General features: G+C 47.6%; 2 protein-coding genes and 2 long non-coding RNA genes across 9 annotated transcripts; 1 reads left to right on the top strand and 3 right to left on the bottom strand.

Moving 5' to 3' along the window:
• Positions 1-53,228: 53,228 nt before the first annotated feature.
• Positions 53,229-61,791, bottom strand: LOC110548631 (uncharacterized). Its single transcript, XR_002476403.2, has 4 exons — positions 59,237-61,791; positions 59,007-59,103; positions 58,537-58,675; positions 53,229-57,391 (listed from the first exon to the last, which is right to left on the bottom strand). It is a non-coding gene; the product is annotated as an uncharacterized LOC110548631 (long non-coding RNA).
• Positions 61,792-67,081: 5,290 nt separating this feature from the next.
• Positions 67,082-70,699, bottom strand: LOC110548624 (uncharacterized). 3 transcript variants are annotated; one of them, XR_009591973.1, is made up of 5 exons: positions 70,270-70,699; positions 68,631-69,294; positions 68,109-68,166; positions 67,426-67,562; positions 67,082-67,328 (listed from the first exon to the last, which is right to left on the bottom strand). It is a non-coding gene; the product is annotated as an uncharacterized LOC110548624 (long non-coding RNA). The 3 variants fall into 3 exon arrangements; XR_009591972.1 differs by lacking the exon at positions 70,270-70,699 and adding an exon at positions 69,488-70,227; XR_009591974.1 differs by lacking the exon at positions 70,270-70,699 and adding an exon at positions 69,642-70,227.
• Positions 69,032-151,657, top strand: Prmt8 (protein arginine methyltransferase 8). Of its 4 annotated transcripts, none has more exons than XM_060384250.1 (11): positions 69,032-69,171; positions 81,642-81,712; positions 102,537-102,722; positions 109,685-109,840; positions 113,037-113,100; positions 126,920-127,062; positions 127,625-127,712; positions 134,782-134,897; positions 141,293-141,443; positions 149,935-150,056; positions 150,746-151,657. In XM_060384250.1, the coding sequence occupies exons 3-11, from the start codon at positions 102,642-102,644 to the stop codon at positions 150,827-150,829; spliced, it is 1,005 nt and encodes a 334-aa protein (XP_060240233.1). In that variant the 5' UTR covers positions 69,032-69,171; positions 81,642-81,712; positions 102,537-102,641; the 3' UTR covers positions 150,830-151,657. The 4 variants fall into 4 exon arrangements, with proteins under 4 accessions (XP_060240233.1, XP_060240232.1, XP_021492723.1 ...); XM_060384249.1 differs by having other exon boundaries at positions 69,038-69,171; positions 81,642-81,698; positions 141,356-141,443; XM_021637048.2 differs by having other exon boundaries at positions 69,038-69,171; positions 81,642-81,698.
• Positions 151,658-165,874: 14,217 nt separating this feature from the next.
• Cracr2a (calcium release activated channel regulator 2A) lies at positions 165,875-232,283 on the bottom strand. The gene is made up of 17 exons (XM_021637068.2): positions 232,051-232,283; positions 228,808-228,919; positions 227,482-227,665; positions 224,665-224,811; positions 210,867-210,957; positions 207,294-207,389; positions 205,180-205,367; positions 199,161-199,232; positions 197,122-197,167; positions 195,201-195,307; positions 191,878-192,211; positions 187,125-187,257; positions 181,575-181,656; positions 181,377-181,491; positions 173,684-173,785; positions 171,265-171,341; positions 165,875-170,406 (listed from the first exon to the last, which is right to left on the bottom strand). Exons 1-17 carry the CDS (start codon positions 232,258-232,260, stop codon positions 170,322-170,324), a joined length of 2,181 nt encoding a protein of 726 aa, XP_021492743.1. The 5' UTR covers positions 232,261-232,283; the 3' UTR covers positions 165,875-170,321.
• Positions 232,284-287,721: the final 55,438 nt, after the last annotated feature.

The raw sequence follows: 287,721 nt of genomic DNA, 5'->3' as shown, positions 1-287,721 counted from the left end.
CTCCCCCAAACAAGTTTATTTGACCCAACTGCCCAGGATGGGCATGATCCCATGTAGGTGGGAGGTAACCAGGCGAAAAATATGTCAGGATGTATGCTTGCCCTGACTGGAGGTAGGCGAGAGGTATGAAGGCCAAAAATATGTCTGGAGACATATATATATATATATATATATATATATATATATATATATATATATCCCTGATTGGACAAAATATATGTAGCCCTTACAGGTTTGCCTTTTTAAACCTCTGGAAAATGTGACTCGTCACCCTTTTCTGGGAACCCCAGAATGGACTTGGCCAGAGTCCATCCTCCTGGCCAGTATTTAATTAAAGCTTGCTTTAAATTTGGCTCGAAATTGTGGTAGTGGTCTTCTTCTCTCCCAGTGGAATTAACAGGTCACCCCATGTCTTCCTGTAAGTCAGCCTAAGGCCCACTGATGCTGTGGATTTTAGGTTTTTATTATTTTCAGTTGTATCAGGGGTGGGGGGAGGACTATGTAACAGGAGTGAGTGCAGGTGCTTTTGGAGGCCAGAGACACCTGACACTTCTTCTGCTGGAGCTGGTAGTTGTGAGCTGCCTAACCTGGGTTCTAGGATGGTAACTGGTCCACAGAAAGAGCAGTGTGTGCTCTTAACTGCTGGCTGAGCTATTGCCCCATCCCTGGGGCTCTTTCTCTGAAGGACAACCTCTGCAAAGGAATCTAATTGGTCTTGAATGTAGGTGAGACCCTGTGCTGTTTCCCAAAAAAGCCTCTGGCTGTCTCTTGGTAGCTGTTGTTGGATTTCTGATGAACTTCCCTGAGTGGCTATAGCCTGCCAGCCTGAGGCTCCAAGTAATCTACTCTTCAAGAAGGAAGCTGCTTGCTCAGAAGAGGATGTTTCTATATAGGAAAACATAAAGAGGCATTTTCCTGGCCAAGGAGTTGTCTGGTGTCTTAACTTCTAAAGAGCAAGCACTACTCCACATGAAAGACAATATCGGACAGGCCTTACATCCACATATCCAGCAGTAACATTAAAAAATTGGTGGTTTTGCTTACAGAGAAAAACAATAGTCTGAGGTCTTACGGTCAGGTTCTCTGATAAGTTCCTAATTATTACACTGAGGCAACCCAGACCCAGAAGACAAATACTACACATTCTCTCTTATTTGTGGATGCTAGCTATAGATATGAGTATATTCGAGCCTGCATAGAAACGAGCAAATAAAAGAGGAATCATGGGTAGGAGCAGGAGATGAAGACGAGGCCTGGAAGGGACAGTGGAACACAGGTGCTATGAAGGAGGAAATGAGAAAAGATGGGGCAGTTAGCTGGGAAGTGGGGAAGAGAGGCCAGTACAAGGTAAGGGATGGAGGAAGGAGATACCACTTAGGGTGTCTGAAAAAGCCATAGCGGGGGTTGGGGGGGAGGAAAATGTAGAGGCGATCGAGATGACTTAGCACTTAGGTGCACTTGCTGCCCTTGCAAAGGATGGGGTTCGATGCCCAGCACCCACTCACAACCATCTGTAACTACAGTGCCGGGGGCATTTGATGGCTTTCTGTGGCTCCAGCAGGCACCCACCGAATCACACAGTAGACTTAAATGCAGGCAAACAACTTGCGAAAATGAAATAACAGCCTCCTAAAAATTCACAATAGGCAGGTGTGTATTATATAGAGACATACAGACCCAGCTTGAATAAAGTTATTTCACTTGGGTTGATAATGGTGCACTCGAGAGCCAGAGACAAAAGAAAATCTCTAGTGTCAATCCTGGGAGGCCTCTTTTTGAGTTGTTGGTCAGGGGAGTGAAGGATTCTCAAAACAAAGTGGGCTATTTCTTCTGCCCTTGATTGCCTTGCAGAACTTAAAAGGCAAGATTCTATTGCTGAAGACTCCACAAAGTTTTTGGCACAAAACTTGGAGGAATCAAGGTGGATCTGATCTGAGACTCGTAGTGTCCAAAGATGCTCTGCCAACTGCCAAGGGATAAAAGCAACAAATAGTTGTTCCCAGCTGTAAACCTATGACCCACAACAGTGACCAGAATGGCAAAGTGTCTACGATGGCGCAATAGGGCACTTACATATTGAGGGTCACCAGCAGCTAATTGGACTTAATGCCTGCTTAACGCCCCATGGCTGGTGATGTCATGGATCCTAGAGGCGAACCCACCGCTGTCCTAACCCAGCATCATTTCTGACTTGTAAATAGGTGGCTTCGTGCCTACAGATCATTGTAGCTCTCCTCACCCAAGAAGCTTCTTTTTGCAACCATAGCCAGTCACCGTGTAGATGACAACTTGATACTGGACCCCAATTGGTACAATATAACCACCCCTCCCCCGAAAACACACCTAAGGATCAAGGAATACTGTAGAAAAGGAGGTGGAAAGATTGCTAAGGGCCAGAGGACCAGAATGTCTGCTGTGGGATAATGTCTTCTATATAATGACAGAGAAGCTGCCCTCAAGAAATCTAAGAAATATGGTTGCCTAATCAAGATCTGTACAATGACACCACCAATTAACATGCCAACATGGACGGGGGAAAGAAATAAGGCCCTGCCTGTAGATGAAGAGCTTCAGGCAATTAGTAAATAGTAGATGCTCGAAAGGAGGAGAATCGAATTTTTCTAGGTATGAGCCTCCGATAGGTATCCAGTTCTAACTAGCCACCCCTAAACACATACACATATGCTAAGCGAAGTCAGCTTAGTATTGAAATTGATATGCATGTATAAGGGGTGGAAATGACATGAAAATAGCATTTGTATGGAATTCTTTACAAACAAAAACTAAGTATGGATATGAGCAAAATGATGGGCTTATACTCCCAAGTTTGGCTCTGTAGAATTAACCCCTGAGCTGCCAAATCAGACCCCACTAAGGGGAAAAATGTTGAGGATTGGTGGCTTGGCCTGGTTTTCTAGTCTTTGGAAATATAAAGTACCTCATTTTGGATTCTATAGGAGTTGGGAGGAGCCTAAACTACAGTGTTAAAGTGATGAGGCTCTGGGGACCAGTGCGTCCAGGTTCTTGGCATCTTATTCAAGAATGAATAAAGAAGAACGCAGGCTGCAAAGGAGCAAGGATTCTTTATTCAAAGCAAAGTGCTGATAGATGAGGAAAAACTACATTCTCAAGATTGGCCTCTAAGTCAAGCATCCTGATTATTGTATAGACTTTCCTTTTATGGGGTTCAAGAGGAAGAGGAAGAGGAGAAACCTGGCTCCAGGGGCAAAGTTTGGGCCGTTCCCTGTTTTGACGGACGGCTTAAGTTATATAACCATTTCTGTTCTGTGTTTTGCCCCTTTCCACAGTGCATCCGATTTTAACTCTATGCGTGTGCAGTTAATGCACAGGCATAACAGTAAATGGAGGATTCTCATAAAAATTCGTAATGAGGACACAGCTTGCCTTGCTGCATAGACACCCAAAGCTCATTCATTCTCAGCCACAAGAAGAATATGATTGAATAGAATGTAAGTCTGGTGGTCGGTGACTGGTGGGAAGAGAAACTCCATTGTTCAGAGTGGAGTGTGTGTGCAGCTCCATGCGAATGAGGACCCTAGGCTGCTAAGAAGTTGCCGGGGACGCTGCTCGCAGAGAGGGATGCCCGTGCACAGTCCAGGCAGTTGAAGTAGGTCTTGGCGGACAGGTGCAGTATTGGAAGAGAGGTGTGTGCATAGCCTAAGCCGAGTGGGAAGCCTCGGTGGCTGAGCTGTGCCCTATGCTTTACCTGCTGCACAGCCTTAGGAAGCCTGATTTATTTATTTTTTCAGGTAAGGCCTTTCTTCGGGAGAAAAAGGGGGTTAAGAGTATTCGTAAGAGAGGTTAGAAGTCTGGGAAGACATCAGAGAGAAAAGATAAGAGTTATTACAGATGCCTTTAAGGTTAATCCCGGTGGAATGATTAAGCAGCTGTGGAGTCCCCCAGCAGGGAACCAGATTAGCAAAGCTGGGCAGGTAAGTTTCCCACTCATGGCCCAATGCCACCTTCCCCATATGACATATACAGAAATCAAACATGGAAGTTGCTTCTCTGGTTAAATAAACGAAAAGCAGTCCGCTAGGAAGTTCCACTTGTAATCAGTGTGGGAGTGGACCATTTTCCAGGTACCTTTCACAAGTCTTTTTCTTTCTTTCTGGGCTGATAGCCACCAATTGGCAGGAGACCAGAAAGACTAGCCTCATGTTTCCTGGTGCTCCCCAAAGCCCACTCTTGGATCGATGCCGGATGTATGCAGTTCTAGCCTGAAGAGGAGACACAGCCAGAGAGGTGGGCAAGACTTTAAAGAGAAGCAGTTTGATTCGTAAGCAGCGGGTTCTTTAAGACGTACCATGGGAGGGAATAGAAGAGTCAAAAGAAAGGTTATTAGGGTGTCTGTGATTACAAAAGGCCGAGGAAGGCTCTTTGAAGGTAAGCCTGGCATACCAAAGAAATGATTCAACCCCAGGGGAAGTGAGTGAGAACTCACAGTCAGATCTAGTGTAAGAGGGGACAATCCTAGAGAAACTTCTACCCAAGACAGAGGCTCACTCAGAGCATACTGATCAACGGTCGCTTAACCTTTTGGTCCGTGTGTGTTCTGAATGAGAACTTCCTCTTGTCTATAGCTCAAAGGCTCAGGCATTATCTGAAGCAGTTTGGTGGGCTTTTCTGGCACATAAGCATCAGGAAGGGGGGATTGACTCTAGAGAGGTGAATCCAGCCAATTCAGCAATTCAACAATTTACATGGCTGTAAGAGGAACAGCTAAAGAACCTTTCCCCTGGCTTCTTTCTATTTATTTATTTATTTATTTATCTATTTATTATTTTTTTAATGAAGCCTTGTTCCCCTTGTCTGACCTCCGGGGTGATGAGGTTAGGGTCTAGAGCTAAAAGGGCTTGGGGTCTTGTACTCGTGGATGGCTTGCAGCAGAAAGTGGCCCCAGTCAATGAGGTACCCTTCGTAGGTGGGTAGCCTCAGGGCTAGTGAGCAGACCGCTGCAAAAAGGGAGCCTCCTGTACAGCATCTCACGGGGGCAGCCTTGAGCTTAGGGTGTGTGTTTTTTTATCTTCATTGGGGCTGTTGGGAGGAGCTGAGCCATTTTCTAAGGTCCCTTGGCACAAGTTAGCCAGTGGAGAGTTAAAAGTCTGACTGGCCCTTTTCCAGAAAGCTGAGGTCTGCTGGTGGAATGCAGATTTTACTGTTGCAACCCCTTGGGTGACCCAAGGATGCTCCATGACTGCTTTGTGTGACCTTGGGAGGGTGAATCTGGAAATAATTGTTCTGAGGAATCCGTTAACTACCTTGGGTGGGTGGCGAAGCCTTAGTTCCATCCCACAGAGGTATCCACTGATACTAGGAGTTGCTTGTAGCCCCTGCCGGCAGGCCAGCCCTTGCCTGGACAAGTAGTCTTATTTATTTATTTATTTATTTAGAATAGAGTTAATCAGGGAAGGTATTCTTGGCAAAGGGAACATGTCTGACATACCAGCTTGATGGTTGTCATTAAGCTGATTCCTGTCAAAAGACAGGAGGAGGGCTGGGGAGATGGCTTGGTGGGTAGGAGGAGTACTGGCTGGGCAGGCTGGAGGGCCTGGGTATGATTACCCCATCATATCCACATAAAAAGCCAGACATGGCAGTGTGTGGCTGTAATCCCCGCATTGGGGCATGGAAATGGGTAGATCCTGAGAGACCACTGGGTAGCCAGCCTAGACAAAACAGTGAGATGGTGGTTGAGTGAGAGACCATCAAGGCAATAAGGCGAAGAGCAAGAGAAGACCCCAGATGTCCTGCTCTGGGTTCCGCGTGTTCGCGCACAGGTGAGTGTACCTGCAGGATCGGATCTCTTGAACGCCGCGTGACACGCAGGTCAGGTTGGGAGGCTATCGTCACAGTGGCTCCAGTGTGTTATGACAGGTCACAGGGACAGGCTTAGAGGGCGTTGTCAGCACTATGACTTTTGCCTCTCTGTCCTCCTCTTAATCTCTCCCAAAGGCTGAGCTCTGGTCCTTTTGATGCCCTCTACAGTGGATCACTGTCACCTTCTCTGAGAGATTAACAGCTTCCAGCAACTGAAGAATCTCTTTGTGGTGTTTTAGGGCTGACTGCTTTCCTGTCGGCAGCCCTCTTTCCTTCCATATGGCTGCATGGGTGGGTGACATCAAAAAGGCACATTTGGGGTCAGTATAAATGCTAGTCTTTTCTCCTTACCTAGGGCAAAGACTCCAGTCAGGGTGACCACTTCAGTCTGTTGAGCAGCTGCCCAGTGTGGGTGGAAGAGTGGTGCCTCTGACTGAGGAGCTTGTTGAGGCCTGCAAGAGTGTATCAAGTATATTTTTCACCCTGGAAGGAGTAACTACTGCCCCCAGTGTACCATTGGTCCTTTGAAGTGGGAGTGGGCCCGAGTTTCTCCCCTATGTCAGGTCTGAGCATAATTTTGAGCAGCCACCTGTTCAAAAGAATGTCTGTCTTCTCACTCCAGGTGCATAAGGCGAGCAAGTCTTAAAAGTGAGAACAAGTTTTTACGACTCTCTGGGAATAGGAACTTGGTTATCAATCCTCTGTTGTTATCACGCTGCATTTCTCTTCTAGACTGTTTCTTGTGGTTGTCTTGGTGTCTCTTGGTGGGCTCTTCTGGAAGAGCAGTGGACACTAGCGGCTCTTGAGCAGGGAGGCCATCTCTGTCTGGCTTTGTCCAGATTTCTAAAAAAAATGTAGGCCCCCTTCTAGGATTTGAGACATAGCAACTGGGTTAAAGCCTTAAATGGCCACTTTCTTCTTTCTGAGGCTACAAACAGCGAAGGGTGCTGCTATGCCAGGTGTTCCCTGGCTAAGGCCGTGACCCAATCAAAGTCTGCTTGGGGGCCTCGAAGGCTGCCTGTATTTCTGAAGCCCGTTACAGGGGGCTGATTTCTGGTCTTTAGTTATCTCAGAAATGATCCTTGCCATGAGCCTCAAATTGGGAAGCTGAAATTTAAAAAAATCCACCATTCCTAAGGAGAAATGCCCTTTGGTGACTAGAGATTCCGGGGATAAACATTTTGAGCATAGTCAGGTATAAGTTGCCTGGTCCCAGGGGTGCGTGTTAAAGGTGTGTTTTAGGCTTGTTACCCTTTTGAGAGAGATTTGTGCCTTAAAAAAAACTGACACTATCTTCTCTCTGCTAAGAAATTTGGAGTCTTAATGACGTGAGATTATCAGGCTGTAAAGCTGTCCCTTCTTTTATCATCAAGTCTCTGAAATTCCTTCCTTATCCCCTGGCACAAAAGTGTGGGGCGTCCCTGAGGTTCCAAGGAAGTACTGCACCTGTGCACCGCCCTGCAGCCCAGTCAGGGAAGCTTCCCATTCAAAAGTCAACAGGAACTTGGGAGTCTTGAATGTCGTGGGATAGAGAGGGAAAAAAGGCATCTTTTAGATCTGACATTGGGAATCTCTTGGGAACTTGGCTCAGAGTACATGAAGATCACCAAAGGGTGGATAGGGTATGGCCTCATTTATCAGTCATAGTTCTTGGACCAAGTGATGGTGTCATGACCAGGAGAAAGAGGAGTATTAAGTACAGAGTGACTGACAGGGTTTTACAGTTCAAACTTTAAGAACTGGTTTACGGCCGGTTGGAATGCCTTTCTTGCCTCCCTGCCTTGATGGGATAATAGGAGACGCCTTGCAAGGAGATCTGAATGGATGTGGTTGTTTTATCTGGCCTGAACCCAGGCTGATAAGCATACCAGGCTCAAGGATCAGCCCGATGTCTATCTGGAAGTGTGCGGGGTGTGGGGGTGGGGGGGTGGTTTGCCAACCTCTATCCAAAGGAGAGGTATTTTCAGGGACTGTCTAAATTTGTAAAATCACCTTGAATTTTATCATCAAGTTTCTCCCTAGCAGAGAGGCTGAGGCAGCTGAAGTCAATAAAGAATTCATGAGTAAAGTTAGCCTTTCAAAGCAACAAGTAAGCAGTGGCAGGAGTGGGGGGATGTCAGGGGTAGGGTTGTGAGATAGCAAAGTCTAAACAGTTCAAGTAATCACTGTGGATCAAGAGGATCATTTTCCAGGAAAAACATGTCTATAAGCTACTGGGAAACTTCTCTGGGTTCTTCAAGCAATTTCTCCATTTTCCCTCACAGAGCTGGATATCAGAAATGGCACCTGTACCCGAATGGTTCCTTTAGTTCCAGCCACTTCTCTCAGTGGTGGGCGCTCTTGTCAATGCTTATGAATCTGCGATTCTACTATCCACATGTTGGGAACTTAAAAAGAGATGTTGAGGGTCAGGTTCAGGAGGTGTGCAAGTAGGAGTGATGTGGCGAGGGAGTACCAGAGTTCCCCATGGGAGACTTTTAGACCTGAAGTAATGGGTTGTCCTGAACATCCAAGATTTTCTCTCTTCTCCCCATTTCCTCTTGTGTGTGTGTGTGTGTGTGTCCTAGACAGACCAATGGATCCTGATAGAGAGCCATGAAGGTCTGGACACACAGGGTCTCAGACCATTTTCCTTGCCTTCTATGAAAGAGATATAGTCATAGAAAAGTAATCTAATTAAGACTACCTTTTTTGAGGCCTTTTGTCTCCATCCCGCAGTTGGTATGGAAGCAAGGCAGTATTGTAGTAAAACACAATTTTCGTCAGTGGTAAAGGATACACCTGATGGAGGAGCCTTCTGGAAGAGAAGAGGAGTTTCCCATGATGACTACTAATGGAGAGAATGGACATCTTCTGTAGGCCTTTTCCCCCACTCTGAGGATGGGCTAGGGAAGCAGGTCATACTGAAAATTCCAGGGGCTCCCCACTTTGGAATCTCTCTTAGTTAGGAGACTGCAACCTTAGCCGGAGGTTTTCCCCATAACTCATGTCCCTGTTTTGGGCGGGACATTCCTGGGTATGTACAATGGCAGTCTGACTGCCTGACCCCCTTCCCGTGGCATTCCTTAGATAGTCAGAGGCAAGTGTGCTCCACGATCCCCTGGAGGTGAGAAGTGTTATAGTGAAAACAAATGTGTGGATTAACATGCATGTTAAAACACCAGGACTCAAAGGGCCAGTCAGGAACACCGAGGAAAGTACATAAGAAGGCTTGCAGCTGGATATGAGACAGCCAAGCTGGTCAGACAAAAGGAAGGACAGGGTCTGAGAAAAACAACGACGTTGATTTCGGCAGGCTTCTACCTGAAGAATATATACAAGACTGTTGTCCTTTTGCAGATTAATGTATCTAACTACAACAGACTAAATTGTAAGAACAGCTTCTCAGAAAGCCTCCACCCATTCCAGGAAGGAGACCACTCCAAGGCAAGAAGTCAGATACGAGGTCATCAAGGAAAGCTGCAATTACATCTTGGCAACTGTGTCCGCAGACTGTCAGAGTGCCACCTTTGTGGTCAAAGAGCCTTGAAGCTGCAGTTGGGCTGTGGCCTCTGTATCAACTCATTCACATACCCTGACAAAGGCTCCGAATCCTCCCAAGACCTGGCCATCAGCTGTGTCACTTCCGCTTTGACTTTTGACACCTCTTCCCCTTTGTGCAGATCATGGGAAGAAACACCCTCAAAGGAAGATCTTGTCATCCATGATTTGGGACGCAATAAGGGTCACCCTACCCCTAAATAGATAGATATCCACCTCAAATTTTCCAGAAGAGCCTCACTAAATTCCTCCGTTTGGAACCTCTGTGTCTGGGGCAGGCCCCTTTCATCTCTCTCTAGGACCGTTTGCTCCGCCTGGCCTCTGCCGAATGAACTTTTGTCAGACCGTTCCTGTCTCTTGCTGAAATCATTCTTTTGAAGACAAGAACCAGGTGACTCCTACAACATCAACAACAGGAGGTTGAGTTTTGTCGCCATTCAAAGAGTCAGGGCCCCGAGGGCTTGGCATGTGAGCACACTGGCTGCCAAGCCTGACCGCTTGAGTTCGATGCCTGGGACTTACGTGAGCGGAAGAGGGAACAGCTTCCTGTGTGTCGCCCGCTACCGTCATCCTGCTTGCTGTGGCATTTGCACCACCCACCTGCCCATCCCCCAGCTCCTCCTCCTCCTCCTCCTCAACAAATACATTTAATGAAAGTAAAATAAAGAAAACCCCCTCAAACCAAAAAGAGTCGGGCATTCTGCTTAAGCAGAAAGGAAGAACTCGTCTTCCCAGTCCGAAAGATTCAGATAGCCAATAAATAGTAATGGTTCCTGCTTCTTGAGAGTCAGTGTGTGTGTGCTGGGGTGGGGGTGGGAGGGGAGAGTAGCAGGGCATTTTAGAAGGTGGCGGCTCCTAAGTTTAACTCCATAAGGGAATCTTTTTGTCCTGAATCAGAATTGGGGCCTTCTGACAAAGACTGTAACAGAAAATGTTCCTGTACGCTGGAACTCATTCTAACCATGAAATTGGAAAACTGGGAACCCATATCTTGATACAGAGGAAAAGAAAATCCCCTCTGTCTAGAGGGGATTTCAGGAGAATGAAAAGTAAAACAATACTTTTCCTCTCTCGTTTTAGTGCCAGAACTGTGTGCACACACAGAACATAAGACTGCGCTCGTGTGTGGATTTGCCTCAGTGCTAGGCAGGGCCTATATTGCTAGCTAATATCTGGATGTTGTGTTATGGGAGTCTTTAAAACGGTGAACACCCTAGTGGCTTTTAGCCATTTTCTCTGTGCCTTCTAGAGATAGCCAGCAAGAAAGGTGAGAGGAGAATGCCCTCAGAGGGATGGGCTGTGATGACCCCTTTGGTAAGCTCACGACCTGGTTGGCTAGCCAGCTATGTAACTGTGGGGTCTGATGACTTTCACGACTGAGAAAGCATAGACAAGTAGTTGATAGCAAAAGGCTGCATTTAAAAGAAAAAGACAGAGGAGAAGCCTGTGACCGCTCCTTCTCTGGTTGGGGTTCTCAGGAGCCGAGATGGGGGGTGGGGTGGAGAGCTGATTCCCAGGAGGAGGAGCTGTGTGGCTTTTTATCCTGATTGACAGATTATAACTTTGGATGCTTTATGCATGCACAGGCCATATATCCCCTAGTTTTTGGTGACTGTATGTCTCTATCATGCATATGTATAAGAAGGTAAGTAGGAGTTTGCTCCTAACGGGTCATTTCAAGGGCAGACTCACCCTCACTACACTCGTACTTCATACTGGCTACAGCTGTCCTTGATTATCCCTGCCTCAGGCACACACCTGGCCAAATCTTACTTGCAGGGGAGAAGGCTGGGCAGGTACATCCTTCAGGGAGAGTTGCCTGGGTTGCTGGGGCTGTGCCTATACTAATTTGCACTTATGTTGGAAGATTTTCCTGAGCTAGCCTTTCCAGCTCTAGGCGTGACCTCATGCCAAAGGCTAGGGAGCTAGCCTCTCTTAACTACTATAAAAGGATTCCATTTGCCCCAGGGGGTCGTTTCTGCTGAGAATTTAGCCTGCTGTATCTTTATCACTGTCCAGGGTATCTGTTTGTGTGTGTGGTTGTGTATTCTTTATTAAAATCTTGTATCAGATTTGGTCCTGTACTACTTTTAGCTCTGTACCTTGGGTTTTTTCCAGACCCTACCCAGCATGGTGCTCAAGAACTACACTGGTGTTACTTGGCCTCTTTTGTGGGTTCTCATATGAAAGGATTTCGAAACAGACTCAGAAGGAAAGTCAAGGATAATTTTATTGGTGTTTGAGAGAAAAACCACAGGGCTGGCTAGGCTAGCTGGAGATCTCCGAGGCTGCCAGGAATGAAGGGCCCTGCTCTCTCACTTACAAAACTACAAGTCTTCCAGTCTCTGAAGAGAGTGTGAGAATGCCCAGAACATCAGGGCAAGCAGGCTTAGAATTTTTACTGGTGTCCGAAAAAGAGAGATGGAAAGAGAGAAAGAAAAAGTTGTGCTTCCTGAACTAGGAAGTCGGGCAGGGTTAGCAGGGGGGATCTGTAATCAGCCACATGGAGTGAGGGGCTTCTGGGAGCGTATGTACCTAACTCATTAAAAAGAAGCCTTTCCTTTCATCTTCTTTAACATGTCTCCAGGTAGATCATGTTTCCTGAGGTTATAGCTTAAACAAAACAAAAGGAAAGAGATTTGTGTCTGTGTGTCTGAGGGTGTATGCAGGAGGCCCGGTTTGCTACTTGGATGCGAGGATTCAAATGCTTTTCCTCATGATTGCAAGCACTCCTCACTGCTGAGCGTTATCTCCAGGCCTCAAGGTAGAGTTTTCGGTGGGGCATTTTCTTGTCCAGGTAACTGACAGTTTCGTTTGGATTAAGTCTTAAAGGATGGGGCAGAAGCAATGTCTGTCATCTTAGAACCATTTGGGAACTTTAGTGTCATGTTTCCACCCAGGGCCAAGGGCACAAAACTCAGATCCCATTCTTCTTACCAAAAAACTCAAGAAGATTTAAAAACAAACAACCCTCCCCCGCAACATCCAAACTAAAAACCCAAATCTATAAAATAATCCTGCTTTACCGGGAGGAAATGACTGTCCCTTCATTAGCCTCCACAGCCCAGCCACCTTCACCATCGTCCCCTACAAAGTGAGGAAAACAACTGCGATGTCTCCTTTTGCCTTTTACGTGGCATTTCAAATCCCAAGAAGGACACAACTGCACTATTTTCCCCTTTTAAAAACCAGTGTTTTCCCAGGGAAATGGGAATTGGGGTCTGACTTTGATTTGAAAGGGACGGGAAGGCCCATTCTCAGTGGCCTTCAAGCCAGGCTAGGCGCCTCAAACCAGGCCAGGTGTCCTCATGTAGGCCAGGCCCAAGTGTCAGCCGTAGGGTTAGGGTGCACCTCGGGAGCAGTCTGCGTGGTTTTGCTCCTTCTGTGTGATGGGCGTAGAAGGGGCTCTAGAGTCAACTCTGTTTTTTGAGCCTTTTGTGTATCAGGGAGGCATCGTGAGACCGTGGCTGCCTGTTATATTCCAGGGAGAGGGGCATTTTGTGATTGTCACCAAGCACAACCTACAGAAAGGCTTCTTAACAAGTAAAGGGTCACATTCCTCATCTGAATTGCATAAGCCTGTGGGTCCTTTCCAAGTCTGAGTGAGGGAGAGGTTATGCTTGCCATATTCTAGCTCAAAAAAAAATTTTTTTTTAAGGACATGTCCCACATTAAGGTAGGATAGAAAGAGAAAAAATGATGGAGTCATGGGAAAGGAAAAGAGCCCCTCAGTGTTTAGAGTCTGGTTGAAGCCTCCCTCCAACTGAGAATCAAGAAATCCAGCACAGTGAACTACATTTCCTATAAAGGCTGCTGGCACAGAGGTCGGCAATCCTCTTATGTATGTTTTATATTAAATTAGTAATGAACTAGGCTTAAGGCCTGTATGGCCTTCAAGTACAGCTTTACTCATTTCTCCGATATTTTCTGGGAACTCAAACAAGGATACCTTTGTTTGCAATAGAAATATCCCAACTTTCTACATCAGAGTGGCTTAGATCGTGGGCCTCTTCTTTAGTCCATCTCAGGAACCACCCTGAGATGTCACCTAAATAATTCCTTAGCAACTCTTTAAAGATAGTAACTTCAAAAGTCCCCCCATCCTATACGCGATGAGCAGAAAGACAAAGAAGTAGAACTCTTCTTGAGGAGGCCACACCCATGCTCTCAGAAACGTCTCACACAACACAAAACGGGAAAGAACTCCCCCAAGCCCCCCTACACAAACACAAAAAGGTTGTTCTTTTTTAAAAAATTCAAATTCTTCTTCACAGTGGCTTGTTATACAGTTATTCCTGTAGCAAGGCAAAGTACCAAGTTTCGTCGGAGTCTGGGGAGCCCCTCAGCTTGCCCTGGGTGAGTGCTGGAAGCTGCCTGCTGACAAGGTCAGGAGAAGAACTGTGCCACTCATACTTTTGTTCTGTTTCATCCCTAAGACACTGAAGAACATTTCCCAGATGATTTCTGGGTCAGCAAGGAAACTGGGGCCATACAACTGAGGTCCCATCCTTGGCTCCATAAGCAGGGTTGAATTTGGGTGCAAGGGAGCTCTTTAGAGTTCATGTTGGTGGTGTGGCTGGTATAGGCCTTGGCCTTCAACACTTTGTGATTTTGTGTGAAAGGTACCCATACTTTTTTTTTTTTTTTTTTTTTTTTTTAATCAGCTATAGAAAGTCCCTTGACTGAATGTCCCAATTATTTGTTTGAAGACAATTAGGACCCAAATTGTGTGTTAAGTTAAGCTCAGAGTCAGGAGAAAGCTCTGGCTTCCTTCAGCCCCATTTGTCTTTGTCAGGCATTTGCTTCGCACACAGCTTCCTAAGGTTACTATAGAACTCAGGGGACACTTTCAAGTTCAGGTCTTTGAAAAGGCAAGCGCTCTCCATCCCTTTATCACCAGCAACCCTGGGTAAGCCAGGGCCCGAGTCGCTGGGATGCCACTCCTGTTTTATCCACCACAGCCCTGAAAGAGGGTATTGTCCAGAGTGTAGGATCTGTATTAATAAGCCAAGATTTCAAACGCAAGAGACACATCTAAGAGGAGGCAATGATACAGCCAGCTCTGCTCAGCTTCTCCTTTTGCATAGAGACATCTCAGCTGTGTGCATAGCCTTAATTGTGCTCAGGGCCTGCTAACGTAATTGGGCTTCCTAGAAACACTAAAATCAGCCCAACAAGGTGAAAGATTTTCAGCCAGTGGATTGAGGCATAGGTAACAGGTGCTATGGGCTGTTGGCCTCCATCTTAGTGGCTCTAATAAACTACCTGGATGGTGGAGAGCCCCAGGGGGCTAGTACAGGCTCCACAGACACAATTTATCTCAGTTCTGCAACTATTAATGTCCTAGAGTGTGTATAAGCTACATAACAAGAGTCTCTATTTTTCCTTTTATGCTAGAACGTGCCTCTCTTCGCTTTTGACTCCACCCCCAGAGACATCCCCCAGAGACACTGTGTTCATACTATGGGCTTATATGCATGGTCTCTGCATCTATAAACATTCATAGGGGTAGAACATTCCTCAGAAGAAAAATGGAATAATAAGGCAACATACATTTGTGGTGGCTGCTCTTCTTCACCTTTTCCCACACAGCATGTTTCTAGGGTCATATGTATAAATTCTAGCTCATGGAAGAGCATTAAGCAAATGCTTTTAGTATTGAGTCCAATTTTCAAACAAAAAGCACTTATTAAGCAGGCAATGTCCCTATCTTCTTCTCCTGATGATGAAGACTCCTGTCTCGCAGGATATCAAAGTTATCTGGCATGGGTCACTGAGGATAGCCTCATAGCCAAGCTTGAGTTTCCACAGTTGACCTCACATGAAGGCCCCTCTCAAAAATATAGTGGTTTCCTTTACAAATGAAAGCATTTATTCTGAAATGCTATCTTAAATTTCTGTGCTTATTTTCTGGCTCAAGAACTCTGCTTGTATCCTACTGGATGTGGCTTTTTTTTTAATGCTGATTTGCAAGATATTTTACATTGTAGAAACATTAGCTCTCAAGGAATATACAAGAATACCACATCCAGCACTCGGCTTTCCGTAGTTTGCACCCTTCCCAGTGCACATTGTGTGTGCTACACATTGATATTCAAGTCTTTGCTTAGTTTGGATAAGGAGAGCAGGGGAAACAAAAATCTAACTGCATTTCATATTGTATTTCAAGTTTGGACGACACTCCCGTTTATCCTTAGTAGGTCTGAAAGGTACTGGCTCCACTTGGCAATTTGTTTTTAAGTCTTTATTTGGACAGATCAAAACTTCTAACTATAGACAGAGTTCTAAGGGTTCACAATTTAAATTTTCTGCAAAATTCAAGTGTCCAGTAGACACTCTTCTAAGAGATCCCTTTGCTTTCCTGCTTCCTCTAGGCATGGCTGGTGTCAATGGAATAGGCTCATGGGACCTCTGACATGGTACAGAAACTTGAGGAGTGACATTGCCATACCTAGCTGTATTGTCAACTATGTGATCCGTTAAAAGCAAATCAAATGAATATATCTAATTACTTTCCGTTTGTCTGAAGCCTTAGACACATCCCAGTGTCTTCCGTGATGGATTCATTAGCATGAAACGCCACTGTCAGCTTACTGTTACAAAGTTCACTCCCAACAACTGCTATTATATAACTTGCACTTTTCAATTGTCAGTACCTCAACTATAGCAAGCATTATTTCCATTTAACTGAAGAATGGCTTTCATGAGAGACAGGGGTAAAGAGGACCAAAGAGGGTCAACCATAACCTGATAGTAACTCAAAAACAGTGCCTTCTACACCGCCTTTGCCACTATACAGACCCACTTTCCTCCCTCCGATAGCTCTCCTGCGTGAAATGTGATGCTTTCATTTTGGAGCTGTTTCCATGGGAACCAAGGGCCTCAATCAGTGCTTATTTGTGGTTGTAGATCAAGGGAATTGGGCACCACGGAGTGAGAGAGCACCTGTGTTTAGCTCAGGAGGCTCTCTGCCTGTGACGTCAGTCGCAGAACCTGGAGCAAGAGGCCGCATCTCTCTAGCTCATCTTTCCACATCTGGAAGACAAATTGGTTCCCTTGCTTGTAGCAAAAAAGCCACAAAAAGCCATATAATTGCAAAATAAAGAATAACACCATGAGTATCTACCGGCAGTTATTTAACCTTTAAAAGAATAACGCTGGACAATGACTGGTGGCCTGTGACAAGCAAGTCCCTTTGCATAACCAAAGAGGAGGTGCATTATACAGAATGCTGACAGTGACCTCCTGACTGTCCTTTGTTAATGTGCACATATTGCGACACTTTGCAAAACTGCCCCACTGAAATGTATCATCTAGTTTGAACCAAATGGACCTTCATGAAAGCTGAGTGACCTAAAGATTCCTGAAAAACAATGAAAAGTATCAGAATTCACCTTTGTTCTGTACCTGGCATAATCTTTCCATTATGAGTTTAAAAAGATCTGATTGGACCGTACAAGGAGTTGATTTGAAACAGCCTCAGGTTTTGAAAACTTTCTGTGTGGCCCTGCCCACTGCGCCTTGTTTTGTCAGCTGTCACAGATATTTCAAGAAAACAATAAAGGGGACAATAACAGCTCGATAGTTGGAGATATTTGGCTTGATGTATCTCAAAGCTTTTTTTTTTTAAAGATGTAAAGCCCACCACATTGCTCTCACTAACGATCCAATCCTGAGCACTTCTGAGCTTTTGGTCTCCACTGCAGGTGACCACTTATGGATAGCTTGGCCATTTTACTAGCTGTGGTTAATGCTGGGTTACTAATGCTACGTACATCTCTCTGTCCAAAACAGTTTTTACTGCCAGGAAATCCAGAAAACCGCTGACTAGAGTTCACAGGCCATTCTGCTACCTCTCACTGATGCCCCCAGTGGGGACTAAAACTGGCTGTTGTGACCAGATACATAATTTCTTCTGCAGGGTCTCCCAGGATGCACAGAGTCTCAGCAGGATGATACCTCCAAGGGCAGCTGGATAGAACACTTTCTTTGTAAGACTTCTCCTAAAACCAGCAGGTAGCCAGGTCAGAGAATGCCTGGGGAGTAGGGAGAACAGAAAGCTGTAGGAGCTCATGTACCCCAAATCCTGTCCTGAGGACCTGATTCCATGTTGTGTGCTGGTCCCAGGCCCTGGAAAGACTTGGCTGTCAATGTCCATGGTGTACCCAGTGGCCTCATCCCTTGTCTTCCCTGGTCTTGGTGCTCTATACCTGTCTGTGGAATGAATGAGTGAATGAGTGGGTGAGTGAGTTAAGGTGAGGTATTTCCAGTGACATTTAATGCTCTGCAGCTCAGCAGATGGTTCTAGCAGGAGCATTTAAAACTTCCTGTAATGTAGAATCTCTGTGCAATGAAAATGAAAATATTTACCAAAGTGAGTGACCCTATACTTCTCTTGAAATTTGTTCTTCAAACTACATTAACCTTAATTTGGTTTGGAAAATACAAGCGGCTAACAGAGTGGGCCCTCGTCCCAAATCACATTAAAAGTCAGAAAAAAAAATCAACAAAAAAATGGAGTAAAAACAGTAACTGTGGAAGGCTGACTAAGTGAACTTGGGATGGGAGAGTCTCTAAAACCAGCCTGAGCAAGAAGAAAACAACCCCATGTAAGATTGTGGACTGCTGTCAATGCTATTCAAAGGGGCCTCTGATACTTAACAATGAAAACTGCAAGTGTGGAAGTGCATCAAACAGTTTGGCCTCCAGGGAAAATAAACCCAATCCTGATCCAGGATAAATAACCTGATCCAGAACCACATGGAGAACATCTCGAAGTGAAATGTGTTAGAAATCAGAGGATCTGAAGTTGGGGCCTGAACAGACACTGGGTAGTAATTTTGTTCTTTGTTTAGTGGAAAGGGCTGAAAGGGAAAGTTGGAGAAAAGAAAGAATATAACACCAAGGACAAACAGCTTCTCAGGGCCCACCTCCCAGAACTCTGCGGGGCAAAGGTGGGAAGGGTGCCTGGTGGTCAGAGCTGCTCTCCTCTGTGTTCCCCACCCTCTCGGTTTCCACCCAATCTGTCATTGTCTGGGTCGTCAGTGGCACTCTCTGCCTCTTGCACCCTCCTGGATAACTAAGCTGGTTTCTTGGGACAGGAAGTAGAAGAGTTCCCAGGGGCTGCTGGTGGCAGGGTTTGCGGTGGGCCAGAGGTAGGGGTCGCTGGGCAGGTAGGCCTGGGCTGCCCTTCGGATACATTTCCTCTACTGGGGAAACTGAAGCAGTGTTTGGGCCTTATTGATAAACTCCCGAGACTGCATCTATGGTCTAGGAAGACGGTTTTGAAGAAGTGACAGAGTCTGGGAGGAAAGCCTCTGTGGGCTGATCATTCTGGAGACCGAGGGAAGTGCAGACATTTTTTCTGGGATGCACATGTGTATGTTTGTGGAATGATTGAATGAATGAATGAATGAATGAATGAATGGACAAAGTCACTGTTTTATGACCTTGAACATGACATATGCCCCGTAGGCTCTGCTGATGGTGGAACCACCAGGGAAATGCTACCATTCCTGTGAGGCAGAGTAGGTCCTATGATAGTGGGTACCGAGCTGCTCCTGCTCAAAGTCACTATGGCCTCAAGCAGGGCTCCACCCCAGACTTCCCTCCCTTCTCTTCCCCATCTAGCTAAGGGGCCCCACCACCACTCAATGCCCCGGGAGTCTTCACCCTCAACATCCTTCTCCCATCTAGCTCACATCCAATCCACCAGAGAGTCCCAGTAGTTCCCAAGTGGCCATGGTCCTCTCCATCGGCCCTGCTGCCATACCAGGCAAAGCCATCAAAATTCTGCCTACGGTGCTTTGCCAGCAGCCTCATGGAGAGTCTTCACTCCTGCTCCTCCCTCTTCCCCACTCTGCATGGACTTACTGTAAATGGACCTGCTGGCTCTTTGGTTAAAGCCTCCCAAGGACTGCTCATCCAGTGTGTAGTGAACTCCACGACTTCGCAAGGCTGGACCCGGTCAGCCGATGCAGCACCTGTCCTTTCCTCACCTCTACAGCAGGCATCGACCTCAACAGCTTTGGTGTCTGCTCCCCACATGTGTGCAGCTGCCTCAGGGACTTGCATTAGCCCCCATGGTGGCGGACTTCTTTGGGTTGTCAGGCTTCCATTTAAACTCCATCACCTCTTTAGGTTCCGGTGCCCCTGTCATTCATTCTTCCCTGTTCTGTTTTCAGTATACCCTGTACTAAAACCATCTCCAACTCTCCATTCATCACTATGCATACATAGAAATGGTCACCGCTGGTAGCTTTGTTTCCCCTTATTCTTCATTGCTGAAGAGCCCAGGCAAGGATTTGGGTTAATTTCCTTTCTTATCAGATATGCTATGGAGTTTTCCTTCAGCCCTTCTTGATCCAGGAACATCCCACCGCCAGAAGCCCAGAGAGTATTTCTCTTCTGGGCCACAAAGCTCTCCCTCCGCCAGGCCTGTGAACAAGCATGCCTTTGTTCTATTATAGTCATCTTGCTTTCTATTCTGTTTGACCCAGTGATCTGCTAAGGGGATGGGTGATCAGGACACTTGACCTTCGGATCCTTTGTTCGGATCTCCACAAACTCAGAACTGGCCTTGCCAGGGGAAACCGCTAGAAGTAAATTCTCTTCAAAGTCACCTACTAGCCATGTTTGGTAATGGCTAACTGCTGAATGCAAGTCTCATTCAAAGGAAGCACCTGGAGGTCCCATCTGCCATCCACAAGAGGGGAAGGAATAGATCAAAGATTTTTCTAGGTTGCCAAAATTCCACTGAAGGACCTGGGTGAGCACCCCAAGAGAAGCTGCCCAAGGCACTAGACAGCGAGACATGTGAAAACAAGCAAGAAAACAATGTACGTCAGTGGAGAGAGGCTGCCGAGGTGAGGAACTCTGAGTGGGGGAAGGAGATGACTGTGGCTGGAGCTACCCTACCTATGCTCCTTCTGGTGACTTCTTGAGAAGCTTCACCTTCCTCCGGGGCAGGAAGAAAGCAGAAGCAGGAAGGAGAAAGAGTTTCCGAACAACACATTAAAGCTCCTAGGCTCCCTGGAGGAAGTTCTGGATGTGGTTGGAGGGCCAGGCTACATAGTCAGGAATGGCTTTTAGGAAGGGGAGATGAGTGCAGCCTAGAAGAGGTTTGTGGGAAGTGTGGTTTGCAGAGACCTGTAGATATGAGCAACCCTCCCCCAGGTCCTTTAAGTGGATCAAGAGTGTGAGCAACAAACAGAGGCTTCTCTCATTGTAGTCGCTGCTTAGAAGCAGCAAAGGGAGACAAAAGCACTGTCCTGGACCCTGGCAAAGGAGGCACATGCCACGCCAGGTGAGGAAGAGGTGGCTCATGGCTTTGCCACTGGCCGTCTTGGGAGGGCTGAACAGATGCCATAATTTGTTTTATTGAATCACCCAACCTTAGCAACTACTGCTTCTTCGATGGCTACTGTTTGCAAGGGCTTAGAACAACAGTTCCTAACACCTGACACTTTCTCAATCGAAAACTGAAATTATTCGAACAGCTGTGGTACCCAGATTATGGTAACCAGTGTGATGGGAGGACTCCAAGTGACCAAAGCAGTGTGGATGGATGGTCTCCACTTCTGACATTGCTGTCTTCTGTAAGAAACTCCAAACCACATGGCTCCAGACTCAGGTGCATTGAAACAAGAACCTATTTTTCTGCAGAAGCGTTTATGTTTATTGGGGTCAGGTGTGAGCAATATATCCTGCAGCTCTTACCTTGTGATTCTAATGATGAGGATGTCGATGTGGGTTGGATGCAGTTACAGTGAGCCCACCCCTTTGGCTGTCCTGCTCACATGTTGGATAGCATGTCAGAGAAAGGGAGAGTCTGAGCCCTGTGGGGATATGTGGCCTATTCCCTCAGCCATGCTTGCCTCCTCTGGCACACCTGCCCTCTTGTGCCTTGGCCCACAGATGTTGAAAAAGTCTGTAGGTGTACCAGAATCTAGGTTTGCTGGCCAGAGCAGTACAGCTCAGTGCCCGAGCATTATTTAACCTGAAGACTTCACTGTCCTCAGGCCAGACTAGGACAGGACAGGACAGCTCCCCAATTCCCCTCAGAAATTCCCTCACTTTCTTACTGTTGGTCCAGTCTGCTGGGAAATCCCCAGCTCTGTCTTCATCCGGGGCCTCCTGCTTCTCTTCTGTTTGTAGAATAATCTTAACCAATGGGAGACTCTCTCCCTGCCACCTAGCTCATCAGCCCCTGCCCATATTATTGTCTCCTTCCCATTGACAGGTTCTGAATTCAAGGGATTCCAGGCTTGTGGAAATCCATGCCCAGCCATGGTTACATGCTTTCTACCACTTGTTAAATGCCTGCTCCAAGGGGAAGCAGGCCTCTTCTGGGACCCTGGGCAGGAGACAGGTGTCTGAGATTGGTTCAACCTTTCATAAAGGCCATCAGTGGGGATACGTAGGGCTGACTACATCAGATGTCCCTATTCTCTTCCCCTCTTTGATTTTGCTTAATGCCCCCCACCTGCCTTTCCAGGTGTTTCAAAAAGGGCTTGATGATGCTTCTGAAATGAACATTCATCCACCTTGACCAACTCCCCCAAAATGGGAACCACTATACCACCTGACAAGGGGACCTAAAAGACACTTCTCCCGGAAATGTCCAGTCCTGCTGGCTTCACATGCAAGATCAGGAACAGGCTGTTTTCATCCTCCTCTGGCCTGAAGAAACTCCCGTACCCTTTGACTACTACCAGCAGCAGCACCGTCTGCCCAGAGGCAGAGAGAGCGCTAGTGTAAAGACAAGGAAACCTAGCAGGGGGAGGGCAGGGGCACTTTCATGTTGCCTCAGGGTAGGAAGGCAGGAGTCACCCTAGCTGCTTTGGTAGACAGAAGAGATTTCTTAACTCAGAGCTTCCATTTCTTTACAAACAAAACAGAACAACAACAACAACAACAAACCCCTTGCTTTTACTGGAGACTGTTTATTTTGTCAGGTAGAACATACTTTGTCTAGTTATGAAGTTTGTGACCCCTGGGAAAAGATCATAGACTCAATCCAAGTATAGTTAAAAGAATGATCGATTAGCTACTCGAAGGATGAACAATCTCTGAGCCCAGTTTGAGATTGCTGTGAAGGAGGGGTCTAGGGAGGGATTTTTAAAGGGGAAATCCACAGGAAGACCTTCAATATCAACACAAGCAAACAAAAACTGTTCTGTTCTGTCAAGTTAAGTGGTTAAAAGAACTATATCCATGTAAGCAAGTTACAGAAGTAAAAAGAGCACTTAGTCATAACAAAGAGATGGTCATTTTTGGCTGTACATTTTTGGGTGGGGATCACTGAGTCAGGGTTGAATTGGGAACTAATCTTCCAGGGACTGGAGTCAGAGACAAATGACTAACGGGTAGGTACCAAGATGGATGCCTACACAAAATGGAGCTTCTTTAGCCATAACAGTCTGTTTTTCATTTTTTTTTCTGTACCTGTTTACAACTTATATACACCAGGTAATTTCATACTTCTGGGCCTTTGCCCACCGCACAGGGGCTGGACCTCAGTTATCTCTTGAAATGCTCCACTCTTCTCAAGTGAGCAAATCCCTACTCATCCTTCAAGACTCAGCTCTGGTGTCACATCTGGTCCTGAGGTAGTTGTTGCCTCTTCTTCCTTGCCTCTTCTCCTAAGGCAACACTTCCGGATTTCATGGTTCCCATGAACACATTTCCATTCTTGCCACGAACATTTTAATGGAAAGGTTAATTGTGTCCCTTATCCCTTCCAGACAGTAGTTCTCTTGAGAATCATGGGTGAATTTTCTTGGTGGATGTGTTTTTCATGATGAGCATCTGAGAGCTATTTTGATTGGCATCTTTTGCCTCTGGTTCCAACCTCTTTATATTTTGGTGTACACTGTCCCTCACTCAGAAGAAGCCACATGTCATTGTCGAACTCGTAAACTTTTTTTTTTAACCTGGCTGGTGTGTAAAAGCTATTCAATGGAAGTCATCACTTAATCTATATTCTTCATAAGTTCTAAGAATTCCTTGAACTTTTTGGTCTTGGAATCCCTTCAAATCTTAAAAGAAAATCAATTGAGAACCCCCAAGAGCTTTTATTTAAGTGGGTTATTATACCCACTGACATTATAAAAGTTCAAATTTTTTAATACTATGAATTTTTTTTAAAGATAATCCTGTTACATACTCATATATATTTGAAAGTAACACTGAGTGAGATAGGTGTGTGTGTGTGTGTGTGTGTGTGAGAGAGAGAGAGAGAGAGATATTTTATATCAGCACTTTCACTTCTGAAGGGCTGAAGTTTTGACGAGGTCTTTCTTGTTCTGGAAAGCCTCCTGGTGCAAGCCACCTCAGTGGCCTCTGTCCTCCCCACGTGAGTAGTAACCCCTTCCCCTAGATTCTCAGTGGACAACAAAAGATTGCCTAATGTCCCCTCAGCAGAAGGAGGGAGAGAATATCACTTCAGATGATGGCCACTGCTTGATTATTTTGTCAATATTTTGAAATGCCTCAATTAAGAAATGACAGCTGGATTTTTCCATCTGCTTCTGTCTTTAGCCTGTTCTGGCTGAAGCACTCAGTAACTTCAGTTTTCTGCAGATGCATACTTGGAAAGGGAGAAGTGTTTTGATAACGTTTTGAAAATTATTGCAGTCATTCTCACTTATTACACCAAAACTCAAGTAGCTGTACTTTCTTTTTAAAACATTAGGTATGTTTAGGGCTGGAATGTAGTCTGTTATAGAGCACTGGCCTCACCTGCGCAAAGCTCTGATCTCCATTCCAACACCCACAGGAAAAAAAAAAAAGAGAAATTCTGTGTGTGTGTCTAAGGATCTGAATGCCATGTTGTGTAGACATTTGAGGAGGTCAGAAGAGAGCATGAGATTTCTTGAGGCTGGAGTTACAGGTGGTTGTGAAGCAGCTGGCATGGACGCTCGGAACCAAAGTTGGGTCCTCTGTAAGAGCAGCAAGTACTCTTAACCACTGAGCCATCTCTCCAGCCCTGTTCCCCGCCCCACTTATACACTTTTTATAAACGGTTGGTGTGTATGAGTGTGTGTATGTGTACACATGTGGGCGCATGTGTACCAGAGGATAACTTGCAGGAATAGACACTCTCCTTCCACTGTCTAGGTCTTGGGGATTAAACTCAGGTTATTAAGGTTTGGGATCAAGCACCTTTACCTCTCTCTCCTCGAGCTATATCCCCAGCCTGAGAAACCCAACTTCTATTTTTATTGTATTCCCTCTTTCTCATGGATAACAATTTTGAAAGTAACTTAAAAGTAGAAATTTATTCCAGACTACTACACATAGTTGAGAGAAAGCAAGTCACAGGTGTAACTGAAACATCACAATATGATAGTATCATCATCTACTTCAAGAGACAGAACATCAGTGAGCCCCAAAGAGCCTCTCATAGTCTTCATCATACAGAATAGTCATCTGTAGTTATAGAAATTATATTCTGTCTTGGTTTTGGACTTAACCAGAATCCCCTGGCTTGTGTTCTTTGGGGTATGGACATCGTTATTCAGCACCAGCTTGTAATGTTCAAGTGTGGCGTTTCTTGGAATGCTTTTACATTCATTTCCATCACTGAAATGCCTGCAGTTGATCTGCATTCCATTTGATGGGCATTTGGACATATGTTTGTGAACATTATTGTGTATGCTATTATGCTACTGTCAGGAATACACCTGTAAGTGAAATTTCAGAGGTAAAAATTAAATTTAATACATATTGTTGATTTTCCAAATAAAAGACATTCATTTGGAGTTCCAGAAGGCTGGCTTTTTAAAAGCAAGCTGCAGCCATATCTAAGGCACAGAAGTAAACTTTTCCCTACTTCTCTGCTCCCTGCTTTTCCCTGTATTATAAATTGGGCTATACTGAAGTCTGAATGGGTCCTTTACTTGTATGACTGGGTCTTTTACACACCCTATGCACTGTATTAGCTTACATTATCCACTGGAGAGAAAGTTATATGAGTCTTTTAAATGTTTATATTGACACCCTCCACACTCCCACCCCACACCCAAGAAAGGCTTTTGAAATTTGAGAGCACCCATAATGCATGGAAGGTCCACTTCAGTGTTGCTTTAATAACTTTAATGGCTCATGAGACCACGAGACCACTGAGGTACTATTTATATGACTGGCTTACAGGTTGCCAAGGAAATAAATCATAGTGGTTTTAAAATTTCAGGCTGGAAGGGAGCAATGAGCCAAGGCCCTTTAGCCTATAAGCAGTGTCATTAGCCCAAAGACAGGAAGTGACTGTTGCATGTCTCACAGTTAGTGGCAGAACTAGCTTCAGAACCTAAGTCTTTTGATTCCCAGTCCAGTGCTCTTTCTACCATACACACTGCTGTTATCAAGGACTTAAGGTGTGGGTTTTGGCACATGTTCATGTACAAAATGGCCCTACCTGGGAGCAGTGTGAGCATTGCTTATTATTGGTGGCACATGTATCTGTTGAGTTTTGCCCAGATGACATAACATGCAGTATTATGCCTCTCTCGAGGTACATGGCCTGTAGCTACTCTAACAGGTCAGTATGCATGTCTGTTATGCCTGGTACCCTAACACTTTGGCTTCCTACAGTTTTGTGTTGTGACAGGGTAAGACAGTGCAGAGGTTCCTCCATCTTGCATTCTTGCTGAAGCCATTTGGCTAAAATTTGCTCTTCTTGATGGAAAACCCTGTGGAAAATCACCCAACTCTGTGCTAGGAACTTAAGGTCAATATGACCAGCTAATCTATCTTGGCTTCTGTTAAATTATCTGCTTGCACAAAACCTCCTCCATGCAGCTGCCCAGAGAAATCACAAGATGTGGTTTTTGCCTTTAAAATACCCTTACTCTAAACATTCAGCTCTACACATAGGCCCTGAATATCTGAATGTAGTCCAGGCCGGCTGGAATAAAGACTTTCAATTGGCTACACGCTGTGAAAGACCTTTTCTGGATGGCTCCCTGTAACATTTTGGAAGTCCCCAGTGAGATCTTCAGAGAGTGGACTCTGGCAATGAGGGGCCTCAGGACCCCTGGGAGCAGGGAAGAGTGCACCAACTGGAGAGGACTCCTAGAGGTTGCCCACACCCTGAGCTATTCCATGTCCTTGAGAAAAATCCTCTCTTGACCAACCACTGGTGAGCACTATGGAGGAAACCACCACTGCCACCCAAAAAGGCAAATTGAAAGTCATCTGGTCTGAACACCTCTGGAGGTAGGTTTAGTCTGTGGAAGGCACCATCTGATTACAACCTAAGAGGGAAGATTGGATGCAAGTGTGGATCCTGTGTCAGGGATGGGTCCGTGTGAGATGCCACTGGAGGTCCCTGGTCTATTGGATGAACGAGTGGTGGGTGGCCACCTGCATTTGTCTGATTTATCTGGTCGCTGCTGTGTGTGTCTGCATAGTCTCTGTCTCTTTAAGCCAGCCTGTCACTTGCCCTTGTGACAGGAGGAAATGGGGTGCTGCCCAAGAACCCTTCTAAAGTGTATGTTCAACACTCTTGGAGGGGCTTCTTGGATGGGGATGGTTATGGTATTTGTTTATTCCCAGGGAGAGTTCACACTGTGAGCTTGAGTGGCCCTCTTTTGAAATGGGATGGTTGCCTGAGGAATCTTTAGTTCCCCAGGCAGTCAGGGCAGTCTGGATGTTGTGGCCAGCTCCTCTCCTGGGTATTGCAATCAGTTCCTTTACACAGATCCTTGGCAACCCTCTCCTTTCATCTACCCTCTTGGTTGAAAACTTGTGCCCTTTCCTTGGGAGCCAGTGTCCTGTTAATCAGGCCACAAGACTCAGAGAAGGTAAAAGTACTGCAGGTTCTCCCTGCTCCACCTGAACAGGTGAATATCCCTCTTTTTCATGTTACAACTGGACCAATGTGAAATTCAAGAGGTCTGGAGGAAATTGTTCTCCCCAGAGGAAAGGCCAGAGGGCTGACTCCGCTACACCCATTTCCCCTTCTGTCCCCTGTGCACAAGGAGCAACTCTGCCTATGGAGAGGCCAGACAGGCTTTGTCCAAGGCTGCAGGAGCATTGCTTGTTCTCCCCTTGAGGGAAGAATTGGAACCCTGTTACACATAAGATGATGATGAGGGAAAGGGAAGAGCTGCCCCTGGTTATGGTGTGTGCCCCCTTCTCCACCAATGATTTATATAATTGAAGACCCAAAACCCTCCCTTTTCAGAGAAGCCTCAAGCCCTTGTCAGCCTGTTGGAGACTGTTTTCTATACAAGCCAGCTGGTTTGGGATGATTGTCAGCAGTTCACGGCCACCCTGTTTAAAGCTAAGAAGAGAGACCCAATTCAGCTGGAAAGTAGACAGCTGGCCCTGGGGCTGGGTAGTAGGACACTTCCAGATACAGAGGCTCAGCTAGAGCAAAACCATCCATCACTCCTCCCAGTTGTGATCTCTATGCCAGTCAAGGTAAGGGGGCAACAGATACTTTTCACCAGACATTATGGGGGGGGATTAAAAGTAGTAGCCAGAAAATCTACCAACGTACCCAAGGTAAGTCAGGTTACTCAAGGACCTGATGAATCACCTGCTGGGTTTCCGGAAAGGATCTGTGAAGCAAATTGAGTATTTACCATCATAGACCCAGATGCCTCCCCCTAAACCAGAGAGCCACTAAGACTGCCTTTGTCATGCAGTCATCCCCAGACATAAGGAAGAAACTCCAGAAACCACAGGAATTTGAAGGGATGCACAGCTCTCAACTTCTAAAAATTTCCCAAAGTTTACAACAGCTGAAATTCAGCTGAAGACAGACAGGGAAAGAAACTCTTCTGTGTGGTGACCACTGCCCTTAAGGAAACAGACAGGAGAGGAAATAGGGGAAATAGACCAGGAGAAAGGGAAAGAAAATATCCAGAAAAGGACCAATATGCCTGTTGTAAGCAGAAAGGTCACCGGAGAATAAACATCCTAGCAGGAAAGGAAAAGACAAGGAGAGCCTCCCACTCCTACAGCTAGCTGAAGGTTGAGGGGGCCAGGGCTCCATGTGAGCTAGCCTCTATGAGCCCAAGATGACAGCGAGACTAGGGGAAAAGCCATTCACTTTCTAATAGACTCGAGAGCAGCACACTCTTTGTCTTGACATTGCCTCCAGGAAGACAGCTGTCCAAGGAGCAACATGCAGTGACATACTGCCATGAACAACCTCCAGAAATATAGACCTAGGGGCAAGGTACTGTGACTCATTCCTTTCTGGTTATTCTGAACTGCCCATACCCATTCATCAGAAGGAACTTAGTACAAAAACTCAGAGCCACCATATCTTTTGGGGGAGAATTTGGCCAGTCTAACTCTGGACTCAGGCCAAGCTTCTAGCAATATTCTGGTCACCTGTCCTCTCTCCAAGGAGTACCTCTTATACAATGACTTGGCCACAATGAAGAAAGAGCTACCCCCAGGCTACCTGCAGGAACTCAAAGCAAAGTACCCTGATGTTTGGTCTGAAAGAAACCCACCAGACTTAGCAGCACGTTGGCCACCCATCATAGTTCATTTATTAAGTTCTGCAACATTAGTATGGGTCAAATAATACCCCAGTGGGCCAGGAAGCCAAGCAAGGGAGCACCAAATACATCAATTGATTGAGGGAGACAGAAACCTGCCACTCCCTATGGGACAGTCTCTTGCTCCCTGTACTGAAATCCAACACTTGAGATTTCTGATTGGTACAGGATTTAAGGGATGTCAACAAATGGGTGGAAATCATCCACCCCACAGTAACAAACCTTATACTCTTCTAAAATTGTTACCTCCCCCCACCTTTTCCTCCTCTGAAAAGAAGATCTACGCAGTCTTGGATAGAATAGATGTTTTCTTTTGTCTCCTGCTAGCCCCAGTCAACCAACCCATATTTGCCTTTGAATGGATCAACTTAGAGGATGGATGTACTAGTCAAATCACATGGACTCAGTCACCACAAAGGTTCAAACACTCACCAGCATCGTCTGATGAAAACCTGAGTGCAGATCTGATGGAATTTAGACAAAAATATCCACCAAGCATTCTACTCCGGTATCTAGACGACTTCCCCATGGCTTCCACCGAGGAAGAATGTAGAGGGGCAACAGAAGGCCTTTTAGAAAAACCCTCCATGTCCTGAGGTACAGAGTCAGCCAAAAAAAAGCTCAGCTGTGGGTCCCTCATGTCACATATGTAGGCTACAACCTACAGGAAGGTTTCCAATGATTGTATTTCAGCAATCCTGCAAATTTTTGTTTCTATATTGAAAAAAAAAAAGTATGGGAATTCCTGGGGGCAGTTGGATATTGCTGACTATGGATAATGGGATTTGCTGAGATAGGCAAACCCCTCTGTCAGACCTGCATACAAGTGTAGGCAGCCTTTGGAATGGACTGAGACTAAGCAGGGGGCCTTTGAAGCCTTGAAAAAGGTCCTAGTGACTGCCCTGGCTTGGCCCTTTTAGACATTACTAAGCTACCCTAATTGTACATGGATGAGGCTAAAGATATTGCCTAAAGGCTCCTCATGCAAACCTTCAGGCCCTGAAAAATTCTGGTGGCATATCTGTTCAAGAAACTTAACCCAGTCATTGCCGGATGATTGGCATGTATAAGGGCCATAGCCGTTACTGCCCTGCTGGTAAAAGAAGCTGACAAATTAACTTTAGGGCACAAACTGTTTCTGGCAGCCCCACACTCTGTTGAAGTCCTCTTGAGGGGGACACCCAAGAGGTGGATGTCTAACACCCAGTGACCCAATACTAAGCCTACCCTGCGCTCAGTTCCACAAGATGTAAGCCCTCAATCCTGCTGGGTTCCTGCCAGATGAAGACCCTGTGGACCCCTGCATGACTGTCTTCAGGTGACTGACCTGACCCAGTCTATCGGGCCTGATCTGACTGATGGTGACACCAGACAAGGTATTTGTGTTAGGATTTTGCAACAAAAGCTGCTTCTGGGTTGCCTAGCAACTTATGATGTCATCATGTGTCGCCGGCCAGGTGACCACATCTGTCCCCTCAAAGGGACAACCCAACACGTGGTCTCTCTCTTGGTCTTTCTCTTGGTCTCTCTTGCTCCTGGCCTCTTGGCCTTTTCCCCTTTATCGGGGCGCCCCCTCTCTCTTCCCCTTCTCTTTCCCTCTCTCTCTCTTCCCCCCATCATGTTCTGCTCTCCCTGCTCTCCCTTCTCTACTTTCCTACATCTCCACCTAATAAACCTCTTTTATATATAAGATCTGTTGTATGTCTAATCATCATTATTTAATTTGTCCCATAACATTACAATTTGTTCACAGTTGGGAACGATTTTGTCAAAGACTGGATCAGGTGTGCAGTGGCACTGGTGGTGGTGACCCAAGAGAAGACTGTGAGCACAGCCTTTAAGCAGGGGAATCTCAGTTTAATGAGCTGAGCTTTTAGCATTAGACTCAGGAACTCTGCTGGTGGGGGGGGGGAGAATGGAGAAGACAAGGCTATCACCATATACACCAATAGCTGATATGCTTTAGCTATGGCTCATGCCCACGGAGCTCCATATAAGGGAAAGAGGATTGCTAACCTCAGTGGGAAAAGAAAAATAGAGAAGAAATCTTAGTGCTATTGAGATTTATCTGGTTAACCAAGAGGGTAACCATTGCCCATCGCTCAGGTCAACAAATAGGAGATTCCCCAGAAGCAGAGACAGCAGAGCGGCTGCCTTGGCCCGCCTAGGAAATGGTCCTAGAAGCTGTGGGGGTCCCTCCAAGTATTGGAAGCCCTGCCAGGGTCCAGCTTACCAGACCACTTGAAATACACCTGGGTGATATTGGCTGGGCAAAACAAAGATAGGCCACACGTGGTACACGAGGATGGTGGATGTTGCTCTGTCAAACCCATCCTTCCTGGGAGTTCTGGGTAAAACAAGTGGTTGTAGATCTCCACCAAGCCACTCACCCAGGGGCCAGGAAAACAGCTGGACTCTTCAGCCCCTGCTATTATGTTCTGAATCAGGAAAGCCTGATTAAGGACACCACTTTTAGATGTGCCGCCTGTGCTCAAGTAAACCCCAAAGAGGGAAGGAAGGAAGATTCTACAAGGAATCCAGGCTTGAGGAAATTGACCCGGGAGCACTGAGAGTTGGACTTTATTGAAGTCAGGCCTGTTGGTTTTGGCTATAAATATTTGCTGGTGTTTGTAGATACCTTCTTAGGATGGGTGAATGCCTACCCCACCCAAAAGAGACTGCTCCAGCAGTTACAAGGAAACTTCTTCAGGAAATAATTCCTAGGTTTGGACTGGCCCTAGCTTTGGGATCTGACAATAGTCCAGCCTTCATGGCCAAAGTGTCTCAAAATCTGGCAAAGGTATTAAATATAATTAGAAACTACATGGTGCTAGGATGACTAGAACACTTAAGATGACTCTGACCAAATTGGTTTTGGAAACTGAAGAAAATTGGGCCCACTTCCTCCCCTTTGCCCTGCCCTTCAAGGCCTGATGTATTCCTTACTGTCAGGGGCTGACTACTTTTGAAGTTATATTTGGAAGACCATCTTCCATCCTCCCCAAACTCTTGAGAGAGTCTTGAGGTACAAACATCTAATTACTCCCTTCTCAAATCCTCTCAGGCTTTTGCAGGAAGCGCATCAGGTTATTGACTAGACTGAAAAGAGAATCCTGTCATCTCCCCCATCTAAACCCACCCGTTAGTTTCAGCTGGGAGACTTTGTTCAGATGAAGAGGATACCTCTCTGGACTCTGAATCCTGCCAGGAAGGGACCTTAGCCTGTTATCCTCACCACCAGAAAAATGTGTGAAAGCACTAGTGTCAACCCTGAATTTGTCACTACCAATCAAAGGCTATTAAGAATGACTGTGCTGGCTGTGATTAGGTTAACACACAAACTAGAGTTATCTGTGGGAAGGGCACCTCGGTGGAGAAGATACCTCCATAAGATCAGGCTATAGGCTATGTTCTTGATTAGTTATTGATGGGGAAGAGCCCAGACCATTGTGGGTGGTGTCATCCCTGGGATGCGCTGGTCCTCTAAGAAAGCAGGTTGAACGAATCAATAAAGCAGCACTGCTTATGGCCTCTGCGTCAGCTCTTGCCTCTAGGCTACTGCCCTGCTGTTTGAGTTCCTGTCCTGAGTTGCTTTGATGTGAAAAGCAATACCGAAGTATAAACCAAATAAAACTTCTTCTCCTCCACTTGCTTTCTGTTCATGGTGTTTCACCACAGAAATAGAAACTTTAACCAAGACAGTGATGACAAGATGGACTTTGGACCCCTTAAAAACTGACCTGAAATCATTAACCCAGAACACTGTGTTCATCCTTTTCCCTTCTCTTTATATGGAGCCTATAACCTTCATTCCCTTATCTGGATTTAGGAATAATAGACACAGGGAAGGTGATAGCTAATCTGACAGATGAGCAGCTCCGGTTCTATGTACACACTTGTTCTTCTATGTCTACTTTGGTGTTTGGTTAAACTGTAAAGAATCCTATGTATAAAGGATGGTTGTAGGGACCTATCTTTTGAGAAGCACAAGAAATCCAGTTCTATTGATGCCCTGTGAATGAACCCCCACACTGTCAGGGGCCAAGGAATGGGGGAAAATTTCAGTTGTGCCAAATGGGGTTGTGAAACTGAAGCCTCCTGGAAGTGCAACTGTATACATGGAAAGAGGGTTTCCTCCTAAACCCCAGCAAGACTGACTGGATAGCATGGGAATGCCTAGTTCTATGGGACCCTGAAAGAGCCTGGGAAATAAGGTTCTAGTATGCTACCAAGATACCCAATGGATAAGTTTACCATTCAGGGGAGCCTCAGGTCCTCAGACCCAACAGAGACCGCCTACCCCATCCTGGGGGGAAAGACCAAACCTTGGCCAACAGATCCTCCCTTGATAATAGCCTCAATCTTCACTGGAAATACTCACACCTTAGTCCCCACCCAGCACTGGGGCTGTGAATCCTTCTATTTCTCTCCTCTTTATAAGGTTCACTATTTGCTTAATGACTCCCAGCTGGGAATCGGTCAGGATTGGTGGCTGTAGCTGAACCCTCAACCCCCTTACTATATAGTTACTATATAGGGATAGGGACCAAAGAGGGCCATCAATCCACCAACAAGTAAAACAACTGTAACTGGGAGAAGCCGAATAAGGTAACCTGGGAGACCTACGGGAGTTGGAACATGTCTGGTATCAAGGATTTTTTGACTGAAAGAGTCCTCCCTTTACTCTGATGCTGGCTACTCCCCTCTCTAGGTCAATTTTCTACTCTCCCAGTCAGTTATACTTACCCGCAACAATGCTCTATGGCTGTTAGGCCTCTAGGTGGGCATGTACAAACGGTTTAAATAAATGTGCCTCCACTAAGGCATTCCCAAACAGGCCCCTTTTATGGATCCCAGTGCGCACCCTGCCCTAAGTGTACTTATGGAATGGGAAGGAGAGAGAGCAAGTTTTAAAACGTGGACCTCAGGCTGCAACAGGAGTGAGCCATACCTATCTTCATTCTGCTCCAGGCTGGAGCCAGTATTGCAGGGACAACAGCCATAGGAACATCAACCCTCATGGTGGATGATTAGAGAATTAAGTAGCAGGTAGTGTTAAAAGAAGCAAAACTGACAGAGAACTTTGAGACTTTTTTAGATACATTTTTTTTCTAGCATTTTTCTCTTCACACAGATCCAGGAGTCCTAGATGTCCTCACCAACTTTCTTGGGCGAAGGGTCATCTGTGGGGGTAAAGACTAGGGGAAGTGAACTCCTCTGGACGTGTCTAGTACTGGTAACTAAGGACCCTACCTCTTGGCAAGCCTTGTACCTTGAAGCACATTGTCTTGGAGTTGGCTCTGGAGTCCCTGCATCCAGGAACAGGGACTGCTGTCCTGAGACTTCAGCCTTATTAAACTGGGCTCCTTAGGATAGGTCTTCCAAATGGTAAAGAGGCAAACTGCAAAACTCTTTGATCTTGGAGGGTATTTAAAGAAGACAGTCTCATGGCCTCAGCCTCTATGGCCCCCCTAAGGGCTACTGTGGAGAAGCCTAAGCTGTCTTTATAAGAGCAGGGTCAAAAGGAAAAGTAAGAGCATTCCTGGGCTAGTTCCATAGACTAGGGGGTGGGGCAGGATGGCAGCTTAGCTGGTCTATGGAAGACAAAACACCTGCCTATCCAGAGCTTCCAAACTTCTACCACAGAAAAAAAACAAAAACAAAAACAAAACAAAAAAAAAAAAACCAAAAAACTAAAAACCTCAGGGTAATTTAGAGTAAGACTCAATGAGTTGTAGCAAGAAGGAAGGCTGGAGAGGAGAGGGAAGGAAACAGCCTTGAGGAAGGCAGCCTCGTGGATTTAAGGGGGTCATCAAGAGGAATGGAAGATTCTCAAAGGGTAAAGAGGCCATTCTTTCCATTCCTTGCCTCTTGCTCCCTTCTAATCTCAGACCTTACATGTTCAAAGCTCCTCAAGACCCGATGCCTCGCCTCAATGAGCACTGATGCGAATCCAGTGGCTAATTCCTAAGGGCATAGGTCGGCAAATGTCCGCTGAGTTGTTAGTGTAGGCAGCAGAGAATGCTTGTGTATACAGACTCCTGAATCGGCCCTTGCTGGATTCAAGTGGGTCATTTGGAGGCCACTATGAGACTTGGAGTAGACTTAGGTCCGGGTTTCTGACCTCACAGACCTGGGCTTCACTAGGGGAATCCTGACACTATGTTTCATGTACCAGCATAACTTTGAAATGGGCTGGGAGTAACTTGTCTGGGTGACCAACTGGTCACACTCACTTCTCAGTGTACCCTTCCATGCTCTGGAGAGCCAGTGTCCAGCTCACGGGAAAATCTTGCTTCCCAAAAAATGCCCAAGTGGAACCCCCGATCTCCAGTGTGTTGTTGGCACCTTTGTCCTTGTTTGTTCTGCTCACACCTCGTCTGGGGCCCCTCTAGTTTGCGTTCTGATTCGGTCAGCACTAAATACCTTTGTCTTCTTGTCCATTAACTGCCTTCTACAGCCTCACCTGCCCTCCCCCACCCCCTACCCCACCCGGTCTGTCTTTCAGCACCTGCTCTATCTACTCCAGAGGTCTGTCATTGGCACTTCACAGGCAACATGGTGGGATTCTCACAGCAACTCTCAGGGGCCTTCTCCATTATCACAAAGCAGTGATGTGCTTAAGTCTCCTCAAGTGATGAGGGCTTATGGAAAGGATACAGACAGAAACAAGGAAATTCAGGAGGGAACCTTGGGGTACCCTAGGCACCATAACACTACCTCTGAGTCAGCCCTTTAGCTGTGCTGTCAGCACAGTCATCTCTTGGCCTTTAAACCCCACGGCCTGCCGTTTCCACTGGCCCTCTTGGGCTTTGCTTTGCTCCTCTTTTGGGTCTCAGTTTGCAACTTCCTAAGAGGGAGGATATGTTGGGGACTGTAGAGTAGATGCTCAGGCAAAGATACTCTGCTGGGTGACCTCGGAGTGGCTGCTGTATTCTGGGATGCTAGCTGCCTACTAGAAAATCTGTGTAACAAGGGTGGTGGTGTCACAGGGTACAAAGCATGGTGACCAGTGTCTAAGGGATGTCTGGTGCTGCCATCAGATTAGAGAAGACATCATCATGACTATAAGAAAAGGCTGCCCATAGGCTGAGGTGAAAAATGCAGGACCCAGGGCCAAAGCCTCCTTGAGGACTCATCAGCTCTGGTAGCAGGCACGGTCTGAAGCTCGTTTTGGTTGATCAGATCCCTAGCAGTGGCTACACTGGCTTCTCTGTGGGTGAAGGGCTCTCAAGACACCTTACTCTCTATTCTACCTCGTCTTTGGAGGGACAACATCTACATTACAAGCGTCCTGCATACCTCCAGCTTCCTTGGTTCTCATTCTCTCCACCACCCCAGTTCATGCTCTGTCCACCACCCCGGTTTTCACAGAGGAGATGATGAAGCAGCCTGCCCTCTGAGCTCTGTCCTGAGCACATAGCTGGCCAATGGCATTCACCTCCACCCCTCTCCTGCAGCATTTTGTCGATTTGTCTGCAAAAAAAAAGAGGTTGGAGTTAAGCCTAGTTTCTTCCGCCTTCTCTTAATTACTCTTTGACAAGTTGCCAGACAGGTGGGAGGGAGAAGAGCGTACAGCATTTCCACTGAAGACATGAGAATGTGAACCCCTAAGGGAGCAGGACTGGCCTATGCCACTTGCACCTCTATGGCCCCACCAGTTGCAGAGAGGTGTTCAGTGATTGGTTTGTAAGGTACTGAAAGATCATGAACCTTTGGGTCCACCAGTCCAATTTCCAAGCCCGGCAGGTCCGTCTCTTGTTAGCGTCGTGACATAAAAGGGACTCCTGAATGTCTCTGAGCCTAGTTCCTCATTTGTAAAATGAGGATAATAGGGCTGCCTGCCTTGCATGGGAGCAGGTGAAGAGGGGGCGGAGACTGTGAGCTGGGTGTGCAGTCTGGGTGGGTTTTTCCTTGTGACTAATCCAAGCACCCCAGGGAAGCCATTCCCCACCACACCTCCAGGAGAGCAGTCCCTGTGTCACTCTGGTTCCCATCCTCCATGTGCTCTACAATTTCTGCTTCAGTGATTAGAGAACAGAGTCCTTCAGTGACTCGTTCTGGGCATTTTATAAGGAGATCAAAGATCTCTCTTAACCATTTAATGATCATGCCCCTCTCTTGCCAAGAAGAAAATAAACACTCAAAAATCACAAAAGTTTGCTAGTCACACTGTTTTCAACAGAACTTTGGGGACTCCCAGAATGTGGAAACCTTGTGTGAAACTCTGGTCCCAGATATGATGTCAGGCCATGCGGGCATGCAGCTAGTGCCTGACTTACATTACCCTGTGAAACCCCAACTCACAGTGCTCTCCCTGTTAACTGGCTGGGTGATATATCCTTTTGAGGTAACCTGACGGGGTAAGCATCAAAGGCCAGAGGACCGACCCTGATATAGTAAGCACAAAAGCAAGAGGATCAACCCTCGATACAGTGAACACCAAAAGCAAAGGGTGTGACCCTGGATACAGTGAACACCAAAAGCAAAGGGTGTGACCCTGGATACAGTGAACACCAAAAGCAAAGGAGGTGACCCTGAATATAGTGAGCATCAAAGGCAAAGGGTGTGTCCCTGGATACAGAGAACACCAAAAGCAAAGGGTGTGACTTTGATATAGTGAGCATCAAAAGCAAAGGGAATGACCCTGTGGGGTGAGTACAAAAAGTAAGGCGCGCAAGTAGAGGATCAGAAAGGTGCCTTGGAAAGAAGGCTGCAGATTGGGGTTGTATGAACCCACCTCCCAGGAGACATAGCAGCGAGGATCAGCTGAGAAGGGGCCGAAACACCCAGAGCGGCCACACTTTCTAACAAGGATTGTACAAGAAGGAAAAAAAATATGTCACCAGGTCAAAGGAAGTTAAATCCTCTAACAGAAAAAGTAAGTAAACGACAGAGCAAAAGCTGCAGGCTCCCTTAATTCAGGGCTCCCAACAAAAGGGGACAGATCTGCAGTATGCTGGCACAGCAAGGTCCTGGCACGGCGAGGCGGGTGCTGCCTATCCTGGTTGGGTCTGCCATGGCAACATGAGGGCCACAGAAATAGAGTTTCTGTAGGATTGTGCTGCGGCCAATTTTGGAAAACAGAAGTGGCCTCTTTTTAAAAGCAAGATTTTTTTTTTTTTGAGGAAGAGGTGATTCGGTTGTTGTTGTTTTTAATCAACCAGTAGGTGAGTGAGCTTTGTAAGAATGAGTGTGGAGAGTCCCCAGATTCAGGCTGGGCATAGCTGTGCTCCCAGAGGCAGGGGAGAGAGAGAGACAGTCTTCAGTAGCTTTATTGATACCCTGGGCTATGGCCAGCAAGCTCTGCACTGGGACAATGTCTAGACTTTGTTAAGCATGCTTTTGACTGTATCTCTGCCTTGACCTTGATCTCATCCTTGCTGCATCAACAAAGTTATAAATATGAGTTCAAGACCACATCTTGTAGAAAACTTGGAAAATATTAGAACACTGGACTGGTGCACCAAATAACACAAAAACCTTTACAGAAAAGAGAATAAACATTACCTGCAGTACTCCAATCTAGATACTATTGGCATTGATTGCTCTAATTCTACCTCTCCTCCACTCACTAGCATTTTAATCACGCATCCTTTAACCTATTGGACCTGGAGGCTCTCTGTCCTTGTTCTACTGTGGAGAAAATCTCCTAGCTTCCTGCTATCAAGAGCTAGCCAATGTTTGCCTAGGAGAGAGATTTCACCATCCATTACAGAGAAAGGGATGGGGATGAGAGCTGAAGGAATGGATCCTAGGCTATGCAGCCTGCCCATCCCCAGAACCCTCAGGAATCCTTTCACTGGACTGAATGTCAAAGCAAAAATTTCTCCCCAACCCCCTGTAAGGCTCAAAATACCCTGTAACATTATTAAAGACACGCCTGCGAGAGAGTTGCCTGCGCAGCTATGATGCAAGCCCAGTCCCAAATGCCTTTGTAGGTCATCCTTTGAGTCAATCAGAACTGTGGACAACCCCCCTCCCTCTTTTCTATATTGTTTCATTTGTATTTGGTTCAGACAGGCCCCGTGACCTCTCTGAATGAGATGAGTCTCCTCTTTGTGGGGAAAAGACTAAGTTTGAAGGTTTACTGCCAGCTGCTTGGGTTGGCCTTTGTGAGGTTTCCCATGGCTGGAGCCTCTTTCCAGTCATCCTTGCCTGGGACCCATAGGCAGTTTCCCCCTTTTCAGGTGCTGCTTAGCCCCAGCTTGGTTGGGGGGCAGGGCACTGAGCCCTGCTTTCATTTCCAAGTTGCTCAAGAGGCTCTACACATCTGGCTGATTAGTCTTGTTTGGTTGGTAGTTATCTGCTTGTTTTTTCACTCGGGATGGTTCTACCCTTCAGGTGCTCACTCTTACAATGAATGGGCAGAGGACTGGAGAGCTTCGGACAAAGTGGCTGTTCTGACTCTCTTAACATCTCTTAACTAGATACCCTCATTTCCCAAACAATTCTGGGTCCGGCCTTACTTACTTCAGAAATCAGAGCCTGGTTAGGCAAGCTAGAAATTTAAGAACATCTGGATGAGGATGGCAGACATTCGCTCTTGGGAAGAGTTGAGTTTGCTATTGCCCTTCCACGCTTACTCTGGGGTGGAAGACCAGGATCTCCCTGAACCTTCCTCATATTATCAGTCTCTCCCTGAAGCCTTTTGCCTTACCTCCAAAGTGTCATTTCAAGCCAATACTGAGGGGGCTGAGATTTTCTGAATGGTGAAGGAAGAAACACAGAAAATAAAACTGTCCCTATCATTGATCAGCCTAAGCCACTGAGTGTGCCTGGCAACAAGCATTCAAGTTGCATAGTCTCCTGAAAACCTTCTTTGATAGGGAATGTAGCCACTGCGGTTTCTCTTAGGGAATTAGAATCAGGGTCTCTTAGATGTTGCCTGCTCACAGATTTAGTAAATTTGGAAAAGGAAGGCCTTTGGCAGGTGAAGCACTACGGTTACCTAGCAGGGCCTTGTTTGGGACAGAGGTACAGGTAAACATTGAAACAGAGGCAAGGACGGGGAAAACGAGATTCAGCTGACATCTGCAGCAGTGCCAGATGGTTAGGATCTTCCTTCACTTTGAACCAGTGAAAGAGCAGAGAGGTTTGACAAGAGTCTTTGCCCTGCCCTTGTTCCAGTTCCACTGGGGTGAAGAGGGACCTAAACTCCATGCCCGCTGTATTGAAGATGAGGGGGAGAAGTGCTCCTGCTATCACATTTTCATGAAACCAAGCCTCACAGTTAACTTTCAGTAAAAACATTCCTAGTCCCCCGTTGGGATTTTGTCTTTCTATGATCCTCATCTGGCCATCGCTGAAGCACTTAAACCTGGAGTCTTGAAGTGTGAAGACTCTTTCCATCAAGGCATCAAGGCACTCTGAAGTGGCTCACAGACATAGACTGGGTGCTGGGTGACGTCACTCATTGCCCAGCTGACCTTCTACCATCTAGCTCCCATCTCAGATACCCAGTAAGCAAAATGTATTTGTGGTTCTTTTAGAGGGAGGGTTGAGGGTCATTTTCTAAAAGATCTAACAGGCTTTTGTAGGAAATCATGGAAGCTTCTGGGCATTGCCAGCCTCTTAAGCTTTTCAAGAAACCAGGCAGCTAGTTGGATTGTCATGCCTGCTTGGACATTTCTAGACTGTCCAACACTGCCTATTTGGTGTGACGAGGGACTCTTCTTGCTATCCATAGGCAATGCTGTTGATAGGAGTTGTGGAGAGGAAGAGAAGAGAGAGCATCAGAGTGGGACACAGGAGTATGGAAGGTGACCATGGATTGAACATGATGCATATTTCTCACACAGCTTAGTGTTTTACCCAATATTATCCCCATTTTACAGATTGAGGAGACTGAGGTTTAAAGAGGTTAAGTAACTTATCTAAAGTCTTGTCTTGTTTTTAAACAGGATCCAGAACATAAATTCAGGGCTTTCTTATTTTGGAGCCAGAGTTCCAGTACCACACACTGGTGGAGAACCTAACCAGCTTCCCAAGAAGACGTGTCTAAATGGCCTCATCTCTGGCTATTTGATTGACTGACCCTCATGAGACTTTTTGGCACTAAGTGGGAAAGAGGGGAAGGAATGAGTACAGGATGTCTCCTGGAATCAGTCAGGACTTCAAATCGCCCACTTTACTGAGGCTGAGAGACTGCATTTTCTCAGCAGATCTGGCCCGAGGGTACTAATTTACAGGCCTCTGCCTCCTGACCACAATGTGTCTTGTAGCTTAGGGCAATACTTGCATCCTCTGTCTTCCTTGCTTCTCAGCTTTACCTACAGGAACCCCTACCACAAAGGCCTTGTCAGGAGATGGAGATGCTGGGTTCTGAGTACTTGGGTTGACTTTTTGAGGAAGGATATGGAAGCCAAAGACTAACAAGAGGCCTTGGCATGATTTGTGACCACCCTTCACTCTTGTATTCCATTTCGTTGGGCACTTAAGTGAGGCTCATGATGTAAGGATCAGCTGCTCACTTAATCTATCCCAGCATCCTTAGCTCCACCTCAGAACTAACTGCCAGGTGCCGTTTGCCTGCTCCAACAGAATTTAACGGAAGCTTCCAACAGCCTTCCTCTGACCTCATTGGATAGAACCCACCTTGTCAGCAGATAGCAACTCCTCTTTCTTCTGAAGCAGCCTCCCCAACTATCTTTGGAGTAGGCAGGTCCTCTTGTGTAGGATCCAAGTATTAGACAGAGAAGGAGCTAGCTATTCATTTATTCCTATGAAGGACTTCTTTGTCCTAATACCTAGTATTACAGATGATCCCTATAGGAGAGGCTGGTGAGAGTGGACAAAAGAACAAACCACACAAAGAAATTAAGGAAAAAAAAAAGATGCTGAACTAGGACATTTGTCCTTGATCCTCAACCAGCTTTGTTGACTTTCCTGCTGAGAGAAGTGGGAACCAGTTAAGTCAGATGAATATATTTGTTCAACAGACCTGGCTACTCTTCTCCCCAGAGATCTTGTAGCCTCACTGGAGGCTGATGAAAGTATCCATTACCACAAACCTTTAGGAACCAGTTCCCTTTGGAAGGCAGTGAGTGGCACACATCTGGGGAAATGTGTATAGAAAGAGTGAAATTAGCAGAAGAAAAGCTCTGGGATCCAGGGTTTGGTTATGTTAAGACAGAGCCATCCGGGAGGGTGGAGACATAACTCTTATAATTGGTTTTGAAAGGTAGACCTCATGATGACGGATGAAGATGCCCCGAGATATCTTCTTAGTCATTTTCTCTAGGCTGATGGGCAAATACACACACACACTGGCACACTGGTAAACAGAGGTAAGGCTGGATGCCCTTTAATGTTGTCTTACCTGTCTTGGCCTTTAGAGACTTTCTCTCCAGGCTGGAGATAATGAGGTACATTAAAATATCAAGGAAGGTTATAGTTGCTTTTTCTCCTAACCCGAAGAAGTTGGACTTCCACGAAATTCTAGTGGTGGCTTCAAAGCAACACAGAGGGAAAGCCCTGGTTTTAACTTTTCCTCTTGGCTCAGCTAAGCATATACACTCTAGGAGAGCCGTGTTCTGAAAAGATTCTTTAGTGGTGAAGAGGGAGAATAGCCAGGAAAAAAGGTGTAAATTGTGAAGCATACCCCCACCCCACCAGTGGTGGTGATCTTTACACAAGACCCAGGTGTGGTCGTTCCTTGAGGAAAGAATTCTTTCTAGCGGGATGATGGGTCCAGTCTGATGAGATTCACCACCTACTGCTTCATTTGCAGTAGACACGGGATGGGGCAGAGACAAGTTCCGTCTTGTGCACTGTTGATCTTGGCTGTTGAACCAAATGAAGAAGTGGGGTAGATTCCCTCAATGCTTGGGAGCATTGTTAACAGGGAGTGACTTTGGTTTAGGAGCACAAAACAAAACAGCAGCCACAGAAGATGCGCACCACATTTCGCCTCATTTAAAAGCAAGAAAGTAAGGGGAAGGAAGCTGGCTGACAAAGAAGTATTTTTTTTTTCTTTCCTCAGCCACAAATGCTGGTTACAAAGTACACAGAAACTACACCTCTCTGTTCCTCCTCTTCAACCCAAGTGATTTTGTTGTTGTCATTGTTTTTTACTCTTAAAAGTATTTAACAAAGATTAAAATTGGCACCAAGCAAAAGGTGCCTTTTCTTTGGCCTGCTCTCTCATCTGAATTTTTTTTTTTTTCTGTAGATTCCCACACCTGTTTTCTCTTCTGTAGTAGTTGATTCTTCCCAGGCCTTGAGTGGTAGAGGGAGAATGTATTTTTTCCACAGCACACACTCATTCACTTATTTGGGACTATCATGTGCTCTGAGCTCTCTGCTAAGTGGGAATGGTAAAAGAAAATAATAATAATAATACAAAGAGGCTTTGCATTTCAGGAGGAAAAAAAAAAATCCCAGTGTCTGCATTTGGGCAGACAGTGATTTGTCAAGAGGGAGATAAAAAATTTGGGAAGGGGGGGTGCTCAGAAGGAACCGTAGCAATTTCTAGGATATCTGGTAGACACAAAAGCCCAACATGAAAGCGCTACGGGAGGCATTTAAAACACATGCCAGGCCTTACACAACTTGATTTTGAAGGCACAGTAGGTTCCATTTTCTGGACAGGGAAGTGGCCTCACTGTCGGGTGGGACATAAGGTGGTGAAATCTAGAATTTGGTTTGGTTTCTGCGAGGGGCCTTTAAATGGTAACATGGACTTAAGGATGACGTGAGGCTGTTCAGTGGGGTGCGGCAGTCTGGCTTGACGCCTTGATTTATAACGGCTATTTCCTGCCTCCTCTCCCTCTGTGCCGCCAGGACAGCTGTGAACATGAACAAAAGAGGGTTTGGATTCTTCTATGGTTTATCTCTGGGCCTAAGACAGACTTGGACACCTAAAAAAATGTAAACACTTGTACCGAGAGAGAGAGAGAGAGAGAGAGAGAGAGAGAGAGAGAGAGAGCGCTTCCACCTGGTTGAGAGGGAAGCCATACCTACTCCAGGACAGATGTGTTCCTTCCTAAGAGGAGTGACAGAGAAACAGACCACACTATGATCTAGGCACAGAGTCTGGGTCCACCTGCTGGAGGGGAGAGCAGGATGCTGACGTGCACCACACTCTGCTCGAAGCCTGGGAATCGCCACTAACTTGCTGTGTGACCTTGAACAAGTCACTTTCCTTCCTGGGGCCTGAGTCCCCTTATCTGTAAACGGAGAGGTGAGGCTGGACGCCCTTTAATGTTGCCTAATGCTGTCTGTGGGCTTATGGTCCTGAGTGAGGCTGCTGGCGGGTTTGGCACGGCAGGTCTGGGTGGGTGGGGGATCTCCAGTTTATTTTCCTTCCTTTCAATGATGAGGAGGGAGACCCCACAACAAGATGCACATTTGCCTGATAGATCTGCACATTATTGCAGGCCACATTATCACTCCGAGCCTCTGTTTGCTTTTATAAAAGAACAAAAAAAAAAAAAAAAAAAAAAAACCAGACCCATGAATGCCACCACTACCACCCCATCCCCCTTGCCCCAGCCAAGGGAGACAAAGTGGTGCTGTGGGTCGTTTCACCTTTGACATCCAGCTCTTGACCACAGCTAACGCTTTGTCGTAAAACCCAGAAGTGATTCCAGAGTATGGAACACAGGACCAACTCTTGGTGGCTTTTGTTGTAGAGAGAGTTGACTTTCTCTGATTTGACCCTTAGTGACCCTGGACAGCACGTATCATCCCATTGCAACACAGGCCATTATGAGAAGCAAAACAGTGACTCGTCCCCGTGCCACTCCTCAGGGACCAACAAATCAGAAAAGTCAGGGAACAAAACTGTTTCCAGGACCCATCTGGGTCTGCTTTAGAGAGCCAGGTGGCTTCTATTCTAGTTTTACTTAGTGTCATGTTGACTTTATCATGTTGATATGAGAACAGCAGGAAGTATTGGAGCAGAGGGTTCTATTCCGGGACCTAAGGGGCATCAAAGGGCCATGACTGTCTGTGATCAGCCACGCTCTGGCTCATGGGGTCAAAACTAATTTGTTGCCTCCTAGAACAGAGGTTGTGTCCTATATGCAGCTGGCCATCAGGATCAGAACCAAATGCACTCTATCTTTTCAGCTTGTATTAATACCTGCTATGGGAACTGAGGTTGATAGAATGAGCACAGATGCCCCACCCCCACCCCCAGACACACACACACACACACACACACACACACACACACAATGTTTCAAGTGGCTTCTTCTGGTGCAGGTTCCTGAATGTTTTTCATTTCCAATGACACCAAGTCGAATGGAGGGGCAGTGATTGGATCCACCCAGGTGGGTCTAACCATTATCCTGGGCAGACAGGCAGGTGCCCTTGAGCCTGATGCCCACATTAAGCATGACCCCGGTGTGCGCACCGGGTAGGGAGAACAAGTCCCACTTAGCCCAGCAGCAACAAATCCAGATTTTTGTCTCTCTCCGGACGGGCAGTTTCCTGAAGTAGAGCTAAGTGGTCCCTGCAAAGCAAGAGCAGGTCAGCAGATAGTGTGGCTGGGAGAGCAGCCCTCCCTAGCTTAGTGTGTATTCCCGAGGACCCAAGTGTGGCCAGTGTGGCTGCAGAAACTTCACAGAAGCAACTCTTTAATCTGGGGAAGATTTCTGGGAAAAAACAACCCTCGCCCCAAACCCCACAAGGTTATTTTGTTAACAAACAGCCAAAGAGCCTCTCCTGCTTCTCAGCATTTCTCAGCCACTCTTTCTCCATTTTGTGATTTCTGATGCTCCTCAGATCTCCCTCACTCTGGAACAGAGTCTCTTCGACATTCTGCCTCAGGAGCCACTTTGATGCCCAGGCTCCTCCTCCTATGCATTTCTCTGAGCTTGTCTGAGAAGCTTGGAGCTTAGAGAGGAGGGCCTCAGGGACCCACCCAATCTATGTGGATAGGACTGAAGTTCACGGTTGGTGGGAGGGGCCGGTGGGGTGTGAGCCAGAGGGTGCTGAGCAAGGCCTCCACAGTGAGCATGGGGGACAGCAGCACCATAGAGTACAGTTCCTACAAGCTCGCAACTAAAAAGAGCCTCTCTCTCTCTCTCTCTCTCTCTCTCTCTCTCTCTCTCATATTATCTAAACAAAAGCAAAGGTGATTGGAAGGGTTTATCGAGTCCTTTCTGACCGTGGAAGGTAATGTGTAGATTGCTCTAAGAAACAGGCTCTACTTCAGACCTCAGTTCATCAGAGCATCGACCATTCTGAGTCTTAAGATAGTGTTTGCAGCCAGCCTCGGAAATGCCCAGCCTTGACAAATGAATCAACAGATACGTGGCTGGACAGATGAATGATGACATGAGTTTGTCATAAGCTCTGGCTGGGGGTGCAGGTGGAGGAGGTGAGGTTCACAGTGCTTGCCTTTGTAGAAGACAGGCCTGGATTTGAGTCCCAGGCCAGCCACTTGCAAGCTGTGTGACATAGGGACAGGTTATTTAACTTCTCTGAGCCTCCCTTTCCTCAACTTTGTCCATGCCAAAGATCTTTGGGAAGTCCAAGTGACACTACCTTCATTCCCTAGCGTGGGGCTGTTTGTTACACAGAACTGTAATGATGGGCTAGCTTAAGAGGGCAGAGACTGGGAGCAGCTTCCTCGGCACCTGGAGACTTACTTACCCAGTGCCTACAGTTAGGGGAAGGGGGGGGGGATCTGAGGGTATGTCCATTCCCTAGATATACATGTCTGATCTTCACCACTCCGGGACTTGGAGAGGCCCAGACAGAAGCACTAAGAATATAACCAGGGCATGACTGAGGTGTCTGGCAGCAGAGAGTGTGTGTGTTCTGGGAGCCAGATCTTGGGGGAATTCAGTGAGGGGGTGGGTTGGGGAACACATCAGACCACCATCCACAACAATGCCAGCAGTGGGCATCAAAACCTCTGTGGCATCCACGAAGGCTTAGAGGCAGAGCCCAAGTCTATGGTCCAGTTTGCTGAGAGGCTGGGCAAGGAGGGAAAGGTGGTTCTCTAGGTTGGAGGCAGAGAACGTGTGAGGCCTAGATCAGTCGGACCTCTTCTTACTTAAAGATCCTGCCCTGGAGTTCCATGAGGGTCCGCGGGTTTCCGAGCAGACTCTTGCACACCAAGTGGGCCTCAGTGTGGGCAGGAGAAAGACACAGAGTGCTGAGAGCAGTTCCACGGTGGAGTTCCCACTGAAAGCCTACTGAAGCAGGGCACCCCCCCCCCCGGCCCCACGTGCTGCACTCTTGGCCACAAAGGCTTTCTGGATCCCCCTGTCCTGGAAAACCATCCCACCCCCACCTGCTGCCTACAATTGCCTCTCCTCTTGAAGCTGGCAATGCCAAGTTCTCCTCATCTCAATTTCTCATTCTCATAGTTCCCCACCTTGTCACTGGGAGTACTCTTCCGATGTCAAAGCCTTGGCCTTCGTTTCTTCTTAGACTCTTAATAGGACCCCTGAGATCTTGGCTGGCTTCTCTCTGACCTGTAGTGTCTCTGTGTCTACAGGGGGCCCTCTCCTCCCACCCCACCCCATAGTGCCATCAGTGAAGCCTGGGCCCTATGTAGCCAAATACTGTCTACTTTCTCTTGGGGTGATTGAGAGCTGCTAAAGATCACAGCGTGATGAACTTTGGCCAACACAAGATCTGTGACCTTGGCTCTACCCCAGTGTTGTTCAAAGCCTTCGTTTCCCATCTGGCAACTCTGTATCTGTCCCCCACCTTAGCTAGTGGAGACTCGCACTGGACTTCTCGGCTCATTTTCTATCACCTTGATCTGAGCAAATCTACTCCTGATCCCAAGGTCAAAGTTGCTTTGCTTGTAAGAGGAAGAGCTTTCTCATTGCTGGTCTCCTTCCAGTATTTGTTAGAAAGTTCTCTTTCTTTTCACTAAAGCTGACCCTTCCTTAGGGGGCTTATGCCATTTGCAGACCACTGCTCCCCCCACCCCCCACCTTTAAATGTTTTTCTCACTACCAGCTCTTCTCCAGGCTCTGGCTAGCCATTCGAAACTCTCAACTCTATGACACTGGCCTGATACCCCTTCCTTTTAGAGTCACCTGTTCTCACAAATACTGTTCGCAGTTAGTATCTCCGGGGCATCCCTCCAGCCTACCCACCAACCCCCCCCCCCGCCTTCTCTTCTCATCCTTTATGACTCAGGCACCGTCTGTCAATCTGCTGGACCGAATCACAACTGGCTTTCGCATCACTTTCGCATCACAAGCCCAGTGGACTCCGCTTCTCAGTTCTCAAAAACCAGAAGGGGCTGCTCGAGGGGTGGTCATGGTCTGCTCTGCCCCTGCAATGTTCTTCTGCCTTCCATGACAGTGCCATCCCTGCCCTGTCTGTGCTCCGCGAGCTGGAAGTTTCCAGTCTCCTCCCCCTCTTTCTGTCTGCCCCACTGGAAGACTGGAGCTTGCGGGGCATCTTAATGGACACTGCCGGCAGCTTCTCTTTGCGCGGCAACCTGAATCCAGGTTGCTTTTCCTGCCTGGGGTCTGGGCGACTCTGCACCTCTGTTTTTTTTCCTTTATTACCTGTGGTCTTGGTAAATACTGTCTCCAACGCCTGGGGTCCACCTTATATGGGACCTTGACCATTGCTCAACCCAGTTGGCCACCTTCACAGCTCCTTCTCGTTTTGGTGACTCCTCTTACTAGTCACTGGTCCCATTGCTTCCCCCCCTCTGACTGCTTGTAAGGCCTGTTCTTGTCTGCCTATCTGCACTACCTCGCTTTGGACTCACAGCCTCTTTACAACAGCCACCTCCTGCCTCCTTGGGCCCTCAGTTTACCCACTCCCCTGCACAGCTGGCAGGATGACTAAGAATGCAGATCTGATCGTGCTTTCCTTCTGTTTAAAATCCTCTAGGGCTCCCAAGGTGTCAAGATAAAAGTGTAAACTCCTCAGTGGGGTGTCCAAGGCCTTTCCCATCACACAGTGCTCCTGAGAATGGGGTTCAAAGAGACCCCATTTCTAAACCTATTAATTCTTGTGCTGTTTCTTCTAGGGAGCTACTTAACCTTTATGAGCCTCTGTGTTCTCATGCAGACGATAAGGACAAAATGCCTGCCTCCCTGGGTGTCCGGAGGAGAGTAAAATGAAGTCACATACATGTTTGCCTTTCTGTATACTCTGTTGGCATCTGCCTCACTTGTAGGCACACAGCGAGGGGGGCCCCCGTTTCTACTCCACTCTCCTGTCCACTCTTCCTGGTAGCTTTGCACCCAATGTCTGCCCCCTGCTACTTCCACCCTGAGGGGCTGGTCCTTCCTAGGAGTGGACATTTGCCCGTCCCCAGCAAATGTGCAAGCTCTCTGCCCGTCCCATTCCCTATGCTTAGCCCAGCAGCTTCCTTGTCTTGACTTAACTGCACTCACTGGTTAAGGTGGTTTTCAGGAGTTACATGATGAAAGGCTCTCCTGGTGCTGTTCCTAGACAGCCTTCCAAGACCCTCACTTCACTCTCTGGCAATTACCTTTCAGTCAAGTGTTCTTCCCTGGGCAAAGAATCTCTAGGACAAGGGTCATGTCTTATTTATCTCTATATCCCAAGGGCACCCGGCACTGTCCTTGAACATGCTAGGCTATCACAGACCCTTGAAAACGAACCTGTTCAAACTTGGCAATGTTTCTAGGTGGCATTCAAACTTCTGCTCAATTGTTTCTTATTCACTTTTCTGCTCCTCTTGGCGGCAAGGAACTGTCCGCTCAACTTTAGATGAAGAAACTGTCAGCTCAGCTTTAGACGGTCCAGTTCTCCAAGGCAGGGCCTATTGTGGCATGGTGACCCGGAGAACTAGGAATGGTAAACTCAGTCACCTATTACTGATTGGTTGGCTAGTCCCAGTAAGGAGGGGACTCCTAATTGGTGACACTGAGTTCTATCTAATCTTTGTCCTAATTGAATCCAGTGGCTCCAGAGGGATCCTGGGTTGGCCTTAAAGGGCCCAGAGTGAGGTTGGAGGAAGGTGGTGGTCATGAATGGAGGTTGGGTTGGAGTAAGAAGCACAGAAAAATTGAGAGGAGAGGAGGGGCTGAGCAACGTTAAAGAGGGAGTAAGGCTGTTTATTCTAGCTGCCTGGGGTTCCCAGGAGGTGTGCGTGTCCTTTATGAGCCCATGTTCTCAGTCAGACAATTTATCCTAGAGGCTTTTAAGCTGCCACTCTAGACTTTGATATTGTTTTAAAATGTCCAAGAGTCTCTGCTGTCTAACCACTGCTAGGCCTAACTCCTTGGGGATCTCTTCAGCTTTACCATCTGGCTGAGCCTCCTTGCCGGACCCTCACCCTATGGGGGCAATTATATCATCTTCCATGTTGCTAGACATGACTGGTTTTTGATGCTTGAGTCTCTCGCAGAAGTGGGGGACAGATGGCAAGCCTTGATCTACATTGTCTGCCTTAATGTCTACTGTCTTGCAAGGCCCCAGCAGTGAGATAGCCTCTGACCACATCGGGAAGGAAGGCCGAGCTGCCTCCTGCCCTGGAATGAGCAGCTAGGGCAGCTGGTTCCTAGGAAAGGGCATTGGGTTTCAGCCCAGTGTCCTCTGGAATGCTCATTCCCTTTCAAGTCTTACTGGTGGAAGAGGGATTTGGGGGAGGAGGGGCTGAAGAGTCAGGAATTTTGTGCCTCGAGTTCTCCTTTTAGACACCTTTCTCCATGTCAGAGCTTTATTATCTTCCATTATGCTAAAACCGAGACAGTTCTAGATGCTTCAAAACACTAAGGATCTCGAGGGGAGCTTCTCCTTTGGGTAGCTGTTCCTAAGACCAGCTCTAATCCAAATTTATCTCATCTTCCTTCCCAACACTCTGAATGTCCAGAACAGAGACCCAAACATTCTCCAGTCTCTTCTGAGGCCAAGTTGTTTTAGTATTGGAAGGGATTTCAGCCCTAAGGGATTGTCACACCTTAGACACACACCAGTTCTTCTTGCTGGAGCAGTCAGGTGTCCGCCCGTGGGTGAGGCCTTTTCTCTGGAGGTTGTTAATAAAGTTCTTTTCCATGCGGGGTGCCAGGCTGACATGTGGGGCCTGCTGGGTGCCTAAGTCGGCCCCTCCTAGGCAGACCATTTCTTTCAGGAAGTCTGGTTTTTTCCATTCATTGGGTCCATAAACAGTGAACCAGGGAAGTGCCTGCTAGCACCTAGGTGGAAGGGCCCAAGGGTTCCTATCTAAGGACCCACATTCCCTATCTTCCCATAATCTCTTAACATAAGGGTTTGACTCAGTGCTCTTCTGGAAACTCATAAGACAAGGCAGAGCGGTCAAGTCCTTGCAGAAAAAACATTCTGTTAGGCAGAGTCCTTCCAGACGCCCTTAAGACAGAACACTATGTTTGACAGCAACCCCTGGAGTAGCTTTTCTTTTCTACACGTTAAGCAACTGCAACTATGGATGTGGCTCCGGATGTTGCCGTACTGTGCGCTGCTAACAGGAACTGGGTCGAGAGTCTATCTGGTGGATGATGGAGGTAAAAAGGCCCTGTGGGGGCTGGTCCGTAGGGCCCCTCCTGGGGGACCTGGAGCAATAATTTCAAGAGCATCACCAGCCTCTATGGTTTGAGAGAGGTGGTTGTTGCTGTGGGGTCCTCAAATCAATGCTCTTAAAGCTGATTTGTTAACAAGGCTTCCTAGTCCAAAAATGTTTTAGAGCAAGGGGAAGCAGAGGGCCTAAGCTACTGATAGGTACTCACTCATTCGTTCATTCAACCAGTATATTAAAAGCAATTACTATGTGCTTCGTGCTGGCGTGAGTACTGAGGTGACTAAAACGAAGGCATAGCTCTGCCCTCCAGAGTTCGCAGCTGAGACAGTGACATGTGAGCACGGGAAGGGGTTGGGTGGCTTGGTTTTCATCTCCGCTTGCATCTGATTTTTCTGCAGTGGATATTATGGTCTTCAAGCTCAAAAACATTCTATATAAAGACATATGATGGGTCCTTTAAAATGACAGCCCCACTCTGCCTTAGGAAAAAAATTCTCAGGACACAAATCTTAACTGTTTCAGGTGATTTGGTCCTATTTCAACCCTTCTCTGGATGCTCCTGAACTATTTTTTAGTAGTTGGTTCTGTAAGTTCTAAAAGTACAGTCACTCCTTATTGTATAAGGCTCTCACTGTGGCTACATCCTAACAGACTGTCCCCATTGAGAAATGGTGACTGGACTGGACAGACCCGCTTTTGGTTGTATCCAGCTCCGGGTTAAGAGCTTTGGTTTAGCGGTGATTGAGTACTTTGTAGATATCCATAGCCTTATCCTTACCTTCCTGCCAGTGTGTCCCTTCCTTCCCTCCTTTCCGTGTTTTCTATAATCGGTGCTGAAGGACATAACTTTAGATTAAGGTTCCCTACCACTCGATGTGTCGAAGTGACTGGCAGCATCTCTATTGACGGGCCGTAGAGAGCAAGGAAAGAACTCTCACGTGCTGGGAAGACCTAGGAAAGGATTTATGAAAATGAAACTTAACTGGGCTTTGGAGACAGGATAGGGCCCGGATGACCTGTGAGAGGAATCGAAAGGAAAGAAAAGGGTGGACTATACTCTCCAATGGAATCAGATGGCATCCATGTGAGATGTTCATATACATCGTCATGGGGCTCCAAAGTGATACCGTACCCCCTTGCTGCCATTCCATGCCAACTCTCATCCTCTAGATTCTGGGAGAAAAAGATTTGCATCGATCAAGCATCATGCCACTTTCTATTCATCTCAACAACAACAACAACCACCAAAGTTTTATGTCCACTTTTGTTGAGCAAGCTTCCTTTATAAATTATAATTTTTTTTTGTGTGTGTCTGTATCTGTCTTCTTTTGAGTACTCTATGTCCTTGGCCCCTATACCTTCTGTGACATGCTACAGCACATTAGCTGGCTCTGGATGCTGACTGGTCAGTGAAGGGTAAATGGCAGGAGCAAAACTTGTGCATGGCTTTTACTCAGATGACATAATATGAGACATAACGTGTATTTCAAAAGTGAAGATGAGACTGCTTTCATCTATTTCATGTGCTGCCAGAGACCCATCGTCACCCTTGGAACAAAAATGTCCCTAATACTTAGGAAACTTAGAAGCTGGACTTGCGATCAGGAGCCAACACGTAGAGGTTAACTGCTGAGAGCAATGATAAAGCCTTTAGGGTCTTACCATGTTATCCTTTGGGAATCCAGAATTTTTTTGAACAATTTCTAAAGATTCTTAAAAAACAAAACTCTGCCTAACCGGGGCCTTAGGGTCCTATTAAGTTCTGCACTCAAGCTGAATGGCAGAAGAGGCAAGAAATCAGTTTACTAAGTTAATGGTGTAACAGCTATTTTTCAAAGTTGAAATTGTTTAAATAGCAACGAAACATTAAATCCATTCATCCATCCAACAACTATTTATTGAGAACATATCATGTCTTTTGTCCCAAGAGGAGTGATTAAGCAAAAGTGACAACTTCACCTTTCCATTCAAATTCCCGAAGAAGTGTATGCTTTAAAACCACGAACAGGGGCCAGTAAACAGAAACTTGTTTTGATGCATTAAATGTGGAAGAAATCTCTGAAACATGGGGTTAGTGGAGTCAGTTTTCTGAAGGAAGCATTGCTATGAACACTGCTGGGAAAATGTGTCCTGAGCTACTACATGGCAGATGGAGGGTGAAGGGTTGCCCAAAGTACATGGTAGAGTGAGTAGCCGTGGCTCCCAGGATAATCAGATAGTCAAAGTGATTGTTCCATCATTGGGATTGACTCAGACTTCTCGGGTGACTGGGTCGCAGGGTCTACACAAGCCAAAAGACAAGGCATCCCTGAGTCCTCACTCTACTGACGACAGACACCTTCCCCGTATCGGACAGAAGGAAGCAAAACTTGCTTACGGTACGTACATGGCACCTATCTCCTGGTTGCCAGGCTCACGGAGACTTTTCCACAAACTAATGAACATTGTGTATGAGGAATCAGAGATGTACTGACTAAACAGTTCACAGCAAAGGAAAGGTGGCGGGGTAAGCAGATTGCAACTCTGAAACGTGGCTAGCGGATGCACAGAGAGGCCTGGGGAACAAAGTTGCTCAACACTTAAAACCATCAGATTCCTCCAGATAGCAGAGAGAAAAGAGAGTTGGAAAGTCAAGGGTTGAGATGGGAGGTGTGTCTGGCCAGTTCAGCATTTCTCCATAAAGAGTTTTAGAGAATAGGGTGGTGGTGGTGGGGGGGTAAGTAAAAATAGAAGCAGTAGAATTGAAACAAGATAAAAACCCAAACGTGAAATAGCATGACCAAGGGCCAAGTAGTACGCTTCAGAGAACATCCATGACCAAACACATCATGGTACTAAGGCAGCATGAGAAAGAAAGGGTTGGGGCAGAGAAGTGGGGAAGAACATGCCAAACGGAACAAGTACGAGAGTGACAACCAGTCTCTAGCGGTCTACATGCAAAAGAGCAATGGAACCACGAAATCTGTGGAGGCGGGAAAGGTACTGCGGCCGGTGCTATCTATCCATCAAAATGATAGCAAATGCGTGGCCAAAAAGTTACGTTGGGTCTCATGGGGTCAGAGTTCATTATTCCCTGACTGGCACAAGCATGCACACACATAAACACACTTCACTAAAGGTCATTATTTTAAAGCGAAACCATGGAAAAAGGAGTCAAGAGATTACTCTGCTAGTTCTATACACTTGGGCTTTACAGACAGCAAAGTAAGGCAGCCCTCTGTATTCACCAGCCAAGGGGTAGCTGAGGACGTGTGAACCGAGTTCTTTTGGAGATCAGTGACTAGATAGACTGTAGCAGCGGTTAGTCCTTAGTCTCTTAGTCTTGAGAGGTCTTGCAGGGGGACTGCATGTATGAAAAGTGTAGTATAGACTTGTCTCATGCTTGGGTCTCAGATTTTTTTGCACCTGAGGGACGTTTATGACTACTTTGGAGGACGGAGGACTGGAGTGATAGCTCAGTATTTTAAGACCGCATGCTGCTCTTGCAGAGGACCTGAGCTCAGTTCTTAGCACCCACATCGTGTGGCTCATACAACTGTCTGTAGCTTCAGCCCCAGGAGATCTGATGCCCTCCTCTGGCTCCCAAGGGCAGGTGCACTCATGCACGTACCCATACCCACAAGTACACATCATTAAAAAAAAAAAATCTTTGGAAAAAAAAAAGGCCTTCTGGCTGCCTGCCTGGGATTGTACCCTTTTGTTAGATGTTTGCTGTCCCTTAAATTCACTTTGGAGCACCTAGAAGTGAGACTGGGAAAATTGTCTCTCCTCAAATGGAAGTTGTTGTTTGCTGTAAACACACCTCAGTAACTTTTCTTATTGGAAGAACAGAGGCAAACTGGATTGCTCAGGACCATAGGCACATACCCCACTGAACAGAGGGAGGCATGGATCAGGTCTCTTAATGCACCCAGTCCCTTAGCATTCTAGAGGCATGGTCAGCCCTGATGGATGGAGGCAGGAGGCTAGTCAGAAAGAGGCTCTGGCAGACTTGGAGGCTTTTTTGGGAGGCTGTAGCTTCTGGAAGTCCAGGGCTGATCTACAGCACTCCCCTTTGGCAGCCTTCCTGGGTGGGGCTGTGAATGGAAAGGAGGCTGGTCTAGCTGCATGTATATGCCAAGGTCCCAGCACAAAGAAAGGTACAGGAAGTCCTTCTGGATCCCTTAGGGGAAGCCCCTCCACAGAGCAGAATTCAGAAGCAATTTTTTTTATTAAAATAATTCTTCACCTTCAAATTTCTGTCCTTTGCCTACTGTTTGTTGTGTTTGGGAAAAGCCAAGTGAGGCTGTGTTTCCAGCTTGAGTTTATGCTTCCCTGGTAGTGTCTGCAGTTCATAGCTGGTCCCGGTTCTTGCAGAAGAGAGTCCCACTTTATCCTCTTGTCATCTTGCCACTTGTTCCTCATTGTCCCCAACCTCTGCAGATCTGAGGGAGAGCAGATGCTGTGCTTAGCTGATTGTGTTCCAACTTGTACCATGACCCTGGCCACCAATTTGAAGCCCTTTATTGTAATCATGCATGTACACTGGATAAGGGGCTCTCAGAGCCACAATGTCTTGTCCTGGCTCCAAGCAGAATCAAATTGAAAGCAGTCTCCTTAGCTAATCATCTTTCTTTGCTTTTTTGTCTTTGAGATACTCCTAAGGAGGCAGTTGCTACAGTATACACCAGGAAAACTCACCTGCATTTCTTGCTGTTAATCAAGAAATTTACACATCTCCCCTGAAGACCCACTATGACTTAGGACAGGTCCAGCATCAGGATTATCTCATCCGTCCAAGAACAGTGATGACATGCACTCGGCCTCCTGCCATCGTTGCCCTCCTGATTATTATAGCTGCTGTAGAGTGTCAAGTTCAGCTTTCTGACTCTTTAGGCATGCTTCATGTGCCTTATCTCCACTGAAAAACCTCTGAATACAGCTAGAGGAAACTACAATAGATGTGTGGTAGTGGCTGAGACTTGTAAAATGGAGTTGAAAGACGAAAGGGGTTACCTTGTTGATGAATACCCAGAAGTACTAGTCTCCAGATGCATTTCTCCAATACATCCCTTCCAATGTCCATGGGTAATGGTCCAGTTCTGAGGCAACATGTCTTCAAGCCTGGCTTGACAGCAAGACATATTGTTTCTACTGTTTTTTTTTTTTTTGTCTTGTTTTGTTTTTCAAAATAAAATTTGAAAACAAGTATGGCTGGACATTCCTGAGACCCAATACTTGAGGCCTGGGTACTCAAGCTTCCTAAATTCCTTCTTTCCCTTGCCTGCCTAGAGAGCTAGGGACAGTGTCTGTACTTTGAACATCATCCACAGGACTCACAATATTAATACTAGCGAAGACTTGAGTAAGACCTACAGATTTCACTTGCCCAAACACCTCTAAATGTTGAGGAGGAAGTGCAACTTGGTGGCACAGAGGACCTTAATGGCACACCCAGATTGTAGCTGCCACCAGCCCCAATTCCTCAGGGGTCCTTCTGATTTAACTAACCCACTCACTACCTTGCCTCTTTCAGCAACATGGTGTACAACTGGGACTAGAATTTGACATTCTTCTGATCCTAAACACCCCTTTCCCCGTCCCCTTCCTTCCCATAGCTTCATGCTTTTTTCTGAAGCTAATTTACCAGGGTACAACTTAGCAGTTGGTAAAAGAGTTAGAATTATATAACTATAATTATACACCAGTGTGGAATGATTTTTATAGGTTTGGAATCACTTGGGAGCACCTTTGGAACCGCTCCAAGATCACAGTTGCACAACCCAGTATCGGATGCTTGACTTTCCACCATTAGAGATTCATTCTTTTGTGGAGCTTGGACAATCTTCCAAAGTGTCTTCATTAGATGTAGACGAATCAAACAGCAGATGGGAAGAGCTCACAGATGGGAAGAATTGTTTCCCCCAGAGTCACTCAGCCTTGGTGATGACGAGACGGAGGAGAAGCCATTATAAGGAGGTTTTGTTGTAATAAGGATAGTTTCAGGACTTAAGAGAGTATGGGTCCCTGCTTTGTGGCAGATATTCCACAAATGCTGTCACCTGCCAAGCTGTAAATATAACACATAATGTAATCCAGGTACATTTTCAGGGTGGGAGGCAGCAGTGGGCAGGGGACCCCGGGGGAGGATAACCCTACACAAGACCTGAGCAAGCCAGAAACCCAAAGGGAAAGGACTGGCCACACACACAAGCCACCAAGTTTGTGCCCAGGGCTCCTCTGTCTCCAGGATAACTGAGTCTGGGGTCTGGTGAGAACCAGGCCTCCACTCAACCCAAAGCTTCCTTCTTCATGAATTGTCCTGTATGAGCACTGTATCAACTTTTCTTGCAGCTGTGACAAAAATACTTGACAAAATCAGCTTAAGGAAAGGTTTTGAGAGTACAATCCATTTTGGTGAAGGTGTGGCAGGGGGGAGTGTGAAGGAGTGGGCGGCATTGCCTCCACACCCAGGAAGCAGAGAGAGGTGAATGCTAGCTAGCACTTAGTTGGCTTTCTCCTTTGTCCTTTCCTATTCAGTCCCAGATCTCAGCCCACAGGATGCTGATACTCATATTAAGGGTAGGTCTTCAGTTAAGCCTCTCTAGAGAGAGCCTCACAGACACAGGCAGAGGTGTGTCTCTTGGCTGATTCTAAATCCAGTCAAGTTGACAACATAGATGAGCCGTTAAAGGGTATGTGGATGAAGGAGGGAGAAAGCTTATACTGGCATTCTGTGAGTAGAAGACAGGAGAGACATAGCTGGCAGAGGCCACAATATTTTCTTTGTACGTCTTCTGGACAGTGGGGTTTTTGCTTGTTCTGAGGAATGGGTTAGGGGTAGAAATGAGATGAAATGGGTTGTTTCTACAAGAGACTCAGTGGGACTTGGAACACAGATGGGTGCTGGTGGCTCTCTGGACCCACACACATCTCTGCGCAGCATTCAACAGCCCTGGGCACAGCCCTCCACATTCTCACTAGGTTCATTGTCAATGCAAGTGGCAGCAAGGCAACCTAAGCTTACCAGAAGGGGACTCAAGGGAATTCAAGGTGAAGACCCACTGTGAATACACATGACGTGGATCTCCTTGGAACCCCCAGGAGTACCTCTACAAGCATCCCATCAGAAACGGGATTGAGGGAGGACCTTGGAGAATTGCTACTCAGTGTGATGCAGGCTGTAATATCCTAGTGACATCATCAGATCTCTACCTGAGTTGCTGGACAAAAATGACCCAGAGGTCCATTGGTCCACTCGAATGACTTCTCACACACCCAAAGGCAGGCTGTGATTCTGCAGGTCTGGCAAGGTTGGGAAAGGAGAGTGATGAGAACGGTTTCAAGGAAGCCACTGCATGAGAAGGGAAAGAAAAAGCTCCTCTTTGTCCTAGTTCATGAGAGACTAAAGGAGGCACAAGGGAGAGGGCAAGATTTGTAGAGTTTCAGTTGGAAACTATGACTTGAATGTTCCAAGGTATACTCATGGACCAAGAAGATAAGTTACAGATACTGAGTTCAATTAATCTCAGGGTAGCATAAGGTATCTTGCAATGGCTGGCAATAGATTAGTGAAGAGGGAGAAGGGGAGGAGAAGGAGGGGGAAGAGAAAAGAATGAAGAGGGAGATGAGAAAATATATAAGAGAACAACAATCTTTGCATGCTGGAAAACGGGCATGCTTACAACTTGTCCTGATCCTTGTTCATGCCGTCACCCTCATTCTTCCACCATCCTTTTGACATCCAGCACATCCTTTTGAGCTGGATCTTTCTCTTCCTTCCTGTGATGAAATACACACTTTTTTTAAAAAAAGGGTGCATTAGTTAAATTCGAGTGTCTTTGGTTGGGCATAGTGTAAGCTGAATTTTTCCAACAGTAAAAAAAAAAAAAAAAAAAGGCAATGTTTTCCATACCTGCAAAGGCATTATGCAACCCGAGTGACACCTAAGTAGAGGAGACAGACAGCGCTGAGAGCAGGAATATAGGTTGATAGGTGTCAGTTAGGTGCAGTTGCTCTGTCTATAGCCATTCCCAAGTTGACAGGTCCTCTGGCCTCAGGGACTGGGTGTACTTTTTGCACCTGTCCCTGGACCCAAGAGTCCAGCAGAAGCTGCAGCTTTGCTGATGTGTCACTACTCTTTTATTAGGGACTAGAGTGAGCTTCGTTCTGGGTCCTGTGCGTCATAGCAGCCCCAAACAGCAGGCTGCGCCAGCCCTCTACTCCCTCTTGTAGACAGGCCTAGCGGCACTTAAGGAAGTTAAGCGAGGTGTCCAAGGTCAGGGTTACATGACAGAGCCCAAACTGAAGAGCAAGCCAGTGTGGATCTGGAGTCTGTGACCCTCTATTGGTGGTGAAATTCAGTCCCCTAGAGGAGTGTGACCTGGTCCTTTAGCTCAAGCCTCTCCTTTCAGCCTTTCTCGGCCACCTGCCCCTGACATACACCATGGGGCTTTGGATGGTACCAACTGTCAAGAGGATCTGGGGGGAGGGGGAGCGATGGGGCACATGCGGCAGAGTCCTGCGCATCTCACAGTAACGGCACTAGGCCCTCTCTGCCTCTATGACACCCCGGACGAAAGAATCCCAGCCACGGAAGACAGCTCAGATCTACCTGAAAATTTTCCATCCGAGGAGAAGACAGTCTTTGGCCATGGTGAGCCGCAGCTGCGTTTGGATCCCATCGATACTGGTAAGTCCAAGAAGCAGAACGCCCTCTCTTCTACTGGGTGATTTTGCGGTGTCCTCACATAATTGAGTCATTTCTCTTGGGAATGACTTGAACCACCCATAGCTGAGAGTACTGGTTGAGAGCTAGTAAGTGATGTCTGCCCCCCCCCTCTGCAACCAAGTAGGCTAGCTGCAGAGTGAATTGCTTCCGGAAAGGGAAGCCTATTGACAGCCTCACCTGCCACCGGATGGCTGCTCTTGGGAACATCTTTGGAGACCCTCATTGTGTATGCCAGGGCAATCCATACATTTAGATGAGTTTTGATGTCAAGAATCATGGACAGATCTTTAAAAAGCAACAACTCTTTTATGTATCTTGATACCTAAAGTGGGTTAATCTGTGGATACTTGAGTTGTGTGTCATCAGGAGCTGTCTTTAGGTCTGATAGCCCTTGATGTCAGCTTCCCCACTGAGCACTGCTCTTGACCAGCCACAGGGAAATATAATAGCTGTGATACTGGTTGTTTGGTTATTGTCACTGAGGCTGCTCTTAAAAAAAGAAACGGCTTCTGACCTCTGGAAAGGCCAGGGCGCGACTCACTGATGATACACACCTTGGCTAATAGGACAATGGGCCTCCACCAGTCACTGACCACATAGGGACTGGATTTCCATGCTATATTGGTTGGTTTTTCTCACATCTGGAATGGAGTAACTGACAAAAGCAACTGAAGAGGGCGATCCTATTCACGGAGGGGAAGGCCTGGTTGTAGGTAGCTCCATGACAGTGGGACACTGTAGCTGGAACGCCTTACATTTGGCAGAACATGGGGCAGAGATGGAATGGGGAGTGGGGATGGTAGACCTCAAGGCCTAATGCCAGTGACCCGCTTCAAGGCTCCAAGGCTTCCGAAAACAGTGCCACCAGCTGGTGACTAAATGCTAAGTCCTAGGAGCCTACGAGCTCTCTTAGCGCAAAGAGAGTGGGTACTCTAATCTTTTCTCATTTGCTTACTGGCATTGACTCAAGAGTGTGAGGTGTGTCTGGACAATCTTCATGGTGAAGAGTGGTCGTTGTCACAGATTGCACAAGGTGACAAAGCAGAAATGAAGTGCAGGCCTTTCTCAGGGACATCTCTGTTCCAAAGAGCAGGAAATGGGCCCTACTTTATCAAGGGGCTTTCCCCAGAGTCAGCCTGCATGTGGGCTAGCCATCAGAAGGAGCTGCTCTTTCTCCGCCATCCTCTGATCTCAGAGTAGACATCTTCTGAGAAGCAAGACTAGGGAGGAAACACTCCTGCCTCAAAACACTGCAACCAGGAACTGGGTTGCCACTGCATGCCTTACCCTGTGGGTTCTCTGAGCCTTGAGCGACGCTCCAAGCCACTGTTTGCCATTTTTCCCCGTGCACACAGACAGCACAGCTGACTCACTGGCCTAAGCTACAAACTCCTTCTCCAAGGCTCTGTTGACTCCCCTTCCTCTTACCATCTTCCGTACTTGGCCTCATATTTCGAAGCATAGACTCAAGTGGAGAATTTTAAATTGGGAGCTTTCCTTGTGTGGAAAAGTTAGGGATGAATCATATCTGAGAGGGCAACCCTGAATACGGGAACATTGCTCCAAAGAGGAGTGGAGCCCAGCTCTCCCAGAGGCAGAGAGTGGCTTCTTGCTGGTAAAGACAAACAGTGGGAGCTGCTATTGATCTAGACACTGCCACAGCCTAGCCTAGAAGAAAAGGGACCCAGGGATGCCTATTAGTTCTGGCTATCTTTTGCCATAGACAATTAGTGCCAATTAAAAAGGCTTGTTTTTGTTTTTGTTTTTCCAGATCATAGAAGGACTTCAAAATACCAAAACCTGTATTGGGAGCACTTGGGGCTCTAGAAAGATGGCCACTGAAAAGCACTGCGTGTCTTAATGTCTCTCCTGGATTTTCTTAGCACTGAAAGGCTGGTGCTATGGACACACCTTTCAGATGGGACTGTGACTGTGACATCATGGATCTGCAGCCTCCATATCCTGACCCCAGTTTTGAATGCAGTGGGTGTTTTTGTACATGACATTAGGAGAGATAGGGGAATGAAGGTGGAATTTTTTGTCATTGGAGGATTCAGGCTACACCTCTAGATTCTGCTTTGGTTAAGATTTGATAATATATACTAAGACAATATTACTTTGGGAAAACCATCACATGGAAATAAAGGCTCCTGTTCACAAGATGTGCATAAAAGAAACATTCACTATACATGTCTCAGAATGACAGGGAAACCGAGATCAACTTTAAGGTTAATAAGGGGCTGTTTCTTTAAAAGTGGGGTTCATCCATGCAAGAGCTTTACAGTTTTAGATAGTAACTTGGTTGTATGTGTGACAACCTGAAAAGAGGCTTATTTAATAAAGGGAACAAATTCCAAACGATGCAATTGCCATAGCAACAGTGTGCACTGCACAATACCCATATGCATAGATGCATATACAAACACATGTGCATAAGCACAACATGCACAGAGCATGTAGATACGCACACAACATGTGTATATGCACACACGTGCCCATGTATTATATAGCTTGGCAGGAGCAAAACTCCAAGGCCACACAAGGAAAATGTCAAGAGTGACACTGAGAGATGAGGGGTTTTGTCTGTGTGTGTGTGTGTGTGTGTGTGTGTGTGCGTGTGCGAAGACCAGAGGACAACTTGTTTTGGGGGGATGGGGGTCTCTCAGTTTGCAAAGTAGGCTAGGTTGGCCGCTAGTGAGTCCAAGTGGTCTTCCTGTCTTCACATCGGCAGTGCGAGGTCATGAGCATATGACACCATGCCTGGCCCTTTTTCTTTCTTTTAAACGCAGCTTCTGAGGATCAGGCTCAGCTCCTTAGCTTTCGAGGCAGCACTTCGCCAAGCTATCTCCCTGGCCTGGTGAAGTCTTAAATGGAAATCTAACATTTAGAAGAAAGTGATCATGGTGGCTAAATGGTCCATGAAGAAAACGGGTGAGCTCGTTCATGGCTTTCGTTGGCTGCTTGGGCTTACCGACTTTTTCAGGCTACCTGAGATCAGACTCGCATGCAGCATGTGCTATGGTCAAGTGAAATCAGAGTGCATTTGGAGAATGAAGGCTGCGTCACTTCCCAGACTTGCACCTTCATAACGGAATGGGTTCCTAGCTTTGCTGGCATGGAGGCTTAGGTTTTTGGTGCAGATCTTGCAGCTTTTAGGGTGTGTTCATCTTAGTATCTGATGATAAGCCATTGATAGTAGCTGTATTTAACCCGTGAGCCACAAGGCTCCAGAAGTATCTGACCAAGTCTTCCCAGATAAGTACCACCAGGTCAGGTGTTCGGCTTTGCATCCTTTGGTTCAGAAAGCCTCACACATGCATGACCCATAGTCATTTCTGCACAAGGGTTCTTGGGAAAAATATACACTGAGCTACTACTCGGGAGGCTGAATGGTTGCCAGCTGGCATTGGTGGTGATAGGGGGTGCTTGGAAGGGATTTGCTGTAAAAAGGTAAATATGGATGACTTGAAAAGGAAGACATGTACTGTTTTAGCAAGTAGAAAAAGCTAATTCTGTTGTGACAGCAGTTTGGAATATTTTGGTGCCTTGAGGCTCTTCTGTTTCCTCAAAGAAGTTTAGACTCCATCATAGACCATTGAGAAAAAAATGAATATTTATCTTTGGGCCCTTCTCATCCAGAAAGAAAGGTAGGTAACCAGGGTATTAGATTTCAGGGGGAGGTCTATGTGGATTGGGTGTGTTCTACATGCATGGTCATTGGGGTGCATGCGTGTGTGTGTGTGGAGGCCTGAGGTTGATATTGGATCTTTTCCTTAATCACTTGCTACTTTATTTTTTGAGACAGTTTTTTTATTTTTTTTTTATTGAGTTTAGAACTTAATGCTCATCAGCTGGCTAGCCTGGCTTGCAATTGAACTCCATGGATCCTCCTGTTTCTCTTCACTCTCTCCTCCAACACTGGGGTTACAGATGCCTGCCAGTGCTCCCAGCTTTTACATGGGTTCTGGGGATCCGAACTGAGGTCTCCATGCTTATATAATAAGCACTGTACAGTGAAGCATCTCACTAGCCTCTAGAAGTTTTCTTTATGTAGTGTTGGTGATTGGAGCCAGGGCCTAAGCATGCCCTCTGCCCTGAGCTGTACTTCAGCCCAAGAGCAGTAGGACTTTAAGAGCACAAAGTACCAAAGATTACTCTATGGGTGCAGAACTATAACCAAAATGCCTCCCAAGTATTGAGGTACCAAGCCAAACAGTGTCACCTGCAACACAAAATCACGACTTAGACACTATCAGGGGAAGAAAGAAATCATATTCTGATGTCAAAAGGGGGGGAGGGAAGGAAACATAATTGCTGTGTGGGCCCTGATGGCACTTCTGCAAGTTGTTCTTTGGAATGTGGTTTAAAGAACAGTGGGCCTTAGGTCAGGGAGAAAGAGCTGCAGAGGCTTGCTTGCAGGACAGCCACCCAGGTGTGGGGTTGCTTGCAAGCTTAGCCAGGTAGCTGGCTGCTGCAGCCTTGGCTGGAGTCCATCTGGCCCAGACAATAGTCAGAACGCTTGCTGCTGGGTTAGCTGCCTTGTGTAATGATGGATAATGGCTGTGGCCTGATTCTTGAGGAGGCATGGACTCACTGCAGCGTGGTGTGGTCCTCTATGAGCCCCAGGTACGTGTGAGCAGAAAGGAGGATAGCACAGACCAGACTGGAAGGCTTGAGGAGACCAGAGTCCGCATCTTCCCGACTGGCATGGTCCATAGGCTAGGGAGGCTGTACCCTTGTTTCTGGGCCACTGGATTAGTGGGAGTGGAGAGGCAGTCAAGGAAATGTTTGCTTCTGGGATCCCAGCGTGGGCCCTGGGCACAATTATAGGGTTCCAGAGTCGGACAGGTGGGAGCGTAGAGGCCCCCTGTGATTACAGGTCACCTCTTCAATGTCTTTGTCATAGAATGAGTCTAACTAAACCCAGTAAGAGGAACACTGCCTCTTCAGTGGCATCTCACAACTCTAGAGAGCCTTTTCCCATGATGCCCTTCCCCAAGGGTCTCAGTCCAATCCTACATGCCACTCCAAGCACCAGCACAGCTTCACTTTACTCCACAGACCTCAAGAACCAGTACTGGTATCAGTGCCACAGCACATACCTGCAGTTCCAGGACCATGGAAGCAAAGGAGGGGGTTTTCCTAGCTCCAGGCCCATCTGGTCCACATAGAAAGACCCTATCTCAAAAAACCGAGGGCAGGGAATGCGGCACAGTGGTAGAGTTCTAACCTAGGCACCTGCCGGTATTGGAACCCAGCACCAGAGGAAAGGGAAAGGTACGTGTGTTAGAGGCAGACCTTTCTATAATGGGGCAGCCCCTGTGGCTTTGGAGGGTCTTTTCTATGCCTTGGGGACCATCTACAGTTCTTGTCTCCAAATATCTATCCATTTTTTCCTAAACATGGCTCTCCCCCAGAATCAAACTCTTAAGAACTCTTGGTTCTGTGATCCACTCGACAGTCACTGCAAGAGGAACCAAAGCATTGTCATGTCTAAAACCTCTCAATGGTTCCATCATGCGGCCGAGGCTGAGAGCCACTGTCCTGTTCATTGAGCTCAGTTAACTTCTCCAGAGTTGCGTATGGAATCAGGCATCCTGGACTTCCATTTTGACTGTATTCCGAGGGCAATTTTTGAGTTTTGTCTCTTCCAAGGCAACTTCCCTGTGTTCGCTGGAGACAGTACCTCAAAGGACAGCCAAAAGGATTACAAACATATCTGTTCAGATAAGACTACAGAACACAACACACATTCTATAAAGTTTAACTCCTGCTCCAAGACAAATTATAGCAAGTGTTCACATATTTGTGCTCTTACCATCAGGTCAGCATTGTTCTGAGTACATTATGTGTGTCATTCAACCCATTGTGTTCTGTTGAAGGTCTAGTGTGATGGAAATGAGCTAATGGGTCTTAGGGACCACTTGACCACAGAACACATCACACACCATGACAAATGCTGAACCCCTTTATTATCCCATGTCTTTTCACCTGACACTAAACTATCTTCAAAAACCTTACATTCTGTTCCAAGCATTCAAGATGAGACCTCGTCGGAAGTCTGGTGCATTCTGTTGCCTTGTTAAGCCTGGTTCCTCTTATGAGTGAGGTACCCAAGAAATGCCCAGAATTGTTCCAGAAATGTGGAACAATTAAGCTAACTCGAGAATGTGCTCGTAGTCATACAAATGAGATAGGAAAGGGCTGGTTTCTAATAGTCCTTGAAAGGGCCTACTATGTTTTTCATACATCAAGGACTTTCGTAACCCTAGGAGGTGGGTGTATGCATACATGTGGACGTATGTGGGTGTGCACAAGTGTGTGGGTTGCAGGTGGAGGTCCGAGCCATCTTTCTGCCTCCCATTTTCAGGAGTAACAAATCACCCCAAACTCCACCTCTCAACAATTTGTGAATTTGCAGTTAGGTGGGTGCTCAGCAGGGACCACAGGTGTCTCAGTTCCAGGAGTGTTCACGGAGGGGCAGGAGCGTCAGCCGTGGTAGGTCACTCATGCCTTCCTCTGGTCACAGCAGAGCAACCCCAGTGGCCTAGATCTCTCACTCCGTGCCCCAGGCTGCCTTTGAGTTAGAATAGAAAACTCCTGCTGTAAAAAACGGTGCTCTTCGTGTCCCTTCCCCACTCCAACAGGAGCTGTGTCTGTACTTGGGGAGAAGCCAAGCACAGCAAAAGATTTCAACAGGGAACTGAGGAAACACCCCCACTGAGGTTCTCATAGCAACATAATCACGCACAACAGCAGCCTATTTCGGTGGGAGCCTGCCTCAGCTCCCCTCCTCCCCTGTTAGTCACAGAATGGATGAACAAGCAGAAGGAGTGTGGGGTGGGGAGAGCGTTGGGTTGAAAGTCGGGAGGCTGGGGAGCTGGTTTCAGAAGCTCCCACCGCTTGTAGAGAGATCTCAGACACATGTCCTCTCTGATGTGGGGGCCTTACCTGCAAGAGGACAGGTCCAGTGTGTGGGTGGGGATCTTGCTAGTCTAGTCTTATTTGATTGCACAAGTACTAAGCCTCTTTTGATCCAACATCGCAGAGTTTTTTTTATTTGAGAGAAGATGCTTAGGGAAAAAAGGGGGTACCAGAGGGTAAAAGTCCCTCTTTAGGTGCACTTATGTCCCTCCCCCACACAGCTTTCGGCAGAATGTCAGAACCGCAGCGAAGAAGGACCGTGTATTGCCAAAGACTCTGCTCATTCATGCCCAACTCGAATTAAGGTCTGCTGCTGAGAAGGTTGGGTCATCCACTTGCATTTACTCTGGTTCTGAGAATATAAATGCGGTTAGCTCAAGCATCTTGCTGCATTTTCTTTAATCCTTCTCATTCTTCATCCTCTCCTCTTCCTGATCTTCACTCCTCACCTCCGCTTATGGCAGTGTCTCTTCTCTTTGCCTGAGACTCTGGTCTGATAGAAGCATCCATCATACTGAGCCTGGTTTTGGCCCTTTTCCTCAATGGACCCGGGTTAGTTGAGGACAGTCACTCTTACACTTCCTGGCTATCAAAGGTTATGATCAGAGTAAGCAGGGCATTTGGATTAAATAACTCAAAAAATAAATAAAAGGAAGATGAAGAGGGCAGAATGTTCCGGAGTCATCTGTGAGGTCTCTGACCTTGACCCGTGGGCTGGGAAGCCTGAAGGTTTAGCTTTCTCTGAGACAGCCCGCTGAAGTGTCCTGAGTGCGGCCTCCCTCCCCCATTGTTCTATCCCCCAGTGCCTGACAGATGGCCCGAAAGAGAGAAAAAAGCTCTCAAAGTGGAGACAGGAATGCATTGTATAAAATTTCACACCCCCCGCCTGCCGCCCAAACTCCCTTAAAAAAAGGATCGAGAGAATCCTAATGGGTACGTGACATCCTCCCAGCTCTCTCCCATAAAAGGGACTTCAAGATCTGGTGGTGTGGGGGGAGGGGCGGAAGGGGGAGGGGGAGAAACGTGTGGGCACGGGGTAGGGGGAGCCGACAGGCCAGACAGGGGTGGGGGAGCTAGACCGCAGACCATTGACTTGTTCCTGATCGTTTTCCCAAGCCACCGCGGACGCTACCTTAAGGCCCACCCGGGTCCTCCTGAGAGGGGTTTGAAGCCCTTCTGGTGTTGGGGCCCTGAGAGTGAAGGAGAGACTAGCTGGAGACCGCCTAGAGTTGAAGGAGTTAAGGACCTCCCCCTCCCCCTTCACCCACCCTTTCACGCCCCGAACCGTAATCCTCACAGGAAGGATCCAGGGATCGAGGGGGAGGGGGGGGGACGGGTAAGGGGGAGGGTAACGGCGGCTGAGTAGTGCCCCGAGCCTGCCCTCATTCGAAGGACTCGCACCCGGGCTGAGAGCCTCCAGCAGCCTCCCGGACGCCTGCCGCCCGGAGCCTGGCGCGCGGCCCTGCCGGCGTGCGCGCAGCCCTAGCCCCCGCGCCAGGTGTGCGGCGCGCCCGGAGCGGGAGCGCAGGCTGCCCCCGGACCCCGCGGTCCCGGGCACGGGGTGCGGGCTGGGGGTGTGGGGGGGTCCCCGCCCCCAGGCGCCCCGCCGCCTCTCGCTCCCGCGCGCCTCCCGCCCCGCCCCGCCCCCACTCACCCGCTCAGCCCCCCGGGCGAGCCGAGCAGGACGCGTGTTGCTTCTTCAGCCCGGGCTCGGCAGAAGTTGGGAGAGTTGGCGTCCGCCTCCGGCCGGACCGGACTTGGGAACCGCGGAGACCCCCCGCCGGCGAGCCCGCGGGGGAAGGGAGGGGGGCGCCTCCCTCCCGCCCAGCCCGCCGCCGCGCAGGGGAGAGGGGCGCGGAGGGGGTCGCCAGCTCGACCAGAACTTGCAAGTGCGCGAAGGGGATGCGAGGCAGATGAAGAGCGAGGGGACGTGAACAAAGTGGCGACCGCGGGAGGGACTCCACCGAGCTCGGTTGTCGCGGAGGACGCCCTGGCAGAGGGGCTGGCTGGGATCTCCCCCCCCCCCCACCTTCCTCCGGCGCTCTTTGGCTCTCTTTTAAAGCCGCGCCAGCCTCTCCCTTTCTTTACTATCTCGAATCCCCAAACCCTTGTTGGCTCTTATGGGCATGAAACACTCCTCCCGCTGCCTGCTCCTCCGGAGGAAAATGGCGGAGAACGCGGCCGAAAGCACGGAGGTAAGGAGGAGACCGGGCCGGGGCTTTCGGGGACCCCGCCGCCCCACCGGGACCCCCGGGGCCGCTGCCGGCCGCTGCCACCACCGCCGCTGCCGTGCCAAACTTTCCCTATCCCGCCTGTCCCTGCCGAGAGAGAGGGAGGGAGAGAGAGAGAGAGAGAGAGAGAGAGAGAGAGAGAGAGAGGTGTGGGGTGGGGGCGACGGTGCATGTCTCTGCTCCTTTCCCTCTTGAAAATCGCTGGAGTCGCTTTCGGCCCCATCACCCTCTCCTGTGCCATCACCCGCTGCTCCCCTCCTCGTACCCCCAAGTCCCAAACCTTGAGCAACCCTGATTTCCCTGCCCCTGTGCGTTTGGATTCCGATAGTGAACCCGGATCTCGGCTTTATGGAGAGCCCGGGTGGGTGCCGTCAGGTCCGGGTCTGCTCCCTGCAGTGCCTCGATTGGTCTCCCACTGCTTCCTGGGCTTTTACCCTTCAAGCTCCGGGCGGTCTCCGAGCTCCGGGTCCTTGCAGCACCGCGGAGAGCTCCCGGCCTCAGGCTGGGGGGCAACCTGGGGGCGCCACTAGGCACCTGCCACCAGACCCCCCCGCCCCTGCCCGACCCCCCGAGCCCACGCTGGGGCCGCACTTGAGGGGCTGCAGGCCTCGGGGGGAGGGATGGGGGGCTAAGGGAGACGAGGGAGCGGAACCCCGGGAGGCGCACCGACCGCGGCGCCGTTCAGCACCAGGGACAGCGCCCGCGCCTGCCGCAGCCCAGACCGCCCCGGCGGACGGGGGCTGCGGCGCCCAACGGGTCTGTGGCCGCTGGTCCCGCAGCGGCTTTTACGGAGGCCGCTCTAGCTCCTCAGATGATACTCTTGACGCCCCCCCATACATCCCTCCCACCGTCTCCAGCAGCCCATACGGCCGCCCCAATAAGTGCCCTTTCTCTACTCCAGAGTTGGCCCCGAGCTGCGGAGAGCCCAGCGGGGCTTTGCGTCCCGAGCAGGTCTGTTGTTTTCGCCTCGCTCTGACCTCACTGTCATTACAATGGGGTTGTTCCTCGGGCTCTCGGGCACCTGTAGTCGTGGAGGGGATCGGCGTGGGCAGCCCCCCTTACCTTCGCGGAGGAACCTTGCACTGAAGTGGGGGCGAAGTGGGGTGTGTGTGATCATTCCTTATTCGGTGGCAGGAAAAAGACACAGAGCGAACTCCGGGGCTCTATTAATAGCCCGGTGTCTGGTGGGGCTGCCGTACATTTCACATACGGTAACCCATATGCAGTGTGGGGCGGGGATGGGGGTGTGGCGCGGAGACGATCCCGGCCTCGCGGGAACGCAAAAGCGACGTGAAGACCCCGGCCTCCTTTCCTAGAGGTCACCTCCCCCCCACCTCCCCTACAGTGTAGGCAGCAAAGCTTAAGAACAGAATCCCCATTCCTTGCAGCATGTTTCTGGCAACTGTCGATTTTGAAGCAGACACGCTCTAGGGCTTGAAGACGCGGGGCATTCAGCAGCTAACGTCTTCTCCTTGAGTTAGAACGAAGCTAGCCCGCACCTCGTCCCCTGGCCCATCCTCTTCCCCACCCCTAACCCTAGAGCGGACCTTTGAAACTGAGTATAGCACCAGACGCTCAGCACTCCCCTCCTCCTCCTCCGCTCTCTGATCTCCCCCACCCCACTCGCGGAACAAGTTTCTAAAAATAGCTTGGAGTCTCAAGGCCACACGCTCTGGTAAAGTGTCGGGCCAGCCAGCACGTAGCGGTTCCTGCAGCCCGCGAGCTATAGCTCTTCCCCGCTGTTTCCCTATCCCACCTCATCTTTGCTTGTCTTAAAAAAAAAAAAAAAAAGAAAAGAAAAAAGAAAAGAAAAATAAGAAAGTTTTTGTGGGTCGCCGTCCACCAGCACCCGGACTGGCGCGTGGGTTCTGGTGCAGACCCGGGCCACGTTCCGCAGTGTGCAGTGGCGGCTGCGGCTCTCTCCACCTCGGTGAGGGTTAAAGGCGTCCGGAGCAGGCAGAGCGACGCGCGACAGGCTATTTTTACTCGCTTCCCCCGCTGCTCCGCGCTCCCCCTTCTCAGCAGCCGCACATGCCAGCTCTGCTCAAGGCATCAATGAAAACAGCAGTAGAGGCGGCGGCAGCAGTGGGGAGGGACAACCGGGAGGGGGGAGGGAGAGAGAGAGAGAGAGAGAGAGAGAGAGAGAGAGAGAGAGAGAGAGAGAGAGAGAGAGAGAGAGAGAGAGGAGGCAGCTTGCTAGGAAAAGACCCAGCTGGGGCCCCTTAGAGGAACAATGAATCAAACGGGTACAGAGGAGGTTCAGCTCTCAGTAGCTTCCTCGGAGCTTCCTCGGAGAAAGGATGGAACACAGACTTGGTCAAACGTGCCCAGTTAGGCATCCAGGCCTCGTGACTACTGCTTGGTTTTTCTCCAGGAACGGGCTGTTTTTGGAATAAGCTAGGAGCAAAGCAGTGCTTCCAAAGTGGGGAATTGTGGGGGTGCATTGCCTGCATATCGTAGGGGTGGCAAGAGCACCCTTGTGGATCTGTGGGGGTCGGGGTGACAATGGTTCTTGTCCAGTCTCTAGCAGGGTACTCACTCTGTACCAGGAAAACAGTAGGTCCCTAAGACTCCAGTGGCCTGGCTCTTGCCCTCAAAGAACTCACGAACTAGTGGACACAGGTCTGGAAAGCCCTGTTGCGTTTTTCTCTGCCTCTTGCTGGCGGTGGCGCACTCCTGTGTTCCCTGCTCACACTAAGGCCACAGGAGAAGCGAGGGTTAGTATTTGCCTCTCGTTTTTATTTGAGGCCACAGAGTAGCTTGAGGGCGACAAGAGCCAGCTGGTGGGTTAAATCAGGCTTGGGATATATGGATTGCCCTCACTTTCGATTCATTGCTCTTTGCCCCACTCTTGCTATTTCTAGCAAGATGCCAAGTGTGAATGGGAGTGGGAGGAGCCGATTACTTTGGAAGGGAAAGAGGCAATGGGGAGGGAGGCCGAGAGGATGGCAGGATGAGAGAGTTTTTTCACAGGGTAAGGATCTGGAAAGAGAAGGCAGTTGTGGGGCAGAGGATGGTGGTGATGGTGAGGGATGGGGGGCGGGATATAACTGTATGTACCGTGGCCACGGTTTCCAGGGCTGGAGGGTGAGAAGCTATGTCATGGAGCCTCCAGTGAAAGGCTTTGTGGCTACAGCTGGTCTTGAGTGCAGCTTCAACCACTTTGATTTCGGTCTCTTAACTGGTTAATCTGAACTGATTCTGCTCATAGAATCTGCGTGAGGTTTAAGAAAATTCCAGGGCAATTCCTGACCTGGCTTTCTGCTTTCTCTTCAGCTTTCCTGCACCTCCCAGGGCCACTTTTTTTTTTTCTTTTGAAACAGGGTCTCCTGTACCCCTGGCAAGCCTTGAGCTCTTGAGGATGACCTTGAACTCATCCTTTTGCCTCTGCTTCCTGAGTGCTGGGATTACAGGCCTGTGTCACCACTGCATTGGGGTTTATGCAGTGCTGGGATCAAACTCCTGGCTTTGGGAACATCAGGCAAACACTCTACCAATTGAGCTACATCTTTAGCATGGTGCTGAGGTGTCCTGTGCACCCCCACACTCTTTGCAGGCTACCCTCAGTGCCCAAGGCAGGCCCTTTATCTCTATGCTAGGACCCTAGCCCCCAGAAGCTGGCCATGTCCGGTCCGGTCTCACCATCCTTGCATGGCTGCATTTTGAAAGGCTAAATCTGCTTGGGGTGGGTCAGCTCTCTGAAAACTTAGGAGCCCCACTATTTCCTACAGGGTACTGGGGTTCTTAGCACACTAGACAAGGACACTGGGGTTCTTAGACACTAGGTTGCCGCAGGAGCCCCCAAGGTAGCTGAATTTGTGCCTGAATGCTTTTATGTTCTTCCCTCCGTCCATGATTCTTCTTCCCATTCTCATCTCTAGAGAAAAAAAATAGTCTTCCTCAACCTGCAGGGCTCAAATCAAATGTTGCTTCCTCTGGGCAGCCTTCCCAGATCTCTCATTTAACCTCAATCCCTAGGGAGAGCAACCTGTTGCTTCTTCTTAGGTCTTTGGACTGCCCACCTCTTGCTTTTCCTATCACAAGACAATTGTCTTTTATATATGTCTATTTCTTCAATTCAATAGGTAACTTTTTTTTTACTGGTCTTATTTTTAGCATGGTGTCTGTCACACAATAAATAATATGTAGGTTGAATTGACTTGTGTGGTTATAAGACTTTTTTGAGCCTTCTGCTTTTCTAACAATTAAGGTTCCCATCTGTAAGCACCTTCGCTTACTTACCGAGCCAAGGTCACCTGATATGACTGAGGGATTAAACCAGGCAGGTTGGAGGGGCCGCAGCAAGCCTGTGACAATTTTACTGAGAGCAGTCAGACTTTTTATACCCGTATCAGAAACAGAATACAATGACAACGGCCAGGATCAATACAGTTATAGTTACCAGGATACAATCATGCTTACAAACTTTATAGGGTACACACATTAATGTCTTAAGTCCAATTTTCCTGTCAAGCTTCCGTGTTTCCTGGACTTCTGAGGGACCATACAGAGGAAACAAAGTGGCCTGAATGCTTCACTGCCCAAGGAAGTACATCAGTCTCTCAGGACCTGAAAGGGATATTGTGCCCTGGGGGCCATGGACTCTAACCTGGAAAACCTATGCCTCTCAAGGCAGATAGGCCAGGACAACTCCATGGTTCCTTGCACCATCTCTATTCTTCTGCTGCCCTTGAGCTAATGCAGAGCTTTTCAACTCACAATGGACAAATATCCTGGGAATCCAGATGTTGCAACCACTCAAAGCATTCTGGTTATTCATGGGCCTAGTCAATACTTGGTAGTCACTGCCTCTTTCTATGGGGTATGCATCTAAAAAGAAGATAAATGTATTCATCACAAGGTCCTATTACAAGCCAGGAGGTTAATGGGCCCTTCTCTGTTTTTCTTTGCTTTACTGATTCTTGGTGAAAACCTGATGCATTATTAATGCTTGGTGACTCCTTGATTGGGGATCCATCACCCTAAAGGAGAACACCAGGGCTAGAAAAAAATAGTTTTACAGTAATCATTTCAAAGAATGCTTCTTGGATGTTCTGGGGTTTTGCTGGTGCAGAAAGAGGGTCATCCCAGGACGAGAAAGATCCTACAGTGATGATGGGGTGTGGGTACCCGTGGGCACTGCTGGAGTTCTGGAGAAAACTGAGCTGACTTCCAAGTGCTGTATATACTGGGTAGGTTAGTCTAACTTAAGCTTCACTTTCAACATGGCCCCATTATACGAATAGCAGAGAACTGAGAGGTGAGGCTAAGAGGCAGGAGGTAGCTGCTCCTCTGAGGATGCTCCGCCTCTCTGTCTCCTTCTGAAGGACGGAGGCACCAACTACCTGCTCAGGCCATGGAGTCAGGCTGCTGGCTTGAATTTCAGTTCTGGGCTCCCTGCATGTGTTGCTGTGTTGAACCAGCCACCTCAGAAGAGTGTTGTGATAATTAAATACATTCAGGCTTGCACGGGGTTTAGAATACTGGCCTGTCCCTGGCCTTGCCAGCACTCAGTGTTTGACCATTACCCTGCTAGCTTATGAGAATCTTGACAGAAATTCAGTCAGGGTGGACTCTGCCCTGCCTCGCTTGTTGAAAGAGCCCCTTATCCATAATCACACCCATCTCCCTTCTTCAGCAAACACTGATTTCAACCCCAAACTGAGCTCAGGGGAATTAAGAAGACACTCACATGTCTCCCCCTCTCCCCCCCTGGCAAATTTGGCTTTGTAGAGAGTCCTAAATCGGCTTTTGGCTGTCAAGGAGGGTAAAACACAACACTCCTGTCTCCAATTCTGGAGTAAGCCTCATTTCCTCTTCTTTGCTAGCTGCAATGTGAAGTGATTCCCACATACCAGTGTGGAGCACACACGAATCTGTAAAAACACTACTTACACCTTGGACTGTACTCTGCCAGCAGGGAAGAAATGGGCAGCCTGACAATATGGGAGCTGCCAAGGTAACTGCAAGAGGCTATTGTGTGCATGAGACACAGGGAGGTTCATCCTTGCAAACGGAAGCAGTCAGCAGATGAATAGGGACCTCCGAAAAGCTGCTTTGCCATTGCTCTTGCCTCCGGACACGCTTACTCAAGATGCCTAGTTGCCCACTTAGTGGTTTCTTGTCAAAAGGTTTCAGAGAAAATGGTTTCCCTAATTTTCCAGTTATCCCAGGAGTTGAGATGTTCTTCCTAGAATCTGAGCCTGTTAGCTCACATTCTCATTGCAGTTAGTTCTGTAAAACTAGGTGGTTAGGTTTTTAGCTAAGGGTATAGCTACTGCCATACACACACACACACACACACACACACACACACACACACACACACACGTTCCTTTATGAGATAGGGTCTTACTATGTCCTCCTGGCTAGCCTGGAACTCATCATTAGACCAGGTTGGCCTTGAACTCACAGAGATCCACCTACCTTTGTCTTTCAAGTGCTGGAATTAAAGGCATACCCATCATGTTAAGCCTCTTAACTTCTTTTCTAGTTTGTGTTCAAATCCTACCCACGTAATGCTGCTCAGTGATCAGCCTTCTCACAGGGGTCATGTAGATGGGAGCATTTGAGAAAGCTATTCTATCCTGTATCATCCAAATGGCTGGCTCTTTTACACACCAAATGTCTTTTCATATTTCACTCGTTATTAGAATTCTCTCAAGCATCACAGCTTTCCCCAGATTTTTAATGGGCTACCCATAAGTAAAGATCCATGTCCTTTAAAGTGTTATTTCATAAATTCACACAGTTTGATCTGCACATTTATATAATGTCGCAATCTTAAAGTGGAAAAAAAAAAACCCCAAATGTAGATAAAGACAGAACACTGTTTCACATCGCAGCTGGTGGTAAACATGTCTTCAGTCTTAGAGCAATGATGCTTTTGCCCCTTTTAATGAGAGCATCAGACTTCCTGTTCTGACTTTTTGTGTATGTTTTCTGGTTCATCATGACCCACAGCATCACTCAAAGCTTAATTTTTTTCCACAAAGACCTTGGAAATTGTGCACATCTTCTATGACCCTTAGATGCTCTGTTATAAATTCTTCTTATGGGACACTGTGAGACACATGCTATTTCCACCATGCAGACTAATGTGACTTACCAAGGCCCTGAGATGAATATGTGATGGAAACCAGACCTCAAACTTTGACTCTATAGTCACCAAGACCCACATTTTCTTTACCCCATGAGTCTGGCAAGACATGGAAAAAAACCAAAGCAAGAACTAAAAAGAAAAAAAAAATGAAGATAAAGAAAGGAAAAAAATCAATGGAAGAAACTGGACTTGGGAAACAAACAGAAAAGAGACCTCAGTCCTACTCTCTCTTTTCTAGGTATTCTCTTGTTGTCTCCACCACTGTCTTAGCAACCTCACCTCCATAGTCCTCAGTAATACCCTGTGGGTAAGAAGAATATCCTGTGGGTAAGAAGTGGTGGAGACAACTATCTCCCCTTTCCCCTTTTCCTGGAGGCTGCATTGATGGACCGGTAAAAAGCACGCCTGTCTAATAAAGTGTACCACTTTGGAAGCTAAACCCAAGGCCACCTGGACTCCATGCTAGCTGCTGCTTGGTGGGGATTAAGTGAACACTAAAGACTGTTTTGTTGTCTGTTTGTTTTGTTGGTTTTTAAAAGATCTTCTTGGTTTTACCACTTATTTGCATTTCCTAGTGTTGTTGTAGTGGAGTACCACAAACTGGGTGACTTAAAATAGAATAAATTTGTGTTTTCACAGTTCTGGAAGCCAGGAGCCTGCAATCCAGCTGCTAGTAGAGTTGGTTCAGTCTAGAGGCTCTGGCGAGCATCCTTTCCTGTTCCTTCCCTTTCTCTTAGCTTCCTGAGGGTGCCAAGCATACTGGGCATTCTTTGGCTTGTAGGCCTAGCATTCCAATCTCTGCCATCATCTTTGAAGGGTATTCTGTCATGGTGTGTGTGTGTGTGTGTGTGTGTGTGTGTGTGTGTGTACATGCAATGTCTTAGGAGGTCATTTGCCACATTGGATTAGCCATCCCCACTGGAGTGGACTTTATGACTTCATCTTAACTTGATCCTTTCTGCTATGATTACAGTTCCAAATGAGGCCACTGTCTTAGTTAGGATTTCTCTTGCTGTGATACAATACACGATCAAAAGCAACCTGGGGAAGAAAGGGTTCATTTCAGCTTAAAAATCCCAAGTCATACTCTACCACAGGGAAGTCAGGGCAGGAACTCAAGGTAGGAACTTGGAGGCAGGAACTGAAGCAGAGGCCATAGAGGAACGCTGCTTATTGGCTCGTTCCCCACAGCTTGCTAAGCTTGCTTTCTTATATAACTCAAGACCACCCGTCCAAGGGTGGCACCACCCACAGCGGGCTGGACCCTCTCACATCCATCATTAATGAAGACAACGTCCCACAGATGTGCCTATAGGCAATATGGTTACTCTTCTTGTGACAAGCTACATAACAAAACAAATAAACAAACAAAACCAAGACTCACCCAGGACAGTCACTTTCATAAATACTGGGGCTCACGTATATAAAACATCTTTTGATAACCCAACATCATGCCTGCAACAAAGTAAGCCTGAAAACAGAACCCGGATGATGAATGACTGAATGGGTGATTACCCAAACGCAGTTTACTTCATCAACCCTCTCCCCTCTTCTCCTCCCACTGATCTCTTTCCCTTCCCTTTGCTACCCACCTCACCCAGAGTCTCTTACTGTGGCTTTTTTCCTTGAGCCATAGCGATTATCACAAGAACTGTCAGGGTTATTTAATGTTAATATTTTTATTTCCACTGGGCACAGTAAATGCTTTGTGGACCCTGCGTTCCTTAACAACAGCAGTACATGGAAGTTTTTATCAACTGCATTTTCCAATTTAGGAAATTGCAACTTGCAGTGGTTAGTTATCTTGATCAAGAGTATACAGTTGGTAGAAAGCTAGGATGTCACGCTTTGAGTTGGAATGTGCTCTTTTTCTCCCCACCTCTTTCTCTCCATTTCTGTCCCTCCCTCTTTAATATGTTTGTGGGCTGTATGTGTGTGTGTGTGTGTGTGTGTGTGTGTATCAAGTATGTTGTCAATCATTCTCCCATGCTCCCATGGTTAACTCCCCCACTCCCAAACACACTAGTTCTTTGCTCCTCAATGCCTCCTCCCCCACCCCCTACAACTTTAATGAGCCTTCCAGAGGCCAGAAGTCAGTATCAGATGTCTTTCCTTTTTAATTCTCCACCTTAGTTTTGAAGAAAACCCTCCCCCTAAGCTTGGAACTTGCCAATCAGGAAGATCAATTTCTGGTAAACCCAGGGAACCTTCTGTCTCCAGTTCCCCTTTTAAACTTCTGTGCTGGGTTTCCAACCTTGGGTCCTCATGCCTTGATGACAAGAGCTTTACCAACGATTCCTCCTCCTAACTCTGTTCTCTCTTTTATTGACACTCCTCACCTCAGTCTCCTTTTGCTGCACACCAGCTCCTACCTACCAGATAAACTTGTACGCACAGGAAAGAGCTCACAACTGATTGAAAAATCTGCAGACCCATAACTTGACCCACTGGCTTACTTCTCAAGGGGGATTTTATTTATTTACTGATTGATTTGATTTGATTTGCCAGTAGAGTTATTTTAGTGACAGAGTTCGGAGCTCTCTGAGTTGTTCAGCAAGGATCAGCCTCGCAATATTTACTGAAGGTTAAAGCCTGAGCTACAGATTTCTTGAGTGAAGGCAGAATACAGGCGCTTGGCCTCTCTGCACAAGGCGTGCCCTTAGCTATCTGTCTGCTGCTTGTCAGCTCTCACAGGTTACTCCATGTCTCCATGCCCGGCATTCACCGACGATCATCCCATAGGGCCATTCTGAGTGTTGTGGGCTTGATCATACAAGCACAGTGTTTAGCGTGAGGTTTGTGCTCAGGACCGAAAGCTATCATTAATCACCTGGGCTTATCTGATAGAGTCTTAAAGTGGGAGCGGACGAATAAAGAGCTTTAACTGATGACATCATGCAGTCAGTGCAGCAGAGGGGGGGAGGCTGGAGCTGAGCGGCCGAGGAAAGACTCAAATCCGAAGACAGCTGGAGAGAGGACTCTGGAGTCCACTGGGCCCACAACAACAGCCTTGCCACAGGGGGATGCGGCTTCTCTGTGACGCACAGGCCAGGCTACTGCACTGGGAGCTCATAGTCAGCTCTGGAGGGTCAACATTCTGGTACCTGGTAACCTCTACCAGGTTCATCCCCGCAGTCTGAGGAAAATGGAGATGGGGTCATCAGTCTGCCAGACTGACATGCCAGAGGAAGCACACAATGGCGCAGGTGCCTTTGCGCCCCTCCCCCAACCTGTCTCCTAAAAGTAAATAGATAGGTACAAGGATAGATAGATAGATAGATAGATAAGTAAATAAGTAAGCAGCCCCTGCCTGTTACGTTTACTGTGAAAATGTGGCACTTTGATGTTCTTGGCAGAGAGAACTGAGGCTCAAGGAGATTAACAGGAGAGAGATACCCAGTCTCAGGCCAGATTGGATGGTTAATTAATGAGTCAAACCTTCTCTCCTCTTGCCCATAAATCCCTTAGGAGAAGATACTGTGTGCTTAGCTTGACCCAGACTAGCCTCGTTAAGGAGAACCAAATTGGGCTAATGACACTACAAAGGGAGCGTCAATTAGCAAATTTATCAATTAGGGCCCCATTTGCCGCTGTATTGTGGGAGATAATTTCCTGAAGTAAAGTGGTAGCCTTTCAAGACTGGGGCTCCCACAAAATGAAGGGCTGGCAGTCCCACAGATGTGTTCAATTCAAGGGCTCCGTCTCTCCCTGACAAGCAGTTATGACAGCAATTCTCTGAAGAGGCTCAATCAGAGAATCCACAAATGATCACAGCCCATCACAAGTGCAGATAGGATCTTAACTGAGGACTATCCTGTGTTAATATTGACACACATTTCTTCAACTTTTGCCTGGAGGTGCATGGCTAGGAAAACTGAGGGCTGGTTAATAGCTGAGTGATGTTAGGCCTGTGTCCCGAACACTTGGCACAATCTCCTTTTGCTGGAATGTTTTGATAGCTGAAGGCCCCAATGTAGAACAGGGTAGTTTGGGAGCATCAGTTTTGAGTTTTTGTCTTATTTTCATCCCTGTGCAGTTACAAAACTCATTTTATAAGGTAGCTGGGAGCATTGCATTTAGTAATGACTTTGGACATAAAGAAGCCTGATGAATGTTTTCTCTTTTTCCTTCCTGTTGGAACTTTACTTGCCCAGCTTTTGTTTTGCCGTCAGTGGAAAATTTACAGTTCAGAGTTGGAACAGTTCTAATGTTCTGGAAGAACTGATAGGAATGAGAGAATCCTGGCTGGCTGTGGGAGTGGGGGGTGGGTGCTTCTGTAGGGGGCCATGTAACTATGTCTGCGGGGGTAGGTACAATGCACAGACAAGCGTGCTCACATCCTTACACACTCATCCTATGTTACTTGAGATTCGTCTCACATGCTGCATGAGGGCAGTTTTAATTGCTGGCTGGAGCTTTGGAGATAGAGGCAGTGTCTCAGCATGAGGCAGCATGTATCATGCTGGCATATTAGTTATCTTTCCCATTGCTGTGATGAAATACCCAACAAAAATGATTTAAGGGGAAAAAAAAGTTTGTTTTGGCACACGGTTTGAGGGTACTGCCTCATGGGGGAGGGGGGCAGGATTGGAGGAGCAGGGAAGGGGCAGGGAAAAGAGGCAGCTGGTCACACTATCTACAATCAGGAAAAAGAGAGCCCCTGGGATGGTGCCTCCTGTACTTAAAAAAAAATCTGGAAACTCCCTCAAGACCCTCCAGGCGATGTCTTAGGTAGTTCTAGATTCTGCTCAAGTTGATAGTCAAGATGAACTGTCACAGGCAGCTGTGGGAACAGCGGAGGCAGAGCCTCTCATGGAAAGAGCCGAGTTTGGGGTTAGAAAGGCTTTGCAGCCTCATATCTACACCGTGTGTTAGGCGCAATGGTCTTTGTGAGGGCTGGGATCTGGGCTACCTCCTCTCAGGCCCACACTTTCTCCCGGTGATGTCATCCTTGCTCCTGGCTTCTCCTTGGTTTGTATGTGGTCAGTGTGCAGAGGTTCATGCATTTGGAAGCTTTGTGCTCAGAATGGTGGGTATGTAAGGTGGCCCTTTGAGAGGAGAGGGTGCGGAGTAAAGGCAATCAAATCACATGACAGCTGGGAAAGACATTGTCCTCATGAACAATAAAAGAAACAAAAGTAGCAGTACCATGTAACAGTGACAGAAACAAAGAGGTGGGGCAGAGTGGAAGGTACCTGATCTCAGGGGATGTCCTCTCAGCACAGAAGATGGGCCTGTGCTCCCATTCTGTTTCTGATTTGAGATGAGATGGTTGGTTCACTTCTATGTGTACGACTGCCATAATATCTTTCCACCTGTCTTCCCTCGCCAGAGGCCAAGCCAGTGCAGCAGCCAGCCTCAAACTCTGAAGCTTGAAACCGTGAGCTGTGTAAGTCCCTTTTTGTAAGTAGCCCTGCCTCGGGTGTTCTGTGATGATATTGTGGTGCTGACTGCTAGAGCGTCCTTCCTGGTTCGTCTGCGGCTGCTTCTCCAGCTCAGAGCTGCCACTGAGCTTTCTCCTCTGAGTTCACCCCGCATGCCTGACCGCCTACAGGACCTTTTCATGTAGATGTCTCATTGGAACCCCAAACGCCTCATGTGCCTATGTCTGGTGTTCCTCCCTTCCCTCTAACTCACACTTTCTTCTGCTCTGTGCATCCTCATCTCACTGGGTGTTAAGTCACCAAAGCAACCAACCTAGAATCTTCTCCTTCCTTTTCCTTCTCAACAAGGCCTGAGGACTCTACTCAAGTCTTTCATATGTATGGGCACATGTGTGTGTACATGCATGTTTGTATATGCATGTTTGTGTGTGTGTTTCATAGGTATGTTTGGTGTATGCATGTGAATGTGCGGGTGTCTGAACATGCAGAGGCCAGAGCAAGACAGGTCATTGGGTGTCTCCCACTGTCCCTTTCTGCCTTCTTCCCTTGAAGCAAGGCCTCTTACTGCCTGGAGGCTCACTAGCTAAGGCAGCTCACCATCAAGTTCTCAGGATCCCTTTCTACCCCTTCCAGTGTTGGGGTTAGAGACATGCACAGTCATGCAGCCATGCTTGACGTCTTACATGGATGGGTGCTAGGGATTTGAACTCAGGTCCTCAACGCTTGCATAGGACGTGCTTTTACCCATGTGGTCACTTCCCCAGCCCCATTTAGGCATCTTAGGTTCTTGTCACCTTGCTGCCCCAGGTCTGTCTTCCATGTTCCAGGCCTACTGTGATAAGGAGAACGGTCAAGACACAAGACTCAGCAAGATCTAGGGAGCCAGGGCTTTGTCTGTGGGGACTGAGACCCCCTTACCCTTTGGCCACAAAAAGAAACAGTAGAGAAAACCAGAGAGGCCGTGGAAAAAGCTGGCTGGAGGCAAGGGGCTCCACCAGCATGTTTCCCCAACTTGACCTGTCACCCTGGCTGCTCTGAGATTGGATGTCCCCAGTCAGGGGATCTGAACTGCCCTGTGGCTCTGACTTCTAACTACAGCGCCTCTGCACAGGGAATTGGATGTGACAGCCTGCCCTACTCACGTTCCTCGTCATTCTGACACAGACAGTTGGGGGGGAAACAACGGTTTGTCTTGGCTCATACTTGCCGGAGTTGCTGTCCACAGTGGTGAGGAAGGCATGGTAGAATAGTCCTGTGCTCGTGGGAGCTTATAGGAAAGGTATTCACATGAGGGCTGGGTCAGGGAGCAGAGGGAACTAACTCGGAAGTAAAAGTCAAATATTGCCTCCAAGGGATACCAGCGGCAACCCACTTCTATGAAACAGGGCCTCTCAAAACAGCATGACCAGCTGGGGATCAAGTGTTCAAACATGTGAGCCTATAGGGTACAGTCCATCCAGAAGCCATCGGACTTCTGCTTCTGCTTTGGTCCATGCTCCTTTGAGGCACACCTGCTCCTGCTTCAGCGTTGCCTTTCACTCTTTTATCTGCACAGTTAAAAATAGATACTTGCTACTCTCCAATGTAAAGAGACCCAAACTGCGTGGGCAGATAGCACTGCAGAACACTGATTCTTGCCGCAGGCCACTGGTGGCTTGACTCGTAGGCTCTGCTGAGCCTGCACACTGCCACAAAGTAAGCCACGTGATCTGGTGAGGCCAGTGGGGACCTGCCCTGACAGCCACAAGAGTGGATTGCCTCCCCTTCCCTTGTTCATTCATTCCAGTTTCTAGAGTCCCCGTATGATACCAGATATTGTAGTCAAAGAAGAGAACCAACCAACTTAGATGCAGAAGCTGTGGTCTGGCGGCGTGGATTTTGTTGTTGGAGGCTAGCGGCCGGGGACTGTGGTGGCTTTTCCGTATAAAGCAGGCAAGGAGATTCCTATCCATCCTGCTCTGTGGAGGGGACCCTTTAGTAGCCGGGGACAATGGTGTCAGAACGGTTTGAAAGGGTGCCCTCATGGGAGATCAGTGTGCTCCAGCTCCTTAAGCCTCCGTGGGAATTAAATAAATTTAGGATGAAGTTCCCGGGATTCAAAAATTGGAGTTAGGGTCTCACTCAGCAACTGCTGTGCTGTCGGGCAGGCCTTTGCTGAGACTGTTTGTCCTCCAGGTGCCGTGAAGCCAGGGGTCATGGTGGCCATCACAGCTCTGGTGCTACCTCAGTGCCCAGCAGAGCATGTGTTCTCTGTACTGGCTAAGTTCCCTTACATTTCGGCAGGTGAAGAAACTTTCCACCCCATAGGCGTGTTTATCATCTCACCCAGGAGCAAAGGATGGGTGCCATGGTTTCTGGAGGTCCTTTTTGTAGTTCCCATTTATCAATCTCTTCTTCCAAATACAGTTTTCGGTGACTCCAACTAAAACCCCCGTAGAGCAGCCATCTCTTCTTGGTACAGTCTACCACATCGCCTGTACTTCGTTTTCCCCAGATATCTTTGGAAATCCAGCTCTGGGCTTCTTGCATGCCATTTCCCCCCTTGTCAGTCCCTTTCAAGCACTCTGACAAAGGGAGCTGGAGTCTGAAGAAAGAGCGCATCAAATGGCAGCAGCTTTGGGAATATGCTCAATAATGGCGGTGAGTTTAGTCCTGTTCCTGGCTCCCGTAGACCCGTGTCCCATCGTATAGCTTTCAAAAGGCTTTTACTCCGTCCAGTGTCAGATAACGAATACCGCACTGTAGCGTGTTGCTCTAGTGCTTTTCTCTAAGGAGCCTAAAGTGACTTAGTGGATCTTGGGGTCTTTCTCCAGCTTCTGTCCAGAGGACAAAGAAGGTCTGGACGGAGAAGGGGCAGGTGGACGTGACTGCCCCTCGATGACAAATTGTCCCGTCTGAGTTGGATAGTTGGCTTTGGGGCCTTGTGTCAGGAGCTGTGTTCATCTTCCAGGCTCTCCTGGACTCACCCTGCCTTATTGCTCCATGCAAGGAGGTGGCTTGTCCCTTCCTGAGGAACAAAGGGGCTGGCAGCTGGTTGGCTTAGCGTTGGAGCTGGCTATGGCCCAGGACCTTCTTGGCTCATCTTGCCAGAGGTGCCAGGAATGCCAGGGAACAGCCTGGCACTGGCTGTTGCTGCTGCAGAATGGGGGCAGTTTGCTGGCCAGGCCATTGGCAACTCTCTGACTATGTATTTTTTTTTTCACTGAAAGAAATGAAGCAGGTTGGGAATCTTAAGCCTGCTCTCCAGTTACCCTCCATCTGTCCCAAGACATTCTGTGAAACTTCCTGTGGAGAGCTGGCCCCTGACAGCCTAAGTCTGGCCTGGGGAAGGGAGAGCATTGGGGAAGGGAGAGCATCAGTGAGGGAGGAGAGTACAGTCAACCATGCATCCCTCTGTTCCTTCTCTGTGGGGTCCCTGCAGACCAAGGCTCCTTTTACAAACTGAAGTTGCCACCTACCTCTCTCCACAAGGTATGTGGGCAACTTCTCTCTTCTCACCTGAGACCCAGGGGTCACTGTGGATCTCCTACAGCTGTGGCTTTCACTAAGCCATGTTAGGACACTGTGTGCTGGGAGCAGTCACCTTTCAAAGCGCTTGTGGGGCTCATCCAGATTAAATCTTTATTAAATAATCCCGAGCGGCTATGCATCTCAGTCCCAGTTTACAGAAGAGGATGAAGCTGTGACCCATACAGGTTCAGGCAATTTCTCAAGGTCTGGCAGTCACATGGTTGGTTTCAAGAGAACCAGTCACCTTCTAGAACCCACGTAACCCCTGGTTGCCCTGGCATCCCCCATATCAGTCACAGCAGCACTTCTGGAGCTTGTAGAATCGTAAGCTTCCCCAGAGCAGACCTATTGGGTTCAAAAGCTCTAGAGGTGGGGTCAGTACTCTCTGAAAGTGGTTCTTATGGCCACTTGCAGCCTAGGACACTGAACTGCTGTCTATCAGCAACTATCATTAGACTTCACAGGAAGCCACTGGCTCCTAGCCCATTGATCAGGGCCTATAGCATTTTCTAGCCTACTGAAGGGAACAAGCTGTCCTAAAGGTCCAGCTTTTTGGCCTTGGCAGTTTCTTGAAGCTTGGGTTTATCCAGGAGCCTGGGCTGTTCCTGTGGTTGGCTTTTTAGAACTGTGTGCCTTTTTGCCTCTAGATGTGTCTCTCACTGGCTTTCTCCTTAATTATGAAGGCAATGGTGCTAGATAATGGGGAGGCATGGGTCAAGCCTACCCACACATGTTTCATTTGGTCTCATGAAGGCTACCATTTAAAAATCAACTGGTGTGTGATCAGAAGATAAAAGGTCATTGCCCACCTCATAGACGAAGGGCCCATCTTGCCAGTCACCCTACTTGCCAAAAGTGGATGGCATCACCTCTGCCTCTCCTGCATTCATGTCACCCTTGGAAATGCTTTGTTTGATCTTTATGCATAACAGTAGCTGACCTTGTCCCTCCTATTTCAATAGCTAGGAAGCCAAGCCCAGTGAGAAAGAAGGTAGATTCAAGGACACTAACGGAGTCAGGGGCCAAGCTGAGACTAGAAATGAGACCCTGGCCCAATATGGTCTTGAGGCTGAAAATCTCTGTGCCACTAAGACCCTAGAACAGCCCAAGTAGAAGCTTTCTTTAAGATCTTTTATGAGTCCAACTAACGAAGGTTTTCTCGTTATCATGGATGCTGTGATTCATGCACAGGGTCAAAAGTTTGTGTCCAATTAGGAGAGCAGGGAGGTACTTAATGAAGAGCCCCAAACACTACTGTAAGGGTCTAAAGGGAGCCTTGATGGGAAGTGCTCCAGGCAGGAGGCTGTCATCATTGGCCACTTATGCCTATGACCTTTGAACAGCCCTGACTCCCATGTCTCAGTCAAAATACGGGAGGGTGGTTTCTTAAAGATGGAGTCTGAGTGCTCCTATCTTTTAACTCTATGAGTTAGCTAGTTCTTTTCTCTGGATCCCATCTTGCCTCTTCTTCAAAAAAAATTTTATGTGAGAACCAAAGAAAGAAACATTGACAAAGCCTTTAGCACAGGGGCTGCTCAAAGAAGGGTGGGCTGACGTTCGGGTTGTAGTGGTGACAGTTGTTGAGGGTGGCTAAATGCTTGCCTCTTCTACGAAACCCGAAAAGCAGCTCCAGCTCCCAAGCTAACATTAAGCCCAAAGAGAGCAAAGAGCAGTATCTCAGCTCCTGCTCTCTGGGACAATGCCCAGGGAATGAGGGACAGAGGGGTGGTAGATTATAAAGAAGAGGGATTCAGGGGGAAAGCACTTAAACCTCAGAGTCTTAGCCACTTCCTCAGGGCTATTTGTCCACTCACCCATTTGTGTACTCAACAAATGGAATTTTCGGCTGCTAGTCCCATGCCACTTACGAAGATGAGAGGATGCAATCAAAAGGAAGACAAGGTCCTACCTCCCCAAGTGTGTGTGTGTGTGTGTGTGTAATGCACATGCATGCTTGTGTGTTTGAGATAGGCTCATTCTATAGTCCAGGCTAACCTGTGTGTGTGTGTGTGTGTGTGTGTGTGTGTGTGTGTGTAATGCACATGCATGCTTGTGTGTTTGAGATAGGCTCATTCTATAGTCCAGGCTAACCTGCAACTTACTCTGCAACCCAGGCTGGCTTTAAACTCAGGACAACTCTCCTGCCTCCGTCTTCCAAGTGCTGGGATTATAGATGTGTGCTACCACATCTGGTAGTTCTTGTCTTTGGAAAGCATATGCTTTTAGGAGAGGGTAGAGGGCTTGGTAAGGAGATCATCCGTCTCAGGGGAATTTCGAAAAGCATAGGAAGAGAGCTGAGAGGGGAGAAACATCAGACTCAGAACTGAGCCTAGCCTGGTGATGTATGCGTTTAATCCTAGCCATCATGAGACAGAGGTAGGAGAATCAAGACTTCAAGGCTAGCTTTGGCTACCTGGTAAGTTCAAAACCAGCCTGGACTCCAAGACACTCTATCTCAAAAACTTAGGAGGAAAAAAAAAAAGACTCAGAAACTTTAAAGTCAGACTTCGTTTCCTGAGACCTGTGTCTGAGAAGAAGAAAGCTAAAGGCATGCCCCTGGGAAAAGAGTAAGCCTGCAAAAGAAGTTGGGGAGCAGGTGGGAGTCAGCTTACAATCTTTACTAATGAACTTAAGCTTTGCCTGCGGATTTTTCATGGGTTTAGCTTCGTCTCTGGCCTCATGGGTGTGGCTCTGCTGGGAGGAGGGTCAGCCTAACTTGGGCGGCTGTGTTGAGGCAGGGCTTAGTCTAGCTTGGGCATGGAAGAGACTCCTTTTCCCCACTATCGATGCCGAGAACATGTCTCTAGGATTCTCTTCCAGCTCCTCTGCACCATCTTCCTTGGCAGTCGGTGAAGGGATCCCCTCATCCATCCATGAATCTCCCAGGGATTTATCAAACACCCACTCAGTACAAGGCACAGCGCTCAGCACCGGTGTGAAGGTACAAGAGCCTGGTACTGGCAGCACAGAACTTTCATTTTACGGGGGAGACAGACAACAAACAAGTGCATGAAACAGTGTCAGGAACCAAAAGGAGTTTTGAGGAAAACAGAACAGAGCTGGGAAGCGGCAGAGTTGGAGGTGGCCGTGTTTGCAGACAGGGCGGTGTGGAGACAGTGTTTACAGAGGTGGCATCTGAACAGGCACCCAAGTGGAATGCGAGGTGAACCGTTCAGTGGGTGAACAGTAGCTGGTGCTCAGCCCTTGGGGGAGGACAAGTCTGTCGTGTGTGAGACTGAGCAGGCAGGCCAGGGTAACAAAGGCCAAAAGCCCCGGAGGGCTGAAGAGGAGGGAGCACCTAAGGTTTTTGTAGAGGATACAGGAGTTTGGGTAGGCAGTTAGGGTTTCAGCACTCCAAGGCTTGTCACAGGCTTCTGATCTACCTAAGTCTTTTCAACGCTGGCTTTATTTCACTTCCTATGACTTCCCCACCCTTCAGGGGCTGAGCCATTACCTTGAGAAAATGGTCTTTGAAATTGGTCTTTTTCCCCACTCTGTTCAGAAAAGAGGCCTGATGAGTGAGGTCATACTGAGGTGTTTATTAAGAAGAGCTTAAATTGAGGAGCTTGGGAGTGATAGAAAGGGTGATGCTAGCTCATAGGCACTTGTCCAAGACTGGCATATTTAAGTGTCTTTAAGCCACCATGGTAATGGGATTGCTCTACTTTTCCTTGCTGTTCCATCAGACTTTGTCTCTACATTTTTTCTGTTTTGGTGAAGTACCCAAGGCCACTGCATTCACCATCTTTATCACTTGTGGGGCACCCCAGCACCAAGCTCACTCATCTTGCTTTACATCTTCGATTCACATCTCACTCATCACTGACATCTCTCCCTAGAACCTTCTTCATCTTGCAAAACAGTAGCATCATCCCCCTGACACCACACATCTCTCGCTTCTGCCCAGCCCCTGGCAGCCTCTGTCTTCCTGTCTGTCTTTATAATATTGATTACTCCAATTACCCAGACTGGTGGCCTGGTACAGTGCCTGGCATTTGTGACCGTTGGCAGACCACAGTGTGCTCAAAATTCCTCTGTGTTGTGGCATGCATTGAGGTTTCCTTTCTGATTACCCTGGTTTTGCCTTTAATGGTGCTGGAGGTTGAACTCAGGGCATGTTCCATACCAGGTAAGCCCTCTGCTACTGAGCCACACAGGATTTCCTGGACAGGACTCCCTTCCTTTTAAAAGCTGAATAATATTCCACTGTGTGTGTGTGTGTGTGTGTGTGTGTGTGTGTGTGTGTGCGCGCGCGCGTGCGCATGAGCAGGCCCTTAGTTGGTTTTTACATTTTAGGCATTGTGAATGATGCTAAAACGAACATGGACGCATAGATGCCTCATTCAGAACCAGCTTTCAGTTCTTTTGAGTGCACGCCCAGACGTGAATCACTGCATTATACATACTTCTATTTTTAATTTTTTGAGGACCCACTACACTGTTCTCCATGGTAGCAACACCATCTTCCTTCCTCACCCGCAGCACACAAGGTTTTCTTTCCAGGCTCCTTGCTGCCTGCTGTCTCCAGTGCGAGAGGGTAACTCACTGCTGTTTATTTTGCTAGTGCTGGGGGTGAACCCCAGGACCCTGCTCACACTGTTTGAGTTCTGGACCCCTGAAATACACTCCCAGCCCCTGCTGCATTTCGATTCACATTCATCTAAATGATTATGACAGGTTTTTTTTTTTTATGTCTTTTGCAACATTTTTTAGATAGATAAGTATGTAGAACTGCTTTGTCCTCTTGATAAAGTGTTCACTATGAAATGGTTTTATTTCTTCATGATGCTGTTTGGTCTGAAGTACGTGTTGCTATTAGCATGGCTGCTAAGCTTTCCTCTCGTTGGCATCAGCATGGCATAACTTCTTCATCCCGTCACTTTTAACATATTCTTACATTAGAATGCACTTCAAACAGGGAAGCATTTGGTTGTTTTTAAAAATCCATTATGCTAACCTCTGCCTTTTAATAGAGCTGTTTCAACCATTTATGTTTAATGTAATTGTTGATGTAATTAGGTTTAAGTTATTACCTTGCTGTTTGCTTCTTTGCTACCCCAATTCTCCCCTTTCTGTCTTTTGGGGAGACTGTTTATCTACCTAATATAACTATTTACTTTTATAACATGTCATTTTAGGGTTCACTGTTGTCTTAGGGTTTCTATTGCTGTGATAAAATATCAATGACCAAAAGCAACTTAGGGAAGAAAGTTTATTTTAGTTTACAGGTCTCAGGTCTGAGCTGCCCCTTCCCATCACTGAGGGAAGTCAGGATAGGAACTCAAGGCAGGAACCTGAGAGCAGGAATGGAAGCAGAAGCCACAGGAAAAAAAAACAAACAAACAAAAAAAACAAACAAAAAAAAACTTCTTACTGATTTCCACAGAGTACAAGTCTGTGTGTGTGTGTGTGTGTGTGTGCGCGTGAGTGTGTATACATATACATATGGGCCTTCCTATATCAATCACTAATCAAGAAAATGTAGCCCAGCGGCTTGCCTAGGCCAATTTTGTGGAAGCATTTTCTCGCTTCTCAGGTAATTACCACTCTGTCGGGCTGACAAACAAACAAACCCAATGAGGACAATGGACCCCTTGTCAACTTGACGCACAAGCACATCGCTATTTAGCTGTAACCTTTGTTTTCTTGTTTGTCATCAAGGTCTCATATTAACACCACTATCAGAATATAAAATATCCTGAGTTCCAAAAGTTCCAAAGTCTTTAAAATTTCAACCCTTAAAAGTCTAAAGTTGATTTAAAACATCCAAAGTCCCTTTTAAAGTTCAAAGCCTCTCTAAAAAACCAAAGTCTCCAAAATATCCAAAGTTTCCCTCCAAACTCCAAAGACTCTTTAAAAATTCAAAGTCTCTCTAAAACTCTGAGTCTCTTGACTCCTCTAAAAATCAAAGAAGTTATATACGTTCTTACTCCAAGAGGGAATAACCGGGGCACAGTCTCAATTAAATCAAAGCAAAACCAAAGTTTAACTGTGCAAAACTCAGTATCTTACCTCTACGACCCACTCACAATCCTTCAGGCTCCAAAGGGCCTAGTTGGTTCTTCCCCAGTTATGCCATCCATGGCACATGCAGCTCATCTCATGGGCCTAGAACGGCTCCTCTCTACACCTGCTGCTGTCCTTGTTGGTGGCCTCATGGTACTGACATCTTCAAAATGCTGCTTCTCCATTGCCGCTGAGCTGCTCCTTTGGACTAGCTTCTACTGGGCTCTCTTTAGGGATGCCAGTCCTGCTACAGTGCATCTCCATGACCCTTTCGATCCTGGAAGCCTTCAGTTGATACTGAGGCTGCTTTTTCGTCAATGGCATCTCACAGTGTCAAGCCTCAGCTGCTCCTCAAGACCCTTTCATGCCTTCAAAATCACTACTACTTCAGAGATTCTTGCACATGACCAAGTTCAACTACCTCTGTGAAACGCAGCCTTGGTCCGCTCTGGGACATAACGTCTGTGTGCTAAACCCGAGGAAAGAATCCTGGATTTTACCTCAGTAATTCTGGTCTCTTCTTATTCACTGTCAGCTTCTCAGCAGACAGGCAGGCAGACAGACAGACAGACAGACACACACACACACACACACACACACACACACACACACAGACTAAACTGTGGTAAAAATTAATTGGTCAGGTGCCATGGCGTACCTTTAACCCCAGCACTCAGGAGGCAGATCTCTGTAAGCGTAAGGGCAGCTTGATCTACATAAGGAGTTTCAGGCCAGCCAGGGACACGTACTCAGATCTTGTCTCTAAATATAAACCAGAAATCAAAACAAAAGCCCTGCACCTAAAGAAAGTAAAATCCAAGCTATCAGAGTAACACCCAAATGGTCGGGCCTGAGGGGTGTGAGGAGCCAGTTCCCGGGCTGAACCGGCAGGCAGTGACTCTCTGCCTGTGCTACTGGAGTGTGAAAAGATGGCTGGGAATCTGCCTAACAGGTGCACTTGAGTCTGCACTTGAAGGCACTTGCAGTCTCCGCGGATGGAGTTAGGAGTCTTAGTCAAAGCTAGCTGTATCTTTGAGATATTTTCTTCCCCTGGACACTTGTGGTAAGAACACCTGAGTGCCGTGGATCCTCTGAAGGGATTCGAGTGCATCGCTGGCCTCGTTTCAGTGATGCTCAGTTTCGTCTCTCTTCCAGCCACCCCACCACCTTCTCAAGGAGTGTGTGCTGCTGTCTGGTTACAGGAGGAAGGGGAAGCCCCCTCCACTCTCTTCGGACCAGGCAGAGCTCATGGATCTCAGTTAATAGAAGGGGTGGGTCTGGAGGTCTCACTGATGAACAGCCATGTTGACTGACTAGTGGAAAGGAGGAACCACCAACACATCATGTCCAGTGTGGCAAGGGAACCAGAGACATGAAATAAGTCTGAAAGTCTGAAGGGGTTCCTTCTTGGAGAAGTGACACCTACAGTCGTGGCACAGTCGTAACTTTAGGCCAGTGGGTGCCTTGGGGTTTCGGAATGGAAGCAGGTGAAGTGCAGATATTCCAGGAATGGGAGACAGAAAGGTCTGTTTCCAATGGAGATCTGCCCCACAGAACTCATAAAGTTCAGAGGGCGATGAGAAGTAGGATGGGGAATGGAATGAATGTTCAGAGTGCAGACAGTGTGTGTGTGTGTGTGTGTGTGTGTGTGTGTGTGTGTGTGTGTGTGAAATAGTTGTCACAACAGCACACAAAAAGCAGCCAGAGACATTGTGCCTAGTTCCTCTGAAGGGCCCAAGGAACATCCAAAAATATCACCATGGTATGGAATCAGGTGGCCAGAACTGGCTATCCCATGTTCCCATGTCACACTCTAGAATTTCCTCTAACTGTTGGCACATTCAGAGTATTTTAGTCACCCTAGTGGCCCCAGAGGAGAGGCAGAATGCATTATAATGACAAAGAAGGGGAAGGGAAGGGTAAGGCTTGGAAACAGCTTTGGCATAGTGACATGAAAGTGTCGCGTCTGCATGAACAGAAAGAGGACGCAGAACAGACCCCTTTGCTGAGACCCCAGCCCGGGAGGAACAGAGTCAGGAGCCCAGTGTAGACCTTACAGGGATGGTGTGACTGAAGTCTGGAGGTGAAGGGGCTCCCTAACCCCGTCAGGGAGAAGGGTGAGAGGAGACTGTCCTTGTAGGTGTCCATCTGCCCATAGTGGCAGAGGAGAAGGCGGGTGAGCAGCAGTTTCCTTCCAGCCACAGCAGAGGGAGGATCCTGTTACTCTTGGGAGGGGAGAGGGGGGAGTAAGGGATGCTAGCCTGGGAAATCTACTTTATGAGCCCATTGAAGAGGAAGAGTCAGGACCAAGCATCCAATTAACCTGACATCGTTTGCAGCCCAAATATCTGAGGATATAAGAAGAGAGTTTAATAGGTGGAGGCTTGAGAGAAAAGTGACTAAGAATGGAAAACAGCCCCAGTTTATTTAAAAAAAAAATAGGTCAGGCCCAACAAATCCAGGCGACGCTTTCCCAGCGGTTCCTGATCCAGGAGACAGAGGGAGTGCTGTGTGGGAGCAGTGTGGTTTTGATTTGAGGCAGGCCTTGCTGTTATGCCACAAAGAGACAGCTAGGGGCTGACAGGAAGCGCTGGGACAGCGCACAGCAGCACCACAGCCTTGCAGTTGCACTGTAAGGGCTTCTCGTAGTGACTGTGAGTCAGTCAGGGGTCAGTCCGGGCCACACAGCCCAAATGTGATGGAACCCATCCAATCTCCAGTCACCTGCTGCAGAGCTAATGTGCTTTTCTAGAACCTTCAGCTGTCTGTCTCCCAGAGGTCTGTGGCCTGCTCTGGCCTTGTGTCAATTCCAGGAGCTCCCAGGTAGTGCACAGCTTCGGTGTTGAGGGCTGAGTAGGATCTCAGGAGCTCAGAGAAAGCAGGTAGCCATACTCTACGCGGTCAGTGCCCGCATTCATGAGCGTTATCACCTGGGGGCATGGCCTGCTTGAAGACTGTAGGACTCACCCCATGAGTGAGTTCTGCTTCCACGCATCGGGGCCGGAGTGAGACCTGCTGTGAGAGTCCATAGGGCTGGTATCTAGAGACTAATCTAAATCACAGCCCAGGTTGGCTCCCTCAGAACCAGGCTGACTCACCTCTTGGGAAAAGAGCACTCGGTGCCCATGGACATCCTACCCTCTTTCTAAGTGATTGACAGTTCACTGTAGCGAATTAAAGGCTTACAAACATCACAAAGAGCTCTTCTTAGGTTATCTGCTGTTATGCTTGACTATGGATTTTATTTCCTTTCTCTGAGGGTCGCTGTTCCATAACATGCTGGATCATATGGGGAAGTGCTTCTTATAAGCCCCTCTACTGGTGGTATGGGACCCATATTCAGAGGCTTGTAGCCCCTGAACGTCGCCACTCCAGCCACCGCCCTTGACTCCTGGGGTTCTGGCAGCGAGTGAAACCAACCTACTGAAACGTTGCTCCCTCCAGGCTCACAGACCACAAGGTTTCTCTACCAGCCTAAAGAGCTCTATCTTGTAGTCCAGCAGTTAGGAAACATGGATGCAGGCTAGCTCATGGGGAATGCACTCTGGACGCCTCTGTGTGGTCTGGAAAGCTCCCCGTTTCTGGTATGATCTTAGGAAGCAGGAACAGTCCAGAAGCTCACCGTGAGAATGTTCTCTCTCCAGGTGGAACTCTGGTACCCCTATAACGATGGCAATGGTGCCAGCACAGCTGTTTATGCCATTATCAACAAGTCGGTCACAGCTTAGACCACAGCCTCAGAAGTGCGCATGGAATGGCAGAAGGGTGCAAAGGACATCTAGGGGTGATTGCGGTGGCAGGGCTAGTGAGGGGGTGGGCAAGGAGGGTGAGGCAAAGACAACTGAGAGAGAAGACTGGATGACCTATAGGGTCGTGTCTTCCACAGTCTACCTCTTCCTTTGGTGGCAACCACACACCATGTAGGCCGTTAGAAGCTCTCTTGGCCTTTGTAGAATAGAGCAGGAGGCAGATCCTATAGTGGGCCTCTGTTTTCAGGGACTGTTTGAAAGCTTGGCCTGTGCCAGGAGGAATCATTTATAGCCCAAAGGGCACAGGTCAGCTTTGACCGCCAGATGCAGAAGACACAGACAGTCCTCTGTCCTGCAGCCTCCTTCCTCTTCCTGTTCCCATCATGTGTTTTTTCTTTGTCCTCTCTCCATGCCTTTTCTGATTCTCACAGTTCCAGTTCCAGGTCACCCTAGACAGATTCCTGTCCTTATGTGGGCCTCAGTTTCTCCATCTATAACCTGAAACTGCCATGGATTCTCTTTAAACCCAGAAACTGTGGAGAAGTGTCTACCTAGCTCTTCTGAAGCATGTTCCCAGAGCTGCCTTTGATCACTGCCTTTGATCTTGTTTCTGCACTTAGTCCTGTCTTCCTTCCTGGGCTAACCTGCCTTGGCTTAGGTGGCTGCTGGGTTAGGCACGGCTGAACCAAGCTTTCTGTGACACCATGACAGCATGGACTCTAGCGCCGTTGCAGATACTGGTCTACTGACTCTCACCAGTAACTAGAGCTTGAGAGATTTAGGTTTGGCTTTGTATTTCCGCACCTTATTGAGTTGTTATACCACCACCTAGCAACGTTTGCAAAGTGCTTAGCAGAATGAGCCCTCAATCAGAGCTAACCATCTTCCCCCAAACGCCTGCCACCTTCCTCCCTTTCTAGGTGGAGATAGGATTAGGTCAAAATGCCCCCATCCCACATGGGGAATCCTAGACTACCCTCCCTTGAAGGACCAGCTCAAAACCTCTTCTCCAGAAGCTATTTTCTCCTTGGCCTTAGCAGACAGTGGGCATGGATTTTAGCACATTAGTCTCATAAGCTGTGTGGAGAGACTCTCAGGAAATACTGGTATCCTGAGCATCTTGCAAGAAGCTGAAATAGGCAGTTCAGGGCTCTTTGTATGTTCTGAGGCCCAGCCGTAGGCAGGACCAGATGAGAGCCACTGTGCAGAGGTTTTTATCCCTGAGCAAGAGAGCCATTCCAAGCAGACAGGGCCAGGACTGGAGAATAGATTGGGTTCCATCCCTACTGGAGTACTGTATGGGAAAGGGATTTGGGTAAGGAGGTACACCGGAGCTTAATGGCCACAGTGATGGGAGACGAATGTGCTGAAGTTGGGGGTTAGCTAGCGTTCACACACCAGCGTACCCACAAACCCTCCTCCTGACTTCTCAGCTATGTATTCTACTAAATAGTCAGGAGAATTCTCCGGAGCCTCTTTGAGCCTCCTTCCTAGGGAGGAGTCAGGCCTTCTGACCCTACGGAAGTAACTACCACAATCAATGGCATGTTTTCTTCCATGTTTCCAGAGACACATGAGCAAGCAACTGAGCCTGCTCCCTGACCAAGCTCCCAGAGCAAGCTCTCATTTGTGGCTGAACCATCTTTCTAGACCGGATGTCTGCATTCCTCCATTGACCCCTCTGTCTCACGTTTCTTTCCAAGCACACACACCGTGCCCTGTAGCTCAGCAGGCAGCTGTGGAAGGTGAAGCTACACCCCCCATGCCCACTCACCCTCAGCCTCCTGGAAGAGGATGCACCTCTTGCCCCACAGGCCGAATGCAGGTCTTCTCGGCAGGAGGCTGGCAGCCTTCAGAACCAGGGCTGACCCATAGTAGTCACCTCTTTGTCTCTCTGACTCATGAATTCCTTTGTCTCATGAGCACACTGGGGGCACGCACATGACAAATACTTGGTTGTTGGGGAAAGAGATTCAGGGAGCCTCCTGAAACAGAGCCTTGACTAGGTGTAATGCTCGAACAAGCTAGGAGTTGTCTCTCTTTTAACTGTATTTAAATATGGTCAATATTGGGGACAGCTGGCTGGATAGGGGCTCCTTGAGTTTTGGAGTTGACTCAAGGCTGCCCTCTGAACTCATTATCATTCTGGGTAGATGAAGGTCCTGCCAGGCTAGGAAAGAAGGCTTTGCTTTAGAGTCCCCTTCTTGAAGTCACTGCTTGGGTCACATGTCTCCAGAACAAGAGCAGACTGAAGACACATCTCTCTCCATTGCCTCCCTGTTTCCATGCTTGTCTTCTTGGGTCCCCAGAGCCCACTCGGGTCTTTAAATGGTGGTGACTATGTCTTTTCTCCTAGGCCTCCCTATGGTCTCTCCCATGTAAGCCCTTACTTCACCCAGTCCTTCCAATGGCTTGAAAGACAGACCCCGAGCCTCGGTTTTCCTCTATGAGTCTGGAATTGCACTTCATAGTCATCTGTAACATTAGCTTTTTGCTATTTGCAAAAGCGGCACCAGAAAGAATTAATTATTCACGACCCAGTACCCAGTGACAGTTGCTGCCAGTTCTGGTGCCTTCCCTCAGTGTCTTCTCTCCATGCACCAGCATGAACAGGTTTTAATTAAGATATAGCCACACAGTCTGTTCTCCTGTGTTTCCTCCTCAGCCAACCATGTATCGTGCTCACATGCTTGTGGTCTTAAACACTTTTCCTACCGTGTTTTTTTTTTTTTTTTTTTAGGGGCTACACAGCATTCTAGGGAAAGATGCTTGCCATAAATTGTAATCAATTCTGTTTTGCGAAGCATGTATTGACTCCTGCTTTGGTCACCATGAAATTCAGAGAGCTACATACTTAGTATGATAAACGGCTCTCTCCTGATGCTCAAATTTCAAGAAAGCAATTGTGGGTTAAAAGATCTGTGCTTTTTAATGCGTTTAATGAATTTTTACCAGACTGCTTTCTAAAAAGTCTTGGACTTAATTACATTTCCACAAGACACGAACAAAAGTACCTCTTCTCCTTCCTTCAGTCCCCTCCCCTGTCCCTTCAAATCTTGCAGATGCAGAGATTGATCATTTTGGGGGATAAGATAAGGTTTTATTCTACTTTGGATTTATCTGTTCGCTGGTGGCCCCCAACATTTACACCGTGTGTTAATTTGCTGTTGGTCTTTATTTGCACATGAACAGATGAGAAGCCTCTTTACCCCATTAAGTTGGGGATGTTTACCTGTTTTTCACTGCTTGCCAGAGCCCTCTCCCTAAGCACACATTAACCTTTCCTCGCCGCATATGTTAGGGTGTGCCTTTCAGTCTTGTAGAAGGTGTTTATTGACTAGGACTGCCTTCATATCCGCTTGCTTGACATCTTTTCTTGTATGGCTCAATGGCATTTCAAACTCCACATATCCAAATTGAGATTCATTATTTCCCCCACCCCAGCCTGCTCTTCCTGCTGACTTGCTTATTTCTGTTAATGTCACCACTATTTTCCTACTCATCCAGGCTTGAAATGTGGACAGCATCTCGGCTTCTGGCTCTGTCTCTTCCCCCATGTTCTGCCGGTTGCCAACCCCTATAGGTTCTATTTCTGTACTGTGCTGGCAGGCAGCCCCTCCAACACCCCAGGGGTTCAGACACTCATTATTTCTCGACTGGACTTTGAAAATAGCCTCCTAAATTCCTGCATGGACACCCTTTTCTTCCTTGCCCCCCTCTTGCACTCTCTGTTCAGCTTCCAAAAGCAGTACTCAAACATGGGGCCCTGCAAGCAGCTCTCCATTGTCTTCTGGGTTTAATTCAAACCTCCGAGCCCTATCATGACCTTTTTGGCTCTTAGCATGCTCTCCCCCATGCAGTTCACTACCTTCCCGCCCCCCATCCTTTCTGCTCAAACCATCCCTTCCTCTTAAGATTCACTCCTGTCACCTGGACCTTTCAAAATCTGTCAACAAAGCTCCCTGACCATGGCATGGCCCACTCAGCTAGAATTTCTTGACTCCCAGTTGAAGGGAATTCACCGCTTTTGTGTTTAGGCCTTTTTTTGTAGAGTGTGCTTTCTTGACGCTTCTGCTGAGGTGTCTAAAGGTCTCAGAGTCTAGAAAGCAGAATCTCTGGGGGACTCCTCCCCTCAGGCCTGTTTCTTCTACACAGTGCCTCACAGCAGCAGGTGTTCGGCAGCTGTCTCTCGAATTCAAAGCAGCCCTCACATAGTTTAATGCTTGTGAACTCAAGGCCACCATGAGAGGGGCATAGTTGCCAGTCTCGGGGCAGAGTACAAGGGTCCTTTGCAGAAGGCTGAGCTGGGCTGATGATTGCCCTTTGGGACTAAGCACGAGCCACGATAGCCCCTTTGTCCTCATGACTTGTGGCTATTTAATTCAACGCCCTTCCCTTGTCCTTGGCCAAATCATCCATCCCATTGCCTCATGCAATGTGTGACATGTGGAAGTTACCTCACAAGTTGACTGTTGATAGAAAGCCTGGGAGTTCTGAGGAAAGCAAGTCCTTGGACTCAGAATTGAATGGTAGCTGAAGGGCACTAGGAACCCTATGACCTTGACACGCAAGCGCCCGGACCAGCTAAGAGTTTCGCTCTCCTTAATGTATTTAAATGGAGTCAATACTGGGGTCAACTGTGTGCACAGCAGTCTTTAGCTGTGGAGGTGACTGCAGCCTGCACGGGAGTGTACCATTGACACCATCTATTTTTAGCCTCCCAGAGACCGTGACCAACATCCCAAGCAGAGGGTGGGCACACCTGCCGCATTCTGATGAGGCAGCCCTGCTTGCCAGCCAGCCTGGCCTCTCCTTGACCCAAAGGCCTGGCTTGCTAAACTGGGAAGTCTGCTGTTTCCCAGAGGTGGCGGCCCAGATGCACCAGGAGAATGGGACATCACCCCTGGCTCCACGCTGCTCAGTCCTGTCTAGTCTCAGGCACAGGGCAGTTTTGAGGCTATGCCTGAGGTGGGAGAGAGGGATAGTGTCGCTTGTATTTCACCTTCTGCTCTATCCCAGGGGCCACCTTTCCCCTAGACTGTAAGTCTAAGCTGATTCAGCTCACGGAGGGGCAAATTAAGACAGTGCAGGGATGTGCGCGCTTGCGTGTATGTGTTTCAGCTGTTAGTAATGCTACTAGCAATAATAATGAGCCCCTTATTGTGGATCCACCATGCTGACATCCAGTGCTGAGAGAAAGTGGTTTTGGTACCTTGGTTATTCTTTCAGAGAGGCTCTCGTATATGCATTTTATGTATTTATGTGTGTACATATGTTTGGAGGTCAGAGTCATTTCTCAGGAGCCATCTGCCTTGCTTTTGAGGCAGGGTTTCCCCCTGGGTACTGGGGCTCATCTATTAGGCTACACTGTCTGGCCAGTAGGCTCAGGAATTCTCTTGTTTCCACCTCCTGGTGCTAGGATTATGCCTACATTTTCACATTCATAAAATGTCATGTAAAATAGGGACTGAGCTCACGTTTGCCCTAAAGGCCCTTTACTCACTGAGCTATCTTGCCAGCTCCTAGTAAGGTTTCATTAGGCTCTGTATTTATCAAGGGGAGAACAGAGAAGTCATGGTGACATATAACTTCCCAAGGTCTCACAGCCAGGAGTCAGGAGTGCATCCTGGAGCCCCAATTCCCAGCTGAAGAAAACCAGCCTTTGGAGAAACCCACTTGGCTGTTGGTCTCCATAGTTTTTAATGTGTGCCTTGCTTTGAGGACTTTTCTGGGCCCAGCATCGAGGTCTACACATTCTAGAGACAGGCAATCCTCTGGCATTACTGTGCATCATTTGGGTGACCTCTGGCCTCCATCTTCCCCTCACTCCCTGTGCCCCACCTCAGCCTGAGGAATGAAGGCCAAGTTAGCTGCAGTGGGGGCTTAGGGCTGGGCTAGCTGTCAGGATGGAGACCCAGAGAAGCAGTAGTTGGCAGTGTCCAGGCAAGAGGTAAGCCAATGTGGGGCTCCTTTGAGGTAAAATGAGAATCAGAATCCAGGAGCTGAGAGAACAGCCCTGGCATAGTAGAACACAAGAGACCCATATTTGAGGACAGTAGGTCTGATCGTAAGTTAGTGAGATATTGTGGGTAAGAGATGCTCAGGTGCTTCATTTCCTAAGCTTGTCGCTGCCCATGAGATTTGCTTTGCCTTAATGAACATTTACTACATGTCCAGCCCTTTTCTATGTATTTTTTTAAAAATATCAATTTGTTTAATTTTCAGAGCAACCTTAAGAGGCACAGATACTTTATTCTCCTTTTGGTGGTGGGGAATTTTGGCACAGACTGGAGTGGTTAGTAACATTGCCTGACATTGTATAACTAATGTAGTAGTCATTTTCCACTACTGTAATAAAACACTCAAGGCTGGGTAATTTACAAAGAAAAATTTCTTTTGCTTATGGTTCTGAAGGTTCAAGGGCCTTTAACCCGAGCATTTGGGAGGCAGAGGCAGGCAGACTGTAGGCATTCTTTGCTTTCCACCCTACTCCACCCCTATCCCTTCCAACCCCCAACACTAGGTAAGAGAGGAAGAAGGTTAGAAGGGGAAAGGGGGCATCTATCTTATTAGACTACTTCCTGCTGATTAGGGGCATTGAGTTCTTGGGGCAAATCCAATCTTCCTTTTCAGGTCATCCAATTTCTTCTTCTCATCTCTTTGCTCACAAACACTTGACACACCACAACTACAGCAACTGTGGAGCAGCAGCCGACACTGGACCTCTCGGGGCGCTCCCATTTATACCCTCTCAAGAGTGCCCCAGGATTTCAAACGTTAACCATCTGCAGTTGGCAGAAACCACGCCTCTCCTAGAGCATGAGACAATCATAGCATGCAGCTGTGGACAATCTGAAGCAGCCCCATATCCCACATCTGGGATTAAAACAAAAACATATTCACACAACTGGGTTTTTAAAGAAATGAAAATTCTCACTACACAGATCTCTGAGTTTGAGGCCAGCCTGGTTACAAAGAGAGAGAGAAAGAGGGAAAGAAAAGGAGGGAGGGAGAGGAAGAGAGAGAGAGAGAGAGAGAGAGAGAGAGAGAGAGAGAGAGAGAGAGAAAGAGAGAGAGAGAGAGGCTATTCATAAAGATCCTCTTGAGGACTAATCAGCTCTCCATGAGACAATGAGGTTAATGACTTTCATGGGCATGTTCCCAGTGACCTGGCCACTCTACCCCTGCCTCCCACCTCATGACAATGCAGAGCAAGCTTTAAACATGTGAGCCCTTCATGAATAAGCCAAACCAAAACCCTGCTATTTGAGAGCCTTCTACCTTCCCCACGAGTCCATATCTCCCTTGGTTGAGTGTTTTCTTTTGGACCCACTAAAGGAAGATACTGTTTTCCTAATTTGACAGATATGGAAACTGAGGCCTATATCAGTTTCGATGACTCAGTTTATAAGAGCTGGAGCTGAGGTCAATCAGGGTCTGTTTGGAGCATCAGTCGCCTGCTGTCAGTCACGTGGTCAGGAAGCCACTGCCAGTCAGTGCTGGGCTGGTGGGAGAGGGAAGGAAGAAGAAGGGAAAGCTCCAAAGCAGGACTAATTTGGGCCCTCTCTCTCCCTTTAGGTGAGCAGTGCCCCCCCTCAACCCCCTCAGCCTGTTGTCCCAGCCAAGCCTGTGCAATGTGTCCACCACGTGTCCACGCAGCCCAGCTGCCCAGGACGGGGCAAGATGTCCAAGCTGCTGAATCCCGAGGAGATGACATCGAGAGATTACTATTTCGACTCGTATGCTCACTTTGGGATCCACGAGGTAACACATCCAAGCTGGGGGCAAGCGGGACAGGTGTAGCCCGGCCATTTCATTCTTGTTTTCAGAGGTGGCAAAGCACGTATGTCCAACTTCGTACCCCCTCAAAGTGACCCCTTCTGAGACCCCTGACCCCTGACCCTCTCTCTATCATGTAGTTGCCTTTGGAACAGTCATGGCTAAGGCAGGGCCTGGAGCAGGTGAGTAGGTAGAGGTGGGTGCTTGTGTATTCTGTCCACAATCCCAGGATTTGAGAATTTAAGGTGAGGTCAGAGAACTGCTGAGAGTTTGAAGCCAGCCCAGGTCACCTAGTGGGTTCCTGGTCAGACCGGACTACAAAGTGAACTTCTATTCAAAACAAATGAACACGTGCAAGAAATGGAGGGGGAGGGGAGCGGCCAAGGAGCGCTTTGGGCTTCTTTGTTTTCACCTTCCGGTCCTGTGTCCATCTCTACCCACCAGTCCCAGACACCCTGGGTAGCCTGCACGTCACTGCTACTGGAGAAGAATTGCAATGCTCAGAGCCAATGCACTGAGGTTGATCTCGTCTCCTGGACATTGTGATGCCTAATCACTTGTCCAAGGGCTAAGAGTGAGACCTTGTAGACAGGAACCCCTTGACACTCTGATTCCATCTTTGGAAGTCCTCAGGTGCATCCCAGGCCCCTTCCCAAGAGGGAAACCTTGTGTCAGCCCCAGGACAGAAGCAAGCCTCCGGGCTTTTGTGGCTACAGAACCCAGCCCCATGCCACACCTCATTGTGTAATTCCCTACCCATTGTCTAGCTGACCCCAACGCAGTTAGCATTGCCTGCTGCTTGCCAAGTGCTGGGCACAATTCTAGACATGTCATTTGTATCATTTCCGCTTGATCCTCTTAAGAACCCTATGAGGAAGGCTTGCCCATCATCCCTAAACAGAGCGAGGGAAGTACCTCGGAGGGAGCGAATGCTTAGTGGCTCTGGCTCCCTGGCTGTGACGATGTCTCAGTCTCAGCAAACCAGCTCCTGTGGCTCCCTGGCGATGAAATGGTGCTGGAAGGTCTGCCAGGCTGCTGCCGGGGAGGTTTCTAACATGAGTAGTCAGCGGTTTTTAGTTGTGAAGTGCTTATTGTGTTCTGGGTGTCGTTCCAAGCATTTTGCATCATTGGCTCATCTGCTCCTCAGCTTAACCCTTTGCTGCTGCTGCTATTGTGTTCACAGGTGATCCAGGGCCTTAAACCGGCCCGACCCTTGTCCTAATCGTGGTTTTGCATAGGACTAGAAGCTAGTGGAGACAGCTAGAAAATCAACCTTTCCATTTGGGCTCAGGGATTTCATGCCTAACTGTCCTGTCACATGCCTTTTGGAGTGTTTCTTTCCTCCCTGCTTCCCAACCCCCCCAGAAATCTTGTGGGTTGAGTGGTCTCAGTTGCTTCTGATAGATCCTTGGCAGAACTCATGGAGGCAGAGAGTAGAGGAGGAGGACTCTCTGCCCCCCCCCTTTTTTTTAAGATCAGGGGCTTAGTCTTGCCCAGTCTAAGGAGGTTGGAGGTTCCTTATGCTGCACAAATGGTGAGTCTGGGCTTGTAGGGAGGACGAGGATCAGTCCTCTTTTCCAAGGGTCCTGGTCCCAGAAAGGGAGATGTCTACTCAGGAATGCTGCTGCTCCTTTGCATCATCCTTTGCCGGACTTCCCATCCAGCAATAACGCACGCTAGGGCTATGTAGATTCTGTGCAGAAGGGACTCCTCCATCCCAGAGAAAGGGCACACCTATGTGGCAGATTCTTAGAGCCTGTAGCTCTGGGTTCCCGCTTCTGCTGACACGTGCTGTCTTAGTTTATTATGCTACTGCTGTCAAGAGCCACCGTGGCCAAGGCAATTTTTAAAAGAAGGCATTTAACTGGAGACTTTAGAGTTTCAGAGGGTTAGTCCATGGTCATCATGGCAGGAAGCAGACAGGCATGATGCTAGACCAGTAACTGAGAGTTCATATCTAAGTCAAAACTGTGTGTGTGTGTGTGTGTGTGTGTGTGTGAGAGAGAGAGAGAGAGAGAGAGAGAGAGAGAGAGAGAGACCCTCTTTGAAAGAGATGATCCTGGACCTTTAGGTTCTTTCCATCCATGATTTCACTTAAAGAGGACTCAGGGAGTGTCCAGGGGAAGATAACCATGACCTTCCAACAGAACCCCGAATCGGTACTGTGGGCAGCCTGAGGCCCTCAAAGGGGAGGGCCCCTTCCAGGTCCGTAAGAGCCAGCAGGAATCTCAGCATCTGTTTGCTGGTCAGCGGTGGGTCTGGGACAGCAGCCTGAAAGAGGGTCCCTGCCTATGAGGCCTGACAGCTGGCCAGTACTTGTGTGCTGAATGCCTTACACAGGTTCTATAATGGGCAGTTTTGGGGAATCCAACTTTACCCCATTAGCCTATCGCTGACACTTTTGTGAAACTTTCTGCGTTTATTTAATCATCACATCAGCTCTAGAAAGTAGGTGCAATCATGGTACTGTTTTGCACACTGAAGCTGAGGTAGAGGACACACAGTGCTGGACTGGATCAGAGAGCTTAGCAACAGTGGTGCGGGGGCAGGGGTTGAGGCTTCAGCACCTGTATGCATGGCCATATGCTCTACACTGCTGTCTTCGGGTTCGTTGAGCATGTCTAGAGTACTCTTGCCTGTTCTAGGGATGGGACCTTGCACACTTGAGACACTGGGGTCTAGGGGGTCTCCTGCAGAGGGAGGTTTCAGCTCAAAGTAAAAGCCAGAAAGGAACTGGGTCCAAGTAGAGCCTGACTTGATGGCACTGGAGCCGCCAATCTCGGGGCAGCAGAGGATGTAGCAGCTGAGCTTCAGAGTGTTTCTTGTTTCCTTTTGCCTTCCACGTCTCAAGAGAATTTTTTTCTCTGATCTAATGTAAGTAGAAACACAGAAAGAAACACAGGCAAAAGTGTACAGCCTAGCCAAGGGGGTACATTGCTACAGTACCTGTGCACAGAGCTCTTAGAGGATGGGTAGAGATCAGCAGGACTAGATAGATATGAGGACACAGGGCCAATCATCGTCAAATACTTTGCCACTTGCTAATTGAGAACAGAAATATATTTAAAAGCTAATGAGGATATGCGTAGTTTTCAACCCACAAACCATCTGACCTAGTTTGTTACTTGTGGAGAATTGCATCCCCAAGCTACGGGAGATGTACGCATTTCAAGTACACGTAAAAATAGTCGTTGAGATACATCCTATGCAGGATTTGTTCGCTTTACATTACTGTGACAAAATGCCCAAGAAAGTCAACTTAGAAGGAAAAAGCTCAGATTTTAGAGGCTGTGGTGTGTAAGTGTGTAATCTAAGGTTTTGAACCCTCAAGGAGGGAGTAGTCATGGTAAGAGTGCATGAAGGGACAGATGCTGGCCTCAGAATGGCCAGGAAATGAAGAACTAGAAAGGGATAAAAGTCCCAAATTGTCCCTTCTAGAGACACCCTTGTTGACCCAACTTCCTTCTACTAGGCTCCACCTTTTAAAGGTACTACTGTCTCCACTAGTACCACGGTCTAGGGACCAACCTTCAACACAGCAGTCTTTGGAAACCCCCAAGACCTGAACGCGCCATCCCTCAACAAATCTCAATCAACAGCAAAAGACTGAAATCACAACGACTGCTCATGAAAGTAAATTAGAGCCAGACCTGGAGGCTCACACCTAACATAGCTACTCCTGAGGCCCAGGCAGAAAGGTCAAAAGTTCAAGGCCAGCCTGGGCTACAGTGAATTCCAGGTCAACCTGCATAAGCTGGTAAGACCTTGCCTCACAATAAAGGGTAGGAAAGAAAGGGAGTAGAAAAAGCCAGCGTCAGTGGTTATCTAACCTGTGTGAGGCCATAGAGTCAACCCCAGAACAGAAACAAACAAAATAAAAAACCTAACGCAATTTATGCAAAAAGCCCTCAAATGGTCAGAGATTAAACTATTATTCTTTACAATCCACATACAGAATAGAAAACACAAGTGAAATTAGAAAGCATTCCAGATTACACGACTGTAAAAGACCGACCCATCAAAATGTGTGGGGTGCAGTTTAAGTAGTATTTACAATGATTCTTAGCCTGTAGGTCATGACCCCTTTGGAAGTTGTATGTCAGATATCACGCATCTCAGATATTTACAGTCTTATTCATAACAGAGGCAAAAGTACAGTTATGAAGCAGCAATAAAATAACTTACGGTTAGGGGTCACCACAACATGAAGAACTGTATACTGAAGGGTTACAGCATTAGGAAGATTGAGAATCACTGATTTGAGCAGGAAATTTATAGCTTTAAATGCTTCTATTAGGTACAAATGTTACAAAAAAAAAAAAAAAAAAAAAAAAAACAAGAACCAAGATCAAAGCTTTCACCTCACAAAAGCAGAGAAAAATAGAACACAAATTCAAGTCAAAGAAAACAAACGGCACACATGAGAGTACATCGAAGAAACAGAAACGATATCTCAATGATAGCAAGAACCATAAAAGCCCAAAGTTTTGAATTTGGCAGTGTACAGTAACTATATAAAGTAACTGATTTCATCGTGACATTTTCACAGTGAGTGTTGTTCATTTTGGTCTTATTTATCCCAACCACCCACTTTTGTGCCCACCTTGATCTTTCCAAGCCTCCCCTTTTCTTCTTCCATGTCTCTATAGATGACTGGGTTCTGCCTATGAGGGAAAATATGCATGTCTTTCTTATTCTGTCTGGCTTATTGTGCTTAACATGGTGACCCCTGATGCCTTCCAGTTTCCCTCCTGTGATGCACTTTCTTCTTGTTTTTGCATTAGTAGTGCTCCATTGTGTAGGCATACGCTCAGGAGTTGGGTAGCAGGATCCTATGTCAGTTTTACTTGCAGTTTTTGGAGAAATCTCAGTCCTGATGACCATAGTGACAGCACTGCTTTCCAATCTCACCAGCTTCTCTCCCCACCCTCACCAGCATTCTTTGTTTTGTTTCTTGTTTTCCTAACAATAGTCATTCAGACTGGTGAGGATTTTAATATGCATTTCCTTGATTACTAAGAATGTCGGTTTTCTTTCTTTTGCCTTAAATTCATTGGACATTTTGTCTTTCTTCTTTGAGAAGTGTCTGTTCAGTTCATTTGCCCAGCCCATTTATTGATTGGATTGTTTGTACTCTTGGTTTTCATTTTCATAGCTATTTATATATTCTGAATATTAATCTCCTGCCAGATATATAGCTGGCAAGAACTTCTTCTCACTCTACTGCTTCCTTTGCTCTGAGAAGCTTTTTAATTTCATGCAATCTCATATGTCAAGTTTAGCTACCATTCCCGCATTCCGGAAGCCCCGTTAGCAAGTCTTTGCTTGTGCCTAAGCCATTAAGTGTTCTTTTCAAAGTTTCAGGTCTTTAAGATCTTTGATCCATTTTAGGTTAGATTTTGTACGAGGTGAGAGATAGGGATCAAGTTACATCCGTCTACATGTGAATATCCAGTTTTCCTAGCACTGTTTGTTGAAAAAGCTATCTTTTCGCCAACCTCTCTTTTCTCACTGTACAGAGCTTCATGGATTTCTGGGTTCTCTGTTCTATTCCTTTGGTCACTGTGTTGGGTGCTGTACTAGCACAATGCTGTTTTTGTCACTGTGGCTCTTTGGTGTAGCGTAAGATAAGTTATGTGATCTTTCAGCATTGCCTCTTATGCTCAAGATTACTCTGCATTCTGGATTTTTTTGTGCTGTTACAGGAACTTTTAGGTTTTTGTTTTTCTGGTTTTTTTGAATGTCATGGGGATTTTAATGGGAGTTGGATTAAATTTGTTGGTTACTTTAATGTGGCCATGTTCACAGTGGTTATTCCTTGAGAATATTTTTATTTTCTGGGTGTTTCCCTGAATTTCTTCCCAGTATTTTGTAGATTTCATTGCAGATGTCGTTTATGTCCATAGTCGAGTTCTTTCTTACATACTTTATTCTTAAGGCTGTTGTGAATAATATTGTTTTTTGCATTTCATATTCATTATTGCTGTCTAAAAAAGCTACCTATTTTTGCACATTGATTTTACACTCTGAATGTGTTTGTCAGGGAAAAGATTTTTTGGAGTTTTTAGCATCTTTCAGTAAGAGGATCATGGCTTCTGCAGATGGGGATAGTTTGACTTTTTTCCTTTCTTATTTCTGTTCCTTTTTATATTTCCTCTCTTCTTACTGCTCTAGCTAAGAGTTCAAACATCATTCTGAATAAATGTGAAGAAAGTATCATTCTGGGCTTATTCTTGAGTTTTAGAGGAAAAGATTTTAATTTCCCCATTCAACATACTATGGCAATAAGTTTGCTGTATGTCACTCAAAAGTTAGTTTTCAAAGACAAATTAAATTAACATTAAATTAATAACACTAACCTAGACTATTTAAGAAGGAGGAAGGAAGAGAGAGAGCAAGAGTGAGAAAGTGAGAGCAAGTGAGAAGGAGAGAGAGAGAGAGAACTGGGGAAAAAGTGATCTATGCCAGGAATCATACAAGAAATACAATTAAAACCACAATGTTGTTGGATCCTATGCACTAAAATTGCTACAAATAAAAAGACCCAAGACATTAAGTTTCTAAGATGTGAAAGGCTGTCAACCAACGGAGTTGATGAGAGCTTAAGGAGGACATGAGTTTAACGATTCCTTCTTGGATCTCTTGTGCTGTGCTATACTGATCTTCCCCTTGGTTTTAGGCAAGCTTGAGCAGGTTTGGACACAAACTTCTTTTCTTATAATTGTCAGCTATCTTTCAAGTGGACTTGAAACATGCTTAGTTTGGCATGAGGCAGGTGACCTGTACGTACCACAGTATCCTCATTAACTACCCAGCAATGTCAGTAGTTCCAGAAGTAGTTACTGGGATGACTGAGTTGCCTATTACCCAGATGTGCTCCGGTGATCCAGATTGTTCCCGAATGCCCTGAGCCCCTTTACTGCATCTTTCTCTTTCTTTCCCTGCAGGAGATGCTGAAGGATGAGGTGAGGACACTCACGTATCGGAACTCCATGTACCATAATAAACATGTGTTCAAGGACAAAGTGGTGCTGGATGTTGGGAGTGGCACAGGGATCCTCTCCATGTTTGCTGCCAAAGCAGGGGCCAAGAAGGTGTTTGGGGTAAGCATGTCACCCTCTTTCATGTTGGCTTCTGCAGAGTGGTCCCTGCTGCTGGCTTTCTCAGGACCTTTCTACAAAGACCCATCCTGGCCTACCACCTCATTTTCTATTTTTGTGGTATGTTGGGATAGAACCTGGAGCCTTGTGCATATTAGGGAAGTACTGTACCACCAAGCCACCTCCCCAGCCTCAAGTCCATATCTCTTAATAGAGTATCAAAAAAAAAATCAATCATAGTACAGTTCCAATACAATCACAACTGTCACCATCACCACCATCACTCTCATCATCATCACTATCAACACCATTGCCATCAATATCATCACCACCATCATTATCATCACCATCATCACTAGCAACAGCAACACCAGGACCATCACTGCTACAAGCCTTCCTTGTTTCAGGCTTGCTTCTCTCAAACCTCCTCATCAGCATAGAACCCCAGTGCCATGAATCCCAGTGACTTTTAGTCCATCTGGTGACCCTATCTTGACCCTTATATGGCTGAGAGCCAAGTTAGTGCCAGCATCAGTGAGGCTCAGCAGGGGACAGCAACACACTTTCCCTGGTTCCTGTGTCATCAAGGGATACAGCTCAGTTTCTGCCAGGGCTCTGCTGATTTGTCATAGTCTGTCTGCCATAACTGGCCCTGCCAGGTTTAACCTGTTTCTTTCCCAATGGCTCATTTCAGTTTCTCCTGTTCCAGGCTGCTCCTGTGACCACAGCCCACTCCTCTGAGGAGGGAGGGATGTTGTGGGGAATGTCGGAAGCCATGGTCAGGGATTAGCTGTGAGAACAGAAACACAGGACTAGGTGGATTTGAGGTGAGAAACCGAAGTTAGAGAGACCTGGAGGAAAGCTAGAAGAAAGAAAATGAAGTACAAAGTAAAGAATGAAGTAAGCAGTGAGACTAGAAACAGAGGAAGAGGAGAAAAGGGTGAGGTCCAAGAGTAAAAAAGAGGACCACAGTCTAGCCAGTTGGTTCCCCAGGATAGGTGGTCTCCATGCATGATATCCCTGGACTCAGCTCACTGTCATCCAACTACCTGAAAGGGGCTACAGCCTGTTGCAAGAGGCCTGGGAGGCAGTTAGGATGTGACCAGCTGTCTGTCTGAAGATGCTAATGTGTTCTTCGATGCTAGCGTCAGGAGCCATGTGTGCATGGGGTACCAGGGTGGCATGAAGAAGAAGACAGGAAGCCCACCCACAGGGAATGGAACCTGGAAGCCAAGGGCCTGCCAACCGAGGAAGGGTCTGTCCATTCGGGGCACAGCCAGTGGCACCTGTCCCCTTAGTTATCACTTAGATATCACTTACTTATTTCCTGTCCCAAAGGTAGACATTGGCAGAGACCATCAGGTAAACCCTCAGTGACCTTCTGCAGCAATCTCTCAAGAGAGCTGACCCTTCCTGAGCCCCAGGGCCTTATCCCAGCTCTTTGTCAGAGAGCCAGGCAAAGCAGCAGAAAGGTCTTGAGAAATGCTCCTCTGCTCCTCTGACAACACAGCCTAAGCCCCTGGGATGGGTCTTGGACTCCAACCATTCTCATGAAGTCCTGCTCTCAGTTGATGATAAATTTATTTCTCAAATACTTTTGTCCTTTCTGAGAGATTCTGGGACCCTGAAAAGACTTCTATGCAGAAGGGAATAGATTCTGTCAAAAGAAGAGTTCACAGCAGGGTTGTGTGAGTCAGCTTTAGTTACTGTAGGAAAATAACTGAGAAAATCAATTTCTTTTTTTTTAAACTTTAAAAAAAAATAGATTTATTTATTTATTTATTATTTCTGCAACATTCTGCCTACATGTGTGCCTGTGTACCAGAAGAGGTCACCAGATCTCATTATAAACGGTAGTGAGCCACCATGCAGTTGCTGGTAATTGAACTCAGGACCTTTGGAAGAATAGCCAGTGTTCTTAACTTCTGAGCCATCTCTCTAGGCCGGAGGAAATCAATTTAAAAAGATGGAAGGTTTTGTTTGGCTCACAGTTTCAAAGGTTCTAATTCATGGTCAGTTGGTTCCTTGGTTTGAGCCTGTGATGAGCCTGTGTGATGAGAGCAATTGATGAAGAAAGGCTTCACTTCTGGTGGGAGACAAAAGAGGAAGTAAGAGGAAGATGAAGGGCATATAATCCTAATGTCACACTCAAGGACAGGAATCTAATGACCTAACTTCCTCCCAACCAAGTTCCACCTCATAAAGCTTTCATCAGTGCCAGCAGCACCAACAGGCTGAGGGCTAAGCTGTCAACACAAGGACCTTTAGGGAACACTTGTCCAAATCTGCTCACCGTTCAGAGTTAGTGTGTGTGTGTGTGTGTGTGTATGTGCCTTAGTAGAGGGGAACCTTAGGACCAGCCCGGAGAACTGTCCTGAACTTCCTGTCCAAGAATGTGCCCACTTTACCCAGGCAGGCCTTAGTGATGAGGTGTAGAGGGAGGCTTAGCCCTGCCTCCACCCCTCCTCAGGACCTTAGTCTGTCCTGCCTTTTCCCATCCCTCTCTTTGAAGTATGGTAAGAACAGTCAGCTACTACTCCTTAGTCTCCAGCATAGACACAGAGTCTCCACAGCTGGAGTTAGGTCTCTAGGCAAAGTGGTCAATTTAGTAACATGACACCAGCCACCTGATTAGAGGGCCAGATTTTAGTTTTGTAGCTACCACAAATTTATTGTGTGGCTGTGGCCAAGACTATGCGTCTCTCTGGACATCAACTTTTCCATCTATTCAGTTGGTTCTGAGTGTTGTGTCAGATTGCCATTACTGTGGCAAATATACCTGAGATAATCAACTTAAAAGGTAGAGAGGTTTATTTTGACTCAGTTTTAGAGGTCTTGGTACCTGGTCATTGGCCCTGTTGCTCCAGGCCTGTGGTGAGGCAGCATATCGTTGTAGGATCATTTGGTGAAGCAAAGCCACTTCTCTCATGGAGGCCTGAAAGCAAAGAGAGGAAGAAGAGGAGAAACTGAGGTCTCCATAGTCCCACTTACCTAACTTACCTAACCCACTTACCTAAAGACATGTCTCCAATTACCTAACTTCCTCTTACTAAATGCCATTGCTTCCCAGGAATGCCAGGTACTGGGATTTTTCCTAGCTTTCAACACATGGACCTTTGGGGACTTGAAAGGCTCAGAGTGTAGCAGGCAGCTATGCTTTTTAAAATCCCTGTCTCTTTTTGTTCTGTGTCCTTTCTAGATCGAATGTTCCAGCATTTCTGACTACTCAGAGAAGATCATTAAGGCCAACCACCTGGACAATGGTAAGGCCCACCTCAGAGCCTTTCCACATTGGTGGGTTAGTGGGTTAGTGGCAGCATAGGTGGGCGCAGGAGGGGCCAGCACAGACCACGTGGTTTGCGGGAGGTACACCTCACACTGAAACACCAGCTCACAGAACCTGTTCCTGGAGTGTGGCAAGCCCCTGTCATGCTAGTCAGGTTACACCTGTCCCACCTGAGTAGCCTTGTCTGTGACTGAGTCCCAGCCATCATGCCTTCTGCTGGAGCCAGCTGTAGGCTGTCAAGTCTGTAAAGTGGCAGCTAATGTTCTCTTTCTTCTGTGCTCTCCACACTCCCCTTCATCCTCCTCTGTCACCTGTACCAGGGGTATTGTCCAGAATGTCTGCAACAAGCCTGGGTATTGACAGTTTTGTTGTCCATTAGACTGTGCTGGGGAGTGAGGCTTTGCTCAGGCTAGACTCTGATCACAAGGAGAGACGTGTTCCCTTCCCTTCCCGTGACCTGTGTCATTCCCAGCTTCCTCTCTCAGTGACCCATCTTCAGACCTGCGAGAGTCCCTGACCAGGCCACCTCCTCACAATTTCTCTCCACCAGCAGGACTGACGACAGTTGCCCCATGCTCAGCGCTGAGCTACAGTGTGCTCGACATTATAGGAGCGTACCTGGTGCTGGGTGCAGGTGGAGGAGGGGAGCGGCAGGTAGATCAGGAGCCACATTGTGAGGAGTGGGTTGGAACAGAGGCCGGACTGGCAGGGGCAGGGGGGTTATGGTACTGGGGTGCAGCGTCTGGGGCAAGGTCAAGAAGTTAGGATCATGGAGGGATGGCAGGCCTGGAAGCAGGGTAGAATAAGAGGCCGGAGCCTGGGTAATGAGGAGTTGGCTAGCCTAGGCTTCCTATCCCGAAAGACCAAGGACAGAGCCCTGATGGATCCCAGAACTCGTCTGCCCTCCCATAGGGTGCGAAATGTCCCCAAGGGTCTGACCTGAGAGACCAGGGCCTCTTCCAGGACACACTACTTCGAAGTAGGTCACAGGCCTACTTCGGTGTGGCCTCAGCCCACCACCTGTGCTGTTTGCTGCTTGACCCAGTTGCTGCAGACTCCACTAAAGATGGGAGCATTATTCATTCCACGAGCTTCTCCGTGTGTCACCATGAGCCTGGCTCTGGGGACAGGGCAAGGAATAGGAGAGCTGAGGTCCCTGACCTTGCTGAGTCTGCTTCCAGTGGGGAGCAGAATTACACATGCTAAAGAGAGCAGTGACCTGTCAGAGAAAAGCACACGGTGACAATGCTCGTCTGATCATTTGGGTGGTAGGGTCTCTGGGGACCTGCCTCTCATGTTAGGCTATATGCCCTCTGTGGCAGCACATTCAAGTTCAAGTTTGAAGGGCGTGCTAGGAAACAGGCTGACCAACTGTCTGTTTTCTGTGGCTATAACAGAATATCTGAGACTGGGAAATTTATAAAGGAAAGATGTTTAATTTGGCTCATCATTCTGAATGCTTGGAAGTCCCAGACTGGCTGGCTGTACCTGGTAAGGGACTTGTAATGTTTCAACTCACAGTGGAAATGTGGGAGGGCAAAGAGGTCTGTTCTCAGCATGACTGATCTTTCCCTTGAGAATAGTACTAACCCATTTGTTGGTAGTCTGTTCCCATCACCTGACATTCTGCTGGGCCCCATGTCCTAACACTGTCATACTCAAAGATCAAGGATCCTGCACACGAACATTTGAGGCCATGCTCGACCCAAAATACCAAGTTCAGAGGAGGAGAACTTTGGGCAGGACTGAACTGGCCATGCTTAGGGCACAAAAAGGCCCATGGTCACAGCATGGAGAGGGAAGGGATGAGAGAGGAAGGCAGAGTGATCCAGCTCAGACATGGCTGGATTTCTTTCTATGGGCCAGGAGATCGTGTGGAGGGTCTTTAAGCGGAGAAGGAGTCTTGCTGATGGTGGACACATTGGGATTGGATACAGACACAAGTAACACAAACACATTGCAGAGACTCCAGAGAGAGATGTGTGGCATGAGAGGAAGCCGCAGAGGTGGAGAGAGATGAGCTGTGTCATAGCCTCAGAAGCAGAGGCCAAATGCTGCTGCTGAGCTGGAGAGACATGTAGGGAGCAACAGACCACACTGAAGGAGGCTGTCTGCAAGCAGAGGGCTCACAGGGGCAGCAGGAGTGAGAGGGAAACCAAGAGCTCATTTTGCCGGTGATGGGCTTGAGGTGGCCCACCTTGGGTATCCAAGTGGGTATGTTGGGGAAGACTTGGATTTATGTGTCTAGGGCTCCAGGGGGAGTCACTGGAGGAGACTTCCATTTGAGGTCATCAACATGGTGATGTTACTCAAACGATTTAGGAGTAAAGACAAAGATATGGCTGAAGGACCACTCATCATTTGGACATTCTGCAGGGGAGGAAGGGCCAGCAAAGAAGCAGAGGAGATGCTACCTGGGAGGTGGGTGAATAGTCAAGGACATTCCAGGGAATGCTAAGAGGTGAGGCAAGATAGTGCCAGAGAAGCAGCAGTTGGATTTGGCCACACAGTCAGGATAGGCATTACCAATGAGTACTCAGTGTCGCAGGGTCCAGAGTCCAGTTGGAGTAGGATTAGGGGAGGCTATGATGTGGGGATCACAGAACTATTTTTTTTTCCAGTAACAGGCAGTGGAAAAAATGGAATAGTAGCTATGGAGGCTATAGGGATCAAGGAAGGGAAAGGAGCTGGGGATATGTGTGTGATTCAACAGGAATACAGGAAGAGCTGTGTGAGACATCAACCTTGAAGGACTAGCTGCAGATTATAGGAAGAGAGTGACCTTTCTCATGGAGTAGGGACAGTTTAGACATAGTAATGGGGCCATCTAGATGGAGGTGGTTGGTGGCCCAAGGCCTCTAGTTTGTTGTTTCTGTTTGCTCCATGATGTGAATGCTGTTTTAGGCAGAGAAGATACAGAGGGAGGGAAGGGAGAGAAGAAAGGCTGGAGTGCTCTTTGGAGGGCTTGCTTGGGCAGTGAGGACTGCTGGGAAGTGTGCTTTTCTCTTAGAGAGCTGTGGACCCCGCTGTGCAGAGAGCCCAGCTCTCATTGTTCTGTGGCGTTTTTCTTTCTACATTTACTGGTTCCTATGTGAGGCACTGAAGGCTGCCTGGCTTTGATGAGAAGACAAGGCAGAGTGAGAGAGCATCCAGAAAACAATGATAACAAATTGATGATGCAGTCTGTTTCTGTCAGCTTATGTTTCTGCAATGAAATATGGAGACCAACTATCTATGAAGATGTTTGTAGCTCAGTTTTAGAGGTTAAAAATAAGAATGAGGAAGCAGAAGGGAAGGATGCATGGGGCCAGCCTCCCTCCTTTTGAGACACTCATTTTGCAAGAACCCAAAGGTCCAAGAGAAGTAGCTGATGCCTCCAGTGACCTAAGGATGTCCACTTAAAGGACATTATTAATGCCACCCTGGGGACCAAGCCTTTGACACATGGGCATTTGGGGAAATATCAGCCATTTTTCAAGTTGTGGCAGTGAGAATCTAGATTCTTCCTTAAAGAATCTTCCTTCTTTAAGGAAGCAGAGCAAAGAGGAGGGAGATGTTGGCAACGGGGCCAAGGCTGGGGCACTGTATGGGCAGTAAGTGTCATGGCCATTAGCAATGCCCTCAGACTGAGCAGGGCAAATGTTGTTTAGACATTGGGACCTCTGACCTCTGACTTCTGACCTCTGGCTTGGTGTCTAGCATCTCTTAGCTCCCTCAGCAGGGATGGAGACAAGTCTCTTCTGAAAAGCGGTTGACCTGGACAGAGGGAGGACAAGTGTCTTGTCTGCCTGCTGAGTATGGAGAAAGGAAGCCAGTCTACTCTTTCTGTATGAGGGTGATACAGCCTGCCTTCCCTTGCTGCCCCCCTCCATCTCTTCCTCATTCTTCTGAAACAGGCAAGTGATTCTTCCCAGTTAATGGATGTGGAAAGTAAGGCAAGGGGCAGTGAGGGCCAAGGAGGGTCAGGGCAGAACACTAGCCTGAACTCTTGGTCCTGCACTCCAGCGTATATCTGTGTGTGGATGTGGAGCTCTGTGAGCATCCACAGTCCTGGAAGTGGGAATGGGGTGAGGTTAGACAGAAGCAGACTCAGATTTGCTGTTAGGGATACTGGCTCATTCCTTGGCTCCAGGAGCCTTCCACTTTGACTAAATTAGCCCTCTGTGGACTTCCTTGTACGGTAACTCCCAACCTCTGGGAACTGTCTTTCCCCCTGTATTCCAACCCCCCCTTTTTTTGCTGCTGGTTGAATTGATTCTTGTTCTTAATATTGTCACAACATATTTGGAGCAAGTTAGTTCTTGGGGAGGTACTTTGAAATCCTGTAAACATTCCATTCCCCGTTTGTTGTATCTATTTATCTATCTATCTATCTATCTATCTATCTATCTATCTATCTATCTATCTATCTATCATGTCTATCTATCAATCATCTCTCTCTCTTTCCATCTCTATCTATCTATCTATCTATCTATCTATCTATCTATCTATTTATCTATCATCTTTATTATATATCATCTATGCATCATATAACTCTACCATGTATCTTTCATCTACTATCTGTATCTATCTATTATTTCTGTATATATTATTTATGCTGTCTATGGTTATAATCTATCAGCCATTTGTGGTCATTTCTATCATCTATCTGTCCTTCATCTATCATCTTGTTATCATGTCTTTTTATAATTATTCATTTTCTATTAACACTTTTACTGTGCACCCATATTGTACTTAGTGGGTTCTACCTGGCTATCACTACTTATTTTGATACTCTAATCATCCCTGATTGGGCCCCTGAAAGTATCTTAAATCCAGCTCCTTGTACTTCTTCCCCACTCTCACCCTCCTCCTTCACCTTAAAGGGCCCTCTTCCGCTGTAGGGTACCACTGTCTCACCCAGTACAGTCCTCTGAGGAATATGGTCCTCTCCAGCTCGGTGTTGGATGGCCAGGCTGGCCAGGCTGGGCCACTGTCTCCCAATTTAGGCTTCCCCAGCCCATGCTGAGGAAACGTCCCTACCTCGAATGAAACCCCATCCCCGAAACGTCTCTACCTCCCCCTTCCCCAGCATCACGGACATGTATTTTGCTCAGCCCCAGCTCATCCATTTCATGCTCTGGATTTTTATGGCTCATACTTGGTTCTGTTTGGTCTAATGCTTCACTGAAAGCAAAGGTCTATGAAAGCTAGACTGCTGTCACCAAAAGTACATTGTCACCAACCCTATGTCTCAGGGTTACACTGCATATACACTGCACCAACAAGCGAACCTGGGCCCAGTGGCCTTCATTCCTTTTCTTTCTTTTCTTTTCTTTTTTTTTTTTTCTAGAACATGTAGGCGGGGCTGGTGGCATCGCAGCAGGCCATGTCCCCTGCATCAGCCTCCTCAGCCCTGGCGAGCGTCCTCTACAGAGGACAGCTTGACTGCATGAGTGCTTCCATGGAGATGAGTTAGACACGCCGCCACCCGCTGTATGCGTGTCAGCAGTGTGGGCGGTAGGCCATAAATAACAACACTCACACAAAATACCTGCTCCCGCGCCACTTCTGCGGGCTCCTGGGGTGGGCTTATTCACATGGAGACACACCTACAGGAAGCCACCGGCACAGATAGGCCGCCTTCACGTGGCTCCATCCGCCACGTGATGGCTCATGTCACTTTCCTCTGACTTGAATGCTATCGAGCTATTGTCTCCTTCACCACAGAAACTGGCACAGGGTGTGGCTGAAGAAGCACTTCTGAAAATTCCGTCATTTGTGAAGGTTGACCTCAGGGTGGGGATAATTCTGTGAACAAAAACAAACAAATAAAAAAAAAAAACAGTAACAAAAGAATAATCCGTTTACTCTCCATAAAACCGAAGGTACCTCTGTTTTCTTCACCTTGGGCATGTGCCTAAGATACTTGTCACAGATGGAAGAGATCTCAGGAGAGCTGGTACAAGGGTCTCTGCAATCTCACTGTCGAGGACTCTGCTGCATCGTTTCACGCCACAGAGCTAACTGCTTTGTAGAGGGGGTATATTGAGGCACAGTAAAGGATGGTTGAGAGAGGAACAATGAGGCAGGTCAAATGTCAAGTACCTGACTTTGCGTATATCAGGTACTCAGCAAATGTTAGCTGTGTGGTTTTCAAATTGAAAAGGTACAGAACTGATCCTGCTGTAACTGTGAGTCAGTTCTGAGTTTGGTGCTTCTGCAATCTTGGGATGATTCTATTGACAAGACCTCCCTGTCGGGCACCTGGGCTGCTGGTGGTCATCAGAAAGCGGTCCACTGAGGTGGATTCTACCTCCCCGTTGTCCTCCTGCCATTCTGTTTCTTTTCTCTTGGACCACAGAAGCCAAGAGTTCCCTTCCCCCGAATCCTCAGGCTGTTTATCCTACTTTTTCCCTGACTGTGCGTCACTGGGCCTTGGCTGAGCTCCTTTCTTCTGGGTCAGACACACTGTGCTCTGTAGTTCCCACTGGCACTTTGGCAGAGTTGGTGTCAATGGCTACCAGCTGGTGATCAATGGCTGTGTGTGTGGGAGGGTGGCCTCCTCAAAGGCTGCTGCCAGGAATTGTCTCCTACCTACTGGATGTCTCCTACCTACTGGATGCTTGGTTAGGTGGAAGGCTTACTGAGAGACATACTTTCCATTCATTTAAATGTCCATGTTCAATTTAGTCTCCACTTCAGACCACCAAGATTCTCTCATTCATCCCTTCCCTGGGGTCCTGGCTCCCACAGCATGCTAGCTGCATGTTTGGTTGCATCCCATAGGAAACATGGAAGTTTTTGCAGGATAGCTACCGTCATCTCCATAGTGATCAGCTCTGGAATGGAATATGAGACTGGTTATGAGCCTGCATGATAACTTGCTGTTGACTCCATTTGAATGCCAGTGAGCTGATACTTACCTTTCCCCATGTTGGGACACCGCATGAGCTATTTCTGACTCGCATCTATCTGGGAGAGTGCAGCTAGGCTTCTAAGATGAGTTACTGTGTGAGCCTCAGTTTCTCCTGTGAAATGGGAACGCGTAATGGCGATTCAGACCTCACGGTGTCACCAGGCAGTTACTGCTATAAAGCTGACAAAGCCCAGAGCAGCTCTACACGAGACCCTGCAAAGCCATATTCAACAGACCTGAGGAAAAGGTGCAGTGACTTCAGTGCCTGGGAATTGGTCCTTGTGCGTTTCCACCACCCATACTGTCAAATTCTAAGGACCCCATTTTTGTTCCTTGGAGATCCAGTCAAATGTCTTTAGCACACCACTGTGTGAAACAGAACAGCCCTGGTGGGCAGGCAGAAGCCAGTATCTGTTAGCCATTGTTAGTACTATCACTTCATTTATTAGCTTGACAAATAATGCTGTCAAAAGAAGAAATGAGATTAATCACGTAAAACTGTTTTGAATGAACCTGTACCAGTAGCTTCAGGCAATTGCCTCTCCTTTTCCTAACTGCAGAGAAACGATCCATTAGTAATTTTATTGATTCATCCCTTCAAACATTATCGTCCCATATGCCAGGCCCCATGATAGGTATTAAAGGAGTTAACCATGTGGCTAGGAAAACAAAAATCGTTGCTGTCACGAAGCTTCTAGCCTCACAAAGATGCCTGGTCACAAAAGCAGGGAACACAGACTACTGTGTAGTTAGAGGTCGTGAGTGTGCTTAGAGAGAACAGGTGAGGAAGTGGGGGCGGGGGGATGCGTGTTCCTGGGTACATTAGCATGGACAGTCATGCAGGTGTGTGGGAGCAGCTCAGGGGCCTGCTTCAGACAGCCTCTCTTAACTCGGCCCGAGTGGTTGCCTGTCCCCAGTCAGCTCCAGAGGAAAGGTTTACACCCTAGTCATTATGCATATCTATTGCATTAGCAGATAGATAGGTTAGTGTCTCTTTCTCAACTCTCCACCCATCCCCTAGCCACATCCCCACTCTCCCGGTGTTCTTGCTTCCCTTCCATGATACCTTCCATGTTAAGTATCAACAAGCACTGGTGGTAAAGGAACACTGTTTTTTTTTTTTTTTTTTTTTTTTTTTCAATGCAGTTTATTCAGGAACATTGAACAATCCTCGGACCCCGGGGAAAGCCAGCCCACAGCTTAAATAGCCTCTGGGTAGCCAACCCAGGCGTGCCACGGGGGCAATGCAGATAGGTCCATATACATGGAAGCAAGCCAGATCCTCGGCCTTAGCCAAATGTGGAGTTGTTCGTGACAGAGAGCACTCACCATCGGGAAGGTGAAGAGAGGGCCTTGAGGCAGAGGCTTGAGAGAGAGAGAGCAGAGGCCAGCCATGTTGAAGGAACAGGACAAGCATTTTATATAGGGGGACTAATGTACAGTTATTCCTCAATGCCCATGCAGGATTGGTTCCAGGGACCCCCTGAGGATAGCAGGAACCAATCATGCTCAAGTCCCTTTAATAAAGTGGCATAGTATGTATGTATGTATGTATGTATGTATGTATGTGGATTTTGAATGTTACCTGTGCCTATCCTCTACATATTTTAAATTTTCTCCACATTCCTTAGAACATCTAACGCCATGGAAACACTATGTAAATAGTTGTTAGCTGATGCCTCCTAGGGAATAAAGACAAACACAGCTCAGCACAGACACCACTTACTTTTCAGATCTTCTTGATTCCTGGGTGGTCCAATCAGTGGATGCGAAGCCTACAGTGGAGGGCCCTCTGTGTAAATCCCCTGAAGTGAGGGACATTTTTTTCTTTGTCCCTTGTAGGCTTCTGGTCTGGTTAGAGGGTAAGAATAAGCCCTGGTGGGGGGTGATATTCTGGGCACCTGAGCCTAGGAGAAGGCATTCTGTGCAGTGTAATTTCTTTCTTAATATCCACGAGGGCCAGGCCCGCAGAGTCATCTGCCCTTGGCCAGTTGTGTTCAGTGTTAAGCAGATTAGAGCAAGCCAGTGCTTCTCAGTGTTCATGGATGGCTTGGGGTGGGTAGGAGTCCTCAAATGGCTTTGTCGGAGAGAGTGTTTAATACAGCCAACACTTCAAGTAAGATACATGGTGGGTGCTGTCTCTGTTAGAAAACACCTCTGGCCAAGGTCAATAGGTCTTTGGAGCCCCAGTTTAGCAGACTGGTTCCCCAAATCCTGCAGGGATCCAAAGCTGTTTAGGACAGGAAGCATGCCCTGGAGGAGGGGTGGAATCTCAACTTCCCAGTTCTCAGCTGAATAGGGATTTGGACCAGGAGAGAGTACCATTTTGCCGTATGCAGTACACCAAGGCCCACCTACGCCACTTGTAATGGAGTGTGATGTGTACAGATAAAAACTGATGGTTTCTTTACTCTGTTACCAGTGCCCTGTAGTGTGCAGGCTCTGATTCTGTGAGAGAGATTTATTGCATACCGGGGCCCTGGAGAACACAGGGCACAGAGGCAAAGTATGGGTTGATGCCAAGATGGCAGTTCTGGCCAAGCCTAGCTGCCTGCCATTGCTCTGTCTTTCCTTCCATTGCTTACATGAGCAGCCTTGAGAAGGACAGGACAGTCCTTCCCTTCTCCAGCTTCTGTCCGTTCTGCCTCTCACGTACTTGCTGGGTGTGCACGATGATCCCAGGTGATGGGATCACCTGGAAACGGTGGTCCCCATTCAGGAGGTAGGGAAGGAGCCTCACTGAGGCTGTGTGAGTTTCTCAGGTGACTCAGTGGGCCAGGTTTCGTCTCTGTAACTTGACTGACTCTTCTAAACTCCAATTCTCTTAGTAGGCATGTGAAAGCAGCCACATTGTCTCTTGGAGGATGGCTAAGTGAATACCTGTGAAATCACTCTTCAAGCTGCTTTTCCAAATGCTGATAATGTTCTCCTCATATACTTAGGACTGGTTTGTAGATCTTCAGGTTTTTTTTTTTTTTTTTTTTTTGTTGTTGTTGTTGTTTTTTAATTGTTTAGTCATCTACCTTTCCACATAAGAAGTTTAGAATGTTTGTGGAGAGTCAAGTACTCTGCTAGGTATTAGAAACAGGAGCTAAAATAGGCAACTATTTTAGTCATGGGCTCATGCCTAAAGAACATAGCAGGGACTGTAGGTGTCACCAAAAAAGGAGATCAAGCAAAGTGCATGGAGCGAACGAAGAGGGATTTTGTGGTGGTTATAGTGACAGGTATGGGAGCTTCATGAATCATAATGGATTTTCTGTCCTGAGCAATGTGACTTATTGCTCACTTTTCTATGGGATAGAATTAGCTCTTTGATGGGCAGGGTTGCTCATTCCTACAATCTAGCACTTGCGAGGCTGAGGCAGGAGGTTCCCTGTAAATTCAGATCTAGTCCAGGATACATAGTGAGTTTCAGGCCAGCCTGGGCTGCAGGATGAGAGCATACCTCAAACTGTAAGTAAATAAAAATAAACACAAATAGATAATTAAAATAAAATTAAATGGCAGACCATGAACCCCAGGCCTCATGGGGCCATCTGATTTTGATGGCTACATTGAAATCCCAAACAAGGTTAGGCTAGCCTGATTTACTTTGTAATAATCACTCAAATAAAAAAGAAAGAAAGATCCCATTAAAAGCAACAATGACTAAATTCTGGTTTTCTAATTTCCCAACTGAAGCCACAGGGTAAAAGCTCCCAAGTTAGAGCTGATGGCTCCCCACGGTACACTTAGCTATGATTAATCACTGTAAAATTTATGAGCCGGGGTCCTGTCGCAGCTAGTCGAACAAAATTTCCATCATACTTATGGCCTGGAAACCCAGCTCCAGACAGTGACCTCAAAGCCACCTTGAACTGATGCTGCCCCGGTGATGTGGGGTCCAGACTGGGCAAGGGGTTCTGCAGCCTATCTGTTCTTAGCCTTGGGGGCACCAGCATTACCCTTCAAAAAGCCTCTCTGCGGAGAAGGCTCTGTATGCCTACAGAGTCCCTGGGCCAGCCACATGCTCTATGAGAGCCAGTAGCCCCCAAGCAGCCAACATGTGCCCTGTCCCAGGAGGCCACACCTTACAGCTTGTGAAACTAAACATGGATATTGAGGTGTTACAGGTGTTGGCTGTGGACATCAAGAGGGTGTCTCTGGTGAATTCTGTATGGGTCTAGTTACTTTTCTCATAGCTGTGACAAAATCCTTGACACAAGCAAACTTAAGGAGGAAAGAGTTTATGGCAATCAGTTGGAGGGTAACCTCTGTCCTGGCTGAGAAGGCATGCCAGTGGAGTAAAGAAGAGGTCATGTCGTACCTGTAGTCAGGAAGCAGAGGGAGATGAATGCTGGTGTTCACTCCCCCTTTCATCTGTTAGGGTACCTAGTCCTAGGATACACTGCCAACATCCAGGTTGGTCTTCCCTCTTCCCTTAACTATTTCTGGAAACATCCTTATAGACACATCAGGAGGTACAGTTCTTGATTCAAAATAAAGCAGGTGATGGAGCTGTGGAAACAGACTATGTATGATTTTAGTGTGGTCTGATGGATGCATGTGATGAAATATTGCTTGGGTGTCTTTCCTGTTCCCTGTGCTTACTCATTTGTAACTATTTTCTGATCAGTATGGGTTATAATAGATAAGTATACAGATAGGTAGACAGACAGATACATAGATAGATACATAGATAATACATTTATTATATACAGACATACATGGGTGATGGTTCTACTGACTGTCAACTTGACTTGGGGGATAGTCTCCAGGCACATCTATGAGGGAGTTTCTATATTAGGCTAACTGATGTGGAAAGCCCATCCTACCTGTGGGCAGCACCATCCCAGGGGCTAGAATCCAGGACTGAATGAAAAGAGAAAGGGAACTAAGAACCAGTGTTCATCTCTGACTCCTGATTGTAGATGCAGAATACCCGGCTGCCTCGTGCGTCTGCTGTCATGACTTCCCTGACAATGGACTATGTCCTCAAGCTGTGAGCCAAAAATAAACCCTTTTTTTCCCCTTTAAGTATCCCCCTTTAAGTACACTTTCCTCCTTTAAGTATCTCTGAGGTCATCATAGATAGAGCTTTGCCTTGCCTTTAAGCACCCAGAGTGGGGGTGTAGGATCCCAGAGGCAGAAAGGGGGTCTTATCCTTGGCTATAAGGAGACCATGCTATATTTCAAGGCAACAAGATGACCCAAAGCTTTACATCTGCATATAAACATGAGGAAAGGGCCGTAAGGAAAAACAAACAAACAAGCAAACAACGCAAAACCAAAAAGGAAGGCTATTGAACACTGTGAAACTATTGACAAAAAAAAGAAAAAAGAAAAAAAAAAAAAAAAGAAAAAGTAAGCCAGGCTTTGCAAGCTAATAGTTAGGCAGAAAGTCAAGAGTGTGCTTGTTGATTCTTTTTCAGAACAAGGAATAAATTAGGGACTGTGTGGCACTTCGGGGTCTTAGGACCCCAAAGGACCACAGGCTCAACACTTGCCCCTCCCACTTGTTCCAAAATTTCTGAAGCAGTCCGGGCTTACTTTGTCTGTTCTTCCTTCTTGGGGATAGGGGTCACAGTCGTGACAAGGTAGGGCACAGGTGTACCTACTGAGCAGTGAGGGTGGATGGCTCTGAGCATCGTCAGGCACTATAAAGTCAGATTAAGTCTTGATTAACCGTGAGGTGGAGAAGGAGCTACCATCAGGCTGCCAATTACACCCTCAACTCTGGAGACACCACACAAAAGCCTTGGCCTGTGCACCCTTTGCTCCAGAGGATCCTCAAGGCCCAAATAATTGCAGTGAATTCAAGACAGATGTGGTGTAATTGGTCTGTGGCTCTGGAGTCTGGGCTTCTGTCCGGCTGTGTTAGCAACGGTCGGGTATTGTGTAATTTGCCTGGGGGCTGTCACAGAAGGAGGGTTTCAGAGCGTGAAAGTGTGTGGCCTTTCAACAGAGGTGTTCAGAAGGGACCACCAGGCAACTGACATGACACCCCTCCAGTGTCACAGCACACACTATGGTCACCTTTTCTCTCCATCTGTGCATCAAAGAACGCATGACCGTGTGTCCTTCTGTGTCCAGTTATCAAAAACCCAACAAAGCTCCCTCTCCTGCTGCAGTGGGAGTCACTTCTCCCGGGGTGGGGGGTGGGGTGGGTGCTTATCTCTTTCTCTCCTCCATCTATCGTTAAATAAGGAATGTTTCTCTTACTTTCTCTTGAGCCTTAGCCTCAGGCCTGGTGCTGCCTAGGTGTTGTTTCATTTCCTCAATACCAGTCCCCCACCCCCACCCCAGCAAAGACCTCATGCTCTCTGCTCTCTGGTATTCTTTGGGGAAACGGATGGGAATTGCGTGGCCAAATGATGTGTGTAAAATCAGACAGCTAATTAGAAGAGCCAGCATTTAACCCTGGGTTTCTGTCTGCTGAGTCCATGGTCTTGTCAAAACACCAATTTGCTTCCTTCACAGACCCTAGATGGACACCCACTGAGTGCAGGGCCTTGGCTGTGTGCAGACGCAGGAGCAGCCCATTCAGTGTCTTTTGATCAGTTTGGGCCTGAGCTGTCATAGTGCTCTCTCATGAAGCACGGGGGCTGCACAGCAGGAGCGCTGCAGGCCTGTTCTATCAGACCCGAACTCTGCCTACTGCCGCCACCTCACCTCCGTACCTCTGTTTCCTTAGCTGTATGAGAAGATGATGATAATAACGTGCCTAATTCTTAAGGCAGATTACACAGAGTTGGGCACACAGTAACTGTCCGGTATCTTTGATGAGAGGCACAGTCAAGTAGCCTTTTAGTCACTTTTCAAGGACTAAATTCCTCTGGTGACGTATGAGGTTAAGTCACATCCTAAGAGCAGCATGGGCCCTTGCACAGCATGGCTCCGGCTTCTTGTTTTCTAGTCATCACCATATTTAAGGGGAAAGTGGAGGAGGTGGAGCTGCCCGTGGACAAAGTGGACATTATCATCAGTGAGTGGATGGGCTACTGCCTGTTCTATGAATCCATGCTCAACACCGTGATCTTTGCCAGGGACAAGTGGTTGGTAAGTGGTCCGCATGCTGTCCCCGCACTGCTCTGAGGGTTGGCTTGCCACAGCCTGGGGGGGGAGGATCTAAGAATTTCAGAGAGAAATGGGCTAGATGATCACCTGTCTCGTGGCCCTCTCTTCAAAGCACTACTGCCTCAGGGGACCGAGCGATCAACTCTGGTCCAACACAGCTGCTGTCAGAATGCAGAACCATAGTAGGTCTAACTTTGTCCTCTCTGGTTAGAGCAGAAGCTCATTTGCTCTTGTTTAGACTGCCAGAGAACTGGGAGTACTGTTTGCCATGGCTTCTCCGAGCCACAAGGCTGGTTCTCTGTCCCTCTTTGATTTGCCTTCGGCACATCACTTGTCCTCTCAGCTCCACCACAGCCCCTCAGATTCTCCCTGCTCCAAACCAGCACGGGGGCATTACTGCCATGTCCAGCGAAGCTGTCAGACCACTGAGTGAGAAATGCTGGCAAGGGGGTGCCTGTCTGGCGACTCTATGTGCAGTTCAAAATGTGATGTCTTTGTCAGGTGAATAGATTACGAGACCCATTTCCCCACAATTCATCAACAGAAACCTGGAGGGCTTATGTTTCCAGACCGGGCAGCTTTGTACGTGGTAGCAATTGAAGACAGACAGTACAAGGACTTCAAAATCCACTGTAAGTCACATTCTGGGTCTGTCTTACTTCCATCGTGTACTGGGTGTGAGAGAAACTTCAGGGTGGGTAGTCCTTGTCCTGGGAGAGTTTTTCTGTGACCCTTTCTGGATTCTTCTTTGGAGTTCTTCTATTTTTTTATTTCAATGCAGCTTGTAAAATATAACATCTCTTGGAGGTGAAAAGGAGTGCGGCACTGGGGTGGTGAGAGTTGTGTTTGTGCAGAGAACAGTGTGGCAGGTGTCTGGGAGTGTCAGGCCATAATTAGCAGGCCTCACATCAAGCCAGTCCTTTTGAATCCTGCCTCCATGCCAGTCGAATTGGTCAAAATCACCTTGAGTCCTCGTCCTCATCACATTAGGTAAAATATGGATTCTTCCATTAGGTTCCTCTAAGGATACATAGGATCAGAGAGTGTGTTTGTATATATGCGTGTATGTGTATGGGGTAGGGGCTCGTGTAAATATGTATCCATAATGTCTTACAAGTTAGAATAGTGACTTCTCTCAGGCAAAATAGCTCTGCGTGTTGGTAAAAACAAAAACAAATTTAAAAAGACCTTTGTCAGTATTTTATCTCTTCTAAAGGACTACTTTATTCTATTTCATTTAAAATATTATATTTCTTGGTGATATGGACCTGGTATTTAGTGGAATGGCACCCAGTATATTTCTGTCAGGTGAGACCTGGCCATGTCACCTGGAACTTGCATGTGACGAAGGAGCATAGAGCCGTTTAAACAGCCCAACACACCAGCATTCAAAACAGAAGCTGGAGGAAGGAGCTCTAAGATGCACAGCAGCCAGTATGTCCAGGATTCCCTCCCACGAGCTGCTTACACCTGCTGGGCAAGATGGCTGTGGAAGGTTCACAGCCTGTTCACATACCCTTATGGAAGCTGAAGGTCAAAGGGTGTGGAAAGGTCAAAGTTCAGGATGTGGAAATGAAGGATTGGCTTGAAGATCCATGCCCCAGAAACCTCCCATGTCACTGCCATTTCTAATATTTGCCCTCAAGAAAGGAGGGACATGGGTCTCTGAATGAAATTCAGGAGATGTGGGTGACTTAGGGTGAATGCTTTGATACCTGCCAACTCCAGGGTTTTAAATGTGGGCTTTGCCATTTACTGACTGAGTAACCTTGAGCGAGTTACCTGACTTTGAGCCCCAGTGAGAGGTGATGCCGTCAATCTCAATGATTCACAAGGACTAAATCAGACCATATATGCCAAAGAGTACCACAGTTTGCTGCATGTGTAGGAATAGGCCAGGCTTAGCCTCAGAAGGAACAAACTTGCATCTTATTCTTCTCTGAACCCTGCCAAGCCAGCTGGGCTCTGGTGGCTTGGAATTTGGACCATGCATCTTCTCTACAAAGACTGAAGAAGCCACTGAGAGGTGAACAGTGGTCAGATGTGCGTGCAAAATGAATGCAGATCACCCTGGAACCACATTTTTGGGCTTGTGAGGCATAATTGCACTGGGCAACATGTGGAGAGAACAGTCAGGACCATTCTGCACTCCTATCTACTTAAATATTTATTGAACATCTAGGACAGCTCTGTATGGAGCCGCCTTGTAGTTTACAGAACAAACTCACCTCCTCCCCACGTCCCTCCCTGGAACCCATTGGGAGTCCTTGGAGCAGGCACATTGCAATGAGCCGTTCTGAACCTACCAGAGGAAGGGACAGCGGCTACCACTTAGGCGCCAGCCCAGAACTGGAGAATATGTAATTTCTTCTTGCAGTTCCTTTCGCTGTGTTTGCAGCTCTGGGAAGGAGAAAAACAAACAAATAGACCAACAAACCAACAACTAACGAACAAAACCACAAGTCAAGCCCCATTTTTTCTTTCTTTTAAAGTACTTCGGAGCGTCTGTTTTAAAAGGCTGACTAAAGTTCTGTGGTGGAGTACTTACCTAGCTTCAACCACCAGCATCACAACAAAGAACAAAAAACAATAACAAACAACAACAAAACCCTAAATCCCTAAAGAACAAGATTCTAACATTTCAATTTTATTTGGTCTACAGCTAAGTATTTTACTTAAATGTTTTTTTTTTTAAGTCACTTTTTTTTTGTTGTTGTTGTTAAAGAAAACAGGACCATCTAGATAAATGTGTTTTTAAACAACAGCTTCCGGTTGCTGGTTGCCAAGGGAACAGTTACAGACAAATTTCAATTGGCCCAAGAACCACGTGAGACAATGTAAATGTGGGGCAGAAGAGTAAGGCTTGTCCACCCTAAAAAAAGGAAAGTGTTGAGGACGAAAGCTTTTTTTTCCCCATCCCCTCTCTGTTTTCTACCCTCTCTTCTCTTACTCTCCCTACTCCTTCCCTTTCTCAGCCATGTTCATACAACAAAATATAGGCCTTACCCTTACTTTATTGACCAGCTAAAGGGGAACTGGGCAGATAGAGCCGGGTACCTGGCCTGCAGTGGCTCAGGGTATTCGTGGTTTGTGGGATAAAACAAATAATCACCCATCATGGGAATGTGTTTGAATCAGAGAGAAGAACAATCAGTAAAAAACAGTCCCCTCTTGCAGAGACTTACGTATGGAGTCTCAAATTTGGGTCATGTATTCCATTTCACTCCCGTCACAAATAGCCCAGTACTAGACTCTGCAACCAGCTGAGGGCTAGAGGGTGGAGAGCCAGAATCAGTGTAGAGACACCTACACTGTGGTTGGAAGGCTGCCAGGGAAACTCTCTGAGGAGGCTGTTTGGTTTTTCTACTCTCTGCTCCTTACATCCAGAGCTCTGCTCTTGGACCTATACATTTTTATATGAAGAATTTTCCCCCATTGCTCACTTTGCTCCTGGCAGCCTAAAACACACGAGGATACTATAAACACCTCCCATTAGGCATAGAGAGGCTGTAAATGGAGCCTTGAAGAACCCCTGTTTTCCCCTGGTGGCATTCTGGGCCATCGGCCCTGGCCTTCAGCCCTCACAGAAGAACTCAGATCATTCCTGTCAGAGAAAGAGGAGGGGTGACTTGCCTTGCTTTCCAATAACATTCTGTTTGTTTATTTGTATTTTATGTTTCTTTGGCTGTTTTTAAGACGTTATCTCTTTCTGGGTATGTGTCTCTCTGGACAAGGTGTCTTGTTCTCTCTTCGACCCCCCTCTCATCTTTCCACCTCCTCTCTCAAGTTTTACTTTGATTTATCTGGGTGTGTTTTTCCTTGCATGCATCCTGATTGGGGTTATATACAATGCTTGGATTTGTAGGTTGATTATCTCATTAATCTGGAACAAATTTAACTATACATATGTGTATTTTTCTCTGTCTGGTCTTTCCCATCTTTAGGGAGTTTCATTATAAATGTGTTTGACATTATACTGTGGATGTTGGATTTTTTTTTCTCACTGTGTTTAAATTTGGGTTATTTTTATTGAACCGGTTTCAGGTTTATTGATTATTTTCTCAATGTTTCCGTCTACCCCACTAACAAGCTGATTACAGGGATTCCTCTTCTCTGACAGCAAGATTCTGGTTTGGAGAATTTTGCTGGCCTTTGAAGACACCGTTTCCCTCTCACTGATGAAGTTTTCTCCCCATCTATTGCACATCCTTTACCTTTCCCACTGGATTCCTTAATGTGTTTGTTACAGTTACTTTACAGTCTCTGTTGGGCAATCCCAATGCCTGAGCTATAGCTGAGTCTGGCCTATTCTTTCCCTTTGGATATTAGATCGTATTTTACCCCTTTCAGTGTCTTGTAATTCTTCACAGATGCTGGGCACTGTGTATTACACAGCAATGCAGAGAGATGAGGGATATTTAAACCCAGAAAAGAGGCTTTCTCTTCTGACAGGCTTTTGGAATAAGGCCTCAAGTCAACAGGCCTGTAGTCACAGGCTTTGATGTTGCCTTAATAGCACTTATTATGAGGTAATCATGGTCTGTTTCAGAATTAATGTTAATCCATCAACAAAAGATCCTTAGACCCCTCTAATGTTACTTAGATAAGGAATTATCTCATACTCCAATAGACAGTAAATCGTTGCAATAGAAAGTTAACACACCTGATTCATATCCTCCCGTCTCTGCTTCATGTCCACCAAAAGAGGCTAGTAGGGAACAAATGGTCAGCAGAACCAGGAAAATGCGTTTCTGACGGTGTGGGATACTCCCCCCTGAATGACTGGAGTGAGACAGTCTAGCCAGAGACATAAGGCATCATTTAACCCCAGTAAAGGTAACTAGAGGACGACACCAGGCACTTGCCAAGAAAGACACCAGCATTCTCTTTATGAATACCTGCAGCTTGAAAAGCGTCAGCAGCAGGCCTGTGCTGTGCCAGATGTTGTGGCTGCCAAGGACATGAAAGGGCCCACAGTGACTGGAAGGGGGCTCATAAAGGTCCTGGAACCTTAAGTCCATGGCTTCAGGACTTGAGAAGACCTCAAAGACCAAGCAGCATGGAGGTTTCCAAACTCTGGGTGGAACAATCCTGTCTGTGAAGTCCAGCTTCTTGAGTCTCCCATCTGGAGATTCTGGTCCAGTGGGACAGTTCAGAACCCAGGACCTGCACTTTAAGAAGCATTGCAGATGATTCTAGGACACATAGCCACTGAACCAAATCCTCCCTCTTACTCCTAAGACTGGGGAAGAGGCTTGATCTACACAGAGCTGCTCAGCTTGGTGCTCCAATCACATAACGACAACTGCCACACGCCAAGGACTTTCTTTGTGCTTGGCACTGTCTCAAGCGATTTGCATAGAGTGACCCATCAATGCTCAGAAGGGCCCTGGAGGATTATCACCAACAGCTTCATTTTAAAGAAGAAGAGAGTGGGGCGCAGAGGTGTCTCATACTTGCGTAAAGTTTTGCAGCAGATAAGTGGAAGAACTCAGGTTTGAATTCCAAACACCCAGGCCATCACCCCCTACACGTGACATCTCCAAGGTTTTTATTTATCTGACCACTTACTTAGAAATTTTCCTGGAGGGACGGAGTAATGGACTGAAAGGACAGGTACACAGCTGTTCAAGGAGGTGTTTAAACCTAAGGTAGTGTGTCTCGGTACATATGTGTCATTCATCTGGGAAGAGGATGGATAATTGCCTTTGGATTCTCCAAAGTGTTTTGCTTTGAGGCCTACTCTGTTGCCCACTGGATGGCTTCTTTCCCACAAGGTGGATTTTATGTATGTATGTATGTATGTATGTATCTATCATCTATCTATCTATCTGTCTATCTATCTATCTATCTATCTATCTATCTATCTATCTATCTATCTATCATCTACTCATCTATCATCTATCTATCTATAACCTATCCATCTACTGATCATCTATTCTTCTATCATCTCTCCCTCTATCTATAATCTATCTATCTATCTATCTATCTATCTATCTATCTATCTATCACCTATCTTCTATCTGTCTATTTTGAAGACAGAGTCTCATAAAGTCAGGTTGGCTTCCAACTCACTACAGAACCAAGACTTACCTTAAACTCTTGGTTCTCCCACCTCCACCTCTGAGCATGAGGGTCAGAGGCGTGTACTACCACACCTTGTTTCATGCAGTGCTGGTGCTGGAACCCAGGGCTTCATCATGCCAGGCAAACACTCTAACGGATGAACTGCCTCCCCAGCCCCCACAATGTGGGTTTCAACACACATTGGAGTTTGGCACCAGCCTCCTGTGATTGAATGGACCACGACTGGCCTCTTCCCTGCAAGCAGAATCTCAGCTGTGCTCACCCTCTGGGAAATGATTGTTCTCCCTGACTGCTTCCCCCACCACCCCAGAGATCTTTGTGTACCTTTGAAAGGAACAAAGTTCTTTTGCTGGCCATTCACACCTCCTCTTCCACACCCACTCTCTTCAGAACACACAGGGACCTGAGTTCCCTAAGGCACCATTTGTGTGATGAACACTAAAAGAAAATTTACATTTAATAAGATTTTAGACAAAAGCATCTTTACTTCAAAGCATTTCTAACCCCCTCAAAATAAACAGATAAATGAGATCCAGCTTGCTTATGACCAGAGCCCCTGCCTAGGCCCTCCTTTTGGCAGAGAGAACTTTGCATGCTGGGATGTTGTTGCACTGGGACACAGCTGGAGGCTTAAGGGTCAGTGTGGTTCTATTCCTAGCTCCATGTTGATGTCCCTGGGCTGGTGTGTGACTTTGGGTCGAGGTTTGTGCGTGAGCCAGATGCCAATTTCCCTGGGCTAGTTTTCTCATCTGTAGCCTGGCACCCTCGAGGGGTTGTTGTGTATATTAGGCAAAAGTGACTAATCAGCAATAGCAATTAGCATCATCACTGAAGGGTGGTGAGGCCCCCCAGGCTCAAATTCACATACTCACTCCAACACCCTAAGTCTTCCTCCTACTGGAAGCATTTCATGAGAGGTCAAAGTGGCCCAGAGCCCTGTAAGAATGATTGCCACCTAAACAGAGTGTTTTTTTTTTAATGGTATGAGCTCTCATGAGTGCTTTTCAGCCTGATGGCATGGTGTGGGTGTGTGATAGGGTGAGCTCTCTCCTGGATCCACGTGCTGAGAAAGCTGGGCTTCTGAGAGACCAGAAGGAGAGGGAGTCTGTCCAATGCTCAGAGATTAAGCTATGGTGCCAGGACTCAAACATGAACCTGTTTCATTGAAGAGCCCATGTTTCTCTTGACTGCATTAAAGGTTCAGATGGACCTGTAGGGAACAGGAAACTTGAGCAAAGGCCCAGGCATAGGAAAGTAAATGGCCTGGAGAGAAGGCAGCAAGCACATGCCAGAAAAAGTCACATATCTTGAGGGCAATGGCTTTAGCTTTTTTGCTTTATAGATGTGTGAACTTCAAGAGTTCACAGCCTACCTTACCTCCCTGACCAGGTTGGGATTTGCCTTTTCTAGAGGTGTGAATGACACAGTGTGAATGAGCCTTTGTTCACTGCAAGGTTTCCCTTGCTGGTGAGTGATGCTTGCAGTATTTTGATTGACAGAAACAGGGGTTTCACCCCGTTACCTTGTCTTAGGCAGGCTGTGCTGTAGCACACAAGACCTTAGGTGAGCTTGAGGGTCCCGTGTCATCCTTCATGTCTCAATCTGTTTCCTCAGGGTGGGAGAACGTCTATGGCTTTGACATGACCTGTATCCGGGATGTTGCCATGAAGGAGCCCCTGGTGGACATCGTGGACCCAAAGCAAGTGGTGACCAATGCCTGTTTAATAAAGGTCTGGAGACTCATCTGGGTTGGGCGTGGGTATGCTAAGGACCCAGCTGTGCCACTCTGGAAAGTCAAGGAATGTCAGTTCCTGCATGGCTCCCCACTGAGGACACCATGGCCACTTCATTTAGAGCCTGGTAACAAGTGAAAACCTGGCAGTCTGATTAAGCAGAACTGCTGAGATGACTCCAGGGTGGCACTACTAGGAGCAGGGGTGGGGGTGGGCTCCCAAAATAGTGTTCCTGGTGGTATGAGTGAGGCTGAGGGGGGGAGTGTCAGAGACCAAACTGCTGGGAGGCAGGACAGATATGGAGACTCAGGATAGCAGGGCAATTCAGAGCTGAGTGTCTGTCCATGTGGTGTAGGACCTCCCAGACCTCATGATGCTGCCACACGTTAGCTCACACAGACAGAGCCCGCAGCTCCATCCTAGAGCCTCCTCCTTTGTGTGTGCTCTGAACATCTTTTCTTACAAGGTTTTCTTCAGTGCAGATTACTAGCTGGTCAGTATCTGTGCTACACTGGTCCCTTAATCCATTCTTCTTATTAAAAACCCAAACACGTCTAATTAGGAAGAGTAACAATAAACTTTGAACCCACCCCCATCACTTTTCTCACCCCAGCTCCTCCCAGGAGCTGTCACTGCTCAAGGCGAGATGGATCTCTTCAGTCCCCTGAAGAGTTCAACGGGTTCCTAAAGAGGGGAGTCTAAAGAATAGGGGGAGGACAAGAGACACAAGGAATGAAGCCAAGTCTGTTTGTCTGATCAAGGCTTCGCTTATTAGAAATTTTTACCCAATTTGTATAGGGAGAAGGCAGGAAAAGGGGAAGGCTAAATTATTGCTGCAGGAGATACGAAGAGTTCTTTCATGGCTTGAGTATTGCACCTGCAAGATACCATAAAGATGTTTTCTTAAGATATCTCCTGGATGCTCTAAAACTAACAGGCGGATGTCCTCACAAATCTATCACCCATGACTTAGGGTCCTAGGTAACTCTTTCACTAAATAGCTTTAGGTCTCCACTAAATGACCTTTGCTCACTATTTGGGTTTGGCTTCAATAAATAGCTTTGTCTCTACTAAATAGCTTTGGCTCACTATTTGACTTTGGCTTCAGTAAATAGCTTTGGCTCCCAGCAGTCCCCCTTTTGTGTTTTAGTACTCCTGTGTGCTACTGTTGTATATTGAAAGAGACACAATGGACATGTGACTAGAGACTACTATTACTATGTTTTTAGGTTCAAGGACACCCATTTCATATGGTGCAAGTTCATTTTCTGGTGTAAACCCATGGCTCCTTATAGGCCTCATCAGCCCACCTGTCTTTTCATTCTGCTGGGACATCCTTGCCTTCTCTGTGCCCCTGGTCCCCCCTTTCCTTCTGGAAGGCTGAGACCGGTGGCTTGAAGCACTTCTAGCAGAAGAAAGGGGACCAGTTCACAGGCTCTAAAGTTGAGGGAAAGTTTCCAAAGTCTGCACAGAAGGAACTCCCTTTTTTTTTCTGGACACAGGGTCCACTTCAGCCCTTGGTACTGTCCATCCCAGTGGTACTGGGAAGGGTCACCTGATCATCCTCACTTTAGGATATCCTGCCCAAGAGGTTTGGCTTCAGATCTGAGTCTTGGCCTCTCATCCCCAGGCTCACAGTACTCCTTTCTCATCTCTTCCCTGGTTGGTACTGGCTAGAACCATGGTGAGGAAATATGGCCACCGCTTCCTATAAACCCTGCACCTCTGAGGCTTTCCCTCTTGGAACTCTGAACAAGAACAAGGAAAATGGGAGAATCTGACTGTCAAAGCAAGATATGCTCCTCAAAATTAAGAAGAGGAGCTGAGCCTTGGGGCTCAGGTCTTTAGATTCTGTATTCCAGAAGGATAGAGAACCCAGGGCCATCTTCAGCAACCTGATTTGACTCCATCTTAACAGCAAAAACAAGAAGGGAAGAATTCATATAGTAGTTTAGAGGTAGACCACTTGCCCATCATGTGCCAGGCTCAGAGTTCAATCCCCAGTACCACAAACAAACAACAGACAGGCAGGCAGACAGACAAACAGATTAATTTCAGAATATGTAGCTGTCAACTAGTGCTATCGATTTCCCCCAAACAACTCAGTAGCCATCAAAGCTGCCATTAGGAACCTTTGTGAGACAGCTTTAGGTTGGAGATAAAACCTGTCAGTGCTTTGGGGCACTAGGTGGCTTCTGCTCTTGACATAGTCCCATCACAATGTGGCCCCGGTGTTTCTGTATGTCACCTGCAATTTATGGCCTCACAAATTGGTTAGTTTTTCCCCTACTCTCAGCCCTAATGCATCTCTTCCTCCTTCTCCTTTTCCCTTCTCCAAGAGGGTACCAGCAAGATCCTTGGCCATGGCTGTACTTGGGTGTATCCCTATGCCAAGCAGCCAGACTAGACTATGAAGGAGGCGGGGGGGTCACATCTGCTCCCCCTGCAAACTCAGAAGTGCTTTGAATATGTCTTGGGGCTACGGGACTCCACTCTGCAAAGATGCCCGTTGCCCACTTTCACTGCTGCCCTGTGGCCCTTCTTCCTATTCATGTTTTCTGAGATAGGAGGGAGAATGTTTGCCCCTGCAGTGCTCTTTCTCCCCACACCGCCTTCTTTCTCTGTAGCATCTCACTGAGCCTTCTGGGAAAACACTTGCCCTTCTTCACACACTTAATTGCTGTTTTCATAGCTATTAACACTGCCGAGTGTGACACTTTATTATAATTAAGACTCTGTTTTGACCAGACTTCTGCCTGGAGACATCTATTTGTGACATTATTGAGAGGTGGGGTAGCAGAGGCCAGGAGCTCCTCTGAAGCTTATTCCCTGAGGATCCTTGTTCTATCTGGGGTTGCCTAAGGCCAAGGCAGTGAATTTTCTTGAGGTCTCAAGGGTACAAATGAGAAACAAAGAACCCTTCCAGCAATAGTGCTTGGGCTCTGGGGCATCACTGGGGATAACTGTGGCTGAGCTGTGGACCAGAGCAAGCACCTGAGCCCCAGGCCTTTGTGTCCCCAGAGCCCAGCCTGGTATGATTCATTTCCCACAAATGGGACCCATCTGCCTCTCTGTTGTTGTCACTCCAATACATGGCTTCTTTGCCCTTTGCCTGGAAGCCTTTTGTTCCCTCAGAGGCCCCATTAAGATGCAAATGTCTCTAGGACCCTTGGAACTCTGTCAGCTAACACAAGTCTTGACAGCTGACATTTGGTTGATGGATAGTCTAAGAGACTGTCTGGAGATGTGATTCCTGCTAGATGATTTGTGTGTGTGTGTGTGTGTGTGTGTGTGTGTGTGTGTAAGCATGACTATAAGTTTGAGGTACATGGACTTCAGTATACAAATCACTAGTGGTCTTCTCTGTTTTGTGGTTGCTGCTCACTGTGGTCACTGGCTACTTTGGGTTCTGTACACCTAAAGCAAAGTTATTGATTAAAACGTCTCTGCTAGGCCTGGTGGTATTCCAGCACTTGGGAGGTAGAGGCACAAGATCAGAGTTCAAGGCCAGTTTCACCTACATAGTGAATTAGAGACCAGCCCAGTCTTTGTGAGACTCTGTCTCAAGAACAAAAACCAATCCAAACACAACAAATCTATGACTTCCTATTTCTGAATTCCTTTTTCCAGGAGTAGTGAATTCTGCACCTAATTATTATTATATAGAAAATATCTTCCCCCCATCTTTCCCATGGGAAAGATGGCAAAGGGGCTACTTTGCTGGAAGACCCTGGGGGATAGAGAAAAACCCCTTTACCAAGAGGGTCAGAGACAGGCAAGTGTAGTCAGACTAGATAGTGAAATGCGATTTTCACACAGCAGGGTGGCTTCATTCAGAGTGTCACAGCAGAGCCAGTGTGAAACCAGTAACACATTGATCCCTTCATAGTTTCCCAAATTAATGACTTCGGAAACACCTAGAGGGTGTGGAGGTAAAAGCTTATATAAGTTTCCCTAAGTAATGTGTGTGTGTGTGTGTGTTTGCATCTGTATGTGTATCTATGTGTGTCTGCATTCATGTATATATATGTGTGCATGTGCTCACACGTGTTCATGTGAAAAGTGACAAAAAAAGAAATGGAAGTAATAGATGTGGAAATTTACAAGATCTGGGTGTAAGTCATAGGGAGTCATTGGAGGTTGTAGACCAAGAATGACACAATTTAAGTGGGTGGGTGGCTATGAAAGAAAGGCCAGGAAGGAAGGAAAGGCTCCAGGCAGGGAGGGCTGTTCTGGGAGTTTGCTGAGCACCATGCCTGTGGATGCTGAATTACATACCAAGGGCACACAGACAATGAGATCCAGCTTCTGTCCCCTGAAGGATCCATTCTGGTGGCAGGGGCTGAGGATGGAGGTGACAGGACCCCTACAGAAGAGCAGAAGGTTAAGCTGGGCTGGTGGCTGAGGATCAAAAGAGAAAGATGCAGACACTTTGAAAGGACCTGGATGAGAAGGAGGCAGGAGAGTCACCAAGTGCTTACACACACCATTAATCACTGCTCAGTTCCCCCTGAGCTACAGGGAACTTACAATGAGGTGTGGCTTGGAGGAACCCTGAACCCTGAGAAAGTTTGTCAGACACACCCTCTGAAGTGGTTTCCTACCATGGAGCAGTCCCTCCCCCCCCCCAGGCTGGGTCTCTGCTGACAGGATGGGGTAGGGATAAGCCTTGAATGCAATCAGAACCCTGCAGCATTGCGATTCCCAACAGGAGGGTGAAGAGCCTGGTGCGATCAACATTACACTTGGTTTAGAAAAGTTAGGGTGATAAGGGGTCAGAAATTATGATGAGAGAAACACAGGAAGCTGGGAGCAGCCCACGCTATGGAGAAGGTTACAGGGTCCATGTCAGCTGGGGCGGACACTCAGTTTGCCCTGTGGGAGGAGGTCAGGGCAGCAAGTGTGGGAAACTCTCCACTGATTCTGAAGACTCCTGGACATGGGAGGTGGACTCTATGGTGGGGAGAGGACCAGCATTCCTGGGCTGTCACACAGGACAGGATGTCACTTATCAGGACGAATAGGAAGTTTTATACCATCTATGACGGCCCCCATAGGACCAAGGCTCACTCTCTGGTAGTTCTCACTCTCCAACTTTGGGCTTTAGAAACTATGCAGTGTCCACCTCTCGGAAGGCTCCACCTGACTCTGAAGCCCAGCCTCTCCCTTCAGCTACTAGAGAACTTCACTTTCTAAGCCTGCATCTGCCCTCTTCCTAGGCAATCTGAGAGTGCTTGCCCACCTCCAGGGGACATGGTGGCTCATTCAGCTCCCACCAAGACTGAGATCTGCTTCATTCCTATGACTCTGTTTCCTCTTCACAAGTCCTATGATACTTTTAATTTTTTTAATGATTTTAAAAACACAGAGTGATGGCAGCCCTTTACCCAATGCCATTTTGTGTCTTCATGAGTCTTGTTGCTGGGTCTCTGGAGCACTGCCTGGAGTCACCAGACACACAGGTGTGTGGCTGTCTTTTTGAGAGTCCCCCAAATGCTGTTTCTTGCCACACACCCCAACACGAGGAAAGGCCTTCTTTGAGTTTCACTGGCATCTGTCTGGATGCCTCTTAAGCCCCCAGTAGGTTTTCCTGTCTCAGGACAGCCAATCAACAGCAGGTCAGTCAGCATCCTTCATACACGGAAGAACAGCACACAGAGAACCATCTCTCCATTATACTCGCTCCCCGTGTAACATTGATTTTCAGTCACTCCCCCGCTAAACTTGCAAGAATTATTAGTTCTTTGTGTTCTGCTTTCCCCAGTCCACACTGAGACTTCTCGCCTCCTGTTTTCCCCCCTTATTTACTTTTTAAAACCTGGTCAACTTTGTTATAAATGGTCAGCTAAACTTCCCTCAGAGGAAACACTTACTGTTCACAAAAAAAGGAAAATGGTCGGGGTCAGGGAATGGGTCCTTTGATTCATGGGAGACCTGGATGCTCCTCCTGTTTTGATTGAGTAGGTCTGTGGTGACTCTTCTTTGCCCCTCCCAGAGTTTTCTCCCAGGTAATAAAGATGCTGGTCATGGAAGACCCACACTTTGTGAAGGTAGCAATGCTTGTTTGGGCACTGGAATCCACTCCAACTTGCTTTGGTGACCTGTAGTCTCCTCGTTCACGCTTGTCTCAGCCTTCATCTCCTCCAGCCTCCTCCCCCAGCACATGGACCTTCCTGGTTCTGTTCTGCTCAGATTTAGATTCAATTTCACTTGCAACATTCTCCAAGCATCCTCTACCTTAGAAAGGATGAAGGAGGTAGTTGGAAGGGTGGTGGGTATACCCGGGAGTCACCCCAAAGCAGTGGGTAACCCTTTTCTCTAGGGGTGAGGCCACTGGGCCTCGGCATGGCAGAGGTTGTAAGCCTCTGGCTTCTCTCTCCCCTGGGCTGCAGGAAGTGGACATTTACACTGTGAAGACGGAAGAGCTGTCCTTCACATCTGCCTTCTGCCTGCAGATACAGCGAAACGACTACGTTCACGCCCTCGTCACCTATTTTAATATTGAATTTACCAAGTGCCACAAGAAAATGGGTTTTTCTACAGGTGAGCTCTCTACCAGTTTTCTAGAACTTTCCCTCTGTGCTTCCTTAAGGCTTATGGGTAGAAACCAGGTCTGGCTTTAACTTGTCCAGACATCAGTTTCAACTCTGACTTGACATCTCACAAGCTTTCTCCACCTGGGGAGAGGATACAGCCCCCACACTCTCAGCTTCCCAAGGTAAACACGATAAAGGTAGAGTTTACAGAGCTGAGAGCTGGCATGGGTGCCCCCCAGGGATGCACTCTGGCCTCTCCTTAGCTCTTCTGTTCTTGTGGTCTCTAAAGAAAGAGCGACTTGCTGTGAGACATGGTATAGTTCCAGAATACAGACTCAGCCTGTGATAAAACAACATGAGGTAGTTTTTAGGAGGAGAATGGACAGTGACCAACGGGACCATTGTGAAGGAAAACACTCTGGAGGAGCAAGCATGGGCAGAGGTCAGACAGATCACTGTGTTGACTTACATGCTCACATTAATCTTAACAGTATCTTGTGTCTGAGCGCTCATGTGGGCGCACCTGTGTCAGCACGTGAGTATGGAGGCCATCCTAGTTTGCTTTCTGTTGCTGAGGTAAACAGCATGGCCAAAAACAACCTGAGGAGAAAAGTATCTATTTAATCCTACAGCTTATTGTTTACCGTGGAGGGAAGCCAAAGCAAGAACACAGACAGGAACTCAAAGGACACTGCTTGCTGGCTTGCTCTCAGGTTCATATTCACCTCCTTTTTTGTACATCCCAGATACACCTGCCTAGGGTTAATTGATGTGGCTGAGTCTTCCCACATCAGTTAGCAATCAAGAATGTGCCTCATAGACACGCCTACAGGCCAATCTGATAAAGGTAGTCCCTGGCAGTTCAGAATGTCATGTCCCTACCTGGGGCCAGAGATAGACTTAGATTGCTTAGTTTTGACCAATAATCCAAGTCCTGCTGTTTCAGCTTCTGCGTTAACAAGCTGCTGAGTAGGAGGGAGGGCTCATCCATTCACCTCCAACACCGGGTAGGGGCAAGACAGGAGACATGGACCGGGTGAGGGCAGGTGTGTTGTGGCATGCATGTACATGGGGCCGTGAGAAGGCATCACTGCAGAGTTGATTCTCTCCTTCTGCCTTTATGTGGGTTCCAGGGGTCAAATGCAGGTCTTCAGGCTTATGGGGCGAGCATCTTTGCTGATCCATCTTACTGTTCCTGTCCTCTGGGAATTCTTCAAGTCTATGTTTGTCTGATTAGCATTTATTGAGAAGATTCTGTGTGAGGGGTAAGCACAGCATAGAGCCTCTGATGTTAGCCCCTTCTGGCCCTAGGACAGCCTCTATGCACAAGTGGAAGATGTGTGCAGAGGTGATGGCCTCTATGGAAGACAACACATAGCTCTCACTGGGCTATGAATTGACCTCTTTCTTTCCTTCCTGCTTTTTCCATCTGCATCCATTCTTCATTAAGTCCGTGGTTGTGTTCCCAGAAGATCACTTCCACTGTCTTTGTCTGCTTTTTGTTGCCATAACAAAACATCTGAGTCCGGATAACTTATGAAGAGTACACATTTATTTGGCTCATGGTTCTGGAAGTTGGCAAGCCCAAAAACATGGTGCTTGCATTGGTGTGGCATCAAATGAGGCTTCTGTGCTACATCTTGACATGGTTGAGGGTACCAAAGGGGAGGAGGAAGAGAGGGAGGCAGAGAGAGAGAGAGAAAGAATTAGTGAGAGCTTTCCTATATAACAGCATACTCCTATGATGTGGTGGTTTGAGTAAGAATGGCCCCTGTTGACTCATGTATTTGACTGCTTAATTACCAGGGAGTGGAACTTTTGGGGAAGGATTAGGAGGTGTGGTCTTGTTGGAGGAAGCATGTCACTGAGAGTGGGCTCTGAGCTTTCAAAAGCCCGTACCAGGACCAGTCTCTCTTTCCCTGTCTGCTATCTGTGGATCAGGTGGCACAGCTCTGCCACTGCTCCAGCACCACATCTGTCTGCTTCCTACCATGATGATCATGGACTAACCCTCTGAAACTGTAAGCAAGGCCCCAATTAGATGCTTCCTTTCGTAAGAGTTGTTTTGGTCATGGTGTCTCTTCACTGCAACAGAGCAGTAACTAAGATACATGATAACCCATAGATCCATCCATCCATGATTGGATTTGTTTATCTATGAGGACAGAACCCCAAGACCAATCACCCCCACCCCCAAAGATTTCAGCTCTCATCATCAATGCGCTCACTGAAGATCACGTTTCCAACACACAAGTTTTGGCAGACATATTCAAACCCTGTCCTCTGCCTAGTCTGCCTCGAGAGGTGCCTCATTGCCTTTGGGCCGAGCACAAGAGAGCGCCATGGTTTGTCCCTAGCCCTCCACTGGGCCCTCGGACTTCTTGCTATGTATACCCGAGCTCCTTCCCATCACTCTCACTCACAGGACAGCCTCTCTGAGCTCCCTCCCCCCACCATGCCTTAGGCTCAGGAGACTTCTTCATCACTGGGTCATTGCTTCTGCATGTTCATTAGGGTTGTGATCCAGGAAGAGGGGGTTCTTTTCTCAGAGGGCTCTTGTTACCCCTTTCTTTCTGTGACAGTTTGCTTGAATGGCCAGGACAAAGGTCCACAGGTGCAGTATCCTCCATATGAGTTCCTAGAAACTGTGAGTGTGCCTTTAGGAGAAGAGTAGGTGTGCTAGTGGCAAAGGGAATGTTCTATCAGAGGTAATTACTTATTTCTTAGATATGTCAGGGTGGAGATTCATTTTCACCTGTGGATAGGAGGCAGACAATTCCTAGAATCCAACAGCAGGTGTGGTGGTGCACACCTTCAATCCCAACACTTGGGAGGCAGAAACAGGCGAATCTCTGTAAGTTTGAGGTCAGCCTGGTCTACATAGTGAGATCCAGGCCAGCCAGGGATACATAGTGAGACCTTGTCTCAAAACAAACAAATCCTGACCAATTTTAGAAAATCTTGTTCTGGATTTTGTTTCCTTTGACTATTAAGGCTACCAAGGTCTCCTGGGCTCTATCAACTAGGCCAGCACTAGTGCTCTCTTACCCTTGGAAAAACCAGAGATCTTCCTGATCTGGGCCATTGCTAAGGGTTGCCCTCCTTCACCAATAAGTAGGTGAGCTGAGCTCTTTTTCCCAGTGGGCAGGAGCAGCCTGGAGAGGAGAAGTAAGATTCTGCTTGAACTTGAGGGATAAAGAAGACTCATTCTTGCAACAAAGAGAGATGGTTGGTGGTGCAGGAGCCACAACCACCTAGCTTTGTCTCTCCCATCTTCAGATGATGATAGCTCAGAGCCTACCCTGTGGGTGATGAGAGAATCAGTAGCAGGGGCACTCTGGGAAAAGCTTTGGGTATCTAAAGCCAGAATCCAGCCCCATGATTCTCACTAAGGCTTCTCTGTCTACTGAACTTCTGTGGAAGTAGGTTTGACATTCTAATGGCTCCATGAGCAGGAGGCTTGGTTAAAGCTCAGCTCAGACTCAAGGCTGTTGCCTCTGGGATCCCTGAAACCAGGCTTAGTTCCCTCTGTCTGCTGACTATCCCCATACTGTTACCCCACTCATGCTGAAAGCCATGGTAAACCTAGGGGGAAGTGTATCCAGGTGGAGACATCAGCAAGCCATAGCCCCTTTTGTTTGTATAGAACTCCATAAAGCTGGGCTCAAGGAGAATGCTTGTGATCCTGTAAGTCTTTGATTCCTGTGTCTTGTGCACTGACCCTCAAAGTGTAGTCTGTGGACGATAGCCTCAGCAGCCCTCAAGGTCAAGGAAGGTGTCATCCTAGACCCACCAATCCAGAATCTCTGCAGGTGTCCCAGCCACCTGTGCCTTGGCAAAACCTCCAGGTGGCCATGGCTCCTACCTGAGTTTGAGAAGCACTGCCCTCCTGCAAGACTAACTTGAACTAGACAGTAAGAGCTCAGCTGAGCCTGACTCCCTCCCGGCACGGCAAGCCTATCTCCTCAGCAAGATGAGCACCTGCACTCACTGAGTCTTCAGACCTCTTGTAAACTCTGATCCTTCTTGCTGAAATCTGGAGGAAACAATGTGGACAGTTAGCTCTCTTGGGAGGTTAGCCCCAGCTTCCCTATCTAATAGTCAAAGACTTCTTTGCTAGACCATCTGGTCTTAGCAGGGGACTCTACTCAGAGTCTTTACCCTGGCCACTGGCAGGGTGATCTCATTTGGCTTTCAGGATCACAGACACATACAATTTGATAAATCCCAATGTTTGGCTCAAGATGTGCTATCACAGTTGAACCACACATGCATGATTCACTCCTGGCTTACTTGTTTATTAATGTAATGAGTACTCATGAACCCACCACCTAACTTGACAACTAAGGTGGAGGTGAATTATTAACTAGGATAGAACTAAATTATTAACTAAATTATTTGCAATGCAAAGAGTAGCTAGAAATAAATTTATTATTATTTCTGTTGGAATATAAGTGTGCGAGTTGTTGAGCAAAACGTAATTAAAATATCAGCTAAAATGGATGAATAAATGATACATGGTTATATTTATAATTAATAAATGTAAATGAACTAATTCATTTCATGGAAGGAGTCCCTGTGAGCCTGCCTCAGAACTTAGAGGCTTAGATGCTATCAGGATCGCTGCTTTTTTTTTTTTTTTTTTTTTTTAATCTAAGCGTCCCACTTCTAGCCATCCTATGTCCTGGCTATGGAAAAAAAAAAAAAAAAGGAGTTTTAACACAAATCATGCATGTGCAAAACCAAGCTATTGGTCGTGGGAGTTTGGGGAAGCATTCCTCCCCTCTCTGGCACGTGCACCTCCCTGCTGATTGCCCACTGAGTTTCTCATCTCAGACTGAGTGCAGCCAGCTTTGGGAGACCCACTCAAAAAAGGAAATCACATACACAGTAGCTTGGAAATGATGCCTGCTAATGGTTCTGGCTGCTTTACAGCACCCAGCAGAAACTATCTCAAACGGGCAGAAGCACCCAAGGCTCCGGGCTCTGCCAGCCAGGGCACAGCTGTCCCTGTCCCCTTGAACTCATCCTTTGTGGGTGTAGGAGGAGATTTGATGCTGCCGTGCAATCCAGGAAAGCTGTGAGGTGGGTGGAACGCAGTGGCCCTAAGAGAAGCTGGCTTCAAATATTAGTTTTTCCAAGGTAGGATGATAATCACCAGAACCGACCTTGAGCTGGAGACTTTCTGGTTCTCAGGCAGCCTCTTTCCGGATTTGCCATCCTGTGGCACTGACTCATTTTCCAGGTCAAAAAAGCCTCTCAGTACACAGTCTTTAATTTCCAAAAACAGCTCACTAGACAATGCAGCTCTAAATATACAGCGAGAAAAATTATTATAGCTTACAAAGAAATACTAATTACTTAACCACTAGGAAGTGAAGCAGGAAGCTGAATTCTTTTCCTCAAAACACAGGAGGATAATCTTGTAAGAGGCCGATCCCATCGACTCCCATGGCTGCCTGTGTTTCTACTCCTCACCCAAGGCCGTAGCTCCCACCGTTCTGCTTGCACTATCCACTACTTCCTGAAAGTCTTCTAAGGGTACAGGATCTGCAGAAAGGGAATGCAAAGCTGTGTTCATCTTAGGCATTGTTGGACAAATTCAGAGCCATACCTGGCCTATGACAGATATCCTAAGCCAAAGACCTTTGAATGTATGTTCTGATATTTAAAGCATTGCAAACAGTATTGGTCATAATCATCCCAAAAGGTAGAGTGAAAGTCGTCAGTATCTACAAGCAAGGTGGCTGGGCTGACACGTGGGTCCAGAATCTTCCCAAGAGCAACTCATCCTCATAACAACCGAAAGCTGTGCCATCCTGGGTTGTGGGTTGGGTCTGGGGAGGGAGGAAAGCTTAATCACTGATGAAGAGAGCTGTAAACATCATTCATAGCCCCATCTGCACTGTGTCACACTGAGTGCCACCCCTTGCACTGTAGCCTTCCAGACACCCCGGGCGTTCTAGAGCACCAGAGTCAGGCCGTGTATCTTTGCAGGTATCCCTCAGCTTACAGATGGATACTCACACACCAGTTCATCTCATGACTCACCACCAGCTGCCATGGCTTACAAGTCCCCTAATGTGGTTTTGTCATAACTAATAGGTTGCAAGTGGGGTGTCCATATGATTCAGATTTTAATTCAGGATGCTTTGGCAAGCAGAGGGGAGATCTAGTGATGATTGTGCCAGGTGAACAGGCAGAAACCATGTTCCTAGGCACAGAGGGATGTATGGCCACTCTTCACTATCCGTCTCACCCAAACAACATCTCAGGGGATAGATATCATGACCTATTTTCCACATGGTGCCACGGAATTTTCAGGGTCATAGTACAAGTACAAACCTGTGGCAAAGAAGGGCTTATGGTCCTTCCCACAACATCTACCCAGGAGAATGCAAGAGAAGACAGCCACTTTAGCCATGGGGGCAAATATTATGTCTTGGCATGTGTGTCCCCTCTGTGTCCCACCTTCCCAGAATTGCTGAATCAAAAATGCAAAACAAAGCAGAGCCAAGCCTCTTAATTTCTGCTGGTCCTACTGGACACAGTGGAAAACCCAGAGAAGAAACCATAAGACAGTTAGGCCATGCCTACTGGCTCAGTATGGAAATGATATGTTTGGAGAGGTTATTAATGTTTTGAAACAATGTTCCTTCTACTCTGGTTGGCATGCATGCTTTGGGGCCATTTGCCGGAGGCAGACTGGCCTTACTGGCCTGCAGATTTAAGCCAGGGAAGTTCAGATCCTCGAAGGTCTCTGATTGGATGATAGAGGAAGCAGCTTGAGTCCCCTTAACTGAAGGTCTTTAGGAACGAAGAGACACCTGCCTGAGTGGGTGGAGGTGGAGATGGGGGCGAGAGTGCTGTCAGTCACACTCCGGCATTCTGCGTACACAGCCAGAACTTGTCTTTTAACAGTTTATTTAGAGGTAATTGGCAGGAAGCGTGCTGAGAGCAGGTGGTCTGCAGACAGCAGCGTGCCTGGCAGGCTGGGTGTTAGGTGGGCTTGAGGCCTCGGGGTCTGGAAGGCACAGGCTGTGGTATCTTGGTCCCACGTCTCCTCCAGATGCTCAAGCTGTGCTTTCTCCTGTGACCTTGAGTTTTCATTGATTTCCAAATGCACACACCAAAGGCTGCTTTAGTCTCTATCTGACCACTGACATTTGATCAAGCCAGCTCATTACAAACAACAAAGGAGGGGAAAGGGCCTCTTTGCCATCATTAAAATAGATCTTGGGGTTTTGAAAGATCTTTGAGGTCACCCTGTCTGACTTGGTGCATAACAATTGAACTCACTTTGAGTGGTGACACCTGGGGAGAAACCAGCAACTCCTGTGACTGGCAAACAGCTCCAGTTCTTCCTGCAGTTGCATGGCTGAGTCCTAGTCACTCCCAAAGCCACGTGTAAGGCACATGTAAGAGTCCCGTGCAGCAGTCTTGGATGTGTGAAAGGCCCTTATATACTTTCTAAGTCTTGTTGCTGTTTGCTTTTGGTTTTAAACAAGCAAGAAAGTCCACCAGAGGGAAACAAGGTTCTAAGTCAAAAGGAACAAGGCTTCTGTAGCCCACAGGTTTCATCACTGTCTGCTTCATCAGTGTTCACTTGGCACTTCTAGATTGAATTGTGGTGGGAACGGCTGGCCTGGCCCCTCTCTCTAGGAGCCTGCAAAGGATGTAAACGAGTGAGGGAGAAAGTTCACTCTGAAGCACGCTAGACATTGTGATGACATCAATTATGGATGCTCTTGGATGGAGTGGTCCAGGAAGGTTGGCCTTGGAGGATGAGGATGTAGTAAGCAGGGGAGGGAGGAGCACTCCAGAGGCAGTCACTGCATCCCAGCACACAGGGACCCTCTCAGTTAGCTGGAGACTACATGGAATTTAATGATAAATACCAGGGAGGTTCACCTACCATGATGACCTTGAACTATGCAGGGGGTTGGTCTGTGATCTATGCCCTTGTTTCTTTCTGGTACTGTTTGGAAGACAAGGCTGAAATCCTACCTCAGGGTGGCTGGGTACAACAACGGGGCAGACTCACAGGCAAGAGAAGCTGCTTGAAAGGATGGAGGGGTGTTGGTAAAGATAGGAAACTGGTTTTGGGTTGTTGAGTTTGTGTAAATCTATAAATGATGGAGATTGGATGGTCTGCTCTACACCTCTCACACTCCGAGTCCTCACTGCACTAACGCAGAAGCATGGAGAGGAGGATCACTTATGCTAATGAGCTTAGTTGGTGAGGTGCACCAGCTGCCTCTCTTCTAACCCCTCACTAAGGTCACCAGCTCTGTGGATGTGGGTCTGGGATGGGAGGGAGGGCATTGGGCTGAGTCGGGAGTTCTGGGGTTTGAACCCAACCCCTTGAGTGCTGGGGTATAGACAGCAATCAGTGAGACCCACAGAAAGCTTGGGACCTCTGTGTGGGTCCTGGGGCCTCAGCCGACCCTTGTTCACCTCTGACTCTTTCTTCTTCCCTCTCTCGTGTCTGTCCCCAGCCCCTGATGCCCCCTACACCCACTGGAAACAGACTGTCTTCTACTTGGAAGATTACCTCACTGTCCGGAGGGGGGAGGAAATCTATGGGACCATATCCATGAAGCCAAATGCCAAAAATGTGGTGAGTCTGAGGAGCCCCTGCATGGCCAGGGCCGGGTGACATGGAGTTGACTCCCGGGGAGCTCTCAGGAGTCACCCGTCCAGTCTAATGCCTTGTGTACACACAGAAAACTTCTGGGGGAGGCAGACAGCAGCTGCATTTGCAGGTGCCTGGGCCTAATTGGGTGACCTCCACCTTCAATCTTCCAAACCCCTGGAGGCTAGAGGCTTTCTGGACTCTGAACTTAACCTTGAGGACAGCTCCCAGAAACTCCCAGGAGGAACCTTTGGGAATAGCTGCTGTATAAATGGTCTCTGCCTCATTTAGGGTGAGCTGGGCCAGGAAAAGCAAGTGTCTGGTATAGAGGGAAGTGTTCATGGGGCATTTCTCCAGCTGGCCTAGCGGGGCCTTTCTGAGAAGCCCCTGTATCTTCGCAGATGCTGAAGATCTGTGGGGTGACTGAGGGCAAGGTCAGGAAAAACCCACTGACCTCAGGACTGCTTTCATGTGAGGACAGGAAGGCTTAGAGCCTGTCCTGTGGGGATAATGGGGCACCAGAATAGATTCCTGAGGACTGGCCATGGAAGCCCCTTAGCCAGAAATAACCCATGGCTACCTGTCACCATAGCACCAGGAGAGGTCCTATGCCTGGGAAGGGCTATGATTTCCTACCCCGACTCTTACTGCGGCCCTTTGTTCTTTCCCCACAGCGAGACCTCGATTTCACAGTAGACTTGGATTTTAAGGGACAGCTGTGTGAAACATCTGTATCTAATGACTACAAAATGCGCTAGCACACGTGGGAAGTTGCAGAGAGCGAGCGAGAAGAGGCACTCACTTGAGCCTGCCACGCTGCCCCAAGGAATACTGTTAGGAGGACCACACTCGACAACCAGAGCTTTCCACTCTGCCTCGAAGATGGGTGAACTTGCCCGGGACTCTCCTGAGCCCCACCATGACAAAGAGCCTCCAAATCCTCCGCTCTGCCCCGGAGCCCTTCTCAAAGGCTATGTTGTTGCCTGCCGTGCTGGGGCTGGGCTCTACGGCTGGAAGCATACCCATGTGCCCCCGTTGTCCTCCTAAACTGACTTTCCGGATCTTCCAAGTTTTGCATGCTGCAGACATCTAGGACAGGTTACTACTGCTAGAACCTGGAGGCATAGTGTCTTTGATAGCATAAGCCAGATTTTCTGTCTGTGCGGTGGTGTGTGTGTGTGTGTGAGTGTGTGTGTGTGCGTGTGTGTTCGTACAGCATATACATATATATATTAATTTACTTGCCCACAAACATCTGTATATTCATACATATACAGTTTCGTGGGCATACTTGGGTGTTCATTCCGAAGGGTGTGCGTGGGAGTGTGCGCGCGCGTGTGTATGTGTGAGCCTGAGTGTGTGCGCCTAGAATCTATATTACTCTCAGAGGAGGTCCTGTTGCTTTTGAATAGGAGTTTGTTTTGTGATTAGTTTTCCCCATCCTGATCCCTTAACAGATGTTCCGCAGCTATGAAAACACTCTCTGTACTAGCTCTGGTCTCGTTTTGACTAGACTGTGGCTCTGAATCCTGAGCACAGTACCACGGGCTCTGTGGGCGCTCAATAAACACACGTGAGAGAAGCTATGTGGGACACCCGTGTTTCTGATGCTCTGCAGTATAAGGGTGGCGTGTGGGGGGGGCAACAAAAGGCCTCAGCAGGCAGAAAATCATGCAGTGCAGCTCCTGCTTGTCTTTAAAGTTTGTTCTATGGGAGAAGCAGCTGGGAAGCTGAGTCAGCCTGAACACACCTTTCTGCAGATTCCTGCCTTGAGAGGGCAAGAGGGTCCTGGAGCTGTGAAGTTGAGGGTGCTGGAGAGGGGGGCAGGAACTCACCCATAGTGCTGTATATGTAGACCGGAAGCTACTTGTAGTTTGAAGACCTAGAGAGAAGCTTCCGACCCTGGTCTGAATATGGAAATAGAATTTCCACAGGATAGAAAGATGAAAAGACAAAACACAGGATGTGCTTTGTCAGGCTTGCTGGAGTGCTTAGTCTTCTGGGCTATTCTTTGGCCTCTGGACTGTTAGTCTCACCTGCTGTGGGAGAGACATTCCAAGTGTTGGGGAGAAGGGGATCCATTGAAAGATGGAGCTCATTGACCAGTGACGGAGCCCAGGAGGAGTCATCTGCAGAGGAGGGCCTTGGCTGTGCATGGGAGAGGCATGCCAGTGATGAATTGCTCAAGGTGGGGCTACCTGAATAGAGTGGGCTACAGGGGGTCAGGAACAGCATATCCCAGCACGGCCTAACTCTATAAAAGTCTCCCACAATCCTCTCCAGGACCCCAGACTCCAGTCCCTTGAGTTTTCTTCCAGGAGGGATTTATCACTTTTCTCTACTTTCATAAAACCAATGCACAGGCTATCCACCCTAGACAGGAACGAACCTGCATAAAGTCTATGGAGAGTCCTCCCATGACAACCAAATCTAATGGCAGTGTCTCTTTGGTTTCTTGAGCTCTCTGTTAGCAATTTTGTCAACTTCCCTAAAGCCTTGGAAGACAGATGCAAAAGCCTCATCATCCACTTTGTAGCTGACTTCTATCGGGGCCTAGTGAGGAGTCACAGAGTTAGTACAGAGCTGGGCCAGGCTCAGGACCACTTCCACCTGCCCTTCCCTGCCCTAGGCTGATTCTTTAGAGTTTTTACCTAAAAAATGAGGCTCTCAGTGTCTTTAGAAAAAGCATCAGTGAGAATTATGTAGTCATTTAATCTGCATATGCCAGGCAAGAAAAACTGAGAAACTTAAGAGGGGATAAAACCTTGAGTTAGAAAAAGAAATTTAATTGAAAAGGGGCATTCTGAGGACATTGGTGGGAAACCTATTAGTGAGCTTCCATTGCCAAGGCACTTGGAGAGGGCTTGTGTTCTGTTTACTTCAAGGGGCCTAGCCTTGAGTGCGGATGAATCCCACTTAAGGGAAAATACCAGCCAACAGGGGAAAGTCCATTGTTGCCAGAACTCATAGGCGCTAACAGGAAACCATCTTGTGGGAGTTACGGGTATCCACGACACTCTTCTATTCTTTCCTGCTGTCAGGGAAGAGCGCCATCCAAGGGACCTCCCCAGTCCTCATTTTCAGCCTCCTGGGATTGCCTTAGATCCTGTCTCATAGCCATTACTCTCTCCACAAAGGATTAAAGTGGCAGCTGTTTTCCCTCCTGCTACTGGAAGACCCCAATGGGAACTGTCTGGGTTTTCGGTTTGTTTTGGTGGTGGTTTTTGTTGTGTTTTCTGTGTATAAGATACAGTCCTGGTGTGAGAGCAGAGGTGCAGTAAAAATGACATCACTTCATCACCCCTCACCTCAGCTCATTGCTTTTCTTGTTGCTGAGGCTACATAGAACCTGTTAGTGACTTTCTCTCCTATCATTCTGATAGAGAACTTCTCATAGATCCATAAGCATGGATCCCCAGTGTGTCTTTTGCCATTGTGTGTGGTGGATGTGGTTGAATGAGGACCCCTGGGCACACTCTGAAGTTCAGGTTTGAAAGGTCTATCCTCCCCCAACTAGATTACAGGCTCCAAGGATGAGACATTTGTGAAGAGTGCAGAGCAGGGTCGGGGAGGTGGGGAGAGGGATCAGGACAACAGCAGAGCTCTGCAGACCCTCACTCCATGCAATGTCCCCATGGGCTTGTCCAGGATGTTGGCCTTCTAGTCCCTCGAGATGCTGACATTTTCTTTACTTTCATAAGTAAGACAGTCCATGGAGGCCATTTTTACCTGGACAATATGAGCAGATCTGAAGCCTTTGTCAGGCTTTGTCCCCACCGCTGGACAGCCAGAGAAAGCAGGACAGACAGTCCTCCCTATGTGGTAGTCCCTGGACTCATGATGCTGCCCCTTTTTTGATGCTAGCTAGGACAATCCTGTCCAGAACATGAGTCAAAGGACCAAGCAAAATTCCTGCCCTGACCCTGGCTGGGGAAGCGGTTTCTAGAAAGTCACCATTTACCTGTGAGTCCCTAGAGCAGTGGTTCTCAACCTCCCTAATGCCATGACCCTTTAATACAGTTCCCCATGTTGTGGTGACCACCCCCTCTCACATACCGTAAAATTATTTTTGCTGCTACTTTATAACTGTGATTTTGCTACTGTCGTGAATTGTAATATAAATATCTGTGTTTTCCAATGGTCTTAGGTGACCCCTGTGAATTGACCCCCCCAAAGTGGTCACGACCCACAGGTTGAGAACCACTGCTCAATAGCTTTACCATTGGCAAAAGAGATGGCATAAAGCATTTCTGGAGCTTCAAAGGCAAAGGAAACTCCAAGAGTCCCCACTGTCCTGATAGAGATGTTAAGTGTAAGATACACCTTGGACAATGGTCCGGAGGCCTGGGCTCATGGGGTCCGGAAGGGCAGTAGGCATTGCAGAACTTCAGTCAGTAGCAGTTATGGTCCCAGGCCTGCTGTCTTGACCTAGAGTTGGGAGCAGCATTACGGAGTGAACCAGAGCCCTGAGAAGAAGTGGCCCGCTTTGTGGCTTTGCTCCGTTAGTATTTGACAAGCTTGCAGAGGTCTTAAAAACCACTTCCCTGCCTCCTGTGTATGGGGGCTGATTGGCTTCCGAAGACCTATGTCTTTCCTTTTAAAAAAGACATGCCTCTGCCTCAGTCCTCCTCCCCAGGCCCTGTGGACTAGGATAGCCTTTCACCAGGCTTCTTGCCCACTTCCAGTGTCACAGAACCTTGGGGTGGGGCCCAGTCATTTAGAGTGAAGAGCAGGACTGTTGAAACACCATTTGGCATTGGAATTCAGAGGAGGCAGCTCTTCCCAGGGGAATTTTTTCCCCTAGGCATATTTAGTTTCAGTTAATAATGTATGGAGTTCGTATACACAGGCTACTTGTGCTTTTTGATGCCCAGCGTTAGTGGCTCAGCAGTCCATTCTGGAAATCATCGCTTGGAGCAGGGCAGGGACCAGGGTGAGAACTTAATTCTGATTGGTCATACCAAACCACGGAAGCCCTTGAGACACGTTTATCCAGTTTTAATGGGAAATAACCAGTCAATTTCCAACTGCCATAAATTGCTGTAACAACAGCACATCTACATAGCAATCAGAAGTCCCTGAAGACCAGAACCACAGTGGTCTTCTCTATGATCAGGGAAGGCTTATGGAGGCCAGGAAGGTTGGAGTGAGCCTCCTAAAATCATGTGTACAAGAGAGAAAAGATCAAGGCCTGGTGATATTGACATAGTACTATGACAAATAACTGACACTGTGACAAACTACCCGAGACAATCAACTTACTAAGATAAAAGGTTATTTTTGACTCCTAGTTTCTAAGGTTTTAGTTCATGGTTGCTTGGTCCTATTGTCTTTGGACCAGTATGTAGTGAAACAGTATGCTAAGGTGAGGAGTACAAGACAGAACAGGCTGCTTGCCTATGGTGGCTAGGAAATAAAAATAGACAGGAAGAGGAATGGGCCCCCATATCCTCCCTCAGCCTAATAATCTGCCTTACTTCCATTATACCTCACCCTTAAAGGTTTTGCTACTCCCCATAACAGTGACACAGGCTAAAGACTAAGTCTTTAACATATGGGCCTTTGGAAAGGATTCTCCAGATCTAAACCACAGCAGTGCTGTTCTAAAGCCTGATGGCCTGGGAGTAGTGTCACCAGGAAGCATAGATCTAGTTGGAGGTAGGAGGGAAGTACTCTTGCTGTCCATCCCAGGGATGTAGGTCAAAACTCTCAGGTCAAGCATGTGGCCCTATTCTATCTTGAACACTATGGTGTGTTTTCGGCCTCGGTTGGAATCAAGGGGACTAAAGGATCTCTCCCAGCATCCTCTTTCTTGAACTGTGTCTTCATAGAAGACTCTATACTGTGCAGTAGATATGGCTTTGGACAATCCAGGAAACGTGGGATTCCCCATGTCTTGGAAACAGACCCGAAACTTGAGTGATCAGATAAAAATCATGAAAGAGGAAAGTACAAAGGCAGAGGGACCATGAAGCTGTGAGTCCTATTGTAAGATCAAGAGAGCATCCCTGTGGACACAGCTTTAATCTGAGACTCCAAAAAAACAAAAAAACAAAACAAACAAAGAAAAAAATGAATAAAAGAGAGCAGGGTTGGACGTGGGGGGAGAGGTGGAGGAAACACCCATTACAAACATGTGCCGAGGCCCAGCCCAGGCCTAGCATGTTGAGAACAATTCACATTGGCTCAAGCAGAAGGCCAGAAGCAGATCCAAGAGAAGTGAGTGAAGCAGTGTGAGCTTCAAGGTCAAGGGCCTTGCAAACCATGTCAAGGACACTTTTTCCTTAGGCAACAGGAAGACACTGAAGGGTTTTTAATCAGGAATGCGACAGTAAAAGATTTGCATGCCACACATGCACTCCATCTAATGAGCTCAATTTGCAGCCGTTTCCCCTGGAAATTGGTGCTAGGCTTAACCCGTTGCCGACTTGAGAAAATGGACTCGTGGAAAGGGAGCACTGAGCAGCTGCTAAACCTCGGAGGCTCTGTGGAGGGAGGCAACCCAGGCTGCCTTTGATTACTGGGGTTGAAAATGGCTTCCAGATGGGTTCATTTTAGGATTGCCTGATTTACAAAGAGGAAATCTGTGATGGGCCAATTTGTATGACTTCACTTGCATTGTCCTTTCTAGTGTCACATTACTCTGTTCTTCCTGAAAGGACAGCTTCCCCTGGGCTCAGAGGACATTATTGTCTGTGAGGCAGAAGGAGGTTGGTCAGATGGGACTGTACAAGGCTGGATCTGCATTTGGGGACTGCTGGGCTATCTTCAAGCCCTGGGCAGCTGTTTCCAAAGAGGCCTGATGCTTGGCATCACGTTCAACCAACAGAACCTATTCTTGAAGCATCTTTCAGAAGCTCTGCAGCTCATAATGGGTTTCCGATACAGTGACAATTGCCTTCCGGCCACGGTCGGTTAGCTCAACTGGATAGCACATTGTGCTTGAAGCCAAAGCACAGAGGCTCCAGAGACTCACAGCTCAGCTTCACAGTCATGGATGATGAGTCGAACTCTTGCCAGCCTTGGACAGTTCTGAGGTAGAAGCCTGGCCCTTCCAGTGCATGGCTATGAGACCTGCAGCGAGTTCCTTGGCTTTTTGTGTCTGCTCCTGTATGGATTCTTGCTCTGTTGAATGGGAATGATCATAACCCTTTTCTCCAGGGGTTGTTACAAATGTACCAAATGATACAGCATGAGGAGGGGGCACAGTGATACTCCCTGTGTGTTGAGTGGCTCACAACAGCTGCATATAGACTGGAACTCTTTCTGTTACCGGAAGCGAAGCTTCAGGTGAGAAGATACAATCAGATGCTCAAGGTTCTCTCAGCAAAAGAGGGAGGAGCTGCCAGCTCCAAGATAGAGAGAGCCCCTTCCTAACAAATGCTGTGAGTGAAGCTAGAAGGCATGTCACCCTCTGCCACCTGGAAACAGTTCTGCAGGTGGCCTTGAAGGTGTCTCAATTGCAGCCCTGGAGGAGTTCAAAGCAGGCCCGGAGTTGAGGAAATGTGAGGTTATCAAACACAGTTCAGAGCTGGGACGAGGGGCACCTAGTACCATCAGGCACTAGGCAGGTTTCCTGGCAAACCTTGGACAGTTCAGAGTAAGGGACACGGGGCAGTTAGGAATATAGAGTGAGAAGACTGAGTTGAGGTCCTCCCCACCTGAGGTTGTATAACCACTAGCAAACCACGCAGCTTCTCTCTGCTTCAGTTTTCTTGTCAACTGGTGGTGACCCTGCTATCCATCTCATAGTGATACGGGAAAGGACTGAATGAGAAGCTAAGCAATCATGCAGTGGCTACTCTCTTATTACAGGTTGCTCCTCTGAGCCATACAGGGGTTTGAGTCCAGGACTTGCAAATCTTGATCCCCTCTGAGCCCCCGTACCCCTGTGCCCACATTTTCCATGTTGTCTCACTAGAATGTTTTTATGTCTGTCTTCCCTCTACAAGTCAGACCGTCTTATTTATGTTTGCCTTTCAAGATTGAACACAGATCTTGGTTCATTCAAATATTGTTGAATAACCAGAAGATGGATTATCACCATGACATCTATGCCACTATATCCATAGTCTTATTCTCCTTGGGGACCCACTATGTGACTTTGAATTATTTGCTCACCATCTTAGCCTCTGTTTTCTCTTTATGAGAATGAAGGGGTAACCTGGAGTGATCTCTAGGTCCCTACACAAATCCTACTTTGAGGGAATATGTTGGATACTTGGATCTTGAGCTTCCTCCTCTTCCTCTTCCTCTTCCTCTTCCTCTTCCTCTTCCTCTTCTTCTTCTTCTTCTTCTTCTTCTTCTTCTTCTTCTTCTTCTTCTTCTTCTTCTTCTTCTTCCTCTTCGTCTTCTTCTGGGAATGGGTGATCAATAAAGATTCAAAGACTGAAAGGAGTTTCTTCCAGGGCTGCTGGAGGGTATCCTGGAGGTGTTTTGATGCATAGCTACAGGAAATGGAGATGGGTCAGCATGCTAGTCTTCTCCTGGCCTTGACTTTTGCTTATTAGTCTGGACTCCATGGAGATAAGCTATCTGGGAGAAAATCATTTTAATAACTGAGAGGAAATGGAGTTAAGAATGCTGGCTGCTGGCTGGCCAGGGCTTGGTGACTCCTCTGTGGGGAGTTAATTTGTGTCTGCTCATGTTGCCTATCTGATTAGATGCTCATTCATGTGTCATTCTGCCAAGAGTTTCCATTGAGATGGTCCCTTGTGATACGGCTTCAAGGGCTCTGTGAGGGCAGAAGACTGGGAAGGTGCTCAGAGTAAGGGGAAGGATAGATAGTTAGGGACACTTGGTCCAGGCAGGATGGGTCTAGATGTGGAGTGCACATGGCAACACAGAAGCCCGGACATGAGGGTCACTACCCTCCCTTTGGGGAAGGGCCTTCCTCTCCCCAGGCCTTGGTTTCCCACACAGTGCTGCAGCAACACCCAACAATCTGCAGGGTGGAAGGCACCTGAGCTGCCTGTCATCCACCCAGTGCACAGGGCACAGCTAGCTTCTAACCTTCAGCTCTATGAAGGACACAGTGGCCTGAGACCCTTCGTGTGAGAGATGGTACAGAATTCAATTTGTCTGAACACCTGTGGCCTGACATCACCTCATGATGAGAAGGGCAGCCGGCATGTGCTTTCAGCAATGAGCGTGGTGCACCCACAGCTCAGGGCAGGCACTGAGCTCTCCTTTCTGTATGTGCACAGTCAGAATGGACTGCCCCTCCCCGCTCCCCCCCCCCCCCGCCTGATTATGGAGTGGGCAAGGAAGGTGTGGGGAGGCAGAGGACCCTCTGGGTATCTGCTCCACTAACTGCCTGCTGTATTTCACAGAGGACTCACCAATGTTCTCTTAAAGAATAAAGACCCATTGATCTAGACCTGGCTAGACAAGGGTAGTAATATCAAAGAGCAGATTCAAGGTCAAGGAGTCATTCACATGCTTTTGAGACCTTTCATTTTCTTCTAGTCCGTTCTGTTACTGTTGCTGCTAATAACAGTGCTGCTGCTCGATAAATCTGTTCAAGCTGTGTTTCTTTACTTTCGCATGATCCTTGAAGATGGAACTTGGGACCATAGACATGTAGACAAGCCTTCTATTGCTGTGCTACTCTCTCAATCTTAAATGTTTTACAATCGGAGGCAGGGTGCCTCCATGTTTCCCAGGATGACCCTGAACTGACTTTGTAGCCTGTGCGCATCTTAAACTTGTAGTCATCCTCCCTCAGCCTCAGCCTCAGCCTCCTTCCTCGGCCTCCTAAGTGGCCAGGATTACAGGCCCATGACACCATGCCCGGCCCCAGCTTGTTGGTTTGCCTCCTTTTGAGGCAGATTCTAGCTCTTCGGCTGCAGACAGGAGCTGAACTTTTAAACCCCCTGCCTCAGCCTCCTAGATGTTAGGATTACAGGAATGCCCCATCATGCTGGGCTTCTTCCAACATCTAATTAAGTAAGAATCTCTAGGTGTGGGCAATGACAAGGATTGATCTTTTTAATTAAGTAAAGCTATCAAAGGTATCATAAAACTAAACTAGTTAAAAATCCCGATGATTTGAGCATAAGCTCGAGGCTGAGAAGCAGAGCTAAGAACCATGGCCTAAGCTAGGCAGGCAAGGGACTCAGTGCAGGCTCGGGGTGACGGAGTTGTGGAAGCACAGTGCAGGCTGACTGGAGTCAGTAATGTCTTGTCCAGATGAGGTCACATTTCCCTATTTCAATGTCAGCAGCACTAGCTGAGTCATTGGTGGCCATCACAGACATAGAGCATGGAATGGAGTCACTCACCAAACCTCATGTAGATGATACTCGGGCTCCGAGGGTACATGGTTTAATTTATGGCAAGTGAAAACTGGTTTAGGCTGAAGTGGGTCAAGGCCCTAGGAGGGTTCCTAGTGAATACAATCCTTGGAGATAAGGGGACAGAGTGACAATGACACTGTGGGGAGCTATGGAACACTGACAGGTGCTTTACAAGGGATGGTAGGGGTGACACTCTCTGTGAGTGTCTTCTGGGGGTGGTGCACCACCACCGTTTGGCTGGAACACCAAATGAAGGCTCTGGAAGACTGAGGATGGCAAGAGCAGTGGACCAGAGCCAGTAGCTGCTCACTGACATAGCAGCCTGGGCTGGTTCCCTCTTCCTGCTCACAGGATATGATCACAGTCTCCATGACCTGAAGGAGCTGATGAGGTCAGATCATCTGTGTCTTCACTTGAAAATAACAGTAGTGAGGAGACTCCAGTGGCTCCTGTTGAGTAGTGCATAGGAGTCAGATCCTGGCTTTCACTCTGAAGCCCCCAGTCTGCAGATTTCCCGTGCCTGAGAGGAGAAGGATGGGCAGAAATAGGGTCATGGATCCCACAAATGCAAACTGCTTTGGGAGCTGGCATGGTGGAGAAGGGGTGGGAGGGCAAGAAGGAAGGAGGGAGGCCTCATCTGCTTGTTTGTGAGTTTTTTTTTTCTTCTGCACGCAAGACGCCAACTTCTAGCATATTTTTAAATCCATCAGATGTGAAAGGCTGATTTAAATAGATGCACGGTGTGAAGCTGGTAATGCCACTTGCTACAACAGAGAGGCTAACAGGGCCCCAGTGGGGATTCAGCACCTCTGCCCACACTAGAAACGCTGTAGAGTTCCCTGGGGGACACTCAGGGCCAGGTGCTTCCCTCTGCAAGATGGGACCCACAAGAAGGAGGTGACAGAGGATGGAAGAAGAGGCCCTGGGTGACAGGGAAGAAGTGGGTGCTGCCTTTCTCTTCATTGGGCCTCAGGATGGGTATAGCAGGGGTGTGGGCCCTGGTATTCATCCTCTCCATTGCTCCCATTGCTAGGAGCAGAGTAGCAGGAATGCGTATTCCATGGCTGATCAGTGCTCTGAGAGGTCCACTCCCATGGGAGATATTTCAGCCTTATGCTCTATTCCCTGGCTCTAACCCAACCTCTGGAGCTGCTCAGAACAAGCTTAATGCCAAACCCTGCTCGTGTCCCTGGAGCATGAGCTTCCCTCTCCCTCTCCAGCCTTTCTTTTCCAGTAATGGCCTAAATGAAAGTCTCTTCAAAGCTCAGGCATTCCTGGGTGCCTATGAATGCATTTCCACCATGGTGGATGCAGTAGACTTCCAGGAGCAAAAAGACTCCCTTCAGGTCTTGTTACACTCTCTTGTATCTACCCCGGGGCCCTTAGACGCTCCTGTTGGCATGTAGGGTTCAGGGTCCCACTGATGGGGCACTTACCCTGAAATGGTGGAGGCAAACACACAAACAGAAGCTTGTACATGGATAACATGTTTGCCAAGAGCTCTGAGGGCCTTTCGCTTCAGGGTCCAGGGAGGAGTGGAGAGTCCAGGTATTGGACAAGGTCCTCGGGGTGGGGAGAAGATGGGTGCCATTACGGCATGTGCGTGGCATGTTCCTTGTGGGGTTTTAGGGTGTCTTCCCCTCATGGGCCTTGGGGCTATTAGGGAAGGAACTCTGCTTGTTTCCCTCTTCACCCCCTCAGCTCCTCACGTACCCCAAGGCCAAGCATGAGCACCTTTGGGCTTCACTTACATACAGATGGAAGGAAATTAATCCTTTCTTCATGTCGTATAGACAAAGGTTTCTAAAAATGTTTTTTTTTTCTTAAATTGTGATGAAAATAGGCACAAAATTTACAGTTTAAAGCATTTTAAAATTCAATACCTTTCAGTACATTTATAATACCACACGGAGCCATTCCCATTCTCCAGTTCTAGAACTTTCTCATCTACGCACCATGTATATAAAGGTGGGGCATTTAGGAGCGTGCTGTCTCAAGTGTTTTCTAGTCCATCCACCTACCCAGAATCTCCTCTGCACCACACCCTGGTAAACACAGAACTGAAGGAGACCAGAATTCTGCTGCGGACGCCTTGCAATCTATGACACCAGTCCTGCTTAGTCTCAAAACATGGCAGAAAGAAACACAGTGCGCTTAGATGAATGTTCAGGGCTTGAAGGAGCACCGTTAATTCTCCAAGAAGTAACAGGAGGTGCTTTCACCTCTGGCCCCCACAGCTCTTAGTTATTCAGAAGGATGTTTTCCTGACCCTCTATTGTACCACACTTTGGTCCCTTGCCTGGGAGATGTGATAACTATGACTCGCTTGGAGCCATTCGATTAGACCTTCCCCCTGAGTTTCCATTTGCCTTTCCCCCTCGGCCACATTGGATGAAAGAGTTGTTTCACTACAGATGTGTAGGTGGCCTGAGAGCCATGCCAGCAGCAGTCCAAGGCCACATAAACTTGTATGTGGAGCCTTATTCTGAAGGCCCACTGGGAGCTAGAGAAAGCTTTCAGGATGGGCACAGTGGGGTAAGAAGGGCTGGTTTCATACTGGGAGGATGAAGGGGATCTGGGCAGGGAAGCATCTGCTAGGCACAGGGCATCGAGCCCAAGGCAATTGAGCTGTTGGGCTGCCCAGGGGTAATGGATTGCCACTAGCAGCTGAGGTGGCTGCGGGAGATGAGAGAGAACACTCTGACGGGCACCACACCGCCTGAAAGGCAATCGAATCACAGCAGCTGGAATGCTCCCCAGCATGTTGTTGTAGAGCCAGGAGGAGTACCTCATTTGAACCAGCTGAGTCTGCCTAGACTGAGTTGCCCCGCCTGTAGAGCCTGGGCCTCCAGCACAGCCAATCCTCCGGGAATGGGGCTTGTTCTGAGGAAATGATGCTTTGCTCTCAAAAGCTCATGTAGACCACACTGAGGCTGCAAAGATGGATAGCCCTGCCCTTGAGGCCCAGAACCACGACAGTCATTCTCCAGAGCCCCGTGGTCAGCGTGTGAATGAGCATCATACATAGTGGTTAGCAGTTTGACTAGCAGCGTTACGGAGGGGGCGAGAGAGTCCATGCGCGTTGAAGCAGAACCTAACACTGCACTTGGCCTAGTGGACCTCCTTAATGAATCACTTTTCCATAGCCACATTTCCAAACTCCACAATGAAACCCATAGCGTACCCGTGTATTCCAGTCCTTGTTTCCATATTAAAAGTGGCAATCCCATGCCCCTGTCTGTAGTCTTCCGGTATTTTTTGCTTAGTAGTACAGCGTTTTTATGAGTTGTATTTTTTATAGGTCAGATGGACCCAGCTATAATTCATCATGATGGCACAGGCCTCACTGGTCCTCAGAGTCCTCATTTGTAGGGAGAGGCGCTTCCTGGTACTATGACAAGTGCCTGCGCATACCCCCTCTGGATCTGAGCCACAGCCTTGATGAAGTCCCGGCTAGGAACAAGGGTCAGTTATTGGGCCGGATTCAGCCAGGATGATAAATGGCAACACCTCACCTGGGCTCCTTGGATTCCGCATTGATTTCAGGTCCTCTGCCAAGCACCATATGGTTTCCCAAAATCCTAACATTCCCAGCAATGTTCTCCTAAGTAGGACATTTTGATTAAATTGGCCCCACTGAATCAAGCAGGAGGTTCTTCAGTGTGGTAATGAGCATGACTGCTAACAGAAACACCAACAGAGGTGGCGAGGTAGGCCCGCTGGAGACTCAGGCAGCTCTTGCATCATCTCATCCATCCGGGAGGAAGGGGCTGACTAACAAAGTCAAATCCTGTGGATCCTGGCTGAGCATGAAGAGCAGAGAGGTGTCATGCTCCAAGGGGCAAGGCCAGACCCAGAAGCCATCTAAGGGGCTTTGATTCTAAGCAACAGTCACTTAAGGATGAGACTCAGCACGCTTTTAGATGCTTTCATTATTTTGCAGTAAACTGCCTTTTATTCTTCAAACTTCAGATCGGATTTTTGGCCTTTCCACACCTGTCCTCTCCTAGCAGAGCTTGGCGTGGTCTCTGATGCAGGGGGCACAGGGCAGTGTGAGGCCACCGATGTCCCTTCTCCTACCCAAGGGACTGAATACTTCCTTGGGGAGCTCACCTCACCAAGGGCTTCTAGGAGCTCAGTTGGAGCGCAAAGTTTCACATGTCAGAGTGCTAGCTTCCCTTGTTCAATGCGGAAGAGAGGAGATACTCTGGGCACGAGCCCAGAGGTGGAGCTGACGAGACCAGATTCCTACTGTATTATACATCCATGCACTATAGAGAAGGAAGGATTTTTTTTCTTTTGCAGACTTAGATTTGAGACTTTAAATCTAAGCTATTTTTAAAAATATTTATGCATTATTATTATTATCCAGTGTGTGTGTGTGTGTGTGTGTGTATGTGTGTGTGTGTGTGTATCTGGAGTGCACAAATGCCACACATGCAATATGGAGGTCAGAAGATAACTTCCAAGAGCTGGTTCTTTCCTTGCACCATGGATTCCTGGGCTCAAACTTAAATCATCGGAACTTTGTGGCAGGTGCTTTTATCTACTAAGCTATCTTGCCACCCTAAATGTAAGCCATTTTAATTATGCCCAAATGACCTAGGGGAAGCCATGCCCAAGGAACTAGAAGAAAGGGTGAATCATACCTTACTAAGCAAAGGAAGTCAACCAAGACATGGACATAACTGCACATATAATGTATACAAAATGCACATAAAATCTTTAGTTGATCAGACAGAAGAAAGAATCAGTGATGTTGAAGACAGGCCAGTTGAAGTTCTCCAGACTGAGGAACGCAAAGAAAATGGGATGAAGAGAAATGAATGGAACTTCAAAGACCCATGGAACTATCAAGAACTACCAACTCTGCATAATGGGAGCTCCTGAAGCACAGAAGACATGTGAAGAAACAGTGGCAGAAACCTTCTCAAACTTACGAAAACCACCAACCTAGTCAACCACTCAAGAACCTCAACAGCATGCAGGCAGAATGTATTGAAAGAGATCCATTTAGGACATCAGAATCCAACCATAAAAGATGGAAGAACTTTGAAAGCACAAATGGGAAAGCGGCATGTCCTACAAGGGATCCTCAGTGAGACTAAGCTAATTTCATACCAGAAACCATGGGCACCAGAAGCAGTGGGATGCCATAGCCACAGTGCTGAAGGAGAAAAGAAAGTCAACTGAAAATTTGTATCTGGTAAAACTATACCCCCCAAACTAAGGGTAAACTAATATATTTCCAGATAAATAGAAACGGAAAGAGTTTCATTTAGTAGGTATGTTCCTCTGAGAAGCAGTAAAGGGAGTCTTCAGGAGAACACAAGAAAGCCAAATAATATGAATAAACATGAGGGAATAAAGGACCCCGGTAAAATTATACAGTTAAATAGGAAAGAACATAAATGCACTTTTAATTATAAAATATTTTTATTCTTTGATTTCATACATACATATGTTTTTAATCAAATTCACCTCCATTCCTCCCCAACTTCCCCCAAACCCATTCCCCACTCTCAATACTCTCTCCCAATTTCTTGTCCTTTTTGTGTTTTTAATAACTGAGTCCGATTACTATCACTCATATATTCATGGATGTAGGCCCTCCACTGGAGCATGGTTGACCCTCCAGGGGCCACACCCTTAAAGAAAACTGATTCTCCCTCCCCAGAAGCCATCAGTGGCTCCTAGCTGAGGGCAGGAGCTCCTGAGCACCCTCAGCCCTATGCTGGGAGGTTGACTTGCTTGATCTTGTGCAGGTCTTGTAGAGGCAACCACAGCTGCTGTGAGCTCATGAGTGAAGTGGTCCTGCCATGTTCAGAAGATGCTGTTTTGACCCAGCCCTCTCCAACCTCTGGCTCTTACAATCTTATCACCCTCTCTTCTGTGATGGTCCTTGAATTTGGGGTCAGGGTGAGATACAGACATCCCTTTTATAAACGAGCATTCTGTTGACACATATTCTCTGCACTTTGACCACTTATAACGACCGCTAAAGGACAAACTAAAGGATGAATGCATAAAGCAATACTTATAAATCTGCATGACAGATTCAGAAGGTATAAAAATATAATTGCTGATAATATATATCAACATAAAGGAGATGAGAACAGATTTATACAAAATCAGAGTTTTATATCTTATTATAATTAAGTTGCTATTGATCCAAATATATTGTTACAAATTGAAATGTTCATGATAACCCTCATTGCAAATACCAAGAAGATTTATTTTTAAAATAAATCAGGTAAGATAATTAAATGATGAATGAGAAAAATATCCATTTAATAGAAAAGAAGGTACTGATGGAAAAACAAAGAAATTACATATAGATATATATATGCAGACATAATCCTTTCTTAAAAATCAAAACGAAAATTTCCAATAAAAATACTGGAAAATATAATTTAAAAAAAATGAGCCAACCATATGGTGTGTTTCAGAGACTCTCTTTAGAGATACACAGGTTGGAAGGTGAAAGAAAAATACACCATGTAAACCGAATACAAAAGAGGGACCACAAAACAGACCTTAAGACAAAAATTTGTTACTGAAGACAAAGGAAGCCACTGCATACTGAAGATGCCACAGTTCAAATATATTTCAACCCACAGTGGAGCTCTCAATGCACGAGGCAAACAGAGCTCTGAGAGAAGCAGAGAGAAAGGCAGCATGGTCTCAAATATATGACCCCCACAACCCTAGAGCAGCTTATAGTTCTACCACTAGCAGCTCATTTGTTTGACCGGAAGCACTGCCTCTCTGCTTCTCTCGGAGCCCTTTGTTAAAGGAAGTGGGAGCCCCAGAGCCACCACTTTCGTTAGCACCTTACTTGAGGCTGGTCTTAGACCCTTCGGGGCACTGCTCACTGCGGAGACAGTTGAGCCATTTGGCGAAGTTAATAAGTATGGCTAGAGAGAGCTCCTGGGAGAGTGAGGAGTCCAGAATTGGGTAAAGAATGGGACTGAGAGATTGCGAAAGGTAAGAAGGGAGAGACAGCTTGTCACAGGGGAACACCAAATATCCCAAAGGCTGAAAGATTCAGACCTTAAGCAGGAACGAATCACATGCCACACTGGTTTGGTGCTGGACGTCCTGCTTTGGCAACCTGGGGTTTTGGGTGGCAGAGACCCAAAGAAGCATGAGTCAGCTAAGGGCAAGAGGGTGCAGGAGCTGCGGGACCGCATGAGCCGGGGTCTCGCATAGGTAAACAGCCAGGGGCTGGCCCCGGGTCTCAGCCGCTGTCCCCATTATGGAAAATGACAAGAGAGGGAGAGCCTGGCGCCTGGAATCAGCAAGGGCTACTGCTGGGTTATAGACCCTGGCAGGAAACCCAGGACTCCTGGGAGTCCATGGGAACAAATGACTGTAAGGTCAAGAGCAAAGTCAGCTCTGACCCGGAACCCAGACAACGGCCTGAGCAGAGAGATGTTCAAATGAGCTGGTGCCAGTAATTGTGCCGACTCAGGGCGGAAGACTGGAAAGTGGGCTGGCCACGCTACCAATGAAACGAAGCTCCAGTTAACCAAGACCTATCAAGTACTGGGGACTGTGCTGAGTTCTTCACAGCCATTGCAAGACATGAGAACTTTCAGTCTATGATAAATGAGCAAAGAAAGCTGGGTAATCAACAGGGATGCAAATGGGATGGAAACAGAGGTTCTTCTGAATACTCTGCCAGTCCCTGGGCCGGAGGGAGCCCTTGAGGATGGCTCAGATCCATACAGTATTTAAACAAAACAAAATGGGAAGAGGGAAAGCTGAGAGATGGGGACAAGGGACTCCCAGGGGCCCGCTGAAGCCCACATCCTTCTCTTTCCTTTATAGTGGGGCTCTAGAAAGAGGCAACCTAAGTCTCCTTGTGCCTGTTTCCTACCTACTCCTGGGCCTCTGAAGAATCATGGACACATGTCCAAAGGCATCAGTGTTCTCCCTCTCTCCTCCAAACCCATCAAGGCACTTTGTTTTTGAATAAGAATGATATCCTTAGTAGAGACAGTTCTGGGCATTAAGGCATCTGCAGACCCAGGAGATACAGGTAGGGCCTGCTTGCTCTATGAATCCCAGTCCCCTCTCTTGGTTGCTGAGAAACAGATGAGCTGGCCACCCTCTCCATGGCCATCCTACCTTGTACCTGCCCAGCCCACCCAACACATGGAGTGAGCACCATGTCTGAGTGGCTCCTATACAGATTTTGCATGCTTCAGAGCACAAATGTAACTACCACCATCGCCCTTCCCCTACGGAAAGTTGTTTCTTAAGAACGTTCTCCGATCTGATTCCGGAGCCAGCCTTCGAAGGACAATGACTCTACCCCATCTTTAACTGATGGGATGGGAGCAGGCCTGAGGAGATCATGAACTTCCTCAAGGCACGCAGGTGTGGATTCTGTTAAGCATTCTCCACTGGTTCTCGGCCCCCTGCAAATGCTAGATCAGAAAAAAAGAAGAGCGTGCCAAAAGCAGGTAGGCATGTGCCTGGTGACTATGGGCCTCTTGTTCTTTGAGGGGCTTGGAGAAGAGGCTGTAAAGCCTACCTAGAAACTCTAGCTCGCTGTTTCTCCCTCTGTTTTTGGCAGAGTGGAGGTTTTTCCCTAATATCCTGCCCTCTTAGTGAGCTTCACTTTTTGGGTGTGGGCCACCTAGTTTCCCTGGAGCTGGTGCCTGTCTTCTCTGCTACACACTCTGAACATCAATCATTCGTCAAAAGCAACCTTTGTGATCTTTTTTATCTTATCTTTTGTCTAGGACAAGGATGTCCCATCTAGGACCCAGCCATCCATTCAGTGCTGGCCAGGAGCAGGAAAACAGGCCCTTGGAGGATTCAGGTCATCTCCTGAATCCAAGCGCCCTCTGCTGAAGCCAGCAGCTACAGGCAGCTCATTTCTCGAGCACTACCAAACTGTCAATATCACAGTGACATCTTTAAAAACAATATAGTCTCCTGGGATTAGAGACAAATGAAATAAAAAGAAGCCAATAGTTATAAACTTAGTGTTGGACACCCCCCACACCATACCTGCCTGTCAATGTACTCCGTCAATAATCAAGTGTGATTTTCCCAAGAGGTATTTGGAGAAACCCTCAGAAAATGTCTTTCATGTGTAAAACATGTCTTATTTAGAACCTCCAGGACTGGCTACCATTTTTTAGCCCTAGATGGCCTCCCTTTAAGGTTTTCCTTGTGAAACTTAAGTATGAAGTATGTCTGCAGTGTAACTCCAGGCATGGAGTTGTCACCCACTGTTCACCCTGGAGTCAGGGTTGCAGGGTCATTAAGAAGTACCCTGCAGAGACCCACAGGCACAGATCCAGGGGGCACAGTGTTTCTGGGAGAGGCTGTGAAGCTTGTAATTCAGGAACTCAGGGAGAAGCAGAGAGAGCCCTGGGAGCTGGAGCAGACACTCAAATGTCTCATGGTCCACGACATTGTGGCAAGAGCAGCTCTCTGGTTTCTGGAGAACGGGGGCTGACACAAGACAGGCTACCCCAGCATCACCCAAATGGCACATCTTGGGCCTTCAAGAAGCAGCAAATTGCCCCTGTATGGTTGCCATGGCAACCACAGTGCAGAGACTCCTGAGGGCATGGAAAGAGGAGAAGGGAGGTGGAGAAGGCACGTGGTGACTTTTCTGGAAAAGCCCATCTGCTCCTTTCTTCCAGAAAATCACACTGGAGGAAGGGGAACAGAAGTGGGTATTGGGGTGTAGAAGACAAGGGGGGAGCAGATTTTAAGATACAGAAAATGTAGGCTTCCTGGCTGCACGTGCTTCCTTCCATTAGGGGAGGCAAGTAACCAACAAGGGCAAGGCAGGATGGGCTTTGCTGGGTGTTGCTGCATAGGAGCCCAAGTGCTGGTTCAAGTAGTCGTGTGACCTTGGGCTTCAGAGGACTTTTGGATGAAGGTGACCATGGGCATGGGTAGGAAGGCTGGGGAGGGTCTACTGTCAGCCACAGCAGGATTTCTTCTTGGCAGGGGGACCAACCTGAATGATGTCCTTCCTCACTGTGTCCTCTTGCTCCTTGAGGAACCTGAGCAGAGTGAGGTTGGGGGAAAAAGAAGATGGTGTCATCGGCAGAGAAACTGCTAGGCTCGGGGCTGGCCCTGGGCTTCTTACATTCCCAATGTGGTCAGTGAGTCAATGGCAGAGAAAGGTCTAGAACTTTCCCCCTCAGTATATGTCATAACCCATAGGCTCTCTAATACAAAGAAGACTTGTTCTTGAATCTTAACCACTCAAAGTCAAACATTTTCATATGCCCCCCGAATGAGTGCTGAGTTTAATACAGGCAACGTTCTGTACTTGCTGAATGGAGGGATGGACAGAAGCTTGAGAACTGAAAAGGCTCCTGGTGTGGTTTGATTTTTCTAATTTTTGGTGTAGGCAGGCTCTCGGGGAATGGATCTATGTAACTAGTCCTTTCAGCGCCGAGTTCACCTTTATGTGGGTTCCTTGCTTGCTTCATTTCCTCACAGCCCCACCTCTTACTGGTTCCTCATTCTCCACCCCGAGAGCCTGCATTATAAACTGCACTTATTTCCCTTTAACCAATACCATTGTGATATCAGCCAGTGCTAAAGGGGTCTTCAGATAGAATGCTCTGCAGGTGCATTTTCTGGGCAAATGGCAGCCTCTGAGACTGAAGGGGATCGCAGTAGAGCTGACATTTTTCTTCCCTTTGTGACTGTTCCAGAAGGCTGGCTTTGTCACCCAAAGTTCCCCCATTGAGTCCTAGTTGTACCCACACTTTGGGGCTCAGAAAGGCAAGAAAAGACGCTCAGATATAGCGTGAATGGGGCTTAGGGAGGGTGGGTAGGTATCGCTGGGTGGACAGCCACTGGGCTAAGCAGCATGTGTCACTTTGTCACTCACTGGCTACCTTTCCTACCTGGCCAGGTGGAGCAGGGACTCTGTGGTGTTGTGACCCGAACAGGCACTGCATTCATAGAAGATCAAATTGTTCTCCTGGAATCACAGAGCAGAGAGAATAAGCAGAGGGAACTGAAGGAGATGGGGAACGGAAGGAAGCTGAGGAGAGCGCCCTCTGCCTCTACCTACAGTCTCTGTCTCCTCTCCTGACCTGCTTTGCTTCTTTCTCCTCTGGCCTTTAATAGGTGTTAGTTCTCTGTGTAGCTATCAGCAAACTATAACAATGTCACAACAACCTAGTGTGGCCTTGTGCTTTACGGTTTCTTGAAGCCCTGTCAAGAATGCACTTGCCTATTTCAGGTTCACATCTGCCTTTGAAGCATGTAGAAAGGCCAGGGTAGACAACACTGTTTCCACTTTCCAGGCAGGAGAACTGAGTCTAGAGAGACAAGGAGGCATGTCTGCTCAGGGCAGGCCCTTAACGAACAGCAAGGCTCCCCTAAAGTAGCTGTCACAGGACACTGCTCCTCTATGGATCTTGGGCAGAAGTCTTAGGGCTCCAGTAAGGCTGTACTCTGGCTGTCCAGGCTGTGAGAAGAGGCTTATAGGGCAACTCTCCATCGCTCATTAGGCAGAGGTGGTGCTGGGTACATGGCGGATCTTGGCCAAGGACTCCATGTCCACTGATCACCTCCACTAATAGGTTGCTTGCTTCATGACAACAGTGCTGGCGGAACTGAGCTCTGTTCGGATGCTCTTTGGAGGTTCCTGCCTATGGTGACTGGGGCCAGGTGAGCGAGGCACAACGAAGACGGTAGCTCAGGAGGCTTTGAGAACAGCAGCTTCCAGCTCAGCTCTCTTCATCCACACCCAGAGGCCCAGGTCCAGCCTGTGCCCCCGGGACCCACATGCTTCAGATCGTACTGTCTGCTGTCTGCCCAACACTGACTCTTGGAGGAGGCCAGAGGAGGAGCCACTCCAAGGATGGAGGTGCAAACAGAAAGGCCCAGAACCTAGACTTGGAAGACATGACTTGCCTGCCAGCTTCAACTGCTTGATCCTACCGTTACCATACCTGAAATCATTCAACTGAGTTCTGTCTCCATGGTTTCTTTTAACCAATTGAAAAGAAAAATTATATATATAAATTAGAGGGTATAGCTCATTTGATAGAATCCTTGCGTGGTATGTGTGAAGCCCTGAGCATGATCCCTAGCACTGCATAAATAGGGCATGGTGGCACATATCTGTAATCCCAGCACTTGAAGGTAGAAACAGGAAGATCAGAGTTCAAGGTCAGCCTGAGAGATATGAGATTTTGCTGTAATACAAAAATAGGACCAAAAATGAAAGAGAGAGAACATAAAAAATTGGATGTAATGATCATAATTTGGGTCTGCTGAAATATTTTTATCTAGATTATTTGGAAATTCAAAGTTTTTAATTTCAGGAAGGCAATGCACATATACACTATGTATAATATAATATCCTCAGTGGGTCTGGGACAGCACCCTATAATCAAGTACATTAATATTTCTTCAATGAGACATTTGTATACTCACTAGAAGTGAGATAAAGTCCACAAACAGCCTCAAGTCAGATTTCCTGCTGGATGGAATGAAAAAGAAAAAAAGGCCCTCTTATCTTCAAAGCATTTAGATTTCAGGATGATGGATATGTATGTGACTGCCCAGTGACCCTACTCGGACACCAGTCAGGCCCTTCACCATCCTTCTCCTTTGGTTCCTACCATCTGTGCTCATTTCAGGCTCTGAGGTTAAGCCCTGTTTTGCGTAAGGAGTTCAAGAGTCATAAAGCACAGGGCTGCTAGGCACCCTTCCCCTTAGGTACACAGATCCATGAAACCAGAGGCAAAAAAGGAGCCTCAGGAGGAGTGTGATCCGCCCCTCCCACTTCCTATGGGCCCTGCTGGTCCTGTTCATGGGCTAAAAGGCTTCTGAGACTTTCCAGTGCCTCCCTTGAGTTTTTTCCTCCAGTTCTCAGCTTTGAGGCTCCGTCTCATATCAAAAACGTTCTGCAGCAGAGTGGTCCACACTGCGGCCTGGTGGATGGGGAGGTTTTCATCCTCAAAGGTGATCAGGTAGAGATTCAGATGGTGGGATTCCAGTATCGGAGAAAGAGTAGAAGGAAGAGTCTCCTGCTTTGTTAGGATTTGGAATTCCATCTTCCACATAAGAGGCTTTAGCACAGTCCTCCTACCTGGTGCTCCCCAAGCAGTGCCATTGTAAATCAGTGCCTCTCTCTGCCATTCTACATACACAGGACCCGAGTCATTCCCACTACTCCAAGACACCCATCTGCTCAACTGCTTCCCTTCAATAGGGCTTCCACAAGTTCCCACCAAGGCTCTTGGCCTTATTCCTGAGTGCTGAAGGTTCCTACCCTATCCGGGAAGAGGGAAATATCGGGGTTTTTACCTTGGCGAGTTGCTCTCCCAGGCCCCGAGGGACTTCCCGCTCCTTCTCATTGTCCAGTTTGTTGCCCAGCAGCAGAACAGGAATTTGGTCTCCCACAGCTTCCTGTAGAAAAGATCATCCCTCCACTGAGAGAAGCCTCTCTGGATGATGCCAGACAACAGGCTCACAGGGCTGCCTGGAAAGACCCAGGCTCATGTGACAGAGAGCTCAGCAACAGAGAGTGAGATTCCTGCCTTCTAAGGGTCTGTCTCTGTTTCTCCCCTCCCCCAAGCCCTTGTCCATGCAATGATCTGTCTCCTTTCACCACCCTCTTTGGCTCTTGTATAAAGCACACTGACTTCCCATTTGTGCTGAGGACACCAAGCATTCATTCCCTCAATGACTTTCAGTACCATGGAGAACCTTGCTAAGCGACCAGACACAGTCTAACAAACCAGAGAAAAAGAACCTACGATATTAGTCAGTGGAGGTTGGAGCTGAGCTGTGCTTGCTTGGATGAGAAGTGGGATCTTGAGCTTCTGTGACACGTGAGCTCCCTGAGGGGACATCCAAACCTGAGTCATGGTACTGGGCCAAAGAGCGCCATAAGTGGCTTGTGAGCCCAACTGGGGGCAGGCACTATGGCCTCATGCTGCTGGGAGCTTTGACTCCTAAGAAGGGCTGGCTTAAGGATGAGCTAGGTGCCATGGCAGATGCACTTCTCTGGCCAGAAGTGATGATTTCACACAAGCTGACAACTGTGTTTGCTCTTGTGGTGCCTGTGGGGTATCAGCCATATCCTGGGGACTCTGTCCTTTCTGCAAAAAGGGGATACTACATGTACACCCCCAAAGGCAGACCTATGGGTCTAGGACTCACAGCCATGCGGCGAGCAAATACAGTAGTATTCACATTAAGGTTGTTATTTTTACTTCATGAAATACTTAATTAGGGACTTTTAATCATAATTTGGTAACGAATAGTTATTCACTGCAGCTAAATGTTTTGCTAAATAGAGGGACTGTGGAATATCTGACGTGTATAAGCCTAAGTTATGGCTTTGCCAGAAGTCTCACTGCTTTACCTCAGCATCTCACGCAAACGGCTAAAGTAAGTCTGATCAAAACACCTGTTTTAAAGTTTAAATGCAATTACCTCTGAAATTAAATCCTCCATGTTTCCTTAATCCGCACATTTGTTTTTACTGCAGTTCAGTAGGAGAGAGAAATTCTCATTTGCTAATTGGGGACATCAGGCATGGAGGAGCACAAAGGAACATTTGGCCACAAAGTGAGAGAGATGAAGGCCACTTAGTACACAGGTCCATCATTCTCTGACCTTTTGGCCCAGAGTCACACTTCTAGCAAAAGCTCTGCAGCTTGCTATATTACTAAACAGAACACTCTAAAAATGGCACCCTCTGGGAAGAGAGTAATTTGTGTTCACAATGATGACTCCTGTCTTCTGACCCACCAAAATAAAGGAAATCACACGGGTAGGTGATAAATAAAGTGTACCATCATTCAATTATTCCAAAGGGAGAAAGCCAGTTAACAGCATATACAGACAGCTGGGCTCCATATGAGCTGAGTGTTAGTTCATGGGAATGCCCCAATCCATCCCATGGCTGCACAGGGAGCAGAATACTTATGCAAAGAGTTTTTCACATAAAAGGAAGGAAAGAGGAGGACGATGGGAACTGGGCCAAAAGGCTTTGCTGTTTAGAGCACACGAGAAAGATATATTTGTAGACTTCTCTGTGAGGGATGACTAAGGCTTGTGCGATTTCTTGATATGGAATCTCTGAAAATATGAGCATCAGACCTAGACTCCAGCCCTGGTCTTATTAGTAGGTGGGACGGGTCACAGCTCCAACTTCCTTCCTGGCCAAGGAGGTGATGGACACTGAATGTCTGAGTAGGATGAGGTGGGGCCCAAGCCTCAAGCCTGGTATGTTCCCTCTGCAGAGCAAACAGCACCGCTGCTCTGGGGGAGAAGGGCAAACTTCTTTGAGAGCTATTCCTAGACAGAGAAAGAGGCGGGTTTAGAAAGAGCAGAGAACTAAGTCAAGCGCCCAGCTGCACCCCACTTCCATCCTTTGCTTGCTTGTCCGTTGCACACACACTCTGGACAACTCGCTTCCCCTCTGTGGGTCTCCCTGAAAAGAGAGGACAAGGCCAAGCTCCAGGGTAGATGAGACCACACAGGGCCCGAGGGGGTGCTAACTGTGACAAGCGGCCAGTCCTTGTCACCCTGGCCCCATCACCCACAGAGAAATGAGGAGGCTTGGCCTGGATGTCCGTCTTGTGATCCTGCCTGACTCCTGAACTTCCTGCCTGAAGTTTATGCCTTGCTTATTTCTAAGTAGGTTTTCTGCCTGTCTTATACTACTTGGTACAAAGGGACAACATCATATGTTAGGTGTTGCAACACTCTGCTTTTAGGTTTATCATTACCTTAATTTATTTTGGTGCAGGAAATGGAATGATGGCCCTTTCCCATGCAACGCCGGCACTCTCCAGCTGGGTGAAGCCTCCAGCCTGACACTTCTTTTCGAAAGTGCACCTCTACTAAGCCTGGGAGACATTGGCGAGTAGGTCCACCGTGCCCTCTGTCATTGATAATGTTCTAGAATCCCAGAATATACACCACAGGACAGTCTGACAGTTCTCAGCTCACTGGCTGGGCACACAACCTATCCTTAGAGCTCTCAGCTCACTGGCTGGGCACTCAACCTGTCCTTAGAGCTCTTAGCTCACTGGCTGGGCACTCAACCTGTCCTTAGGAGACTGGGTGCTGCCACCTTCCCTCTGGATGACTCCTCCAGTAGCTTCTGTTCTCCGAGTCTCTAGTCTCGGATCTTTCAAAGAGGCTTCCTGAAAAATTCTCTGTTCTAGAATGTTCTAACAGAGAAATCTCGCCACACCTTTGATTGTCACGGCTGCCTCTCTCTGTGTTTGAGCGTGACGGAAGATAGATTTGTTGGAATTTAAAATCATTCATCTCTAACTTTACAGAACAAGAGCTGTCAACTCCAAGCAGAGGACTGTCAATCAGCAGCAGCCCGGGGTATGCAGCTGCTGGGTTGTGTGTGTGTGTGTGTGTGTGTGTGTGTGTGTGTGCATGCACACTCGAGCAAATGTGTGTGACTATCAGCTTGCTGGAGGCATGCAAAAGCACTTAGCTGGAGAATTCTGCTATTTCTCTGGGGCCAGAATTTTTTTTTTTCCTCAGCACATTAAAGCATGCCGTTATGCTAAGAAAAAAAAAAAAAAAAAAAACTGCAAAATTATATCTTGAGGGTTTCCATATTTATCCACCCCCTGGACTATGAGTCAAAACAAGATTTATTTGTAGAGTTCATTTTAAACTGCCAGCACTTCAAGTTCAACTTGGAATGGGGGGGGGGTTGGAAATCAAACTACTATTTTTTGCTTCCTGCTGTACATTGTCACCAAGGACAAAGATCGCAGGCTGAGATTTCACTTGCAACCACGAAGGGAGAGGGAAGTGGGCCAGATCCTCTATGGTTGAAAAATCATTCTGCTTTGAGACTGGAGTAAGAAGGCCTGGGAAGGAGACAAATGTCCCTGTGAATTAGCAGATTCTAGCACAGGCCACGTGAAGAGAGAAGCACAATGCGACAGCAGAGCCCTGGCCCCAGTTCTTGCTGTGTGTCTCAAGCTGTGGGTGCCTTTGCACAAGTCACTTCCTTTCTTTGTTCTCCAAAGTAGGTGTGTGTGTGTGTGTGTGTGTGTGCCTGGTGTTTGTTTAGCTCAGAGATGCTGGTATATGTGGATGCACCTTTCCATCCACTTTTTATTTCCTTAATGTATAGGCTTTACTATATGGTGCTAAGTTGATGCTTAAAAAAAAAAAACAAAAAACCAAAAACCATCAGGCCGTGGAGGAAGAGGATCCAGGCAGTCCTGATGAGACTTAAGAAGCTATGGGCAGATGGCAATAGTGGAGAACTCCCCCTTTCAGTGGACTAGGGGACGGGGATGAGGGAAGTGGGACTGGGGGAGCTGAGGGAGAAGGCTTCATTCAAGATACATAATGAATAAATTGTGAAGAAAAAATTAAAATTTAATTAAAAAAAAAAACCAAAAACTAAATTCGAAGTTCAATAAGCAGAACAGACATTGGAGATTTATAGCTTGGACTTCGGGGGGGGGGGGGGGGACACACATGCTGGCCCGTATTGCTGTGCCCAGGTCTGTGTCCTCTGCCTGATACAGATTCTCGGGGAATCTTCAGATATCCAGTTTGTGCAGCTGCTTTCTTCTCCAAGTTGGAATAGTTAGATCCAGACTCCTAGTGGTGATGAGATGGCCTGTGGGCTGGGGACGCAGAGCTGGCAGGAGACCCTGTTTGCTTTGACTTCCTAAAGTCCCCCAGTCCAGTCATGATGGACTATGGCTGGGCCAAGCTCAAGCATCTTTTGAACAAGGCTTGCAGGCAGGGTTGGAGCTGCCCTGGAGCAGGGAGAGCCAGGAGGGTGAGGCAGAAGAGGATCACAAGGGCAGAGCCATTTCATCACACAGGGCACTGCTGTTCTTCGTTTGAGAGACTGATCCTCAAGGACTCTCTGTTCTCAGTGTGATGAAGGTGGGAGAAATGGAGCCTAGCAGGAGGTCACTTAGAAGGGAGTGAGGTGGTTCTCAAGAGTCTCTGGTTAGTTCTTTTTGGTTTGTTTGTTTGTTTTTGAGACAGCGTTCCTCTACCTTGGCTATCCTGGTACTCACCCTGACCTCAAACGTACAGGGATCTGCTTGCCTCTGCCTCCCAAGTGCTGGGATTAAAGGTGTGCGCTGCCGCCACTACCTGGTTCTGGTTAGTTCTTGTCAGAGAGTTGTCACAAAAGAGCAAGCCTGGACCTTCCATTTTCTGACCTCCCCCCATCCCACCTTCCACCATGGTGAGCGCCACCATGGTGCAATACAATTAAGAGGGTTCTGCTAGAGCTAAGCCAGCCCTGGCGTCACACCCTTGGTCTTGCCAAAGTGTAGACTAAATGAGGTTTTCTTCACATACAATTTCTGTAGATGTTATTGTTATAATATGAAAGCCAGAGAGTAAGTCTCTAGAAGTTCTCTTATATGAGAGGTTTCTGACTTCCTTCAAGCTGGAAGGGCCCTCAAGTCCTTTCATTTACACTGCTTGCTCATGGATCCCCTAGGACTTCAATGCCAGGCATTGTAGAATTTGAGTGGGACCAGTAGTACAAGGTCCTGTCCCTCAGTTAATGGTTGGCCCAAGCGTCAGGGCCAGGAAGTGGCTGAGCTGAGAGAGTAAGAACTTCCTTTCCAGGGAGCTGTGCCTCCTGTCCTGAGCACCTGTTCCCTCCCCTGTGACCTCTCCCAACACCACATCTTTCCCATTCATGGCAAACACAGCAACTTAAGGCCTTGTTCCCTGGGCTTCAGGTGGAAGTGGAAGGGGAGGGGGAGTAGGGGAAGCATTGGGAACAGCTGGCCACCATTCAGTTAATAACACGGCTTCAAGACCTGAACACTGTCATTAAAGGTCCTCCCGCCCTCCTTCTCCAGGCGAGGGAGTTGGAAAAGTGCTTTGAGCTCTTTGGAAAGGAAAAAAAAAAAAAAAAAAAAAAGAAAGAAAGAAAGAAAGGTTCTCCACAAATATGAAGTACTTATTATTTTCAGTTCCCCTCAGATCAAATTAGGTGTCAAGTTTTAATCCATCACCTGACACGTCTGATTGCTGGTTGCCAAGGCAGAATGACTTAGCTTTTCAAGGATGGGTGGGGGGAATAATTGCATCTATGATGCTTGTTTTCCACACCTTCAACACAGTCAACCATTTAGCACAGCCTCCTACACTTGCTCCGAACCCTGGGCCGTGGAACTGGATGCCTCTCCTAGGCCAGCCTCTCAGGTGCAGAGTGCTGGGCACTGGGCCCAGGTTCAACAATGTCTTGGTGAGGGGTCTGGGGTGCTTTGCAAATGACTCAGAGCCTTGATATTCTGAGAGTGGAATAGCAGCACAGGGCTCCCTGTAAAGTTGGTAGATATTTGAAATCTCATTCCCTATGCCTCCTGTATCTGTGAGTGCCCCCTCGCCCCGCGCCCAGGAGACTCCCAGGTAGGGAGACTTGTTTGGGGTGGGAGCTATGGCGGCTGAAAATCAAAACTGCCTGGACAGCTGTTTTTGTTTCTGTTTAGAATGTCTAGGCCCTGGACTGGTCTGTTTATAGGGAAGGCCTTGACATCAGTGTTGTTCAGGTGAGCCCAACGCTCAGGCAGTGTCACTGAGAGTTCCTTTCGAGTTCATCCACACCTTCTGTCAAACTTGTTTTAAAAGACAAGCCTCAAACTACAAATTACCCACACTTCGATGATCCCAAGTTAGCACTGTACAATTTAGCACCTCAGCCTGGTGTCTAAGCCCATGGATGACTCAAGGGTCCTGTGAGGCACCTGCTGACAACCCCTTCCACCAGGGAGAGGCACACAAATGCTCAGCACATGACTGTGTGAAGAAGGGAGGGCTAAACCCATGCCCAAGTCTGCAACGATCCTTAAGATTCCTCCCTGCTCACCAGGGTCAGCCTGATCTCTGTCTATCTGGTGAGATTCCAGCTTCTCCGGGAGCCCTGGAGACTAGTGACACCCCCGGTGAGAACAGGGTGTTCATCCCCATGTCTGTCTTCCTCACTGCCATCATTCTAGACATTAGGACATCCAAGCTCAGATCCCATCTTGGATGTGTGTGTGTGTGGGGGGGGGAGTGTCTGAGGCTAGGGAAAGAAAGAGTGGTCTTGGAGATGTTACTGGCTCAGCTTCTACATCTTGAGATGTGATGGGTTATACAAGTTTGTACTCAGCTGACTATTTTCAAGTGGAATCCCTGTTATCTATTGTATGTAGACCTCCAATGTACAAAGCTGGAAAACTGTTGAGCAGATAGGACTGAACAAAAAGAATGTAAGGCCCGGAACCTGATCTCTACATCTTTCTCTGCCCTGTCCCACTTTCTAGGAAATGTCAACCTGATTCCAGGGCTCCAAGGACAAAAGTTTAAAAAACCCACTGGATTAGATCATCAGTAGCATTTCTCCTGGTGCTGCCAACCACAAAGAAAGTAGATCAAGAGGAAGTGGAGGAGGATGGAGGGGGAGGGGCTATGAGGAGTGGGGAGGAAGAGGAAAAGGAAAAGAAAAAGAAAGATGATGATGATAATAATAGGGGAAGGAGGGGATAGGAGAGGGAGGAGAAGAAGAATGGTGATAATGATGACAATAATGATAGAAGGAGAAGAGTCATGTCATGAATTTCAAAGGTCAAAGTTCATTTGCCTCCTTCATCAGTTTGGAGGAGAGACAACCCATGGCATTTCAAAATTTAGTTCCTCACATTTATAACTGTTTTAGGGACAGGAATTTTGAGAAATGATTTGTATTTAAGCAACTCTCTCAGAAACTCCTAAATCAATTTACATTCCATTCCTTCATTTTCTTGGTAATGGGAGACATGCAGACTGGCAGCTGAGAAAGGGCGGTGGTCCAGCTGAGTGATACCGAAGGAGGCGTAGATTTGGGTAGAAGTCAGACATCAGGGCCAAAGGGGAGGAAGAACCCAGGGATGGGCAGGCAAGCCTGGGATGAAGTTGTGAATGTGCAGAGGGCCAGAAGGGAGTCAGGAAACGGGAGAGTCTGACAAGCTCAAGAGCTTCTAGGAAGGTGGCTGCTCACCTCCACGCTGCTCAGCCACCGCCGGATCGACAGGAAGGATTGCTTGGCTGTGAGGTCATACATAACAACCACGCCGTCGGCCTTTCTGAAGAACTGCTGCGCGACACAGCGGTATCTGCCATGGGAGAGCCACTGTCAGGTGTGTGCCTTTCTTGGGAACCCTGGCCTATCCTGGGACCTGTGGATGCAGCGCCTCACCTCTCCTGCCCAGCAGTGTCCCACAGCTGCAGGGCCACTTGTGCATTGTCCACCGTGACTGTCTTCACTCGGTAGTCAATGCCTGCAAGGGGAAGCAAGCCTGTGAGAGCTGCCTTGGTCATGGACATCCTCAGTTCTAAGTCAGGAGACGATGCCTCCATGCCTGGAACCAGAACAAGCAACCTTCCCTTGGTAGTGCCTGGGGGACATCGTGGAAAAATGGACTGAACATTACACCGGGAAGCACGAGGCCTGATTTCTGACCTTGTCTAGGGCTGTGGGGCTCAAGACCATCACCAAACCTAACTTCGCTTGCAGGATCCTTGCTGTACCATCCTGCACCTGCTCTGGGAAAAATGGATGAAGTCATGCACAAAAGCAACATGCAACATTATTCCTGCTTGGGTTTCAGCCCTGAGGGCTGAAAATCTCAGTGCAGCTCCTTCGAGAGTTGTCCAACCTTATGGCTTCTCTGAGCCACACTGAAAGATTAATAATTGTCTCAGGCCACGCATTAAATACAGTGGGGTGGGTTCTGTAGGTTGCAAGCATATCTGTTTCATTTTGTGTGACATTTCTTATTATATGCAAAGTTCATGTTTGAGAACCACACAATAAAGTTACACACCACACACACGCACACACAGCACACACACACACACACAAAATCTCAGGTAATGTTCTAAGTAAGTTTGATGTGGGGTCATATTCACAGCTATCATAGGTACACATAGACCCCTGGTCATGGGTTGGACATGCCTTTCACAGACCTCCTTTTCTCCTGTGATCTTAAGAATCTTAAAAAAATGAGTAAGGATGTTTTCTCAAGCCTTATGTATGGCTCCTGGTTGCAGAACTCAACAGCATGGAAAGAAACACTTTCCACTTTCACGAAGACCTAAGAGTCCTTGCCCTGCAGGGAGCAGGAGCAGAACAAGGGTCAGAAGACTGGGCAGAGAATAGCAGGAGATACGTGGCAGTTAGAGAAGAGGCAGGAAGCAGTATAGGTCACCCCAGGCCCTTTGCTTCATAGACAGGGCCAGAGATAGGATTGGATTAATCTGGGATGAGAAGAGTAGAATGTTTTTACTATATTTTTCCTTTTTTTTTTTTTCAGAGAGACCCCTCATCCTTCAGTATCCTCAAGACCTCCATGAGGGTTATAATTTGCATACCTATGCAGATACACACATACACCACCGAGAGATGAGAAACTACAGAGAAGAAATCCTCCCTTCCCTGGGCTGGCAGCTCAGATGAGGCTCCCCACTCCATTTCCAGCATCCTTACCTCGAGTACCCAGGCAGCCCATGGCCATGTGTACCCATCAAAACAGGTAGCAACTGCTAGCTGCTGAACCGGGGACAAGATTTCTTCTTGGTTAAGAGCAAGAGCAGGAGGGGAATCCCAACTTTCTGCCTCAGAGAAGCCCTCTCTGAGCAAGCAGCTGTGGAGACTGCACCAGCAGGGCCAGATCTGGAACCACTCAGGGAGCCGGAAGCCCCAAGGACAGAGCTTTCTGTTGCTAACATGGAAAACTGGGAGAGGGCAAGCGGATGCTGCTGGGGGCAACTGGTCTTGGCTCTCTCCAGCAAGCCAGCTCTGCCCTCTTCGTTGGTTGCTAGAGGATGGACAAGGTCTTTGTTTTGTAGGGGGCAAGGTAGGCCGAGGGCCAGACAAACGTGTTCTGTGCTGTGTGGTGAGCTTGGTACAAGTTCCCCTCCTCGCCTCGGACCTGAAAGGCATTTCTTTGAGCGGCCCCAGACAGGCAGCTGGAGAAGCACATAAGCAAGCTGGCAGAGGCTGGATTGCACAGATAGAGAGCACAAGGACAACACAAGGAGGGGATGGAGTACAGCACCCAGACACCATGGCGGGAGAACGGGAGCTCAACAGAGCAGACAGTAGAACAATGTAGGCCCAAAGGGCCTGGAATAAATGAGTTTTAAGAGCATCCGGAAGTTTAAAGGTGCAAGCCCCCAGGAGACCCAGGTCCTGCCGAGGCCCAACAGTATGACCTTGCTTTTGTCATTTCCCCTCAGTTTTAGAAGTTCAGTTCTTGGGACGTTGAAGGGGATGGAAGTTTGAAGGAACCGAATTGGGGGTTCACAGTCTCTAAGTTCTGCTGGAGCGTCCAAGGACGACAGTGAGATACCCTTCCACCTGCAAGCCAATCACGTGATGGCTGAAGCGAAGCAGCACTGGTCGCTAGAAGTGTGCTGTGGGGGTGGTGTGGGTTAGAGCTGAGCTGAAGTGTCCCAGGAAGGTGACGTCAGCTTGTCTGGAGAAGACAGGCCAGGCTGTCCCCATGCAGAGAGGGGAGGGGAGGGATATGCCCACAAGACACCTTGCAGAAGAACCCTAGGGTAACTCAGGAATTCTCAGCAGGACATGGGGTGGGGACCTCACTGGTAATCAAAAGAGAGCAGAGCGCAGATGTCAGGATATGCTTCTGGGTTCTGAGCTGTGCTTCTGAAGCAATGTGAAGCAGTGGGCCTGAAACAGGGGGGCAGTCTTGGCTGCTGGGGAGGTCTGGTCTCTGATGTTCACTCTGGCTGTGGGCCTCTGTCCCCTCACAGTCTTGCTGGATACAAATAGACCATTTCCAAAGATTTTTCTAGGTCCAGGGTTCCATAAATACCATCATTTGATGTCTACAACTCCTCAGAGGCCCAAAAAAGCTGATCTTGAAGGATCAGGCAGGGTCCTGAGGTGGAGTCGGTAGGACCCCACAAGTTGTACCTCACAGTACATACAAGCAAGGGTTCTACATAGCATGTTCTCATCAAGTATAGGAGACCAGAAAGTCACCCCAAGTGACTGAGGTGAGCCCAGAAGAAAAATCCAGGGTTTGTGCTGGGCAGAGTCATGCCCAACAAGGGGTTGGCCAGAGCTCCGGGTGGGGGTTGGGCTGCTGTGGCCTGGAAATTTGTGACTCCCATGTCACACTCTCCTATAAGGAACTTATTTTGATGGCTGGTGTGCCAGTTGCTGTGTGCAGGACAAGGAAAGGTGCATTAGTGACTTGAGATCTGGCCCAGCTGCCCCTGGCCATGGTGCATGTTCAGGACCCAAGAACCTACTTTGGGACCTTTAGTTTGTCATTGTGGTGGACTGAATGGGAATGGCCCCACTCATATATGTGAAAGTTTGGCCCATAGAGAGCATGCTTGTTAGGAGGTGTGACCTTGTTGGAGTAGGTGTGGGCTTATTGGAGGAAATGTGTCACCATGGGGGTGGACTCTGAGGTTTCAGAAGCTCAGGCTCAGGGTCAGGGTCTCACTGCCTCTTCTGGTGCCTAAAGATCAAGATATAGAACTCTCAGCTCCTAATCTAGCACCATATCTACCCGCGTGCCTCCACACTTCCTGCCACAACAATAATGGACTAAACCTCTGAACTGCAAGCCAGCCCCAATTAACGTTTTCCTTCTTAAGAGTTGCCATGGTCACAGTGTCCCTTCACAGCAACAGAAACCCAAACTGAGACAGCCCTCTTCCTAAAGTGTAGCTGTTTCCCCACAATGTGTGGTGGTCTCCTTGGAAGCACAGATGGGTCAATTTTCCTCTTCCTCAGAGCCGTCTATCTCAGGCCTGGGGTCAGAAGTGGAAGTGGACTTGACCACACTGTGAGGGGAAGCATGCAGCTTAGAGATGAGCTTAGAGGGACTCCAGAGGCATCTTCTCCGTCTCCCTGAACCCATACTTAGAAGCCTGACTATGGAGCTCACTCTAGAGCACTCCTCAGGAAAGCCAACCTGGCTGCCAACGGCCACTGCAGTAGCTCTCCGCCGCTAGCACACTGGTTCCCGTTCAAAGCAAAGCTAGGTCAGACTGTGTTAGGTTTGGAGCCAGGGTCTGCCCTGCTTCCTTCCATGCCTGATGCTCTGAATTGGGATGCCCCCAGTCTTCATGTGGAGTGATGCAGCGTGCATGGACAAGATATGTCGGCATAGGAAAAGGCCCACCGGTAAGAACAGGGCAGTGAAGCGTGTGGGAAGAGACCACAGGTAGGAAAGATGATGGAGGAGCCAGTTCAGGGTGAGAAACAAAGGCTGAATCACCTGATAAAAGACCCTGGGGGGGCTTGGGAGATCTTCCCAGTAGCACTAGTTTGCCAGAAGACAATGATCAAGGGTGCTCTGGCAGGAGACGTGGGCTTGGAAGCACTTGGGGGATCCATATCAAGTCCTTTCTCTTTCCCATGAGAATAAAACAGAAAACAAAAACAAGGCCCAAAGGGGGACTATATCCTTTTGAGATCACAGAGCTAGTCCATAGCAGAAGCAGGATGGGGACCTGGGATTTCCAATGACCTACTGAGCCATCACGGCCTGTCCTGCCTCCAACCCCTGCCCACCTCTGAAGGCAGAAGAGGGACCCCTACCACTCCCATGGTGCTATGTGCATACAGTACAACAGGGTTAGTCTACTACGGAAAGGGCTAGATGGTGTCTGGCGCCAGCACTGATCACTGATATATGGATAGGAATCTTCATCTCTCTGGACCTCAGTTCCTCAATCTATCAGGCTGATCAGTGGATCTACGGTCACGGTCAGTGCTCAGATTATAAGACTCCACTGTCAAGTTCAGTTGGCTCACCAGTTCAGCTAAAGAGGCGCAGCAAACCTTCCCACATTCATCTTTTGCTGAGTGACTCAACCTGGTAGAAGCTGAGAGGTTAATGTGCCCTTGATCCTGCCGCCCATTCCAACACCACGCGCAGCTTTGGTTGAAACAATTAAAAGCCTCTCTTTGAATAAAATATTATCCCTAAGTGGGAACACACTCGGCCATGAATATCTAATGGCAGCTGAGCCTAATATGCTCCTACAGTTAATGCCCGGCGACTCCCAGCAGACTGGGGATGCATGACAAGTACCAGTCAGGGGCCAAAGATGGCTTTCGGGTTGTTGGCTGTACATGTGTCCGCAGGCCTAAGGGCAAGACAGGCAGGAGTGGGCCCATGGGAAAGGTTGGCAGGGCTTGGTTCTGGGGGCGTTCCCGTCAGATCTGGGGAAGCATGAAGATTCAGAGCCCCACTGACTGAAAGTGGGCAGAGGACTGCTGAGATGACTCAGTGTGTAAAGACACTTGCTGCCAAGCCTAACGACCTGAGTTTGAGCCCTAGGACCCACACGGTGAAAGGGGAGAACCAACTCCCATAGGCCGTCTTCTGACTCCCATATTTGTGTTGTCACGGGCAAGTGTGTGTATGTAATTTATGCTTGCATGCATGCAGCATACACACACATACATGCATACCTACAATTAATTTTTTAAGTGAGGCAGAAGTAGCATATGCTGGACTGGAGCTCACAGAGTGGACCCGGAAGACTTAACCCCACCTTTGTTAACTTCAGCTCCTTAAATATAAGGCTGGGACTATGAAGCACTTACCCAGCCCACCAATCTACTCCATCCATACATCGTGAGCTTAGCAGCCCAACAGTGCCGTGAGAGATGGGTTCCTTCTAGTCCACTGCTGCACAGCCGGTGCCTCCATTCCTCCCATCAGCCCTTCATTCTCTCCCTGAGCAGAGAACTCACCCACAGTGGCCGCCATGCCTGAGGAGAAGCGGGCCTCACAGATCCTCCTCAGGAAAGATGTCTTCCCCACAGCGGAGTCACCCACAAACACGATCTTGAAGAGCCTGTCTGGGGTAGAGGGAACGCTTTCCTCCTGTGGATGGAAGACAGCCTGGTCACCTGTTGGGCATGGCCGCTAGTCCCGGCTGCTGCCGGATTGCCTTTTGCATCACTGCGCTGGTCCACTGAGACAGCAGCGCTGGGGAGGCCACTTCTGCTCCAGGATGCAGCTAGCACTGGACTTGGAGCATTAAGGCTCCTTCTGGCATGAACAAGAGACTGTTAGGAGAAATGACAGCCTTTCACATATGCTCATGCCTGATGGGAGCTCTGGGACAGGCAGGCAGGCCTTGGTTGGTGGAGTGGATGGGCCAGACATGTAAACAGTTACTGAGAGTGTGGTGTTCCCAGAGGACTGAGGGGGAGAAGGTGGCAAGGGTCCAGAAAAGAGGGGCTTATGGAGAAGGCAGAACTCATATACGGGCAGAGAGGACAAATGTGTTGGGGTTTTGTTTTGTTTTGTTTCTGCCAATCTGTAATAAGCTATGGTTGTATGAGAAGAGGGACTCTCAATTGAAAAAAAAAATCTCTATTAGATTGGCCCATGGAAAGTCTGGAGGGCATTTTCTTGATTAACGATTGACGTGGGAGGTCTCAGTTCTCCATGGATGGCATCACACCTGGGCAGGTGGTTTGGGTGGTATAAGAAAACGGGCTGAGAAAGCCATGGGAAGCAAGCTAGTAAGCAGCATTTTTTCCATGGCCTCTGCTTCCGTTTCTGCTCTATGGCCTCTTCCCTGACTTCCCTTTATGAGCTGTGAGTCGAAATAAATGCTTTCCTCCCCTAGTTGCTTTTGTTCGTGGTGTTTATCACAGCTGCAGAGAAGCAAACTAGGACCACAAGGTAGACTTTGGGAGAGAGAGAAAGAAGACATCCACAGGGTTTCTGTACTATTGTGTAGCTCCTTCTTTTGATTTGAAACATCCCTCTAGGAGGAAGGAGAAAGGAGAGAAGAGAAGAGAAGAGAGAGAGAGAGAGAGAGAGAGAGAGAGAGAGAGAGAGAGAGAGAGAGAGAGAGAACAGAGGAGGGAGTGTTATAAGACTCAAGCAAGTAAGAGGCTTCAGAAGGTTGGAAAGCCCCACGAGTCACATGACTCCTTCCAAAGGTTACCTAAACAGAGACCACTGGTCTCTGGAGGTGCCTGCAGGTTTTACAGGGAGCTCTAGGGATACAGCTTTCTGGATTCGTCACCCATGCTGGGGTAGGCTAGTTGGCGATGCAGCTGTCTTTGGTCATTCACCCGTGCTCTGATAAGCAACCCCAATTAACCCACTTGTTTTCACACTGGATAGAATCATTTCTTGACTCTGTTGTAGGTTTCCTGTCTACAGTAACTAAATTTTCCTGTTCATGTCACCAACAGGTATATAGGAGAAGTCACCAACAGGTATATAGCCTCTGGATAGAATGGAGGCCCTCTCGAGTCTCTGCACACAGCCCTTCTGCCCCTCCCTTCAGCTTCAGCTGCAACATAGTCATCTGCCATAGATGGCCAGGTGGTGGTGATTTTTTTCCACCCTTGTACTTATTAGTTTTTGCCACCTTGACACAAGCTAGAGACATCTGGGAAGAAGGAAACACTGAGAAACTGTCTCCATCAGATTGGCCTGTAGGCAAGTTCTTGATTAATGATTAAATGGTTGATGTGGGAGGGCCCTGTCTACTATGCATAGAACCACCCTGGACAGGTGGCCCTAGGTTGTATAAAAAAGCAAACTGAGTAAAACATGGAGAGAAAGCCAGTAAGCAGCATTCCTTCATGGTATTTGCTTCAGTTCCTGTCTCCAGGTTCCTGTCTTGATTTCCTGTCCTGCATTCTTTCAGTGAGGGACTGGAATGTGTGGTGTCCTGGAAGTTGTAAGAAAAAAAACCAAACCCTTTCTTCCCTTCAGTTGCTTTTGGTCAGTGTTTTTACCATAGCAACAGAGTCCAAACTAGGACACCCTTCCGCTCAGCAAGGTGGGAAACCCCCAGAGGCACCCACGCATTGTTCTGTTCCTCTAGCCATGGAGAACAAAGCAGGACTGGCCTGCCATCAGCCTGAGGCCATGAGCCCAGGATGGCTGGACTTTCTCTAGGACACAGACTGAGCCAGAGGTGCTGTGAGGCACGCTTCCCACCGGCAGCCATTCATTTCAGATCACTATCTGATCACATGCCTCACCTTCAAGCTCAGCTCAGTGCTGCTGATGGGGGTGAGGGGGAGGGCTTTGGGGTGGATTTAAAAAGCGGATTTGAGGGAATTAGCTTCTCTGGTCGAGCAAATACTATAATGAAGTACAGCTTAGATATTAGCGGTCCTTGAGTTTTAGAACAAAGCCACTAACAGATTTAGGGGGAGAAACGCAGTACTCAGGAAAGAATTTAAGGTCAATGACAAGAATTTAAGATAAAGTTAAAACAATGCTCTCTGCCCTACTCTCTTTATCCACTGACTACTCAGGGCCCTGGCTTCTCCCTGTCCCTTGTCTGGGGTCTCCATCTGTCATTTGTTTTAAATGTGGAAGAACAGGCACAATAAGAGGCGGGAATGTGAAGCCCAAGGTAGAGGTAGAGGAAGAGTTGTCTGCAAAGTGTCCTTGTGTCCCCTCCCTGGGAAGAATTCTGCTTTTCAGGTGTCACGAATGACCCAACTACAGGCAGCTTAACTCACAAGAGCAGCGAGGCCCTCCAACCTGCTCTGCTATCTGGAGGACAGTCTATCTGTCAGGTGACAGACAACCAGGTTGTAGGGACAGGCAGGGTAACAGATGTCTGGTTGTCACATCAGGACATATGCTGTCATTTCTCTCTACAAGGACTAGAGTGTACCTAAGACATAAAAGGTTTGCCCCCAGCCCCATGCACAGGGCCTCGAGCTTCTGTCCTCAGCACCACAGGACAGACAGAAAGACAAAAAAGCAAGTAACTAGAATTTCCCACCCAAATGAGAAAACAAAACCCTCCAAACATATTCAGGGCTTGCGGGATGGCTCCCTGGTGAAGGTGGTCCAGCAAGGCTGACAATCGGCAGTCTATCCCTACAGCTCACACAGCAGAAGGAGGGAACCTACTCTTACAACTTGTTCTCTGACCTCTACACATGTGCTGTGGCATGCATGTGCCTACATACATGCACAAATAAATATTAAAAAAATTAAGTGATATTTTATTATTATTAAACTTGGGAAATCTACCGTTGTAGGAAAAAAAGAAACAGCTCTTTATCATCTGAGGTAGTCACGACTCACGTTTTATGAATTTTTCAGTCTCTATAGCTATATGAGGAAATGTTTTATTTAAATAAATTTGAGAATTATATATATGTATATAATAATTTATCATATTTATCATAATTATTCAATAATAATACAAGTCCCTGAGTCACTAAAGAACTTTTGAAACTGTGATTATTTTTTTAAAGCAGGTATGTAATAGTCAACTAAATTATTGTAATATAATTTATGTTTCTATGGTGCCCTTTATAAAAAATGTTCTTCTATTCTAAACAACACTTACAGTCTTGGCTTTTCACTAGAAGTAGAAGTGCAGGTTCAAAGGTTATGGCGTTTGATTCCTATTACCAGATGCTCTTGCAGAAGGGTGGCATTGTCTGTGCCTCACTGTCTCACGGAGGTCTTCACAGAGGATGCCCAGCTTAGAGGTGTGTGCTGGGCACTCTTACGCTAAGAGCCTAGCAGAGAGGCAGGCTGTCCCAGCTTCTCCCTCTGGCTCCTAACTTTCCCTCCTGGCAGTGGGGAAAACATTTCTGTCAGGCCCATCAGACCACAGCAAAGCCATTGCCTCAGCACACAGGAGCCATGGGCTTCTCCTCTAAGCCCAACTCCTACAGACCTCTTGCTTGTGTATTGCAATACTGGGTGACATCTTGTGATGACCCTGATACTGATCCATCTGTGCCCACTGAGAGTGAAGGTATATCTGTGTACTGAAAGTATTTGGAAGGGAGTGTAGAGGGGGAGGGGGGCCCCACTGGCTGGGGGCTGCCAAGGGCGCAATGCCCCTTGCATGCTGCCGTGAAGTTTCTAGAGCTATTTTGGAGGACCAGGGCAGAGACTAAGGGCTGAATGGCTTGCATCAAAGTTCAAGTCACAAACTAGCAGAGGGACGTGGTTCCCATTAGCCAAAGAGGTAACATCCTTCCAGACAGTATTTGGTAGTGGGAATCAAGTGATATGACCTTTGAACTGCTGTCCTTGCAAAATTCAGAGGAAAATCTGAGTGAGGAGAGGGATGTGCACAGAAGCAAACAGGAGGGAAGTGTACCCAGGACGCCGTGGAGGGAAGGAGGCTTAGGTGAGGTAATAGAAACCTGATGGCATACACACTTGATTTTTGTACCAAATGACCACTTGCCGTGAATGTTAGTAGACACCGAATTCAGCAGGCATTCAATAAATGCTTCAAATCTGAGTTAGAAGAGAGAGTGTGCAAGGTGGGGGAACAGAAGCTGACAAGAATTTATTGAAACTGATGGCTCTCTGCTCAGCCTAAGGCCAGCTCCGGTGGGCTTTGGGATTCTTCTTTGGGACACAGAATATGGTGAAGATGATGAATCCCCAAGCCCACTGTAGCCGGCCCTCTGAGTGTCCTTTGAGGCTCCTGGGCTCAAAGTCAAGGGACAGATATCAGCGGTGTTGCCTGGACCTTACCTTGGAGAAAGCTTCTTTTCCAACAGGCTGTCCTCGGGGAGAAGTAGGGATGAGTTCCAAGGCTGGGGCTGCCACGCTTTGCCCTTTTGTCCCCTGGTCAGAGACCTCCTCTTCTTCTGGGCATCTGCTCAGTGGCTTCTCAAAGCCACTTTCCAGGAGCTGAGGCAGGGGGTCTTCCTCAATGGAGATGATTCTGCGGAGTGCCTGGCGATGCGGAACCCCAGTCCCTGACTCCCCGGTCCCTAACTCCTCCTCTGCCAGGAGATAGGCACTCAGGCCCACAGAGCTTCTCCTCCTCAGGGTGGCGAATGCTTCATCGTCCTCCACTGACTGGCTATCAGGATGGGGGTGGGGAGGAAGAAGAGCGGGAGGAAATGATAAAATATCAATATGGAACTAGAGAGATACTTGCCTGCCTTGCAGTGGAGAGAGCTTCGGGGAAAGGGAAGGGACAATGGACCCATCATTCAGCTCATGATTTTTGACAGCCTCCTAAGGGTTGTCTGCTACTGCAGCCACCACCACTGCCACCACCAGGGCCTGCTGATGAAGATTATTATCAAGTATCAACTAAAAATAAAGGCCCTGTCCTCATGTGGTACTAGACTTACAGGAGGACCAGAGCAACAAACAGTTCTTATGAACCAGATTGTAAACGAAGGAGAAAGGCTTGTACAGAGTTAGAGATACAGGGCTCTGGGCGAACACTCAGGTGGTTGGGCTCTGCTCCCACTCCATGCCCCCGTTTCCTGCATGTCCTTATGGAAGGACATCAATTCCTCACACCTCACTCCTCTCACCACAAAACATGGTCCATTTGCCTAGCCTATTCATCTACGAGACAATGCATAAGAGAGGGGTGACTACATAGCACACACCCACACAGAACAAACTCACAAAGCACCTGTCCACACAGCGGCCCTCAGCAGTGTAAGGGACGGCTGCTGTGGGGGACCTCCTCCCACACATGACAGGTTTCTCCTGACTCAGAGATCATTATGAATGGGCTTGGGTTAAAAGGCATATGCACCCCCATCTCCTGCCTCTCCCTTTCTGTGTCCCTGAAATTGAGGAAGGAGCAGGTAGCCTCAAAGACTTTAAGTACCTACTTGCTTCTGGAAGCATAGGGGTGCTGTGGGCAAAGAGGACAGTAGGAGGTGGAAGGACCAGGGCAGTTGGGGAATAGGGAGAAACACAGGGTGAATTTTCCAAGGGTTTGGAGAGCAAAGTCTTCACAGATCTCCAGAACACTGGAGTTCCTTCTCCGTCTTAGTGAACAGTTCAAGCTGAGAGTATTTCAAATGAGACAGGCATGATATTATAAGTGTGCGCACGCGCACGCACACACACACCCACACAACAAAACAAAAACCACACAGATGAACCAGCAAGGTGACAAGGTCAAAGAGAAAGGGAGAACAGAATCAAGGGACACAGAACAGGGCAATACAAGAGAAGCACCACCAGCCTTGCCCCTGGCTCCTAGTAATCTCCTAGTAATTGTTTTTCTTATGGCCAATAATAAGAAGGAAAAAGAAAGCCAAAGTGAACCCATCACTTCCTGAAGCTGGCTGTGATTCTGAAGGACAAATTAAGACAGTGTTTACTTTCAACAGAGGTGTATTGGTTTGGATAGAGAGTAAGAGATTTATAGCAATTCAAGCACCTTTCCCTCTACTTATGAAACAGGTTAAATAAAACCAACTGGCTTCTTTCCAACACCCTTCCTAAGTATGTATGCTATCAAGCCTATACCTAACTATCTGGTTCATAATACAGCTTCCCTGTCCAGTCTTAGCTGCTTTTGTATTCAGCATGAACATGTGCATACATATGTAAGCATATATACACACACACACACACACTCACACACACACAACATGTTTTTCCAAAGGTATTTCAACAGAAAATGAAACAAGCATTTAAGTGTACCCTAAAATGAAGCACTTCTTGGAGAAAAAAAAAAGCGTTTTATTTGGGAACATCTCAAATAAAACTGTTGACATTCTATAATGGCTTCAGCTTAGCGCGTCTAAGCTCATTTTTTGTTTTGCCACCAAACACTTCCTGCCAGCACTAGAGAGAGTGGCTGCTTTTGCCAAAATCGATATTGGAATTCAGAGAGCTTTGATGCTTAGTGGGTTATTTTCTATCTCTGCTGCTTGGCTGTGAGCTCACCAAGGAGAGAAGGGGTCTATTTTGCAAACCTCTGCTCAAGTGACTGGCACCGTACCTCACCAACAGTTGCCACTCAATACCTATCTATTACTCAAGCAACTGATGGTGGCTAGGCATAGTGGGAATGCCAGAAAGCCTGAAAGAATGTCAGGTGCAGAGTAGGCAATCCATAAATGACTGTCAAATCAATCAACCTAGGAACACATTCAGTTCCGAGAAACCAACCGGCTAACAAATACTAGCATAGAAAGTTCAGCTTCTAGATTGTACCTCATTATCGAGCTATTGAGATGGTCTGACCGAGGGGCTTCCTTGATCAGCCCATTTACCTCCCTAAGTCACTTTTACTTTGCAAGTATTTTCAGTTCATGCTTGCACATCTTCTCTGTGAGTGAGTTTGCACATCTTCCCCTCAGCCTGATACAGAGTGTTTAGCTGCCTTGACCTCTCTGTGTCTCGCCATGTGGATACAGTACCTGCTCAAAAGAGGTGGGGTTGGGGTGGGTGGAGGACTGCCTTGTCTGTCTGAATGAGCAGCAAGCCAACACTTTCCATACTCAAGCTCAATTCGTGTGCCCTCCAATACCAACAAAACATGCTGCCTTTCAGTGAGTTAAATATGAATCACTGGAAGGAATCTGTCACTCACAGGCCCTAATTTTGTCTCTAAAGGGTTTCAGCTAAGGGTGATTCTATATGACATTTTAATTCAGCTCACAGTCAGTATAATTATATTCCAGAAAAAAACAAGTAGTTCCAAGAAGTAGAGCACTGTCCAGCTACTCCCTCTGTCACTCCCTCCCTGATCATCTCCACTCCCTTCTCCTCCTTCAAAGTCAGCCTGAAGTTCCCCTTAGCCCCTCTCTGCAGGCCCACAGCAGGGCAGGGCAGGGCAGGGCAGGGCAGGGCAGGGCAGGGTAGCCTCAAAGATGCTCTCTGCCCTACAGGTCAGGTTTGTTCTGCATAGTCACTCTCTAGCTTGGATAACACAATGGAGAGGGCCAGTCCCTCCAAGATTCAAGGCAAGTGAGTGAGACTGACCTCAGGCCAAACTAGGAGGGACACACCTCAAAGGACCAGTAAATGTGGGCTCAGAGGCTCAGATGGATGAAGGGAGAAAGTAGGAGTGGTGGGTGATGACTTACCTCCTGAGGATGTCCTTGCCATCCACATATTTGCCGATCACAGAGCCAGATCTCTGCTTTCTGCTTGCCTTGGCAGCAGCTGTGTTTGCCTTGGCCGCCTTATCTTTCTGCAGAAACACAAAATGCCCTGAGATCCACCATGCCTGTAGATACGTCACGATGCTTGGGAAGAAATGAAGACTCTATCTAAACAGGACTCTGAAGAGAGGCAGGACAGGCTTTCCTCTTCAGTCACCCACTCTCCTGTATTTCTATCCCCCTCTCCCATCTCTCCCATTTAGGATTCCTTCATCTTCTTTCCAGAAATGCACTCAGAGAAGGGAATACCGAGTGGAGGGCCTGGGGCCTCCTGTGTCATTCTTCACAGGAACTGGTAATTTGTAAGAGATCAAAAGAGAAAAGATACACGCTACATAGGAAAATATTTTAAGTCACTCTTTTCCTTGTTGGCTTTAATCTCCCAGAACCCAAGAGGAGCAGGGCTCAGAGGAGCAGAGCCCAGAACCTCTTTGCCAAGAGTCTGAGACAGAGTTCTTCCAGCTGACACGGGTAGTCAGATCACAGGAAGAGTGCTGCCTTAATCAGCCTCTCCATGCTTCCAGACAAACCACAAGGGGAGGAACTGCTGAGCCCCCAGCAACCCCGAGGGCATGGCTTTAATGATTCCAGGCAAATCTTTAATTATTATTATGCTGCATCAATGGGACTCCATCCCCCTTTCTTTGATTCCCTACTGGCATTCCCTCCACCCCTTCTCTCTCAAAACAAAATGAGTTTGGCAGGGGGAGGAAAATGAGGTGAAGAGATTAGGATGACATTTGGTTGGAAGTTTTTTTGTTTTTAATCAGAATTCCTTCTAAAACAATTATAATCATTATCATTATCGGACAAACATGTGTAGGCTTAAGTCTTGCCCTGCTAGTGCACACAGGTGGGTGGCTGAGATGATTGTTGCCGGTTGGTGATGCCAAAGAAACAGTAGTGTAGAAAGGACCCTCAGGATGGCAGCATAAGCCAGGCAGGGCCTAATTCAGGGTGTGGCAACTCTCAGAGGTTGGCTGTATTTAGGTTACTGCTCAGCCAAGGCTGCAGCACACAGCACACAGCACACTCTCTCTAAGATTTTTTTTTCCCCTCAAAAATCCTTACAACCTGGGAGAAAGAGGTCAGGAACTCCCCTTCCTTGTATGAGAGTTGGAATCAGGTTGAAGGTGACCAACGCCTTCTCCAGGGACACAGGAGTTCACAGCATGATAATCTTACAATTAGGAGGTCTTATTGAGCTGCCCTGCCCCTTCAGCAAATCCAATGTCTCCCTTTTAAAAGAGAAAAGAGAGAAGGAGTAGCAGAGTGCTAGAGTGTCCCATTGTGAAGACCTGTGAATGTCATATTGTTTGGGAAATTATGGAGCATTGTGCTCAGGTGTATAGAGGAGGTCCATATAGAGTAGAGGTACAGTTTAGGTATGGATAAAGTAAAGATAAAGTCATACACATAAATCAGCTGTGTAAATAGCTGTGTGTGCATTGCAGCTTTGCTTTCTGACAGCATAAAGTTTGAGAATTTCATCAGGACATAAAATTTTAAATGAAAGAACAAATTGAGCATTTGACTTCACGTGACCATGACATTTCACGATGGAACTATCAAGTTTACATCCAAGAAATGTGTGGCTCTCCCAAACATTGGAGTCTGATTGTGCCAAGAGGAAGTCATTTCCCTTCACAGAAAAAAAAAAAAATCCGTGCGTGGTTACCTTTTTACTGCTTGCGTATCGCATACACTTTCATCCTGCCCTCACAGAAAGGGCCCAACACACTGTAAGTGTCAGGGCAGTCTTGATCAGTCCTGGCATGGATCAGATGGCCCCTGGGCCTTGTCTCCCTCTGCTCCCAGTCCCAAAAGAGCACTGGCCAATTACCTGAAGACTTATGTCCCGTTCATCCCGGAGATGTTTGTTCCTTTCCCTGTGGACAGTAAGGGAGAACTATTCAAACATGGACTCTATAGCTGACAGATCCCATTAGCCAGCCAGATGGTATGAAAGGCCAGGGGATGTGGCTATGGACAGAGGAAGTTCATGTGTACATCAGCACGAGACAGGGGGATGAGACTGAGTGGCCTTGTGACACATACTGCCCTTGAGGAACATTCAGCCTCCACGACATGGTATAGGATGCTGTGTCCCCCTGTGACTTGTTGGTGGGCTCCTTCTCTGCCTTCTCTGAAGACAGATCTCCTGGAACAGGTGTTGCTTGCCAAACTTTGTTCAGCATCCAGGATGCAGGAGTGAGCGACCACAGAATTCTGTACTCGGAAAGTGCACTGTGCCTGTAGAATCAGATTTCGGGCTGTCCCAAGGAATGACAACCAAGAAACAGGACCTTCAATGCCATCCCTCTTGAAGAAAACACTGGCAGCATGTCTCATTGTTTTCAGGGACACAGCCAGGCCCTTGGAACAAGTCTGGGGAAGAGATGTGGAAGGTAAACCCTGACAATGGCCAAGTGGGCATCTCACACTCACTTGTGCTGAAGGACCCTTGTGCTGGCTAAGCAGCAAGTTGGCACCCCAATGAGGACTCAGAAGGCCTCTGAGATCACTGCTTCGTGGCAAAGTGTATGGTGTTGTTTTCTGTTTCTATTTTGTTTATTCTTTCTGTGCAGGACAAGAGCAGAGGTTAAGGAAGTCCTCGTGTCTCACACTCCAGAGGTGGTCCTGGTCTCACCACTACCCTACACTCCACTGTCCCACTTCACCCCTGCTCCATCTTTCAACATTCTCTCTTTCTCCTGGATACTTGGTGATTTCACCAATTGGGAAATCAGCCTCAGCCCCTCTGCTTAACTGTAGTAACCACGTGACAGCATAGAGAGGCTTTGGGCCTGTGAGTCTGAACTTCACAAAGGCTTATCTCTAAGAGAAAGACCTGTGAACATCAGGGCCATGCCATGCCCTTTCTTTTCTATTCGTTCTCACTGGACCTATCCCTCCATTATTTTTTAAGTACAATAGAATAAAAAAAAAAAACAAATTAATAACACAAAAACAAAATCAAGTGTCCTTGTACTCTTGTTCTCTTCCTAGAGCCTCCTGAGAACAAAGACCTTGTCTCCAGTGGGGTAGAACATGGCCTCTTAATAGCTCTTCCATCTCCCGACCAGGGCAGGCCTCATCTCACTCCAAGTAGAACACCTCTTTTTTAATTCTTCACCACTAAAGACAGCAGTCGCTGGCTTCACCTTGCCATCACAAAAACAGTCGCAAGACATTTCATACGCACCTGGAAGTGATTCAAAGCCACTTGCACTTTGAAAATGAAGACTTAAAGCCCTTTGTCATCACTGTGCCCAGTGAGGCCATCAGCAGATGGCATGTACAGCCTATGGAAAACTATAAGCAAACTCCAAAGGCCCACCTTTCTCCTCTTCTGTGCTTGCTTTTCTTGGTACATCCTAGGCCAGTGAACTCTGAATTTATTTCAGTGGGTTTTTCAAGATATGGAAACTCCTTTCTTAGCCCTATATGTGATGCATTTGCTCATTCTACAGCTAGGGTAAGAGTCGGTCAGACATGGATTTCAGTTTGGTGTTACAGCAATCAATTCATTTCTCAGACACCAACATGCTCTTGGTTGATACCAGAATAGACCAGTACCTCACAGACTCCATGCCTTTGTTGAAGGTGAGATTGTATACTTGTCAAAGAGTTGCTGCCCATTCAGACCTACTCCTTCTCAACCAAGGACCATGAACTGTCCCAACAAGACAGCAAGGACAAGGCAGAGCCTGACACATAGAGGAATAAACTGTAGAGGTAGGAGGGCACGTGAGTAAATGTCTACCCAGAGGGTAGTACTCAGCAGTCCACATCACACACTGGTGACCACGGAAACGCGAGCACTCTTGGCATCGTGTTGTTCTAGAGTGCTGGCAGGGATGATTTCCCAGATGTACCCACCTTAGGAAATCCAGCTGCTTCAGAAGGCCCGACTTCTCCCGCTGGAGACTCTCTGTCACTCGGTACACTTCCCTAGAAAAGAGGCAGACACAGTCAAGGGAGTGGTGGCCCTGGGGGGGGGGGGCGTCTAAGCTAGCATCGTACAAAGAAACAGTGGCATTTCAGAGAGGAAAGAAGGGAGGTGGGGAAGGAGAAAATGAAGGAAGAAAAGAGAAAGGAAGGGAAAGTGTAAGGGAGGGAGGGAGGCAAGAAGAAAAGGAAAGGAAAAAAAAAGGAAGCAGGAGCAGGCGGCATTGGAAACTCAAGTTCATCTCTGTTCTCTGAACCTCAGCGTGGAATCTAGGTGGCTCTCCAATCTCACCACCAAGGGCCCGGAGTTCGGATTTCCACAGCAGTGTGGCTCTCTGGTGGAGAACCCCCAACAGCCTGATAAACCTGTCACTTTCCATCTGATTGTGTCCACTGCGTTGTGAGGAGAGTCACCCCTCTGCCACCTCTCAGTGCCATTACTGAGCAGCTGACGATGGCATCAGCTTGGGGACCCTCCCACCAGAAGCCCAATAACTTCATTCCTTGAGCGTCGTCATCAGCGTCTTTGCTTTCTTCTTCTTTACAGGATAATTACAAAGTCACTCGACGACCATAACAGACTGAATCAAATTCTAAGTTCACCTCAGACAATCCTAATTAAGCAACGTAATTCTGCCGGCTCCTGCGGAGATGTGCATTCCTCACATTTTATTACCAATTATATTTAATTTCAACTTGGGGGAAAACAGTGCATTTCCCATTATACAAACTGGATCCCTGAGCCCCTGCCTAGGACTCTGCTCTGATGAGCTCAACACAGGAAGCCCTGCCTGCTCTTGTCAGGTCCTTGCTGCTGAAGAGGCCTGGACCCAGCTGGGTGACTCTTCTGACTAGCTCCTACCCCACTGCCTGGGGACAACAGAAAAGCTCTCCTGCTGAGGGGAGGCAGCTCAGTGCAGAGCAGAGGAGTCTGAGAGTGTTTGAGAAAGCAGTTTATAAACCTCATGCTATGCAGGTCTTCTCTGTCTCTGGGTACAATGCTAAGGGACACACACATACACAAACACACACACACAGCATACTTAGGCAAATACACATATACCCACACATACATATATCCAGCTTTACAGTGTTTGTGTGTTAACCAAAGAGTATCTTACAGTGGCTCTTGGATATTTGACTGATTAACCTTTTAAGTCCCTCTGAACTGAAGTTTCCTCTCCCTGGGTGATAGCTAACTGGGAGAGAGAGAACCATCTGATTTTTGTTATAGTGCTTGGTGGGAAGTGTGTAGTTTCCCTCAGAGAGTTGCTGTTGGCTTTGTTTTTAGAAAAGAGATAAGCTATAACACATATTCTACAAAATATGTTTTTAAGTGAAAAGGGTAAAACAAACCTTTATGCCTGGCTGGCTGCCATTCTCTAAAGGAAAGTGTGTATGTATGTGTGTGTGTGTGTGTGTGTGTACATGTGTGTATGTGCTCCTGTGGGTGTTTGCGAATGTGTGTATGTGGATATATTCACATATGCATAACAGACTCCAGAAATAGACCACCAGAGATGGGGGTCACAGGAGGAGACCTATCTCTCTTGGGGAGTCACTCTTTTGTATCTTGTCTTAAACTGTATCTTCAAAATAAAAGTTAATTAAAAATCAGCTCAGGGAAACCAAGGAGACCAACACCAGAAGGCCTGCTAACACTCCCATGCCCGCCCATTCCTTCAGATGATTCATGGCTGCAGCAATCCATGTTGATAATCCTGTGGCTAGTCCTGCGTCCACTCCGGTAGAATTTACTGTGACAATGGCCACTCTCAGCTGCTCCATCGTAGTATCGAATTCTCCAGTCCAATTACCTAAAATATAGCTCGACAATTGTTTAGACAGATTTGCAGCACAGGAAAAATTCTCATGTTGTATGCTAGTGACACAAAGTCCAGCATACTTTCATTGACAGCCAGGTTGAGCGATTTGCCATAGGTTATCAATTTGCTCCTGCAAGAGGTCAATCCTCTGATTGAACACCATCAAGCTTCCTTTTAGTTGAGCATTAATTCCTTTATGTACAACTAAGGCATGAGCTACATTGGCTAAATGATTATTCAGGGTCTGAGCAGTCTGCCCAGTATGACTCATGGCTAATGCCCTGGTGGTAGCTCCAACAGCCTTCAATGAGATGGTAGTAACAATGGTGGCTGTAGTTCCAAGATCCCTTTTCTGTCTGAAGAGAGTCATAGCGTGAGGGGCATCAATGGGCATAGGCACCCAGTGAGGCATGCGAGTAACCAGGGCATACCTAACTTTACTAGCATTCCAGCATTGGGCAAAAAAGCAAGTATCATTACCACAATTACTTGGCTCTATCTGGCTAATAATGAATAAAAATGGGCTTATAGGAAATATTATGAGAAGCCTTAACCCCTCGTTGGAACATCCTGCGTCAGTTCTAGAACTAGCAGTGGTGGTGTCCAAGGTCTGAGTAGGTTCAGGAGACCATTGCCCCCAGGGGCGAGACGTGCTCCATGCCAATTGACTAACTTCATGTTTTCCTCCAATTTTGAAAGTCATTTAAGGTTCTTAAATTATTTTTTTCCCTTTTTTCTTAAATTTTTCATCAATTACACTTTATTCATTCTGCATCCCCCCACAACAGTGTGATGCAGCCATGATCATTCAGGCCTTTACAGCCATTGAAGCAGGACATTCTCCCCAAGCATGGTTTGATACCATAAAAAGCTAAAATGATACGCTCAGGATGCGAGGCTAAGCACTGCACTCAGGGTCAGCCGCTTTGGACCCAGAGAAGAGCATGTCTGATTGCATGCGGGTTGATGCCCCAGGTCCCGCCTCTGAGAAAAAGGTATCGGACGGTCTGATGCTCTTTGGGTGGATGACACCTAAATGAACATCTGTACAAAGTCCCAATTTATTTCTAATATCAGAGATCAGACCTCTACTCTTGCCTGATGCGTCTAAAACAAAAAGGGGGAACTGTAGAGAGCTGCGGAATGCTATGCCTTAAAGATGGAGCTGGTTTCCGCCTTCCACCTTCCCGATGGTGAGTGCTCTCTGTCATGAACAATTCCACATTTGGCTAAGGCTGAGGATCTGGCTTGCTTCCATGTATGTGGACCTATCTGCATTGCCCCCGTGGCACGCCTGGGTTGGCTACCCAGAGGCTATTTAAGCTATGGGCTGGCTTTCCCCGGGGTCCGAGGATTGTTCAATGTTCCTGAATAAACTGCATTGAAAAAAAAAAAAAAATCAGCTCAGAGGAGCAGCTTTTCGGCTGTCCTTCGTTTTTGCGTTATCTCGATGCCTAAGATTTTTTTTTTTTTAAATCTCATCCTCAAATCTAATTTTTCTACCTTCAACGTCTTCAGAGAATGGGAAAATTAATTTTGCCCGTTCGGAATTCTTGCTGATAAATGATTGAGTCTGTTTACTCCCTGTCTCCTCCCTCTCCCCTCTCAGCAGTTCTGAAGCAATACTGCATTACAAGGAACATGGATAGAAAGAGGTTTTGGTCCCTGGCCTGACCTTATAGCTGGTCAGGTGGCTTCTCTGAGCCTCTGCTTTTCCTTTGTGAAATGGACAGTGAAAAGAAGCTTTATGGTGCTGCCAAGGGTGTTGGTGGGAGACTCCACTCTCCAGAATATAAGGCAGGACTCTTGCTGGCCCCTCCCCTGGCTTCCCTGGGTGGAAGGGTTCTCTTATACCTGTCACATCCCTGAGATATCCCAAGCTCCTGATCACGTGCTTCCTGTCTCTCTTTTCCTCCTCACTCCCTTGCCTCCATCTTTTCAGAGATTGCACCTCTGGCTGTCTTAATTAAGAGCCGTGAAGCTTTCCGACTGCCTGGGCTGAGTTGTGAGGCTCAGCACAAGTGTTTGTTTTCCTTCACTGTCTTAACGTCTCTGCCTTCCGATGTTTGCAGTTCTCAGAGGCTGGCTAGATTTGAAGTGCCTGAATCCCTAATTCTGTAGTAAGCTAGGTGCCTATGCCTTGGTGCCCTACTCTCAGGGTGGAGGAACTGACTCAGCCTATTTATGAGGAAGTGTACACTCCCCCTGACTAGCCATCCAAAGCACTGACATGCGGGCTGGGCTCCATTCTAAGTCAGCTTCTTGGGAGTCATTTATTTATCTTACAATGGGAGATCTCTTACCAGGGTGACATTCCCAGGCAATTCATTCATTCATTCATTCATTCATTCATTCATTCATTCATTCATTCATTCATTCATCCAGGCAGTCCATCTCAAATGGTTCTTATTCCAAATGGGAGTGGAATTGTTGGGGGTATTTTGGATGTATTCCACATACCAGCATCTTGCCAGCACTGAACAAAGGCACTTAGGATGAGCTGTGCAAAGCCTTTTCTGATTGTCAGTCCTACTATCCCATGCCCGGAAGTCGGACCACTGGTACACTTGATGTCTTTCAGGCACAACATGACCCTTGGCAGAATGGATGAAGGATGTGAATGAATAAAGAAGTGAAGAGCAAGTGAATGAAGTGGGTTCTGGTCCTACCCATGAGTGGGTGTGTCTGGCAGGCTCACTATTTAACTTCCAAGATTGTACTCTCCTTGCCCCTCAATCAGACTGACAATACACCAGGTACATAGGAACATGGCAGGATCAGAGGAGATGAGGTCAAGTTCTTGATCTAAGTGAGACATCTTGAAGGCCAAAGGTTCCTAGCATGGAACAATGTCCCACGACTCTTTGTCAGGTGAGGACATCCATGAACATGTAGATAAATCAATGGCCAAATAAATATGCATGTCCCTTTGGCTGGTCTTAGAGTCCTTTGTTCTTAAAACCCAATGTCCCCAAAGGTGAAGGGGCTGCTTTGTCATCATCCCCTCCAGCTTCAGGTGAAGACCCACCCACTTTGCTCTCAGGCATGGCTCTGCCTTTGTCTGGCTGGGCCCTAAGAGCAGTGAGCAGGAAGCTGAGCTTTGAGAGATATATGGATCCCTTGAGTGCTCAGACAGTCCTCTCACAGGAACACTGCTAGAAAAAAAAATTGCTAGGGGTTGAGCTATGCTTCCAGAGCCCTGCCACACACCAGTCACATTGCCATCTGACCTCGGAAGTCTTTTCACTCTCATTTACCCGAAGCCCCTGGCCTCTGGCCTTCAACAGGAATAAAGGGCCCTCTGATATTTCATTCCTTGTTTGGGCTGCCTCCTTATGTATGGGTAGAACAACAGGTCTTTCTAACTGCATAATAAATTTTGGGGAACCAGGGCTGTGATGGCTAATCTCGGTTGTCAACTTGACATACCCAGGAAGAGGGAACTTTAGTTGAAGAGTTCCTTCCACAAGACTGGCCTGTGAGCATGTCTGTGGGATGTTTTCTTTATTACTAATAGATGTATGAGGGGCCAGCCCACTGTGGGCAGAATCACCCCTAGACAGACGGGGCTGCACTCTTTAAGAAACATAGTTGAGCATGAGCCGGAAAGGCCAGGAAGCAACACTCTTTCATGGTCTCTGGTTTAGGTCCTGCCTTCAGGGTTCCTGCCTTGGTTTCCCCTGATGGTGGGATGAAACCTGTAAGCCAAATAACTCTTTTCCACTCTCGGGTTGGTTTTGGTCAGTGTTTTAGCACAGCAATAGAGAGCAACTAGGACAAGAGCTATTATTTCTTGTGAACCTCCAGCACAGCATTGCTTTCTTCAGTAGGTCTCAGATCCTTGAAGAGGGTTAGAAATCTCAAAGAGTGTCAGCAGTCTATATGTGTGTGTGCATGCCTGTCACACCAGAACTCAAGAGGCTGAGGCTATGGTCAAGGCCAATGTGGGCTACACAGTGAGACTCTGTTGAAGAAAGGAAGGAAAGGAGAGAGAGGAAAATCCCAGCGACTAAGGACCCCAACACTCCACCTTACACACGGGCCAGGAAACGGGTCTCTGGGAGGGGAGATCCTGATCCCCAGCACAGGGCGCAGCACCCTGCAGTGTCTGGGGCTGGACTCACATCTCCTTCTCCTGCTGCAGCTCACAGGCCTCTCTCTGGAGGCTCTCCAGCTGCTGCTGGGCCTCCTGGAGTTCTTGGGAGGTACGCTCCAACTCACGGGCCAGCTCCTGATTAGTGAGCCTCAGCTTGGTGTTCTCAGCCTTGGTCTCATGCTTGTCATTGTGCAGAGCTGTGCACTGGCCTTCCAGCTACAAAGTGGGACAGAGAGGAAGGGTGAACAAGGGCAGAACCATAGCTGCTTCAGTCCCCTACTGCCTTCCAGCCCAAGTCAGCACTGCTCTGCTCCCTCAGTCCCATGTAGAGACCTGCACATTCTGTCCTTCCTGTCTCCACATGGGACTGCTGGATAGGCCTGGGGTGGCCCTGAAAAGTCCACTGTTTACCTGTGTCTTCTCTCCCAAAGGCAGTATGCACTGGTGACCCCATCGAAGTGCCTTTTGTCCTCAAAGCCAATGTCTTTACCTTGGTCCCTAACAGGGTCAGAGAACAGCTAAATGGCTGTTCATCATGATGCTACCTTCCCTGTGGTGAACACACATAGGAAATTCGTCCATTCCCTTTCTCCTTTCAGCCACAGGCACCCAGTTCTTCTCATCTAAGAGACAGCTTTGCTCGACTGCCTCAGACCTTGGAGATTCTGAGGAAATAACCAAACCAGGTCAAACAGACCCTGTGCTTTTTCTTGCATCCCTGAAGTGACTTTAAAATGTGCATTTTTATAACTTCAGCTCTTCTTGGCTGGAGAGTGGGCTTTGTGGAGCCTCCAACCCTCACCAGGCAGAGCAGCACACCAAGGCAAATAGATCATAATAAATTTAGTTTCATGAATGTGGCCATTGAGGGGAGAAAAGCAGCAACAAGGAATGCCGTGAGCCTCTCATGAGGCTCCTGTGTTATCAGACAAGCCTGCAGTAATTAAATGGAGTGGCAATCATTCATTTGAGGGATAAATTTAATTGTTATGAATGTAATGCATGACGGAGAGGAGGCTAAGAGGGACTGAGAGGCAAAGCTGATTGTGGACAGAGAATGGAAAGGCGGTGGGCAGTTCCCAGGCTTTGCAGCCTCTTGCTAGAGAGAAGAAGGACATTTAGACCTAAAGCCAACGAGTGGCAGGGGCAGCGGCCCCAGCCTTAACAGGGGGATCTGCAAGCTGATGCTCATCTCACAGATTGCTAAAAATAACCTTTGCTGTTCCGAGGAAAGCCACGTGGCTGGGTCTGTCCGTGGCTGGATTTCTCCCACCACCAGGCAAACTGAGACTGGAGGTCAGGGCTGCCGTGGCCTCTCTCCACCGCGAGGTGTTGCTTTTCTGAAAAGTCTGCTGAGCAAGACAGTCGGCCTGGCAACCTGGTTCCACCAGCCTGGGATCCTTAGCTCCAGACACAAATGCTGCCTTATAGAGTATACCACAGAGGCTGTCTCTCTGCTCAGGTACCAACCGGGAAGTGACTGGTGTTTGCATCTAACCCGTGTCCCAGAGGCTGTCGTGGACTCTTTCCAGGCATGTGGGCTGTTCTTTAAAGAGCCTTTTCCATCTGGGGGTGTCCACAGCCATGCTGAAGAGGAAAAACATGGCTGCACTTCCTCTGGAATATGAGCGACTACACAAGTATCTCTGTACTCCCTCTGGTCCCTCCTTTCTTCTGCAGGAAGCCTGGACCAACTTCAAGGTTTGGCATCTATTCTTACCTTCGGGGGTCATTATGTGAAACTGTCCTCAGACCCCCGGGGGCTGGGTGACTCATAGGGACACAGAAGGCTACAGGGACCTCTCTAGGCTAGACATTCGATTGTGGCTCTGCCTATGGCCATCTGTGATTTTTGTTTTAAATTTTAAGATGTTTTAGCATTTTGACACAGGGTCTCGCGGTATAGCCCAGGCTGCACTTTGAACTATGCCCACAAGGCTGTTCTGGAACACACAATCCGCCTGCCTCAGTCTCGCCAGTGAGGCAATTACATGCATGTGTCAATACACCCACCTCGTGGGGGGACTTTAAAGGAAGACACACGCAGACACGCAGGTTTAAAGTCCTATGAGCGAGAGACAGAGGGAGTGGGGCAGAGGCAAGATGAGTTGGAAGAACTGAGGCGTCTCCGCAGTAACCTACCCTCCTCTGCTTCTGATTGAGACGCTCCAGCTCCTGCTCCTTGGCACTCAGCTTCCTTTCCAGCTCCCGGCTGCGGGCCTGGAACCTCTCTGTGTCCTGTTAAACCAGAAGAGAAGATGGTGGGTCCTAACCCCAGCGCACCCGGCATACGGCCTTGTAAGAACTCCTCCATCAGCTGGGCCACCAATCCCTTTTCACTTTGAAGCTCTTCCCCTGAAGCCTTAGGTGTCAGTGACCCACTTACTCCACCACGGAGGACCCATGAGACTTAGGGATCCAAGATGTGCTAGAACACTTTCTGTGGATGAGGCCATGTCCTGTGGCAGTGCCTGCTGTGCTTTCCCGCCAGAACAATGACCTAAGAACAATCACTGGTGGAGTGATACGGGGAGAAAGGAAGCCTGGGAAGCCAACCTCCCAGCTGTAAATATCTAAAACAGCTTCCAACATGGAGCTTTTAGTTCACGATGGACACTGTCACTGGTCCCTTAAACCACACTAGCTCTGGGCACAGTGCACTACTCCTTCCTCCTGGGGTATCTGAGTGTTCACTGCTCACCATGATTCAGGGGGCCTGGGCTATGCTCCTCAAGATGTCTCTGCTATGCTCTGGACATGCTCCTCCCTTCACGCCCCAGCCTCTCCTCAAGAGCTGACAAGGCTTTCGGGTACCGATGCGGTGGTATCTGGCTGCAGTGTCGCAGACAGTGTGGAGTTTTGGAGGCCCGCCATTGCCAGCAGAGCCAGGAGGGGTGCAAGACTTCTAGGTTTTGCATCAGGAAACTTGGGTTTGACTCCCTCCAGTGTTCTTCTAAGTTGCTTTGTTTTTCTGGATCTTGACAGAATCGAAGCCAACAGCCTTTTGCCCCCTGTAGCACTCTACTTATGGCAAGGAAGGGACAAGCTATTGAATATACTGGAAAACAAAACAACACACCAGGAGCTGCTGAAGGCCCCAGGGTGGTCCCTGGTAGAGAGATGGCCTCAAGAGGGGAGCAGCTGTGGGATACTGCTCTTGGTGACTAGAGGGGTCCTGGCTACTATGTCTGTCAGAACAGCTGTTTCTTGCTTACAAGCCTTTGGTCACCTTTGCTCAAAGGCTCGTGCCTCTTCCGGTGATGCTACTGGCTCTTCTGCTCATGTTCGAACAGATCAGCGACCAGAGGTGATGCCACAAGACATGTGGCCATCCTCACCTGAATCGTATGCAATGGCCCAGATGGAGTCTCCTCAGACAGTCTCGACCCTCACCTTTGTTTGGTGAGAATCAGCTGCAAGGGACCTACTCAGCTCACTTGGCCACTGCTCATGGAACAAGCACCTCATGACAAAGGCTGGAGCAGCAAGTGGTTTCTGAATCCCACGCTGATGCGTCCACCCTTACAGGTCTCACGGGGTATACTACTGACCCTGTTAGGACATCACTGGGGGCCTTCTCCCAGGCTGGAGTTAGGGACACAAACGAGTGGGTATTTTTCTCATGGTCAAATTTACTGATATGGGTACAGTCAGCATCCAAACTGTGGTCAGAGGCTCTGGCCTTTTCTATGATGTCACAGATGTATTATCCTTATCTTAACTCTGGGACCAGTGAAAGGCTGTATCTACAGGCTTAATGGCACTGCCAAAGTCATCGTTGGAGTTTTTGTGTTCACAGCAGAAGCTCAAGAGCAATCACTAAGCTCTCTGGGCTGGGCATTTAGAACCGAGAAAGGAGAGTGTGGGAGGAGGCACAGTACCAGAGTGAGGTCATCTGAAATGATGTTAACTGGTCCTTAATTCCTTCTCCTGCAACCTCTGCTCACTCCCAGCCTCCACGCCTGCAGCCACCCTTTGTTGTTGGATGCATACCTTAGCTGTAGTCATGACCTGGGCAGAGGGGACATGTCCTCTGAGCTTGTCTCCTCTGTGCAGTCTGTCATAGGATGATGGAGGAGGCTTTCCTAGTGCAGATTGGGGGAGCTGCTGTTGTTGGAAACTATTTTAGATCTGCTGATGGATGAATGCGGATTCCATTTGCCACACGCACATCCAGTTTCCCTGAACACTGGAACAACCACAACGGTTTAAAGCGCTAAAGGACAATAGGGGTGGTCTGGAAATAGTGGCAAGTTTCCGGGGGCTCTGGCCAGATATTTCGGGAAGGCATTCTGATTTCCCAGCAGTGTGAATGGCATCTGTGATGTTAAGTGGAGCAGTGGTGTGGATAATCCAAAGCAGCGGAAAATTGAAATCTGGATCAAGGGAAGAGCCTGAGACAATGGCCTGGGCTTAGTGCTGAAAGGAAACCAAGGCTGGAATCCAAAGCCAGCAGCTCTGCTGGAAACTCCTGGAGAGGGTACACAGAAGGGAGAACAGAGTTCCCCTCGATCTTTTCCTTTTAAGTGGGAAACATAAAACAGATTGGCGTGGTAGAGGAGAGGGTCCTCACCTCCTAAAATAACAAGGGCTGAAAGGCTGAGGTACACAGGTATAGTAACAGGGGTGCACCAGAAATGGGGGTACATCAAAACATTGGTACACCAGGAACGTGGGATATACTGGGAATAGGGTGCCCTGGGAATAGGGGATGCTGAGAACAGGGGTATGTTGTAGGCAAGGGGACACTAGGAGCTAGGGTGCCCCAGGAAAAGAGATACCAGAAACATGGCTGTACCAGAGCAGGGGTACACTGGGAACAGGGATATACCAGGAACAGGGGGTACAGGCTTCACATTTTCTCTCATGGCACTGAGGATGGTGGCTGTGGGTTTTTTGTTGTTGTTGTTGTTGTTGTTGTTGTTTTGTTTTGTTTTTTTTGGTGAGTTGTTTAAGAGGAAAGGGTGAGTGGCCTCATCTCTAATCACTGTCTCCATTGGGGATGGTAGAGAAAAATGGGCTGGTATGTTTTGATGGGCCTGCTATGTAAGTATAGGGGTCCGCTGTGTGACACCCAATGTCCAGGTCACTGTAGCTGCAAAAGTATGCTCTCTAATTCATCCATCACACATACCCTTCTTCCTACCTACCTTATTTCCTGCATTTCCTGTTTCCTTCTCTCTCTCCCTTTCTTCCCTTCTCTCTTATCCATTCAACAAAATTTCATTTATTTCTCTTTTTCTACCCATCTATCTATCTATCTATCTATCTATCTATCTATCTATCTATCTATCTATCTATCCATCCATCCATCTTTTTCCTTCCTGGCTCTCTCCTCCTCCTTTTACTCCCCTTTCTCTCTTCCTTGCTGTCATTCATCCAACCACAGCTCTATGCATTCACATGCTCACTCACACATTGATTGAGCAAATATTTATAGAGCATCTCCTGCAGTCCAGGCATGCTTGAGAAACTGAGGTTGGGTTAGTAAGCAAAGGAACATACATGTTAGGAGGAGGAAACAGACAACATGGAATAAAAATAAATAAGTATACTATACATTTTGCTTGGAAATGATAAGTGCCTTGAACATTAAAGCAGGGAACAAAAAGAAGGTTACAGGAGGATGCTGGTGATTTTATTGGGGAAAGATGTTCAGAGCGGGTAGGTCAATCAGCCATTCCCCAGAACCAGGCCCAGGACTGAAACACTCACTTTTAGTAGGAACTGTTCCCTTTCGCTTCTGATCTGCTGTTCCATTTCCTCATAGAGATGCTGGATTTCTTCATCATAAGCAGCAATTCTCCTGAAGGTGACAAAAGGAGAATCTTATAGAGTCTTCCCCAAGAGCCGCTTATCCCTCAGCCATAGTTCCTGAGACCCTGGGGCCATGGATGGTTGATGACTGTGGTTGCTAAAAGGCATCCTGGGCCTTCTCCTGTCTTCCGGACCACTGCCAGACCACCTGTGTGCTCCCAGTGAGGCTGCCCCAGATCTCTTCCTTGACTCTTCTTTACTCCAGCACTGAGCGCTGGTCTCCCGCACTCTCTACCCCTCCTCCCTCTGATGCCTCTGTAGGGAGACAATCTGAAATTGCACCCTGTAGGGGTTCCTTCCTGCTCAGTGTCTTGGTGTATCCCATCTTTTGGTGTATTCTCTACTTCTCTGCACTAACCCCGACACTGTACCATCCTCATGCAATTGTCAGCAAAAGTCCATGCTGGTCCCAAAGATTCATGAGGACAACGGGCTTCTGCAAAGGAAGGGGTCCCGTGCCATCCCAGATGCAGGGCCACAGATGCATAGCAGGAGACTCATGGCACTGAGTCTCTTAATAATGGCTGGTGATGACACAGAGGTGAGCTATTCCTGTTCTGTCTCTCGGCATCCTCCCCCCCACTCTAAGAGCCCTCAGGACTTGATGCAAGTGGTGGGATAAACACGTGTTTATTCATGTCTGTGCAGTGATCCAGAAGACAGGAAAAAGACACTGAGCAATGCCCCTGTACCTGGCTTTTTTTTTTTTTTAATGTGGGTTCTGAAAATAGAACTCAGGGTCTGGTGATTTTAAGGCAAGCACTTCACCAACAGAGCTACCTTCCAGCCCATGGTAACCCCATTTTCTCTAGCTCCCACTTCCTATCCTTTTCGTCTCTCTTGTAGAAAGAAAAAAAGCAACAACCTCTAGCGTGGTGTTGTGGTTTTCAAGAACCACTTTCAATGTGCAATGTACACACACACACATACACACACACACACACACACACAATTGTCACTTGCCACTCTAAACTCCAAGATGGCAAGCCCACTCTGACCTTCATGGATGGGCACATTGTTAATGGAGGAGATAGCGCTCATCATCAGCTCTAAGAAGTAGTGAGCAGACATTTGAATAAATTTTAAAGGGTGTAACTATTCCCTTGAGTCTTCCATCATTTTGCCCTCACATCCCATGTTCACTTGGGACTCCAGTCTAAGGCCAGGCTTTCTCTACTGTCCCAGGATTTTCAATGGCCCAGTCGCTGCTCTTTCCTCTCCGGAAGGGAGAGAGCTCACCACACATACACACTAAGCATCAAGGATGAGCCATTTTGACTAGCATCCTTCCAGCTCTTCAGAAACCACATATTGGACCCAGACCAAAGAACTGGAGTGACAGTCATGGTCAGGGACATCACCTTAGGCTCGGAATTCCAGTCCATTTGTTTCCCACCCCACCTCAAGATCAGAAACTCAAAGTAGCTGCACAACAGCTTTCAGGTTGTGTTCAGCAGAAGCTGCCGGTCTGTCCAGATTTAACAGTCTGGGCTGTCTATGAATCTGCTCAGCATCCAGGGAATGTAAAGTTTCCTTCAGGCAAAGAGCAAGACATCCCTCCTTGTAAATGACAGGTGTGTAAGCTTGTTATCTCTTCTCTCGGCTAACCCGCCACAAAAGAGAGGAAGTCATGGAGGGAAAAGTAAGAAGAAACGGGCCCATGTTATGAAACAGGGACACCTCAAGGTCAGGAGTAGACATGGTTTGGAGGAAGCAAGGCGTTTTTCTCTTCGGCCTTGAATTACCTTTACACGCTTCAAACAACCCAGAGGCTGGATGGCAAGTGACATCAAGTAAAACTTCGGGCGGCGAAAGGCAACCACATAAATGCTGCAGAACCAATAAAATGGGGCGAGAGCAACTTAAAAACTGATTTGGCTCCACTAAAGCAATGCTAATTAGAGCCATTCGTATAAGCTGTTTACCGTGCCTAACAGCCATGCCAGGCATTAATTCTATGATACCACTAAATGTGTTGTATTAATTTTGCTCTAAGTTTCACTTGATTAAATTAATACTCTTGATGTTTTTCCATGCTCACATGACAGCTTGCTTGTCATGAATGAACTTATTTTACAAAGCATAAGTGAAATGAAAGCAGACACAGTCTCTGACTAGTGCCCCACGCTACCCCTCGTTTGCAAAAGCGGTGGTACTGCAAAAAAAAGCCCTGGGTCCTTGATGGGCATTGGTGATGCTGGACCCTCCCAGACTCCTCCGTGGACTCAAGCCTCCTGGGAGATTCTGCAGGCCTGAACGACAGCATGAACCTCTCAGGGCAGAACACACCGAGTCCCAGGAACGGGAGCATGAAGATGCTATTTTCAATAAGGTATCACTACGCCTGCTCAAGGCTCAGGAGACCCTTATTCCAGAACAGGCTTGTCTCCTCAGTGCGACCTTGAGCAAGTGCTCTGACGTCCTCCCTTCCAGGTTGCTCCTGCCCTAAAATTCTTTCCAGCATTACCAGGACGGACCAAGTAGAAAGTGAATGTCAAAAGCATCCAGAACCACAATGCCCTAATAAACGAATGGAATTATTTATTCTTGTAATTAGGATCAGGAGCTGTGGGGCAAAGAGAGGAGCAAGTGGCTGCTTCCAAAGATGAAGGGTCTGGGTCTGGAAGGGCTCAGAGGCATCGGGAGAGGACGAAAAGGCTTAATTGCTAAAAGCTCCCATCAGAGTCCATCACAGGCTCTGGCTGGGCAAGCAGCAGCTGCAGAGCAGGGGTGTGTGTATCTGTGCAAGCTCCATGGTAGCTGTGAGTGCATCGATGACCAGAGACACTTCAAGAAGATCTGTGCATGTGTTGTGCAGAAGCTCAGCCAGGCGCGCCATCTTCTGCAGCCAAAGCAAAAGCGCGGCCTGTGCTGTCTGCTGATTCTGTGCATCTTTGTCGCCATGGTTTCAAATCCACTCTCACTGCACAAGACTTTGAAGTGTTCTCTGAGAGAATCCACCCATCTCTCCAACCTCACTGGCGCCTTGTTTGAACACCTAGGACAACTTGCCCCTCCATTTGAGCATTTTACATGGGATTTTAAGTAGTCCTGATCTATGTCAGTTTCACTAGGGGCCCAGTCTCTGTTAAGTTACAAATCCTCAGACCTTTATATCACCTATAATATAACATTATATTCACCTCTTGGACTCAAGACGTTGATGCCAGAAACCTGTAAGAACCTGTAAAAACCCGTAAAACCTATAAGAAATCAAACTCAGATGCTAACTGACCATAGTGAAGGAACACTAGGTTCCAATAAATTGAAGAATTCCAGGATTGGAAGCTTGGTCCCACCCAACCACTCTTTTTTTTAAAACACTGGTTTTAAAATCCTTGTCGTGGGGTTTACGGAGATGGCTCAGCAGTTAAGAGCACCGCACCAATACCAGATGGTTCACAACAGCCTGCTCCAGCAATTCAGTTCCCACCTTCTAGGGCACCCACACATGTCCATAAATGAAAATAATAAATCTTGAAAAGATAACCCTTGCTGCTATTTACACCAAGTAGGTTAGGACACTTTCTGTGAGTGGGGACCGGCTGTCTTCCTGAGAAGTTCTGTCATCTTTGGAATATTCTGGGTCACGGAAACACGCATTCCCTTGAGTGTGCCCTTCAACAGAAACACCCTCCATTAAGTTTTGAGAACAGCTTCATGTTCAAAGGGGATGCCCTGGATCAGGCCACACCCTTCTCTCTCTCCCACTTTTTTTTTTTTGCATAGAATCTCTTTTGTGAGCCCTCACACCTGAGTCTTCTTTGAACAGACGGAGGGACCTTCTCAGGTCACTGGGGCCTCAAACCAAATGCCCAGTGCCCGAGTGTGATTTGTGCAGAGTAGAGCTGACTGGTGCCTCTCTTGTCCTGGAAGGTGTGCGTCATCTCTTCATGCAGCCGAAAAATCTGCGTTAGCTTTGCTTGGCAGCCACATCACAACTGATGGGTTTTGTCAGTTAAAACTCCTAAACTCCATGTGATGGCTCTCTTTAAACACTGTGCTGTTAAACTGTATCTCCTCAGCCTCTGCCTCTTGTGTTTTGGACACAGGAGAATTCCCCAAGTGTCATTCTGTTAGATGCCATGTTTATCGGCATTATGATAATGGGTCCCACCTGGCCATCCACTGTATTCAATGACCTTCTATGTTTTATTGACATTACAAATTTAGCTTCTGTTCAGAATATAAGCTAAATTATCCATGATGCTTGTTTCAATGATTTTGTTTATCTGAGAGGTGTTTTAATGATTTTTTTTTTCATGTATGTAAGTAATACATTCTGATTGCTCTCATCTCCTTCCCTGCTACTTCCCTCTCACCCCTGTCAAGCTTTTGTGGGTGGTTTATTTACCTAATTTTGTGTGGTGGTAGTGGGGTTGAACCCAGGTGTTTTGTTTTTTTTTTTTACATCCTGGCTAAATACCTTACTACCAAGCTATACCCTCTTCCCAGAAAAAAACATTATTGTAAAAACATGCTAACTTTTTATTTCTTGCCTTATGGCGTTATAGTAGAAGAATCTAGAATATATTGGGAAAGTGTTTACTGTTTGGAATCTATTAACCTATTGTCTGTAGCCAAAAGCATTATTAATTTTTTATAACTTCTGTGAGAAGAATACACATTCTCTTTTTAAGGTACATTTATTTTTTTAGCTTGCTGTTAGATGATTTGAAATGCCGCCTGCCTTTTAGATATCGCTTGCCTTTCATGTATTTTTGCCCAACCACTGTGTCAAATCTGAGGTGTTTGTCAGCTTTGAAACGCCTGCTTTTTTAAACTTAATTTTCTTTTGTTTTCCTGAAAGTTTCTTCTGGTATCCATTTCTGCTGTGTTAATTGGTGCAAAAAGATTTATATATTTAAAATCTTGGGGTGGGGATGAGTGCATATGTGTGTGTGAGAGAGAGAATATATGCCTGTGCACGCATGTAATATTAGTATGCATGGCATGCATGCATATTTGTGTAGGTGTGTGTGCACATGTAAGCGTGTGTTTGTGTTTGTGAGTGCATATTTGTGCATGTGTTTGTGTGTGTGTGAGTGTGTGTGAGGGTGTGTGTGTGTGTGTGTGCATTGTTTGTATGATTTGGGACAGGGTCTTCCTCGGTAGCCCAGGCTGGCCTCATGTTCAGGGCTATCCTCCCATTTCATCCTCCCACGTGCTGAATCTTCCTTCTGGATGCAATTTCACGTTGCTATCAAGCTGTCCTTCTCCCCTTCCCTTCTTTACGCTTCCGAGCTACAAGTAATATGTGGGCATAACTAGCCAACTGCCCCTCTGCCAGCCATTCCTAAGACTCTCCCTGCTATGCCCAACCCCCAGTGACGTTTACTTATCCTGTCCTCAGCTAGCAGGTGCTAGGCTACAGGAGGAGGAGAGACAGAGAAGAGGTAGATGGAGCAGGCAGGGAAGGGGGGAAGGAGTTCTCTGTGAGGCGGAAGGACAGGCATGTGGTGAGGTAGCCACCCAGGCTCAGCAAGTCATGAGCAATAACACGTACCCTCCCTCTCAGAGCCCCCTTCAACGATGGCTGGATAGTGCCATGGAAGGGACCACGGCAGCTCAGGCGAGAACCAATCCCTGAGACAGCTGTGCTTGCGTTACACTTCATTAGATCAACAACGGGGAGGCCTGGTTCTGACATTTAAGAGCTTTCTGGCCTTGGCCAAGTCACAACACACCAGTGATCTCCAAGTTTATACATCTGAAAAAATCAGAACGAGGCTGTTACAGTTAGCGGTAACGTTAATGAGCTTAGGAATGCCTGCCGAAATATGTAGAGCAGACAGTAGATAGAATGCAGTTCATAAACTCTAGTTAAATAAAGTCTCTGGGACCTCCATAGACTCTTTACACATCAACAGGGGAAAGCAGAAACAGGAGGGAAAACACACATCAATATAGAGCGGATGGAAGGAGGTACGTGAGGGAGTGGGGAGGCAGATCTGAAAGAGTAACTGTACAATTCACATCACTCCAACAGTGGAGCCTTTCTTACAGTACTGCTGTGGGCAGAAGGATACAGACCTAAGCTCCAGTCTGTATCCCAGGGCTAGAGACGTATAGAAGCTTAGGATACCAAGTCCAAAGCCACAGTGGATGGGCCAGAAAGAAGAGGCCATGTACCATGAAAGAATTCCCATAGTCTCTCCATGGGCTCTGGCTGGCAGTCACAGCATGACTTGAGAGCCCCGGGCAGAAAAGGTGGAGGGAAGCCGCCTTGTCTTCTGGTGGGGAGGGGCCAAGACTTTCCTGGCTGAGCCTAGGAAAGACAGATTTTTCAACAGGTAGGGGCAGTGATGGATCTGAAAGGAGGAGTCAGGCGGAAGCCAGGATGAAAAATCCCAATTTTAAGTCAGAGGATAACACATCACCTAAGACGTCTGACTGTGACAAATATTCCCTCTTGTAAGATCACCACTGGTGCTGTGTGTGTGTGTGTGTGCGTGCATGCATGCATGCGTGTGTGTATGTCTATGACTATCTCTGTGTGTGCAAAAGTATATGTCTATGATTATCTATGTGCAGGTGTGTATGTGTCTCTGTATCTCTCTGTATGTGTATGTGCATGTATGTTTCTTTGTCTCCGTATGGATGAATGTGTATGTTTTTGTATATCTGTGTGTGAATATGAGTGTGTATGTATGTGTGTGTATTTGTGTTGTGAATGTCTGCCTGTATCTCTGTATGTGAGGGCATGTATGTTCATGTATGTTCCTATGTATGTGTGTCTGTGTCTGTATGACTCTGTGTATGACTGTATTTATGTGTATTGTGTGTGTATGTGTGTTTCTCTGTGTATGTGTGTCTGTGTATGTATGTCTGTGTGTATGCGCGTGTGCATTTCTGTGTGTGATATCAGACAAATGTGGTGCTAAGGATGGGATACGTGAGAGGGAAGAAGTGGAGAAACTCAGACTCCAGAGTAAGTTCCGTTCTTAGAGCTGGCAGTCCCCTCTAAGATCATTTGCAAAAACTCAAGGTGAGATGTAGTTAGCAATAGCTTACCTTGCCAGCCTCCCTCGGGGGCTGTGAAACTTAATTAACCTTCACAAAGTGCTTTGCACCTCCAAAATGAAAGTGCAGTACGTGGAGGGAATCTTTGGCACTGTCTATGCAGGCTCCAGTTAGCAGTATGCAGGGACATGGCCACGTCAAAACAGGTCACAATATCGTGTTCCCATCCCCCTCTCTCCTTTGCCTTCACTTACAGGTGTCGGGGACATCAGAAGGTCTCTGAAGCCATTTACTCCACCAGTCGGGTTTCTTCTAGGCAGGGGTGTTCTAAAACCATCTGAAGACTAAATCAATTCTCCCCTTCCTAAATGAAAGCATGGTCTTGACCTTGGAGAGAAACGTGGGAAATCTTCGGACGTGCCTCAGCATGAGCCTGAACTCCAGGCAGTCTCAGAATCGGCGCCTGGCCTAGGATGGCTACTGTTCTGATGTCATGTCTGTTTGAGCATGGGCTTGGTTTGAGCTCCTGGTTTGCAGACTGGCAAAGTGAGGATGCAATGACAGTGAGCCCTTGACCACCAGACTGAGTCACAGGAGCTCCAGCAGAGCGTGGACAAGCCAGCAAGACTGCTCAGCTGGTAAAACCACGTGACTCATAAGCCTATTGACCTGAGTTCAGTGCTGTGAACCCACAGTGGAAACAGAAAACCGGTTCCTGGAAGCTGTTTTCACACACACACACACACACACACACAGGCACACAGCTTCTCTCTCATAATAACTAAAAATAAAAACAGCTTAAAGCATTTTTTAAAAAGGAGCTCAAGCATTTCCGACCCCAACTGTTTTTGCTTGTATGTGAAGAAAATGACTCAGAATAGGGGAGGGAGCTGGTGAGAGAAGGTCAGAGGGAAAAGGAGAAGCCAGGCTTGACTCAGGAGAGGGGGCACAGTTCCCCCACTGCCCACCATCCTCTGACGCTTCCTCCAAGCAGCCTTGGGTGTGAAATTGATGATACACATTTGCAGCTAGTACTGTCAGCATTGAGAGCTCCATCTGGAGTCTGGCCCCTGGGAAGTAAAGGAAAGAAGTGAGGTGTGGGGACCAACTGCATTGCAGGGCATTTGGACAGAAGTTGGGTGGGCTTGATGTCCTTCCTCATATACCCCGCAATGCACCGCCCGCCACAGGGTGAGGACCTTAAGCTGGAGAACTCTCCAGGAAAAAGAAAATAATAATAAAAGGAAGCAGGCCGAGCAGCAGCCAGCTTTGTAGCTGGAGACTCACCACTGCCCCCTACTGTCTCTGTCACATAACTGCAGTCTCTGGACAGCAAACAAAAACCTTGAGGGTCCCTCCCCCTCCGCCCTGTGGTCCTTTCAGGTTGGTTTCTCTGTGTGTATTAGAGAGTACACATGAAAGGAAGGAAAGTGTGAGAGTATAGAAAGTTCTGCAAAGGGTTGAGACTGACAATGGATTTCAAGATGGATTCTTCTTAATGGATTCTGTTACCTCTGTAGCATTCTTTCATCCCCCAGATGGGGGCGGGGGGAAAGTCAAATTTGCAAATAACAGCACAAGCAGTCATCGCCTTTCATCTTGTTCACTGGGCAATGCCAACCACGTGTCTCTGTCTCCATTCATATCACGCCCATGAAACATACACATTTGATTAAACCAGGCGTTCACCAAGAATCTCCTACCTCAGCCTATACGCATTAGAATGGCAGCCTGGAATATAGCTTTTGTGGGCTAACAACAACAACAACCAAAAACAAACAAACAAACAAACAAACAAACAAACAAACAAATACCAGTCTCTGAGAGTCATGGAACAGTGAAGCTACCTGGAGCTGCATGGATTCAGACATCTTTTTTTTTTTTGCTTCTGTGATTTGTGTGTGTGTGTGTGTGTGTGTTCTGGATTTTGCCGGTGCCTTCTGGAAGAACCAACTGGAGCGGCATGTCTCGAAGCGTGGTCTGACGCTTACTGCCACCCCCACTCCCAGGCCCATCCCTGGTATCCATGAGTTTAGACCCCCTGGGGGAGGGTCTGAGGACTCTGTGAGCCACTATATGTCCTCTGCCCATTCCCACACAAGCGAACATTTGAGAGCCACCAGCTGAGGCCTTCCAGAAGGCAGTGAGCACCCACGGCACATAAGGGCCACCTGCCATGTACAAAACACTTTGTTATTCTATTTGGAGTCAAGGCCACGGACATGACGGCTTCCCTCCCTGGCTAAAGTCTCCCTGTTTCTAGAGCTCCGTGCCAGGGGAATGTGGTGATGAGAGGGTGAGTGATGGCTGCTCCGGCGGGATGCCTGTCCTGCTGTGTAATATAGGCTATCCCTGTCGTGGCCCCTTCCTGAAGTCTGGGGAAGCCGCTGCGGGCAGGAAGCATCTAGATGCTGGCTGTGTGGGCTTGAACTAAAGGCCCAAGGCACTCAGACACTACCTGCGGCCTTAGATGAACGAGGTGAGCTTGGGGAGATGAGGTACTGTGGCCAAAACAGATGGCTTAGGGCAGACACAGAGCCGTGAGGTCTTCCACAAATCCAGACCGGGAAGCCAGGCCAGCATTTCCAGGCCATGGGACTACGGGAATGGAGCCTGAGCCAGGCTGGCAGGTCAGCCTTGATCTTGAGGAGGCTTCAGACCCTCCCCAGACAAAACATGACACTGTCACCCTGACTGAAAAACATAGATGTCAAACTTTTACCCACAGTCACATGAACTAGACCCACACTGAGGTGGGATCCTGGCATCCCCATGACTCGCAAGATCCATCTGAACCTACGCAGCTCCACACAGGAGCAGCACGCTGCACCCTCGGACTACAGATTCTTTTTGGTTCCAGAAAAAGGTGAGTGTTGAAAGTGTTCTGTGGTAGGGGCTGGAGTGCTGGCTCAGAGGTTAAGAGCACTGGCTGCTCTTCCAGAGGTTCTGAGCTCAATTCCCAGCAACCACATGGTGGTTCACAACCATCTATAATGAGATCTGGTGCCCTCTGCTGGCTTGCAGGCTGAACACTGTATATGTAATAAATGAATAAAATAAATCTTAAAAAGAAAATGTTCCATGGCAAAGAACGTCCTAATTTTGGCAGCCAGAAATTCCTCCACAACGTCTAACAATCTATAGCTCTTGGTGTGGGTATGAAATGTCCCAAATAGGCTCACGGGCTTTAAACTTTGGTCCCCAGCGGGTAGCGCTCTAGGTCCTTTAGGAGGGGAGGCCTTGGTGGAAGTGGTGGCTCGAAGGTGAGCCTTACTTGCTTTAGTTATGGCCCTCTCTCTCTCTCACCCCTTCCATCCCTGCCCCCCCCCATGCATGAGTGCCTGTGTGGGTGCATGTATGTGTCTGTGTGTGTGTATGTGTGTGATTCCTGATCTACTAAGATAGGAATAAGCTTTCACATCCTCAGCCATTCCTTCCCAATGATGGACTGTGCATCCTTCAACCATGAGCCAAAAATCAGTCCTTCCTCCCTTAATTCATCTGCTTCTTGCCAGGTAACTAATGCACCCCTTCTGCTAGAATGCACTCTATGAATCTCTGAGGATGTAGGAGACAGCAGGTAAAGCACCGTGGAACACCCGCATCCTCAGAGAGAAGTCAGGCCCAGAGGGAACAGTTAGCACTGAACACTGGGCAGGGGCCCTGGGTTCTAACCCAGCCTCTTGCATTTGACTTTTTCACCTGGCCTTGTGGGACTGAGGCTATGTCCCATTGGACATGCAAACATCATAGAAAGAGACAGATGCTCTCAGACACGTTTCCTCCTAGTTCAACTACATCCCTGGCTAACCCCGGCTCTTTCTGACAATACCCAGCACCCTCTGGGGTTTGTCTCTGATGTCAATGCTTTCCCAAGCATCCCCTCTTCCTGGACCATCTTTTCCCTCCCACAACCTGGGAATGGATATGAGGTGGAAAGGTCCTGAGCTTTCCACTGCAGGAAAGCTGCAACAGGGAGCCTGTGCCTCAACCAACCAGAGCAAGACCAGCCTCACACCCTTCCAGAAGTCATCTCCATATTCTCTGGGTCTCACAGGAGGAAGAAGCGAGCTGTGAAGCCTGCAGCAGAAGAAGCAGAAACTGTCTATGCCCGTGGCCACACTACTCAGAACTCTAATGACAGGGGCCGGAGGGTTGGAGGATGCCCTTCCTGGTCAGTGACCACGTGCTCACTCTTCAAGGATGGCAACTAACTCAGAGCCTGGCCCAGAGGAAGCCCTAACTAAATGCTACCTACTGGTGACACATGCGTCTCTCAGTCCAGGGGGCACACACCGCAGCCATGACTTTTTTCTGCCACTTCCAGCCTCTGTGACAGGCGATCATTTCAGATGGAATTGAAATGTCACGCCTGTTCTGAGCAGGGGGACTCCTCAAGCAGGACACTCTGGCAGCTCAGCAGGATGCACTGTTCCCAGGATGCTCTGCTTCCATTCTGTCTTTTAAAGCCCTTCTCCTGTCCGACCTTACTTCCTGCTCTGAAGCCTGGACACATCCTCCACAGGCTCTAAACCTGAAGCCCTGCCTTGTGTGTTATTTGCAGAGAGACCATTTAAGAGCTCAACACCCTATTTCCAGTTTCTTGTTTGATTTCTGAGCTGCCAAGGTTACAGAGCACATGGCGCCTTACAGACCATCTGTCCCGCTGACAAGGCGTGACCGATTTTTTTTTAAATAGAATGAATGAGACTTTTATAAATCTCTAATAGCAAATCTCATTGTCCCATGAAACACCAGCACGAGCTATCTCATGAAACTTAGCTCTCAGTTGCACATGCAAATAAGTGTGTGAAGACTGTGAAGAAGATGCATTTCTTCTTTCTGGTGGGTCACAATCGCCGAAGGTCTGAAGAACACCCAGCCCATCCGCACACGTTGTCGTCCTTGTGTTGACATGCACAGAGAGGGAAAGCAAATAGCTTCTCGTCACACAGCTTGTGAGTGGCCACACCAAGGTGAGAACTCCAGGTCTCCCGATGTCCCGTGTGGGTGTTGCCCTCCCCATGCCCTGCAGTTCCCTGGTTCTGCAGCCAGGGAGCGCCCCGGGTGAGACTGGCAGGCGGCACAGAGCACCGCCCCCCAGGAACTGGCCACGATCTGCCTCGGCCAGGAGGACTACAGACAGGACGAGGGTCAAGAAGGGATGGGGTGGTTTTGAACATGTGGCCAAGAGTGGCCTTGACTCTCATCTCAAGGATGTTAAACACAGTTACTAAATTAGAGCCTGAGCACTTCCTGTGGCCACTCCCAGATAGATGTGAGGCTAAGAGCCTCAGAGCATGGTGGGGGCTGGCTTGCCTTTCAGGAGTGGGGCCAGCAGAGGGGGCCCCGTCTATGAGAGCGCAAGCCAGCCAGGCCAACTACTTCTCCATTCAGGTAGCAATCGTACTCCTTAGACCGCCTTCCTGTGTGGAAGGGAGACACCGGTCTATGCTGTGGCTCCCCTCAACCAAGCCATCAGTGCTGGCTTATTCCTCACTTTCCAGGTGTGAAAACAGAGGTTCAAAGAGGCCAAGAGACCCGAGCGAGGTAACAGAGCCCTGTGGGACCCCCCCACCCCACACACACACATCCTGATCACCAGCCCCGATTTCTGAGGTGAACACACTGCGCTCATGGTCAGTCATCGCATCAAGATGCAGCCACGAGGCCACATCTGGAATATGCTTTGCCTTGGATTACAGCAAAGCTCAAACTCTCTCCTTCAGCCAGACAAGTTCCCAAACTGACCGAGAGACAGCAGACAACAGTTATTCTTTTGATGCTTGTGGTATTCAAATACAAGTGTGATCCCACTGGCACAGTCAGCTCTGTGAGACGGATATTGTTACCACGCCTGTCTTACAGATAAGGAAGCTGCGGCTCAGAGAGGTCAAGCAACTAGGTGCACGTTGCACAGCTGGTTAGCAAGCGGCAGAACCAAGATTCAAGCTGGTTTCTGCCTGATTCCAATTTTCCTCCCAACCCCTTCCATCCTTCAAGCCTTGTGGGCTGACCTGAAATGCTATTAACAACCTTCTAGACATTGGGTATCCTTCTGCATGACTCAGTCTCAAACCTACTGAAGCAGAGTTCTAATGTCTTTTCCCCTACACCTAGCTTTTTTCTTTTGATGCTTATTTTGAGAGTTGGCTTGGGAAAGCACCTCCAGAGGCTGCCTCTGATATGGTGTATCTGCCTGTGTGGACACTGGTCCAGGTTGGCAGTAGTTCCTTGGCAGTCTTGGCCCTTTCTTCTGATACCCTGTGGTAGCAAAGAGGCTACTGGTAGGGGTGGCTACAAGGGGAGGATACCTCTTCCCCACCCCCTCCACAAAGCAAGGGATGCTGGGAGCTGGAGGAGGCCCAGAATGCTAGGCAGTTTTCCCTTCCTGTCCAGGGTTCTGAGCTATCTACCTCTGAATCCTGCCTCTGACACAAGCTGTGCATTCTTGGGTATGTTTCTTTCTGGGTCTTATTTCCTCAACTGCAAATGTGAGTTTTAGCGGATAGCCCGTATCAAATGCACTAATGTATATCAAGCACTTAGAATAGTTTCCAGCAAACAGAGGGTGCTTAATAAGGGTGAGTTGGGGCTGAAAAGCAGATATCCCATGCCAGCCTTAGCACTCGGACCCTCTTTGGGAGATGGTGACAAAGAAGTATACTATAATGAGCCTTTGGAGAAGGCAGGAGAAATAGCATGCCCCACACAGGCAGACATGGGCACCTACTTTCTGAGGGCACACTCCAGTTCATTTTTCTGCTCGTGGGCTTCTTGGAGCTGGGTGAAGATCGTGGCGAGGAGGTCTTCGAAGTTGGACAGCAAGTGGGGCTCATCCTTCTTCAGCTGCAGCCACAGCTGCCTGACGTCACTTTCACTGTGAGGGAAGGAGGGATGTTAACAGGGTGTAGATAAGTGGGGGTTCCTGACAGGGGAGTGGACAGCTGGAAACATGATCCCAATCGCCTTAGGTAGCTGGAGTTCTGCGGCACAGAGTGTCTTCTGCACGCTGCCTCCCTCCATCCCCACTATGACCTGGGAGGCTGATGCGGCATGCTAGGACCATTCCCTGGTGCAATGATGGAGTGCCGGCCCCGTAGCTTGACTCCTGTGCTGGTCTTCCATCTGCTGCTTCCTTCCTCTGCAGTGCTCACGATGGGCTAGTCACATGGAGCATGCATGGCAGCATGCTTGCCAGTGTCTCGATACTGAAAGGGGGCTGGGGTAGAGCCAACACCGAGATGCGGGAGAAAGATTGCTGCCCCTGGGAAGGATGTCCTCCCTGCTGAGAGGCAGACGTGCTGTCTTATGGATGGTAGAATGCAATCATCACGGCTAGGAAAGGAGGCAAATACACAGCAGCACCCCGCTGGGGCCTGGTGGCACTGGTGGGGGTGACTGGCAAGGGGAAAATGAAGGGAAAGAACTAGTCTGAAGGATACGGAGACACAAAGAGACAAGCAGGAAGTCAGACTCAGGGGTGTGCAGGAAAGAGGTGCAGAGTGACAGGTCATGAGAATCACCCACAACCAGGCATGTGGAGATGAACACACACCCAAAGGGGAAGTAGAGAGACAGGCCATGATGACCCTGTCACCAAGAGGAGAATGTCGAAGGCTGTACATGTGGGCCCCACTCTCCCTTTCTGCACTCAGAAATCTGCAGCTGTGGCTGAAGTACGTGAAACACAAATCTGATTCATCCCCCATTACATCCTAAAGCCAATATGATTGGGGGCAGGGCCAGGGACTCCCTGGATAAAGGAGAAATCCTCCAGACCATCACAAGCCCTGTATTTTGGAAGCCTTGCTCAGAAGTGATATTGCATTAAGTCATGTGAAGAGGGTTCAAATGGCACAGACAGACCTCTCTGCCTCCAACAGAAGCAAACAATACTGATGGAATCCACTTCTGGTTAGGGTCCAATCACCTCTTTCCCCCTCCTTCGCTCCTTCCTTCCTCCCCTTCCTCCTTCATTTCCATCCTTTCTTGCTTCCAGCCTATTCAAACATCTACCTGTTCACTGAGACCATCCAATCACATATCCACCCACCTACTCGTCAGTCCTCCATCCATTTCTTCCCTGCCGTGATGGGCATAAAACCCTCACAAGGCAAAAGGAATCTTCCTTACTGTAAGCTGTTTTTATCAAGCTACAGCAACAGGAAAGTAGGGGCCACAGGCAAAGTCTTTCAACTTGTGAGGTAAAGTCACAGCTCGCTAACTGGCAGAATCATCCCACTAGACCTCCAAGAAGAGCTGTCGGTCTGGATGCCCACTTCTGGAAGCGGCCCCTTGTAGGTACCACCAAGTAGTATAGGTTAGAGAGGCCCAAGGAAGTCAACCAGTCCATCTCTCTACTTCCAGAATAACCCATAATCCCTCTGTTGGGTGACAGATACCGCTGAAGCCATTCCAACCTGCTGTGCTTCCTATCTGCGGTTCTGCTGTCATGAACAGTTCCCTCAGGCTACAGTGTGAGCCCATGTCAGTGAGGATGGGGACCATCACCATCTTCTGTGTTGGCCTTCGTAGGCCATTCTAGAAACCATCTTCCAGACATAGCGTTTCGTCTCACTCTACACAGGCATCTGACATGGTCCTTAGTGTGACATCTAGTGTGCACTGACTTGAGAGCCCTTCAGGAAGGTGGCTGTCAGTCCCCGCCATTTGTGACAGTGGCTTGCTCTTGGCAGTGCCCCCTCACTCCTCCTCTTGCAACAGGCAGCTTCATGGAGTCCCTGGCTGTGGTATCTGGGCTCTGGACTCTTGTCCTTGGTAAGCTGAGTCACAGGTCTGACCAAAGATCTTCCCGAATGACGGCCTATGACTCTTCCTTCTCTGATCTGAGCATCATCCTGGTTCTATCCACAGCTGCCATTCCTGCCCTGCTGCTGGTGGAAAACTTCACTTCCTACTCACCAACCTCCACCAGCTGACTCTCTCCTGGATCTTAGCCTGGCTCTTGCCTGCCTGACACACTCCTTTGCCAGCTTTTCTCACTCTGTTGATCTTACCAGCTTACTTTTTACACTGGCCCTTTCTCTTCCTGAAAGCATGACTTTCCAACCAGTAGACCATTCCCACTTGTGGTGGTTTGGAAGAAGATGACCCCCACAGGAAATAGGGGGGTGGCACTATTAGGAGGTGTGGCCTTGGAGTAGGTGCGGCTTTATCAGAGGAGGTGCCTGACTAGGGGCGCAGGCTTCGAGGTCTCAGAAGCTCAAGCCAGTTCTCTTCCTGCTGCTTGTGGATCGACATGTAGAACTCTCAGCTCTTTCCCCAGCACCATGTTTGCCCGCACGCCAACCATGTTTCCTGACATGACGATAAGAGTTTCCGTGTTTGTGGTGTTTCTTCATGGAAATAGAAACCCTAACTAAGACACTACCCTTCAGGAACACACACCCAAGCCATCTCTGATGCAGGGCACCCTTTGCAGGGTAAGCAGACCCTGTGATGATGACAATAAAGAACAGGAAGTGAGGACAGTGGAGAGCATGGAAGACAGTTGAGTAGGACTGTACAGGGCTCAGGATAGACTTACTCTTCCAGAACCTTTTGGGCTCCAAGTCTGTCCATCAGCATCTGGAACTGTGCTTCCTCATCATGGTCTATGTCTCCCACATCCTCATCTCCTCTAGACTGATACACTTTCTCCTCTTGGAGTTGGACCACCTGCTGGTCAACTTCCTCCTCGCTTTGGTTTCTGTGGCTGAAGAAGAAGTGACCTAGGAAAGTAGAGAGCAATGACTTGAATCAGATATCCTCAGCCCTGAGAGGACTTAGATTTGAGATTAGCCCTAGAGAAGCAAAAGGGGGATCCCTGTATAGCAAAGATCCACGAACACTGAATCTGGAGCTTGTGTTCTTTGATCTCCCATTTGCATTCTCACAGAGATGCCAGAGCCTGGAGACAGTGCCTGGGAAGTAGGTTGGCTCCTAGTAGGTCTCTGAAATGGATGTAGAGCATGTGTCTTTGGAGGATGTAGCTCAGTGATAGAACATTTGCCTAGCATAACCAAAGCCCTGGGTTCAATCCCCAGCACCATGAAGAAATAAAAAGAAGAAAGAAGAGGAGGGGGGGTGCATCACTAGCAGCAGCATTTCTTGCTTCTGCATTAAGCAGTAAGGTGGTTCCCTCCATCACTCTCCAGCAGCCTGCCTTGCCGCCACACCAGAGACCACCCCACCAGCAGTGCCACCTCACATTTCCAGGCAGCTTTCTCTATAGTCACACTGGCTGGCATGACAGCAATCTGTCCTATCCCCTCGAGTCAATGAAAGCTCCAGGGGGGTCAAGAAGGGATCTGATATGTTTAAGGAAATTACACGGCTCTTTGTAGGCAGCAGAAAGATGGGGAAATTGGCCTACTGGTTCATCTCATCTGAGGATAGGATCTGTAGTCTTTATCATGCTCCCAGGTCTTGGTTCTCTTTCCTGATAATGACCTTGAGAATGACTGTGCTATTCAAACCTAGAAATTTCTCTGATAACTGCTGCCTCTCAGCTCAAAAGACTCGGCTGTTCTTTGGCTGAGCTACTCAGTTATCACACACTTTCACTTACTTATTTTATCTGTCAAGGCAGGAAAGATGGAGCTAAAAATCCTGACCCAGCTTCCTGCTGATGCCAAGCCTGTCTCAGTTCCTATGCAGGAGCCCTGACAGTGACAGTCCATGGGCACAGAGGATGCCATGGTATAAACTGTCAGGGTGGGCACATGAAAATAGCCCAGTAATCTCCCTCACAACTCTGGGCTCTGCACCCCCCAAAGGGAAAGCAGAAAAGCTCTGGAGACAGAGTCCGAAAGAGGTAGAGGAAACAAGGAAGACTCCCAGCCCGGGGTCCCCAGCACCCACCAGAACTTACTAAATCCAGTGGCGAACTCCTCTGGGGTCAGAAAGCCATTGCCATCAGCATCTAGGGCATCAAACACATCCTCCAGCTCTTCCAGACTTAGGGGCAGCTCCCTATGCAGTCTCTGAAAGCAATCCAGACTGCACTGGTCAGTGTGCTGATGGTCATGGGGGCCTAAAGCCATGCTTTTGCAGGCTCAGGAGCACCCTCCTCCCTACTATATTAGTGCAGAGACCCTTTATTGGGTGTCAACTAATGTATCCTTCAATTTCTATATGATTTATAAAGAAGCATATGCATGTGTGTATCTATTTGCATTTAAGTTCCATGATACCCTTTGCGGTAGATATTACCATTCCCATCTTAAAGATGACGTGTAAAGGTAAATTGCCAGCCCCAGGGGCGTATAGCCAAGGAGTCAAATCCAGGTCTGACTTCAAAGCAGGCACCGTTCACACTGTCAAGGACCGTGCTGGCCAGGACTGACTAGCTTTAGGTAAATTCCTAGAGGATGCAGTGTTCTGATGCCAAGTGAGACCACATATGGGAAGCCCTGGACACAATACCGGAAACCATTCAATGAAAGCAGGAGGGGGAATAGGGCCAGGTAGCACAGGCCTGTAATCCTAGCTACTCCAGAAGCTGAGGCGGGAGGATTCCAAGTTCAAAGCCAGCCTGGGTAACTTGGTAAGACTGTGTTCCAAAATAAAAATTGAAAACAGGGGAGAGGATGTATCTGATGGTAAATAACTTAATATAGCCTGCATAAGGGTCTGGGTTTGACCTCTAGTAAAGAAAAAAAATAATTAAAAAGCAGTAGGAAAGGACAGAGACAGGGAGACACAGGGGTTCATGGAGACATCATGACAGGCCAGGTTGGTGGCATTGCATCCTGGTCTTTTTCTTTGTGCACCCCCTTTCTTGAGCTATGCTGCTTCCCCTATTGTGTGGGTCTTCCTCAGTGGAGGTCAATCCCAGGTCCCAGCATTACTCTTGTAAGTAGCTGTGAACATACTCTGTCTGTTCTTAAGCTCTGAAGATGCCAGGTAATCCTCCTCCTGAATGCAAGTGGCCCCCACTCCACACAACTGCCCCCTCAGGCTCTGATTTGAATGTGAAATGTCCCCCACCTGTTCGTGAGGTTTGAACACATGAGGTTTGGTTCCTTAGCTGATGGTGTCACTTTAGGAGGTTGTGGATGTAGCTGGTGGGGGTAGACCACTGGGGAGGGCTTTGGAGGTTTAAAGCCTGCACCCACTGACAGCATGAGGAATGAGGCAGCTCTTGACACTTCCCTCTGGCGTCTGTCTGTCTGGAATGAAATGGCCCCAGGCTGAAGCAAAAGTCCTCTTGTACCTAACAATCCATCTCCAAGTGAGGGTGCCCAAGAGACCTTGTTACCTCTCAGCTGGCCCTCTCCTTCCTCAGGAACCCAAGGGCCAGCTGCACAAACTAACCCTGAGCAAGCAACTGACAGCCTTGGCCAGCATGCACAGGGCTTCGTAGGAAGAGAAAGTGGACACACATGTGGATAGTCAGTAGGCAGGTGTGACAGCCCGTGACACACCTGGACGGAGTGCTGGGCTCACAGTCTTTTAGCTGATGAGCCATAAAGCACAATTTGGCTGTGCGTTAACGGAGGCGTTTAGACCACATTACCAAGTGGGAAGAGAGGCTGATGGGAAAGCCATTTGGAAGAATTGAATTAAATATGAATGGGTTTTTCAAGAAAGGAAGGAGAGGGGAAGCCTGTGCAAAGACTCTAGAAGCTCAGCTCAGCTGCAAAGCAGGCGTTAACAGTCGATAAACCAGCTGTGGCAAGAACCACGGGGAGAGAATTCAGGGTAGGAGAGTGCTGGCTTTGCAAGCAGGGAACATATCCGCTCCATTAGAAATGAAAGACAGTCCCCCTGGAATAGAATGAGACTTCCCTAGCTCCCAAGCCCGATCCTAATGATCCTAATGCTTTCTTTTAGGATTGGATACCCTTCCTCCCTAGTCAGTTTAAGGTTGCTGGGTCTGGCAGCAAACTGATAGCTTCCATTATACTTTAGCTGGAAAGGATCAGGAAGGAAACTCCAAGGTCGGCAGAACCCTCAGTGGGCCTTTCACCTTCAACACCTACATGCAAAGAACACACAGGTGTGATGCCAAGTTTGTCATTAGTGTGAACCCAGTGAGGATTGTTCAGACTCAGGCTCGGCCACCTTCCTGAGGCACGTCGTCGTTCCCTTGTGTGTAAGTAATATTCACACTGGAGAAGAAGCTGGAGGAGAGTCATCTTCAAGGCTGGACGCACACATGCCCTCTTCCTTTAGGCACCTCCAACAGTTCAGTCACACCTGTTTCTTGCCTGTGCTTCGGCTCAGCTATTCTGAGCATCGCTGGGAGAGCTAAGGTTACATCTGTCTCTGTCCCGTGGCAGGCTGTGATGTGCTTGGCTTTAGTGGGTTGCTTGGTATAGTCTGGGCCTTCCCAACCTCTGGGAATGGACCATTTTATTCTCAGGAGTAGTTGAGGAGATGGGGGAACAAGGTAGGCATGTTCTGTGCATGACATTCCTGATGCTGAAGCTAATCATTGCCTAGCTTTGTATGGCCAGGGAAGTAAGAATGGTTTTTACGTTTTAAAGTGGCTGAAAAAAATCAAAGGGAGAATCATAGTGACACACAAGGAATTACATGAAATTTGAAAGTCATTTCATAAGTTTGTTTTTTGTAGTTTTGCACTAGTGGGACTTGAATCCGTGGTCTTGGAGATGCTGGGTAAGTGCTCTAATATTGAACTATATCCCAGCATCCTTTAACTTTGCTTTTGAGACAAGGCCTCACTGGGTTACCCACTGGCTTTAAACCAACAGTTCTCCTACCACAACCTCCTAGGTACCTGGGTTTACAGGTATGTGCCACCGCACCCCATTTTGGTAGCTTTATTTAGGGCTAGAGATTAAAGCTGGGGCATCATGAATGCTAGTTAGACAAGCACTCTATCAGCTGAGCCCCATCCTCAGAGCCTAGTGTTATACTTAGTCCATTATGTTACTTTCACCAGATCCTATAGTCTTGGGGTGTCACAGAGGCAGGGAAGGCAAACAGTCCAAGAGCAAGTAAGGGCCAAGCATGGAATGAGCAGAGACCAGGCTCCCCACCCAGTATGAATGGACAGCCCTCCAGAGCGAAGATGCTGAGGCCTTTTCTGGAAAGAGGTTACCCCTGCCAGGCAGCCCTGTGAAGCTCAGTGGGGGACCCCTCTCACCTGCATGTCTGTCCTGGCGATAAAGCCCTTGCCCTCGGAGTCACAGGCCTGGAAGAATTCCTGTGCTTTCTTCCACATGACACTTCGGTCTGACACCTGTTCCTTTGCCTCCAGCCTCTCTGGGTGGTCCAGCTGCTCCATGCAGGCTCCATTTCCCTGCCTCCCACAGCCTGGTAGCTGGGAGTCTCCCCTTCCATTGGGGGTGGCCATCAGATCTCTGGATTTCTTTGTGTGTTCTCAGAACCTGAACAGGGGAGGTAGGGGGAAAAGTGTGCAACTAAGGTGGAGCAAGAAGGAAGAAAAGCAGGAGGTCCAGACCTGGTCACTGGCATGTCCTGCTATCTCTTAGCAACCAACTCTTAATTATCATGGCTCAGGATCAGTGTGATTTGCAGTGAAAGCCAGTCCATCAAACAAGAGAGAATCAAGAGAGAAGGGTAGAAATACATGGAGATTAAAAGGAGGAGGGCTACAGGGCTACATCTCCAAACTGAAAAAAAACACACAACACTGAAGGGGATGGATGGATTCATGAGGAGGTAGGATAGAGGATTCCCTATAGTCTCTAAACTTAAACACACACACACACACACACACACACACACACCACTAAAGAAGACGAATGGACACACAAGTTGTGGTATGTAAATATAACAGAAGCTGCTCTGCACAAACAGGGAATGAACTGGATCTCCAGTGACAAAAATGGATAAATTTCAAAACAATCATGCACCCATAAGAAACCAGGGGAGAATACATGTCACATGATTCCACTTAAATAAATGCACTTACAGTTGTTGTCCAAATTTATTATTGCATTTGAACCATAATAGAAAGAAGATATGGGGTGAGGAGGGATGAGAAAGAGGCATGGGGATACGGATGGCTATGATCACTGCCTTCATTTCATGAGTGTGACATTTGATTCCACGACGCACTCACAGAGGTATTTACTCGTTCACAGTGGTCTCTCAGCATCCCTGAAAGACTGCTGCAGAGTCCTCGCTCTGCTCAAAAATATCTGTGAATGCTCGAGTTCCTCATACAAAAATAGGGTTGTATTTAGATATAACATATACACATTCTACCATATACTTTATTTATTTATTTAGACACAGAGCCTCCCGGGGCTAACCTAAGCTGACCTTGTGTTTGTGATCCTCCTGCCTCAGTCTCCCATGTGCTGGGATCACAGATGTGTGTCACCATGCCTGTCTCCAACCATATGCCACCCAGAGATGGCGTACAATGCCTACTACAGAGTAGGTGTTGTCTAGACAGTTTACACTAGATTCTCCAGGGGAAAACGACGAGAAAAAGGCTCACGCCTGTTTAGCGCACACATACTCTTTAATACTTCCCATGTTCAGTTAGATGTAGAACCACCACACATGAAACACTGACTGCATTCGTGTGTGTGTGTGTGTGTATGCAAAATTTACCAAGCTACACACTTCAAAGGCACGCAGCTTATTTTATGTCAATATCTCAATGAATGTACTGAGAGGAAGGCAGGGGTCGGGGGAAATGAGGAGGTATTGCTGTGTTGGGGCCACAGTCTTCTTCTGCTCCCCAGACCTAAACAGCCTAGTCCTCTGCATAATATATCTATATATAATTTTAGGTGTATGGTTATTTTGCCTCCATGTGTGTCTGTATGTCTTCCTTTGACATTCAACTCTGTCAAGGAGGGGGAGGAAAAACAGCTGAAAATTAAACAATTTCCCTGTGGAAAGTTCCAGACTGTGTAGACCCCCAACCATAAAATTATTTCATTCGCACTTCATAACTGTAATTTTACTACCATTCATTATGAATCTTAATGAGTACCTGATATGCAAGACATCTGATATGGGACCCCCAAAGGGATAATGATCCACAGATTGAGAACTCTGTCCTATAAACACACAGACACAGGGCAGAGCTCCTTCAGAAGGCCACCTAGTTACTGGCATCCGGCCTTCTTTCCCTTCTCCTGCAGCCCCCCACCCTGACCTGAAGTCTCTGCGTAGCTTGTGTGGTTCTCAAAGAGCAGTGGTCAGCAAAACAATGGAAGCACTTCATGTCAAAGCAAAGGGGAGCCCTGCCCTGAACTCAGCTAGCTCCCACCTGGTTGGAGCCCAAGGAAGCCTTCACCTTGGGGATAGACAGAGTTCTTGTCGCCAAGATTTTCCATTAGAGGGGTTGGTGGGATAGCTCAGTGGATAAGCACTCGCCATGCAAGTCCGCTGACCCGAGTTCAACTATCAGGACTCAGGTAAAGGTAGAAGGGGAGAACTGACTCCATAAATCTGTCCTCTGATCTCCACACTCATATGGTGGCATGTGTACACACACATGCACAGAATGATAATATATTTTTATTAGAAGATTTTCATTAGACCAAGAGACAGTACAGTTACAAAAAAGACAGGCTAGGTTCTACCCTCTCTTTTTGCCTTCCTTCCTCCTCCTCTCCCTCCTCCTTTTCTTTCCTTCCCTCTTCCCTCCCTTCCACTCTCCCTCCCTTTTTTCTTCCCAACTGGAGACTGAACCAAGGGCCCTGCCCATTCTAAACATACCCTATCACTGAGTTAAGTCCCTCAGCTGAACATTCTTTGTACCTGCCTGAGGCTGAGTTTCTCAACTACTCTCTCCCTCCAGAATAATTTCCTAAAAACGCTTTTCATGCAGATGGAAATTATCCAGTCCTTAAACATTTCTAGGAAGATATCCCAGTTATCCAGAGTAATTCTAACAGCTTAAGAGTGTAATCAGAAAGTTTGGAGATCAAACCTAAATCCCTCCTGAGGGGTTGAAGTGAACTTCTCCCTTAATCTGGCCCCAGTTGGTATCTCTCGCCCCACTACACCTGCTGCCAACTTGAAGGCGGCCACTAATTCATACTGATTCCCCCCGAATCCCTACTGCAGCAGGCAGCAAAAAGATCAAAGCCCCAAAGCATCCCTGGGAGCCATTCAAATCTCCTGAACTATCCAGGGTTTCAGTGGGAGGAGAACCCCACGTGGGGTGGGACCCTAAGTTCTCAGTTACTAGCCTGGAGCTGGCAAGGCTGAAGGTAGGCAACTCTTACCACATGGCAGACAGACCATCCCACTTGAGCTTCTGGGAGGTGGCACAGCAGAGCGGGGAGAACCAAGCTGCCCCAGGTTCAAATCCTGCCTCCATTACTGCCTATCTGTGTGACACTAGATGAGTTAGGTGACATCTTCATGATTTCCTTGTACCATCTGTGGAACTCAGAAGACAAGGCAAGCAGAGCTGGGAATAAAAAATTATCATCAAAGAGAGAGAAGGGATCTGCTACATACAGGGTTGCGTTCATTTGGGGACTTGGCCAAGCTGATCTCTTTCATCATCATCATCTTCCTCAGCTATCCCTAGCCTACTACCTGACCAGAGGTGGATAGCATCATTACTATTATCGTCGTTGAAGTCAAACTGGCTTCCTCCGCCTCAACTGTATCTCAGCAAGCCAAACTAATGAAACCTACACTACATGTATGTGTGAAAGTAGGCATACATATATGTGTATATGTATATATATATATAATATTGTATCGATTAGTAACTTTCCTGTTGCTGGGATGGAACACCATGGCTAAGGCAACTCACAGAAGGGAGAGTTTCTTTCCGCTTACGGTTTGAGAGGGATGAGAATCAGTCCTGGTGGGGAGACACGGCAGCAAGCGGCCGGCACGGCAGCTGGAGCGAGGAGCTGCAAGCTCAGAACTGACACCGCAAGTGCAAAGCAGAGAGAGAAAACTGCAAACGGTGAAGGCCTGTCAGCCTCACAGTGACATCTTTCCTCCAGCAAGGCTGCACTTTCTAACCCTCCACAGCATGAAGATGTATGTGCGTACGAAAGTGCATACATATGTACAGATATACATATACATACAAATGTATGTATGCATATAGACATATATGCATTTGTGTAGGTGTATACATTTATATACAATATATACATACATTCATATATACACATACATATCTTCATGTGCTTGCTCTCCCCCTCCCCAACTCTTCGGAGGGGATGAGAGCAAACACACCAAGAGACAAAACCAAGAGTCATTAAGTAACACAGACTCTCCAGGGGATGGACCATGATGAAGTGATTGCTCCCGTACCGGACCACCAAGAAGGGAACAAGCCCCGGAAAGGTCAGGTGTGTGCAGGCACCTTTGATAAAGACCATCTTCCCTCTGGCAGCCTGCTGTAGCTTATGCAATCCTCCCGTCGGCATTCTTTCTCCTCAAATTAGGGCCAATTTCCATGTTCTAGCCTCCAGGGAGACAGGGAACAGCTGTCTTACCGCTATAAAATAATTCTTCCAGGTTTGGACAGCTGTTATTATACAATCCCCCCCCAACACACACTCCCCTGATCTATTATAAGACACATTAAAGACCCTTGCTAATGGCTTCGGGTCTCACCAAGATGGTTGCTAGTCACCCTAATTCCTCCAATAATTAGTGGTTGTAAACCACTTTGAAGATAAAAGGCATTTTATAAGAGCTAAGTCCCATTATGATTAGCTTCCCAATACTTCCCCCCCCCACATCAACACATCAAAGCCCAGTGCAGTCCCAGTAAGCTATCTGCTGCTTAATTAGACGTGTTTCAAGGCGGCTGGTATATATTAAAGAAACTGCTGCAAAATTTATCAGTGTTAGAAGAGTGTCTGCTTTCTTCCCAATGTGAACAAGCTCTTTTCAAAGGCTGTCAGTGCTGGATGCCTGTGAGACAGGAGCTTGGAAGAGCGTGAGTGCTAATATGGACTCCAGGTTGACAAGGGAAAGGCACACTCCGCTTCTGGTTCACCTAACAGCTTGTCAACAGGAGTCTACATACCCTGCCTTTTGATTTTGCAAACATGCTGGGATGTAAGCAAGGGAAGGCACACACTGTCTCTGTTCCATAAATGAGGACCTTGCATACAATCATGGCTTTGCAGGGATTTACATCCGGGGTGGTGGAGCTGATCAGGGTTAAGGTTCCTGACCAATAATAATGAAGGTGACATGATTGATGATCTACCCAGACACTCCAAAATATTTGTGCAACCTTGTTGGGCTCCTGGGTGCTCTCATCGTCTACACCTGTGCTTTGACTGGAGTTCTTGGTCCACATCCGCAGAGCCAAGAGTGCCTAAAGTTTCCTCAACACTTCTAAATAGCTTTCAGGCAGTGTGAGAGTGAAAAGCCAGTCCCCTTGTCTCAGTGGGGGTGAAAGTGGAGATCTGAGATATACTCCCAAACACTTGGCGGGACCAGAGGCTGGAACCTTAACCCAGTTCTTGCTTTCGCTTCTCCCCTTCTGCGGCCTGCTCAACTTCCCTCTTATTGGGCTCTCCTGGGCATATTTCTTCTCAAAAGCGCCCACATGTAAATATTTCTCTCAGGCTGGGCTCCCATAGCCCCATGCTGACAGCTCTCCTGCCTCAGGATTCAGGAGGCAGGAGACATTTTGTGTATTTTCTATGGAACCCATGCTCCTAGATTCTCTTAGTTCCAAATCTTCCCCTCCCAGCTTCTGACCTTCAGTGATTTCTTTTTTTATTTTATTTTTTTAGCCCTATGCCTTCGGTCCTGGATCTGAGTTCTCAAAACCTCTATTTTCTCTTGTATCACGATGTCCCAGCTGTTTCTGAAGGAAGTCATTATGCCTCTCTCCTGAGCCGCACAGACATCATCAAACCAGGCAGGTGCCATGGAAGATGGAGAGAGGAATTTAGTGAGCTTACACTGTAGAGAGGAGATGAGACACAAATGAGCGGGGGAGGGGCTGAGGATGTGACGAGAGCCACACGTGTGTATGATTAAGCCTCTCAACGTGCAACCCCCAAAATGAAGTTGTCCCCCAATAATTCTCTACATAATTTAACTCAGGCTTGGGCCGTTTATCTATTTTGTTACATCTATCTGTCTGTGGGGGAAGGGATAGCAGGTGTCTGCATGGCACAGCTCTGGAAGTAATAGGGCAACTTGCAGGGGACAGTTCTTTTTCCACCATGTGGGGCACGGTGATTCACACCACTTGTCAGGCTGCTCTTATTTACCTAACTTGACTCAGAAGGTATTATCGAATGTTTAAGAAAAGTCGGCTGTCATGGAGATCATCCAAATGAGCAAATAATACCATTAGAGGAGCTTTCATTTAATTTGGTTTGCCCTGTCAGCACCAGGTTCTGAGCAGTGCCTCAAAATCGTGCTTCCAGAAGCTTAAGCAATCATTTCACTGGCGGACTGTGTATTTAAACCTGTGCCCTCTGTTAACATCCTGGTCTCTCTCTCTGTGTAAAGCGGGGCTATGAGTCTTCACTTTGCACACTTGTGAAGAATTATGTGTATTGGCCATTACGATACCTGGCATATAATCAGCAGTGTTGATACTTGCTACCTTTTAAAAACTTTATTATTGTGTGTGTGTGAGTGTGTGTGTGTGTGTGTGTATGTGTGTGTGTGTGTGTGTGTGCGTGCGTGCATGTGCACATGTGCTTGAGTGCAAGGCCAGAGAAAGGCACCTGTCACCCTGGAGGTGGAGTTACAGGCAGCCATGAGCTGCTAGATGTGGGTGCTGGGAACTGAGCTCTAGTCCTCTGCAAGAGCGGGAAATGCCCTTCACCAATGAGCAACTTCCCAGCCCCGCAACTGCTAATTTTATTCCCAGATGGAAAGTGGAACCACAGAGCATCCCTACAGTTTGGATGTGGCTTCTTCCCAAAGGTCCACGAGCTGGAACGCTACTGAGAGGTGGTGGGCTTTTAGGAGGCAGGCCTGGTTTAGCGGTAAATACGCCCCCCTCCCTCGGACTGGGCTGGATCTAGACTGAGTGGGTCTGTGTCCTCAGAGCAGCCCACTATAAAAGAGTCAGCTGTGCCCTCCATGGTCTCTGGCTCCCTCTTTGGTTTTGTGACTTTTCTCTCTCTGTCTCGTGTGTCACTGACACATGATGTGTTCCGCCGTGAATGCCCTTTACCAGAAGCTAACGCTGGTAAAGTTTCCTTTGGAACTTTAGCAGTGTTAAAGTGCCTCTTCTAAGTGCCTCTCTTGCTCTTAAACCTCATGTCTAAGCCCATATTAAAACACCTTTATTTAACCACAACTCTGCCTCATATGAATCCAAGACAACATTGCCAAGGAGATATATGTAACACAGAGACCCCCCCCACACACACATACTGTTTTCAGGCTAAATCTTAAACACACTGAACCATTAACATCTCTTAGTGTTAACTTCCATTTTTCACTCTTGTCTTCACTGTTTCCTATTCTCTCAGTTGGCTTGTGTCCTGGCATCTTCAAACATCTCTCTCTCTCTCTCTCTCTCTCTCTCTCTCTTTCTCTCTCTCCCCTCCCCTCTCCTCTCCACTCCTCTCCTCTCTCCCCTGATATTTCCTTCCCCTTTATCTATGCTAAGTCCTACTAGTGCTAATGCCCTGGTCCCCAGTTATAACAAGAATACCATGGGTTGAGTGGCCAGTGGCCATTAGAAATTCCTTCTTCATTTGTTCCCTGAATCTGAAAATCCAAGGTTAACTAGGCTCTGATGTTATCCCTCTTCCAATGGCAGATGCTGGTTTATTGCAATGCACTTACATGGCGAAGGAAGCTAGGGAGATTTCTTGAGCCTCTCTCACAAAGGAAGCCAATCTCATCTGTGAGGCTAGCCCTTCTGAGCTCACTGCCTCCCAAACGCCCTTTTCTTGTTGCCATCTGCACCGGGAGTCAGGTTCAGCACAGGAATCCTGGCAGGCACAGCTGTAATTCAGTCCTTAACGCTCTGTCTGTGGTCCTTCCTATCATCCCCTATGCAAAATATCTCTCTCCATCCCAGTAACGTCAAAGGTCCTGCTCATCTCAGCATCAATGCAGTCTGATGTGTTCAGTTTTTCCAAGTCTGAGGTCTCACTGCTCATCCATTATGAATAAATCAGCCCTCCAAATCGCCAGGATGCTCCTTAGCAGATTCAACCGACTGGTGATTAACAATATTAAATAATGATGTCTGTACCGAGCATGTAGAGGTGTTTCTGTTATTATCCCTTAAACAATGCAGTCTAACAGCCATTTGCACAGCATTCATCTTCGTTATCAGTCTTCTAGGCGTGCTTGGCAGAGTTTGAAAGACAAAGCAGAGATTACACGGGAGTACCACGTCGTTTTCTATCGTAGGCTTCAACACACCCAGAGGGCAGCATCTGTGGGGGTTTGGGAACCAATTCCCTATATGACTTTACTAAAGCAGCAACAATGGCATTGCCATGTGCAGGGCCTAGACCTGAGCGCCTGGAGGACAGAGGAAGTACATGGAAGCCGGTGGTCCTTTTGTCCCTTGCTCACCTGGAACTCTCATTTCTGGTGACTGGCTGCATCTTACACGGGGGACTTTTGCTACGGGTGGCCCGAAGGCCACCTAAACCCCACAGAGGAATTGGGGCAGACCTTGTTGACCATTAGAGATACAGTGGAAGGGCCTTTATAGCATCTGGGAAAAGGTGATAGAAAACACACTTCCTGGCAGGATGCAAAATCCAGAAGGAAATGTGCCTAGTCCTCCTCTTGCAAGCTGTAGAGAAGAAATGGGAGGTGATGATGCTGCACTGGGAAGCCTGCTTAGCAATCCTCCCCTGGCCAGGTGGGGTCCGCTGCACCCCAGAGCCCCACCTCACATGACAAGCTCTCCTAAAATTACCGCCTGCAATCTGGTCATGCTCACTGAGAGGGCAGAGTTGCAGATTGCAGCTGGGTTCATAGCCCCGACTGGTACAGGAATGCAGTGAGGTTTGTAAGAAAGACCCACAATGGTAGCCCACTAAAAAGTATCGCTGTGACTTGGTTGTGGTTGGCCCCAAATACTCTGTATTTTCTGTATTATACTTTGGAAACTCGGTCTGCGGTATGCCAGTACTGGAGGGGGGGGAGGCTGGCAGCATGACCCTTGGACTGGTGTTAGTTCTCACAAAAGCACATTGTTGCAAAAGCCGGAGCCTGACACCTGAACTGCTTTCTGCTTCCTGTCATGCTGTGTGATCTCTTACTCTCATGGGCCATCCATCCATGACGCCATCGCTTTGCTATGATCCAGTTGTGGGCAATGGGCTATATACACATTGTCCCTTCAAACAGTACCCAGCCAAGGGCATTTTGCCCTAACAACAGAAAAGAGACTGGTATAGTCCCAGAAAGAGGAATAGTCTTTGGAACAGGGAAGGGGTGAGCCCTTGGTCTACAGTCAGTTTGAGTGCTGAGACTGAATCAGGAAAAAAACTGATTCAGTTTTTTTTTTTTTTTTTTTTTGGAATATGTTGTGGAATTGTGGAATGTGTTGGCCATTGTGATAAACAGCAAAGACTGAGAGAATGCCTGAAATGCTGGAGAAATAAAAGATGGGATTAGCTGTCATCCGTTATGATGAAATCAAAGCTGAAGCCACAGTTAGATCTAGGGGACTGATGGCTAGTTGTAAAGAATCTGGCCTTTCTGGAACTCACACACTCAGTCCAGCTAAGGAAAATACTTGCAGGATGCTTCCAGTTCTGTGTAAGGACACAATCCTCGTCCATTCACTCTGGGATCGTTTACAACGGGCAGACATCCTTCCACGGGCCAGTGAGTCAGCAGCAGGAGCCTTTAGCAAGCACACACCATGGCGAATGACAAGCAATGAATGCACATACCCCGCAAACACATTCAAACAGTCAAAAGTGATGGAGGAAAACATTCCCCTCTCTGAGACACCCTCTGGTGCTCACTGAGTCCACAACCCAGTAAGTTTTGCTATCAGGATTCTGGCAGCAACCACAGTGGGGAGGCTACCTCTTAAACTGGTTACCCACCAGGAAAGCCAGGGGAGCGGGAAGACAGAAGAGAGAGACTGCCCTGCCCTGGTCCCAGCTGCAGACACTTGACTTGCCTCTTTGGAGAATGACAAGGGCCATACGTGAGATATTGATAGCCGCACTGTCTGGCTATTTTGTCCCTGAGAAAGGAATGATTTGTTTTGGCTCACGGTTTCAGAGCTTTCAGTCTGTGGTTAGCCAGATCTGTTGTTTCTGGACTCTGCTGAGTCTGTGTTGATGAGTTGGAGGACAAGATGGGCAGATGGGAGAGAGACAGAGGGGCCTTCAGATAAGATACAACTTCCCCTATCTAGGTATCAACCCCTAGTTTTCATAGCTTTCTAAAATAGCACTACCAGGTGGGGACCAGACCTTCAACTATGAGCCTCTGGGGGCATTTCATAACAATAGTGGTCTTTCCAGCTGAGACTCTTAAAGGGCTTGTTCTGATTTTCTCCTATGTCAGCAGTTCTCAACCTGTGAGTTGAAACCCCTTGGGGGTACTGAATGACCCTTTCACAGGGGTCACATATCCTGCATATAAGACCTTTATATTATGATTCATAACAGCAGCAAAATTACAGTTATGAAGTAGCAACAAAAATAATTTTATGGTTGGGGCAAGTACAATATAAGAAACTGTATTAAAGGGTCTCAGCATTAGGAAGGCTGAGAACCACTGCTCTGTATTTTCTCGTTTTTATTACAATCAATTACTGTATTTATAATAAGAGGAGAAAAACATCTTTGTAAATAGAAAGATTGGGCCCTCTCTCCTAAGTGAGTAAGAAACACATTTCAACCAAGTAGGCAGAGACCAGACTGTAGGGTGATGCTGTTTCCAGGTTCATAAAGCAATTTCACAAAAGTATGTCCTTCGAGCTTTACAGAATTTCTCAAGGTTACGTATGAAACAAGTGTTAGTGTATGAAAAGGATTCTGAGTCCCTCTCTTCTAGGTCAGTGTGTGTTCCATTCTTCCACAGGCCATCTGTAGCTGCCCTTGCTTCTATGTGCAGCTGGTGCCTTCTGGAAGCTGCTGAACACCTGCTATGGTTTGAATGTGAAAGGCCCCACATGGACTTGGATGTTAAAGCCCAGGTCCCAGTCACTGTTTTGAAATTCTGAAAACTTCGGTGAGTGGAGTCTACAGCGAGGATGCCATTCACTTGGGCATGTCCTTGGTGATACCTTTTCCCTGGCTCCTTCTCTCTCTCCTTCCACCATGAGGCATGAGTCCTGACGACGACTTGCTCCTGCCACCATGACGTGCTCTGGGGAGCGTGAGACCAAGCAACCCTGGACTGGATCCTCTGAAAGAATGAGCCAAAATAAACCGTTCCTCCCCTAAAGTGTCTATATCAGGCGTGTTGGACAAAACTACGCAGATGTAGCCAACAGGATACTCCAGGACCTAGCATGCTCCACTGCACTCTTGCCCTCCGATTCAGTCACACTTGCAACTCCCAGACATTGTAGTAACTTGTAGTCACTGAAGTAAAAGCAGAAGGCAGTATGGAAGCAGCCAGCCTCAGAGGGGGCAGAATTACACTGGGAACCTCTCCTCAGAATCCAGCCAGACATTGTCTGAAATCAGACACCCATTCAAAGGTGAAGACTGAGATTGACAGAGACCAGCCTGATTCTCTGCATGTTCTAGACATTGAGGTTGGGGGCACAGCCAAATGAAAAGTTAATTAGAAACACTGTGCGCATCTCCAATAGTGAATGAGGGCCCCCTCTGCCCTCTCTGAAACAAAGTGGGCCCATCACCCAGCCAATGGGAGATGTCCACAGAAGGCTAGGAATTGGCGAAGGGGTAGACACAACCAGAGATGACAGAACCAGCTAGCGAGAACACAACAACACAATGAGGGAGCTTCAGTGGATGAATGGATGGCACAGCAGTTCTACCGGACATGGCAGGTGGGGGCGATGGTTGACATTTCAGCCATCATTGGAGGAGGAGGTGGGGCACAAAGCTTGTCTCAGAGAAGGATGGATCTAGATGTTCTGTTTGCATTTTGACTTGTGTGTGTGTGTGTGTGTGTGTGTGTGTGTGTGTGTGTAAATCCTTCTCAAACATTTGTTTTTCAAGACAAGGTTACTCGCTGAACCTGGAGCGCACAGATTTGGCTAGGACGACTGGCTAGCAAACCCGATGAATCCTCCTGCCTCTGCACGCCCCAGCACTGGAATTACAAGTGTGCTCCACTGTGTGTGGCTTTTTACGGAAAGGCTGGGGATCAGGACTCTGATCCCTGTGCTCACATAGCAAGCACTTTACCCACTGAGCAATCTCTCCCAGTCCCAGATGTGGCTGTTCCTTGGAGTGATCCTATTTGGAAAGGATCCTATTTGGTCTGAGCAATGGCTGGGGAGCCTGCCTCAGACATGAACCCTTTCTCTTCCAGATACCAGTGGCTAGATTTCTGGGCCCTTACCTGCCTGTGGCTTGCCTCTGGGTCGCTAATTATCTCTCTACTGTGCTCTGAAAACTAGGGATGCTCAAGGCTTGACATGGGGCCCAGGGTTAGCCCTGGGCAGGGTGGCCAGCGCTGAAGACACCTGGCTAATCATGTCACTGCACACTGCAGCACCTCCACAATCACCCCCAGAACTTCCGCAGTGCTCAAGTCTGGTAGGGACACCTAACTTGGTTCACAACGTGTCCTCAGTTTCTATTAGATTTTCCAGGGAGTGTCTCTGTAGCCTGGACACTGGTGAACTCCCTGTACACATCATTAGCTGAATAATGTTAACACTGATAATGAGAAAAGTTTCATTTGGCATTTTAGGGTTCACAAAGATGTCTGCCAACTATACCTATCATTTATGAGTTACTGTCTTATCTGAAATACACAAACATTCCCATATGACTGTCAAAGATTGTACTCTCTCATTTGCAATACAAACATGCTTGCACTTACAGGTCCTGGCTGACAGCCGGTGGAGGCTGGGGTCTGGCAATGCAGATGTCTCTTGTGTACCCTTTGATGTGACACCTTTATCTCCAAATCCTTCCGGCTGTGCAAAGCGGCCTTCAAATGGGCGACAAGAGCCTGACACGGAGGCTTGGGAACCTGTGTTCAGCTCCCGTGAGATCTCTGATGGGCATTGGTTATGTGTTCATTGTTCAAACAAACACGGGGCTTTGGATATAAACAGTCTCATGTTTAAGTACTAGGATGGCCCCTGAGCCTCTGTGTGGCCTACAGCAGTTATCGATAGACAACTTCAGTCTCTGAACTGGTACGAAAACAGCACCTCTAGGGTAAAGGCATCGTGGAGGTAAAGAAACACAGCCAACATGGAGTCCTCGGCAAGGGCTCTGGCACACACCTGGTGGTCACCATGTACTAGCTGCATCATTACTGTTTTCAAGGGTTTTTTGAATGTATTTTTATTTTGTATGTGTGTGTGTGTTGTCTACATGTACATGAATGCAGTGTCCCGGGAGGCCAGAGAAGGACATCAGATCTCCTGGAACTTTAGTGACTGACAGCTGTTACCCACCATGCCATGTGGATGCTGAATCCAGTCCTGATCTGGGGAAGTCACTTGGCCTCCAGGCCTCCAGCTCCCCCTGTCCCCACTGGCACCCAGGAAATCATCAGACTGACTCTACCCTTTCACTTCCCTTCAATGGTGTATATAGGCTGGGAACACTGTCCTCTCCCTCCTTCCTCACCTTCCCTCTTTTTCTCATTGCTCCAAAACCAGGAGATTTCTTAGCATCTGCCCAAATGCAGGTGCTCTTTGCTTTGACTGATTTCTCACACTTTTTAACAGAAGTCAAAAAGTTACAAAGTTTTCCATAATCACACAACAAACTTCCCTAAGAAATATTAAATTCTAGAAATGGCCTCTACAAGGTCACATTCCTTTTCAAAAAAAAAAAAAAAAAAAGCTGAGAGAGCCAACAGGCTCATCACCCTGCATCTGCTTCCCACACCATATCCAGGCTTACACAGGAATTTCTTACATTCTGTTGCAAGAGACAGAGAACTTGCAGCCCAGCCCCACCTGACTGCCTGCCTCTCACCTGCGACTTGAAGGATCCTGACGCTGGAAGAATCCTCTGCTTGGTCCTTTTGCACACTCTGCTTCCCTGTACCCTGGGACCTGCAGTGAGTTTTCCCTCCTGACCTTGTTCTAGCCTCCTTACACTGAGCTTTCGTAGAACACCTGTTATTTCTCCTTCCAAGCCCAGCCCCAAAGCCTCTTGAATTGCAGTCTAAGCAAGAACACCTGACTGCTAAAGCCTCATTGTTTCCCCCTGGGCAGAACTCAGAACTACATTTTGTTACAGGGGATTAGAGTGGCCCAGATGCTCATTCACATGGTCTCTGTGCTTCTTGCTAACATGCCATTGGTTCTACTCTGTTACACTTGGTTGTTCACACCTGTGGCTCATTCATTTCGAGAACCATAGTCACCAGCACATACAGACCTGGACTCTCTAAATTCTAACAGGGCTATTCCGGTAGCGTGGATTTCAGAATGTGAGTTCATCTGGGAACACGTGGCAGGCATGAGCTAGACACCTTAGCTGCTTTTCATGGATCCTGCCCAGACCCTATGGGATACTGTCACTCACACACTGTGCTCTGGACTGTTAGATAAGATGCCTAGGGTCACACGGACAGTCATTAGACAGTCCAGAGCCTGGAGACACTATGGCGGCTGGAATTAAAGACAGGGAAGCAAAGAGACCATATCAGTGCAGGGCCACGATCTAGCTCTAGGAACTAGTTTCTTGCAGGTGAGCTGCAGCAATGCAAAGACTGAGGTAACTGAGCGTGAGGATCATGAGAAATCAGGTAACAGTAAAAAGGTTTCTGAATATGCAGTGACCAACTATTGATCCAAAATCAAGCACGTAATGAATCCAAAGTGTACACGGTGGCCCATGTTCATGGAAAATGGCAGGACTTCACGGCAGCCTTGCTTGTGAACACGGAACACTCTGCACTGTACGTGACATCACACCAGGCAACACTGAAGAATGCAGCCGGAAACACCTCACCTCAAATGTGGAGACTACCTTGTGTCATGAATGACAGCGCTCTTACTGCACACACAACATTTTCTGTTCTTATAGAAACACAGTATCCTGATTATGGAGCACCAAGACTTTCCTATCATATTCCTTAAGTGTGTTACATTAGTGTAGCTTTAAATTGCATCATGTTGAATGCTTGTTTTTATTATTTTTTAAATAATTTACTCACTTTATATCCCAATTGTAGCCCCCCTCCCTTGTCTCTTCCCAATCCCATCCTCCCTTCCTCTTCCCCACCCCCCCATCCCTTAGTCCATAGAAAGGAGGAACCTTCCTCTCCTACCATCTGACCCCAGCCTATCAAGTCTCATCCTCTTCCTCTCTGACCTGGCAAGGCTGACCTGGCAGGAGGAAGTGATCAAAGATCGGGCAACAGAGTTCAGGTCAGAGACAGCCCCTGCTCCCCTTACTAGGGAACCCACGTGGAGACTGAGCTGCCCATATGCTACATCTGAGCAGGGCATCTAGGTCCTCTCCATGTTTGGTTCTCGACTGATGCATCAATCTCTGCTGGCCCCACACCCAGATTTTTTTGGCTTTGTTGGTCTCCTTGTGAAGCTCCTGACCCCTCCAGGTACTTCTGTCCTCTCACTCTTTCCCAAGATTCCCTGCACTCTGCCCAAAGTTTGGCTGTGAGTCTCAGCATCTGCTTTGATCCCCTGCTAGGTGGAGTCTTTCAGAGGACATCTGTGGTAGGTTCCCATCCTGTTCTTTCTCTTTAACCGCTTCCAATGTCTATTCTATTTGCCCTTCTCAATGAAAATTAAGCATCCTCACTAGGGTCCTCCTTATGATTTAGCTTCTTTAGGTCTGTGGATTTTAGTATGGCTATCCTGTATTAAATGGCTAATATCTGCTTATAAGTATATACCATGCATATTTTTCTGGTTCTGGATTACCTCACTCAGAATGATCTTTCCTAGTTCCATTTATTTGCCTACAAATTTTATGATTTCCTTGTTTAAATAGCTGAGTAGTATTCCACTGGGTAAATGCACCACAATTTCTGTATCCATTCTCAGTTGAGAGACATTTATATTGTTTCTAGATTCTGGCTATTAAAAATAAAGCTGCTGTGAACATAGTTGAGCAAATGTCCTTGTTGTATGGTGGAGTATCTTTCAGGTATATGCCCAGAAGTGGTATAGCTGGGTCTTCAAGTAGCACTATTCTCAATTTTCTGAGAAAGCACCAGATTGATTTCCAAAGTATTTGTACAAGTTTGCATTCCCACCAGCAATGGAGGAGTGTTGCAAAAGGTCAAGTAACATATAATGACAAACCTATCAGAATCACACCTGACTTCTCAGCAGAGACCATAAAAGCCAGAAGGGCCTGGGCAGACGTCTTGCAAACCCTAAGAGACCACAGATGCCAGTCTAGACTACTATACCCAGCAAAACTTTCAATCACCATAGATGAAGAAAACAAGATACTCCATGACAGAGCCAAATTTAAACAAAAACTATGCACAAACCCATCCCTAGGAAAGATACTAGAAGAAAAACTCCCACACAAAGAAGTTAACTTCCCCCCCCAAAAAAAAAAAACCCACAGGAGATAAATAACTTCACTACAGCAAAACCAAAAGTAGACAAACACACAAACACACTACCACAACCAACATAAAAAAAAAAAGCTAACAGTCACTGGTCATTAATATCTCTCAACATCAATGGACTCAATTCTCTAAAAACTAACAGAATGGATTCGTAAACAGGACCCATCATTCTTCTGCATACAAGAAACACACCTCAGCCACAAAGATAGATATTACCTCAGAGTAAAGGGCTCAGAAAGGTTTTCCAAGCAAATAGATCCAAGATTTCAACTAAAATTAATCAAAAGAGATGAAGAAGGACAATTTATATACTCATCAAAGGAAAATTCCACCAAGATGACATCTCAATTCTGAACATCTATGCTCCAAATACAAAGGCACCCACATTTGTAAAAGAAACATTAGTAAAACTTGTACCACACACTGGTCCCCACACACTAATAGTGGGAGACTTCAACACTCCACTCTCACCAAAGGACAGTTCAACAAAATAGAAACTAAACAGAGAAATAACGACGCTAACAGACTTCATGAATAAAATGGACCAAACAGACATCTACAGAACTTTCACCCAAACACAAAAGAATATACCTTCTTCTCAGCACGCTCACAGAGTCTTCTCCAAAATTGACCATATAGACGGTCACAAAGCAAGCCTCAACAGGTACAAGAAGACTGAAATAATCCTTTGTATTCTATCAGACTACCATGGGCTAAAGCTGAGCCTCAAGAACAACAGAAATAGCAAAAAGCCTACACACTCATGGAAACTGAACAACTTGCTACTCAATGATAACTGTGTCGGGGAAGAAATAAAGAAATTAAAGACTTCCTAGAATTCAATGAAATTGAAGGCACAACATACCAAAACTTATGGGACACAATGAAAGCAGCGCTAAGAGGAAAGTTCATAGCACTAAGTGCCTTCATAAAGAAATTGGAGGCATCGCATACAAGCAACTTAATGGCACACCTGAAAGCCCTAGAATAAAAGAGGCACACACACCCAAGAGGAGTAGACAGCTGGAAATAATCAAACTCAGGGCCGAAATGAATAAATTGTAAACTAAGAGAACAATTCAAACAATCAGTGAAAACAAGATCTGGTTCTTTGAGAATGCTTGTTTTTAAAAATTGGTATTTGGGGCTGGTAAGATGGCTCAGGAGGTCAAGTTGCCTGCTGCTGAGGGAGGCTGACCACCTGAGTTCAGTCCTTTGGATCTACATAGTAAAAATAATAAAAAATAAATAAAAAAAACCTGATGCCAAAACTTGTTTTCTGATCTACACACACACACACGAACAAACACACACACAGGTACAAGCTCAGCATGAAAACAAAAGGAGATCATTTAAGGAAGGAAAGGAGGGAAACAGTAGCAAGCTTCCTGAGAGTATCACATGACCTCATCCACCTATGGAAGGAAGATGTCACCTTCTGTACACACATTATTCTTAGTAAAAGAAACAGGACTGTTCCTGCATCCTTTGTTCATTTCTAGGTCAATGGGCCATTAACTGTCCACAAAGCTCACAACCAGAGACTAAGAATAACACATCTGTTGCTCCCTTACCCTAGCCAGGCCCTGCCTGTCACCCCTAGTCAAGGCACTGCAGTCCCTAGGAGTTTCTTGCCAGGCACACTTAGAAGACAGTGTCATCTTCAGGCGACATCTCTGCTCCCACACCACTGGCCCTTTCTGAGCTCGCTGTTCCAAATCAGGCCTGGGAGTACGTGATTTCCTGCATGGCAGTCTGGAAGCCTGCGGCTCTTCTCCCGCTGAGCCAGCCTTGGAGCTGCGAGCCCTCCTTCCTCCTGGAGGTGCCTCCACGTGTGAGATAACGGGCTGATCATTACATTCACTAGGTACACCTCCAGGTTAGCTGGTCCCAGTCCAAGCTAGCGGCCTGAAAGTGGGGCACAATAATCCCTCTGGAGAAGTTTGGAGGAAGGGGTACAGACTTACTTCTAAAGCATTTGCAGACAATGCCCCGCCCTCTTGTGATGATGCTGCAAGCATCAGCAGACCTTCCAGGGTGGGACATAAAGGACCTGCCCGCATTCATGAAACCACCAGTGTGAGACAGAGGAGCGTGCCAGCCTGAGCTGACTGCGTATGCTGCCCAATGACCTGACTTAGCAACAGAGAGTCAAGCGCTCAGACGTGCAACCTCAGGCAAGCAACTACTGTTCCATAAATATTGCACAGGATGTGCCCAACCTTAGAGAGTCTTTAACTCTATGGTACCCCAACTGCTCCATCTCCATGGCAAATATTTGGAAACGTCCGCATTTGACCTCCTATAATAAATTTCCTAGATAAACTAGGTCTGCTTTCTGTATCATTTAGCCTGAATTGAAGTATGGGGGGGGGAGCCCTCAATTAAAAATAAATTCTTTTAAACGTTTTATTGTTTATCCTTATGTGTCTAGGTGTTTTGACTGCATGTATGTCTGTGTACCACATGCTCACAGAGCCAGAAGCCCCTGAGACTGGAGTTACAGATGGTTGTGAGCCACCATGGAGATGCTGGAATTGAACTCAGGTCCTCTAGAGCCAGTGTACTTAACTGCTGAGCCATCAGATTCACAAATTTTAATGGCATCTAAGTCCATATGAAGATGGTCATAATGACTTCCCTGAAACATGTGACAGTTCAATATGTACACACCCTGATGACGGACACATTCAGACTGAATTTCTAAGACCACTGGGATCCGCTCCCCATAAAAAGTACAGGCAAGTAGACGCAATGGGATTTGTTTTTTCAATGTAAGTCTAAGGAACGACAAAGCCATTTCCAGCCTGTGTGTGAGGAGAGGAAGGAGGAAATGGCTTTAACTGAAGTACAGATGACCAAATCCTACTACAAATGTAAACTCGGAGAAAACAGATAGTCACACACGAAGGCTAAGTCTCCTATACAAGTACAGTGCCATGATGGTGTGCTATGCCATGGTATGGCCTTTAATCCCAGCACTCAGGAGGCAGAGGCAGGTGAACCTCTGAGTTCAAGGCCAGCCTGGTTGATGGGGCTAGTTCCAAGACATGCAGGCCTACCCAGAGAAACTCTGTCTTGGGGGATGGGGTGGACTTCACATTCCTCAGGAAACCCATGCTGTGGGAAGCCATGAGAGGTGGAGCTCATCGCCCGGGAAGACACTGCAGCCCTGTAAACTTAGCAGACCGCTTGACAAACTGGAGCCAAGAATCTGATGGGTCAATGGCGGAAAATAAAGGGGAGACGCACATCTTAGCTCTATTTAAAACCTGAACCTTATGCCAAGACCTGAAGATTGTTTGTTGGGGGGTGGGGCACAGGACCTTTTGATTGTTGCTCCTTTTCCCAGTGTGACCTGTGAGTGTGTCCAGTGAGGTCCCCTCCCACAGGATCTGCCCGTCTCTGCCTCCCCAGCATTAGGATAACAAGTGAATACTGGGAATTGAACTTGGGCTCAAAACACTTTGCCCACTGAGCTTCTCTCCACTGTCTCCTTCACTGTCATATTAGGGGGAAAGGCACTGCCAGAGCCCAGACTCTGACCCTAACAACTTCCAAAGCATCTCTACTCTGATGTCTAAACCATCGGGTGGTTTCCTGATTGCGCGGAAACTGAGAGTCACACTGGGGCCTTTCAGTTCAATGGGTGTTTGGAAATCCAGACAAAGTGCGTGAGAGTGGAAAGGATCCCACCATCTCAAGACTTTGTCTTCATGCCAAGCTAAAGGTTCCCTGGGCTTCTGGCGTAATTTCTTTGACAATTTATGACTCTGTCCTCTAGGGGGCAGCACCGACCTCATTAGGACTACAGCTAATTCCTCTGAGGTGCAAAGCTGGAAAGGTTACAGGTAAGCAGTATATTTTGATCCCTTTCCCATCACTGGTTTCTTGAGAACAGGAAGGGTACAGGACACATCTCTGAGTCACCATATGGCGATCAGTACAGACACACACCCTAGAAACGCCCGTTGTCTGAGCCACCTCCCACCCCTACCCCCACCCCCATGGGACTCTGACGTCCTTTTCTTTCTTTTTTAATCTGATGTCCTTTTCAACCCATAGCAAGTACTTTCTAATTTCCTCTTCATCTGAAGCACAAGGAAGAGACCTCAGCAATTACTCGGAGGCTGTTTCAGCACCTGCCTTTTCTACCATGACCCTGCCAGCACCAGCTGCGGCTGCAGACCAGAGCACTGTCTGAGAAACGGCAAGCTCCCTCCCCAACCGCTCTGCCTGCAGGCTGCTGTGGTTTGTTAATGTCACACTCAGAGAAAGAACACACGTAAAGCAAAACCCCAGTTATTCAGAGATAACCACAGAGTCCAGATGCTGCTGCACGTAAACTGGGGGGCAGTGGGATGGGAGGGGGGCTGGGGGTGGAGCATCCGTGCAGAGCCACTAAAGCAGCAAGCAGCCCAGGCTTGTTGAAGATCCCTGTCTCTGGGGATGTTGTAGGATACTGAGACCCATCAGTCATGCCTTCCTGGTTCTGACCCTCTTCTCCTTGACTGTCTTGGCTTCATTACCTTCATTGGGAGGAGGTGAGCGTCCAGTGAGCAGGCCACCCAGCTGACAGGCTGAAGAAAGGATCGATGGATCGATCAGGCATGAGAAAAACTGGAACCACGCTTAGCCCATCTTTCTGACAGGCTGGGCCAGTCTCCAGGGAGCTCAGAGCCTCCAGAGCGTGGCCGTTGCCAACTTGTCATGGACAAGTCATCAGAGCTGTGGGCAGGATGGCTCAACACCTTAGCTCCTCACAGCCTCCACTTCCGGGCCCTCACTTCCTTCCTTCACCATGCATTGTAGAAAAAAATAAAAAATAAAAAAGAAGAAGAAGAAGAAGACTCAAGACAGCAAGACAGCCAGAAACTGCTCACCTCCTGACTTCAGGGTGAATCCCTTTCTTTTGTTTCTTCCAGGACCCAACTGACACAGGCCTGCCACTCCAATGCCACATTTACCAGGTAGCACTGCAGGTTTCTGCTGCCCTGTCCTAAAAGGATGTGACTCTTTCATCTTATCTCTCAAACCCAGCAGGGGCCTGGCATGCAGAGGTTGTTCAATATATGTTTATGTTTGGAGTCTTAAGGAGCAAAGAGGCAGTGAAACAAACTCTAAACGTGACAGATTGCAAAGGATAAGTTCTTTGGGGGCATGTCCTGGGTTCTCAGAGATGTTTTTAACTTCGTCGTGGCCATTTTCACCAAGGCACATGGTGTCGCTGATGACACCCTTAGAGAGTAAGAGGTGGAATTGTCAGCCACACTTTTTTTTCCTGCAAAGCACAGGATTAGTTAACTTAAACATCAAGCTGTAGAGCCAGAAAAACACCGGTTCTGATTCCAGTCCCATCCAATCTGAGCTGTGGATAGTGGTGAAATTTCGCTGGTGTCATGTCCTTGTCTAATGTCACTGCTCACAAGGCTCTGGTTTGAATGCTTTGTCCCCTGCTGGTGATGCTGCTTTGGAAGGTTCTGGAACCTTTTAGCTGAGAGGCTTAACTGACAGGTGTAGGGTGATAGGGCTGGCCAAGGCTCTCTGCTTCCTGGGATGATGGCAGCAAGCCATGCCACAGGCTCCCGCCACCAAGGACAGAAGCCTTGGAAAAGCTTCCTACATGCCTTCCCCCACAAGGAGCCAAAATAGATCCTTCTGCCTTGATGTTACTTCTCTTCAGGTGTTTGATTCCAGCAAAGAGAAAAGAAACTAACATGTAATTCTTTAAACGCCACTTTTTAACTATTTTATTTGGGGTTCCTTATTCCTCTACCTCTCTTCCAACCCCACAACCCTAGGTAGGAAAGAAAGAAGGTTAGAAAGGACTTAGTTCCTTCAGCTTAGGGTCTTTGTAGTAAGGATTATCCAGCAATCTAGCAAACCAGCAAAGGCAGCAGCTGCCTTCTCTCTCTTTGTCGGAGCGGTCTCTCCTCCTGTGGCTATGGTATTCATACTCTCTCCAAGTGCTTATAATTAAACTTACTGCAACTGGCAAAGACCACGCCCCTCTACAAGGCAACTATCAGCTGTGGACAAACTAAAAGCTGCCCCATATCTCACACTGGGGATTCAAACAAAAACATATTTACATAACATCACTGAGTTTTTAAAGAAACCAAAACTTCCACGACATGGCTCTACCCATTTTTATTGCTGGTTACTAAGCCACAACCCGGACAATGCTAGAACAACCATAGAGTAGCATCTCAGAGCACAAAGCAAGCTCCAGGTTTAAGACAAAGGAAGAGACGACTTGGCTAGTCAAATGGGGTAGAATCTCATTGATAGAAAAGCTAGTCTTCCCCCTTTGGGGCTGAACACATCAGCTTCCTTGGCTCTCACTTTCCACTGTGGACGACATAAGCTTAATTTTCCTTCTTAATCTCAAGGCGATACCAACAGGCTGGAAGATGTCAGTTGGAAGTAGGCTAATATTACCTACAGAGACAGCTGCTATTCGGCCCCACCAGCTGTTAGAGTGGTGTTAGAAGCCAGGTCCTGGGTCCTTTGGCTCTTTCAAAGGTAACTCAGAAATGTAAAACATTGTACATGTCCAGACACAATACGAAAAGGCAGTGAAGTCAGGGCAGCAGTACCTGTAACACTAAATGACTTAAAGTACTCTGTCGGCCATCCAATGGGGTAAAACACAATGGGGAAGCTCCCAACTATGGATGCAGCTCAGTTGGTGGAGTCCTTGCCAAGGGATGGATGCACAAGCCCTGGGTTTGATGACCAGTAAACTGGGCTGTAGGGATACACCCTTGCAATCCCAGCGAACAAGGTTATTCTTGGCTACACAGTGAGTGCAAAGCCAGCCTGGGCTACATGAGACATTGTCTCAACAAATCAAAGAAAATAAAGAAGCCCCAACAGGAAGAAAGCAAGATGAGTTAAGTGGATCAAGGAAGTGTGGATAGTGTGCTATGATTACACAGTGAGGAAAACGAATGGAGCAAAGTGGTATCTACCCGCAACCCCAGCAATAGGCAGGCTGAGGCAGGAGGACTATGAATTCGGTGCCACCCTGGGGTAAAGGCCCCTGCTACTAGGCTTAATGAGTTTGATCCCCAGTACCCGTATGTTAAAGAAGAGAACTGGGCTCCACTCACGCACTGTCACACACATACACACTCACACACACACACACACACACACACACAATAACAAAAAACATTTTTAAAAAACAAGTCTGGAAGGATACATAAGAAACTACCGAAAATCTACCAGAAGCAGGTTAGGATGTGTAAATGAAGCAGGGACAATATTTCACTAAACACCTTCCGTAGTAACTTGATTTTCAACCACTGTGCCTGAGAATAAAAGAATGCTATGAAAAGAGCACACAGCCAGACTTCAGATGGCCTGGAGGCCTTAGCCGCACGCCCTTTTTACTGAGGACTTCCCAAATGGTGGGGAGCAAAGTTGAGAGCAGAGAGGCTGAGGAGCAGCAGGTGTTCAACATCTGCCATATGGAACTCTCCGGACTGCCTAGTAGGGTCTTGATTGAGCCCATTAGGTCTCTTCCCCCAGGAGTAAAGGACCCCTCCACAGCCTTCTAGGGGAGTGACTGCCTTCAGTTCTGCCATGACTCTGCCCTTCAAGACAGTAGGGAGCTCTGAGGTCTCCAGATCCAGGCAGATAGCATTTCCAAGAGTTCCCTCAACATTTAAGGCTGCTGCCTTGTTCTTTTCTGTCACAGTCCCTGCTCCACTTGTCCTCTGACATGCGGAGGGACAGTTTCTCCTCTAGAGGATGGTATTTTGGGGTGCTCCCCCAAACCCTAGCTGTAGCATGCTTCTGCAGAACAGGAGCAGGGGCCACATGCTCCTTCTGGTTCTTCCTTCTCCCCGATACTTCCAGGAAGCACAAACACACGTTTATCCATAGTCCCTCCATATGTCCCTCTTCTTGCCACAGCGAACAAAGTAATGTCATTGGTCTGAATTTTTGACCTCAAAAAGAAGAGGTTCCGGTGTAGTGCTAGTGGTAACCCCAGCATCCTGTAATGCAGTCTCATTTGGAAGGCTACTGAGTGCAAAGAGTTAAGCTGGGGCCATACTGGAGGAGAAGGAGGTCGCTAAATAAACAGGACTGTATTCTTATGAGCTGTCCCAGAAAAAAAAAAAAAAAAAGACACATGAGGATCCTAGAATGTCATGTGGGACAGAGAAAAAGTAGAGCAATCTGGCTGTAAGCTAAGGGACACTTTAGCCTGTTACAGATGACCAATAAAACCACTAGCAGCTGGGGAGGGGCAGGGAGGAGCAGCCATACATCAGAAGGAGAGCAAGACCCTAGGAGACCCCTTGATTTTGCACTTCCAGCCACAGGCTCTCTCTGGGGGACAGGACATGTGTGTGGTAAACCACGCAGCTTGTATCTGTGTTACAACAGCCCAGGGAAAGTCAACCTCACAGCCACCTCAGGTCTGGTACTGTCGTGTGCCCAGCAGAGATGGATGACAACACTGTGAAGGCAGACTCTATAGAGTCTTGACCAGTCAGACTGTGCTTCAGGAAATCATAATTGAATGCTGCCATTGTGGAGACTAGAAGAGAAATAAAATAGTTCACCCACTGCTCTGAAGGGGATAGACGTTCTGGTGGGAGATTCCAGGAAGACATAAAATACAACATCATGAGGGGCTCATGGATTCTTGCCCTGCCATTGGAGGTCCCAGAAGCCACTCTTCAACTCTCTCCTGCTGTGCTGTCCCCTCCGGCATTCCACATCCTATTGTCTCTTATTTTAGCTGCTCCCAAAACCAGTGTCTGCAGAGGCACTCACCAGACCTTCTGGGCATTCTTTAAGATGTCAAGCTGTCTGCCAAATTCTGCATCCTGCGGACACCCTGCCTATGGCCATTATTTGCTGTCCTTGGTCCAAGTCTCCCCAGAATCTTCCTACCAGCTCACTCTTTCTGGTGGAGGAGTGAGGGCTTGGGGGCGGGGGGATCACAACCCATTTGTAGCTCTAAGGGACTCTCTCAAGAAAACTGGAGAAGAAACAGGTGGTTCAGATGTATGCTTTAGAGTTGACAGGGGTTTACAGATGAGAGAGAAAGAGGGAGGGAGGGAGGGAGGGAGGGAGGGAGGGAGGGAGGTGATCCCTTTATTGTCAGTCAGAGCATTCATTCAACCCAGCTTCTAGCATACCTGACATCCGGGAAGCCCAACATTTCCCAGGAACAGCCTTATACCCAGGTGCACACTTGCCTGGACTGAACAAGAGCTCGTTCTGAACACCAGGGCTCTCAACTCTGCTTCTCCCAGGGTCCTCCAGAGATGCTGTCCTGGGGAAGATGTGGCAGAGCCAAGCATCCAGCAGAGGTCCAGGCTGGGCTCGTGGACGAAGAGGGGCACGTCACCACTGCCCTGCCCTTGATAAGCAGTGAGCCTCCTGAAAGGCAGCTGAGGTCAGCACATGGCCTGTGGTAGGAGAGAGGAAAGGGTTTCTTGCTTTGACTTTGTGAATTTCACTATTGACTGTCAGGGAAGAACAGACTTGAGCCTTTACTCTGAAGCAAGCATTGAGATAGATAGCTCTGCTTGCCTGAGCAATTCCAGCCATCCCTTCCTCTTTTCTCACACACTTTGGACTCATCACTCAGGGTGGCAACCTCATGGCCTGCCCCAGAGTCTCAACCTATGAAAACAAACAAGAGCCTGGTTATCAACAAGGTGGGCTGAGCTCCTGACCTATTCATCTCCCAGCATGAGATATAAGACAGTTAGCGGGGGAGGTCCAGGCACCATTCACCTGGCTCCTTCCTCTGATGGATGTTGTGCAGTCTCCTACATTAAGCAGGGCTTCTGCAGCCACGTTGTGACCAAGAGGCAGAAGCATGAGGGCAGAACAGAAGGAACTTCAACCTGTGATGGTATCACTGAGTCACTGACCAGACACTGCTGTTCACCTTCCTCAGACTTCCTGCTGTCTATGTAGTAACTATCACCATTTAAACTCGGCAACGGTTGTTATAATGAAAGAAAATCCCAAATCATTCGATTTTACCAATGAAGATTCAGATGCTGAGGTGAAAACCTGCTAGCTCAGACAGGCAAGAGAAAGCACCTAGCTGACCTTCCTACTCAACCTACGACCCAGAAGAAAGAGCCAAAAGCCCAAAGCTTGCTAACTCAGCTGATGACCATGAGACCTGTGAGCCCACCAGAAAGCCCAGAAGGGAAAAGCCAAAAGCCCTTTCTTCTTCTCTATGCTGTCTTAAATACCCTTCAATTCAAAGTCCCTCCTTACTGCTTTATTCCTGTCAGCTGGTTACTTGCTCTGCTCTTGACACACAGTAAACTTTATTGAATCCTGTGTACAGAAAGCTCTTAGACTAAAGGTATGTGCTAAGGCTGAGCCACACCATAATCACCTGTTTACAACAAACAGAAAGTTCTTGGATTAAAGAACTTAGGGCTGAACCACACACACACACACACACACACACACACACACACACACACACACAAAGAGGTGTTTACAGTTTACAATCTCGGGGTTCACAATAGGACCAAAAATCCTGCAACAGTTGAGTTCAGTTTTTGGAGTAACCTGAAGTTGAGGTTGACCAAGGTGATTTGTACTCAGAGGGTAAAGTCATGTTCCAGGGTCACAAACATATGATGCTGTTTGTAGCTTCCCCAGACTTCAATTCCACATGACCTCTTATTTTTTCCTTCCTTTTTGGGGTCCCCCATCCTTTCCCACTTGAACCCATTTTACCATTCATGTTCAAATTCCATTGTCTATGAGACATTTTGTACCTACTCTGATACATCACATTTTTTTTTCCTGTGCTCAAGACTCAAAATGAAGCCTTGAAGATGGAAGGAAGATTATTATTCATAATTGAAGAATAGAAATATTTGGCCAAATGTAAAAAAAAAAATCTAACGATTTAAATACATTTCTGCAGTTTCTTGCTGATTTGCAAGCACTTTAATGAACAACCTAGACAGGAAACAACCTCTAAAGTGATTGTGAGACACACACACACACACACACACACACACACACACACACACATGCACTCCTACCTCTTTGGGGCCTGCTGGCCATCCAGTCTAGCTAAATTGGCAAGCTCCAGATTCAGTGAAAGACCTTATCTCAAAAAAATTAGATGGAGAACAACTGAAGACAACACTAGATACCGACCTCTGACCTACATGTAATTCTGGCCTCTGCTTGTACCCTCCATGCATGGAACTGTGTCTCCTGCGCTTAGCAGGGCCTTCTCACTGCCAGTCCGGTGCTTTTCCTACGCCTTAAGAGTGGACAGCTATGCCACAGAAAAAACCACTGACAACCATCTCGTTCTTCAAACCACTCCCCACCATTCTTTAGCCTTCTGGAACACGAGGAGAGGGCTTTGTTCTGCCATACACTCCCTGATGAGATGGGAGACATCCCCAAAAGCAAAAGAACCAAGCAGGACCAAAACCTCCAAAGCCATGAGTCAAAATAAACTCTGCCTCAGGCTGATTGTCCAAAGTATTTGTTAGAGCAACAGAAAGCTGACTAACACGTGATTCTCTTCTTCATACCTCTGTCCATCTTGTGTAGTTTTCTACATTATTATTTCTAATGCCCTATAGCACAGTAGGACAATTATAGCTGATAATAATCACCCTAGCATTTCAAAATAACTAATAAAGAGCATTTTGAATGTGCCATGTCCCCCTCCCCCCCCCCACACACATAGTCCCCCACACAAATCACATATGTCTGTTGCGGTTTGAATAGGAAATGTCCCCTTTCCATAGACTCATGTGTTTGAACACTTGGTCCCCGGAAGGTGACTGTGTTTGAAAAAGTTGTGAAAATTTTACAAAGCAGAGCCTGGCTGGAGGAAGTAGACTGTTGTGGGTGGGCCCTGAGGGTGTGTAGCACAGCCCCATTTCCTGTCTGTGATGGTTAAGTGTTTCTGCTGTTGTTTAATCATTTGTGTGTGTGTGGCTGTGTGCCTCTGAGTACAGGCGCCAACAGAGACCAAAGCTGCCATACCCCCCTGGAGTTGGAGGCACAGGTGTTTTTGAGCTACCTTCTTGGTTGGTGGGAACTGAGTTCAGGTTCCCTGAGAGAGCAGTGTTCACTCTTAACTGCCGAGCCATCTTTCCAATCCTTGTAATGGTTAGTTTAAAAAGTCAGTTTACCACAGCCTAAAATAACCTAGGAAGAGAGCCTGAATGAGGGATTGCCTAAGTCAGGTTGGCCTATGTGGGTATCTCTATGTTTCGATTGTTAACCTGATGCAGGAAGACCCAGTGCATTGTGGGAAGCACCATTTTCTAGGCAGGGAGCAGTGGACTGTATCAGAGTAAAGAAAGAAGTAAGTGGAACGCAGGGAACATTTTTGAGACAAGTTCTCTTGATGACCTTGGTACTCCCTCACTGGCTAGGTGGGCTGACCAATGAGACCCCAGGGCTCTCCATGACCCCACACCACCCCTCCACCCCCACCCACCCAGTGCTGAGATTACTAACCTCCGCTGTGCAGAATCCTAGAGAGCTGACCTCAGGTCCTCACTCTTCTATAGAAAGCACTTTTACCCACCGAGTCACCTCTGCACTCCCAAGACTATTCTTCAAAAGCAGCAAAGAGGTTTTGTTACTTGACAGCGGTTCACATCTGAGTAGCTTGCTTCTCCTCGGCAGCAAACGTTCCAAAAGAGGAGGGTGAAACCCCTCCGACATGGGAAACAAGAGAAGCGACGGGTTAGCCAGGAGCAAGAACAAAAACCGCCACGTGCAGCCCTCATTGGAGAAAAGTTTCCTAAATGTATTTCAGAGAGGAAGAGAGAAGATCTGAACAGAAGATCTGAGATAAAGACCAGAGGAAACAAAAAGGCTTTCTTCTGTGTGCCTGGAGGGATTGGCAGATTTGTTGTAAGATATTTACTGTCCGGAGAACTTGAGCCAAGTTGCTCAACCTCTCAGAGTATACGTTTCTTCATTGTGAAAACTCATACAACGGTGTCGGGGACACACAAGGGCTTTTGTGATGACTGGACAAAGCAAACACACATGAAATAGTCCCTGCACAGCTTCCGATCTGGAAAGCAAACCCCTTTAAAGATGGATGAATAAACACGTAAGAAACATATGGCTCTCGGCAAGGACTACGCATGCTCTGTGGCCCTTCATATTATACGCGTCTGCTTCGGAGCCCCGTGCTAACACCTTCTACCACTCCAGGTTCAATCCTTGGATCTCTTAAACAAACATGTTTTCTTTACTTAAGACAATTTGCATCTATGCGTGTGTACACTGAAAGAATGGGCCCCAAATTCCAGTTTAACTCCGTGTTTTAAAATAACTCATCACCTAGGCTTCATGGGGTTATAAAATCCAGACTGGCCCACCCACACTGCAGCCCAGCCTGTCCTGTCCACCCCCTCCTCCCAAAGCTCTGCCTCCAGCTGGAAGACTCAACTGCTACAACCCCATCTTGAGGGAGACCAGCCCCTCCACCACTCCTGTCCCCTCCAACAACCCCTCCCATACCTCGACCCTCAGTTTCATTTCAGAGCTAAAAAAGGAAGAGAAAAGCCCGAGCAACAAGTAGAAACAGTAGGGGCCAGCCCAGGCTTCTTAGTTCTCTGTCATTTGTCCTGCAGTCAGTCCCAAGACCAGAACTGGCACCCATTTGATAGATCGTTTAATGCTCCTGCATCCTTGTGCAAAACCATTCAACATCTCTGATTGTCTCCTTATCATAACTTAGACACAATAATTTGATCTTACTTGTAGAGCATTTTACAGCTCAGAGATGGCTTGTTTCCACTGCTGTAATTTCCTTTGAAATGCTAAATGCATCATTGACTGTATCAGACCTAGCATTAAAACCTGTGTTTCGCTATGAAAGTTGAAAAGTAGAGCCTGGCTAAAGCAGTGTGAGCAGGAAGGAGCATCAGCGGTAGAAAGCATCACTCTTCTCGTGTACCCTGTGGTGGGAGAGAACTCAGCAGCCCTTGTGCCCGGACTCTGAATTCTGAGGATTAGTGTTGTCAACCTGATGGATTCTAAAGTCACCTAGTTGATGGGCCTATAGGCAGCGGAGGTGGGGTTAGTTATCTTAAATGCTTTGATTAAGGTAGAAGACCTGCCCACCGTGAGTATGCTATGCTGAGTCTAGCATAGAGGAGAGAAAGCAAACTGAGCAGCAGCCATCTTTCATTGCTCTCTGCTCCCTGCCTATGAATACAACATGTCCATCTGCTTCAAGGCCCCTGCTGCTGCCTTGACTTTCTTGCCATGATGGATTATACCTTGAGCTGTGTAATTAAAATCCATAGAGCCACCACGAAACCTCCCTTCCTCGAGATGCTGTTGTCACAGTACTGTGTCACAACAACATACTAGTAGCTAAGTCACTGAGGCACCCTGAGTGATGGGCTGTGCTGCTCTAGTCTCAGTTTCCACCTTACAAACGGTAAGCACCAAGTAAACAGGACTGACTGGAATCTACATCCGGTCACGTGAATGGGTGTCCCACCCTCCATATGCACTCCCTGGAACCCCTCTTTTATCCTGCATTATGGCCTCCTCCACCCTCCACACCCCTCAGCAAATATTTGCAAAGGGAGGGCTGTCAGGACACACCACAGCTCACTGCCACAGCCTCGGTTTCTGCACTCTGCAAAATTTCCCCTCTGATTTACCAGGTCTCGGCTGTGACTGGAATCAAGGGTTCCAGAGAGCCCAAATCTCTTCCTCCTGAGTTTCCTGATTTGACAGGCTGGCGGTAACTGAGACTCACTAACCTTGCAAACTATGCAGGTCACTCACTGTAGGGACAAAAGCCACAGAGGACTGAATTGGCACTGACTGGTCTGTCATATGACATAGATCATTACTGTGACCCAGCACAGAGTAGCTGGGAACTGTAAGGCTGCAGAATAAGATAAATAATTCTTATTCTAAAGGCTTGCAAGACATATGATGGGTACATTCCTGTAGTCCTAGAACCTGGAGAAATTTGAAGGTTTTTATCTTGGTTAAAGGCTTTCACATTGTCACCATCTAACTACATTTTTGCAGCCTCCCTCATAGACCCGATGGCCCGTTATTTTATAACTGAAGTGCCTGCAACCCACAGAGAGTGAGTGATGAAGCCACGCTAGAGCAAGATCTTCTTGCCAGCCACTGATGGGCTTGGCTCCTCTGTTGAGCTCTGGGATTTACCTGCACACCTGCCTGCTTCCATCTACTGTAGGCCCAAGTCCTGAGGCAACAGCATCAAGACTCCCTCACACTGCTTTATGCATTGAGACTAGGACCAGGCAGGAGGGCAGGAAATGTGGATTAAAGCTCTATCTGTGTCACAGTCCAGAAAATTAGAGCTCTTCCTCAGGAGCCTGGTTGAGGGCTTCTGAAGCCTTCTTGAAGCTTATAGGTCAAGCATCATTAGCCATACAGTAGACAGTGTGTCCTTTGAGCAAGGACAGAGCAGTCAGCTGTAGGCTGACTATGTTCATCCCTATGTTCATTAACACCTCTTTCTAGGGCCTCTCTGGGACAGCCCAGCCCCAGAGGTTTCAAAGGCTGCAGACAGAGCTCCAGTGTCGGGGGGGGGGGGGCATGAAATGAGGTACATACAAGTGAGACAGGGACAGAAGGGGTTAACTGACCTCACTAGAGAGCTGATCCAGGGCTAAAGTATAAACAGCCAGCTTTGGCCCTGTAACATAACTGTATCACCAGAGAACTGAAGGGAGTCACTGGAGAGCCTGTTGTTCAAAGGATGACCTAGTGGGCACCTCTCCTACTGTAGGGAGCCAGGCTGGTGCAGGGGGACCAGTGACAAAGGTGAGGTATTTGCAGTGTGAGCGGTCCTCGAACACAGGAAGCCGGACCCTGCTGTTTAACTCCTCTGAGGCTTGCTGTGCTCACTCGCGAGGTGGGGGTGCTAAGACACAGCTAACACGGCATGTGACCTTGTGCTGGGTATGGAACTGCTGGCTATCTGGCTACTTCCTCTGCTGACTTCCCCTGAGACTTAAGCTACATCTACAAAGTCAGAACCCTGGCGCTTAGTCCAAGCAAAGCTGTAGCCTGTAGGCGGACTTTGTGGATGCTTTATTGGGTTCTTTTATCTACCACCCTTTTCCACCCTTATTCTTCCCTTCCAACTGCCCTCAACACTAGAAAGGAGAGAAAGAAGGTTAGAGGGGAAAGAGACCATCCATACTGTTAGACTACTTCCTGCTGATTAGGACTGTCAAGTTCCTTGGGGCAGGGTTGATCTTTGCCATCAGGTTATCAAATTTCTTCTTCTCATCTCTTTGCTTATGACCACTTGACAAGCTGCAACCAACCGCAACCAGAGCAACCAGCAGCAACCAGCAACAGCAGGAGCAGCAGCAGCCACCGCAGCCCCTCTCAGTCCCTCATAGGAAGCCTTCTGTGCTGTGACTTCCATCTGGCAGACATGAGACCTTCTCAATAGTCCCCCAAATTCAAAACCTCATACACTTGAAGAAACTATCTGCAGCTGGCAAAATCACAGACTGCTGCTGTTGACAATCTGAAGCAGCCTCATATCCCATACCTGGGATTAAAACAAAAACATATTCTCCCAACATTTCTGTGTTTTTAAAGAAACCAAAATTCTCACCACAGAACCCTAGAATGTGAGTCCTGGGAGACACAGCAGGGTTAGTGTGGTCTATGGAGAGGTCATGACAAGCAGCAGGAAGGGACACATCACAGAAGATGGAGAGACTAGAAAGAGCCTGCTTAAGAAACAGAAGTAGAGCTGGTATTGTCTGTGGCCGGGACCTATGCGAATAAATACCTTTTACCTAAGCAAATGCAGACCCAAACTACAGCAATGTTGAAAAAAGTGACAAGACAACACACACACACACATACACACACAAACTAAGAATGGGAAGAGGGATGATGTGTCACACTATGCCTACTGGGAAATATCCAGCAATTCTCCAGAAGCCTGGAGGGGACCATGGTCAAAGCTGAGCTCACACTTGTATAATATGCGTGTGATTAGTGGAAAAGCTTAATTTAGTAGTTTGGTAAATTCCATTAGCAGCTTATCTGTGGCGTATAATTAAGCTATTTTTAAGCAAATCCTTTTGGCTCAGGGCTCCAGTTAGGAATCTTAATGGAACATGGTTCACACGATACATACCCCAGTCCGTCAGGTGGTAAAACATTTTGGGTTGATGTTGACGTGCCCAGAAAACAGTTGTGCCGGTTTTATATAATTGCATCCTTGTCTAGATCAATGAGGGGACTGGAGAGCCCAGAGTTGAGTCCTGGCCCTGAGGCCATCCATTTTGCTGAGAGGGACGCTGAGACACCGTGTCAGAGAGGGATGTCCAGCAGCCAGGTTAAATCCAACATTGAGACACACACAGAGAGAAACAAAACCTAAATCCCAGCCCCAAGTCAACCAAAGAGATGAAAACAAATAATATAAGGCGGAGGCGCCACACGGGAGGCTTCCTGTGCGGTGGTCTCCATCGGCAGATGTGAGATCTCTCTGCCTTCTCTTTCTTTTCCTCCCCCCCTTCTACCCTTCCCTCTATCTTCATCCTGGATCCCCTACCCCTGCCACCGTGTCCTGGATATGTAGCCCAGGCTGGCCTTAAACTGAAGACCTTCCTGAGCACCTGGATTTACTGAGCATAACTGTCAACCCATCTCCTAAGAAGACTTCAAATCCAAGACGCTGCTCCAGGCACAGAGGTTATGCCCTGGCCACCCTCAACTTCCACTCTGCCAAAGGCTGCTCATTCTGGGTACACTGTGGACATGCCACCTCTTCTGAAAGCTTCAAAGACATGCTCCACTCACTCGCCTAGAAACGGTAATCTCTCTGGCTGTGGTCTGAGTTGGCTTGCCCCTGGATTCATATGTTGAACTCAACAGGAGTCAATAAGGCATAAATGCTAGCGAGGTGGCTACTTTTGTTGCTGCCTTTTGGAGAACCCTGGACCAATGCTGACACCAAGAAGACCTAGCAAGGGACAGAGTGCACCCAGACAATGGGGCTCAGCAGCAAACCATCAGACAGATAAAGCCACCACAGGAAGCCTTCGCCACCATGCCCCTCGCATCCCTGAGGTGAGCACCTGAGATGGGCTGGCAGGAAACCTTCCTTGCTTCACTGAAGAGGAAGGAACTTGGTTCTAGAGGTCCAGTGCTGAAGACACATGGATGGTTAGAATTGGAACAGGTTCTAAGTTAAGCATTCAGAGGAGGCTGGCAAAGGAATGATAGAGGAAATGGCCTTGGAGCTGAGCTGCCTGGGTTCAAATCTCAGCTCAGTCCCTTACAAGCTGTGTGACCTTGGAAAAACTATTAGAATAGGGACCTCTCTGTGTCCCAGTTCCTTCTTGTGTAGGGTAGGGAGGCAACAACCATAGAGCCTAACTCCCAGGCCTCTGAAGGGCTGGACAAGCGTGTTTCCACCAAGCTCTGGGCCATGCATGGGGCATGGCTCTGCATCCCACCTCCAGCTGTGAGGCAAAATGGTTTCGTCCCCCAACCTGCACCTACAAAGCTTCCCTCTCAGCAGACTCCTTGATACAGACAGCATGGTAGAGCTCCATCCACCGACCAGGAGAACACATAACCAAGAAATCTCTGAAGTAAATAAAGTGAAAAAAAAAAAAAGCAATCTTCCAGGTAATAGGAGATTTTCCTCTTGCCTGCGCTGGTAATTGAATCATTGCAGCCAGTCTCCTGCTTCCCTTGGTGCTCCTGAGAATTGGTTAGAAGGGGAATGAAGGTGGCAGCCCGGTCAGAGCCACAAATGCAGCTTCTTGGAGGAAGGGTCCCCCACTAGATGCCAAGTGGGTCCCGGTGCACCTGCAGCTCCTGTACCAAGCCTTACCCGTCTCCCATCTCTGGCTAATGCTGAGCCCACACAGTCTCAGGGCTGGATAAGGCACTTTCATGGCTGAGGCTTAGATATCAGTGGGCTGTTACCCTCCAAGATTTCACGTGCAGAAATTTAATCCCCACAGAGAGACAAAAAGAGGATAAAATAGGCCCCTCTACACACTGTGGGTGCTGGGAACTGAACCCAGGGCCTGCTTTGCATACGCTAGGCAAATGCTCTGTACTAAGCGATGTCCTCAGCCTTTGTTTGTTTGTGTGTGTGTGTGTGTGTGTGTGTGTAGACACGGTCTCACTGTGTAGTTTAGGTTTGTCTCAAACTTTCTACGTGGCCCTGGCTGACCTCAAATTCAAGATCCCCCTGCCTCAGTCCCCTGAGTATTTGAGATGACAGGCACGAACAAGACAGTCCCTAGCAGGAAGGTAAGATCTTGGGCAAAGCCTCCTGTTAGAAGTAGGAGCATCAGAAAGCAGCTAGATTTAGATAAGATCATTAGTGAGGACCCCGCAGGGGTGAATCCTAGTGGCTTTATAAGAAGAGGGAGAGAGACACGTACCTCCTTGCCTCTAGCTATGTGACACCTTGTCCTTGTGTGATGGTGGAATAGTCATCATCAACCAGACTGGATTTGGAATCAGCTAGGAGATGCACCTTTGTATGTTTTAACTGAGGAGGGAAGGCCCATCTGCACCTAGGCAGCACCGCTCAGCAGACTATGTTCTGAACAAACAAAAAGGAGAAAGCCAGTGGATAGCAGGGTTCCTCTCTCTCTGCTTCCCAGCTGCGGATCAGCGTGGCCAGCCTCCTCCACTCCTGCCGCCACAGCGAGATCTGTTCTTACTACAATGTTTTCTCCAACATGGTGGGCTGTACCCTCAGACTTGGAGCCAACACGAGCCCTTCTTTCCTCAAATTGCTTTTGTCTGGTACTTTGTCACAGTTCTGAGAAGACTGAGCAGTCTCAAGTGACACAGACAGAACCAGTGGGGCCTGCAGGACCTTGGACTTGAGACCTCTAGAACGATAAGCCAGAATAAACCTGTTTTTCTTCAGACGACAAGTCTGGTGTTACGTTACTACCAACAGAAAAGCAATTGATACAACCCCTCTCCCACAAGCTCTCAGGCCCGGCCTTCTTGTCTCTCTCAGATAAGGCACCTTACAGAGTGAATTCTGGCCCAGGTATGTGGCAGTAGAGATCCTGGAAACTGAAACTTGCCCCTGCATTTCAGAGTCTTCTAGAAAAGGGTGGGTGTGTTAGAGTCTGACTCCACCCACCCTGAGCCTACTGCCACTGTAGATCCCTCCCTTGGTCACCTGTCCAGGATATGTCAACAAGCAGCAGAAGAAAGCGTCCTGCTGGCATTCTCAGGAAGCCAGAGCAGGGCGCCGAAACAAACTGACATAAGGAACACGTTCTCTGCAGAAGAACCTGCCGCAGGAGAAAATCTTGTGCTCCAAAGGCTGGGGGAGGCACCCACACTTTGCTCAGTCAGGAAAGGGCCTTCAAGACCCTTTCCTTCCCATTAGCCTGCAAGAGGCCCCGGTATGTCTACCTCAAGCCCTAGTACCCTAGATTGACAGGACACAGCACTAACTAGGCCTGACCAGAGCAGGCTGAGGGCCAAGACCAACTGTCCTGCACAAAGCATGGAGCCTGGTAAGCATGAGGTCCACCTTGTGCTTCCTCCTGTGGCCGCAGGCAAAGTCACACGAAAGGAGCCACGTGGAGCAGCTGGGAGGTGATTCTGCAGTCCCAGCGGGGACAAAAGATGCTTATGACAAGGGCTCTGAAAAAGCCCATTTGCCTGACTCGATTCCACCACTGCTATTCAGTGAGCAGGGAAAGGAAAGGCATTGACAGGGTGTTTCACCTCCCTCCTCTCCCTCTCCCTGCTCCTCCTCCCCAGTTAGCTTTTATGCAAAATGGGAAGGAGGCTTTACGGATGGGCTGTGATGAAGCTCCTGCCAAGAAAACAGCCAGAAAGTACCAGGGACACACCTGAGACATCCTGGCTTGGTTGTCATAAGGACCATCAGAATGGCAGGGTCCACAATCTTCTCAGTGTTCTCCCTGTCACTCCCAAAGTGTCCAAAGTGTCCCAGCTTGGACAATACTTCATAAAGTCGTCCTGCCCTTGAACTCATGTCGACACCTGGTTATCTATCTGCTTCCTGGCAGGGACCCAAGGTTTTCAGTATGTATGTCCCCAAAGATGGCTTGGCCCAGGCCAACAGCTGTCCTCACCAGGAACTCTGTTAACCTCTGCCTTTTTTTCTCCCCATTTGATCACTCCTTCCTCTGCTCCCACATTCTCTCCATTTAGGCTTCATCTCTGTCTGTGCTGTGTGGGCTCTAAGTTCATGACAAATCTTGTCTTGGGTGGTGGGCATCCGGATCCAGTGGGTCAGGTTATAGATCTCTCAGTAAACTCTGCCTTGTCAAATTACCCTTACAAGAAGCAAGATTTGGAGAAGACAAAGTGATATGACACTAGAAGGACAATGTGTGCTGGTATGGTGTTTGCATGATGCATATATGTGTGTAGTGTGTGATGTGTGATATGTTTGTGATATGTCATGTATGCATGTGTATGGTGTGTGGGGAGTGTGGTATGTGTGATGTATGTTTGTGTGGTACATATATGTGTGTGGTATGTATGTGTGTATATTGCATGTGTACGTGTGATGTGATACATACTTGTGTAGTATATGTATGTGTGTGGAGTGTGTGTGTGTGTGTGTGTGTGTGTGTGTGTGTGGTATGTGTGTGATACGTTTATATGGTATATGTATGTGTGCAGTGTGGTGCATGTGTGTGATATGTGTTTATGTGGTGTATGTAAGCGTGGGGAGTGTGTGTGTGGTGTGTGGTGTTTGTAAGCTGAAGAAAAGAGAATGCCAGCTAGAAGCAGTCCACCCAGTGCTGGAAGCTGTTTACATTCTGCCCCAGGGCTGTGTGCAGGCATGGCTGCAGGCTGCTCTCTAGCACAGTTGTCTCCGTGTGGAGGAGGAGAAGGCAAATCCTGAGAGTTGGAAGCCGGAGGGTCTAGACCCATTTCTGTCAGTCACTGACAACTGACCAAAGACTGTGATTTTCTAAACTTTCAGTTTGCTCATCTGTCCTCCTAACACCCATATGCTGTGACCCTTGTCGCTGCTCTGCTTCTCACACAGCAATTATGATATTCTGCAACTATCTCTCTAGTCATGGGGAGACATTGAAGGGAACCAGGCTCTGGGAAACTATGGTAGATAGAAGTAATTCACCTTCGTGGAATCCCCCTGTGCATTGCAATCACTCTGTGTGGGAGGAAAGCAAGGGGTGCTGGGAACTCAGAGACTAATGCCGAGTCGCTGGCAACTACCTGAACACCCTCACCTCCTGACAAGCTTCTCCCAGCCACCTGGCCAGTGCCTGGGCAGCCTGTGGGCTCATGCCCCCCACAACAGCAAGCTGAGCAAGTGTCACAAGGGCCCACCGAGTTCCTGTCCCAAAGCTGAGCTTGCCACCAGCTGTGCTGACAAGTGAAAAGTCTCTCAGCAGCCCCACACCGGATCCCAGACCTGTACCCACGTGCTGGAACCCACAGGTCTCCCTCCTATTCCAACCCCCCGCCCCCTCCTTTTTTCTCTGCATCTGGGCATTCCACAGCATTTCAAGAGCCAGGTCTCTCCTTCCACCTTGTAGCTTCCAGGGATGGAATTCAGGCACTACAACAACTGCCCTCACCTTCAGGGGCCATCTCACGGGCTCCTCCCTCCTCCTCTTAAGGGTCTGGGTCCTGACCCTTGGTTACTGATACTTGCTGATTGGATGGGTTTCTCTTTCAGTTCCCTGCCCCCCCACCCCATATCTGCTGTGTGATCTAGGAAAAACTGCTTAACCTTTCTGACTCCAGAATCTTCCTCTACGGGATGGGGAGAATAATGAGCTCAGGGGAATTATTGTTGGGATAATTAAACAGGGCTATTGAATCCCTAACTATAATCATCACCCCCTCTTTGTACAACATCCCTGGTAGCACCCCTTATTCCGTATCCCCACTGGCCAGGCTCAAGCCCATATGGTCACCTCCCCAGGTCTCTTGCAGCCTCGGGCAGCAGTGGCTTCTGTCTGTAACCGTCACAGATGCTTCTGAGCCCGGGTCTGACAGAAGCCTTCACAGTACCCCCAGGACTGATCAGAAAGCTAGGAATCCCCAGTCAAACGCTCAAGGCGCTTGGCCCTCGGCCCTCGGCCCCCGGCCCTCGGCCCCAGCCAATGCTCCTTAACGTACTGAGCTAGCCATTACTTCTCCTGGTTTCTCAGCACAACCCCCAAGACTCAGCTCAGGTGTTTCTGTCAGTGAAGCATCCAGACTCAGCCTCTTCCTCAGGATCTGGACTGAAGGCTGCATCCAACTTGTCATACCAGCCTTCCTCCTTCTAGAAGGAACAACCCTCCCTCCAACAGACTCCTTGTGCATCCACAATGTAACATCATTGAGAGGCCAAGGGACCTTGGAGGTCATACCTCTTTTCTTTTTTCTTTTTCTTGCATTCCACAAACAAAAAAAAAAATTGTTAACTCTCATGGGAGATTATGCAGGAGGACATGCATGTTCACTCTACCCAAAGAGGGCTGTGAACCTGGCCCCTCAAACTGAACTCTGACTTCAAAGGGAACGGACAGTCCCAGCTGTGTACCCCTGTGCCTGCATCACTGATAACTGACTGTTTTTTATGTGCTGGCTCCTTCCAGAGAGAAGGGACTCACCACCTTACATGATGTGCTCATCAGGTTCTTCCTCCTGACCTGTCAGCTCTGTGGACATCCCCTCATCATGTTCTGCCTTCTGAAGTCAAAGACTAATACTGCAGGGATCCCTGATTTCCTCCACAGCGGCAGACAGGCCAGGTTCTCCATCCTCAACCACCACTACCACCACTACCAGGGACTATGTGGTTCATGGAAAGACTCCTGTGATCAAGGGTGAAATCACCTTGTTCTGGTTCACTGTGTTCTGCTTACACACACACATACCCTACCTAGGCCAGAGACAACATGGGCCCACTGAGTCACACAGCCAGATCACAGCACAAACGGCGACTAGGAGGAAGCTAAGCCCCAAAGCCACACATTCCCCATCCCTCTCCCTCTGCTCCGTAGTTTTCTGCCCCTCCCGCCTTCTCCCCCGCCCCAAGTTTGTTTCCACCTGTGGCTATCTTACCCCTGTACCGGCCCACGTGCCAGGTACTCCCACCGGCTCCCCCTGCCGGCCAGAAGCGTCAATTTCTAGTCACCTCACCACTGAAGTCTCAGTTTCTTCTGTAAAACACTCTGGGCTGGAGGGTCCCCAGGTGCTATTTCTAAACCTTGGGCTCCTGGGATCCTATAGGCCCTCTTAGGGCGCATGGCGGAGGGCCTAACTGGGTCAAAAGAGCAGGACCACGTCTGACAAAGTCAGGGCTGAGATGCCTGTCTCTGGAGACATGCAGCCCAGGCCAGCTTCTCCATGTGCTTCACTGCTCTGCAGGAAGGAAGCGGGGCCTCCGCTGCCCAGCAGAGGGGCTGGAGCGAGGTGTCCGAAGACCTAACTCCGATTACCTGGCGGGACGTCCAGGGCAGCTGTCCGAGCGGTCCCCTTGCCTTCTGGCTTGCTGCTGTCAGGAGGAATTCGCCCGCCGGCCGAATGATCTGTCCCGCTGTCCCCGCCCCCAGGCTGGTGCAGCCCCAGCAGCGCCCCCCTGTGCGCGCTTCAGGATCTACAGCGTGACGTGGGGTCCCAGCCTAGACAAGCAACGCGTGACTGCCACAGCCTGCAGCCTGCAGCCTGGGTGGCGAGGGCGGGGTTGCTGCTGACAGTGTGTAGCCCAGAGCTTCCTGCACCCTTCCTCAGCTGGTCCCTTCGAGGGTCCTTGCTCCATGAGCCATGTGAGTCTATCTCCAGCGCCATTCTTTGCACTAAAAGCCAGGTTTTGTGCACCCACTGGAGAAGAGTGCATTGACCTGAAAAATCGGCTCCAGCTGCTCTCTCAGCATTTAGAAACCAAAGGGGATTTAGTTCTTGTTGCTTGTCTGACCTTTCTTATGGTATTCTATGGCGGGCTAGAATGCTCGTATAATTAAAACCCTACTTTAAACAAAGTACTCAATCCGTCTTCAAAGGCTTCCATGCTGAAGGATAGTCCCTCAGCCTGCTCCACAGGGTCCTCTGCATTCCCCAAGCTCATCTTCCAGCCTCCCCATTTGACCCTCAGCTCAGCACCAGGTGTGCTAATTGTGGCAAATACCAGTTGCCCTTTCCTGGCTCTGGAGACCTCTTGTTTTTGCCCAGAATGCCCCTCTTTCTTCTCTTCTCCTTGGAAGCCTCCTCATCCAGGCTCCCTGAAATGGCAGCTTGGGGACCCTTCCCCAGACATTGCCCTATTCTCTGGCAAGCTTATATATTAGGTCCCCTGCCCTACACATATACAAACACACTGTAAACCCAGGTCACAAATAAACAGATACCCACACTCTTTGGTACAAATTACAACAATCTATCCTTCCTTCTTGTGGCCAGCCAGCGGCTAACTCTCCATCCCACCCCATCCCAGGAGTTTTAGAAGTGGTAACATCCTCTCACCTCTTCCTTTGTCTTCCCTCAGAGTCTCCTGCTCGGTGCCCCGGTTTTCCCTTTCAGGTCCTGTAGTGTGTTTGCTTATGTTGGCACCAGTGTTGGGGTGGGGCAAGATGACACATAAACCCGAGGCCTGGCTAGTGGGGTAGCAAACCCTGGGTCTCTAGGTTGTGCCAGATGGATGGCTCGCCCTGTCTGCTGAGAAAGGAGGCCCTTTCACGACCAGAGGCGAAGACAAGAAGGGAGTGCAGAACTCGTTTGACGCAAAGCCATCTCTTCTCCATTCTGCGGAGGAGAAAACTGAGGCCAGAGACATCAAGTCAGGGGCACCTAAGGTCAAGGTCATGGTCATGGCCATGGTCATTCCTGTTATTAATGCCTCTTAGTTTGCAAGCTTGGGCTGCCTTCCATATCTACCTTTGCCTCTCATGAGATATTAATTGGTTAAGACACTAGCAGTCAAGAGCATAGGCTGAAGCCCACAGATGTGAACTCCATCTGGGCACCTACTGCCTTAGTGAGTTACTGATCAGAGGTGGATGGCTAACAGTTCCTGCACCGTAGACTTTCTAACCCTACACCTAAGGCTCAGGGAACATCACAGAGAGGGTTGGGGGATTGTAAGAGCCAGACAACCAAAGTATCTACTGCGAGATAGTGTCTTCTATATATGACAGGGATCTACGCCCATGAAATCTTAACAGTATGGTCACCCAAACAATTCTGCACAATGACATCAGTTGACATTCCCAACCTGGAAACAGGAAATCTCACAAGGCCCCACTCTTAGAGAAAGAGCTCCAAGCAATAATGGCTATGGAGATAGGGAAAATAAGTCTTTTTCAAGGACAGGTCACCTGATAGGTTACCCAGCACCAAGTGGTCAGCCCTAAACTCATGAACATGTAAACAACACTCAATGAACACAGCAGGCGGTATTTTTATGTACATTTGTGTATATGGATGTGTGCATGTCTACAGCAATAATCAAAGAGGAGGAGGCCATAACATTGAGAGGGAGTTTGGAGGGACATGAGACAAGCTAGAGATGGAGTGATGTAAATAAAACCCTCACGTATGAATTTCTAAAAGTAAAAATGAAATCAGTGTTGAAGGGGGATGCTTGAAGAATGCCAGCAAATGTGTCTCTTAAGAGGATTTGGAATGGTAGCTGGTGCATAAGAAAATGTCAAGTTCTCCTTCCTTACTGTCATGACTTTTGTCATGGTCAGTCATCACCGCGCAGTGTAGTAACAGACTTAGAATGGCTGTGAACAGTAGCTGCCATCTAAGGCTACAGGAACATATTCTTTTTTATCTCTGCCAATTAAAAAATTAACAGGCAACAAAGACCCTTGGAGAGTCCCAGCTGAACCATCATACAACACCAGGAAACTGCAGTCCGTTCTTGGGGTTCTTAGTCTCATCACTAAGAGACTTTAAGAGCAGACCTACACAGAGACTTGAGAACAGTTTAGCGGAATGTAGCAGAAAAACTCCAGGGCAGGCAAGCTGTCAATGTAGCGGTCAGCGACATGGCAGGAGGGAAACTGTGTAGAAAAAAAGAGCAAGGACGCTGAATACATTAGATACGGAGTTAAAAAGCATCCTCCTGCCCTGTCAGTAACTGAATGAAAAACACAGAAGAGAAGAAAAAGAAATAATTACGCCTTTCTGAGTTGGGCTCAAAAAGGCAGGCAGACCCAGTCAAATGAACTTCAAGCTGGCTAAGCTGATAGGGACGACACTGGAGGCTGGGAATTCTGGGGAGGAAAAAAATACATTGCCTTATGGTGAACCCACCTTCCTAGGGGTGGTCTCCTAACCAGGTCTCTGACTTGTCCCATTGCATTAGCCTTTAAGGGAGGAGAGAGGGGAACTTCTCTCACAGGGGCTGATTTTCTCTCCCGATCCCATGTGCTCCTGCCTCTGACAGGTTCCTGTGTCTAATGACACTTAGTCCACAGGACAGAAAAATGGCTGTCATTTGACCCATCCTAACTCATGGATGCTTCAGGACAGTGCGATAACTGGGCCTTTGAAGAGCCGTCTCCAACTTGCAGACACTATTCCTTTCTACAACTGCCCAGAACCAGCGTAAGGATGAGCTGGAAGTCAGCTGATGCACGGTGCACTCTAACTCTCCCCACAGCAGAGGAAAAACGGAGCGAAGATGGTTCTTCTGTGTGTGTAGGCACGGGAAACGGACGCACAGCAGGGTTGGCCCTAGGCTACATATCCAGCCTTGAATGCAAGAAAGACAGTGATCCCCGACTCCTCACTCTCCATGACTATATGGCCTTCATGATCCAAGGCTGACCAACCCCAACCTTCTTTTTTCTTTACTGGGCATCTACTAGGTGGCAAATAAGATCTAGGCAAGGCCAGCTTTATTGGAGCGTGACCTATAGATGATCTCATATATGGGGCCTGTAATTAGAAGGACTTGACGTTTGGTTTAACTTTCTGCCATCACATTCGTGGACAATATTAATCATTTCGAACAACAGGCCCTGACTCTTATTCCACACTGGACCATGCAAATTAAGACAACTGGTTCTGGGTGTGACATTTTCCTTAGGAACACTCAGCATTGCAGGAACTCTGCCACAGGGCCGACGAGTGCAGGGTAGTATGGTAGAGGCCATGAGAGGCAGGGAGGTGTGGAGTAAGGAGAGGGATTAGGTGGTACAAAGCTTACCCAGGCAATGCGCTCTAGCTACATAACTTCCTCAGCTGCTAGCCACGTGTGCTGGCTCTTTGTTAGAACAGCTTTGGTTCAGGGGAGACTGTAACCTTCAACAGTGGCCGCAAACCCAATAGCCTGGCAGCCCACTGCCAGGTCTTAACAACAGTAGGAATACCCGGAAAATATGTACTCTTGAAGCCCTACTCCTTCCTTGTGTCTCTTATCCAGACTTCCTTGTTCACCCAGACTCTTGCTGGCCTTTTCTTGCCTCTGCTTGCCCAGACCCGCCCGGCCAACTTCAGGAAAAGGACAGAGGAAGTCACCCATGCTGAAAAGCAAGTGACAGACAAAAGCAGTGGGCTCTTCATCCAGAGGACACGTAGGTGTCTGGGGGACGGATTTGCATCCTGCTGGCCTACATGACATCTAGCAGGCATTTAAGTCATGACAGTCAAGTGACTGCAGAACGGGTAAATTCATATGGCAGGTCCCGGGAGTCTGAAGGTCATCCGCTAAGAATAGAGGTTTCTTGGTGGTGGTTTGCCATCACTTTTGTTTAGTGGGGTGCTAAGAGATGAGAACCAGAGGGAGAGGCTCTCAGATGTTCAGAGGCCACGGCCAGGAATCTGGTGCAGTGAGAATGGGAGCAGAAGTCAAAGATCCAGGTTCAAGCAGAAGCCAGAAGGACCAAGGAGTGCAGGTGAGGTGGGGGAGCCCTGGAGCCTCAGAAACAGGGCAGCCATGATGACGGATAAGCATGAAGAACCAGGCTGTGGGAGTCCTGAAGGAAGGAAGTCCTGAACAGTGACTCCTGTCTTCTCTGGGACACTGGGATCTAGGCAATAGGAAAGGACTCTGCATGGATTCTCAGCATAAGTGACACTTAGGTACTTATAGCATAAGCTGTTTCCTCCTCTGGATGTTGGATAAATGTCTTAGTACAGTGGGGTTTGTTGCTGTTTGTTTTGTTGTTGTTGCTATAAGAAAATGCCTGAGGCTGAGTAAAACAGGCAGAAAAGAGGCTTATTGGTTCACAGCATTAGAGGTCTAAGAGCCTACTTAGCTCCATAAGAAACTTCCAGATACAAACCAATGTGGTGGATGGCAGGATGATGGAAGCATGCATGCAAGGGAAAAGTCACACAGCAAGACAAAAAGCCACAGAGATTAACAAGAGGCCGGGCATAGTTTCTTTTAAATCACCATCTGTTTAGGAAACAAATTGCTCCAGCAGAGGCACCAACGATGGCCTAGCAACCTTTCACTGTGCTGTCCAGTTACGGTTTCATTGGCCACACAGGACCAGTCTTCTAGCACATGAGCCTTCAAAGACACACTCCAGCCACGTCCAAACCACAGCAGGGCTATTCAATGGGGGTGAGTAGCTGATGCTCTGAGTGGGCTTGAAAGGCATAAGGACACCTCTAACGACCTGTGCTATTCTATCTGAGGCTTCTTTCAGCTCCTTAGCAGTTTTCTCCCTGGCGTCTCTGGCTTGGAGTTTCTCACTCACTTGCTGCTCTCAGCTTAAGTCCAATTCCTATTTGTCAGTTCTCTGCAGGGAAGAGCAAAAAGCACCATTGTTCCAGGACAGTTCCTCAGAGGCCCCTTCCCCTTAGAACCACTGGCTACAATTGCTTTTTTTCCATCAGGTGGAAGCCAAAGAAAACAGATCTTTCAATATTGACTCTCCCGGCTCCATGCAGAGGCAGCCTCTGCTGCACCTCCCACAGTAAAGGTCATGTCCCTGACAGCTGCTCAAAGTCACCAGCAGGCCAGCTCTGCAGAATGAATAGACACCAGGAGGAGACAACCCTGTATTCACATTTTCTGTCTCTCTCCATCAGGAAGGCAGTGGGGTTTGTTGGGAAGAAAGAAGCCATTTTGTATCACATTACAGGAGGAAGTCAGGCCACATGCTCATAGCTCTTCTGAATGATGGCCCTCTTTAAAGAGCTTTCGCAGGCATGGCCTCCATTTATGGGATTCTCAAACCTGGAAGCCAGACAAGTAAGACGCAATCAGTGGCTTACTACTTCCCAACCAGCAGCCAGAGCATTCTGTCACTCAGACAGAGCCAGGGGATTACAAACAGGATTCACAGAGCCAGGCCTGGTCAACACAGAGGAGGTGATGGCCCAGGGTCACTCGTCCAATAAACCCCAGCCTTGTGGGTGGCCACACCAGGATACACTGCTTCTATTACCCTTTTATATGAACTGAACCCCCAAAAAGTTCGTACGTTCAGGGCTCAGTCCCCACCCGGTGGTGATCTCTTGTAGGTTTTGGAAACTTTAATAGATGCAACCCAGGTGTGGGAAGTAGGTTACTGGCGATATCTTGTCTCTGGCCCCTTTCTGTCATGTTCGCCCCCCCCCATTTCCTCTCTGCCATGAGGTGAATAGCCACATGCTCCTACTGCTATAATGATCTGACTCGCCATGGGCTTGGAAGTAACAGAGGTAGTCTCTGGACTAAAGCCTCAGAAACCATAACCCTAATAAACCTTTTTTCCTCTTAAGTTGCTTATGTCAGGCGCTTTGTCACAGTGACAAGAAGTCTGGGTATCACGCTTTTCTTCCATCTCCACCCCCAAGCAGTGCTATCTGTGTGGGAACTATCTGACATGGGTTATTGTTTTTGCTACCACAAAATTATAAAGCCCATGTTTCCGAAGCAGGGAAAGGTATGTGGTGGGTGTGTGTGAGTGTGTGTGTAAAATCATTTTGTCCAACTAAGGAAACTGTATCTGCTAAAAAATATAAGCCTAAGGGTTGTAATTCATTCATAAGACATTGTCACAGAAGTAAAGGACAGAAGGGACAAAGTTATGAATGAAATAAATGACTCATCTCTAGCAGACCATTGCTCAGGAAATGTTTGAGGATATGAAGGACAGGCAATGTTCACTAATTACGTGTTTTTATGAATGTGCATATATTTACATGAAACCCCAAAGCCAGAGCTAGAGAAACGGGTCAGCAACTAAGAGTACTTGTTGGTCTTCTGGAAGACCCAGGTTCAGTGCCAGCACCAACATCAGGCAGCTCATACCTATACCTCCAGCCCCAAGGGAACCTACACTCTCTTTTGGCCCCTATGGGTACCTGTGGTTTATGTAAACTCACACAGACACACACACATACATATAAATTAAAATAAGTAAATAGGCAAATAAATCTCAGGAAACGTAAAAGACCCTTAAATCCAGCCACAGTTCTCTGACTTCTCATGTAACGACTAGGAAACAAGAATCACAGCAAGCAGAGAGTGACATATGACACAGAAGGCCTTCAGGCCTGGAATCTGGTGGGGCTAACCAACTTCCAGAAAACATGAAGACCAGGGAAAGCTGCTAGTAATGACATTGTGGAGTGGCCCCACATTGTTTAACATTTTTCCCATTAAATCAGGGAATATCAGTGGTTTTAAGAGCATGATTTTGATTTTGTGCACTCAACCAGTAACAGACTTTGGGCATCAAAAAACAATCCTACCAAACAACCTGGAGTTAAAAATAAAATATATATATATATATACAAGTTAATTGATCTATTTAGAAAACCCACAGCTATCTCTTGACCCATTAGAATACAAAAATAATCAAAACAACATCTGTTGGTGTTATTTCTAGGACAAGCAGTCAAGACAGTACAAAATATCTAAACAAATAGAAAGAAAACATCAGCATTAAGGGAGGCCTTTACCGCTGCTTCCAAAGCCTACACAGATGCATCTTCCTGGCCAATGAGATTCCTTCACAAAGCATTTGCATTCCTGGCTCACAGCTGCCTTCTCTAGGCACAACCACAGCTCAGACTTCCATCACCTTGCTTGACTGTGACCTTGGCCTTCTACTTCGAGTCTGTTCTCTACACGATTCTCCAGCCGAAGCAAAGTTGCCAATGATGAGGCCGGTAAATCCCAGCCCTACATATGCATCTTGCCAGAACAACAACAAAAATCTCCCTGTGCTCATAGCTCTGTGTTTGCAGAATGAGATTCGAAATCTTTCAGCTGCCCTTCACAGCCTTCAAGCTCCTCCATGTGAGCCTCTCACTGCACTCCCACAAGCAGGCTATAGAGCTCAGCAACACTTTCCAGTAGCAATGCCTTGCTAACCTGGCTTTCTCTGCCTAAAGGGACCTCCTTGCCACATCTACCCAAAGCATAGAAAGAGTAGCAGCTCTGGTCCTGCCTGCAGCAGGAAGGCTGACGACATCCCTGGAAGCTCATAACCAGGGGAGCATCCTCTCATCCAAGTCCTCACAGAGACATCACCCAAGTCCACCCATCACACATCCAAGCCCTTCATGGGGTTGCTGTGGCTGCATACATGGGGTTGAGAGTTAGCGAATGTTTGCAACCTTTTAAGAATGGGGGGGGGCATTGCCGGATGTCACACGTGTGCCACAGCATGTGTGGAAGTCAGAGAGTGGCTTTGTGAAGCTGGTTCTTCCTTCCTAACTTTGACTTGAGTTCTGGGGATCAAATTGAGGTTAGCAGGCTTACAGGTGAGCACCTCTACCCATTGGGTCATTCATCCTGCCCGACAGGTAGAGATTTAATAAGTATTTAGCTTTAAAACTATCCAGGAAGCTCCCTCATCTGTAAAATCTGGTGAAGGCAGGACCTGAGTCTCTGTTAAAATTGTGGTGAAAAGCAAGTGAGACATGGCACATAAAAGACAACTTATCCAGCCTGGCATGGTGGCACATGCCGGGAGGCAGAAGCAGGCAGATCTCTGAGTTTGAGGCCAGCCTGGCCAGTCTACAAAGTAAGTCCAGGACAGCTAAGGCTACCTTGTCTCAAAACAAAACAAAACAAAACAAACAAACAAACAAACAAAACCACTTTTTCTGACTTCACAGTCAGGACTTCTTAACCTGAGGAGGAAAATCAGAGGTCAGGAACAGGGAAACAAAAGAATGAAAGAATGGAAAAACCAATGATGTTCTCTCTTTGAGAGAACACAGACTCCATTGTCTCACTTTAGGAGGAATCTGCCTATACTATCTTCTGTGGGCACAAAATCTAGGTAGAAATAATGCCAGGACCTTGGAAGATCAATTAATCTTGAGTAGACTCAAAGTAAGATCAATTAATATTCTAAAATTACTGTGTGTGTGTGTGTGTGTGTGTGTGTGTGTGTGTGTGTGTGTGAAGTTGCATATAACGACCAGAAGATGGCCCTGTATCTTCTGGATCTGGAGTTACAGGCAGCCCGAGAACCTGTAATCTGGGTACTGGGGAAATTCTGGTCCGCTAGTCTACCGAGCCATTTCTCCAGCCTCCAGTTAATATGGGGGGATGTCCCTTGTGCAGGGTTATTAGATGTTAGCATGTTCAAAATGGAAGGAAATGCAGAAAATTCCTGTCCCAGGGAGAGTGACTGTCAGAGAGAGAGCATGCTGTAGGTGGGAAAGTCTAGACTTGGAAGTGTTCAGCCCAGAGTCCCTTCCCTCCTACACACTCTTCTCTAGTTCAGGAGACCGAGCTCAGAGAGCAGCTTCTGGCATCAGAGAGCCAAGAGCTTAAACTGCTTTCGCGAAGGCAACAATGCTTGTTCAAAACTGCCAAGAACAACCATGCTGTTCTGGAAATTGACTGATGGCAGGCAAAAAGCTTAGATGTGTTTGCTCATGCGGACTGCGATATTTAGAGTGAAGCCAGTGTCAATCTATAGTATTCGAAGCACTTCCCAACTCCTCTCTCCAGCTCTGTGGCCACCACCAGACACTCTCACCTGATCTGATGTAGTACAGTTTAAGAGGCAATCTCAGAGGCTTGGGGACAGACAGGGCCAGTGATTTCTCCAGTCAGAAATTGCACAGCCAGCCCTGGCCAGGTGACTGGTAGGTATTTAGCAGGGTATTCTAGAAGGTAAAGCAGCCGTGGGAAGATTAATAAAGTCCTGGTGTGTCATAAGCTAGCCAAAGTTGTACGCACTCCTGTTACACAGACGGGAGCAGACTAAGCATTCTGGCCAGGGAATGGCCTCCCATGTGCAGGAGCTTAGAGGCTCCAGAGGAAACTAGAAACAAGGGCAGACTTGGGGGAGGGGCTCTACAGTCTAGATGGGTTCTGTAAGTCACGTACAGATTCGCTAGCTTGGGCCGGAGTCTTGTTTGAGTAGCATCTAGGCAGGCAGACAAGAGGTGGCATTAGGTTGTCAGGAATAAAACACAAGAGTAAAAACACAGGAGTAAAACAAACAAACAGACAAACAAACAAAAAAGCAAGCAAGCACCAGAGTGTTGTGTAACACTATTCCGTGGGGGGGGGGGGGTCACAAATAGCTAGTCACCCCAGACATGGAGCCTACAACAGGCTAAATTAAGGGAACCACCAAAGTCCATCTTCATGAGCCACCAAGTTCTAATAGGGCTACTTATCTGAGTATGAGTGAAGGGTTACTTAAAAGAACAGAAATGGGATGGGTTCCATGGTGTCATTACACCATGAGCTCTCTGAACTCTGAGAAGAACAGAGAAGACTCAAAGTTACTGCACCATCAGAAGCCAACCTTAACATGGTGACAGCTCCTCTAGAGCACCCTGCACAGCCTACGGGAAGCTCATCGGGTTGGAGAGCACCCTTTTTAGGTAGCTCAGTTGGCCTGAATCTCTTTCAGGGAGTTCTGTCCGTCTTTGCTTCCTCTAGAAAGTTCAGCTTGTCTGAAAAGGGGTCTCTCAGCACTCCTTCCTGTTTCTACAAGCTTGGAGAGGGAGGGAGCTGGTGAATCTGGTCAGCTTCAGGAACTTCCTGACGCCTTTCAATGGGTTGCTTCTTGGATTTAACAAGCTTTCTTGTAAGATGGAATGTTTTTTATCTCAACTCAATGTCCCATATCTTAATGAGCTTCATTCACTTCAAGGTGGAGGGTTTATCTTAGAGGAAATTGCTCCACAAGACAGAGACATTCACGGATGTGTATCACTGAGGTGAAAGACTGATTTTTCAGCCAAACAAGTTACTATGCAAGCACACAGGACACCACCAGCACTCAAGGGAAAATGCAAATCCAAATACATTAAAGATGGCTTTAATGTAATGTATACAATACACAATTTCCAAGCATAAGCTGTGTAAAGCTGTGTGTTCAAGAGGAAAACAGCATCCAACAAAAACCATCTCTGAATATCACTAGGCAAAGTCTGAAAAGCATCTATTGCAAATATGTACCGGGAGCTAACAGAAGCTCTATTTGAAAGCATAAGGTAAGTGTTAAAGCAGTGAGTAGTTTCAGTAAAAAAGATAGAAGTTGTACAAATGGGTCAGTTCCAAAACAAGGGCGTGGAAATATGGCACTCATTTTCAAACTAGTGAAAAATAACTGTTAGTCAAGATTTTATATCCATCCAAGTGATCCTTCACCATGAAGGTAAAGTAAAGGCAGCCTCAGGTGGCCAAAGACTAAAGAGATATTTTTCTAGAAGATTCACCTCATAAAAAATGTGTGTGTATGTGTGTGTGTGTGTGTGTGTGTGTGTGTGTGTGTGTGCTTACCTGTTTCCTTCTTCATAGCACTTGTGTCTTGCTATCCCTTTCTTTTAGTGCTCCACCTTACTCTAATGGTCCCTCTTCAACTTCCCTGTTTCTGAGGTTACTCCAGGTTATATCTTCATTATCTGAAGATTCAGAGCTAAAAAACAAAAATGAGAGAAAAAAAAATATGGCACTTGTGATTCTGGGTCTGGGTTATCTCACTCAATATAGTATTTTTTAGTTCCATCCATTTACCTGCAAATTTCACTATTTCATTTTTTTTTACAGTTGAATCATATTCCTTTGCGTATATCTAACACATTTTTATTATCCATTCATCTGTTGAAAGACACTTAGGTCATTTCCACTTCCTGTCTGTCCTGGGTAGTTATTTGTGAAGCTGGCATAAGTTAGCATCATCCTGGAAGAGGGCACACCAATTGAGAACAGTCCTCCATACAGTTGGCCAGTAGGGGACATTCTCTTGATTAATAATTGATGTGGGAAGGCCCAGACCACAGTGAGCAGTGCTGACCCTGCCCAAGTGTTCCTGGATTGTGTAAAAATGCAGACTGAGCAAGCAGGGGGAACAAACCAGGAAGCAATGTTTCTCCATGGCCTCTGCTTCAGTTCCTGCCCTGACTTCCACAGTGATAAGCTGTATTTGGGACATGCAAGCTGAAATAAACCCTCTTCTCTCCAACTTCGTTTTGGTCAAGACCTTATCACAGCAATAGAAAACAAACTAGAGCGTCAATTCAAGAATACACTTTTTTTTTTAACGTGTGTGCGTGTTTTGTCTGCATGTGGGTTTGCGTACCATGTGCATGTAGGGCCTGCAGATACCAGAAGCGGGCACGGATCTCCTAGAACTGGAGTTACAGATGGTTTTAAGCTGCCATGTGTTGCTGGGAACCAAACCTGGGTCCCCTGGGAAAGCAGCCAGCGCTCTTAATCGCTGAGCCAACTCTCCAGAATCCATTCACATTTTATTGGGGGCCTCTTTCGTGAGTGGGATTATTCACAGGTTCTTCAGGCTTAGATCCTGAAGATCCTCAGGGTGAGTTGGCACATTGGACATTATCTGGAATGGGCACTGGATAGTTGTAGGGTGTATTCTGTTGATCGTCACAGCACACTGGCTGCATATAGTGATGGACAAGGACACCATCAGCTCCTTTGTCCGGGTGTAGTCTCCTGGCCATCTTAATCATACCCTAAATACTTTGTAAAGGACACTTGATATGCTAAGACAGGAAAGAAAATGAAGTCGTATCGTACAAAATAATCAGTGCGAACCAGAGAAGACGGGAAAGGGGGACTTTTTTAAAAAGAGGCATTGAATAGATGATTGGTGCCGATCCGATCTTAAATGTAAAATATATATATCATATATATTCACATATGTATGTATACACACACATATATGTACATATACATAGAGAGAGAGATGACTATACATCTATGAGAAACCAACTTTAAAGATACAGATGGATTAAAGGAGAAAGGGATACCAGATAACAGAAAGCAAAGTGAAGGCACGGTAATTTCACTGATTTCATACGAAGTGAACTGCAGAGCACGAAAGCTCAACGGGGTGGAATAGAATGGGGATAGAGTGAAGGGACTGAGCAGTCCCTGCTGTGTGCACTTGACACCCGAGTGTCAAAATAGGTGAGGCCCAGACTGACAGAACTGAGAGGAGAAATAAACGCACCCACTGTTGTGGCCACAGATGTCAGCACCCATCCTTCAGTGATTGAGATCCAGCAAGCAGAAAATCAATGAGGATACAGTGAGCTGAAGAGCGCCATTAATCAGCCGAGTCTAATTGACATTTATAGACTTTTTCATCTAGCAGCAGTAAAACGTCTATTATTTTCAAGCTCTTGCCACAACAGAACACATTCTAGACCTGTAAACAAACCATAGCAAATTTAAAAGAATAAAAAAAGACATACCGAAGTATGTTCTTACCACAATGGGATCAAATTAGGAATCAATAACAGAAAAAAATAAAAAGCTGGAAACTTTCCAAACACACCAAGAAAAAAATGTAAATATTTTAAATAAAATCAGAATTAAATACAACTTCATCAAAATTTGCAGGATGCGGTGAAAGAAAGCAGTGGTGGGAAGATTTAGGGAGCTGAGGGTGTACTGGGGACGAAGAAACGTTGAAGCCAGTGGTCTGTGCACCCACCATAAGACACTAGCAAGAGGGAAGGAAGTTTAGTACAAGGTCAGATTTTCATAAATGAAGATGTAAAGTTCAGAGACTAGATGACTTCACATGATTGAGACATCACCCTTCAGTCAAGTGTGTTGCCGCATGCTCATGATCTCAGCATTTGCGAGGCGGAGGCAGAAGCATCAGGAAGTCAAGGACACCCTTCTGTTGACATCAAATGAGAGGCCATTCTGAGCTATAGGAGACCCTGTCTCAAAAAAAGAAAAGCCAAGCGAGCAAGCACTACGTTCTCCCTAAGCTGATCTATAGGAAAACTGTATCATACCCCATCTCTCTGTTTGATAGGGGTCAAGTTGGTCTTAAAATGCATACGGAGCTACAAAGCAATCTGGAATAAGCAAGACAATCTTGTGAGAGATAAGTTTGAAGGACTTGTGCTCCCCAATTTGCAAAGCTACTGTAAAGCTTAATTCCTTAGACGACATGGCATAAAGATAGGGATGTAAGGTCTTGGAAGAGAACTGAGGATCGAGATATAAAACTTTACACTCATAGTCAATTGACAGCTCACTGTAGAAAGAATAGTCTTCAGCAGCAGGGACCAAGACAAGGCATCCATGAACCTGCATCCTTCTCTCACCTCACACAGTAAAAATTAACTCAAAAAACGCTGTAGTCGGAACGCAAGAATAACAACTGTGACACTTTTAGAAATCAACCTAGGAGGAAAATCCTGGCCAAATCTTGTGTAACTCTCTATGGACCCATAAGCAAGAGCCATGAAAACCTTACAAATCTTGACATATTGCACTTAATTAAATTTAAAAGCCTTTGTGCTTCGAGAAACAACCCAAATTAAACTAAAAGACCGGCCATGGATTGAGATAAAATATTTACAAAATGTGCATCAGCTGGAGGATTTATACCCAGAGTATAAATAGAGGTTTTACAGCTTGATATGACAAACAACCCGATTAAGAATGGATGAAAGACTTGAGCAAGCACTTCATCAAAGAAGACGTAAGGGTAGTTATAGATAAGAGGAAAGGGTGCTGAGGGTTAGTCATCAACTGAGGCTGTGCGACAGCGATGCTCACTGCAGAGAGCTCCACAGAACACACACACACACACACACACACACACACACACACACACACACACACACACCAGCAACTACAAACAAACAGATACCATCAGCTTCCATGCAGACACGGAGAACTCAAAGCGCTTGCAGGATGCTTGCAGAAATGAACGTGGTTCAAACTTTACAGAAATGCTTCGCAAAGGTCTCTCCTTCTCCTTCTTTAAATGCAAACCTACTGAGGGGGGCCCAGAGATTTCACCGGGAG

The sequence above is a fragment of the Meriones unguiculatus genome, chromosome 5 (genome assembly GCF_030254825.1).
Source record: "Meriones unguiculatus strain TT.TT164.6M chromosome 5, Bangor_MerUng_6.1, whole genome shotgun sequence".
Taxonomy (NCBI): domain Eukaryota; kingdom Metazoa; phylum Chordata; class Mammalia; order Rodentia; family Muridae; genus Meriones; species Meriones unguiculatus.
Note: the sequence above shows the minus strand (reverse complement) of the source record. Positions and strands in the feature narration are given on the sequence as shown.

Bases quoted from the DNA above. Each gene is read 5' to 3' on its own strand.
- Prmt8 (XM_021637048.2), top strand. From the start codon at position 69,097: ATGGGCATGAAACACTCCTCCCGCTGCCTGCTCCTCCGGAGGAAAATG. The intron at 69,172-81,641 runs GTAAGGAGGAGA...TTCCCTCGCCAG, and splicing joins ACGCGGCCGAAAGCACGGAG to AGGCCAAGCCAGTGCAGCAG. The intron at 150,057-150,745 runs GTGAGTCTGAGG...CTTTCCCCACAG, and splicing joins AGCCAAATGCCAAAAATGTG to CGAGACCTCGATTTCACAGT.
- Cracr2a (XM_021637068.2), bottom strand. From the start codon at position 232,260: ATGGCCACCCCCAATGGAAGGGGAGACTCCCAGCTACCAGGCTGTGGG. The intron at 224,812-227,481 runs GTAAGTCTATCC...CTTCCCTCACAG, and splicing joins GCCCAAAAGGTTCTGGAAGA to TGAAAGTGACGTCAGGCAGC. The intron at 171,342-173,683 runs GTAAAAACCCCG...CTGTGATTCCAG, and splicing joins TGGGAGAGCAACTCGCCAAG to GAGAACAATTTGATCTTCTA.